The sequence below is a fragment of the Acomys minous genome (genome assembly GCF_964271855.1).
Source record: "Acomys minous genome assembly, chromosome: 1".
NCBI classification, from domain to species: Eukaryota; Metazoa; Chordata; class Mammalia; order Rodentia; family Muridae; genus Acomys; species Acomys minous.
Window position 1 is genome coordinate 9,983,371 of NC_140483.1, and position 281,630 is coordinate 10,265,000.

The window sequence follows — 281,630 nt, forward strand, 5'->3', positions numbered from 1 at the left end:
TCTGCATGTGTGCCTGGTGCCTACAGAAGCTACAAGAAGTCACTTGATACCTTGGAACTGGAGTTAAAGACAGTTGTGAACTGCCATGGAGTGCTGGGAATACGGACAGTTGTGAACTGCCATGGAGTGCTGAGAATCAAACCAGGTCATCTGGAAGAAAAGTCAGCTCTTTACTGCTGAGCACCACTCCAGCCCCTGGACTTGATTTTTTAAGAAGCCTTTGGAGGTGATGTGATGGACAGGTTATAGCTGACTTAGAGCCAGACAGAGATCTTTCAGAAGCTACTGCTGTGATGTAAAGAAATGCTATAAAAGTATCTAAGTAAATGGATAGGCAGGAAAAATAGAGAACCCTCTCCTCGCCCCCAGGTATAGGATAAGTCTGGTTTTCATGTCAGAGCCTGCCAAAATGGGTCAAGTCACCAAAACGAGGAGCCAACCTCTATCCCAGCTCCCAAGGCCTGATGCATGCTAGGGAAACTCCCACTGAGCTACAGCCCCAGACTTTGACAGTTTTACTTAGGGGGTAGAGCTGGGGAGTGGCTCAGCAGTTGAGAACAGTGGCTGCTTTCAAAGGATTGATTCCCAGAAATGACATGGTGGCTCACAAACACTATAACTCAAAATGTAGGGTGTGTGCGTGTGTTAGAGGTTCTATTGCTGTGACAGAACACTGTGACCAAAAGTAACTCAGGAAGAGAAAGAAAATCAGAACAAGAGGAGAGTTATGGAGTTAGGAGAGGGAGTGGTCAAACCCCTCAAAGCCACAGGCGGGCCTTCCTGTTACTAGATCCCAACAGCCCTGTAAACACAAGGCCACGGGTATGCTTCCAGTGAGCTCTACAGAAACGTAATTACCAAAGGCCCAAGTCAGCATGAAATACTGTTTGTGTGTGTGTATGCGTGTGTGCTGGCGTGAATTTGTGTGTGTGTATGCGTGCGTGCTGGCATGAGTTTGTGTATGTGTATGCATGCGTGCTGGTGTGAGTGTGTGTGCACCGTGTGTGTGAGGTGCTAGAAGGTAAAGGCCATCAAATCCTCTGGAACTAGAGCAGCAGGAGACAGCGAGCTGCCTGCTGTGCATGCTGGGAACAAACCTAGACCCTCTGCAGGAACAATGAGGGCTCTTAATCTCACCCATCCTCCCAGCCCCTGCCACTTAAAAAAAGTATTTTGTTATTATATTTTTAAAAACATATACATATATGTACATATTATATAATATATAATGTATATATATATATTTTTTAAGTGTCTCCCTGCATTGCTTAGGCTGGTCTTGGACTCTTTATCCTCCTGTATAGGCTTTGTATGTTGATGCAATTATAGGCATGTCTACATGCTCAAAGCAGCTTCCTTCTTCTCTTTCTTCACGTTCTTCTTCTTCAAGAGTTATTTATTTATTTATTTATTTATTATGTAGACAATGCTCTGTTTGGATGTATACCTACAAGCCAGTAGAGGGCATCAGATCACATTATAGATGGTTGTGAGCAACCATGTGGTAGCTGGGAATTGAACTCAGGACCTCTGTAAGAGCAGTCAGTGCTCTTAACCTCTGAGCCATCTTTCCAGCCCCCAAAGCAGCCTTCTTAAAGCACAAAGAATCAAAATTAGTGTGTTGAAAATTCTCAGGCAATTCTTTTGTTTGTTTTTTGAGACAGTGTTTCTCTCTGTAGCCTTGGCTGTTCTGGATTTGCGTTGTAGACCAGGCTGGCCTTGAACTCACAGCAATCCACCTGCCTCTGCCTCTGTCTCCCAAGTGCTGGGATTAAAGGCGTGCGCCACCACACCCGGCATACTGAGTGTGATTCTACTTTCTTCAAACAAACCCAGAAATTTTATTAAAGGAAAAAGCAGAGACCAAAACAGTTTTTAAAAAGCCAAGAGTGGGGATCTAGCATGGTAGGCAGAGCGCTGGCCTGGTTATATACAAGGCCCTGGGTTCAATATCCAGGACCGAAAAAAAATGGGAAACTCATGTATAACATCCAAGTAGAAGTGTGTTCGGGTTTCTATTAAAGGCTGTATGAGCGAGACTTCAGGAGCATCAGACACAAACAGATCCTCTGCTCTCAGAGCTCACAGCAGCCATGGCTGCCTAAGACTCCAACAAGATGAAGCCCGTCAACATCCCAGCCAGGTGGGGTGGGGGCTGGGGAGGCTCATAAGCTCCCACCCTGAGCTGGGGAGCCGCTGGCAGCTGCTGGCTTCTGGGGAGTACAAGAGCTAGTTTTCTTTAAGGATGTACTGTCACAACCCCTCCAGTGGAGTCGGTATGACAAATGCTGTTACACAACCCGAGGTGACAGCCCCTGCCCAGGGAGAGCCTCCTGGAGTGGTTCTGATGTTCCTGCCAGGAGTAACTGATTACAGCCTTTTTTTTCTCATTGTGTTGGCATATTCTGTCTTTATTCTTTCTCCTAACCTTACTCCCATACCAGGATCCTTCAAACATGACGACATTTCAATGAAACGCTCTAAGATGGGACTGCAGCCAGGGACCGTTCAGGCCCAGAGTTCACCGCCAAGGTCTGCTGGTCTTCTTCACTTATTAAAAGAAACATGGCTAAAAATTATTCACTAGTTACTAATATATATTATGGCTTACAAAGAAATAAAGTGCTTCAAAAAGCTCCAAATAGTGGTGCTCATATATTAGAAAGGAGAACTAAAAAAAAAAAAACTGTCTTGGTTCCCACATTCCCAGCACATGATTGCTGGGCAAAAGTTAATGAGAAAACGTTGCCCCTTGACAAAGAGAACACATGTGTACTGATAGCAAGCCAATAACTTAAGAATAGTGACATCTTTACTTTGCATTCTGTGCCTGTATTGTTTCAGTCAAGTCAGTAACTCAAAAATGACAACACTATTACTTTGCACTCTGTACTTTGTACTGTGTGTGCCTGATGGCTTCACTGACTCCCTTGAATCCACTCCATGGTAAATGTAGCCACAAAACACTCTCTATTTCAAAAAATGTATACAAAAATCTAGACTGCTTGCCTACAAAAACACACTCAGATTCAAACTACTTCTGGGTTTGACTCTGTCACTTGCCAAATCCTTGCCCACCAATACTTCGAGAACTGCCATTCCCAAGGACCTATACCCGACTGAGATGGTCATGACAGTGTAGCCTCTGGGAGGCTGACCACACTCTAGTGGATGGCCACATGCCAAAGAGGACAAGAGCAGCGCAAACTGGACTTGGTAGATGTTTTTAAAAAGGTGTGTGTGTTGGGGGGGTGGGAGGGCAAGAGGGTGGGAAGTGGTGAGAAGTCCAGGTGGACCTGGGAGGAGCCATAGGAAGAGTGTGTTTGTGGGAGGGAGTGGTGACTATGACCAAAATACAGCATTTGCCTCAATAAAATTCCCAAAGAATTAATACAAAGATGATATTTACAGAAGGCTTTTGTGTTGCTGTTGACAAGTGCCGGAGGGGAAGATTTCAAGAGGGTGGGATGGTAGCCCCTGGGGATGGTTGGACACTGCAGCCCACCTCATGGCAGCCAGGCAGCAAAAACAACCTGTGACACTCGTTCATTCCATCCAGGCCCCAGCTTAGGGGATGGTGCTGCCCACACTTCCAGCTGGTCTTCCAGCTGAGTTCATGCATTCTCTATCTCCTCAAGGTCACAATCGAGCTAAAGCACGGTACATTCAGTGGAAGGAACAGGCAGCCACTCAACTCTCCAATCATGGCTTTTAAATGATGACAAGAGAATAAATTAATCTCCACAGTATTTATATTTTTCAAATACCTTTGAAAAAACTGATATATAATATGAAGGTATATGATTAAATATTTTAAAGAAACTTTCCCCATAAATCTATCAACATAAATAATATCATATGCATTCTCAGTTGGAGTCAAAAATTTTTTAAAATTACTGTGAAAAACAAAACAAATTCTAGAATATCTTAAGATTCTGTGCCCTGAAGAAATATGGTTTATAAGCAGGAATGTTGATCATTAGTCAATCATTTGGAACTAACTCTTTATCATTTATCCACTTAAAAACAATAACATTTGAGCCAGTAGTGGTGTGGCATGCCTTTAATCCTACACTCAGGAGGCAGAGGCAGGGGGCTCTCTGAGTTTAAGGCCAGCCTGGCCTACAGAGAGAGTTCCAGGACAGTCAGAGCCACACAGAAACCTCTCCAAAAACTAATCATCGAACCAACAAACAAACAAAAACTAAAACACAAATAACCCCAACAACAAAGATAACAAAAAATAAACAATAACAAAAAACAAACAAACAAAAAACCAACCAAACAAAAAACACCAAGACCACTTAAGATGTCAAAATTGAAAGATTACCCAAATGTCAAACCAATTGGTCTAGACAGCTAACTAATAAAAGTGAATTCTTTTTTCTTTGTCTTCATTTTTTAGGCCCTGTGTAGTGGAGGCCGGCCTTGAGGCCTTGGGTTCTAGCAATTCTCGCTCAACCTTGAGACTAGGACTACTTACCACAAGTGCCACCACACCTGGCTAATGCTTTTTCAGGTAGGAGAAACAACAAATAAAATGTATGATATGCCTAAATCATGAGAGTGTTAGATTACATAAAGTGAAGTTCTTTAATCCCATCTTCTATCCCGCACACTGATCAATGACGAACGCAGCTGGTGCTCTAATCATTCAATTAGCTAATCAGTTCTAAGAGGCGTCACTCTGAGAACGGATCCTCCCTGGACGCACGGGAACACCCTCAGGGGATGAGCGCGCTTTTGACGGACTCCGGCACTCGGCTGGCGTAGTAGTCGTAGTTCCTCAGCGCGGCCAGGACGCCTGCCGAGTTCATGTGTTTGACCTCCTTGTCGTACTGGAGGGCGTTCCCGTGGATGTCTGTCAGCTTCCCTGCAGAAAATCATGGCACCACGTTAAAGGACCATTAGATCAGGACCTTTCAGACATTTCTTTGGGGATCGAGACTCGGGAGTACTGACCCTCAGGGCTCACGCTAAGCACATGGTTTACTACTGAACGACGTCCTAAACCACTCTAGTTATTCTTAAATGACTTTGTACAGTTTTCGCACTGGAGATTAAACCTATGGTTTCATGTACACCAGGCAAGACTACCATGGAGCTACATCCCCAGCCCCCTCTATAATTTTCATCGGTGATGATTGTTGGCACTCTAATCACGTAGTTCAGTTAGCTAATCAGTCCTAAGCTGTGTCACTTTGAGAACGGAGTCCTCCTGGGTATGCAGTGAAACACTGCTTCAGGGGATGAGCGCCCTTTTGATGGACTCTGGGGTGCGGCTGGCATGGTAATCATAATTCCTCAGTTACATATCATAATTCCTCTTTTATTTTTGAGAAAACGTCTAAGTTGTCCAGGCTTATTTATTTATTTATTTAAACAAGATCTTACTACATAGCCCTGGCTAGCCCACAACTTGCAGTGATCTTGCCCGTACAAAGGCCTGTTCCTGTCCAATGCCCTGTTGCTTCCCTCCTGTCCTTGGAACTAGAGACTGATGCCAAATGTGAGCCCTACCGCTGAGCCATTGCCCGATGCTCTCAAGTTGTATTTCTTATTTTTTAAAAACATTATTAGAGTTAGGATTAGGAAAAAAAATAAAGGAAAACATTTTATGTGTACAATGTTTCGCCTGTGTGTGTATACTGTGTACCACATGAGCGCCTAGTGCCCTTGGAGGTCAGATGAGAGCTCCAGATCCACTGGAATTGGATTTACAGATGATTGTGAACCACTATGTGGACACTGGGAGCTGAACCTGAGTTCTCTGCAAGAACAGCCAGTGCTTTTTATTTTTTTAGATTTATTATTTATATACTATTCTACCTGCAATTGTGCCTGCTCACCAGAAGAGGGCGCCAGCTCTCATTGTGGATGGTTATGAGCCTCTATGTGTTTTCTGGGAATTGAACTCAGGACCTTTGGAAGAAGAGCCCTCTCTCTTAACCTCTGAGCCATCTCTCCAGCCCCAAGCAAGTGCTCTTAACCATTGAGCCATATCTCCAAGGATGTGGTTGAATATCTTGGTATCAATTTCTTTTACTATAAAGTACACTTTCCAAAATGTTTTGTCTGTCTGTCTGTCTTAGTCAGGGTTACTACTGCCATGATGAAACATCAAGACCAAAAGTAACTTGAGGAGGAAAGTACTTATTTGGCTTACTTATCCCAAATCACAGTCCACTGAGGGAAGCCAAGGTGGGAACTCAAACCAGGCAGGAACCTGGAGGCAGGAGCTGAGGCAGAGGCCATGGAGGGGTGCTGCTTACTGGCTTGCTCCTCATGGCTTGCTCAACTTGCTTTCTTTCTTTCTTTCTTTTTTTTCCTCTTTTTTTTGAAATATTTATTCAATTTTTAATTTGTGTGTTGGTGTGGGGGTGTCAGATCTTGGAGTTATAGACATTTGTGAGCTGCCATGTAGGTGCTGGGAATCGAACTGGGTCCTTTGGAAGAGCAAGCAGTGCTCTTAACCACTGAGCCATCTCTCCAGCCCCTCAGCCTGCTTTTTTTCTTTTTCTTTCTTCTTTCTTTCTTCTTTTTCTTTTTCTTTTCTTTCTTTTTTTTATTGTTGTTTTTCAAGACAGGGTCTCTCTGTGTTAGCCTTGACTGTCCTGGACTCACTTTGTAGACCAGGCTGGCCTTGAACTCACAGCAGCCTGCCTGCCTCTGCCTCCTGAGTGCTGGGTTTAAAGGCGTGCGCCACCATGCCTGGTTGCTCAGCCTGCTTTCTTACAGAACCCAGGACCACCCAGTGATGGCAGCACCTACAATGAGTTGGGCCCTCCCCCATCAATAGTTAATTAAGGCTTGCCCATAGACGATCTTATGGAGGCATTTTCTCCACTGAGGGCCCTTCCTTTCGGATGACTCTAGCTTGTGTCGAGTTGATAGAAAACTAGGCCCTCATACATGCTAGCCTGTGCTCCACCTCCAAACCTGGTCCTATCATCTATCTTCTAATTTTTAAAGATAGGGTCTCATCTTTAAAAATACATTCTCTAGGGGCTAGAGAGATGGCGCAGTGGTTAAGAGTACTGCCTGTTTTTCCAGAGATCCTGAGTTCAATTCCCAGCAACTACATGGTGGCTCACAGCCATCTATAACGTGATCTAATGCCCTCTTCTGGAGTGCAGGTGTACATGCAGGCAGAACACTATATATAATAAACAAATCTTAAAACAAATTATTCTGTGTGTGTGTGTGTGCATGCACACATACACACACACACCAGCATAAGTAAAAAAATAAAAATAAAAATCTTGGAGCTAGAGTTACAGCTAATTATGAGCCAGCAGACATGGGTGCTGGGAACTGAATTCATGTTCTCTGGAAAACTAAGAAGTTCCATGAATTCCTGAGCCTGACTTACAAAACAAACTCCAGGCCAGCCAGGGATACAGTGATACCTTGCCCTAATGAAACAAATAGCAACAACAACCAAGTATTAAGTTAACTGTATGAAGATGAAAATCCACTCTTCTCAAAGACCAAAAACTAAAGAAAATTGTTAAACATTTTCCTTGCTGATGTAAGCATGAAGGGCTTGGAAGGGGCCGTATCTAAGCTGCCCTCCAGGATTTGCATTGTAGAAGCTAGGTAAGGAATTTTAATTGAAGGCTGAATAGACGGTTCAGCAGTTTGATTCCCAGTAACCTCCTGGAGGCTACAGCAGTTCTAGTGACCTGAGACCCTCTTCTAGCCTCCAAGAGCACGTGGCATGCACGTGGTGCACAGACAAACATGTAGACAAAGCACCCTACACATAGCATACAACGCCCGAGTACAATCCAAAAGCCACAGTTCTCCAAGATAACACGGACTAACCTCCCACAGCATGTAAGATCACTTCTGGGGCACAAGTATCCCATTTCTTACATCCAGGACTCGCAAATACATACGCAGAGGCTTTGCCTTCGATCAGCTGGATGATCTGTAAGGGTGAAAACAATTACCCTCCATCCATTATGTAACGATTGAGCTGCCAGCAAGAAAACTGCGTGTCCTATTAAAGACATTTCACCCCTCCTTGCCAGGCTTAGCTGAAAGCCTGAAACAGGTTAAATAACGCCAGTGTCATAAAGAGACCAAACAGGTGCATAATAACGCACGGTAACCTAAAGGGGAGAGAGATGATCATTTAAGCCGCTATCCACAGACCAAGTCAGTCAGTTTTCTTATTCACATGGCTTTTCTTACTAAAAAGGAAATACATATTCACTACTGGACAAGTAGTGTTTTTTAACTTGTAAAAAAAAGGGGGGCTATTACTAAGTAATAGAGAAATAATTCAACAGCCACACAGCGTGCAAGTCCATTGGGTGTGCAGTGCTGACTAGCCTGATAGGTTCTTCCAGGGACTTTGGAACTCTCCTCTTCTGCTCTTTCCTCTACTCAATTGCAAACCATTATTACTGATTGGTATTATTTGGTTTCTCTGAGACAGAGCTTCCTGTAGCCCAGGCTGTACTCAAGCTTGACTTACAGCTAAGGATAACCCAAAGCTCCTGTTCTCCTGTCTCCATCTCCCTAGCGCCAGGACTGCACGAATGCAGCACCACACTTGGCTTCCTTTTGCATTTAATTGTCTTCCTGGTCTCTGTGAAGACTGGGCTGAACAGAGAGAGACCATTTAGAGGAGGCTACAGCAGTACTTTAAAGGATGATGACAGGTCTCAACTGGCCACTTAGGTAGGGGAAAGGGAAGGTATCAGGGAAGGAGTAATTAATGTTATGTATTTGGGTAGGGCCAGGTTGACGGGAGACTCAGCATCTGGCTGGAACAATTAGGAAAATGGCGGCTTCCGTCAGGTGGCACGTGGGGGTGCACCTGGAAGGATGGTGAGCTCCCTCTGGATGTGAGGGGTTTGCGGTGGCTGCTCAGTGGTGTCGAAGGGATGATAGACATGGTGCAATGACATGAGGAGATCAAGACTAGGGCGTGCATCACAGTGGGTTTCACTTCGTGATGCTCTGAGGAGCCTGGAAGCCTGGCTAAAGGAATGGGGCCATAACAGAACAGGCACAGGCAGCTCATGCTCAGAGTCTAGAGAAGCAAGGTCTAGAAAGAATCCAGGGGGGCTCTTGGGAGCTAAGCTCCTTGGCAAGGAACAGGGCTGATATCCCATATGAAAAAGACTGAACCTTAAACTTTTTCCTTTTTTTTTTTTTTCCTTTTTTTTTTTTTTTTTGCCATATTAGGTTCCAACCCAAGGTCTTGTTCACTGGAGATTGAATTCAGGGCCTCAAACATACTAGGCACCTGCCTTGACACTAAGCTTTGTTTCTAGCCCTTTTAGCAATGCTCATTTTGAGACAGTCTCACTAAATTGCCCAGGCGAGCTTTAATCTTTATTCCTCCTACTCAGTTTATTTCACATTTCTGTAAGCTCAGTGTTTCCATTAGTGACGGTACACTTCAGAGCCAATGGCATGTGTTCTCTGTACCTTATTTCCTGCTCCCCCGACTCGCAGCACATTGTCGGGGTTCATGGCCGTAACGCAGTCTGTGACCAGCTTGTTGCTGTGGGATCTGGTGGTTGTGATAATGTGCTTCCCAGCAGGCGCCTCTTTCAGCTGAAACCCAAAGGCACCCAAGCCCAGAACTCCCCAGATGGTCCTGCCCAGCACGGCGTCAGGTCCTGCCTGCGTGAGATGACAACAAAGCTCACCGTCACTAGGGAAAGGTGTCAGCCACAGACGGAACAGTCAGCAAGCTACACTAAGTTCAAGTTACCAAGTTTGCAATAGGAAATATTGTTTTAGCTTCAAAAGTTAAAAACACACAATGTTATCAAATGAAAGGACAGTAAATCGACTTTCTTTATTCAAGGGACAACAGGAACTGTGTTACCTAAGTGAGCAACCAAACAGGCCGATGCTGAGGAAGGCTGTGGGCCGTGGAGGCAGGGCTGAGATTGTAACAAGTGCTCTGACGGAAGGACAACGACAACACCATCTTAGAAGCTGTACTTTCCTTTGTGGAGCTCAGAGAGTTTTTGACCACATTGCTAAGAGCGTACTTCACGTACAGAACACATTTTAGGAAAAGTCAAATTGATGTTAAGACAGCAAGTCCAAACAACACAGTATCACCTTAGCCTGCGAGGTGTACGGTGAGAACAGGCAGGGGAGTCGCTCAGCACGGACGTGTCAGGCCCACACCAAGTTCTCCATGCACTGGCCCAGCTGGTCCTCAGAGCAGCCCTGAAGTACCATACTATAACCTTAACCAAGAGACTTGGGATAGTTAATACACTGGCTGAGGAGCCTAGAACGTTCCTGTGAAAGTCCAGCTCATCTGGGTTCAAAGCCCTCGTTGTTTTATTTTAATTTTTGGAGACCTGGTCTCAGGTCTCACTGTGCAGCCTCGGCTAACCTGGGGCTATGTAGACCAAGCTAGCCCTGAAAAGACTTAGTTTTAACTTATATGCATGTATGTGCACCATGTGTGCCTCAATCTAGAGTTCCAGGTGGTTGTGAGCAGCCGTGAGGGTGCTGGTAACCCACCCTGGGTCCTCTGCACGAGCAGCAAGTGCTTCCAACCGAGCTCTTGCTGCAGCTCTGAAAACAGTGCTCTGCTTTTGCTTTGCCTCGTTGCTTCTGAGATGGGGTCTCACTATATTGCCCTGGATGGCCTTGAGAGGACTCTGCTGCCTCAGCCTCCCAAGAAGGTGGGACTGCAGATCGCTGTCACCGTCTTCGTCAAAGTGGACACTGGGCAACTTGAGCTGACTTGTCCAGATGTTTTCAAAGGCATCCCTTCTTTGTCCTAGAGAAGTGCACTAGTGCATGCAGGGAGAGTAGCTTAGTCAGGCTGGGCGTCTGGAGCAGGGGGATTGTGTGTGCAGGGTCAGCACCTGTAGAAGGAATCAGTGTGGGCAGAGGGGAAATGGGCTGCAGTGTGGCTAGGCGGAGCTCCGGCTGTGCCTGTGGGATACACCAAAGCTCAGGAGGCCTTTCAGAGTGGCCCCAAATCAGAAGGAAACGCCAGGCCTTTATATACTGGCATTTTCTGGTCACGGGAAGCAGACTGGGGTAGGAAGGCACTACAGAGGAAGGAAAGCCAACTCTCAGAGGCTTTGGATGACAGGGTGTGTGCTCTCTCTTCCTGACCATAGCGCAGACCTGGAATCTAGAAAGTTCCCTCAGGCTCAATGGTAGCTCTAGATATTCATGAGGCTCTTGTTTGTAATTCAGCATGTGGGAAGTAGAAGCAGGCAGATTAATCCTGGGCAACAGAGTGAGCTCCAGGCCAGCATGGGAAACACAAAGAAAGCCTATTTCAGAAGGATTTCACACTCCGTTTGTGAACGACTTGGAAGACAAGAGACTGGCCTACAGACCCTGGTGTCCTTAATGGACTCCCATGCCCTGGGCTCCTGACCTCAGCTGCTCCCACTGGAAAGGCCCCACACGGAGGCTGGCACTTGCCCTTGCAGATGGTGGCCACTGTTAACTGAGGTTGAGAAGCTAGGTCCAACACAGACTGACTTTAGTTAGTACTTACTAGAATCAAAAGTAAGCTTTCGGTTGCTCAGTATTTTTTGTTTTTGTTTGTTTGTTTGTTTGTTTGTTTATCTTACTCAAGTGAGCAAGAGAGAATAAGAATGGGGCTTGGAACTCACTTAGAATCCCAGCTCCGCTGTTTCCCCAATGATGACATCGACAAGTTCAATGCTTCATTCAGTGCCCACCCCTCTCTGTGTGTTCATTCCTAGGAACTGAACCCAGGGCCTCGCACTCGCCAGGCAAGCTCTCTGTTGATCTTCAGCTTTCTTGTCCCTTTCCTTCGTGTCAGTATGACTTGGCTGCTGGCTGGTCTTGAGCTCGCTCTGTAACTCATGCCCCCCCTCAACTTGCCATGCTCTGCCTCCAGCTTCTCGAGCATCTGAGATTACAGGCCTGCACCACCTGGCCAGTTGGTGCCCTTTTCTTTAACACAGCCAGGTGTGCGGTGAGTGTACAAGCGCTAACGCGTGTGAGTTCCTCGAGCCCAGCAGCACAGCACAGCACAGCACAGCACAGCACAGGGCAGCACAGCACAGCACAGCACAGCGCAGCACAGCACAGGGCAGCACAGCACAGGGCAGCACAGCACAGGGCAGCGCAGCACAGGGCAGCGCAGCACAGGGCAGCGCAGCACAGGGCAGCACAGCACAGGGCAGCGCAGGGCAGCACAGCACAGGGCAGCGCAGCACAGCACAGCACAGCATAGCACAGCACAGCACAGGGCAGCGCAGCACAGCACAGCACAGCACAGCACAGCACAGCACAGGGCAGCACAGCACAGCACAGGGCAGCACAGCACAGCATAGCACAGCGCAGCACAGCACAGCGCAGGGCAGCACAGCACAGGGCAGCACAGCACAGGGCAGCACAGCGCAAACAGCGCAGGGCAGCACAGCATAGGGGAAGGAAGAAGATGCTCAGAACAGGAGGAAATGAACCGGTTCACAGGGCGGACCGGGTGCCACTGTGCCTGACGCTTTCCTCCCTAGAAGTGGAACCAAAACCCTAGCTGTGCCTCACCTTTGCTTCGTTCCTGTGCTCCCTTAACTTCTCCTTCTCACTGCTCTGTGGAAAGCGAATACAAGTTTCCTAGTCTCAGAAATAAGGGATGAAAATCATTAACAATTCGTAAGCACTTAACATCTCTAGTGTAGATGAAAGGGGCCATGCATACCCCCTTTCCTATGAATTAAATACCCTTCTTTTAAGGAATATTGTTAAAAATCCAAACCTGTGCCCATGTGTACTCTGTGAAGCCAGCAGAGCCACGCTGTAAGGACTGACACCTGAACACTCCAGTCTGACTCTCCTGACAATGCAGAGCCACTCTGGGAAACTCCAAGAAGTACATCAAATTTCTAATCATATAAGCAGCAGGAACAAATACATTTGCATTACACCTAAGCAAATAGGAAGCCTGCTGTTGAATCAGACACTCAGAAGTGATAGCCCCGACTCTGGTTGGTCTGTTTTCCAAAGTTCATTAACTTCACATTAATATGAAAACTCCTAAATATTTCATTCAGTACTTTCTTTAAAATTTAACAATATACTCTTGCTCTGAAATTATATTGGTCTCTTGTTTCTAAAGGAGACAGTTTCTTTAAAGTACAGCAGGAAGTCAAAGCAGGCTGAAAGAACACTCAGGAGGGGCGACAAGCATCATTGGCAGGCTGACTGTACTGACAGTGGCTGAGGCACTGTGCAGCAGCATTTGAGAAGCAACATGGCTGGCATCTGTTCTTTGTTGACATGGTTCATTTCCTCAAAGTGCTTTAAGAACTACCTGTAAACCAGGTGTTTTAATGACTATGCTAATCAAGAACCAAATGGGTAATTTCCAAACTACTGCAACTGGATCCTAAGTATATAAAAAGTACAATGCACCCAGTCCATTGAGCCACGTCTACATTCCTGGCCCCAACACCCTCAGAAAAATTCTAGCTGAGTAGGTGAGTGGCAGCCTAGGAAGCCATACCTGGAGAAGCCCGTCCCCCTGTAGCTGCTTGTACAAATGGGCGCGATAACAGCTAGACTGGATGGCGTCTGGGCTCTTTAGACACTAGATGTATCTAATATTTTTGTGCCACTGGCAGCAATACCTGGTAGTTGTAATACGGCTGGTTGATGATGCCTGCGATGGCCTTTCCTTCATAAGCAATCCCAATGAGAACCGTGACATTGTCAAGAAGACCTATGGAGGAAAGAATTAAGCACGTCACTCTCTCACGTTGTGGCTAACCACTAGGACATCAAACGAACAGCTGCTGGACTCATCACTGCTATTGTTATCTTATATTTTGAGATATTATCTTTTTTTTTCCAGGTACAATTGCTCTGTGTATCACTGGCTTCCCTGAAACTCGCTCTATAGACCAGGCAGGCCTCGAACTCAAGAGATCCACTTGCCTCTACCTCTTGAGTGCTGGGATTAAAGGCGTGTGCACCGCACCCGACTGCTAGTTAAGGCTGTAACTTAACTGCTGTAAAGGCACGGGATTTGCAATGATTCACCCAAGGACAACTGTACTGAAGACAAATTCACAAGCTCTAAAGAGCTGCTCAGGGACAGAGATAGGGATTGGATGGACAGCCACAACCACACTCTCCTTAGTAGTTTGCAAGCCCATGGAAGCCACAGTGGCAAAGCCAATACTAGATCCTTCTTGCTCCTTCTACCCCATCCAGTGTTCTCTGACTACTGCTCCTGAGTTCATCCTTAGGAATAATTCTCTGCCTCTGACAGGTGTTTCAATGCAGACTAGGGATCATCCTGTGGTGCTGGGTCACCCAGTGCACTATGATGGGCAGACTCCCCTTCTGTTAGTCAGGGTTAATCAAAGCTCTAGGGTGGATTTCCTGTTTCTCAAGGGCTTCAGAGATGTTTTCAGTACACACACACACACAGAGTACATATGTGTGTTGTGTGTGTCTCTCTCTCACACACAAAAATATAGAGAACATATGTGCACCCCCTAGAGTACCTATGCATGGGCTATATTCACACAGACACACATACACAAGTACATGTGCACCACACACACAAATGTATGCACACACACACATGAACACATGTCTTTCGCATATACACTCTCACACATGCCCTCACACTCACAGTTCATATGCACATTACACACACACACACACACACACACACACACTATGTATGCACATTCCATACACAGACACACACACTCACCTACTACCACACACAGTCACATACACCCTCACACAGTATGTATGCCTCTTCCACACACTCACAGGATATACACATGCCACAAATACTGCCACATTCAGTCACTATCACTCTGTCTCTTCCATGGGCTGATAACATTTTCTCTGGCAGTTATAAGAAATATCCACGAGGGGCTGGAGAGATGGCTCAGAGGTTAAGAGCATCGGCTGTTCTTTCAAAGGTCCTTAGTTCAACTCCCAGTCAACCACATGATGGCTCACAACCATCTATAATGACATCTGGTGCCCTCTTCTGGGCACATGCAAGCAGAATACTGTAAAAAATAATAAATCTTAAGAAAGAAAGAAGAAAGAAAGAAAGAAAGAAATCCACAAAGTTGGGAACCAATAGAAGGAAACCTATGGAGGTCTTTCTGGAGGTTTTGCTGCTGTTTTTAGACAGTCTCACTCTGCCCTTTAGCTCTGGCAGATCTGGAACTCTCTGTGAAGGCCAGGCTGACCGTATAGTCTTCCTGCCTCAGCCTTATAAATTCTCGATGTACATCTTTACTTCAAAAGTACAACTTTAGGCGTTTAAAACTCTAAGTCTGCCTCTGAGACCGGGGTTCTCATGACTCTTTTGCTTTGTTTGAACACAGTCTCACTCGAGCTCAGGCTGACCCAGAACTCACAGTGTACCTCAGTGGAGCTGGCCTCAAACACAAAGCAGTCCCCTGCCGCAGTGTGCTGAGATTACAGGTGTGAGCTATCACACAGCTCCCCTTAACTTTTAGGCCTCTGGTTTGAATTCGATGCTTTCTAGTTTTTCTCATCCCTGAAAACCTCAGAGGATGAGCGGGTACTGTGGGACTGAGATGAGGGGAAAGCGGGGTGGAGGGGTGGGGGGTGGGGTGCTGCGGGGCTGAGTAGGGAGTGGGACGTGCTGTAGGACTGAGATGAGGGGAGAGTGGAGGGATGCTGAGAGACTGAGGGCAGAGCGGGGGATGCTGGGAGACTGAGGGCAGAGCGGGGGATGCTGGGAGACTGAGGGCAGAGTGGGGGATGCTGGGGGACAAGAGTGTGGCAGAGCCTTTCTCTAGCCCACTAAAACCAGGCGTCAGCACTGTTCCTCAGGTAAGAAGGTTTACAACAATAGGTTTTCCCATGTAGGACCTCAGAACTGAGCTGGAAGAGTATGTGGGGTGATAACTAAAGATGAGCTCTTCTAATTACTGCTTATGAATGACAATAGACAGATGCGACAGCAACTCTTCTTCTGCCACAGGAAATGTGTCACAGCCTTGCCTCAGTGCTGTGCATGTGGACGAGAGATACTGACCTTCAGTGTATTCCTTGGTGCCATCTAAGGGGTCAACCCAAACCACAAGCTGCAAAAATAAAAATAGGGAAAAAAGAAGAAATGTTAAATATGTAAAATTCAGAGGTAAACAGATTAAAAGTCCCTCTTTTAAAGATATTTGAACACATTATTATGGAAGGCTTAGACAACATCATCAGCTTTGTGATTTAAAAAAAAAAAGCTTCATAATTATGGAGAATGACCATTTAGAGTAACAAAAAGCTGATTTAAGAACCCTTGCTATAGTCGGGTATGGTGGCATAGGCCTTTAATTCCAGCACTCAGGGGGCAGAGGCAGGAAGATCACTGTGAGTTCAATGTCAGCCTGGCCTACAAAGCAAGTCCAGGACAGCTAAGGCTACACAGAGAAAAACTCTGTCTCAAAAAACAAAACAAAACAAAAATACAACCTTGTCAACTTAGCTGATAAATGTCCCCTGTCACTTGACCACTAAATACAATGTCATGAACTAACTTAGCTCTAGATGGCGCTACAGGAAAAATTTCAACATGGCACTGAACAATGGAAGGTGGTTACTCATTTGTATGTATATGCTGATCTCTCTGTGTTTTTGTTTTTGTTTGTTTGTTTTTTGGTTTTCTGGACTCACTTTGTAAACCAGGCTGGCCTCAAAATCACAGTGATCCACCTGCCTCTGCTTCCCAAGTGTTGGGATTAAAGGCATGTGCCACCATGCCCAAATGTGTGTGTGTGTGTGTGTGTGTGTATGTGTGTGTGTGTGTGTGTGTGTGTGTGTGTGTGTGTGTGTGTTTAAGACACGGTCTTTCTGCATAACCCTGGCTGTCCTGGAACTCACTACATAAACATGGCTGGGCTCAAACTCACAGATCCACCTGCTTCTGCCTCTCAAGAGCTGAGATTAAAGGCATGTACTTGCTGATTTAAAACATAAGGAAAAGGTTTGGTTACCTTAAGGACACAAGTCATAGTCACCTAGGAATATGGAATGGCTTACAGAGTGTAAGCTAGACTCAAGAGGTCCCTCCTGCTTAGGGCTTTCAGCATGACTCAGAATGCCCTCCCATCGGCTCTCAGGACACTGGGGAGGAATTTCTGAGACACTCCTGACGTCATGTCCTGTTATCTTTTTATCCTTTTTTTCCACAGAACAGAATTTATTCCTCTTAATAATTACTCTGTAAGTGCAATGTTGAATAATTTAAAACCAGGATCCCCCGGAGCTGGGGCTGCAGGCAGCTGTTAGCCTTCCAGTGTCATTTCTGGGAACCAAACTTGGATCCTCACCACGAGCAGCCAGTGTGCTCTTAACTGCCACCCACCTCCAGCCCACGTGAGAGGACTTACATGGTTTTCTGAGAGGGCCAGCCTCAACACTCACACAATGCTCTGTTACCAAATCTACTGAACAGCAAAGAAGACTCTTACTAAAACTGCTTTTTTTTTTTTCTTTCTTTAAGACAGGCTTTCTCTGCATAGCCTTGGCTGTCCTGGACTCACTCTGTAGACCAGGCTGGCCTTGAATTCACAGTGATCCACCTGCCTCTGCCTTCCAAGTGCTAAAACTGCTTTTAATAATGTTTTCTGAAGGCAGAGGAGACCCACAGCAGACAGTGCGCTGAGGGTCGGCCATGTGTCCATGCGGTCCCTGCTACTTCTGCTGGCTCTGACAGACTCAGTGTCTGACTGCCCCTGTTTTGTAACCATGCACTTCCCCTCTTGCCGACAAATTGTGTTCCCTTCACAATAGCAAGACACCAACAGAGGAAAAGCATAGAGATGCGCCGTACATCTTCCTCCTTGATAGCACTGTACTGCGATGGGCACGGTTGTCTCAGGATCTCCTCCCATTGGCCATCTTCAATCAGCTCTTGATCCACTTCCCCAGGAGGCAGCTCCTGGAGCAGAAACAAGGTGACACTGCTGAAGCCATTTGTTCCCACAATGCCTTGTGTCCCTAACAGGAAATGCGGCAACTGGGCTCCTAGTCATTCTGTTTACCTCATGTCTTTTGAGCCTTTATGGCAAACCTAGTGTAAGACTGACAGGAGGTGGAGAACATGAAGCGAGGATTTAGGACTTCCCTAGCGCTCCACTCTGAGCTGGAAGTGTGGGCGCCAGGAAGGACCTCCTCACAGAAAGTCTCTCTAACCTCATGGCTGGGTCCTAGCTTCATTTAAGCCCTGTCAGGAACATCTAGAAGGAACACAAAGCCTTTTTCTCTTCCCTGCTTACCTAAAATTGTAAATAAATCCACTTTACTTAACTTCACACATTTCTGTTTCCCATTTTCCCTTGGAATGCTGGGAGACTGAGGCAGTGGGTATGAACTTGGTTTACAAAGGGTTCCAGGGCTCGGGATGCAGCTCAGTGTGGTTCAGCAACTGCCCAGCATGCACCTCGGTATGATCCCCAGCACCACAAAACAGGCAGCGTGAGTAAGGGGAGAAAAGATTGTTTAAAAAAGGTCTTTTTATGGAGCCCAGTATATCTACTTGATTGGCTGAAGCAGGAAGAATCCAAGGCCAACCTGGGCTACATAATGAGACCCTGTCAAACCAGAATTAAAATGAGAAAGAAGACAGAGTCATCAATATGGCATTTTAGTCCTAGTTAGAGCAGTAAGAACAAGGAGTGGAAGGAATATAATCACAGATGAAGGAGTCGCCATGTTCCTATCTGGAGAGGATATGACCCTGCAGGAAAGCACTAAGACTACACCAGAAAACTTCTGGAATTACCAATACTTTCTGCAAAGTGTCAGGATACAAACATGACATGGTTTTTTATACCAATGGCAACAATCTGAAGAAGAAATCAACAAAACAATCCCATTTATGGTAGCCTCAATAAATAAAAAAAATATTTCAGAGAAAAGCTAAGCAAGGAGGTGAAGAACCAAAGAAAATCCCAGGCCCGATGGTGGCTGCCTTTAACCCCAGCACTCAGCAGGCAGAGGTAGGTGGATCTCTATGAGTTTGAGGCCAGGCTGGTCTACACATTGAGTTCCTGGCCAACCAAGACTACATAGTGAGATCTTATCTCAAGACAAAAAATTCTAAAAAAAAAAAAAAAAAAAATCAAGGCAGAGACTATTAATGAAAGGCCTTCAATGTTCATAGAGTGATAGAATTAATGATGTAAAAATGACCATACTAGCAAAAGCAATATATAGACTTAATGTAACCTCCATCAAAATCACCATGATTTTCTTCATGGAAAGAGAGAGAGAGAGAAAAAAAAAAACCTTACAACTCAACACAAAAGGCCCCAGACAGCCAAAGTAATCCTGAGCAAAGGCATCACCGTATCTGGTCTCAAATTATACTACAGAGCCATGGTAACAAAAAGGTACTGTTTTCATGTACGGTACAGGCACAGAACAGATGTGTAGGTCAATGCAACAGAATGGAAACCCCAGACTAATGTCATAATCACAGCCACCTGAGTTTTGTCAAATACACCAGAAATACACACCGGAAGAAAGAGCATCTTCAAAAACTGGTGCTGGGAAAACTGCATGTCCATATGTAAAAGAATGAAAGTTGACCCTTCTCTCTTGCCTTGAACAAAAAAAACAACTGCAGGGGCTGGAGAGCTGGCTAAGCAGGTAAGAACAATGGCGGCTCTTCCAGAGGACACAGGCTTGATCTCCAGCACCCACAGGGCAGCTCACAACCATCTCCAACTCCAGTTCCAGGGAATCTCATGCTCTCTTCTGGCTTCCACAGGTACAAGGCTCACAAGCAGAGCACAGCCATCTAGGCAAGCAAAACACAGCCATACACACACACACACACACACACACACACACACACACACACACACACAAATAAATAAATAAATAAATCTGCATTCCTATAATCCCAGCACCTGGGAGGTAGAAGCAGACAGATCTCTGAGCTTTGAGGCAACTATGATCTACGTAGCAAGTTGCAGGACAGCCAGGGCTACCTAGAGAGACCCTGTGTCAACAAACAATAACAAAAATGGGCTATAGAACTAAACATAGAATTCTCAAAAGTAATATGAATGAATAATGAACATCTTAAGAAGTGTTCAACATCGCTAGCACAAAGGGAAATGCAGATTAAAGCTACTTTGGGATTTCACCTTGTCCCAGTCAGAATGCCTATCATTAAGAAACCAAAAATTATAAACCCTGGTGAGGATGTGAAAAAGGAGGAACTCGTTCACTGTTGGAGTGTAAACTAGTACAGCCAATATAGAAATTTGTGTGGAGCTTCCTTTAAACACTAGGGATGGAACTACCATTTGGCCTAGCTGTTCCAGTCTTGAACATGCCCAAAAGCTTGACATCTCACTATTGAGAAGACATGAGATGCACTTTTTAAAAGCTGGAAGGGAGACACCCATGGCTTGAAACTGCTCCCCCTTGACACTATGGTGCATTAAAAAACCCAATGCGGTGTGTGTGTGAAAACAATACCAACACTTGTCATTGCTCTTGGCTGCCCACTAGAATTAGCTGGTAAGACCTTACTGCTGAGGACACCACACACCCTGGTTGCATGGCATAGAGAAATCAAGCTAGAGATGATCTGGAAACACCTCCCCGCTGGCCAGCTTTCATAGTGCTGGAAGGTACTATGCAGGCTGGTGGTGAGGAAAACATTACCCAGCTGTAACCTCACAAACTACAGATCTGTCAGAGAAGTTGTGCCCACTTTTACAACAGTGGCATGACTGTCAGGAGAGGTAACCAAGTGCTCTTGATTGATTCTGAGGTGTGCTCTGCTGGGGGAAACCCATGCTTTTTTTTTTTAATTTATTTATTATGTATACAGTATTCTGCCTGCATGACAGAAGGGAGCACCAGATCTCCTTATAGATGGTCCTGAGCCACCATGTGCTTGCTGGGAATTGAACTCAGGACCTTTGGAAGAGGATCCAGTGCTTTTAACCTCTAAGTCATCTCTCCAGCTTCCAAAACCCATGCTTAGTACTGTAAACCCACTAGTCTCTGTCAGTGTATAGAAAAGGAGGCCATCAGCCCCATCAGGGAATTAAATTCTAAAGCTATACTAAATTCACACAGTGTCAAATAATGCTCTAAATACACATGTTTATTCCCATATCTAATTTCCACTTAATCAGAGAAGATTCACTTTCTGGTGGACTGTGATGAACTGAGAGAGATATATGGCCGTGTAAGAAGACAAAGTTACAGTTGGCTGCTGAGCTCTAAATAAGACATTTACACCAGGCCCTCTGAGGTTCACCAAGTTTTGCAGAAGAGGGGGCAGAAAGATGGTAAGAGCTGGAACATGGGGAAAAGGCCTGCAAAATGTCATCCTTGGGGTAAGAGCCACTGCAATCCTGAGCTCCCAATAAGCACAGATTACTGCACTGGGTCTGAAAGAGAATGAGTCCATCAACAGCTAAGCAGAGATGGAGGCGGGGCGCAGATGGGACCGCTCCTTCACTGCTGAACTGTTCCCTACAGACGGACTCAGAGAAAGGGGACGCCACAGCCTTCAGTTATGTGCCTCTGTTGACTAGGCTCCAGTGGACAGTCCCCGGCAATGGTCACACAGATGGCTCTGCTTAAACTAAATGGGACACAAAATAAAAGCAAACGTCATGAACTTGGGAAAGGGACAGGGAGGGAATGAGGGGGTGGGAAGGAATGGGAGGAAACGCCAGGAGTATGGGGAGTGAGTAACCAGAATGCATTATACACATGCGCTAAGTTGTCAAAGAGCTAACTTAACAAAACCCAAAACATGCTCTGTTGTTTCAGTTATAAGCATGCAAGTCTAATTTCTGAAATGAAGGACAAGTAAACAAACCAAGCAAGACTCGGTCTATATCAAAGTCCCAGAAATTTGCTGACTCTTAAACTTTAATTTAAAATTTATTTATTTATTTATTTATTTATTTATTTATTTATTTATTTATGTTAATGTATATGAGTAATCCGTCTTCACACACACCCAGAAGAAGGCATCAGATCCCATTGCGGATGGTTGTGAGCCACCATGTGGCTGCTGGGAATTGAATTCAGAGCCTCTGGAAGAGCAAACAGTGCTCTTCACCTCTGAACCATCTCTCTAGCTCTAAAATTTAACTGTTGATGCTGGGACCCAGACCCAGGGCCTCACACATGTGAGCCGCGTGGTCTTGGTGCTGCGCATCCTCCCACATTAGAGTCTCACATGCAGCAGGCAATGTCCTACCACTGCCCTCTCTGATGGTTTTAAAGCTGCATATTCATTACAATGGTGACCATGTCTCCATCACTAAGAATGGAGACTTAGCCTAGAAGTGGACCAGAACACTATAAAATCAGATTGTTTCTTCTAAGGACTATGACCTTTCCTGCTCAAACACTAGCTCCAGTGCTAAGACTGTAACCATGGCACGTGACCAATGGCACGTCAGCTATGCTCCCACCTGGGATGGCCACTCTTACCTCCTCCCCTATAATTGTCAGCTTGGGGAATTTCCGGGCCAGGGAAGAGCATATACTCATCTGCACCAAGCGGTCTGCCTTGGTCTGCAGGTCTGTGGCTGAGGTCTGTAACGAAGAACGCAAATCTCAGTGCAGGTACAACTAGGGAGAATTAGTCTTTCAACGCCCAAGTGCACAGTAGTCATATCATTTCCACTGCATTTCCAGATTTTAAATTCACAGAGCTTAGCCCCAGATGAGTCAAATAGCCACGTGCCCTGCTGCTTCTCGGAGAATTAACAGCAATTAAGACTGGGAAGTCAAGCTGGGTGGACTGCATGCCTGTAACCTCAGCACTTCGGCAGGCTGAGGCAGGAGGATTGCCATGTACTTGAGATCAGCTTGCACTACAGTGTGAAACTGTATGCCAATAAACAAGTATACTTCAGAAACACAGGCTGTGTACGCGCTTGATAGACATCAAACCTGTACCTGGCCCATGTGGAGCGAGTGCTCTACCACTGAGCTACATGCCCAGCTCCATAACGGTTCAAGTTGGCAAAGGTGCTTTAAAATTTCTTGGAACATTCTCTTCTCTAGTTGAGAAATTATTTTATTAGATTTGAGACACCAACCTTCTTTAAACAGGCTAAGGGACAGGAAACTACCAGTGTGGTGGTGCTACACGCTTTTTATAATCCCATACTTGAAAGGAGGAAGCAGCAGGTTTAACAGAAGTCCTAGGCCAGTCTGGTATACACAGTGAGATCCAGGCCAGCCCCCACAAGTGCTGCGCCAGCCTGCTCTATATGGTAAGATCCAGGCCAGCCCCCATAAGTCCTATGTCAACTTGGTCTATATAGTAAGATCCAGGCCAGTCCCCATAAGTCCTGTACTAGACTGGTCTACACAGTGAGTTCCAGGGCAGCCAGGGTAGCACAAAAAAAACCGTGACTCAAACCCAGAACCAACCAACCAACCAACCAAAAAAGACATAGATTTATACTGTTTCAAAGTGAAGCTAAAACTCCATTACCAGTGTATAAGGAACACCTTCTATAACTTCCCCTCACTCATTCTTGTAACTCAAGGGGTCCTGAGGAGGATGCGCTAATGTATTAGAAAGAATTCCTGGGTTTTTATTTTGGGGGGTTGGGAATGGAGATGAGCTTGAGGCAGGGTCTCCATGACACAGGGCGACAACTGAGAGAAGTTCCAGTAAGGCTCCAGTACTGATGCGGCAGAAGCCAGAGGCCTTGAACCAGACCAATGACTCATTGCAACCAACATTTGCAAGCAAAGAAATGTGGACAAAAGGGCATACTGTGGAGCAAACTGTGGCACACTACAGCTTCCACAAGAAGACTTTTCTTTTCCTCTGTTGGGGGAGAGGTTGCAAAGGTGGTGGTCAGGTACAAGGAGAGGGGGAGACAAGTGGAATTGGGGTGCATGGTGTAAAATTCACAAAGAACCAATAAAAAGTTTTTAAAAAGAGAGAAATATTTATCTAAACATCACATTTTCACAAACATGTCACATGTCCTAAGGTTGCATGACTTTGTATGAAACAGATTATAATCTGTTCTGGAGGTAAACTTCAGTCAGAAGACCCAGTCATATATACAGAGATCTTGGATGAAGTCTGGGGTTACTTTCAAAACAGATGTCCAAACTAAGGGCCTCAGGATCTTCATTATTTCCATTGTTACTTGGTCTTGACTATGACATTCTTCACCTATTGTGACAAACAAAGACCATGACTGCACAAATGGACAGGATTTGCAGTACCTTCTGCACGATGCCCAGGTCTCCTTCAGCAATGACACACCGGACTATGTTTCCTGCCTTCTGGGCAATAGAATATGCTGAGGCCACCAGCCGCATCAACACAGTGTTGCTGGAAGCCATGATCAGCCCTGAAGGAAAGGAGAGAACTGTTTTGTTACCTTAGAGCCCAGCTACCAGTTTCAATAATTGAATTCGAGCAAACACATGGCAACTGAGGGCTTGGGTTGCCTCAAATAACTGCACAGGTTAATAAATACATACTAAAAGAGACTTGGAAAAGACACAATTTTGGAAATAACTCTCTCAAGCCTTGTCACACTCTTTTATAGTCAACAAAGAATTTCAAAGTCTGAAGAAATGAATTCGGCAGGTGAAGAAGTTTTGAATGTGAGTGAAAGTCTTAGTAGGAGCTAAAAATATAATATGTAACACCAGCCTTGGTGAGCTGATGTTTTGAACGATAGAGCTGGCAATGGCAAGGGAGGGATCAACAGCAGAAGGGGCTTGAGTTCACACAGGTAAACTGTGAGAGGACTGGGCTGTAGCTCGAGAGAAGAGCATTTGCCTTGTAGTCCAGCTTACTCAAGGCCCTATGTGCAAACCCTAGCACTGCTTAAAAACAAACAAAATCAAAATAAAGGCTAGGCATGGTGGTGCACACCTGTAATCCCAGCACTAAGGGAGGCAGAGGCAGGCGGATCCTTGTGAGTTCCAGGCCAGCCTGGTCTACAAAATGAGTCTAGGACAGCCAAGGCTACACAGAGAAACCCTGTCTCAAAAAACCAAAACCCCCAAATAAGCAGACTCAACTGCATGTAAATGCAAGTATGTAGCCCTGGTAGGCCTTGAGCTCCCTGTCCCTATGTAAATCAGGTGGCTTTGAACTCACAGAGGTCCACCTGCTCCTGTCTCCTAAGTGCTGGGCCCTGCCCCAACTCTGTTTATGTGACAGTCTCACTATGTAGCCTAGGCTGGCTTCAAAGTATTAATTCTCCTACCTCAGCCTCCAGAGCACAGGTATGACAAGTATATGCCACCACACCTGGCTTCCAGAAAAAGATTTAAAGGACACTCTGAAGGACCACTCCAGTGGGGCCAACAGAGGTGTTAGTGGACACTATATCACAGCCTGGTATCTTCCATCCTGCTTCCTTCTTTTCCTTTACAAGTGATTTATACAAAGTTCCCTAGAAAGAAAGACTGCTGTACTGAGGCAGCCAGGTGGTGGCACATGCCTGTAATCCCAGCACTCAGGGAGGCAGATCTCTGTGAGTTCCAGGCCAGACTGGTCTATAAAGCAAGTCCAAGACAGCCCAGGTTACATAACACAGAGAAACCTTGTCTTAGAAGAAGAAGAAGAAGAAGAAGAAGAAGAAGAAGAAGAAGAAGAAGAAGAAGAAGAAGAAGAAGAAGAAGAAGAAGAAGAAAGCCGGGCGTGGTGACGCATGCCTTTAATCCCAGCACTCCGGAGGCATAGGCAGGCGGATCACTGTGAGTTCGAGGCCAGCCTGGTCTACAAAGCGAGTCTAGGACAGCCAAGGCTACACAGAGAAACCTTGTCTCAAAAAAAAAAATAGAAGAAGAAAAAGAAGAAGAAGAAGAAAAAGAAGAAGAAGAAGAAGAAGAAGAAGAAGAAGAAGAAGAAAAAGAAGAAGAAGAAGAAGAAGAAGAAGAAGAAGAAGAAGAAGAAGAAGAAGAAGAAGAAGAAGAAGAAGAAGAAAACAAACCCCTTCATCCCACCCACCCCAAGGGTTTATGGGGAACAAGCCTAGGGCAAAAACTCTCAGGCCAGAGGTAGAAGTCATGCAAAGCCTTGAGTTCAATCCCCATTACAGGAAAACACAAAAACAAGATCCAATTACTGGCCTAGACCTATATGAAATCCTAGAACTCAGAAAGCTGAGGCAGGAGGATCCTAAGACGGGGACCAGCCTGGGATATATATATATCAAGTTCTAGGTCAACCTGGCTAAATAAAGATGCATTGTTTCAAAGACAACAACAGCAAAAACCTTTGAAACTAAAGACAAACAAAGCTTTCTCGACTCAGCACATGATTATTCTTTATTCACAGGGACCGTAAATAAAGAACAGAGAAACTATTTGTTCCTTTGACAGTTTCTAAGCTGACTCAACACACCTTTAAATCCACTTGCATCATTTTCTGTTGCCTCTGATCTAATCACAGGAATTGAAAACATAAATGGGCAATAAGCAAGTGCGGGAGAGATGCGGCTGAGGGGCTGGAGGCATAGCTACGTGACCAGGAGCTTAGGATGCTCTGGCTACGTGAACAGGAGCTTAGGATGCTCTGGCTACGTGAACAGGAGCTTAGGATGCTCTGGCTACGTGAACAGGAGCTTAGGATGCTCTGGCTACGTGAACAGGAGCTTAGGATGCTCTGGCTATGTGAACAGGAGCTTAGGATGCTCTGGCTACATGAACAGGGGCTTAGGATGCTCTGGCTACGTGAACAGGGGCTTAGGATGCTCTGGCTACGTGAACAGGAGCTTAGGATGCTCTGGCTATGTGAACAGGAGCTTAGGATGCTCCTGCAGAGGCCCTGGGCTCAGCTCCCACAGGGCAGCTCACACCCACCTGTAACTCTGGTTCCAGGACAGATGCTCTTTCATCACCTGCAGGTACCCAGGCTTACATGAGGGCAGAGTACTCATACACACAAGACAATGAAAAAAACTTTTTTTTTTTGATACAGGGTTTCTCTGTGTAGCCCTGGCTGTCCTGGAACTCACTCTGTAGACCAGGCTGTCCTAGAACTCACTCTGTAGACCAGGCTGTCCTAGAACTCACTCTGTAGACCAGGCTGTCCTAGAACTCACTCTGTAGACCAGGCTGTCCTAGAACTCACTCTGTAGACCAGGCTGTCCTAGAACTCACTCTGTAGACCAGGCTGGCCTAGAACTCACTCTGTAGACCAGGCTGGCCTAGAACTCACTCTGTAGACCAGGCTGGCCTAGAACTCACTCTGTAGACCAGGCTGGCCTAGAACTCACTCTGTAGACCAGGCTGGCCTAGAACTCACTCTGTAGACCAGGCTGGCCTAGAACTCACTCTGTAGACCAGGCTGGCCTAGAACTCACTCTGTAGACCAGGCTGGCCTAGAACTCACTCTGTAGACCAGGCTGGCCTAGAACTCACTCTGTAGACCAGGCTGGCCTAGAACTCACTCTGTAGACCAGGCTGGCCTAGAACTCACTCTGTAGACCAGGCTGGCCTAGAACTCACTCTGTAGACCAGGCTGGCCTAGAACTCACTCTGTAGACCAGGCTGGCCTAGAACTCACTCTGTAGACCAGGCTGGCCTCAAAACCAGAGATCCGCCTGCTTCTGCTCTTGAGTGCTGGGACTAAAGGTGTTCGTCACTACTGCCTGGCTAGTAAATCTTTTTTTTTTTTTTTTTTTTTTTTTTAGAAGGGAGAGAAATGATGTGATTGACTGATGTGCAACACTGAAAACCATCTTTGAACAATAGCTGTTCAGAGTTAAGATGAAAATAAAATGGGTATCTATGTGGTATTTTTGTATTACTGTATTCAAGCTATATTGATTTTCTTTACATACTACGTGTTGTAGGTGGAATAAAGTAAGCTATGAATGCAAAAGTAGTAACTTAAGAAAACATCTCGCCTGGTCTACAAAGTGAGTCCAGGACAGCCAAGGCCACACAGAGAAACCCTGTTTCGAAAAACCAAAAAAAAAAACAAAAAACAAGAAAACATCTCATTGGCCTTATGCCAGCTGTTCTATCTGTGAACAGCCATACAGCTAATGTACTTTGTACTGCAAGTAGTTCTGGGTTACTAGCCCTTCCCAGCACCTTTTCAGGGGAGGGGATGCTGGGAAATCATGCCTGCGGCCTCCAGGCAAGTTCTTCCTCAGTGAACTACATCACGCCTAAGGAGTTAAACCAAGGAGAGTTTAACTTGTCAGGGTGGGGACAGAGAAGTAATTTTCTCTCGCTGTAACTTTCCATATATATCATTTACCTTTGAGCCAGTTCAGAAATCTCTTGAGCCTTGTCAGGCCTCAGGCATTATTAATCTACTTCCTCCTAACCCTGCCACAGTTACACAGCATGATCTTCTTCCAACAGAAAATGTCCAGGCCGTCTGCTCAGAGCCACATACAGACACACAGGTGCAGAGCCACATACAGATGCACAGGTGCAGAGCCACATACAGACGCACAGGTGCAGAGCCACATACAGATGCACAGGTGCAGAGCCACATACAGACGCACAGGTGCAGAGCCACATACAGACGCACAGGTGCAGAGCCACATACAGACGCACAGGTGCAGAGCCACATACAGACGCACAGGTGCAGAGCCACATACAGACGCACAGGTGCATAGCTACATATAGACACATAGGCACATATGTATTCTCTAAAATGAAAAATCAAAAAAAGCACAAAAAGCTTCTATGTCTTTGGAAGGGTGTCATGGTTTTGATGTAAGTATCTCCCATGGGCTCATGTGTCTGAATGAATCATTGTTTATCAGGTGCTGGTTAGGGGGCTGGGCCTAGTTAGAGTAAGCAGAAAGCTGGACTGCGGGCCCTAAGCCTTCATTAGGCCCCAGCACGGACACCTGCTCCATTTCTTTCCTTTTTGTTCCAGCTCTCTGCTTCCAGATCTACCTAGATGTTAGAAGCCACACATACACAAGCTTCCACTTTCAAGAATGGAGTCCCAGCTGCCACGTGTTCCCCAGCACGACTGACTGTGTGCCCCTGAAACTTCGAGCCAAAATGAACTGCTTATCTCTAAGTTGTTTCTTATTCACAAGTGAGGAAAGCAACTAATACAAAGGAGTATTCTGACCGTAGGGAGCTGGCATGGTGACTGATGGGAAGAGTTCTTTCTAGCTCGAGCCTTAGAGTAAATATGAAAAGCAATGAATGAAAAGGCAATTAACCCAACTCCATGCTCGCAAATGTTGTGGAGTCCACTTCAGTCTACCAATTATAATGCCTGCCGGCTACTTTAGAAAGATGGAAAGTGACACAAGAGGGAATGCTGGCGCATGCCTGTAATCTCACCACTCAGAAGGGCTGGACTTACTGAGAAAACTGCTTAAAAACTGAGAACAGCCTGGCCTAGAAACCAAGTGCCAGGACAGCCAGGTGTGCACGGTAAGACCCTGTTTCAAAACCAAACAAACAAAACCAGAACAGAAATAAGAAGAAAAATAGCAAGGCTCAAATGACCAGTTTCTTTTCACAGCCTTAAGACTTAAGAATAACCCTTGCCTCCTCAACCCCCCCCCCAAAAACCCCAAAAACCAAAATAACAGTGAAAAAAACCAAACCATACCAAACAAACCAACCAAACAAGCAACCAAACAAACAAACAAAATTTTGTCCTTCACTGTTTTTTTTAAGGCAAATATTTATTTTTATTTTTTTAAATATTTATTTATTTTTGGTTTTTCAATACAGGGTTTCTCTGTGTAGCCTGTCCTGGACTCGATTTGTAGACCAGGCTGGCCTTGAAGTCACAGAGATCTGCCTGCCTCTACCTCCCGAGTGCTGGGATTAAAGGCGTGCGCCACCACTCTGGGCTTTGTCCTTCATCTTTAATTCACATAAAGATGGTGAGCATGCAGACTAGGATTCAAAAATGTCTGATGTGTTCCCAGCAAAAGCATTAAAATAATTTATCTTTGGAACGTGGTCAAAGAGTGCTGAGGTTCAAGGTATTTGGAAAGATAAAAATGAGCACGATGGAGCAATTCTTAACAATTAATAGAGATCCCTTTAGTACGAGTTATCGAAATATAATAATCAGCTGGGTGTGGTGACCTTATTTCTGCTGCTTACACTTGGTAAGCTGAGTCAGGAGGCTTGGGAGTAACACACCAGCCTAAGGTCCATAGTAAGTTCCTGGCTAGCCTTGGCTACTGAGCAAGGTACTTTCTCCACACACCTATGTATGCACACACATACCCTAAACAAAATATCCCAAGCCCCCCAAAGTCACACACACACACACACACACACACACACACACACACACAGAGAGAGAGAGAGAGAGAGAGAGAGAGAGACACACACACAGAGACACACACACACACACACACAGAGACACACACACGTATAATACAGAGGGGAGAGGGAGGACACAAACAAGCAGACAAGCAGAACTAACTGAACAATGTCTCTCATTAAAATTCCAGCAACAAATTCAAACAAACTACTCTACTAGTCGGGGTGGGATTTTTAAATCTGAGAAAGAGGCTGACGAATGTGGTGACACTTGGGAAGGGGGAAGCAGGAAGAGCATGGATTCGAGGTCAGCCCAGGCCACAAAGCAAACTCTTGTCTCGAAAGAAAAAGGAAGAAAGCCGCTCATACATGAAGGACAGGGCAATGGCTAGAGCTTCAAAGAGAGCTGGATCTTTCCTGTACTCTTATCAACATATGCTCCAGGGAAACTGGGAAAACGATTCAGTTGGTAAAGGCACTTGCCACTAAGTCTGTGAACCTGAGCACACCCCCCCCCTTTTTTTTTAACGTTCCAGGTAGTCCTGGGTGGAAGCATACTCCTGTAAGCCCAAGGTTCAGGAGGCTTAGGTAAGAATGCCTTGGGTTTGAAGTAGCCTGAGCTTGTTTTGCCTCTGTCGGTCTGTTTCTAACAGGCGAGACAACTATTAGGGAGACATGGATGAAATGATGAAATGAAAACAACAAAAATTACAGGAACGGTTTAAGAAACTTGGAAAGGCCTTTAAAACATAAAACTAAGACTGTATTCATTAACAAGGTATTAGCAAATTTACACAGAAATTAAGACTTGGACATGACCAAAATGCCATAAGCAAAGCAAAGTGATAGATACAAGGAGAGGGAAAGCTGCGTGCCTTATAACTTAAAATTGAGCTGTTTTGTTTGTGGCTTTTATGCTTCAATGTGAAAAAACGAGGCAAGGACAGTTGCCAAGCAGTTCTCAGAAAAAGAAAAGTGCTGATCACTAAATACACGAAATGCTCAATCTCCTGTGTATAAGAGAAATGCAAACTTAGAGCCCGAGAGCTGAGATTGGCACATGCAAGGGTTTGTCCTGTTTGCAAGGACTGAGGAAACGTGTTCCTGCTGGAGCCCTCTGACAAAAACAAAACATATACATCGTTTGGTGCAGGTATTATATTCTAGAGGGAAACAGATCACAACGGCCTATTAATGTGTAGAAATCACAACTGAAAGAAGTTTCCAAATTTGGATGCAGTAAGAAGTGAACGTCAAGTTTAACCTTGCAGTTTATTCCAGCTTGAAAGAAAAGGTCCAGAAAAACAATCACATGTGGCCACTTGCTTCTAGATGCCTTGGAACTAGAGGCAGTGTTCCCACAGGGTGCTTGGGATCACAAGCCCTGGCTCTCCTCTAATCTCTGCCAGGGGTGTCAGTTACCCAACCAAAACACTAGGTTCTGCCCTGCTGCGGGAGAAACTTACACTCAGCCTGCCTCGTATCCCCAAAGCGCTGTCCGGCTCGGTAGCTCAGCGTCCTGCTGCCAGCTTCCTCTGAGCGCAGCAGACCAAGGCACAGAGAGCTACTGCGGCTGCGCTCGCCGCCGAGAGTCGGCGCAGGCGCACAAAAGCCTCCCTAGCGATCTTGGCGGGTGCGTTTTCCGCAGGTTTATGTCCAAGCCGGGAGTCCCCAGCCGGGTGCTGGTTCTTGGTGGCTTACCTTCAGCGCAACAAGAATTTTTCCTCATTTTCGGACTCAGGGTTTAGGTCGCCTAAGCTAGTCGTGAGCCACACACCTTCCTACCTTAGGTGCGACTGTATATGTGCCGCCAGATCTGGCTTGGCTTTGGGTTTTTGATGACTTGCCTTTATGGGATTGTTTTCATAAAAGCAACACTTTTTTATTTTATGAGATTGAGAATGAACAAATTTTGTTTCTTTGGATGTGTTTTCTGCAACTCCCAAACCTTAGTTATTAGAAGCAAACCATAACTTATTGGCTCACATATATGTCACAGTCTCATCAGGTTGGCCTCAAATTCATGGCAATCCTTGTACCTTAGCTTTTCACGTGCTGGGGTTACAAGCACAAACAAACCATCATGCACCCCTATTTTTTATCGGCAAGAAATGTCAACATACACCGTTTACATACAGCTATGGTTGGAAAAAGAGTTGGACTTTATTTCATTTACTGTGTGAGTTCAGACATTCCCGCGTGGTAAAAACCATACACTGGATGCTGGTGAGATGGCTTAGCAGGCAGTTAAGGGCGGCACTAGTTCTAGAGGACCTGCGGTTTGGTTCTCAGCACCCACAGCGAGGCTCACAACTCTGTTTCCATTGTACCCCACAGCCCCTTTGATCTTCATGGGCGCAAGGCACACGTGGTGCACACAAATACACACAGGCAAGCAAAGACTCATACACATAAGTAAATCTAAAAAACAAAGAACCAAAAACACCCACCCATACATTGTTTTTGTAATTACACTGTAATTGTATAACAATTGCTGTAAATAAGGGCAAATACGATTGATCTCAAGCTTGTAGCTCAGCCAGTGAGGTGCGGAGTTTATGCATCCTGGGGAGAATGCCTCTTTCTCTAGCTCACTGTGTCTTCTCATATCGTTTCCCAGCAAACAAGAGAGTTGACTGAAGGCAGCACGTTATTCTGTAAAGAGTTTGGGGTGGGGAGGTCCCTGTGTATGCGTCTTCGTGCCGCTGTGAGATGACAACTGTCAGTCAGGCTCCCCTATGGGAAAGTGCAGTTCTGAGAAGAACTGCATTTCTAAATGTTGTCAAACAGACCCGACAGAGCTGGTGGTGATAACACGAGAACTCACAAACCACTTAAATGTCAGGTGTATTTCCAGGTGCGGAAGCCTGGCATCCCCCACCCCCACCCCCACCCCCGCCAGCTGCTTAGCAAGACTAACCATATACAGTAGCTCTAGGTTTGGGTGAGAAACCCTAACTCCTTGAGTAATGTGGAAGAGCTATGGAGGACGATTCCCGACATCTAGAACCTCCACATCCACACATGCACGCCACACATCAACGTGGAAGTAGGAGGAAAGACATTACACGCTGTCAGGGACCGCCAGCAGCCCACTTACCCACTCCTCTCCCAACATCTGTTATCAAGCGTCTTCATGCTTGTTCTAATTTGATGACTATCCTCCTGGCTCCCAAAGCTGGGCGTCTGTTTGCATTCATTGGTCATTTTAGTTATAATTGTCTGTGTTTACCTTTTGCCTCCCCCCTCCTTTACCTTGATTTGTAGCAACTTTTTGTACATTTGTTTTTAAAGTGTGGCTTAAGAATGGCAAAATAACAGGTGTGAACGTATGTAGCTCTGGCTGTCTTGTGGAACTCTGTAGACCAGGCTGGCCTCCAACTCATAGATCCGTCTGTCTCTGCTTCTCAAGTGCTGGGATTAAATGTCTGCCCCTCCATAGCCGGGTTTAGGCTCGCTACTTATGTTTATGACCCTGGAAAAGGTAACTAAATGTCTATGATTAGGGTGAGCTCACTGCTAGCGGACCCCTCTCTTTCTACCCCTACGTGACGTTAGGGAAGACAGGGAGAGACACAGATCTCCAAACCGGAAGACCCCGCCCTTACCCGCGCCCCGCCCCTTCCGCCCCTGAGCGCGTGCGCACTTCCACGCGGCCAAGTTCTTCGGGGGTCCCAGCCTTTAGATCCCGGGCGGCTGCCGCAGGCCGTGTACCGAGGGGTCCGCCCGGGTCGCCCACCATGCTTTGGGGGCTGCGTCGTCGCGGGGCCAGGGCGGCGGCTCTCGCCGCGGCCCGGAGGGTATGGGAGCCAGCAGGTTTCCCTGGCCGTCCAGGCTATCTGGGTTTGACAAGGAGGCTCGTGGTGCGGTCCGTGGCTGGGGCGAATAGTCCCCAGAGCAGCCCGAATAGCGGCAAGTACCGCGACACTGTCCTGCTGCCGCAGACCAGCTTCCCGATGAAGCTTCTGGGCCGCCAGCAGCCCGACATGGAGCTGGAGATCCAGCAGGTACCGGGCGCAGCCACCCGGCCAGGGCGGGGTAGACCAGCTCTGCGGGAAACTCTCCGGGCAGCAGGGGTTCCCTGGCGGGCCCCTAGGAGGGCGGGTTCCAAAACGCAGCCCAGCGCCACACCGTGCACTTTCCGATTTCAGCACCGAGGAAGTCGCTTTGCTCACTTTTCCAGTCCCTTTCAGAAAATAACCAGCGAGCACAAATAAACAATTCAAGTATAGGCTAGAGAGCCGGCTCCTAGCTTAAGAGCGCTTGCTGCGCTTGCAGAGAGGATTTGAGTTCAGTTCCCAGCACACAAGTCCGGCAGTTCACAGACATTTGTAATTCCAGCCCCAGGAGATCCATTGCCTCTGACCTCTGCAGGGACCTGAACTCACAGACACCACACACAAATAATACAGAGGAAAATCTAAGCTTAAATAATTCAAGTGTTATCAAAGAAGGGACGTTGCAAGCCAACTTAGTTGCATGTTTAGCTCATTCGCTGGAATTATGACTCCTTTGGAGGACGAAGTAGAGGTCCTTCTCTGAGACCCCTTTGTAGACTGTGTGTCTGTCTCCTGTATCATACTGAATTTGGTAATGGCTGAGATTCACGTGTTAGTGTTTATAACACTAACTTAGGATAAGTGCACATTAGGGTATTTAACATATTCCTGATAATATGGAATAGTGCTTAAGTGAATAGAGTTAGCCTGAATGTTCTTTAGATTTAGGGAGCATTGAAGGCAAAGAATAGCAAGAATAAGTTACCAGTGTGTTTTGGGTGTTTGGGAGAGCTGGGAATGGGCAGGTCTTTCAGCGGGGCTGGGTGGAGGCAGTGGATATTGAGAGACTGGTTAAGAATATAGAGAATGTCGCATGAAAGTCTGAAGCATCCTTGGAAGCAGGGAAGACTAATGAAAGTGTTGAGAGAATTCTAGTTCACTCCAGGAATGTTTCCGGTTATGTTTGAGAGCTAAATGGATTGGTTGGGATGGGATCAGTGCTAACTAACTATTGATAAGAGTCTACAGCGTGCATTGATATGGTAAGTAAATGTTGGCTTTTCTTTAAAACAGAAATGTGGGTTTTCAGAGCTTTATTCCTGGCAAAGAGAAAGAAAAGCAAAGAAGGAATTTTGTCTTCATGATGGACCTCCTTATGCAAACGGTGACCCACATGTTGGGCATGCCTTAAACAAGGTAATTATAATTTAGATTATAAAGCTTGGAATTATTTTATTTTATTTTATTTTTGCAGTGCTGGGGATCAACCCGAGCTTTGTTTGTGCTGAGTACTCTGCCAGTGAGCTGCATTCCAGATATATTGTGTGTGTGTGCCGGGGTCTGTGGATGGAGCCCAGGGTAGCACATGGGAGCCTCCCTCCTGCTGTTGCAGCTCATCCCCACATCTGCAGCCCACATTAAGTACATAGAAGCAATGCTCAGTTTTGACACTGCAGGGACATTAACATTGCTGGTGCTTCCTTTCAGCTTTTTGTTATCTTACCCTGACGTTCCATTTTATTCCGTACTTCCTGTTTATCTGTCAGGCATCATTCTGTCCTCCAGGTGGTGACAAAATAAGGCCATGTCCCTTCCTTACTCTACTTGGAGAGACAAATCAGTAAACTACGTTAACACTCTAGACAGTGATAAGAGCTGTGGAGGAAACAAAAGCGAGAAGGGCAATACTAGGGAGAATTTGCTGAAGCTGAAAACAATATTTTACTTTATGCGTATGGGTGCTTTGCCTGCGTGCACATCATCTGTGCACCACTTGCATGCATGATGCCGACAGAGGCCAGAAGAAAGCTGGCACGTGCCCTGGAGCTGGAGTACCGATGGCCGTGAGCCCCTACTCTGGTGCTCTTGGCTTCCCTGGAAGAGCAGCCGTGCTCTTAACGGTTGAGCTGTCTCTCCAGCCCTGAAGCTATAATTTTGGTAAATGGATTTAGGATGACTCTTGTATGGAAAAGGTGAAATCATGGAAAATATTTCAAAGAGCAAGTGGGAGCCCAGTGCGCTGTGTTTGCCTGCACTTCTAGTGCTTGGTGGTTGAGGATCATCGTGTTTGAGGCCAGTCTAGGTCACCTGGCCAGCCCGGACTAGAGTTAAAACCTGTCTCAAAAGCAGACATACATAACAAAAAAACCAAAACAGGTAAGTATAGCAAGTATAAGGTGCTGTCTGGGGAATAGCAAGGAAGCCAGCACAGGCAGTACATGGTAGGAGAGGGTTAGCTGGGATACAGATGTAGCAGAGCCCCAGGTTGTAGAGTCCATTTAAAGGGCTCTGGGCTTTAGTCTGTACTAGACACCCTTTGGCCTTCGTGGTTTGGTAGTTAAGTAGATACACTCAAGGTCTGACTTATTAGATAATTTATTGTGATTTGACTTAGAGCATTTATTTGGTCTGAGCAGTAGGATCATCTTAGGCCTGTATTGGTGATAGACTGTTGAGGTTAAGAAGTTTGCAAGCAGAGACACAAGTCAGGATGAAGATGATGACGACGGCGACATTGAGAAAAGCACAAAGAGATCAGATTTGGAGTGTGGTATGATGGTGGAGCTGGTGGTTGCTGGTATTTTGGACACAGTGTGTTACGAGAAAGAGTCAAGAACTCTTCAGAGAACTTCCATTTGGAACACAGGCCAGAGCTTCTCTAAGCCGACAGGGAAAATGGTGGGAGGATCGGTTTTTGGAGGGGTGGTTGAGACTTTAGCATGTGAATTTTAGGTGAAGATACTAAGTATTCAGAGAAGCAACAGCCAGACTCTGCTGTGCAGCCAGCAGCCCAGGAGCTGGAGCTGGATTTGGTTTTGTTTCTGAGGCAGGTGGATGGCTGGTCTAATTTTAAGTAGGAAGTGCATCGAGTAGCTTCTCTGAGAGAACTCGTCTGGTTTCCTCCGCTTCCTGCTGGAATATGTTCTGTATTAATGCTGTAGTTTTTCCTCCTGACACTGTTTTAACTATGTTCAACTCCCCCTCCCCCCCCACCCCACCTTTTATTTCTCTTTTTGAGACGGAGTCTAGTAGCCAGAGCTGGTCTCGGACTCATGACCCTTCTCAGCCTCCGAACACTGCCATTACACACGTCCACCACTGTGCCCTCTATGTCCACAAATTCTAATACGTTCATTGCATTTAAATTGTATCTATTTGTCCTGTAAAGTATATTGACTGACTTGCATGTGGTAGGGTGCATGTACCACAGTGTGTGTGGAAGTCACGAACAGCTGGAGGGAGTCCGTTCCCTTCCCCCAGGGGTCTGGAAGGACAGGAGTCAGCCCCATGGGATCAGGAGTCCAGGACTAATTCCAAAACCTGAGAACTCCCTCTCCTGTGCCTGCCCGCAACCCTGTCAAAGGCGGGGCAGCCAGTGAGGAGTTAAACTTGTTCTTCCTCAGGCTTGTAGTCTCCGTTCCTCTCTCCTGCCTGGTGCGCATTTCCCAGGTGACAGAAATGGCCACACCCTCACCCTCCAGTTCTTCAGCTTCTACTGAAGGGAGATCTCAACCAGATTTCCCTGCTCCCTTCTAAAGTGGTAGCACCTCCACCCCCCAAGCCCTTTAGCGTGGTTTCTGTTCCCTGGTGAGTACATAATGGTATAATTTAAAAATGAGACTTGTCTTCCCTGCTTACTGCTGTCTTGTAGGCCCCTGGAACAATTTTTGGCTGATAGCAAGAATTCTGAGATCGGACTATGAGAGAACAAAACACCACGAGCAAAGCAATTATAAAAGAAAGAGTTTATTTGGGCATTACAGTTTCAGAGTATGAGTACATGGCCATTGTGTGGGGAGTGTGACAGCAGGCAGGCAGCTGTGGCTCTGGAGCAGCAGTGGAGAGCTCACATCTGGATCCACAAAGGAGGCAGAGGGCTAACTGGGAATAGTGTGGGCTCTTGAAACCTCAAAGTTCACCCCTGGTGACACACCTCCTCCAACAAGGCCACACCTCCTAATCCTTCCCAAAGAGTTCCATCAGCTGAGGACACAAGTATTCAAACATATGAGCCCACATGTTCTCATTCAAACCACTTTTATGAGTATAACGTAGCTTGTAACACATTATGGCACATGCCTGTAATTCTCACACTGGGGAGGAGGAGCATGGGCTACAGCAGGAGGATCCTGTGCCAAATGCCTTGCTTTAAAAAAAAAAAACAAAACCCAACAAAACTAAAACAATTAACAAGGCCACTCGGTACTGAGCAGAGCAGTCAGTTAGGTGCTTCCGAGTGGGGTTCTGCCGTTCTTACCAGCCTTTGCATGTCAGTACCTGTTACCGCTGCACGCCAGACTCCTGCTAAGGACACTTGATTTCAGCTCAGGTGGCTGACTTCATTCCACTCCTAGGCTTGGAAGTAGCACTAATGCCTGAGGGAGTTGGTAGCCCAGAATGTAGTTTACATGGGTAAGTTGGAGTTTTCTAGTAGCCACACACACATACACACAAAAGTACTCAAAAAGATAAATGAAGCTAATTGATGGCCGGGTGTGGTGGCGCACGCCTTTAATCCCAGCACTCAGGAGGTAGAGGCAGGTGCATCACTGTGAGTTCGAGGCCAGCCTGGTCTACAAAGTGAGTCCAAGATGGCCAAGGCTACACAGAGAAACCCTGTCTCAAAAAAACATAAACAAAACAAAAAAATAAATGAAGCTAATTGAAATGCTATATTCAGAGCAGGGCATGGTGGTGAATACCCTTAATCCCAGCACTTGGGAGGCAGAGGCAGGTAGGTCGCTGTGAGTTCGAGGCCAGCCTGGTGTACAAAGTGAGTCTAGGACAGCCAAGGCTACACAGAGAAACCATATCTCGAAAAAACAAATGCCCGCCCCTCCCCCCCAAAAAAGAAAAAGAAATGCTATATTTAACCCAACAAATTTAAATTTTAGGTGTTTGAACTGTGGTAGCAAGCTTATGTGTCAGCTCATCTCAGTTCCAACTCCCACCAAAAGTTGCTTCTGATGAGTGGCTACTGTGGGCGACACAGCCCAGGGTCGGTGCATGCATCGTTTTGACAGTGTTTACAGGCCAGTGCCAGACATCGGCCCCAGTGCTGTGACTTCACCATAGAAAACATGGGCATGCTGATTCATGGAGATCAGGTTTTACAGGGGAGAGACATAGGAAACAGTCTCCAGACAGAACAGACCAGAAGAGGTTGCTTACGTGTTGATGCACTGAAAGCTAAAATCCTCCGTACAGCAGGATGCGCTTTCCTGTGCGACACGGGCTCCCTCCAGTTCTTCAGTAAGAAGTTTAAGAGCTCCAGTGTTAAGGGAGGAAGGGCAAAGAGAGGTGTATGTGGTGTCTTCTCTGCTTCTGATCGGAGTGGGAAGGACTTCTGGGCCAGTGCTTGGACCACTGCTTGCTCTTGGGAAGAAGGACATTGGTCTGTAGCTGAGTCTGCCCTTGCCTTTGATCGTCCATTCTGTGGCAGTTTTCCCTTGTCCGTGCTGGGATCGAACCGTGGGGCTAGAGATTGTTCTACTGCAGAGCCACATGCCAAGTCCTCTTTGGTTTTTGTTTCATTTTGAAACAAGGTCTCAGTTGTCTAGGCTAGCCTTGATGTCACTCTAGCCGAGGCAGGCCTTGAACCTGGGGTCCCTGTACTTTAGCATGTGGTGGATTACAGAGCCGTGCTCTGAGGCCTGGCTGGTGGTATGTTTCTAAGTCAGTCTACCTTGCTTGTGTCTAACATGGTCTAAGGAGGCTAACGCAGGTTCTGGTGTGCCGCTGCCTGCTAGGCCCTCGTTAGTACAAAACAGTGGGCAAGAGATTCCATCTCCTGGGTGCGGCGTCCATTCTGCGGGAGCCCACACTTCTCAGCAAGTGTGAGCAACTTATATTGTATCGTTTATGTTAAATTTTCACAGGCATAATAACAATTTCTGACTTATTCAGAATATGGAATATAAAAGGTCAGAGTATTTCTTTAAAAGTTAGAGTGGGACCCAGACATGGTGGTACCAGTGTGCTCTACAGAGCGAGTTCCAGGACAGCCACGGTAGTTATACAGAGACACACTGCCTTGAAAATAAAACCAAAACCAAACCAACCAGAAACAAAACAGAACAAACAAACAAACAAACAAACAAACAAAAAACGCTGACACTCTTCCCCCAACTTGACAAATAATGAAATTTGGGACATAATGGTTTTCATGCATAATTCTGTTTTTTTTTTTTTCCCCTTGATAGCGTTAATATTGTGAAATTCAAATATTTATTATTTCTGTGTGAATATTATACACTAATTAGTAGATTTAATGGGTTCTTTTATAGAAATACTTTACAAGTGGACTTTATGCTTTAAATGGTATTTTTAGAAGGAGTCAAGTCATGAGCTGTGTGTTTTCTGCATGGTGACTGCGCTTTCATCCCTACAGATTTTGAAAGACATTACCAATCGATACCATATGATGAGAGGTTACAAAGTGCATTTTGTGCCTGGCTGGGACTGCCACGGGTTGCCCATTGAAACAAAAGCGTTATCAGAGCTTGGTGTAAACGCTCAGACTCTTTCAGCCATGGAAATCAGAGAGAAAGGTAACTTTTTCCATTTTCATTTTCAAATGACACTGTGAGCACTCCGCCTTCTAAAACCAAGTTCTGTCAAAGGACCTCAGCTTTGTGCTGACGAAGCCTGTGGGATATTCGTTTATCCCAGGCTGGCCTCACACTCTGCTTCCATCCTCCTACCTCAGTCTCCTCAATGGCAGCATCACTGGCCTGAGCCTCCATGGAGTCCCAGATTTTTTAAAAATGGCCTTTTGTGAGACTTTCTCTTTGGAGGTTGGAGGAACAATTTTGGGTATGTTCCCTGTTGGGTTTTCAGTTTAGTGCTGGCATTTTTATTGTTACTGCTCTGCTGTGCATTTGAAGTTTGTCTGTGGTGCGCATGCCTGAAAACCCAGCATGCGGCAGTCTGAGGCAGGAGCAGCATGAATTGCAAGTCAGCTTGGGCTACATTTCAAGACTTGGTCTTAAAATGAAAACACTCAGACCCCCTTATATTTTAATTAATGCCTTGTTTGATTTTTTTCCCTTCAGTAGGTGTGTCCAGAAGCACTGCCTTTCTCTGACGCAACACTGTGTTATATGCATCTCCGTCTCTCTGTCTCCGTCTCTCTATCTCTGTGTCTGTCTGTCTGTCTGTCTCTCTCTCTCTCTCTTTCTCTTACACACACACACACACACACACACACACACACACACACACACTACATACTACTATTAATATGTAATAAGAGATACTGTGGAATATTTTCCAGTTTATTTATTTTAAATATAAGATGTGTAGTCTGGAAGATACTAAAGATAGTAATACAATTTCAGGTTTTTGCTTTGTTTTGTATTTGAGGCAGGGTTTCTCTGTGTAGCCCTTGCTGTTTTGAAACTTGCTCTGTAGACGAGGTTGGCCTCTAACTCAGATCTGCCTACCTCTGCCTCAAGTGCTGGGATTAAAGGTGTGTGCTGCCATTGCCCAGTGAAATTCCAGTTAACAGTAATAAAATTGTTGCATGTTTTGAATGCTTTCAAATAGTGTTCCTGCTGAGAATTTTTCATAGGACTGAAATGTACCTCAATAGGAAGAATATTTGCTTGGCATGCCTGAGGCCCTGGGTCCAGTGCCGAGCACTGCACGTTCTGGGAGTGCTTCTGCCTCAGAGGATCAAAAAGCACTCCAAAGTGTGCTGGGGGCCAGCCTGCGTCAACAAGGACTTTTCTAGTCTAATGGTGCATAGCGCCTTCAGTTAGAGAAGGTTGTAGCAAATCATGTTTAAGAATTTAGAAAGTTGGGCTCGAGAGATTAGCTCTGTGGATAAGTGCGCTGTCTGCTCTTCCAGAGGTTCTGAGTTCAATTCTCAGCACCCACATGGTGGCTCAGAACCGTCTATACTGGTATTTGATGCCCTCTTCTGGCACGCAGGTATACATACAGTAGTTAGACTACTCATACATAAAATAAATAAAATCTTTAAAAAACATATAAAAAGTCAGCCTAGTGGCTTAACTCATAATTCTAACACTCTGAGGCAGGAGAATTATTGTGAGTTTGAGGCCACTCCAGGTTATAGAATGAATTTAGGCCAGGCAGGATTACAGAATGAGACTTTTACCAAAAAAAAAAAAAAAGAGGAAAATGTATTAGTTTCTCAAAGGCCCTTTCTTCTCTTCTCTTCTCTGTTGTAGCGAGGTCATTTGCTAAAGCAGCCATTGAGAAGCAGAGGGCAGCATTCGTCCGCTGGGGGGTAATGGCAGATTGGGATAACTGCTATTACACATTTGACCCAAAGTACGAAGCCAAACAGCTGAGGCTGTTTTACCAAATGTACGAGAAGGTAATGAAACCTTTTTTTTTCTTCTTCTTAGTGTATTAAAGTCACAAAAATTTCAGCCTCACTACTGTCCTGGTTTTCTTTTGCTGTGACCATGACCAAAGGCAACTTGGAAAGGAAAGGATTTATTTGGGTTTTGTGTCTCCATCACAGTTTATCACAGAGGGAAGGCAAGACAGGAATTTAAGCAGGGCAGCAGCTTTGTGGCAGGAACTGAGGCAGAGGCCATGAAGGAGTGCTGCTTGCTGGCTGGCTCCCTGGGCCTTGCTCAGCTTTTTTTCTTATACAGCCCAGGACCACCTGCCCCACAGTGGTACCACCCACAGTGGACTGGGCCCTTCTGCATTAACAGGAAAAATGCCCTGTAGCCTTGCCCACAGGCCAGTCTAAAGGAGGCATTTTCTCAATTAAGATTCCTTCTTCGCACATATGTGTAGGTTTGTATCAAGTTGACGAAAGCCAGCCAGCTCAGCTATCCCGTCTTTGTCTTTTCTAGGGCTTGGTTTATCGATCTTACAAACCAGTGTTTTGGTCTCCCTCATCAAGGTATGTATTCTTTGGTAATTAAAAGGTGGAAACATTTGTGAAGCTACAGATGTTTAATTATGATATCTTAAAACTGTAGGACCGCGTTGGCCGAGGCAGAACTTGAGTACAACCCCAAGCATGTTAGTCGGTCGGTGTACCTAAGATTTCCTCTTTTGAAACCTCCTCCTAAGCTGGAATCTCTTGCAGGTAGGTTTAGCTGGAGCTCGACTTTGTTGACATTATGGAGTCATGATGGTTGCTAACGTATTTACAACTTTATTCCCACAGGTGCCTCAGCGCCTGTTAGTGTTTTAGTCTGGACCACCCAGCCTTGGACAATTCCTGCCAATCAGGCTGTTTGTTATATGCCAGAGGCAAAGTAGGTGTCTTGCCATATCTTTTTATGTTATCCATGAACCATGAATAGGATTCATGTGAAATTTATTTCACTCTCATGACCTTTTTAAAATCTAGTGAATTATTATTTACTTAGGTTGATAATGCTTTTACTACACTATAGAACAAGGCCTTTGAAGGCCTTTGTTTAGGAAAGTGAAACAAATGTGAAGTCTGGAGTGCTTTGTAAGCTCTGACCGTGATGTTGATTTCTCTAAAGTGATGTCAGTTAACTCTGGCTTGTCTTTCTTCATCGTCTTGGGTGATTTACTCTGAACACCATCTTCAGGTATGCTGCTGTGAAATGCTCCACTTCCGGAGACGTCTACATCCTGGCTGAAGATAAAATACCAGCTATCGCTTCTGTCTTGGAAACAAAATTTGAAGTTATTTCAACATTTTCAGGTGAGGACTTATAGATATTGCTCAGCCACCAGTTATTAAAATAATGGTTGGTTGGTGTTTAGTAGTTTCTTGGATATTCTCCACTGTGAGTTGAAGTAGATATGACGTCTATGTTTTTAGGGGGAGAAATAAAGAAGTGTATGCAGTTTGTTTGTTTGTTTGTTTGTGACAGTGTCTTACGATGTAACTGACTGGCCTGGAACTCACTCCATAGTTTCTTGAACTTGAACCAGCTCACAGAGATCCACCTGCCTCTGCCTCTCAAGTGCTGGGATTAAAGGTGTGCGCTACCATGCCTGGTGTCAAAAATAATTCTTCTTCAGAAGATTCTTTTAAGAGTAATAATTTGGGATTTCAATGCAGTGACTGATTGCATATAACTGTGGAAGTCTGGGCATATTTAAAATTAATTGTGATTCTTAGAGATGAATATATCTTTTGAATTTCTTGCTGAAAAGCAATCTTATAGTAAATATAGTTTAAAAAAATAGAATGATGCTTTAGCTAAAGAAGAAAACCCTCTTACATTCATCAGTTAGGTATAAGACAATTATAAGAATAAATATCCAGCCCTATCAGAATAAAAAGGGGATATGTAAGAGGCAGGAAGGGAGCTGGAGTTTCTAAGGCCATTGATCATCCGTGGTGCAATGGGTAAGTTAGAGGACCTAGTCTGCTTTTTTTTTTCTTTTTTTTTTTTTAGGGCTGGAACCCATGCCCTGTGCCTGCTAAGTAAGCAAATTAGCACTGAGTTAGATCCTGGCTCCTTTTTTATCTTCATTTTAGACAGGGCCTCATTAAGTTTTCTTTTCCTTTCTTTTGTTTTTTTTTCTCTAAAGCTTTATTTATTTATTATGTATACAGTGTTCTGTCTGCACGCTAGAAGAGGGCACCAGATCTCATTATAGATGGTTGTGAGCCACTGTGTGGTTGTGGGGATCTGAACTCAGGACCCCCGGAAGAGCAGCCAGTGCTCTTAACCTCTGAGTCATCTCTCCAGCTCTGGTTAAGTTCTCTTGGACCAGTTTGATTTCTTATTTGCTGACAGACAACAGTAGATCAATGGTAAAGTGTTGACAGTTTGTAGTGAGACAATAAATAGTCTGCTTAGCTGCTCAGAGTAGTCTCAGTGCTCTCCTGACAGTGGTGCTCTCACTGGTTCTAATTGTCTGCATCTTATAGATTTTTGGCCACTGTAACTCAGGGGGAGGCCAGTAGTGAGGCCAGCCAGTCTCGTCCTCGGTGTTTGATGCTAAGGACCAAAGCACTTGGCCACCATGTGCCAGGCTGGCATTTCTTTCCTATAACAGGAACGTACAGATGCTCCCTAAGCATATTGGTGCTCACCTGCTCTCCTGACACCTGCACAGTGGCAGCAGGAAGATCAGGTATTTCAGGTCCCCTCGCTGCATAGTGAATTTGAGATCAGCCTGAGCTGACGTTACACTGCCACACCTAACAAGGTAGAATTATCATACAGAACAGTTCCTTAAAATACCTGGGGCTTGCTGGGCGTGGTGGCGCACGCCTGTAGTCCCAGCACTTGGGAGGCAGAGGCCGGCAGACCTCAGTAAGTTCTAGGTCAGCCTGGTCTACAAAGCAAGTCCAGGACAGGCAAGGCTACATACAGAGAAACACTGTCTCGAAAAACAAAAACAAAAACAAAAACAAACAAAATACGTGGGGCTTGGTCCCAGGGCATCATACATGGGAAGAAAGCTCTACCACTCAGTGGGAGCCCAGCCCGTTACATAACCACTTGGTAATGGTTTTCTTGACCTGCAGGTGTGGATCTGGAAGGTGGTACTTGTAGTCACCCTCTAAGTCCTGATAAAGGGTCTCCCCTCTTACCTGCCACTCATGTGACTATGGCCAAAGGAACGGGATTGGTTCACACAGCCCCAGCTCACGGTATGGAAGATTACAGCGTAGCATCTCAGCACAACCTCCCTATGGTACTGTTCCTCCTTTTTCCTCTTAATTATTCACCTTACAGAATGAAAATGATTGCTCCTAACCAACATCTTTGTTCTTGGTAATAACAATTCTGTCATCATAGTCAAATTGTGAAATTATTACACTTGTGCAACATCCTAAGTCGTTAATCCGTACTGAGTTAAGAGTCCCGAGTTAGACTTGAAGAGCGTGCTTACGTGGAGGTGCTTCTTACTACACACAGACAGCATCTTATTGGGGGTCACCTGGTTGTGTTTTGGAGATGTGCATCTTTTACTAATTGAAGGTTTGGGGCATACCTGTGTTGAGCAAATCCAATACTTTTTTTTTAATGTGTATGCATTTTTGCCTGAATGTATGTCTGTGCACCGTGTGTGTGTGTGTGTGTGTGTGTGTGTGTGTGTGTATGTGTGTGTGTGTGTGTGGTGCTTATGGAGTACATGGGTTGGATTCCCTGGAACTGGAGTTACACATGGCTGTGAGCCACCACACAGGCCAGTACCATTTTTTTAACAGCTCAGGTGATCCTTAGCAGTTTTTAGCAAAAAAGTATTTTGTAATTGAGGTAGATACATTTTTCAAAACACACTGCTTGTGCACACCTAATAGCCTATAACTTTACATGCTGCTTGTGCACACCTGGTATCCTATAGCTTTACATGCTGCTTGTGCATATTTAGTAGCCTATAGCTTAGCACACTGCTTGTGCACAACTAGTAACCTATAGCTTAGCACACTGCTTGTGCACACCTAGTAGCCTATAGCTTAGCACACTGCTTGTGCACACCTAGTAGCCTATAGCTTAGCACAGGCCTAATTACTATGTGTACTAGGAAGCTGAATAATTGGTACGTTGGCTCAGCTTGCCTGTTGCTTTCCTGTCATTCACATTTTTTCCACCCTGGTCTCAAACCAAACCAGTCTACCTGGGCTGAGGGTTGAGTCACGTAACAGGTGACTTTCACTCCCCAAACAATGGCAAGTGAAGTTCATTACATAATGGGAGGGGATGGTTAGACTTTGCCCTTTCCAAACTCCTAAGCTTGTTTTACACACTTTTCATTAACCATTTGGTTGAGAAGGGCACAAGCAAAGAATATATGGCCAGTGGTCTGTACATGAGAGAGAGCGGTTAAAAGTGTTTTAGAGTACTTGTATTTCTCAGTGTTAAACTTTAGGTGTGTGCTTTAATGATACATTTTGTCTTTGGTGCTTTAAATATATAAAATTCAGGAACTTCTGCTAACTAAGAAAGAAATACCCAGATTTATAAAGTAGAGAAAAGGTAGACTTCATTGAGATGCTTTAAATGTGGTGTTTAACATAGATTGCTATGAGGTAACATGTCTCCATGCCTTAACTCCTCAACATGGCGCATTGTAGGACTGTTTGGTGGATGAAGGTGGAATGTTCACCGATGCTGCAGGCCCCGACCTTCAGAGCAAGGCTGTACTTGACGAGGGAACAGATGCGGGTAGGTTCATCTGTTGATAACCCAGTGTGTTTCTGGAAGGAACCAACAATAGGACCCCTAGCCGCTTTTTATGCTTCTGGTCAGAACAAACTGCATTTGGTTAGTTATGGTTCACAATGAAGCTTTGGGCCTACTGTCTTTTTGTTATATACATTGTCTAATTGTTTATGTAAATGAAGAAGGCACAGGAAGTAACGGTTTTGGTGGGAGCTGTTACAGAGATGATCAGTGTGTTGCCTGGGTGAGGGGTGGAAATCCAGCCTGGGTGGGTGTTGCCTGCGAACAGCCATTCTCCACTCTTTCAGTAAGCTGTGCAGCTAGCTGTGCAGGTGGCGGCCTTCAGCCTGGGCTTGTCTTTCTGTCTTCCTGGAGTTAGGAGTGGAGCAGTTTGGAGTCCAGTTCAGGTTTCGCAGTGCTGGCGTCTCTGCCACCTGCACACCAGAACAGGGCTGCGTTCACTGGCTCCTGCCCAGAGCCGCCACTTCTCCCCAGAAGCTCAGGTGCAGTGAGTTGTTTTCAGAATACTTTTAAGTTATGTCTAATGGGAACATTTTTTTAAGTTATAAAGATGCTTCAGTCTGCAAAGAATTTGTTGAAAGAAGAGAAAGTGGAGCACAGTTATCCCTGTGATTGGAGAACTAAGAAACCTGTGGTGATTCGGGCCAGCAAGCAGTGGTTTGTAAACATCACGGATATCAAGGCTACAGCTAAGGTAGGAAAGGCCTCCTGCTCCGGTCATTACCACCATAAAAAGGGTGTGGTGTCTGTGTATATGTGTGTGTGTGTGTGTGTGTGTGTGTGTGTGTGTGAGAGAGAGAGAGAGAGAGAGAGAGAGAGAGAGAGAGAGAGAGAGAGAGAGAGAGACTGTGTCGGGGTGGGGGACAGAAAGAGAGAAGAGTTAGAATTTTCTTATTATGATTTATTTTCCTAAAATTATATACTCTTAGGCCTAAAAAGGCCTCATACTTTCATTATACATGTGTAAAGACTAGGCTTAAAGAGGTTAAGTGACTCAAGGTAGCATAGGCTACAGGCAGAACTGAATCAGCAATTGTGTAACCTCCTGGGACATCAGGACTATAGCTCTTCATCCAGTTCAAAGCAGTAATGCTCTGAAGGGAGCAAGTCACTTCCCATAGCAGTGACTGCCACCTGATACACAGTTAGTGAAAAATATTTGCATCCTCTATTGCTTTGAAATTAAGACTGCTAAAAAGAAAAAAGCTAAGCAAAAATTTGATCCATTTAAAAACTTGATTTGGGCTCAGCAGTTTAGAGCTGCTCTTGTAGAGGGCCTCAGTTTGGTTCCCAGCACCCACTTCAGTCTTCTCACAACTGCCTTCCCCCTGCTCCAGGGGTTCTGATGCCCACTTCCGGCCTCTGCAGGCACCGTGTGTACCTGCACAAATGCACACATATACATACATCATTTTTTTGAGTGTTGCTATGAAATAAGAAATTTCATAATTGGTGTTACAGATATTTAGCATGTTTTTCAAGCTCTTTTATTTAATTTGCTTGATTGTGCATATATTTTTATGTGCATTGATGCATATTCCAAAACTAGCTTTATCGTATTGAATGAAAGAGTTCAAACACAGTTATTAGCCAGGCTGAATACACAGACACTTTGCTTGCAGCTTGCATCTGAAGTACTAATGTCATTAGCCAGGTTGCTCATTGGCGTGATAATTAGGCTCCTTGTCAGGGCTATGTGCAGACATTTGTTTTTTTTACACTTGTATAAAGTAGGCATGCGGCATGTAGCATTGTTTTGTTTGTTTTTCATTCCCATAAAGGCTTGGTCTATTTTTTGTTGTTGTTTGCTTAGTTACATGATTTTTTTGAGACAAGACCTCATTATGTACCTCGCTCTGGCCCTGTGTAGAGCAGGGTCGCCTCAAAATTGTGTCTGGCCTCCTGTCTCAGCGTCCCTAGGTTAGTGCCCATGCCCGTCCGTAATCTGGTTTTGTCGCTGTACTTTGAAGTCCTTGTTCTTTGGTCATTTGCTTGTGGTGGCAGCGGGAGGGATTTGAATGGCGGCAGACATTCAGAATGAAGAGCGGCACTGGGAAAAGCCAGGAGAGTTCTTTAAAATTTGTTTTGCTTCTCCCACTTGACCTGACCATGAATGAATTGCAGGAGTTGTTGAAAACAGTGAAGTTTATTCCTGGAGCGGCGCTGAACAGCATGGTTGATATGCTGGACAGGCGGCCATACTGGTGCATATCACGGCAGAGAGCTTGGGGTGTTCCAATTCCTGTGTTTCATCATAAGACAAAAGATGAATATTTGATCAACAGGTAATTCTTTTCTGGTTTTTTGTTTGTTTGTTTGTTTAAAGTGAGTTATATGTCCTTGGAAGGATGGTGCTTACCATTAAAAATTCCTTGTATTGTTCATTTGCTCCCTGGCTCTGAGATGCCTTTCACTGTGAAGTCCAGGCTGCCCTTCCTCACCGGGGTTACAGGTGTGCGCCACCGTCCTCATCGCTCTGTCTCACCATGTAGCATTAGCTGGTCTGGTAGTTTCACATTCACAGCAATCCTCCTGCCTCAGCCTCCCTAGTGCTGGGATTGTAGGTATGTTCCAACTCTCCTGGAAGGTCATATTGTTGCTGGAGTGAGTGACCCAGTAGTCAGGAAGACGGAGACAGGGGGATTATGAGTTAGAAGCTAAGAGTAGAAAGTGTACAGAAGGAGAGAGAGAACCAAGCATTTAATAAGGAGATGTGCTCCATGATTCCATGATTTTGATGATCTATGCCGTTGTAGCTTTCAGTAATTCTAGATTATTGCCGTTTGTTTGCTGTTTGTTCTCTCCCTCTCTCCCCCTCTGCGTGCATGTGTGTGCGTGCGTGCGTGTGCGTGCGCGTATGTGTGTGTGTGTGTGTGCACGCGCACGTGGAGATCGAGCCACACCTGCCTACTAGTTGCTGCTTTAAGAGGTCGAAGGGGGAATGGCAGTCATTTCTATTAGGAATCCATTCTGGGTTTTTCGTTTTCTTAGAATGCTTGGACTTAATTTGGTTAGTGAGATTTTGCTAAATTAGGCTGTAGCATCAGCAACATTGGCTGAGCGTTTGTTTCATTACTTGAGGACCTAGTGAGGGACAGAGGCAAGAGTGACGGGGTGTTTGGGGTGGCTCCTTCGCACTGTTGTAGAAGCTTTTCTCTGTTACCACGATCGTATGTCTTACTGAATGTGTCGTATTTTAGACATTTTAGAAAACGTTGACTTAAGTTGCTTTTCATCTGTGATGACATAAAGAATAGATTTGTTGTTTTTAATACTTTTGTGCTGGGAATTGTATCAAGGCCCTGCACGTGCCCGACTGTGGGCTGGACTAAGCCCCGACTTCTTGCCTCTTTGTGATACGGTAGCTCTGAGTATCTGTTGTGTGCTTGTTCTTTCTCACTTTGGCTCATACCCTGCGGGACTTGATTCAAAGAGAGCAAGAGCTCTGCCTTGGACAGACACAGGACCGTCTGCTTACGGGTTTTGTTAGAGAGGAGGTAGTGTGTCAGCCGTACGCTGGGACAGTGCTTGGCAGGAGTTGGGCGGGCAGCGTGCGGACACAGCACACGTGCATAGGAACCACACAGGCTCCATGGCTTGTGAGAGGGGTAGAAAGGCAGTCACTACGAACTGGCCAGGACAGACTATAAGGAATCTGGAATGCCTCATGAAGGATTTTTCTTATTAATTTATTCATATTATATCTAAATTGTTATCCCATCTCAAGAAGGATTTTAAACTCCCAAGTGGCCAGAAGTATATTTCAGAATAGGAAAGTAAAGGTCAGATTTGTGATGTTGTTTGAGTATTGTTAAAGTTTAGAGAGAACTTGACTCTTCCCCAGTATTGAAGCTGTGTGATTCTTACAGAACGCAGCACTTGGCCGGTTACTTTCCACTGCTACAGTACTACGTCGGTTGAGAGCAAACACGGTTATAGTCAAGATAAGTTCACACGAGTCAGTTAAAAGCCACCACTGCCGCTTCCCAGGCCTCAGGGACCAGGTGCCTGACTCTTAGGGCATTGCCTTGAAGTGGTGGGGGAGGGGTGGAACATAAATATTGTTAAAATTAAAAAGTAGAACAAATTTGGTTTTTGTTTGTGTTGAGTGCAGAGGATTGATTGAACTTAGGCCCTCTCCGCTGTTAAACACATACTGTACCACTGAGCTGCACCCCTACACTTCAGCACCACACACTGTACCACTGAGCTGCACCCCTACACTTTAGCAACACACTCCACCACTGAGCTGCACCCCCACACTTCAGCAACACACACTGTACCACTGAGCTGCACCCCCACACTTTAGCAACACACTCCACCACTGAGCTGCACCCCCACACTTCAGCAACACACACTGTACCTCTGAGCTGCACCCCTACACTTTAGCAACACACACTGTACCACTGAGCTGCACCCCTACACTTTAGCAACACACTCCAGCACTGAGCTGCACCCCCACACTTCAGCAACACACACTGTACCACTGAGCTGCACCCCAATACTTCAGCAGGCTGGTGGAACTAACTGTTCTTTTAAAAGTAAAAACATACACAGATTGAGCAGTCAGTAAGTCGGACACACAGAGACACACACGTCTGCCCGGCAGTGTTCATTTTATTTTGTCAGCCTGTTTTCCTGCTGTGCTACAGAGTTGCCTGTGACCTGCTGCACGGCTGCGTGAAGGGTGTCAGTTGCCTTCTAACTTTGATGTAGCAGAGACATACAGAATATTGGCCTACAGAATGACAGACATACTCAGCCATCCTGTCTGTCAATTCATAGGTCATTTTCCTGTATACCAGCTCAGGGGAACACTCATTGTCTTCCATGGTTGGCTCCATTTGATGACAGAGCACGTGGACTCTAAAACATTGGTGTTCTTAATTATTTGTTAGTTAGAAAACAAAATGAAGGTTATCGTTTTTCTTTTTGGATCCGTTGAGAATCAGATCCCAGCCATGTGTGTCCTTCCTCTCCCACCGTAGCAGGCTGGAGGCCATCAAGAGTAACAGCAGCCCCACTGGAAGTCGCTGCACAGTCCACATGGAGTTGCTGTTACATGTGATGGCTCCACACGGTGGCCGGAGCAGCCCTTTCGCCTCAGGTAGTCGCTTCGTGTGCGCGCTTCTGGGGATGGAACCTGGAGTTTGCGGTATTCCAGAAGCATCTACAACAGACTTGGGAGCTGGCCCCAGCCCTCTGCCTCCTCCTGACGCTGCAGAGGTGGCGGGGCCATGGCGGGAGGCTTGGACAAGACCTAGCCTGCACCTTGCAGTCCTATCTCAGCTTCCTGGGAGCTGGGCTTCCAGTGAGTGCATCACGCCTGCTTCTCCTGCTTCCTTGACCAAAGTCTGAGCATTGCCTTAAACATACTTGTTTAGCAAAAGAAAACCTTGGTTTATTCATGTTCCAAGTGAGTTTAAAGACTGACAGATTTCAAACTCTGGACTTGAACGCTGATATATTAATTTCATTATAGTTTATGTTCGCTTCTTTTTCTCAAGAATAGCTCTACTTTTGATGTTAATATCCTTGGTCATTTCCTGAATCTGTAATATAATCCCCATATGATTTAGGTGGAAATCTAGTCCCCGGTTAGTAAAAACATGTATTTCTAACCTAAAATGGATAAAATTTAGAACCATTGCTCACCTAGAGAAGACAGGAAGCTATTCATGAAGTTCTATGTCACATGTGTGTTGTCCTCCAGCACTGGTGACTTCTCGACTTCTGGAAACCTGTAGACTTTCTGTTCACTAAGTAAAGAAAGCATCTAAGTCATTGCCTGCTGCCTTTGCAGCCTGAGTGTGGGACTGCATGGAGCCGAGGCCCTCCTGCAGAAGCTCCTGTGCCTCAGGCACATTAGGACACAGGCAGGACAGCCTCTTACCTGTTCTTACTCCAGGAACTTCCAGCCAAGATCTTGTCTTGTCCCTTTTGCTCATAAAGAGAAAATAGAAGCGTGAGATGACAGCAGCGGCCCCCGTACCTGAAGTGCCGAGTGCTTCCTGCTTCTCAGCTATATAGTCCCTTCCTGCTGATAGCAGAGCTCCCGTGATTGGCTGCTGCTGCGAGAGCTGCTTGCACTGCCCGAGTTTTCCCTGATGGAAACCGAAGCTGGAACACGCACTGCGTGATAGATAAGGCCTCTGAGTCGAGTACAAAGTTCTGTTATGGTCTGACTTATTGCTCTATGAAATACAGCAGTCAGATGGAAACAGCCTACGCAGTGATAAGTGGCTTCACCCACTTTTATCAACAGTAATTTATACTGGTCTTTAGGTCATAAGTCAACTGTTTGTCAAAGTGTAGAATGTTATTAATAAAATAAAGAGTATTCTTGAATTTGCAAGGAGAAATCTAGATCCCACCCCAAAGGATATAGTAATGTCACAGGGGAATCCTTTTTGTGTATGAGTGTGTTTCAAGATGGGTTTTTTGTGTGTGTGTGTTCCAGAGCCCTGGACTTTAGACCAGGCTGGCCTCGAACTCAGAGACCTTCCTGCCTCTGCCTTTTCTGTGCTGGCATCAGAGGTGTGCAACACCACCATGGCTCACAGAGAAAATCTTTAGAAATCCTTTTAAGATATTTGAAAGCATGATCTCGGTTTCACTATAAAAAAATTCTACTTCTAAGTATTTATTGTAAGGAAAAAGGCTAATGAATTCTATACAAAGATATGCATGTAAGACGCTTGATTTAGTTGTTTGTCAAGGAACTTAATGATATAAAAAGGAGACGGGTAGGGATAGGGAGGTGGAAAGCTCTTGTCTACCATGCATGCAGCCATAGGTTCAAATCTCAGCATTGTACACACAAATGAATTTTAAATCACATACGAAAGAGCAATCGTGCAGGTGTTTGAGGTGATAGCCTTGCTCTTCGTGGCCGCCTGGGTCCCACATTGTAAAAATTCAGTGACCAGAACTGTCCAGCTTTTGGCTGTTTCTAGGTGGTTGCCTGTTGTTGTTGTTGCTGCTGCTGTTGTTGTGTTGTGTTGTGTTTTGTTCTAGTGGGAAGTCATTCCTTTACTCCTGAGCTGCATTCCCACCCTGGGTTTTACTGAGACAAGACTGTGGAGCTCAGCTCTTCATAAGCTTGGTGACTGTCCAGTTTGTCTCCTGGGTCTTGAGATTCCGGTCAGATGACAGGAGGAAGTGACTCATTGTGACAGCAGTTCTGCACATTTGAGCTTCAGTGTGTTCATGGGAAGGCTTTTTGCTAATTTACCTTTAAAAAATAAATGTCCTAGCGGTGGTGGTGCACGCCTTTAATCCCAGCAGTTGGGAGGCAGAGGCAGGTGGATCACTGTGAGTTCGAGGCCAGCCTGGTCTACAAAGCGAGTCTAGGACAGCCAATGCTAACACAGAGAGACCCTGTCTTGAAAACAAACAAACAAACATTTTAATTTTTTGTTTTGTTTTGGTTTGGTTTGGTTTTATTTGAGACGGTTTCTCTGTAGACTTGGCTATCCTGGACTTGCTCTGTAGACCAACCAGGCTGGCCTCAAACTCACAGAGATCTATTTGCCACTGCCTCCCCAAGTGCTGGGATTACAGGCATGTGCCACCATGCCTGGGTAATCAACTTTTTTTCTTTAACTGACAAAATTGTGTACATTTGATGTATACAACATGGCCTTTCAAAAAGCATAGGTATGTTGTATTTAGTTTATACTTGTTTGGTTTCCTTTATCCTCTAATTCTGGAGTTGATTTTGTTTTGTCTTTTAAAATTCTAAGTATTTTGTTTGACCCCAATTTCAGGACAGACCTGACCTCAGAGTAGGAGACACTTAGCAAGGCACAGTGGGTGTTCTTCAGCATATGCTGTGAACTTAGAGGCTCGTTTTAGCCAACACAGCCCCTTTGGGTACATTGAAAACATTTTTCTTTTTCTTTTCCTTTGGAAAACATTTTCTTAGTTTCAGATTCCCAAGAACATGGGATAAAGAACAAACTGGGCTGCTTTCTTGGTTAATTTGTTATAGTTTAATTAGGCAATTCTTTGGAAACAAGTATATCATGTGTATGCATGCATGTACTTGTGGTCCTTGGCCGTGCTCATGCTGTGCCAGCGCTCTCCCACTGGTCTATACATCTCCTTGACTGTTTTGCTTGCTACCTGGTCAGGCCTTGTCATGTTAACCTTGAACTCAGTCCTGCTGCATGCTCTTGAATTGCTGAGGTACAGATGCACACCACCATGCCCTTCTTGAAGCCGCATTTGTTGTTGTTTACTTGCTTTGTTTTTTGAGACCGGGCTTCTCTAGCTCTGGCTGTCCTGGAACTCACTCTGTGGGCCAGGCTGGCTTTGAACGCAGAGATCTGCCTGCCTCTGCCTCCTGAGTGCTGGGATTAAGATGTGCACCACCACCCACAGCTTTGAAGCTGGATTTTTTTTTTTAAGTGCTGCACTGCTTTTCATTGATTGAGATTGTATTTGTAGTTCTGCTATTTACAAAAATACTACTAAAGTAAAAGAAAAATAAAACCAAACAACCTTTCTTTCTCACTGCTCACCAGACCTCACAAGTCTAAAATAAGGATTTCTTGACCTTCCAGTGAACTGTGTGTAAAATACAAGATGGCTTATTTGGGGGCTGAGGCAGGAGGGTTGTGGGACAGGCCTGATCTATAAGGTGACACTGCAGAAAAGAAAAGAGATGGAGCGTTGGAGGGAAACTGGAAAAATTCTGAAGAAAGCATGGTAATATTTTTCCTCTGTCAAAATATTGTTATGTGAATCATTCATATTTTCATAAGGTAAGGCTGCCATTAAAGGGAACTTTATTCAAGTGTCTAAGATATTTAGACTCAGGGTTTCATAGTTGACTTACTAACATACTGATAACAAATTTAACATCTTCCTTTGATTTATAGACTCAGCAAGGTACTTTTATGTAGCTAAATAAATACCTAACTTATAATCTTAAAGTACTGTTGAGTTATCTGATATTTAAAGATAAGAAAAACAGTTCATTGAAGTTGGATCTGTTATACAGGGTGAACCGTGGACTCCGCATGTAAGGCTACTGACTTTTCCTTAGTTATTAAGACTGTTTTTAAAAAAGAAGTTCATAATCTTTTTTAAAATAGTTTTTCTCATAGAAACTGAAGCTCAGAAAAATGCCCACAGCGTACTCTTGCTACTGGCTGATAAGCCAGATAGAGTGTGGCCTTTGAACTCTGTGCTTGCTCTGTCAACACTCTACCCTCCTGAGACTCCTTCAGCCGTGGCTCACAGCCTGCCCTTTGCCCGGGCAGTCAGCCCCTAGCCATTGCTTAGCAGCTCTATGGGATAGGGTGTGAGTTCACCCGGGCTGCATGTGACAGGGGTGTAACATAAACGTGAAAACAGCCCTAGCCTGATTGGATGACATACTTGAAGGCCTGCTTCCAAATGTGTCACTTATTTAGACTCAAAACTTAAGACATCGCAGAGCAGTCAGCTATGGAGAACTCTGCTTTTAGGGCTTCTTGCGTGCCTTCTGGAAAACAGTGTGCATGGTGTTCATTTAATGATAGTATTAGTCCTGCCTGATTAGTAAGTTAATATGAAATGGCAACGATTTACTTTCACGTCTATATTATTTTTACCTGTTTTCTTAAACACATTTAAAACTTTTCATTGCCTGCCTAAAGTTGGCAAGCTAATGGTGACATAAAATGAGCTAATGACCCTTGAGTCTTTCTTTCTAAGGGAAAAATGCATACTAGGTGTGAACAGCATGTCTAATGTCATTACGGGTGAATTTGAATGTACTTTGCTAGTGTTTCTGTTTTGTTCTTTGGGGCATTGGATTTCTTCAGATTCTATTCCTGTGTTCATATTTCCTTAACTGATAAAGTGTTCTGTGCAAACTTTATAAAAGACTAATGTGTAACTAAGTATTATTGTCTTATAACTAGTTACTCATTGTGTAAAGTTTTTATGGTTCCTAAGGAAAGCTTATCTTCACTGTTAAAGTCCATCTAAAGTGAATGTCCTAGCAATCCAGACTTGTGCCAATTTTAATTTTTATATTCATGTTATACATAAATTCTTAGACATTTTGGCAGCATTATACTTTCATTCAATCTTTCATAAACTATCACTTTAATACTTTTTTTTTTTTAAAGATAGGCTTACTGTGTAGACCAGGCTGGCCTTGAGTTCACAGAAATCTACCTCCCTTTGCCTCCTCAGTACTGGAGTTAAAGGTGTATGCCATTATGCCTGGCTTCTCTCTCCCTTTTTAAGATTTATTTTGTTTTATGTGTATGGATGTTTTGCATGCATGTGCACATGTATGTCATATGTGTACCTGATGCCCGCAGAGGACATTGAGTATCCTAGAGCTGGAGATTGTTGTGAACTGCTTGTATTCAGAACTGAGCCTGGGTCCCCTGCAAGAGCAGTAAGTGCTCTTAATCTCTGACTCTCTCTTCGGTCCCCACCTAATCTTCTGTGAGGTGTCCCAAATTTCAGGTTATAGAACATGTTAATCTATATTGCCTACTTGGTTTTGCTTCCCTTTACAGTTTTTGCAAACAGCTTCATTAACCTGTAACTTACCCAAGCTAGAAAACTGGGGTGTTTCGCTCTGCAGTCATGGTTGATACGTGCTGGTGCCGGCTGGGCCGCAGTTCTCTCCCTGCTCACTGTTCGGTCTGTTCCCGGTGACTCTGGTGACTTGCAGGCACTTGCAGTAGGAATGGAGTGAAGGAAGAGGGCGCTGTTTCAACGGCAGCGTTCACTGTGTGTGTTAATCTGTAAATAGTAATATGGCAGCTGAAGAGATAGTTCATCAAGTGTGCTTGCTGCTCTTTCAAAGGATCGGAGTTTGATTCTCAGTACCCAAATCAGGCAGCTCTCAATTTATTGCAGCTCCAGCTCCAAGCATTCCATGCCTGCCAGCCTCCGAGAGCACGTACACAACAGTAGTAGAGAAACAGACACAAACCCATGAATGCAGAAATAGAAATAAATCTCAAATCGTAATAGAGGTGTATGGCTTAGTGATTGACATAGAATCATTCCAATGGACCTCAAAGTCTCAGTCTGAATTCTTTTGGTTTTTAGAAACAGGGTTTCTCTGTGTAGTCCTGGAACTCACTCTGTAGACCAGGCTGGCCTCGAAATTATAGAGCTCTACCTGCCTCTGCCGCCTGAGTGCTGGGATTGAAGGTGTGCGCCACCAGCGCCCTGCCTGAATTCTCCCATACAAAGTAATTATGTGTTAAAATGACAAGTGCTGCTGTAGGCATTTCATTTATTAGGTCAGTATTTGCCGAGTCTCTTAGTGATGTGTTGTTCCTTGTATTTTACAAATGAGAACACTGGAGTGCAGAGAGGTTCAGTGCCTTGCCCAGTGTCACTTGGTGGGTCAGTAATTAAGTCACAGCTCACTGTATCCAAAGCTCGGGGGCCACGCTGCTGCCTGTTGTGTGTGACTAAACGCAAAGCACCTCCAGGGGGCCCTGGGGTCAGCAGGAAAGTAAGTATTGCAAGGAGTGGCCAGCACAGCACAGGAGGCTAGCCTGGGCTGCATAGCTGGACAGTCGCAACAAAACCAAAGGCTGGATGGAGCTCAGTGCAAGAGGTGCCTGGAGCATGTGCAGGCCCAGGGTTGCTCCCTAGCACTATGGAATATACCATGCTCACTGGAGCGTGTGCAGGCCCCGGGGTTGCTCCCTAGCACTATGGAATATACCATGCTCACTGGAGCGTGTGCAGGCCCCGGGGTTGCTCCCTAGCACTATGGAATATACCATGCTCACTGGAGTGTGTGCAGGCCCCGGGGTTGCTCCCTAGCACTATGGAATATACCATGCTCACTGGAGCGTGTGCAGGCCCCGGGGTTGCTCCCTAGCACTATGGAATATACCATGCTCACTGGAGCGTGTGCAGGCCCCGGGGTTGCTCCCTAGCACTATGGAATATACCATGCTCACTGGAGCGTGTGCAGGCCCCGGGGTTGCTCCCTAGCACTATAGAATAGAATATACCATGCTCACTGGAGCATGTGCAGGCCCCGGGGTTGCTCCCTAGCACTATAGAATAGAATATACCATGCTCATTGGAGCATGTGCAGGCCCCGAGGTTGCTCCCTAGCACTATAGAATAGAATATACCATGCTCACAGGAGCATGTGCAGGCCCGGGGTTGCTCCCTAGCACTATGGAATATACCGTGCTCACTGGAGCATGTGCAGGCCCCGGGGTTGCTCTCTAGCACTATAGAATAGAATATACCATGCTCATTGGAGCATGTGCAGGCCCCGGGGTTGCTCCCTAGCACTATAGAATAGAATATACCATGCTCACAGGAGCATGTGCAGGCCCTGGGTTGCTCCCTAGCACTATAGAATAGAATATACCATGCTCACTGGAGCATGTGCAGGCCCCGGGTTGCTCCCTAGCACTATGGAATATACCATGCTCACTGGAGCATGTGCAGGCCCCAGGTTGCTCCCTAGCACTATAGAATAGAATATACCATGCTCACTGGAGCATGTGCAGGCCCCGAGGTTGCTCCCTAGCACTATAGAATAGAATATACCATGCTCACAGGAGCATGTGCAGGCCCGGGGTTGCTCCCTAGCACTATGGAATATACCGTGCTCACTGGAGCATGTGCAGGCCCCGGGGTTGCTCTCTAGCACTATAGAATAGAATATACCATGCTCATTGGAGCATGTGCAGGCCCCGGGGTTGCTCCCTAGCACTATAGAATAGAATATACCATGCTCACAGGAGCATGTGCAGGCCCTGGGTTGCTCCCTAGCACTATAGAATAGAATATACCATGCTCACTGGAGCATGTGCAGGCCCCGGGTTGCTCCCTAGCACTATGGAATATACCATGCTCACTGGAGCATGTGCAGGCCCCAGGTTGCTCCCTAGCACTATAGAATAGAATATACCATGCTCACTGGAGCATGTGCAGGCCCCGGGGTTGCTCCCTAGCACTATAGAATAGAATATACCATACTCACTGGAGCGTGTGCAGGCCCCGGGTTGCTCCCTAGCACTATAGAATAGAATATACCATGCTCACTAGGGGAAGGCTGGTCTGCTTGGTCACCTGCTCTCATGTATCGAGTGCCCGGGATCAGGCTTAAGACACTGGGCTGCTCATTTGTGTCTGAGCACATTGCTTGGGCGTCTCTCAAGCCTTGGCCGTGAGTGAGGCAGTCGGAGTGTGAGTCTCCCTGTGCACTTTCAGTGTCTGTATGGAGTGTGGGCTGCCTCCCACATCAAGGGGTGGACAGAGACGGGGCCCTTGAAAGGTTCTGAGCAGGCATTCAGTGTGGCAGCAGTTGTAGGGTGCTTCTCTGTGCGAGTGGGGGAGCCTGGCATTGTGTAACTAGTGCCCAGGCTACACTAAGAGCCAGGTGCAAACTGACAGGGTTTGTCAGCTTGATTTGGCAGGAAATGAGGATAGAGTTCCTAGTAGGAACTAGATGGACTGAGATGGGATGTGAGGAGAGCATTGTTTTCCTGTTCAGGGCGGTACATGGGCAAGATGGTTTTGTTTGTACTGAATTCAAGCAGTTGAGTAAGCAATTAAAGATTCTGCTGGAGTTGGAGAAACAATAAGCAACAAAGGTTTGTCACTTGTCATACCATACATTGCTGATCCTGTCTGTTCCCCCAACAGCCAAACCATCGAGCACATCATTAAACTGGTAGAGCAGCGCGGCAGCGATGTCTGGTGGACCCTCCCCCCTGCACAGCTGCTCCCAGAGGACGTCATAGCGCAGGTAAACTGCCTGTGCTGAAATGTGCATGACTCTTGGAGACGAAGGTGACTTTAAGCAATTGTGTTGGAAAGCTCATGGGTTTGCTTTCCAGAATTAGAAGCAGATGCAGTTTAGAAGTAAACAAGTAAACATGTTTACTTGCAGTTGAAGCATAGTTTGTAACACAGCAGTGGAAGGTGGGGCATTCTAACCTCAGTGGGACACTGCTGTGCACGCTGTATTGGGTGACTAAGCAGATGGTACCACAAGGAAAGCCTCTCCTGTTGGCACGGCAGGGCTGTGTAGGCTCTGACACAGTGGTCCCCGCTGGTGTCCTCTGTCAGCATCTTACTACACCAGTTGCCATGTCATCATGTGGCCATTCAGTTTCCATGCTACCACAGGAGTTGTGTGCAGCTGTGAAGTGCGTTTTAACATTTCTTTTTAAAATGTGGATTAATGATTGTATTTCACTCTGTTAAAACTTCTGGAGCATTTGCTGTGTGTGGTGGCCACTGAGTCATTTGCTGTGCATGGTGGCCGCCGAGTGGAGCACCACTGTGCGTGGTGGCCGCTGAGTGGAGCACTGCTGTGTGTGGTGGCTGCTGAGTAGAGCGCTGCTGTGCGTGGTGGCCTCTGAGTGGAGCACCACTGTGCGTGGTGGCCGCTGAGTGGAGCACCGCTGTGCATGGTGGCTGCTGAGTGGAGCACCACTGTGCGTGGTGGCCTCTGAGTGGAGCACCACTGTGCGTGGTGGCCGCTGAGTGGAGCACCACTGTGCGTGGTGGCCGCTGAGTGGAGCACCGCTGTGCATGGTGGCCGCTGAGTGGAGCACCGCTGTGCATGGTGGCTGCTGAGTGGAGCACCACTGTGTGTGGTGTCTGCTGAGTCATTTGCTGTGCATAGTGGCCGCTGAGTCAAGCCCTTTGCTGTCTCCCTAGGCCGGTGGCCCAGATGCTTTGGAATACCAGCCAGGGCAGGACATTCTGGACATCTGGTTTGACAGTGGAGCTTCATGGTCTTGTGTTCTTCCGGGTAATTTTCTTTTTCTTGTTTGTTTGTTTGATTTTCAAGTCAGTGTTTCTCTGTGTAGCCCTGGCTGTCCTGGAACTCATTTTGTAGACCAGGCTGGCCTTAAACTCAAAGAGAGCTATCTGCCTCTGCCTCCCATGTGCTGGGCTCAAAGGCATATGCCACCATAACTGGCTCAATTTCTTTCTTTCTTTCTTTCTTTCTTTCTTTCTTTCTTTCTTTCTTTTTTTTTTTTTTAATATTTTACTATTTCTCTGTGCATGCACCTGTACATTGGTGTGTGCATGTGAGTGCATGTGCTCATGCAGATGACAGGGCACTGTCTCCCCTGGAGCTGCAGTTACAGGCAGTTCTTAGCCACCCAGTATGGGTGCTGGGAACAGAGTTCTGGTCCTCTGGAAAAGCAGCAGGAATTCTAACCCTGGGGACCCAGCTAGCTCCTCCTTCAGGTGATCTCTAAAATTAGGTTATAAGCCAGTTAAGCTTTGAGGGCTGGCAATGTGGCTTAGCAGGTAGAGGTGCTTGCCACACAAGCCTGGAGCCCACACAAGGTTGAAGGAGAGTCCTGTCTCTATAGACTTGTCCTCTGAGGTCACTTGTGCACTGTGTACACACACTGAGACACATGCACAACAACAATAATAGTTTTGAAAATACAGAACTGTTACTTAGAAAAGATCTTCGACCATAAACTTTGTGGGGGCTGTTGTTTTTTTATAGGGTCCACTCAGATCCAACACAACTCAAACACCAGGACCAGGCAGAGATAACAAAATCTTATTGTAATCAAGATGCTACTGATTGGTCAGGACTGCAGAACAGACTCGGGAGCTGAACTGCAACCTAGAGCCAGAATGTTACAGACCTTTTAAGTTTGAAAACCACAAGCATCTGTGCCAAGTTACAGTTAAATTTTCCTCCAATCAGGATTTAGGGGTAGGGGCTTTCCTTATGTGGTTGATCTATGTTAGTTGATACAGAGTGTATATTTTACAGTCCAACCAATCAAATCCATTGTTCTTTTGTGGTCAGGAACAGTCATTGTGTTTTGGGGAGCAAAAGATGAATAACGGAGGTTGGAGAGATGGCTCAGAGGTTAAGAGCACTGACTGCTCTTCCAGAGGACCTGCGTTCAATTCCCAGCAACCGCATGGTGGCTCACAACCATCTATAATGTGACCTGATGCCATCTTCTGGCCTGCAGCTGACATGCAGACAGAGCACTATATACATAATAATAAATAAATCTTGGGGGAAAAACAATGAATAACGGACGCTGGTCAGCTACTGGGGAGCCCCGGATCCCCTAGAGCCTAGGAACTCAACTCACCATAGGATTGAAATGGAGCCTGACAACGTAATGGCAGTACTTAGGACAAGTTTCTTTTGCTTGTTCCCAACAGTCTGTTTTTTCTTGACTTGGAAGAGTCTCTGTTTTAGCGTTTCTATTGCTGTGAAGAGACACCATGACCACAGCAACACATAGAAAAGAAAGCATTTCATTGGGCTGGCTAACAGTTTCTACGGTTTGGTCCATATTATCACTATGGTGTGAAGCATGGTTGCCGGCAGGTAGACACGGTGCTGGAGAGGCTGCTGAGAGCTCTGTCCTGGGAGAGAAACCGTGTCTGGCGTGGGCTTTTGTACCCTCAAAGCCCACGCCCAGTTACACACTTCCTCAGTCAAGGCCACTCCCTGGTGACTAAGCATCCAGCTATAGGAGCCTGTGGGAGCCACTCTTATTCAGAGCACCCCAGTCTGCCACAGTCCAGATCTGGACAGGCCTGGGAGATCCTTTAGTCCAGTGACTTCCCAACATATTCTTTTGTTTGTTTTTGTTTTTTGAGACAAGGTTTCTCTATGTAGACCTGGCTGTCCTGGAACTCACTATGTAGACCAGAGATCTGCCTGCCTCTGCCTCCTGACTGCTGGGATTTTTTTTTTTTGAGGTGAAATTTTATTTAGAATTGTACTATATAAGATTAGATGGGAATTTTTAGCCAGTTTGGTGGTCTGTGCCTGTAGTCCCAGCACTTGGGAGGCTGAAGCAAGAGGATCATGAATTTGAGGATAGTGTGGGCTACATAGGACACCCTAGCTCTAAAAATTCCACCAAAAAGGTAAAGGGCTTTTCGTTGTTGTTTATGCCCTCCCCACCTTCACCGGAGGAAGTTCCTTCTCTTTGACCTTCTTGGCATCCCCAAGGTGCCCAGTTTGGAAACCACTGACTTAACATGACCACACTATTTTTCACAAGAGGTCAAGTTAGAACCAGGACACAGTGGTCACGTGGTTAATAGTGTCAGCACGCACATGTGGCCCTGTGCTTTCCAGCGCCCATTCTTCCACACGAGTGTACCTAACCACCCAGCTTACTGACATATCACACTTTCAGTTAGGTAAGGTTTTGACTCGTTGCTGGAGAGAAAGGGGAGAGCGTGCTCAAGAATCAGAAGGGAGGGGTGCTGCAGAGATGGCTCAGAGGTTAAAGGCACTGACTGCTCCTCCAGAGGTCCTCAGTTCTATTCCCAGCTACCACATGGGGGCTCACAACCATCTATAATGAGATCTGACGTCCTCTTCTGCCCTGCAGATGTGCGAAATAAATAATAAATCTAAAACAAAAAACAAAACAAAAAGAATCAGGAACTGTGTGCAGACATGTTAGAAGCCAGGTCCTGGAGGATCCCAAGCAAAGACTTAGACAGTGCAGTGAGCTTAGAGTCAGGTAGGACCCACCATCTGCCAACAGCCCGCTGTGAGTCAGCATGTCTCCTGCTTTCTAAAAGGAGAGCAGTGCACACAGCTCCTCTGCAGCTGGCCGTTAAGGGACTGGAGGGAGTCACCTTCAGGTTTCATGTGGAATAAGTGTGAGGCCTGAGGCCTCTCTGTGGGGATTGTGGCAGTAGGGTCCTGGCAGGTAATGTGGAGTCTTCCTTTGGACCTTTCAGTTCAGGCAGTTTGAAAGTCAAATACATAAATTCATGCTTATCCACTAAGATGGATACTGGCTAAATAGATGTTAATTTTAAAAAACTGTTCAATATGAATTTTTGCTATTCCTAATTCTGTTACCCTGGACACATGGAAGGACAGTGTTGCAGGGTTAGGTGCTGAGCTCGCGTACGTTCACAGACAGGGTAGGTGAGCAGCACAACATGTGGTAGGTCAGAGCAGGAGAAAGCATTTTCTGCTGGCACGTGTCTGACAGTCTCCCAGCCTCAGGGCCGAGGGTGTCATGTGCACAGTGGTCCTGTGGTGTAGGATGGCGCTCGTTCACGGCTGGCCTCGCAGCAAAGCTACTGACTCATACTCTCCTCTTAGTGCCACACATGGCTTCCGTGACCAGGCATGGCAAAGGTGAAAAGCATGCTGGGCCTTGGGTGGATGAAACTGGTGGAGGCACACCTGCCTGCCACATGACTTCATGCATGCTTGGCATGCTCTCCACCACACAGCCAGCCTCCATCGTGTGGATATCTGTGATCACATGGGTTTGAGTGCAGACAGCACTGTCATGTTGGCTACCCTAACGCTCTGACACACGCTTGGCTGTATTTTCCTGTTCTGTATTTTCCTGTTTTCTGTTTTGTGTTGATTTCAGGCACCGAGCAGAGGGCAGATCTGTACTTGGAGGGCAAGGACCAGCTGGGGGGCTGGTTCCAGTCTTCCTTACTAACAAGTGCAGCCACGAGGACAAAAGCACCTTTCAAGTAAGTGCTCACTCTGCGCAAAGTGAGCCTGCTTTGATGATCCTGAGTGCCAGCCAGGTGGGGCACGCTGGGAACACACTGGGGACACGCTGGGGACATAGGTTCACAAGCCAGCCATTGGTAAACTGGAATGCTATTCTTCCTGTTTCTGGGGTGAGAGTGTCACTGAGTCAAGGTTGTCCAGAGAAAGAGGTGCATATGGTGGGTGCGGCAAGGGTGAGCAACAGTGGGGTCACCTGTTGTGTTAGGCACAGTTTGTAAGGAAGTTCCACGCTCTCCTCTTGTATATGGTGATACATGCTGCAGTCCAAGCACTCTGGAGGCAGAGTTGGGAGGACCTCAAGGTCAGGATTAGCCTAGGCCATGTGCAAACCCTGTCCCCCAAAGAACAACAGAAAGCAAATCAATACAGGAAAAAAAGGAAAAGGGAGAGACAGAACAGTGTGAGGTGCCTGCCACGCAGAGCAGATTGCACCTCCTGGAAGATGAGATGAGTTGGCTGGGCAAACATTGTAAGGCAGCGTTTTCAGCTGGGTGGAGATCCTCACGCTGCAGGGAAGGACACTGGGCGGGTGAGAGCAGGCAGCCTGAGCTCCTCTCCTGTCGGTGGAGTACTGACAGTTGCTCGTTCCTGCACTGCGGAAAGACTGTTACGGTAGCCTAACGGTTTGCTCTGCTACACTTCTGGCCCACCTGGCCCATCTCTGTGTCACTGTTAAGCCAGCCAGGGCAGTAAGCACTGCTGTCCTTAAGTTGCCTTACTGAAGTTAGTTTTAAGGAGGTGCTTTGCGCTGCTCTTTGTCTTGTTGGTCTATATTAATCAGTGTCTGTCCGTCAGGCTGGGAAATGCCCGTGCACAGAACATAGAACACCTGTGTCTAAGTGGCGGGCTCCTGTCAACAGCCTGGTTCATGAATGCTGGAAACGGCCCTTAAGAAGCACTCACCCATAGTCTGTCAAGACATACTCAGTGATGTTATTCATCTTCCTCAGGACAGTGATGGTTCATGGATTTACTCTCGGAGAAAAAGGAGAGAAGATGTCCAAGTCCCTCGGGAATGTCATTAATCCCGACACTGTCATCAATGGAGGAGAAGTAAGTGTCTGACTAGGACGCATTCTCATTTTGTTGTCAGGCTCTTGTTACCTTGGTGTGAGTAAACACAAAATTTGAACTGTGTCTCACAGGATGTGCCAGGGATGGTGGCATAGGTACTTGGGAGGCAGAGACATGAGGCTTGTTTGAGCCCAGGAACTCAGGGCCAAGAATAGCAGGTGGCTTCCTATAATACTTTAAACCTAAACTTGTGTGTAGAGGCCTCAAGGTGTCAGGTTTTTATTACGTGAAACTGCAGTTTTATAATTAAATGGAAACTTGGGAGAAAAAAAATAAGATTGTGAATTCTGAGTGCACATGATTATATTCTTAGGATGTACACACTTTAAAGTCAGAATGGCCATCAGATCTGTGGCTACTGATAGTTGGGGGGGCAGGCTCGAGTTGCTTTCAGAGAGATCCATGGTGTGTGTAACCTTGCCCCATGGCTTTCACCGCCCCTCCTGTCATCACTGGGTTGCTAGGAGGTAAGGAAAGGAAATTGCTCTGCCTTCCCCTATCTCCGGGCCCCTTTGCAGGTGCTGTGTGTTTGGCCCAGATGGCCTGGGTGCCAGGGCAAGCCTGGGCTCTCCCATCAGTCTTGGACAGGACCATCTCGCTAGCCTACTTTGTGGTTGGTGTTTCAGGACTGTGCTTACACAGTCTGCATTTACAGTCTCCAGTTTCTGAAGGGGAATGTCACCAAAAGCCTTCATTTCTTCAACTGAAATAAATCAGAGGCCATTCTCTGACATGTTGTTTTTCAATGGACAGGATGACAGCAGAGAGCCTCCCTACGGAGCTGACGTCCTGCGCTGGTGGATAGCTGAGGCCAATGTCTTCACTGAAGTGGCCATTGGCCCCTCTGCACTCGGTGCTGCCAGAGAGGACATCAACAAGGTCAGCCCTTCTCAGTAAAAAGTTTGAGACATACATGAAAACAAACTACATGTCACCATTTTTAAATACCTGTGTTAATTTGTTTAGGATAATAACACTAAGACATGTACGTGTCTTTATATTTGATTAATGTATAGACTATATCATAAGCTAATGTAAAATTATATTTTCTATACTTTATATACCCACTGACTTTGCAAGCTAGATCCATTTATCTTTTTCCTTGTGAAGCAGATGAAATAGCATCTACCCATCTGTGAATAAACATATGCGCAAGACAGGTTAGGGGAAGGTGGCTTATTCTGAAGTGAGTTAATGAAAAACTCGGCCAGTGTTAATTTCTTTATAAAATTGGGTGTTAGAATGAAGGTTCATTTATGCCTTTTCAGTCTCAGCATTAAGAAAGCAACAGAAGTTTTTAAAAAAATGAACAGTTATAAATTAACTTTGTTGAAACTGAAAAACCTCATGACTTGTCTTTAACTGTGTACTTTCTCTTACTGTGAATAGCTTAGAAACACACTCCGCTTTCTCTTGGGAAATATGGCTGGATTTAACCCAGAGACGGACTCTGTTCCTGTCAAAAATATGTACGTCATAGACCAGTATATGCTGCACTTAATTCAGGATTTTGCGACAAAGGTCAGTGTACTGTAGTAGGCTTTGACAAATGGCAACATCAGCACTTTCCCTTAACTTTTAGTGGATGAAACTCGCTAGAAATAAATAGTACCTTGTGTACCCCAGAAAGTACAATGGTGAAAGTGAGGTGAAGTGGTTTCACGTCTTGTGTGTATGTGTGCGTGTGTGCATGCCTGTGTGTCCATGCATGTGTGTGTATGCCTGCATGTGTGTGCGAGCATGTGTTTGTCTGCATGCATGCCTGTGTGCACACACCCGAGTTCACATGCTGAGGCTGGAGACTGCAATGGGAGTTGGGTCTCCTTCCACCCTTGTGTCCCAGACATCCCACTTAGGCTGGCAGCTTTACCTGCAGATGTCCCCTTGCCCCTTCCCAAGCCTCTTAGACCACCTCGTGCTGAGCGCCACAGGAGCCCACTCCCCCTCATAGCAGGCTTCCCCTCCAGGCCATTGCATGTCGACAAGGAGTAGCACGGCACTGTTTTGGCAGCTGTGCCCCACAGGATGTGGATGACTCTTGACTCCTTGCTCCTTTGTATTCTGTGTGTGTTGCTGAGGTTTCACAGCTCTGTGCCTCTCAGGGTTTCCTTGTGAGAATCTGACCTTGACATTCACTGTTGGCCTCAGTAGCTGCCTAGAGCCTCCATGGCCCTGTAACTCTTGCATTTTGTGTGCCTGAGAAACCAGCACCATGAACAAGAGCCACTGTCAACTCAAAGTGTCACCTGCCCTCTTCTGCCACAGCTTAGCTGCTTTTGAGTGTTTGTTGGTAGAACCTAACTAAGAGAACACTTCCCTACATAGTTGATTTTGAGCAGGGAACCTCTTCAATAGGATTCTAAGTTCAGCCTCTTTCCTTTCAAATGAAATTATGATTAATAAATCAGAGCCTTCGGTGGCTGGGGTTGTGATCTCAGGATACCTTTATGCTGACCCAGGGAGGCCATGGCTTTAACAGTTCCAGCTGCTGCTCTCTGCACCTGCTTTATCTGTGTCTTGACGCTTGCTCAGGTGCCTTTCCTCACCAGCTGCACATTTTTACTCCCATGTGCTCTGTCAGGGGGGTGCTAACAGCAGTAACTATGCACAGCATGGATGCTGTACTGTCTTGAAGTTTCCTCTGGTAGATAACTTTTTCCATTACTTTTGAATTTAGTCTCACTCAGATTACCAGGACAGGGACTGGGAAGATGGCGCAGCAGTTAAGAGCATGGGCTGCTCTTTCAGAGGACCTGAGTTTGATTGCCAGCACCCACACGGTGGTGCATCGCCACCTGTAACTCAGTTCCGGGGGCCTCATTCCCTCTTCTGGCCTCTGCAGGCACCAGCCACACAAGTGGTGCACAGACATACACACAGACAAAACACCAGTAGGTAAAATGAAACATGTTTTAAGAAGTCACTAAGACAAAAATGGAGGCATCAGATTATAACAGGGATGAGCTCTAGCCAGGCTCCAGCAGGCCATCTCTGTTGTCCTCCTTTTCTTGCTGTTCTGGCCTTCCAGACTCCCTCCACAGTGGCTCATCAAGTACTCCAAGGCTTCCCAAGCCCCCAGCTCTAGCTCTTCCACATTCCTGCCACAAACCTTTGCAAAGACCCATGAGCCAGACTAGCTCCCTCACAGCCCTGAGCCAGACTAGCTCCCTCACAGCCCTGAGCCAGACTAGCTCCCTCACAGCCCTGAGCCAGACTAGCTCCCTCACAGCCCTGAGCCAGACTAGCTCTCTCACAGCCCTGAGCCAGACTAGCTCCCTCACAGCCCTGAGCCAGACTAGCTCCCTCACAGCCCTGAGCCAGAATAGCTCCCTCACAGCCCTGAGCCAGACTAGCTCTCACAGCCCTGAGCCAGACTCTGTATCGGCTACTTCTCTTTTCTGACTAATCCCAGACAGCAACTCTAGGAAGAGTTCATCTGCATCTAGTTGTCATGGTTGGGGGTATGGTACAGTACACAAGTGGCTGTCCAAGAACTCGTGAGTCCTGAGGGATCTCATCCAGGTTATCAGACTTTATTTTGATTCACAGCTTAAGAAGAGATACAGGCCAGGTGTGGTAGTGCACGCCTTTAATCCCAGCACTCTGGAGGCAGAGGCAGGTGGATCACTGTGAGTTGGAGGCCAGCTCAGTCTACAAAAAGAGTTCCTGGACAGCCAAGGCTACACAGAGAAACCCTGCCTGGAAAAACAAAACAAACAAACACAAAAAAAAAAAAAAAAAAAAAAAAAAAAAAAAAGAAAGAAAGAAACAAAGAAAAGAAAAAGAAAAAAAAAAGATAGTTTGTCATGTCTGGAAAGACATGGTGCCAGGGGCATAGGTTATCAGTCACATTGTATCCACAGTCAGGAAGCAGTGCTGATCCACTCGTTCCTCCTTTGTATTCAGCCCAGGACCCCTGCTCAGGGTGGTGCGGTCATGTCCAGGACCCCTGCCCGGGGTGGTGCGGTCATGTCCAGGACCCCTGCCCGGGGTGGTGCGGTCATGTCCAGGGTGGTCTTTCTTCTTCACTTAAACCCATCTGGAAACACAGTCATGGAAGCCCCAATGTTTATTTGTTAAGTGTTCTAAATCCTGTCCAGTTGACAAGGTAAACCAAAATTGGGCATTGTTACTTCAGTGTACCCTATGTCAGAGGCATACCTGCACATTTTCAATCAGTTAAAAAAGTGAATATGTGAGGAAACATTAACGAGTGGCTGGCATCTTCCATTGTTTGCTGTTTTGAAAATGACTTGATTTGGGCAGTGAGATGACTCGATTGATAAAGGCATTTGCCCCAGCCAATCAACAGTATTCAAAATTTCAAGGCCAAGTTTTATAAAAGGAAAATGCAGAGTTTACCCCAATGCCAGTCTGCTTCAGAGATCCTGGCTCCACCTTGACGCCTAAATTACAGGCATTGCCAGAGGGCCACCATGCCTCCCCTGTACTCTGTGCGTTTCGGTGGTCCACACTGGTTCTCGTGCCTGTTCGGCAAGCGTGGCTGCTGAGCCATCTCTCCTGAGTTTGTTTGGCCTTGACCTTGCTTCTGTTTTCACTGCTCATCGCAGCTTCCACATTCATCCCTCTTTGTTCTCTAGATTACTGAATCGTACAAACAGTATGATTTTGGGAAAGTGGTCAGGCTGTTAAAAGCATTCTACACCAGAGAACTCTCCAGCTTTTACTTCAGCATAGTCAAAGACAGGTGAGTGTGCCTAACCATGTGCTCCTCAGTAGGGATATTTGAGCATCTCTCACCAGCGTACAGGACGCAGTGGCCAAAGTGGGCAGCTAGGCAGTAATTACAGCTGGGATCGGGAGTCAAGCCAGAGTATCAGTTGTGCCCTACTACTTCCTAGCTTCATATCTGGAGCAACTCAGAGGGTGATCTCAGTGTATCTGAAAAGTGAGGAGGATGATACCCACCCTTCTAATCCCAGGACCGAGGGGCAGGGGCAGGAGGGTCTCTGAGTTCAAGAGCATCCTATTTTACAAGGAGCGGTCCATGCTAGGTCAGCCAGGACTACACAGTGAGACTGTCAAAACAGAGAGCCTCTCATGTGCTCGGTGCCCATTTACAGTGAGTTACAGCTGCTGGTAGGGCAACGCCCTGCTGTCCTTGAGGGCAGACCCAGGACTAGCCAGGCAGTTCTGCAAGGACACTGGCTTTCACGGTGCACCCATGTGCAGGTGAAGGTGCTGGCTTGGTGACTAGTCTATGAGCTGTCAACCCCAGCCTGCCACATGGCACCTCAGCAGTCTTGGCATAGGATTTACCACTTGTACTTTTTCCCTGAAAAGCCCAGCGGCACCAGGCATTTCACGTTATCAGTTACCTTACTAGTCCTGCGCAAAGACGGGTCTGGACTGTCAACATCCACAGCTGGATACAGTATGAGGAGATGAGAGTAAGAGGCGGATGACAAGTTGTCCAAAACCAGTATGGAGTAGATGGAGTTTCCGCAGTAGGAGCCAACGGTGGAGCAATGGCAGTTGCTGAGCAAGCCTTTCTTTCAGGCTTTACTGTGAAAGCGAGAAGGATCCCAAGAGGCGTTCCTGTCAGACCGCACTGGCAGAAATTTTGGACGTGTTGGTCCGTTCTTTTGCCCCCATTCTTCCTCACTTGGCAGAAGAGGTGTTCCAGCACATCCCCTATGTGAAAGGTGAGGAGCACTATTCCCTGCATAGGAAGGAGTGTGCAGGGGGTTGACTGTGGGCTTTGTAAGCTTCCCATGGTGCACTGCAGTGCCGCTCTGATGAGGTTCCCTCAGCCTGTGTGCCTTCTCACACAGGTGTTAGCACAGCTGTCTCTAGTGCCTTCAGATATGTATGAAGCACTTGACAATATGAAGTCACTTTTGCTTCATGTGTTTATAATGTTCCAAAATGTATTTTAAGCTTAATTTAAAAATAAATAGTGCTTCTAATGTATACTTTTATGTTAGCTTTTCCTCTTATGATTTTATTTTCATAGAAAACTAGAAAGATAGAAAACTAGGGATGGTGGGTAGAGGGTCATCCATAGCCTCACAAGCATGGAAAACCACTGTTTCCCCTGGAACACAACTCAAGCTCATGGTTCTGCTTTGCTTTGAGTTTTTCTTTCTTTTTTTTTAAAGATTAATTTGTTATGTATATAGTATTCTGCATGCATGTATGCTTGCACGCCAGAAGAGGGCACCAGATTTCATTATGGATGGTTGCTGGGGCTTAAACTCAGGACCTTTGGAAGAACATCCAGTACTCTTAACCTCTGAGCCATCTTTCCAGCCCATGCTTTGAGATTTTTATGTTTATGTGTTTATAATGTGTAAAGGGAACTTTGTGGATCCTGGGAACATCAAACTGGTTTAATGAATGAACTTCATGTCATAGATTTTTCACATCCTTTACTTTCCTTTAAACAGCTTATATGCTGTCTAGACTATATAAACTTGGTTTCTTTCTTTCTTTCTTTCTTTTTTTAAAAGAACCTAAGAGTGTTTTTCGCACTGGCTGGATTAACACAAGCTCCATCTGGAAGAAACCAGGCCTGGAGGAGGCAGTGGAGAGTGCCTGTGCCATGCGAGATTCCTTTCTTGGCAGCATCCCTGGCAAAAATGCTGCTGAGTATGAGGTTATCATAGTGATTGAACCAGGGCTCCTATTTGAGATCATGGAGGTAAGCGTAGTGGGTGGAGTGACGTGTGGATGGAGGAATGCTAAATCGCTACCATCTGAAATGGTGGCAACATCAAAGCTTCATTTGAAATCTCTATTCTCCAATGTTTAATACCTTGTATTAATTTAGAAACTAAAATTTCAGTCTTAGAATACTGATCCTGACACTGATTGTTCCCTGCTCTGAACTTGGGACACATGCAGGGCTATTTAGGTCCTTGCCAGACATACCTGGCAGTAGTGTGAAAATACATGAAAACTGAGTTTTACTTGGTTTTGAAAATTTTGTCCACTTGGGTCACAGAGACAGAGCAAGCCAACACATATCTCAAAACTTTCATCATGTTTTAACTTCCACAAGTCACATCAGAGTTCCTTCTTGGGGACCTTAGGAACTGACTGGCCAAGTATCAGGATAGTAAGCCTAACACACTGACCTGAGCCTTGTCCCTAATTTAAATGCTTAAGAAAAGGACTGTCAGCGAGAATATATTTTTTTTAAGTTTTATTAGTACTAGTTTGGGGCTAGAGAGATGGCTCAGCAGTTACGAGCATTTCCTAATCTGGTGGAGGGCCCAGCACCCACTGGGTGGCTCACAACTACCTGTCCCTATGTTTTCAGGGGAGCCAACAGCCTCTTCTGGCCCTAGGTCTGTATGTTGGATGAATACATAGACACAGCAAGCACTCATGCACATAAAATACCTAAATCTTTAGAAATAAAAGGAACCTCCTCACTTTTAGCTGGTAAACTCGATTTAACAGAATCTTAACCCTCTGCTAATAGAGGAATCGTGATGTGGAAGGAGGCTATTACAAAATTGGCAGAGTTTTGGCTTCCCAGACAAGGGTTACTTAACCTCTTTGCCCATTGCAAAATAAGTATAATAAATACCACATAGATTGGAGTTTGGGGGAACATAGTTTTCAAACTGAAGCAAAGTGTATATACTCCAGTAAACAACTAAAACTGATGGTCAAATTTTAATTGAAACAGTAACTTTCACACACATTGCAGATGCTCCAAGCTGAGGAGACCTCTAGCACATCCCAGCTGAATGAGTTGATGATGGCCTCCCAGACAACACTGCTGTCCCAGGAGCCACGGGAGAGAGCTCAAGATGGGATTGAGCTCACGGGAACTTTCCTCATCAATCTAGAAGGTGAGAACAGTGAGTGGGGACTGAGTAACTGACGGCACTCCCAGCTTTCCATGGGACTGAGTTACTGTAAAGGCAAGAACACACTTGGAACAGTCTTTCTGTGACCAGTACACAGCTGCTGCCTGAGCCAGCTCTGGGCTGTGGGAACTGAAGCTGAGGCAGGAGAGTTCTTCTCACCCCAAGTAACTGTCACTGTGATGCCTGTGCGTCCTTCTCTTGTGCTCTGTCCTAGGATACATAGAGCCTAAAACTGCCCCCCCCCACGCGTCCTTTTATGCATATCTAAAATTAAAATACTATTTAGCCACTCTTCTAAAGGATTGGTAGATTTACTAGATTTATATCATAGGACTTTAGCGCATTGTCTACAGAGCTGTCACCTTGATTCATCTTCATTAATAGGAATAGTGGAGAAAAGTGTGGTTTCTTTTTGTAACTTGAGTTTTGAGCATTGCCATTGTCTTTTACATTCTAAGTTCCTGTTTTAAGAGTTGGGCATAGTGGTGCACACCCTTAGTCCCAGCACTGAAAGGCAGAGGCAGATGGATCTCTATGAGGGCAAGGCTACATAGACTGAGAAAAAAATCATGAGTCAACTGTGTAGCTGGGTCAAGAATGAAAGCATCACAGAACTCTGACTTGGTGAGAAGCAGTTGGTCTGAGCCATCTGGAGCTGTGTAGTCCTGTTTTGGTGTTCATGTTACAGGGCAAAACCTGGCCAATGTTAGGAAGGTGGGAGGGAGGGAGCCTTGAGGAATGGTGGTGTAAGTGTACTGACTGTGGAGCTGCTCTGTGTATTCTTTTTAGGTGGTGACATTCGTGAGGAGTCTTCATATAAAGTCATTGTCGTACCAACTACCAGAGAAAAGTGCCCTCGATGCTGGAAGCACACCGCTGAGACTGCAGATGCTCTCTGTCCTCGGTGTGCGGACGTCATTGGTGCAAAGTAGCTCTCTGATGTTAACGGTTCAGTGAGCGATAACCCTCCTCACAGTACTGACGGGGGGTGGATCGGAGCCCTAGAAAGAAACCCAAGGTGTAGGTAAGGAGTATAAGAGTAAACAGGAAAAGAGGGGAGCAAAACTCAGAAAATCAAAAGGAGTAATTCCTGTTACTACAGAAAAGAATAATGTGCGCACACACACACACACACACTATATATATATATATATATACACACACACACACACACTATATATATATATACACACACACAGAGACATAGATGTATAGCGGGCAGACACACACACACTCATGGACTTCTTCAAAGACAGACACTGGATATGGTTATTTCCAATGTGGCCAAGCAGAATGTTTTATATTTTATTAAAACTTTTTTTGACTCAGTATTTAAGTTCTATGATGTCTGAAAATAAAGGCATTCTGGGAAACTCCCAACTGATGATGGTGTAGTTATGGATAATGAGGTGTGTGATTCTGCAGGCAGAGTTATGTGCCCCTAAAAGGTGAAAAGGTGAAGTGAGTCAACTCATTCTGCCCACTAGCAAACATCAAGTTTCTAAAGCAGCAGGATTGTGAATGATGTACTGAAAAGAACATGACCAAATTTATTACTCAAGAGGGGAGAAATCTCTTTGTTCTTACATGTATGAATGTTGGGGAAATAGCATGAAAGGTGAAAATTTATTTCATTAATATACATTGGTTCACAATAATGAACAGACACAGGAAATAACATATATACAGAATTCACTACTTACAATACATTGACAGTAGATAAATAAAGAGCATTTTATAAACAATCCAAAACTGGATTGATCTTCCAGGGATGGCTAATTTACTAAGCAGAATCTAGCTGCCCAGCAAACGTGTCCCTGTGAGGTGAGAGGGCTGTCACCGTTGCTATAGTCCGTGTGCTATAGGATACTTATTTCTAAGTGAACACTATAATCGATGTAAGCTTATTGGCACTAAGTCTTAGTTTTCCATGATTTTAAATCACAAGTAATATTTTTAGAAGCTATTTAAATGTAGCAGGCTTTACACTGACTTTGGTGAACTTTTCTAAGTGTGAAGCATTGGGAAGCCTGGCGCTATGCACTGCTGCGTCTACACTGGTCCTGGCCCTTCCACTTCTGTATCTAAATACATCCGGGAACAGAGAAGGTAGGATTATTTAAACACTTTGATTAACAAGGTAAAAGTACGTAATTGTAAGGAAGAGAGGGGTTGTCTAGGGAAACACTACTGGTTACAGGCATGTGCCATGCCCTTGTTGTATGGACACCAGCCCTAGATCAGAACCCACTTTCTCTATTTGTGGCACTTCATTGTTAGAGAACGGATACATAGTGTTATTTTTCCTTTCTCATCAGAATTATCTTAAAAGCCCTTAGTAATGTAGTAGAGTGTTTTACTGCTTTTATTAAACAAACTCAGGATTTAGTTTTTAAATTCTATGTATTTTACATTTTTTGGATGATTAATCTAACTAGAAATTTAACAGTTTGTGTTCTGGCTCTCTTATGTGACTTATTAGTGTAAATTTAGCAAGTTTAATTCTCAAAAATTAATTCTCAAAAAACTGCAAGCCCCTCTCCCCTTCAAAACAAGTAATAGGATTGAGTAAAAAGACATTATCATTAGCAGTGCTTTCCTGGCAAGCTGCCCACTTCCTGTGCCTTCCAGAGTCCTGCAGAGGTCACGGGTAGAACGGGCCTCCCAAACTGTGTAGAGGATGGTGTTATGTCAGTCAAGCTCTGCTTACACAGGGCCACCTCAGGGACATCTGAAACATTTTTCTTTGAAGATATGAAAACAAACAGTTCACAGAATTAGTTTTAGCCAGTCACAGCCTTACTTAGATCTAACTTTTTAATGAAAAAAAAAATTCACATTTTGCTGGGGGGAGGGGGCACCTAACCCAAAAAAAGAATTCACATTTATATATGCTTAGATGTCACTTTAACTTGGAGTCCCTGAAGAACGTTCTCAACCTTCTAGTGGAGTTGACTTCTTCCCTCTACTAGAATGAGTCCTGTGAACAACGATGATCATGGCAGGCACCAGTAATTGCACTGTATGGCTACATTCCAGAGACAGCTGAACTGCAGCAGGAACTGGCTGATCCGCAGAGCGCAAAGCACTGCTGACAGGCCGGGTGAGGTGGGCTTATCACACACTTGGTTAGCACTTGGACTGCTCTAGGCACTACAGGGTACAGAACTAGTTGCAGTTTGTCTTTCTCTGCACCCAGCTGTGAGGTAGGGTTGCTAAGGCTGTGACAGCACAAAGTGTATTCTCTGTTCTGCTTCCAGGACAGGCAATATAACCAAGTCCCAGAAACAGAGATTTTTGAACACTTGGAAGAAAAATAAAGTTGGACTTTAAATATTTTAGAATCTTTGCTTTGTTTTTTTTTTTTTTTAACATGTCTTACAAGATAATACATTTTTACAGTTACCTGATTTGGATATAATTTTGGAACTTGACAAAATAGAGTAAATCTTAATTTACATTATAATTGACTTTGCTGCATCGTTCACATCTCTGATTCCCGATTCTGGCAAGAGCAGCAGGCCCGTGATCCTTCCCAGGTCCCTCTGGTGATCTCAAGCCTTTTCTCCTGTGACAGCAGCAGCAGCAGAGCCCTGGACAGGAAGTGGTCAGCACTGAGAGCTCCAGGTGGCATCCTGGAACAGGACCATCCATGAGGACATTTCTGCATGTGGTAAAGGGACGTGGGCTGCATCTCTAGCGTGCTGATGAACACATATATGAACACAATCCCCACAGGAGTCACTTGGGTATGAATTAGTACAGTAAGAACAAAATCTGCAAAGAATAACCAGTTACAATACCAAAGTTTAACAATAAAGCTGCTTATTTGAATGAAAAAATAAACAGTAAAGCATCTGCATCAATTACAGGATAGTTACTGTGTTTATATCTTATCTCCAGTCTCAACTGAAGAAGTGGAATTTAGCCAGGATTGCACTTTTTAAAAGTAATATATTTATTTTCTTATTATACAAAAACAAAAACACCTCCAAAAAGTTCCCAGTGTTACTGTGTAAAATGACATGCAGTGACTATGTAGTTCAGGACTGTAGACTACTGTCATAAAGTAGCCATGGCTTCCACAGCTTCAATGAGGTGTAAGGCGAGGCTGTACTGCCCATGTTTTTCTGGCAGGAGCTCCATCACTTTATGCACTAGTTTAGCTGTTGCTGCAATTGGCACATCAGTGTTTTGAAGATCTTGGGGGTTCTGCAAATGGGACACAAAAGCCATTAATTTGTTTCATGCAGCCAAACAGTAATTGTTACTGCCTTAGGCTTTACTATGGAAGTTCCCCAGGAACTTTTCTTCGGAAGCTTCTTTCTGTGAACTCCCTGGGGAAACCACCCATGATCCTGCTCCTGCTGTCCTGCACTCACCATTGCCTTCAGCCAGGTGCAGAGCGTGGGTGGGAGTCGGGCCAGCAGCTCCATGCCTTCTTTTGTCTGGGTGTGGAAAAGTGCATGAGCCAGCCTTTGCCCTGTCAGCACCAGCAGCTGAGATGCCAGGACTTCTTTGTCATGAACTTGCAGAATGGCCTGAGGATGAACATGGAGAAACAATACAGCAAGAGTGCGGCTCAGCCTGTCCCAGGGAGCTGCCAGTGAAGACACTACTTCTCCTCTCAGCATGACCACGTATCATGGAAAACTGAAATCTACCCTAGAATTCAAGCCCAAATCTTGCCATCAGAGAATTCCTTATTGCTACCTCAGTTTTCAGTTCAGCATGACAGTGCTGCCACCCTCTGATGGTGGCTGCTGAGCACTCTAGAGTGACCTTAGGCTTGGACAATAGCCAGCTGCCTCCTTATTGCTGACAGCCTCATTCCTGGCTGGTGAGTGGATGCCTACTCACCCTTATTCATTGCTTACGTGCTCCGGCAGCCACCCTGGCTTTCTGGCCTTGGACCTTGCCAAGCTGGTCGCCATCTTAGGACCTTTGTACTCCTCTGTTCTTCCATCTGAGGCTCTGTTCCACCAGTAGCTAGTTTGCTGCTTCTTGAGGTTGGTTCAGTCATCGCTCTCTCTCACCCGCTGAGGCTCCTGTTTATCCTATGGTTCTGGTTCCTTTCACTTCTTGGTACAGAACTGTGCATGCGTGTCTGTTCCAGCAGACACCAATCCACAAGGGCCTGCCCTGCTTTACTGCTCTATCCCTGTGTGAACCTGGCACCAGGCACAAATCTGGCCACAGCTTTCTATTCTTTTATTGCTGTTTTGAGCAGGGTCTCATTAGTCAGTTCATGTGTAGATGAGGATGACCTTAAAATTCTTACCATCCTACCTCTACATCCCAAGTTCACATACCATTCCATCCAACCATTTTAATATTCATTTACTGCCTCCTCCAGCTGTTTTATAACCTCCATCCCATGAACATCACAAGTCATTCTCACCTCCTCTCCCAAGAGGTCAGCTCCATGGTTGTACAGCTCTCCCACATAATGCCTTCGAATGACATCTTCGCTCACTTGAAGGTGATGGGCTAAATCCACAGCCAGGACTGGCCAGTTGTAGTCTTTGCTATGAGCGGTTGCTGCGTCTTCAGAGGGACCTTCGTCCTTGGTGACGGAGTGCTGAGCCTGGACAGCTGCACTGACAACTTTCAGTAAGAACTTGAAGACAGGAAGGCACAGCACTGCCTTGTCAGTACTTTTCATTTAAAAGTAGCCCAGCACTCGCTGTGTAAGCTGGTGGCCTGTGTTCATCTAAAGGGTGGACGGTGCAATTGACCCCACAAGCTATTCTCTCCCCGCCATGCGCTGTGCCATGGGACAGTCACAGCTATCCGCTCCCCATACACATCAACAGAATAATTAAAAGTGCCTCAAGTCAACGTTGTCAAAAAGAATCCATTAAAATTATTTTTAATTTTAAGTTGTGTGTGTATGCGTGCATTCATGTGCACACATGGACCCATACACATGCCACAGCATGAATGTGGAGGAGGCTGGAGATGGAACTCAGGCCACTAAGTGCCTTCACCCCCTGAACCATCTCACTGGCTCTAAACTTGTTTTGATGTCAGTAAAGGAACACACACTAGGGAAACTAGCGCCTGCAACTCACTTGAAGAAGTAGCTGTTCTTCTAAAAAAAAACCAGCTATATTTCTGCTTTGCTATTTCCTAAGAAAAATGAACAATATCCAGTAACTAACTTACCTGCTGTCTTACAGAAATAAAATTTGGATCCATTTCTTCACTAGGTAACAATTGAATTGAAGTCAAATCCTTAAAAAATGCATTCTTTCCCTAAAGAAAAAAATGGAAAAACAAAACAAAAACCCTGATGAGGATGGATTATAAGGGGAGAATAAGGGAAATATTTTTTTTAAATGAAATCACTTTACTATGAGTAATTCACCATTGATTTTTACTTTCTCCTTGTTCATCATCCAACCCGGTAACCAGTGTATAGTGTTTGTGCAGCAGCCCCCACTCCCCTAGTATTCCAGCCCCATGTGATCCCTCTTTCCCTCAACTGTGGGCTGCCACCTGCCAGCAAACGTAACTAGACAGGTGACTGCAAGTCACGTTCCAGACTGGGCTCCTGAGAACCATGGCTTCTGCTTTGGGTGCTTTTGTTTGCTCCCTCTGAGAGGGTCCCGTGGTCCAGTGAGCCACCCTACAGACACAGCTACATGGAGGACATGAATAGATCATAATCCCCAGTCCAGCTGCACCTTCAGCTGAGACCTCTGTGAAGCACTCCATCAGTCTCACGAGGACACTTATGCCAATGGTAGCTAGGTAAGGAAGTCAGATTTCAGACCCACGAGGACTGAAAAAGTGAGGCGGGGGGTGAATCATGCCTGTGTTCCCAGGGGAGGTAGGAGGATCTTGAGCTCAGAGACACATAAGTGGCACAGCAAAGCACCAAGGCTATGCGTCTAGCTCAGTGATGGAGTTAATGGCTACCATGTGCAAGGCTAATATCTAAAAGAACAAGTGTTGGTTGTGTGCAGCCACCAAGTCTTTCGGGATAATTGGTTAAGCAGTATTAGGTAAATGGAGCAATTAGCATGTCTTCTAAATCCATAAAAATACTTGTAATACTTTGTAAAGAAACAGACATGTTTAAAGAGGCACACACAACAAGGCAGGCTGATTCATGGGTAAGAACACTTGCTGAGCGAGCATGAGTACTTGAACTTACACCCTCAGCACTATCATGGAAAGCTGGAATGGCTGTGTGGAGTGCGGTGGATCAGCCCACTGGCCGGCCAGCCTAGAGTGAACATGCAGCTTCTGGTTCTGAGACTAGCAGTCGGGCAGTCAGGACAAAAGCTACAAGGAGGAAGACACCATCCTCTGACCTCCACAATCCCCCAACACAAAACCCAACCAGACAATAAGGTTATCAGGTTTCCCTCAGCAGGAAATGGAGTACAGAGCTGAGGCCTGCCACTCAGCAACACTTTACCTTGCCCAGGGTATGGGTGTCCTGGCTAGCAAAGATCTGCAGGCCTGTCTACCTCCAGACTGCTGGAAGTAAAGGCATGTGCTGCCATGCTAAACCTAGTATTTCTTACATATCTTTTACAAGTTCAAATGAAAGATGCACTAATTCAAAATTAGCATTTACTATATATAATGTTTCATTGATAAACTTTGTCTTCAGAATCCCCCTAGCATTTTCTTTCTTTTAAAAGTTAACTGCTGGAGTAGCTGCAATCTATTTTTCCCTTTTTATCCTCTGCAGGCTAGATGCAGTCTCTGCTGTTATGCTGTACCTTCCCCTAACAATTGTATTCTAAATGTTAAATGCTGACTAAAAATCTCTCTCAGCTGGGCAGTGGTGGCACACACCTTTAATCCCAAGTACTCAGGAAGCAGAGGCAGGCAGATCTCTGAGTTCCAGGCCAGCCTGGTCTACAGAGTGAGTTCCTGGATAGCCAGGGGTACAAGGTGAAACCCTGTCTCAAACCAAACCGAACTGAACCAAACCCAAACCCAAACCAAACCAAACCACTAACAACCCCAACAACATGGCCCCAAACTCACTCTAAGGTTAGAGAGGGACAGAAGCCAGGGTATCCATCAGGTACATCAGGCAAGTGCTCTACCACTAAACTCTATCACCAGTCCTAAAATCTCTCTCTTCAAATATGTATTCCTTCTGCTTCTGCACTTTCAAGCATTCTAAATAAGCTCTCTAAAATGATCTGCCCAGCCCCAAGCTTGAAAAGAGATGTGATGTAACCTTCGGACTCCTTTGGCTCTGCAGTCGGTGCTATGAGGTGGACTCCTCCAGAGCCTTTAGGATTTATTCTCTACGCCCTGCCCCCACCCGACTGAACCTCCCTCACAACACTACTCTTCTGCACACTGTGGACGTTCACTTTTCCTTGAACATCTTGATTGCAAATGCATTAAACTTTTAAAAATAATTATTTGTTGACTTTACATCCCATTCATAGCTCCCCCTCCCTTTTTTCCCTCCTCTATTCCTCAGAAAAGGGGAGCCCCCACCCACCCACCCCAGCTCATCAAGTCACACCAGGACTGAGCATGCCCTCTTTCCCTGTGACCTGGCGAGGCAGCCCCACCAGAGGAGAGCCATCAAAAAGCAGGCAACAGTCCATGTTAGAGACAGCCCCCGCTGCCCTTACTAGGGAACCCACCTGAAACTTCATGCATCAAACTTGCTGAGCTCTTTGTGATAGACAAGGTGCACAGACATGGGAACAACAAAGCGGTGTGATAAATTTAGGGGACATAGACAAGGACTTGGAAGATGGTGCTTAAATAATCTAAAAAAAATTAGACATTGGCCACACAAAATGGTTGGTTGCCTATGAAAACCAGACAACACAGCGAAGACAGAGGGACGGGATGTGTGACGGAGGGATGGCTGACAGAGAAGGAGAGGCTGTGGGAAGTCCCTCCTGGCTCACAGTTCTATGTGGCGGAACTTCCTTAGAATAGTAAGAACAGATCATGACCCTGAGGGCTGTGAGTGTAAGTGGAGCAGCTGCGCACAGGCCACGTCCTTGCATGCCCTTTAGAGAGGTGGCGTTTCCATGGGGAGACACTTTCTCTGCTCCTACAGGGACAGGTACCTGAGGGAAAGCTTGCCTTGAGAAAAGTCTGATATTACACTTGACCTTAGCCAAAGGCTGAGAAGTGACACTCACTTTCTCATGTGCTGAAGCTGCATTCTCCAACTCAGTAATGGCTGAGTAATGAAGTTTCTACTTCCTATGAACCCTGTACCTCAGGGGCACCCAAGAAGGGAAGGACTTATTAGCCAGCCAAATGATGCAGAGCCTTTCTGTAGACCATGTTTGAAGCTGATACTTCAAGGAGCTCCAGGATAAGCCGGACACTCATCAGACTGTATGAGTAAGTCCTGCCTACAGATCTACAAGAGGAAGAAAATGGGTCTGTGGAGAGAGAAAATGCAGAATGAAAGGGACCGACAGCAGAGGGCAGAGGGCAAAGTGCAAACGACACTGAATGACATCATGAGGAAATGAGAAGAATGGAATAGGGGGATAAGGGACCTGGATCCCCTCAGTGGATCATCCTCCACAAATCACTAAAGAACCAAACACGCACAATTTACTAAGAAAGCTCATGTGCCTGCTAACCAGCAACTCCAAAACAGCTCTGCGACCCTCTGGGGGAACTCACCTTGCTATCAAAAAGGGCAAGTGGCTTCACACTCTTCAGAGAAAAGCGCATGGATGCGTACAGGATGGAGCACAAGATGGAATGATGCTCCACCAGTGGGTAGTGAATAGGCTTCTGCTCAAGCGCCAGCTCCACTATAGAGACGGGGCCTTCCACGGACAGCCAGGCATCCTCAGTATCCAGGATTGGCACCTGCATTTCATCCCTGCTAATGTCAGCCTGCGCAAGTTAGGAATGGAAGACAGTGTCAAGAACTAGAGGATAAGAACCGCACACTGAAACATCCCAAAGTGCAAACGTGTACTCAATATTCCCCAGTATAACTGAGAAGCCACAAACGTGTAACTTGAGGGAGAGCGAGAATCAGTCAGTCAGAGAATATGAATATCACTCTTTAGGCTAAAGCCAAGATCTACAAATGAATATTTTAAGTAATCCTATCATAATTTAATTTCTTAAACTCAATGATTTTCCGAATCTTTAATATCTAAAGAGACACTCAGATGAGAAAGGGTCGGGGGAGAAGTGTGTTATGTGTATGTGGTCTCACTGCATGGCCCTGGCTTCAGTCCTTCTAGCTCAGCTTCCCAAGAGGGTTACAGGCATGTACCACCATGCCTGGCTAGCATCCACCTCTTTTACCTCCAGTGATGTCTGAAGAAGATCCAGGCAGGAACCAAGGAAGGATGTCATTGCTGTGTCACTCATCCCCACATCCTGTTTTCAAAAAGGAAACAGTAAGTCCTTGCAACAAAACTACTGTACTATCAGAAAACAATAGGTCTTAGCATGTCTATATGACTGACTTTCTGCATTGAATACAACCTGAAGTCATTACATATTTTAAGTTCCCCCTGCTGAGGTTGGTAGTGTCAATCAGCTTGATATTAGCATTTAGTGTTATTACTATCAGTCTTAAAAGTTCATGTTCTGAGGGTGTGGCTCAGTGCAGAGTACATTCAACTTATATAAGACTCTGAATTAAGTCTCTAGCAACAAGGGCAGGAGGGAAGACAGTAACATATCGTGTCTGTGCACTGTAAAGACAGATTTTTGGGGCTGGAGAGATGGCTCAGAGGTTAAGAGCACTGACTGCTATTCCAGAGGTCCCGAGTTCAATTCCCAGCAACTACATGGTGGCTCACAACCATCAGTAATCTGTTGCCTTCTTCTGGCCTGCAGGTGTACATGCAGGCAGAGCACTGTATACATAATCAATCAATCAATCTTTTTTTTTTTTTTTTTTTTTTTGACACCGGGTTTCTCTGTGTAATAGCCCTGGCTGACCTGGACTCGCTTTGTAAACCAGGCTGGCCTTGAACTCACAACAGTCTGCCTGCCTCTGGCTCCCAAGTGCTGGGATTAAAGGTATGTGCACCACGCCCAGCTCAATCAGTCTTAAAAAAAAAAAAAAAGAAAGAAAAGGAAAGAAAAAAGAGTTTTCAACTTGCCAGAAATTTGCTAGCCAACTAACCATGAAATATGGTAAGACACATAGGAAGTTCAACCAGGAAAGCACTAAGGTAACAGCCTGGCCTGCTGGTTTCATAGCATTTTGAAGGCACTGAACAGAATTCTCTGAATAAAACTAGAATCCCCCATTTGATAACCAAATACTAGATTCACATTTCTCAAGGAATGGTTCCCATTGATGCCCTCAACAGGTGGATGTGAGAGGCCACTGTATCTCTGTACCATCTTTTGAAAGTCACCAAGCAACCAACTTTTCGAGTCCTTGAAGTATGTCATCAGTGTGTGCGTGTGCTTAATTCCAGTCACACCACCATCTGAAGGACACACCAGCAGTCCTCAGCTGTGGTGAGTGGGGGAATAAGGGCTTATCACTGAGATTTATGTGTCTCAACACTTGAGACATTTAGGAAAAATGATTCAGTCACAGTCTGAGGAAGAGTGACACTCCTGGTCAGCAGCCTCCAGGACCCTGACCCTGGGTCAGGGTCTCCTTTGAGGTCAGTGGTTATGAGAGCTGAGTTGACAGGATCCACCCCTCATGCGAGCCTGGCTGCAGCTGAGGTCAGGCATGTCTACTGAGAGACTCTGGAGCACAGTACAGCCAGGCAGATATGGCAATATGCTGCCTCCAGTCCAGAGTCCAAAACTAAATGAACCTTAAGAATTAGACATGCCAGCCACCAATCTAGGCAGGAAACTGATGGAGACCATAGATCCCAGCTATTTCCCTAATGCAGTGTCTCTTTCTGTTTTGTTATCTCCAGATACATCACCTCAACAGTAAAAATCAAAGTTTACTCCTACAGTCAGTCAGTATGTAGAGTGTAGGTTACGACAAAACTCACCCTTCGGCATAGCCTATCCTTTGGAGACTTTCCAACCTGAATGGACAGAAAATGTAATAGTTAGCAATTTAAACTAAAGGCATTAGAATGGTACAGAAAATTGAAAGGAACCAGAATTACAGTTATAAGTGCACATGCCAGTAATTAACTATTGGCTAATACCAACAATAAGGACATTTTTCTTTTCTAATAGGACTCAAAAATTATAACTCACACACACAATCACACTGAACTCATGAATAATTATGATACACACACACACACACACACACACACACACACACACACACACACACACACATATCCCTGGGCTGGAGAGATGCCCCAGCAGTTAAGAGCACTGTGGCTCTAGCAAAGGACCCAGTTCCATTTCCTGCATCCACACAGTGACTCACAAGCATTTAGGGCTTCAGCAGGTGTATACATTATACACATACATGCATGCAGGCAAAATATTCATGCACATAAAGTGGAATAAATACATATAGTAAAAATCCCCCTCCACTAGGAAATTGTACATTTTTGAATAAGAGAAAGTTCTTGAAAGGCATGAATGAGTGGTACATAGCTCAAATCCCAGCCCATGAGAGCGGAGGAAAGAAGATCTTGAATTTGAAATTTCAAAGCCAGCCAATGTAGGACTGTCAAAAAGGAAGCAAGGGGTGGGGAGGCTGAAGGATGACAAGACAGATGGACAGAAGAGTGGAAGGAGACAACAGAGGCTTGGGAAAATCCAGCTCTGTTTGTATAGTCTGAAAACTAGTAAAGAACACCTAAGAACTTCGTGGGTAAAATAGTTTTAAATGGTTACCCAGAAAATACCAGAACAGACAAGAATTCTACTCCAGCTAAAAAGGACTTCCTTGATCCCATGAGGACTTCCTGAAGTGTGTCTACAGGCTAAGCGGGAGGTGGAAGGTCCACCTTCAGGAAAGTTACCTGATAGTTCACAGAGGACAGTAGAACTGAGACTGAAAAACATTACCTCATTACCTGAGATTAATTGCTGTAGCAGACTTGGACAGCAGGCTCAGTCCAGCCCGACTGTGTGACATCCCATAATGCTGCCAGAATTCCTGAGCATGCAACTTCACTACTGAAAACGGCCCGATGTCTTCAATATTGAGCAGCAGCTTCTTTACTGCTGAGCTTTTACCACAAATGCTAAGAAAACTCTGTGCTAAGTGGGTTACAAACTAGAAAATCCCAAACCACTGCCTGCAAAGGTGTTTTCTTCCTGCCCACTTCTTATTTCCCTATAGCCACGTCCCTGTCACATGAAAGAACTTCTAAGTCTCTAAATCCAGGCCGCTGCCAATCTAGAAAGGGAAATTGACAGTGACTATTTTCTTATGCAGTATTCTCTTTCTGCTTTTGTTATCTCCTGATACATCACATCCTAGAAGAAAGTGTTAAGATTTTGTAGTCAGGTGTGGTGGTGTACACCTGTAATTGAATCACTTGGGAGACTGAGGCAGGAGAATCGCTAAGAGTTAAAAAAAAAAAAAAAAAAAGAACAACTAAAAATAAAAAAGGAAAAAACAACTGTCAAGAATGTGTGCTTTGATTACACCACCACTTCATAGGAGGAGGATCCAGGAACAACAGGCAATGCTTCATGGATAAGTTTAGGCACAAACGCCAGGAGTGCATTCAACCCTATTACATATTTCTTAGAGTGATGCTTTTCTGTACATTTGTAATTTACATAAAAGGTACCTGATTCCTTACTTGAGACAGCCAGCTGCTCTAGAGCTTTTGCACATATGGCTTATTCCCTAGTCTGTTTTCTGGCCCTTTCTATTATTAAAATGCTGAGTGAAAAACAATTACCTATTCAAAAAAATGGGCCTGAGGTCCAAACAGAGCTCTCAAAATAAGAAATAAAAAATGGCTAAGAATTCACACACACACACACACACACACACACACACACACACACACACACCACACACCACACACCACACACACACACACACACACACACACACACACACACACACACACACACTCATGGACTCTTGCAGTTAGAGAACTGTCAATCAAAACAACTCTGAGATTTCATCATACCCCAGTCAGAATAGCAAAATACAGCTGACAATTAAAGGTGCTGTGGAGAAGAGGGAACCCTCAATCACTGTTAGTGGGATTGCAAAATGGTCCAGCCACTCGGAAACCACAGTAGACAATACTCAAAAAGCTGGAAATAAATCTACCATATGACCCAACTATTCCACTCCTTGGCACACATCCTACTTACTCAACCATGCTCTATTCACAATAGCTAGGAAATGGAAACAGTTTATGTCCTACAACTGATCACTACATAGTGAAAAATTAATTGGTACATATACAATATGGAATACTATTCAGATGTAATAAAAAATAAAACCATGAACTTTGCAAGTAAACAGATGGAACTAGAAAACATATTGAGTGCAGCAACCTAGATCTAGGAAGAAAAGAGTTGTGTGTTTCATCTGAGGCGCCAATCTTCAGATGTGAGTCCACATCCTTGTGTGACTACAGAAATCAGGAAAATAAAACCGGATGATGGAGGCTGGAGTGTCGGGGAGCAGAGGAGAAATAGAGAAGAAATAGCAGAGCGCAGGCATCTGATCTGGGAGGTGGGAGAAACAGGGAGCTCCGGTTAGAGAACAAGGAGGAGAGAACAGAGAAGAGGAAGGAGGGTGAAGCAGCAGTTAGAGGTATCTGGAAAGGCCGTAAGGAATCACACTATTAACTATTTACCTAAAAATTCCTGTAACACACACACACACACACACACACACACACACACACACACACACACACACACACACACACTCCTATCTGGGATGACAGTGTTCCCAAGAACAATATACTATTTAGTGAAAACCCCACCAACAGGCATGAGATGCTCTCTTCTGAGTTGTTGGTCAGGGCTGTCTAGGAGACTCCCAAGACATTCTGAACCTGGATGCCCCCAGGGAGTGAAAGTTAAGTCCCTAACGCTGAAGACACCACACACTTCACAAACAGGGCTCAGGGGCCCCTAAGCTGGAGGTGACCTGAATGACTCCTCCCTGAGGATTAGCACTATGCAATCTTCCAAAGGAAAAAAGGAACCAGCACTCGTTCCCAGCTGTGATTCCTATGAGGCATAGTAACAACTGGCATGGAATGATAACCCAGAGAGTGCACTAGTGGCACACGGACCTTGTCAGTAACCAACAGCTCTCTAATTGACGTAAGTCCCACCCCACAACAGGGAACTCATTCTGGTCCTGGAAACCTAGCAACTAACTGGAGATAGTAAAGTCATTACCCAGCATAGTCACTAAAAACATCCTAAATGTTTGTTCTTACACTCACAGAGAAGTTACTGCTCACTTCTCATCAAGGAAACTTCTTATTGCAACAGACAGAAAACTACAACCAGTCAAAACGCAGAGCACAGGCTCAACTCAGTCACCTAAGACTCAGAGTTCACTGTAGAAGAGAGGCCTGCAGGACTCTAAGAGCCAGGGAAACATGGAGCTTGCTACGAGACTGTTTCTTCTAGAAACATCAGAAAAGCTACCCCCGTGAAGTGTCACCAACAGTACTGTCTAAATACGAGCTGACCAAGGATGCACCAACGGACTTGCTAACGTGGAAGAGGGAAAGCTCATGAGGCCGCAAGCACAGACAAAGAACTACAGGCAACTAGGGAATGCTGAGAGTGGGAGAAACAGTCTTCCCTAGGAAAGAGTGCACCAATTGGTTATTAAATACCAAGTGGTCAGCCCTGAAAACACATACATACAATAATAATAATATTATATAGACAGAGCAGGTTATATTTATATGTATAGAAGTATATGTGTTATATATGAAATAACAATCAAAGAAAAAGTGGTCATGAATTTGAAAGAGAGTAAGGCGGGGTGTACATATGAGGAAGAAAGGAAAGCAGGCTAATGATATAATTATATTATAATCTCAAATATATATGTATATATACATGTGTATATATTTGAATAACACACACACATATATGTACACATACAATTTAAAAAGTTATTTCTGGGAAGTACACTTAACTGAGCAGGAGTAAGATGCAGTATGACAACCAGAAACCCAGTCTACCAGCTGTCCACACACCCCTGTCCTTACACACAGTGTAAGGAATCTTTCTAATTTCAAGCAATCAAGGGAACTAAATTAAGACATCAGTATGTGAAAATTAAAACCACCTCACCTTATCCATTAAGTAGGCAGCAGCAGAAAACCTTTTAACCAAGAATGTATTCCACATCATCAGCGCGATACCTGTGCAGCAAATGAAATGAAACATCAACAGAATGCTCTAGATGCAACTTCATCAGACATACAACTCTCTTCCCCAGGCTTATGAAGTCATGTGGACTCTATATGTTTTTTCTTGCCTCTTATGCAGAATTTTCATTTTTAATAAAAATGAATTTTTGCATCTTATTCAGAGTTTTCACTTTTAAAAATGCATAAGGGAACAGAAGAGTATACCTATAGACAGTATAAATCAGTATCATAAATAAAAGGAAAAGATGACAGCACATCCCCCAGAAAGGTCTAAGATGTTTGCTTGGTTGCTATACTGGGGGTGGAGAACGGGGCTCGCACATGCTCAGCCAGGCTCTGCTACTAACCCGAACTCCTGGTTCTCTAGCTTTGGTGAATGTGAGAAACAAATGAGGCACACACAGACTGGGACAGGGATTTGGGAAAACCTATTGGGAAGTGTCTGTTAACACTGTACCTACTGGTCCCCAGAATATCTCAGAAATTCACAACAAAGACACACACAAATTGTTAAGAGCAGCTTAATTCTTATATAAAGTATTACAATAATAAAATATTAAAAATATATCAAAGTAGCCAGATGTGGTGGCTCATGCCTGTAATGCCAGCCTTTGGGAGAATAAGGCAAGAGAATCAGGAGTTCAAGGGTGGCCTGGGCAACATGAGACCTTACTGCAGGAAGGACAGAAGAAAAAAAAGAAAAAAGAAAAAAGAAAAGAAAATATCTACCTCCTCACTCCAAGTACTTGAAAATTAAAAACAGTTAAAGAAAAGACTCATGTAAGCAAACAACAGCAAAACCTATGCTTTTATTCACACGCAAAGCAGCTGGCAATCAACAGTAGTAGCTCCATGGTCTCAGAAGGAGACTTTGCACACAGTAATGCACAGAGAGATGTAGTGGAGGATGTAAACCTGACAAATCCCATCCTACTATGGCAGGGGCTCAGGAGGGCTCAAGCGCTGCTACTCACCATTTTGAACATGTGCATTAAGAATGTGCTTCAAGTGTTCTATGGACCTAACCAAAAAGCGTGCTTCCTTAGACAGAAGAGAGAGAAGATAATGGTTATTTCACATCAATGAAAACCTTTTTTTAAAGTTAGATTTGTACTTATGTGTGTGTGTCTGTGGTGAGGGAGTACTGTGTGTGAGAGGAGGCCTGTGGAGGCGAGAGAGCTTAGAGTTACAGGTGCTTGTGGACATCCAGACTAGGGGGCTAAGAAGAACTAAGCTCAGGTCCTCTTACGAGCACCAAGCAACCTTAACCACCAAGCCGGTTCTCCAGCTCCTGCTGGAGATTTCTTACTAAAGATCCGCATTAAGCTATCTAAGAATTTGGCAAAGGGGCTGGAAAGAGTTCAGTGGTGAAGAGCACCTGTTGCTCTTACAGAAGACCCACATGATGGTTTACAGTTACCCATAACCCAAACTGTTGTAGGGGATCCAGCACCCTCTTCGAATCTCCAAGGGCACTGGGCATGCACATAATGCACATATATACATGAAGGCAAAACACTCACACACATGAAGGAGGAGGAAGTGGAGGAGGAGGAGGAGCAGGTGCAGGAGCAACAGTAGCTGCTGGGCAAGGTGGTGCACATCTGCAATGCCAGCACTTGGGAGGCAGAGGCAGGTGGATCTCTGTGAAGTTGAGGCCAGCCTGCTCTACACAGTGAGTTCCAGGACACTCAGAGTTAGATAGTGAGGCTCTATCTCAAAAACAAACAAACAAACAAACAAACAAGTAACAGACAGACAGACAGAAGCAGAAGAACCATGAAATCCAGCCCATGTGGAGGTCCAGGCTAAGCTGACTCAAACAAGAAGGAGAGGCAGGGAGAGAGGAAGGGGGAGCAGGAGGAAAAGACAAACCAAAGAAACTCTGTGCATTAGGTAAGAAATAACTTTTGTTACGATAACATCAATCATCTCATTATCTAATTAATAATTAATTTCTAGACACACCCAGATATGATGACAGGGAGAGTCAAGCACCTTGAGGTCTACATTCCACACAATTATTCTTTTCAGGCAATACCTGAATTTTACGGGTGTGAAAATCAAGTTTCCTTTTGCAAACAATCATTATGCAACCTATTTGGAGCATCTACTATGCACCAATCCTACTTAAGGCCCCAGGAATACTACACAAAACTAAAATGGACCTAGATCTTTGTCTTCACTGAGTGTAGAGTCTAGTAAGAGAGCTAGACAAACATAGTGTGATTTATTTTGTGTGCCCAGCCCTTTAAAAGATTCCAAGTTGCTAGACAGCTGGCTCTTTAAGAATTCTTAGCTGTTAGAACTGCTTGACCCTAGACCTTCAATGTTGGTTGCCTCTTGGATCTGGGAACAGGATAGGATATAAAAGAGCTGGAGTGGGGGGGGGGGGGCTAGCAGAGTGAGAAGAGATGAAGAAAACACTGAAAGGAGACAGCTGACCCAGCAGAAGTTGAAGCTACAACAGACGTTATAGTTTGGAGCTATAGTATTGGGAAAATTGGGAGAAGGGACTGTTTAAGGGACTATTGGAGAACTGAGGGAGGAAAGGTTGGGAGAAACATTTCAAGGGACCAGGCTGGAGAATGGAAAGAGGGCTGGCCAGGAGTTAAAAGAACTGACTACTGTTGTAAGATAGCAAGCCATTTTACTAGTAGCTATGGTCAAAGAAGAAGCAAAAGGAAAGAAATTAGATTCAAAGATCTCTCTCCCTCCCCTCTCTCCTTGTCTCTCTCCTATCTAGTATTAGGGGGTAAAGCTAGAGAGATAAAGGGTAGAAAAAAAGAGCTCCAAAAGTAGCAAAGACCAACTGCAGACAATAAATATGAAAGCAAACATATCAGAGAGTGTCAGAAGCAAATACTAAGTACAGAAGAACTACAGCAAGACAGCGGGAAACATCAGAGCAGAGGCTTCAAAGCTGCCACACTCAAATTCAAGTAACAGCATGTAATATTACAGAATATTCCAGGTGTCTGCTAAACCCTGTGAAGCCCTCCCATCACTACTGCCCCTACACTTGTTGATACTAGAAATTCTTTAAAAAATTCAATTTAAAATTAAAAGTAGGGGTATATACATGCTTGAGTGCATGTGGTGTATGTGTGTCAGTGTGTTTGCCTGTGTGTTATGTGTGTGTGTAGTGAAGTTCGGATGGGTGTGATGAGCAAAGTAGATGAATAGCTAAAAAGAAAGCCACACAAAAAGACAGCCAGCCATTACTCAAGTCATCCTAATAGAGGCCAATGGTTGCACTAACGGGGACACTGGGTGTTATGCACGGTACTTTCTCTACTGCTTCAAGATGACTACCATCGTAGGATGTTCCGTTTAGGGGAAATTAAGACAATGGCCCAAGGATGCTTCCAAAGGTCAAGCCCGCTGTATGCAGTCACCAGGATAGTGTAAGGAGTGGGAACAGTACGAAGATGGTTATGCCAACTGTGTGAGCCAGAACCAAACGCTGTGCTGCTTCCTTTCTCTTACCACAGTGCTCTGTACTGTTACCAGTCTAGTATAGAACACAGGCTCTCTCCTTACTTGAAGATGTGTGCTTTAAAGCTTTATTTCTTCCTGCATTTCTGTGTGAAATGGGGCACTGACCTAACAGTATTTGTTATCTTGGTTAAAAAAAAAAAAAAAGGAGTTGGAGAGATGGCTCAGAGCTTAAGAGCACAGTCATTCTTCCAAAGGTCCTGAGTTCAATTCCCAGCAACCACATGGCAGCTCACAACCATTCATAATGAGATCTGGTGCCCTCTTGTGGCAGGCAGGTGCACATGTGAAGAGAATATGTATAAATAATAAATAAATAAATATTTGCCAGGCGTGGTGGAGCACGCCTTTAAAAAAAGAGGCTCGGCGTGGTGGCGCAGGCCTTTAATCCCAGCACTCGGGAGGCAGAGGCAGGCGGATCTCTGTGAGTTCAAGGCCAGCCTGGTCTACAAAGCGAGCCTAGGACAGAGAAACCTTGTCTCGAAAAAACAAAAACAAAAAACAAAAAAAGAAACGAAAGAATCTTTAGGGCCGGGCGTCGTGGCACACGCCTTTAATGCCAGCACTTGGGAGGCAGAGGCAGGTGGATCGCTGTGAGTTCGAGGCCAGCCTAGTCTACACAGCGAGTCCAGGACAGTCAAGGCTACACAGAGAAATCCTGTCTCGGAAAAAAAAAAAAAAAAAAAAAAAAGGTAAAGGTCCTAAAGCCAGCCTGGTGCCTGATGGTTGGTTCTAATATTTTTATTTTTTATTTTTATATTTTTTGGTTTTTCGAGACAGGGTTCCTCTGTGTAGCCTTTGTAGATCAGGCTGGCCTCGAACACACAACGATCCACCTGCCTCTGCCTCCCGAGTGCTGGTATTAAAGGCATGCACCACCGTGCCTGGCTCACCATTTTTCTTATATTTGGATCAGAAGAATAGCCCAGAAACAGCCCTATTGTGTATACGGCTAACTCTTGTCAAAAGTTAGTGTTGCTGGCCTCTCAACTCTGATAAGGCCTCACTTGGCACACAGAGTCATGACCTTCCTGTGGGCACTTGCTCTGGAAGCACCTTAGGGAGTGGCTCCAAGCTTTGCTTTGGATCCCAATTGAAAGGCTAACCTACCACTGGTCACTAAATCTATTACCCACCACCTCATCCATTTAAGAAAGACTTGACACCAAGATGAAACAAGACACAAAAGCATCTTGTAAGTATTACCTTTGTCACCTGCTTTACTCAAACCTCCTTCATAAGTATTCTTGTAAAGACTCCGCTTGAATCCAAATTCTTTTCTGAGGTCTTTATTGTAGGCTGCATTCTTGTTTAAAAATCCCAAAGGTGAATATCTCACTCTGATATAGTAAAGTGCCCTTCCTCCCTCCTCAGAAAGGCTCTTTAGTATGTAATGATACTATATATTAAAAGAAAACACTTTCAGAGTGATTTAAATAACAGCTTGCCTTTGTTAACCTTAACCAAAAAATGGCCCCAGCACGGGACCCCTTCCCATGCTCCTCCATCACCTCTCCCTGAGTCCCCACAGCAGAGTGTCAATCACAGTAAGTCTCAGCTTAACCACAATAGGTTTCCAGTTGATGACAAAAGGAATGCAGATAATTCCTAAAATCTGAATGAATTAATAAGGTGTAAGAAAGTGACACTTAATTACACAGTCAGTCACTGTGGTACACGCTGCTTACTACTCAGGAAGGCCACAGGTCAAGGCCAATGAGGGCACCTTAACTAGCCCCTGTCTCCAGATGTAAATTTAAAAGGGTTGGGGATATAGTTCAGTGTTGGAGTGCATACCTACCAAACACAAGGCCACAGGTTCAATGCTCAGTGTACATGCATGCACACACACACACACACACACACACACACACAGCAATGTGTTAAAAGCACCTAGCACAGTTTCTAGTGCAGGCACAAGGTGAAAAGCAAATGTTTCCCCGAGTTCCAGGACAACCTGGACTGTATGACACGTGTGCAGACACAATCAGCAGATGGAGACTTTTACCTCTGGGTCTTTATTCCACTGAACAACATACTCCCAGCAGCAATGGGCGTGCAGCACGTCAAGCTCAAGGCTACAAGGGAACTGTTCATAGGCTAGACGGAGCAAGTCTGGAACATAAGAGGGCCACAGCATCCTTTGGTGAGAAGAACTCAGCTACATCCACCGCTCCACCCCAGATTCCATGGTGCTCATTATTGGGTGTCACCTGGTACGGCTCCTAGGTCTATCTCCACCTCTGACACCTCAAGGAGACTTCGGGCAATACCTTCTTGGGGCTCATCTGGGTTTTCTACATCTCTTTCTTTGTTGGCACATTTCAACAATTCAGGGCTGAGGTCTTGTTTAAATATCCACTTGGCTACACTGTCTGCAACACCACCTACAGGTTTGAGACAGGAAAGAAAATGAAATCTGGTAAATATGAGCAGCAGCGTGCTAAATGGAGCCAAATACAGGATATGGTAGACACGCTCTTAGGACAGATATGTGCAGGTTCACTTCTGAACCTGAACTGAAGGGGATGCCAAAAAGCTACGAGGTTGACAGCTTGGGAGGGCAAATAAGATGGTTGCCATCTGGGGGCATGCTTGGACATTGAGAAAATCTTAAATAAACAGAAATGCACATGTGTCAATACTGTATGCTACACACTTGCCAGGTCCATAAGTTCAAAGTATAACACCAGACATAGATGGAGGAATTACTACTGTTTTAAAGGGCTTTGTTTTGTTTGTTTGAGAAAGGGTCTTGTGTCAGGCTGGCCTCAAATTATCAAACTGAGGAGGAATGGCTTTGAACTTCTGATGTTTCTGCCTCTGCCTCTAGAGTGATGAAGAGATGTGTGCTACCATCCCCAGCTTATGAGGCTCTGGGAACCATGTCTGTGTGTGCCAGACAATCACTCTATCACTGGAACTAATGTCTACCCCAGGTTACTCTGTTTTACATCAAAATAATATGTATATGTTTGTATACGTGCTCGCACACACATGCACATGCACACATCAGGGGAGGATGTTGCTCTGCTGATTCATATGTCCAGATTCATGCTATCATGGTCAGATTGTGCATGGTGTTTGTTCCTTGCTGTACTGACTTGGAACACTGTCTTCCTTTGTATACACTTGGTAGTTGATTTTCTGTGGCAGATGTTCATTGAACCTGGGTGAGGCCGGCAGCAAGCTCCAGTCTGCCACCGTCTCCCACTGCACGGTAGTTAAAGTGTGTACAGCCACATTTAGCCTTTATGTAGGTTCTGAAGATTTGAACTCAGGATCTCATGCTTGGCAGCAAGCACTCTTCCCCATACCCCATATTACAGTTAATATACAACTAACGTCACTAGGTAAAATATCTATGGGCAAAAGTTAGTAATAATTTATAGGTTTTACTCATCAAGAAGATTCAAAATATTCTAAGTGTAGGCTAAAAATATTCATGACATCTCAAAAATTGTTTATTACCTAAAACAAATAATTCATTTAAAAATAATGAACATTAACTTTTACCCCAGTCTCCATGTCTTCTGGGGTAGAGGGGTGTGGGTGTTAATGAAGTTTTGCTATGTTGTCCACTCTGGCTGGTTTGAAATTTATCAGCTCAAATGTTCACCCCATCTGCTTCCAGGCCAGCTGGGACTGAGCTGTGCACTACCACGCTTGGCTTACCTCTTATTTTGACTCAAATAGTTTTTCAGAAAAACAATGCTTCATAGTATACTCATCCTCATCTGTAAAAACACTCTGATCTTCATGTCTGGCCTCTAAGTTACCTCATAACGGTTACTCTAGAATTATGCCCCTCACTATATTTCTTGGGTTAATATTAAAACAGTGTTCCTCAACCTTCTTTAGGTGACAACAAGGTATACAGTAAATTTACAATTTAAAAATTGTTACAAATCTCATAAAGAATGAGAAAGCAAGTTAATTAAATTAAAATCTGTAAGCACCCACAGGGCTGGCAGGATGGCGCAGTGTTTGAGAGTCGGTACTACAGAACGAAGAGCACTGGAGCCCAGAGCCCATCACCCTGTAACAAGCTAGGCATCCTAGACACCCTGTGGGCCCATCTCTGAGGCAGGCATAGACAGAGGGGTGCCTGGGTCTTGCTGGCTTCAACCTAGCCCATAAGCAATAGAAGATTGGTTAGCGACACCTGACACCCTCTTCTGCCCTCCTTGCGCGCATACAACGTTGATGTGCCTGCACATACGTGCACACATGCATAAAGAAATAAATCTTAAAAATCTATAAGCACTTGAATATATAAATCTAGAAACAGCATCTGGGATCAAGTGCTTAACAGGGACTCTGAAAGAAGACTGAACGCTCAAAGAAAACTAAAAGTGAAATTTTTCATGTGCCGAACCAGAATGGCTGTAGGCCAGTAGACAGTCATGTGCCAGAGAAGAAGTGAGCCACCTCTGTGGCAGTGGGTACCAGGATGCAGCTGGGCAGGGTAAGTAAGTTGCTGGTTCATAGCACAGCAGGGAATCTAAACAACTAATGGTCTATTCAAAAAACATAGTGAGGAGGACTTTGAGTGCTCCTGACACAAAACAGTGACAAATACCTACATAGTGGAACTGTGCTTATGATGCATAAATGTATTTAAATGTCACACTATGTCTCATAAATATGTAGGACTACTATGTGGTGATGAAACATAAAACATATTTAAGGAAAAATTAAAAGCACAAAAAGGGGGAGAAAAAGAGGAAGGGATGAAGCTACTGGCTCTCTGGAGATACGGAGGGAGAACAGGAAGCTGCCTGAGAATGGGTTCTGGGAGGGCCCTCGGCTAGGGTCTTGAACACGAGCAGGACTCAAGTGTCTGTGAGTGGGTGAGATGGGACCAGAGAGAAGGACGGACGCAGATCCAAGGATGGGAGTCTTGTACACATTTCACTACTGAAAACCTAGGGCTGCTCTAAAATTAATTATAAATGCACCTATGTTCCTAGCACTTCACTAAAGGCAGAGGGACTATGAGTTCAAAGCAAGTCCCGGCCACTTCGTCAACAAGTAAATAATATTCAAATTAATATGTGTACATTTGCAAACACTCAGATGCATTCAGCTTACCTTTTCCCCCTTCTAATAACTTTTTAACAGAAAGCCTTGGAAGTGGCTCTGTCTGTGGAGATGACACTTTGGCGGTGGGTGGGTTCACCTTGCTGTGCAGCAGAGTCTGGAGTATGAGGCAGTCCTCCAGCTGTCTCAGCAGCAGCTTCCAGTACTCAGTGTCAAGAGAAAGGGCTTCCCAGGAGTCTGTGAGGGCTTCTGCATCAGCACCCAAAACTGCCTGGGAGAACTGAGAGATGATATGCTGCTTATACTCTGGGAAATGTGTCTGTTTCTGCTGTTGTTTTGGGGCTCAAGCCCAAGCCTCACCTAAGTTGCTCAAGCACACCCCCAGCCATTTGGTAGACTCTGAATCAACATTAACTTAAATGAAAGCAATGGAGAAGTAATTATCCAGATTTAATACTTGACTGGATGAGATGGAAGACTCAGGACATTTAGAGAAGGTCCTGTGGTAATGACCAGTGTGCACCTCACACTCTTCTGGCCTTTGGCAGGGGCTGCTCTGCTTAGGGTGCTGACAGAATGTACCCGCCAACTCTATCACTGTAAACACCTCGATCTGGTAATGTTACCCTTAGCCCACAACCTCCAGGACTGACAATGTTTATAGTAAGTCGCTTGAGACCCACTCAGGTGTTAACCCAACAGCCCACTAGGAAAAACCACCCGGCCTACCATAAAATGTAAGAGAAACATTTTCTTCTTAATATAAAAGAGCCCTCAGGAGAAGAGGGGAAAACCCACACAGCAAGTATGGTAGGAAGTGCTGGTTTGCCTGACCCAGGCAGAGGTGGAGACCATCAAGGGATGGCAGAACTGAATACCCAGAAAGGGGTCTAGTCGCACCCTGACCCCTTAGTGAGGAAAGCACCGCCATCCATGACAAGCTACTTCAGAGTCCTTACAAATTCCACACTCTACATGCTCCAGGACACTGCAAGCCATGTATCCAAAGACATAAAAGTGTCCATCCGCCAACTGGACAGGCACAGAGCAAAGCTGCACAGGGACCCACTTACTTTCTTATCTGTAGCATTGTTAGACATCTGTGCAGCAACGGAATGCCCAACGTGTGCAGACAACAGGGCTGCTCCATTGTTCTCCGACTGGATACAGGCCATGCGCATTTGCTGCCACCACGGGGACACAGACTGAGAGTCCCATGTCTCATCGATGGCCACTACAGAGGCAAGAATAAAAGAAAAGGTAACATCTTACCCTGTCAACATGGGCGTGTTCTATATGTTCTTCATCCTTTAAGCTTAAACCAAATCCCTCAAATATGTACTTGCATATTTCTAAATGCACTATAAAATTAATATTGCATGCTAGCTAGGTTTTTGTCAACTTGACACAAACTAGAGTCATCTGAGAGAAAGGAACCTCAATTAAAATGCCTCCATAAGCTCAACATGTATGCAGCCCTGTGCAGCATGTTCTTCACTAATGACTGATGTGGGAGGGCTCAGAACACTGTGGGTGGTGCTACCCCGAGGCAGGTGATCTGGCTGAGCACGAGAACAAGCCAGTAAACTACACTCCTCCAGTCTGCATTTCAGCTCCTCTAGAACTCAATCAAGTTCACTGAGCCCCTCAGGCAGACTATTACCTGCAAGCTTAAGAAGAGATCACCCCACTCCTCCATGTTGCTTTCGGTCTTTGTCATAGCAATAGAAACGCTAAGACACTGCACCTGATTTTATTCCGCACATGTACCTTCCATGTCTTTATACAGTTAGTCAAGCTTTTTCTGAATCAGTATCAAATTCTTACTTGAAATATTTTGCTCATTATGAAAAAGAAATATTGGAGATGGGGTATAAAATTGTCATTACTTACTTTATGTGTATGCGGTTTTGGTCTGCATGTATGTCTATGTACCACATGTGTGTTTGGTGCCCACAGAGGCCATATGAAAGGCCATCTGGAACTGGAGTTACAGACAGTTGGGAGTCACCATGTGGGTACTGGGAATTGAACCTGGCTTCTCTAGACGATCAATGAACATTCCTTATCTCTAAGCCATTTCTCTTACCAAAATACACAAAATATTATCTCTCCCAAAGACCACTTTCTGGTGACACTGCATCTTCTGAGGGCTGACTTTCACTGTCTTATATGAAAGCATACAGCAAATGCGCAGCAAGCTTTTGCCTAGTGCATGAAGAATGCACTGTGTCCACGGCGCCTTATATATTCAAAGGATCTACCTGCTAACTGCACACAGCACTGAAATGTTTTCCACACATAGTCTCTTTCTGCTCAGAGGACTCCTCCTGTCCATGTGTGGCATTTCAACCCCTACATTCTGTTTCTGAGCATCGAAGTAGAAACCCCGAGAGCACCGGCCCACAAAATGCACTGGTTTCCTACCTTTCATCTTGCTCAGCAGGGACAGCATGGTGTGAAGACAGCAGACAGACTGTGGTTTGTCCAAAATATCCTTTTCCTTTGAAAGCCAAACACTTAGGAGCAGAGACTGAAATAAAATTTAAATATTTTCAGCCTAAACAGTATTTAATATAAGGAACATTTCACACATGTGCATGTGTGCATTATGAGTTCACACTTTCCTACAGTGCACATGTGTGCATGATGAGTTCACACTTTCCTACTGTGTGCATGTATGCATGATGAGTTCACACTTTCCTACAGTGCGCATGTGGTCAAGGTGAGTTCACACTTTCCTACAGTGCACATGAGCTCATGGTAAGTTCACACTTTCCTACAGTGCTCCTGTGCTCATGATGAGTTCACACTTTCCTACCGTGCTCATGTATTCATGGTGAGTTCACACTTTCCTACAGTATGCATGTGCACAGGGTGAGTCAGCTGTTTAGCTAGGTGCTTGCTCTATTGTGTAATGTGGGAATAGACTGAGGTAGTTTACCCATGAGATCTCAACATCTGCTGGGCACCTGAATCCCACCCCTCTGTCTCCTCTTAGGTTACACACTACCTTCAAATCTAAGCCACAGTTACGAGAACACTGGCAGGAAGGGCAGCACTGAGACATTTGCTGGAGAGGAAAGCACAGCTGCAGGCTCTGATAGGAGCCACAGGGACAGCTATCTTGTTCTTGCTCTTGCCAAAGATGCAGGAACATGGTGGTGGGGAACACACGTAAATTATCAAGCTCCCATTCTAAAATCCCTAACAAGCTATGAAAGATATATTTTAAACAAAACCACTTTGGTGAAAATGAAAACCTTTCTACAACATCTTTAAGATTTATAAAACTTAATCGATGATTCTGAGATGAGGAAAACTTGAAGAGCACAGTGTCACATCGGTAAGTGCTGGTTTCTCCATTACTTATAAAATTGCAGCGGCTTTTGTGGAAGACCTTTGAAAAGGATTGGCTCAAATGCACTAGTCTATGTAACTCTGAGACAGTAAGAGTAGGAGATGAAGGTGAAGTGTATGGAGGAGACATGTTTACACAGGTCACTCAGGACTAGGAACTGCACGAGGGGTTTTATATCACCTTACATTACATTATATCACCTCATATTGATTGCAACATTTCAGAAACAGTGGATGGAGTCCCTAATTCCCAGCACCATGCACATAGTGACTTAGACCTTCAGCTGGAACCTAACTCACATGCTCTCTTTTCTCTTTGTTTAAAAAGGCTTGAGCACACATACACACAAATACACACATCAATGTGCATATATATGTAACTTTTACATATGTGAAATCACTCATAAGCACTCTTTTTAATGTGAAATCATATTTCTCCCTCTTTTCCTTTTAAGTTTCTTCTGTGAACCACTTTCTAGCTTAGTCTATATAAGAACTTAAAAGACCCCAACTCTGCCCTTACTTTCCTCATGGTCATAAAATAATGACAATGTGTCAAATGCCAATAGTTACATAAGCTCTATGTTCTGCTACCAGTGGCTCATATGATGGAGAGAGGACCCAGCAGCCACTGACTTACAGATCAGAGCCATATTCTAGCATGTTATTTCTACCACTGGTGACCCAGCATGCTGCTGAGTGCATATGACTGACTCCTCTTACCCTGTGTATCCACGGTCTCCCTTTGCTTTAGACTGCAACTGGCTTCACACAACCTGTTGTTTAGAAGCACAAACTGATTCCCAGTCAGAACAACTGTCCCCTTGCTTTCTGCCCACGTGCACGCGTTGTGTTGCATCGGGGCAGAACGTATCACCCTTGGGCTCGTCATTCAGTTGCTACTAGATTTACCTACTGGTTACATGATAAAATGTACGACCAGACTTTACAGAAAAGCACATCTGCGTCTGGTGCATGGCTGCAACCCTGCACATGTGAGGCTGCGTCACACATGCAGGATCATGAGTTCCAGATCTGTCTGTTACACCGCAAGACTCTCTCACTTGATTCTGCCCCACAAAGAAATAAACAAAACGCCACCAGGTTTTTAAGTGTACTTAAAAGCTTGGTGTACAACACACTTAACAAAAAAGTTCAAAACGCTAATTACAGTGGCAACCCAAGACTACTTTAGGTGGCGATGGCTAGACAAAATAAGCCTCATCCTGTGAGCTCTTCTTCTTTCTTCTCCCATGAATCCTATCCCAGGCCTTTAGCAAATTCTGAACAAGCAAAACCCTGTTCTGCTTTTTCCTTCCCAACTCTCCCCGTGTCAGCCCCTTCCCTCTCTTGCGCAGAGTCCTCCTTTGTTCACTCTCTAAATTTTTTTCGTTTTTCTTTTTAAAAATAAACTTAAAATTTCCTGACAGGTAACCTTTGTTCAAAGGTAGATCTGTACAAAATGCAGATGAGTTCCCATCAGAATAAAATAAAATAACTGTAATTTTAGAAACATTCATAGCCAAAAGGTATTTTAAACTTCAGGGACAATAAAGGTGACTACAGAGACATATATTACAAAGGACACAAATATCACAACAGGAACATCTGCCACAGAAAATCAACTACCAGGTGGATACAAAGGAAGACAGTGTTCCAAGTCAGCACAGCAAGGAACAAGCACCATGCACTATCTGACCATGATAGCATGAATCTGGACATATGAATCAGCCTGTTCCATATATAAACATGCCACATATGAACAGTTGTGAAATAATACTGAGGTAACAGATTAGGAACAGCACAGACTATAAAATTTAGCGAACTCCTTTACCTGAGCTGCATTTCCTATTATTTCCTCAACACAACCAGAACTTAATAAAACCATACCTGCTCTGAAAACATGAACACACTAACATAGCAATAAAGTAACTAAATTGAATGTAAATGCCTGGCAACAGAAATACACCTGAAAAGCTTTTCCCCTCCTCCCTTGTTCCCTCTAAGACATGGAGGATGACTGAACCCAGCCAGGGCCTTGGCACATGCCAGGCATTCACCTTATTGATGAGCCTTCTTTTTGCTTTTTAAATTTTGAGACAGGGCTTTATTAGGTTAACTAGGCTGGCCTGAATATCCACAGCCCAGGTAGGCCTGAACTCTGTGATCCTGTCCCCCAGCCTGAGAGACTGGTATTATAGACATAGCTATGCTGTCATAGCTGGATGGAAGCCTTTCTAAAATAGTGTTTTTTCTCTTCCTCCTCCATACGCCTGCCCAACCCCCTGACTCCACCTCAAGCTCCTCTTTTTACGTTTTGTCAGGAGGCGGTGTCCAGCTGCTCTCAAGCTCACGGCCTCCTACCCCAGCTTCTCCAAGTGTTGCGATGACAAGCATGCACTTTATGAACACAGCTCTAATAAAGCTATCACTTACAATATGTTAAAATGGAAATTAGACAGTATAATTGTGTTGCCAGTGAATATGCAATATAAACTAAGAAGGCTTCATTTCAACAGCTCAAATCTGAACCCCTTCTTTCCAGATTCTTCTTTGGAAAGCACTGCAGATTTGATAGTAACTAAAAAGAAATGCACATGGGGTGGTGGAAATGGATCCATGGATAAAACACGTGCCAAGGAACCATGAAGCCTGGAGTATGAATCCCCGGAACCTGCACAGAAGAGCCTGCCTAGAATCCTAGCCTAGAATCCTAGCACTTGAGAGGCAGAAAAGAGGATCCCCAGGGAATGCTGGCCAGCTAGACTAGTTGGAATTAGCACACTCTGGGTTCAGTGAAAGAATTTGCCCCTATAAGTAAAATGGAGCACTATTGTGGAAGACACCTGACATTACTTTTGATAATCCATAAAGATCTGGATACATGTGTACATAAAGACTCAGAGGAACACACATACACACATGACAAAAAAAAAAAAGGAAGAAAAAGAGGAAAGAAGGAGGGACGGAAGGAGGGAGAAAGGAAACAAGCAAGGCAGGCAGGCAGGTTGGCAGGGTAGGCACAGTGAAATCTCAGATCTCTTCTCACCATGTCCCTTAATATAATATCTCACCCAAGATCAAAACCAAGAAATGAATATTGGTAAAAATCAATTCAAATTTCACAAGTGACAATGTACTTAATTGTATACATGCAAATGCAATTTTAAAACTTAATTTTGAGACAAGGTCTCACTATGTAGCCCTGGGTAGCCTGGACTCACTATGTAGACCAAGCTGGCCTCGAACTCAGGGATCTGCCTGCTTCTGCTCCAATGTCCTGAAACAAAGCCTTATGCAATTTTAGTGCATGAACAATTCTGAAACATCATCGCTACAACTAAGAGAAGGAAGAACCGGAACAAGACAGGGTCCACTGTGCTACTCACAAAGGTCACACAGAAAGAGTTATCCCAGTTTATATCTTTTAAATTGGCCCCTTCCCACTTTGCTTATGTTCTTTAAGTGAACGTTACAATGTGCTTCTCAATGGTTTTTTATTTATATAGCAACTATGCCTTAAGGATACATGAAGTCTACATGATCCATCACTTACTAAAATACATTTGCTTATTGATATTCGTGTGCACTTTAGCTGCCTTCCCTCCTGAGGCACACACTTTCACAGACTAATAGAAAAGAACCCATCTTTAAAGGACTTCTAAATGTTCAATAAAAGTCCTTCTGAGTACAGTACCAAGCTCACAGGAGTGGGCTGTCCAAAACCTGAGATGTGTGCTGAAGTGTGAAAGACCACTGTGTGTGCGCGCATGAACAGTAAGAAGGGCATTTGGTGTGTAAAGATTCTGCCCTTGAAGATCTGAAAATGGTGATATAGATTTTATACACATTTTAGCGAAGTCTGTTTTTTAAGAGCTCGTTTAGTTCTAATGTATCAAAATCTACTGTAAATGCACCCACCCAAATATAGATTCTATATTTGAGCCGCAAAATTTATATGGTAATTGTAATTTTCTTTGATCATTTCAGGCTTTTAATGTATGTCCTTGATACGCTAAGGATATTGATGTGAAACTTAACACTTCTGTGGAACATGTGGAAAGCACTCAGTAACAAAACCTTACCAGTAACTGCTGAGGACTGAGTCCAGCAGACTCCAGGGTGTGGCACATATCCTCAGTGGAGCTTTCTCCATGCAAACACTTCCAGAAAAAGAAACTGCCTAGCAAAACAAACAAACATGTTACTGATGATGAATATTCAGGTTAACAGTCTTACTTACCTGTAAACTGGGATTCCAGGGAAGCAGGACCAGATGAAAGAGAATTTCCGTTGTTGTTTTGTTTGCGAGGGGGTCTCTCTACATAGCCCGGGCTGCCCTGGAACTCACTGGGCAGATTAGTCTCACCAAGTCCCACCTGCCGCTGACCCCTGGGTGCTGGGATTAAGGGTATCCATTCCCAAAAGAAAAGAACTTAACATCTAAATTTGACTTAACAGAACAGAAGGCAAATCATTATGCCTTAAAGCTGCCTCTTGTGTGTGTATAGTATGTGCACATGCACAGGTGGAGGCCAGAGGTCAATGTCAAAAGTCTTCCTCAAAAGTTCCCCACCTTATTCTTTGAAATAGCTCATTCACTGAACCTAGAGCTCACCAGTTAGGCAAGACTACCTGACCAAAGAGCCCCAGGGATCCTCGTCTCTGTCTCCCCAGTACTAGAATTATAGGCAAATGCCACCATGCCTGGCTTTTTACATAGATGCTATTTCAGACTACGGTCCCCATGTTTGGACGGCAAGCACTTTACTGTATGACCCATTCCTCCAGCCCTAATACTTTCTTTTCTTTCTTTCTTTCTTCTTCTTCTTTTTTTTAAACTTTCTTATTAGAAGGCTTATTAATACAATTAAATTTGTATGACATGGTGTGTGGACATCCCAGAATATATCATTGACCAATATATATGTGTACACACACACACACACACACACACACACACACACACACACACTTCTTTGGTCGCTGAACTTCAAAACAGAAGCAGGCACTGAATTGTACACTTACACCGTGACTTCTGTAGAAGAGGGAGGGCGTACAGAGCGGATTTCAGGGCCTTACCTACCTAGAGCCACGTACTCCTCTTCACTTATCTTCTTTATGCTGAGCGCATCCTTCTCATACTCTAGATAGTCAAGGAAGGTCTGAACAGGCAGCACGCCATCTGAATCCTCAGAAAACCGGACAGTGGTCTTGGTGTTTTCTTGTTTGTACTTTTCCAATAAGGCCCGGAGCTTCAGGAGTTCCTTGTCATCCAGCCTCAGCAGCACAGCCAAGTCCTTCAAGACAAAAGTCTCTATGAACTGCCTGCCACAAATGCTAGCCCATTATCAGAACTGAGACTCCAGGCTGGGGAGCAGTGGAGACTTTTAAAATTACTATGAAATATGACACAGGTAATGTACTGTTTCAAATGTTAGTTTTAAATAACATTTCATGAATATGAGGCTATGTAAATAAACTAACAGTGCCATTTTAGGAAGTTTCTTTTAGAGTACTATACATCTTCTAAAAGTTGGGTCCTAATAAATACATATTATATAATAGAGAAGCAATCATAAAGACCGTCAGTGTAACTTTACTTTCCTAAAAAGTTCATGGTAACTAGAGAATGCCACCATGAATGCATTACTAAAATGCTAAAATCTAAAATCCCCCAAAGAGAAAAGAAGATATCAGAATGTATTCTTTTATTTTTCAGTTTATACGGTTAGATATGTAAATTGAAAGTTTACATCAAACCTTAACTTTCACTAAGACAGGTTAATTTTCAAACAAGTATTAGAGGTGACTTGACAGATCATTTTAATAAGCCTGCCTTGGATAAGCAGAAGACACAGGGGTTCTGGTGAGGCAATTCACACTAGAGAACAGTTTTATCTCGCCAGTTTCCATTAAAGGAAACTTTGAATACATGTTTTAGAGCAACTACTGCACTATACTAAAGACTGCAAGGGACTGTCACTACTTGATGTTTTACACAAGTAAGACAACACTTAGTACAGTTATCTTTAACACTCTGACCTGAGACAGGCTATTTTAGAATTGTATTTCAGTGCATAATTCACAAAAGAGCAGGCAGCATTAATTTACTAACAGTGCAGAAACTGACCTCTTGTCAGGCAGAATCTTTTTTATATTTTCTTTAAAACATGGCCAGTGAGACAGCTCAGCAAGGGAAAGGGCTTGTGCATTAGCCTGATGACCTGCGCTCAACAGCTAGAGCCTGTAGTGGACGGAGAAGTAACTGCAAACAGGTGGCTCTGTCTACCACATGAGCTATGGCAGGTCTATACCCACACTCACAGGCATACAAGCAGTAATAATAAAATGAAAAAGGAAAGATAAAAATTAGGGTTTTGTCACATCAAAAAACTGAAAATATTTTTATTGTAAAGTTTTCAAAACATTTTTTTTAAAGACACATGTGGTGGTTTGAAGGAAAATGGCCCTATAGATTCAATATTTGAATTCTTGGTTCCCAGTTGGTGGACTGTTGGGGAGGATTAGGAGGTGTGGTCTTGTTGAAATAGGCGTGTCACTGGAGGTGGGCTTTGAGGTTTTAAAAGGCCAGGCCAGTCTAGTCTCTCTGTGGACCAGGGTACAAACTCTGAGCCCCATGGCTGACTGCCTGTGTGCTCCCCATCATGAAGATGGACTGATGCTCTGAAGCTGTAAACAAACCCCCAATTAAAGCTTTCTTTTATAAGTGCTGCCTTGGTCATGGTGTCTCTTCATAAGCAATAAAACAGTGAATAAGATATCCCCTTGAAAAAATGTCTAGAGTATTTCAAAGGAATGTAACATAGTAAAGATGAATCAGCAGTGAGAATTAATATTTTATGTTCTTTTTTAAAAATAATTTGTTTATTTTATTTGCATTGGTGTTTGGCCTGTATGCATGTCTGTGAGAGGGTGTTGGATCCTCTGTAACTGGAATTACAGATAGTTGTGAGCTGCCATGTGGGTGCTGGGAACTGAACTCAGGATCTCTGAACAGCAGCCAGTGCTCTTAACTGCTGAGCCACCTCTACAGCCTCTATTTTTATATTTTTATAAATACAAATTAAGCAGCAAGGGATAAAAAGGAGGCCTGATAGAGAAAATATACCTTTCAGTTCTTAAAAGCAATAAGAAACCCACCTCAAATCTTTAATTTTCTATTGTTTACTCAAAAAGTTTAACATTTGAAAGTACTCAGAGGGATTGCTGTGGTAACACTGATTGCAGCTACTCACGTTATCAGAGAACGGTGTATCCGAGTGAAAATCAAGAGAATTTAATTGATTGACAGATTCATAAAGATGTAGTAATTTCAATTTACTGGCACAAAACTGTAGCAATCCTTCATCAACAGACTCAAGTTCTAAAAGGCAGAGGAAAAACATATTAGACATAGTTAACAGACTCAGAGCTTCATAATCTCCTAAATATGTAATTCCTTAATAAGCTAAATACTGATATGCCTATCACAGATTTTGAAAGCAAAGATAATTTTCCCATTATAGTAAAATGTCCAGCTTTTTAAGTGAAAGCATTTTCTAGTATGTCGAGAGGAGGTACAGAGCAAGAGAGATTTCTGTATGCAATTATATTTAAGGAGACAACCTTGACAAACTCTGCTTCGCTCATCCCCAGGTGCTCACTGTGCTTACCTGAGGATGTACGTGCACATGTAAGGCTGCTTGGCACCTGCTGTGCTTACCTGAGGATGTAGGTATATGTACATGTAAGGCTGCCTGCACCTGCTGTGCTTACCTGAGTATGGGTGTACACATGTAAGGCTGCTTGCACCTGCTGTGCTTACCTGAGGATGTATGTACACATGTAAGGCTGCCTGGCACCTGCTGTGCTTACCTGAGGATGTATGTACACATGTAAGGCTGCCTGGCTCTGCTATGATCAAGGCAGGTCAAAGACAATAGAGTTCACTCAGGATGAATGTATCTTCAAGACAGCCTGGCAGAAAGGCCTGGAGTAGATGTCCACTAATATCCTCCACCAATTAAGTTCATTTTGTTCAAGAGTAATGCTGAGGAAATATTCCCTACCTGGCAAAACTTAAGTATTTCTCACTAATGTGAAACAAGCACATTCTCTGAAAAGCCAGATATGGAAAACTTGAAACACTACCCATGTTCTCACAGCTATAATACAACAGCATACAAAACTCTGAAAATTTTCAGGACTCTGCTTTATCAATAGGACTTGAAACTGACTTATTTTTAGTTTCTGTTTTGTGATCTCGCTTATTTTCTACATAATACCAAATCTTTTGTTAATGCTTTCAAGGGATATGGGACTCTGTAAGTACAGTATGTCTTTTCAGTGAGTTGTCTCCACTAAGGTGTGGGCTCTAAGACATCCACTATTTACCAAGAGCTGACTTTCTAAATCTACTGAAAATGTCAGGAATGAAACAACCTCAAAATTAGATGCTTTATGTCATGCGAGAACTTAATACGGCTTTTTAAAAGTCATTGTAGCTTAAATATGATTAAGTATAAATGTAATTAAATATAAATCTGGCTTCACATATTACTGTTAGGAAAAAGTCACGAGTAGATGGGCTCAATCTACTGCACACCACAACTTAACTGATACTAGGAATCTGAAGCCGGTTTATGCTCGGCTGAACAGAATATGGAGTTACAGTCCACAGTTCAAAATGTAATTCTTTTCAGACAGGCTTAAACAAATAAAAGTCAGCTGTGCTAATGTAATCACAGGCTGTGAATTCTGAAACGCTCTCCCTTGTTTATAAAAGGATGGCACAGTGCAGTGTATATGGCTACATCATGTCACCATTACCCCAGTCAGAAAACATTACATAAGAACGTTCCTAATAGAAACCTCTTTTCTCCTAGGAGGCAAAGCAAAAGCCACAGATAGCAGAAGAACCTGTTTAGGTTTTCCTGCTGTTGTCTGTAAAGACTGGGTCTGCTATGTACCCGGGCTGGTCTTTGAACTCAGAGCTCTGCCCACCTCTGCCTCCCAAGGGCTAAGACCAAGGCTTGTGCCATGACCCCAGGCCTGTTTGGTTTTTGCACACCGTCAGCTCATCACCCTCATCCCAATGGCTTTCACACTGATCTGTAATTCTCAAAATAACAGTTTCTCTTAATTCTTTTAAAATTTTTATATTGTCAATTAATTAAGTTCTCAGCTTACAGTTTTACTTTTTAATATTTAAAATAATACTTGAATAAAACTATTCAAGAATTTGACGTATGCTTATATTACATTTTCAGCATATTCCGCTCTATCTTTCCCAACTTAATGTCTACTTTTTTTTTAATTTTAGAAACTTTACTAAAAAATTTTTTGCAAATAAAAATATAACATCAAAATTATCCAGACACACAATCTACAGGAGGCATCTGGAATGGAAGCTGTGGAACTTCACATTAAACGTTGATGTTTTAGCCGGGTGTGGTGGCGTACACCTTTAATCCCAGCACTTGGAAGGCAGAGGTAGGTGAATTCCTGTGAGTTCGAGGCCAGCCTGGTCTACAAAGCAAATCCAGGACAGCCATGGCTACACAGAGAAACTCTGTCTCGAAAAACCCAAAACCAAAAACCAAACAAAACAAAACTTTGCTATTTTATTAACACTCTTGAGGGATGGGAGCTTAATAAGTATGGTGTGCCCATTTTCTCCTTTATATACCCACTGAGTCCAGTTTCTGCTTCCCATATACTCAGGGTGTGAGGCCATCCACTGGAGTGTGTGTGACCTAATAGGAGCCCACACCCCTAAAGAAAATGGACTTTCCACCTCCAGAAGCCATCAACTCTCACCAGCTCCTCAGGAAGGAGTGCAGGCTTATTAGCCCCACTGCCCTCAATGCAGTGATGTGTACTGACTTGACACAGGTTTAGAGCAAGCAACGGCAGCTGTAGTGGCTTCATGAGTGCAGTGGTTCTGTCCAGTCTCCCCTTCCACCCACCCACCTCTGGTCCCCATTTTCAAAATGTTCCCTAGGCCATGGTGGAGGGGATACAGCACAGACGTGCTGTTTGGGGTTGCTTCTCATCACTCTGCTCTGCACTGACATCTTTCCTCACAGTAGTGAAACATGAACAAAAACTATTCCTAATAACTTAATATAGTCAGGGACAGTTCAGATGAAACTCAAACGCATGCTAGATGGGAAATCCTTTAAAGCATTAAGAGTATAGAGTAAGGGCCCTATTTTATGTCTACCTGCCTATTCCTTCTATCTACTTTCCAATCATCTATGACTCATTTCTATATTAGTATAATGTGATGGCATCATATGTCCCATAACGAGATATATAATCTGAAATAAAACCATAACAATATACATTACCTTGATTTTTTAAAGTGTCCATTAAAGTCTGAGTAACGTTTCTAAGGCAGGAAAATGGTAAACGTTCACTGGCCAAAATGCTTTCCAGAGCCTAGAAGAAACCATGAGCAAGTCTAGTGATTATACAGCAACAATTTTGCTTTAACTTTATATATACATATATGTGCCTGTATCTTTGCTATTCCCAAGTTCAACACACACACCTGAGAATTTAAATTACATTAAAAGTAGTATGTGATGGATGGATCCTATGTCCAGACTGAGAAAGAAATAACTAGAGGGCAATTTCTGGGTCACAGAATGGCCACACAACATAAAGAGGACACAGCTCTTCTCCAACACAAAGTCTGAATTGGTCTCTACTAGGAATGAATGATAAAAAAAGGGTCCTGGCATGCCAGTTATGAAAGCTGATCAGCTCATTACCACTTGTGAACATGCACATGGCATGCTGCCACTATTCCATGCTAGCTACACAGTACACACTTTACCCTCCAGAGTCTCAACCTCTCCAGACGCTTAAACATCTAAAGTCACAGGTTCTAAGATACGTCATCATGCCTGAGGTAGCAAGATGAGTCAGGGGAAGCATCAATGAGTCAGGAGCAGTTAAAGTTCTTATTTATCCTTTTATATTAGCATATTAAATTGGATTTTGTCTGAGGAGACATGGTTTAAAAGCCCCTTACACTGGATGTGGTAGGGCACAGGACTCCCAGTACTCAGGCAGCAGAGGCAGATGATCTCTGTGAGTTCCATGTAAGCCAGAGCTACAGTATGACCCTATCCAAAAATAAATAAGTATAAGATAAATATTGGTCTCATAACCCAATGACTTTGGTATTTCAGGGGTTGGAATGGGTACAGAAGGTGACTCACAGAACTACCAGTCCCATAATGAGGCAGCCATCTCTAGTACAGAAGGAAGGGACCAAACAGACTAAAGCCCAGGATAAATGTTAACTGCCTCCGTTTTTCCAACAGGACAGGCCGGTGGGTGAGCACACTTCCTTCCCATCACTGGGTTCAGTCTCCCAAAGTCTTTATTGAACTCTGGCCATTCCTCTAATGTTGTGAGGTAATAGACAATTCTGATTTTTCTAGCTTTTTAAATAAAATCCATGCTTTCGTGTATGAACTGGTGGCATGGCGAGGGGGGAGGAGGAGGATGAGAATCCTTCATATGACAGCTGGTGCCAGGCATAATCCCAGCTGGGCTGCTCTGTGGTGGACAGCAAGGATAATGATGGTATGAGAGAGAATTCTTGGCTTATGACTTTCTCTATGAGATTCACTAAACTCTCTCAGATGGCTGCCTTGTCATTACAATGTCATGTTCAATAACTGAGATTTCTGTCCTGGGGTTAGGAAAGTCAATTAGCAGTTAGTGGAATTGAAAATTACGAGTAAAGATCACAGAGAATTTCTTGCTCTATAATAACAATAAAGTATTTTGTTTGTTTGTTGTTTTTCCAGACAGAATTTCTCCGTGTAGACCTGGACTCACTCTGTAGAACAGGGTGGCCTCAAACTCAGAGATCGGCCTGCCTCTCCTTCCCGAGTTCTGGGATTAAGGGCACATACCACTACCACCTAGCTAATAAAGTATTTTTTTTTAATGACTCCAACAGAAATAATCCTTCACTAATTTCTCCTACATATGCGGTGAAATAATAAGATACAAACTAGTCTCTGCCCTTGGTCCCTGTGCTCCTGTGACCTCTAACAATGATAGTCTCTGAGTGGCGGGTGCTAAAGACTCTTCTGTTCTAATAACTGGTCTTGGCCCCAGCTCCTGAACAGGCATGTTAAAGTCCTGCAGATGGAAAGACTGAGAGAATGCTCTGTTGTAACATTTAGCGTTTGCCCCCAGATTCCTGATACAGAACTCCTGAGACCGCTGTAGCTGCACGGGAGAGAACATACACATCTTCTGTTTCAGTGAGGTAATTTCTGGTAGTCACAAGACAAGGCTGGTTACCACAGCAACCAGCCAGGAGCTTAGAGAATTATAATTTTTAGCCCTACTCCTAACCTTGAGGAGGAGAAGCACTGAAGGGTAAGTTGGCTAACAATAGTCAATGGTGCAATCAATTGTGCCTAAGTAATGAAACCTCCAAAACCCTTGCAGGAGTAGAGGCTTTGACCTTCAGATAGGTAACACCACATAACATGCAGAGGCTCTGGAGTGACAGGAGGCCTGCATGCCCCTCGCCACAAGCACTACCCCATGCAGCTAGATAGCTGTCAGTAGTTTTCAGTATCTGATTCAACATATAAATAACTCAGGTGGCTCCCTGAGTCTGTGAGCCATGTAGCAAACAAAAACAAAGGCCAGGTTATAACTATGGTTAGAAGCATAACAACCTACTGGCTGCAACCGGCATTTAAAAGTGAGGCAAGTTTGATGGACCTGAGCCCTTCAGGTCGGTAAAGTCAAAGTTGATCTGACTTTCAACAATGAGTCTGGCAATACTGCGGAATGTAGGGCGGTGGCACGCGGGACTCCAGACTACAGGTGCAGCCAGGAGAAGCAACGTGTCGCCTAACACAGCTGCAGAAACTCACAGCCTAGCAACCCTACTCTCAGGTGTAAGCTCAAGAGAAACCTGCAATGTGTCCCAGGACACACACAAGGAAAACCAGGCACTGTGGTTTGACTAAGGTACTGGAAGCAACCTAAGTGGTTCAATAGCAGGAGAGTGAGCGAGCGTGACTACAGCATGTACAAGGTTACAACTGCAGCCCTGCTCAGCATGGGCACCACAGAAACACACGGAAAACAGAACACAACAGACACCATGTCTCCAGCTATAAAAAGCTGCCAACACATCAAGAGCTTCAGAGGAGCTACACAGAAACAAGCATTAGCAAGAGGGCGGCAGCTGGGCCCCTCGAGCTCCAGTGCGCTCCTATTTCCTGAGGTGCTGTTGTACACCTGTGCTTGTGTTGTTATTCTGATTCCACTCTTCTGCATGTATGTATGTGTGTGCATAAAGCACATACAATCACATATATAGTAATATTACTTAAGCTTTTCAAAAGGGGAGACAACAGAGACTCCTACATGGGAATAAGAAAATACAATTTTTCTCAAGGTTGACTGACACATCTAGTTTCTCAGCAGTAAAGTTCACTTACTGTACACACTTACTTGTTTCTTGGTTGCAGGGTACTTAATATCAAGAATCAACTCCTTTATTTCCGTTTCAAATGAATCTATAATGAGAAAGTCAGACTGGAATTATCAGTTTAATAAAGAAAGATGTTTCTGTGAGAGAAAAGGAGCTGTCTGTACTGACACTCTGTGGACTCACAGGTTCCCCCACACCAGATGCACGCACACACCATCCTCTCAGAGCACTGACAGGATGACATGTCCCTCCCCTCGTCCTGGAAAGGGGGTGGAAACAGCTCAGAACAGTTACGTTCTTTGCTGCACTCGCAAAGCCACAATGCTAGGACTGATTCGAGGCACCTACCAAGCCTGGGGGCTTTTGTTTTCAGCAGGGCTGCCAGCTTCTTCACTAAGTGCAGGTCTTTGGCTCTTTCACTCTTCTTATCACTAAAATAATAAGCATAACTATTACACAACATACGTTTGTGTTCTTTCTAATCCTGATGCAATCCAACTTGGTTTGTCTGTATGTGTTTACTTGTATGCTTCATATTTCACTTTAAAGGGATCATCTAGTGGTACAACAAACCACAAAACACTAACTATGAAACAAACAAACAAACAAGCCCAAGGTAAAGGGCTATGCAAAGTGTGCAGAGCAAAGTCACAGCAGACACAAAGCAACTCTTACCTCAGGGCTAAGTGGAAAGGCACATTCACCGCTTTCACACTTGCAGACACCGGGTCCACAAGACAGATCTGGTAAGTCTGAGGCTGCCAACTCTGACTTGTCACGTTGTTTAAGCCCATTATTTTGTAGCCAGGATACAACAGCCTAAGGCAATCACGTACCAGTGGGTAAGATTATCAGCAAGAGGAGAAAGGCCACAGGTGCTCTGACTATAACTACATCTTCATCAACTCAGGGGCATCCTCTGGACAAATAAACACTGATACTAGGAATTTAAGAGAGGCAGACCCGACTTGGACGAAGGAGGTCTACTTTCTCTACTTTCTACAAAGGCTCTAGAAAACTCTAAGAACACAACCAAACCTACGGTCGAATGGCAAATGAAGTGTGTGTGCCTTGCTAGAAAACCCTGGTAGACTGTTCCTCTGGGGTCTTCATAACATAAGGAAAAGACAAGTGGCTAGAGCAAGCTCACTTACATCAGTAGCAGACCATGGCATTCTCAGTAACACTTCTTTGCTATGTAATACATAATCCTCAATTATGCACCACAGGGAAACCACGACAGAGCATTCTGCAATCCTCCCAGTGCCTTGCAGTCTACTGCATGCTTTATGAAAAGCTCCCCTGTGCTTCTCTCCGGGACTGGCAGACGCCAGGGCTGGCAGCTTACCTGCAGTGCTTACCCACGTTGAAAGCTCCCACTCTAGGCCCTTGCTGTGTGTTCCACACTTCCAAAATCCCCCTTCGTGGTGCATAGATCACAAGGAACTGAGCTACTCGACTGGGACCTTGAGTATTTCCAAAGGGGGAGAAATCTCCCTTTTCTGGTACTCGCTCATGGAGGTCCTCTACAATTTGAATCCACCCGATCTGTGCATCCCGATACCCTTGCAGACAGAAAAAGGTAGCATATCAGTTTCTTCATCTGGACTCAAAAGTAGGTCCTCATGCACGTCTGACTATTTAGGGGGAAGGGAGAGCATCAAGACAAGATAGAGAAGTACATTATCTTTTTATTAGACTTTAAACAGAAAAGACTTTTAAAAATGTAATAACCTGTCACCAAAACATATTTACTCAGATCACTCGTTTCTTTTTTCTTTTTTAATTTTTTTTCCTCACTCTTTTCTTTAAAAAGAAAATAAAGTTGACATCACCAAAGCTTCCTGAGTTCATCTCTGCCTCTACTCTGGGAAGTGTTAGTTTGGTAGTTAACATACAAGCAAAAGATAAAGTTGCCATCCTGCTATTCACACTGCTGGGTGGTGTAGAAGAGGTAGAGCAGGTGGCACATGGAAATATTAATAGCCAATGCTGTGGTGCTTGGGGTAGCCCTCTTATAACTAATACACGTGGAAATTACAAGTGACGGAAGCAGCTGGAAAACACAGGCAGCGATGTCAGAAACAACAGTGGCCTTACAAAGGGAAAGGAATGTTGCACGGGCCAGAAGCTGACAAGGACAGAATTGCAAATAAGTGCAGGAGGAAGAGGTCAAAGTGCCTGTGACAAGCAGGAGCTCAGTGGGAGCTCGCACAAGGCCCTGGCAGCACAAACCAACCCAAGCTAACCCAACAAAAAGCCAGTGCTTCAGTTGATGATATGTCAATTAACTACCAGTCAAGTGTTGTTGACCTGAGATGACATTAAAAAGAAAAGTCACAGGGGACTGAATATTGCTACCAACCAAAAGATGATAAAGTTGTTCAACTACTGGGGTAAAAAGTGAGGCAACGTTTTCTCCATTTTTGTAGGGAAGTACCTTTCCACATCCGTATTGCGATTCCTCGAGCTACATCCAACAAGATAACTCTGCCAAAATCATCTGTGACTGCTGCCAGAGTATTACAAGGAGAGAGGCATATGCTTTCTCCATGGCGTCTAGAATCCGGAAGTCCAAATCTATCATTAAAAAATAGATAAAATCTAAAATCACACTCAAAGCTAGAAATATAGAATAGTAAAATGCATAAATAAAATAGGCTATGCCCATTTCTAAATGAATATAAATCCTGCCTGGATTAATAATTCATCATATCTGGCATTTACAACAATAATACACAAAAGAAAAGCATTTCCATAGTACTATCTTGTCCTTTCAGTTTTCTTTGAGTAAGAGTCTTGTCACAGAAAACACAACAGGCAACTGCACTGCAGGATGCTCTGCTCCAATACAGGCTCTTCTGTTTCAGTTCCCCCAGTGTGCCCCTGGTGTGGTAGGGAGCACATCTTGTTGACACCCACACATCCATCTGTGATGGTTACCTCTGATGCCGGGAACGGTACCTAGGACATGATTAAGGCACACTTCTGGAGTGTCTAGAGTGTGCTTCCACAGAAGGTAACGAGCACTCTGACCTGAACAGATTAACCCCTTGATTATTAATACAACGGCATTATTAGGAGGTGGTAAAAATCAAAGAAGACACCTAACAGAAAGCTGTAGGTCACTGGGGCGGTGCCCTTGGAAGCAATAGCTGGCTCTGGCCTTTTCCTGGGTCCCATCTCTGCACTCTGCTGCCACCTCTTCCCACTGCAATGATGCTCTGCTCGAGAACACTGGACCAACTGACAATGGACTGAACCCAAATAAACTTTTTCATCTTTAAGCTGTTTTTGTCAAACATTTTGACCTCAATAACACAAAAGTAACTAGCCCACTGTTCAAAGCAAGAACTTTCCTTTCCTAAAGAGTTTCTTCTCAAACGCTATTGGCCTATGACCAACTTATGAGATCTATCAGTGACAAAAGTAAACAGGAAATGAAAAGGAAGGGAGTACACATAGAAAAAAACCGTGAGGTCAAGTGCTCATTTGGCTAATTTATTTTAAAAATTTTTTTAAATTTTATTTTATATACATGAGCACTTTATCTACATGTACATCTGCATGCCAGAAGAGGGCATGAGATCACATTATAGATGGTTGTGAGCCACCATGTGGGTGCTGGGAATTGAACTTAGGACCTCTAGAGGAGTAGCCAGTGCTCTTAACTGCGGAGCCACCTTTCCTGCCCCTTGACTGATTCTTGACTGCTGAGTGAATCCAGAATTCAGGTGTATTACAGTACGAAGTAAGAAAAAAGGCTTGAATACAGTTCAGTGGTGCAGTGCTTGCCTCACATGAGCAAAGTCCCAGCACTGTCAAGAAGAGTGACTTTGTAACCTCTTTATTTACACAGTAATGGATGCAACCCTACAAACCTCACAAATTTGATTTTACTAACAGTTCATTAGTCCACTTTCTCCAGTGAAGAACATCTTTAAAAAGAGGAGCTGGAATATTACTTCCTTTTTTATGGTTTTTCATATTTAGGTTATAAGCAACAATTAAAAAGAAAGCCAAGCAAAAATCAATCCCTCTCTTGCAAAAAACTTAAGAACAACAACAAAAACCCTACTGTTCACAGATACACTGATGTTCTAAAATCCAAGCCAGCACTGTAAAGAGTCTCGCTCTTCAGGGAACTCATGTTCTGGTTGAAAAAAGAATCCTACATGAGGAGTAATTCTCAGAAGCCCACAGGTCACAGAGTCAGAAGACCAGCTAAGGGCCCCAAGTAAATGTAAGTGTAACAGCAGTGAGAAAAGTGTATGACTTGCCTCACGGCTAGTGGGGTGGCTGGCTCCATCTTGGGCTTCTGCTTCTGGACAGTTTCTTCCTCGTGCTTGCTTTTCCAACCAAGCCAACCACTGAAGAAAGGGGACACAAATGAATATTGGCCTCAAGGCGCTTAGCGTGCAGAGTGCCAGAGTCTAGGTACAATCAAGCCAGATCCAAATCAGACCATTTAAAAATGCCGCTTCATTACCTGGCAGCACTAAAGAGAGCAGAAGTCAGTTTACTTGCAACTGCGAGCGCCACATGAGATAACAGCGGCTGTGTGCTGCCCTGCAAAACAGACAGGCAGAGACAACTGAGATACAACCTGTTTTCTAGAGAAGACATATATAAAAGTGCAAGTTGCAAAGTCTGCAGCCAGAGCCCTTTCTGGAGGCACCAACCTCAGCAGCAGCAACTGTACCCAGTTAGCGCTAGGATGCAAAAGTGAAACCCACTAGTGGCACAAGCTGCTTCTGTCAGTGTTCTGGCCCCAGCAATGTAAACTAACTCAGGGCCTGCAGCAAGGGCTTCCCACTGTGCTGAGCCGCTTCCCTGGAGGGCTGACATAACTAGCAAACAGCAGTCACACCAAGATTTAAACAAAACTCAGCTGTCAAAGAACTAATGGCTTCAGAGACACTATTTATTGGTTTTACCTTGGGATTTGTGTTGCTGATACACAGACAGAGACACACAAACACACATGCCTGAGCCAGGTGCATGCCTGTAATGCCAACAGTCAGGGAGGCAGAGGCAGGAAGATCTCTATGAGTTCGAGGCCAACCTGTCTTAGAAAGAGAGAGCAGGACAGCCAAGGCTACACAGAGAAACCCTGTTTCGAAAATCCAAAAACCAAGCACTCACACAAAAAAAAACTTGTTTGCACACACTCAGTAGCACATACCACACACACACACACACACACACACACACACACACACACATTCACACACACACACATTCACATACACACTCCACACAAACACTTCTATAGACAATAATTTCTTTGATTATAAAAATTCTTTAGAAGGAACTTGTGACTAATTTTAGCTTCAGGTAAAAATCTATAAATTTAAACTTAATTTTTCTAAGGCCATGTTACTGTATCTGATTTTTAGGCAATTTTTAAAATTCAGAGCAGTTCTACTCATGATGAAACTCATACCTCTAGCGCATAGAAGAAGCCAGTGAACGGGCTGGACCCTACAGTGATGTACTGAGACATGGCTGGGGGGCTGTTCTTAATTGCAGCATTGAATCCACCTATATTGGAAGCAGTCTTCATTTGATCAAATGGTGACAGAGTCATGATACCTTATAATAAAAAGAAACAAGATGAAAGCCACAGTTTGAAAACATTAAAATGACTTTATTTAAGCTATTATTTTCACTTCTGCTTTAAGATACTAATTTAGTTTTATTTAAGTCAAAAGTAATTTTCAAAACTACAAATATCTACGTTAGAAAGTGCTCATAAGGGCTGGGCGTGGTTGTACATGTCTTTAGTTTCAGCACTCAGGAGGCAGAGGCAGGTGGATTGCTGTGAGCTGAGGCCAGCCTGGTCTACAAAGTGAGTCCAGGACACTCAAGGCTACACAGAGAAACCTTGTCTCGGAAAAAAAAAAAAAAAAAGAAAGAAAGAAAGAAAGTGCTCATAGATATTAAATCGCTAGCCTGAATTGCAAGCATTTTTTTAATCTCTACTACTTTAATATCTCCTACAATAATATTATACTTTTACCAATTGTTTCAACTCATTAATCCTATTTTTTCCCTGTACTTATCAAAAGCACTTGGGTTCCCTTTCCCTTCTCACCCATCTTAGATGCACATTTTATTACAGCCCTTCCCACAAGCCTTTGCGCCAATCTTATTCCACATGCTCTCAGAGTAAACCTTAACCTGAGAGAACCTGCAGCTTCTGCTCTTCTAAGGAACAGCTGTTCACACCGGGCCCACCCCAGCCCCACTGCCTAGCACCTCCTCACACTCCCAATCCTCTGCAATCCAAATGTCGAACAAACCAGACTGTTTGGCACTAATGTCCCAGTGCAGATTGGCTAGCCTGATGTCTTCAGCAGTACTAAGTTCTGCCCTACACACTGCCATATGCTGGCAGCTGAGTCTAGACGAATACCGTCTTTTGTAACAAGTTGTAGAATTGTGCTTAATGCATATAGGGTGACATAGCTGACCGAGGGCCCCTCTCCTCTCTCATCCCTTCAAAAGCTGTGGAGCCATTAAAAAAATAACTTCTTATTCAGTGTTTTCATTAAATATGATGTTTTCCAACTATAATTCTATTTCCATAGCTTAGATTTTCCTGTTGGGATTATCATCTTGTTAAGTTTTTCCCTGAACAAAGTCCTTTCCATATTGTGAAACACCCTGGATTTTCTCTGGAAATAAATCTCCATAAAGTCAAGCCCACTGGAAAAGTCCCACATCTACCCCAGGTCCTATGAGGGCCTCCTTGACAGTGTGGCATGTGACAGGGGCCTGTACTGAGCAAGGGAAAGCTGCATGGCTATGTGGGTACTATTCCAGGCAGGGGAGCAGCAATTACAATGCTTTGCAGAAGGCTCCAGGTGCTCTGAGGAGCCAGATCAGCACAAAGGGACACAGTGAGAGAGGGCTAGGAGACAAAGCCACCAAGCACCAGAGGAGGTCATGCCACCCCCCCACCCCCCCTCACCGAGTGCATCTGGGAGTGGCAGAGGGATGAGGGAGGCAGCTGGAAGAAGAGTGAGAAAAGAGCAGCAAGTGTGAGGAGAGGAAATCAAGAATCTAATACTGGATGTCAAGTTTGAATAACCAGTAAAAATGCTCAGACACAGAGCTTAAAAAAAACATGTGAAGCCCAAAGAACGGGTTAGGACTAGACATGAAGAGTGGAGATGCTGTAATTTTATTTCTTGTTCTTATTTGTTATTTTTGAAATTAGGAAACGGAAACATTTATTGTGAAACAAACTCACCCAGGCCTGGCTTCTGTGCCTCTCCCAGGCAGCTGCTCAAATCAAGCCAATAAAGAGCTCCAGGCTGCCAAGGCCGGACAGCCATGCTCTCTCTTGGGTGCTGTTGTTTCACAGTGCACACCCAAGCCGTCTCTATCTGCAGTACCACGCCTCTGAACCTCAGACCACATGTCTATCTGCCTACCTGAGTCTCTGCTAGAATGTACCAGAAGTCGACATGCAAAACCTAACTCCTGCTTTGCCCCTCTTATGTATCTTCCTTGTTCTCCTTTCGGGGAACAACCTGCTCAGCCACCCAGCTGCTTCAACTGACCAGGGACAGCATCCCCTGGGAGCCCATCACTTAGGAGGCCGAGACACTCGGTGAGGGGTGGGGGTGAGTCTCTGAATCCTTTTTCCCTCATTTCTCAGACTCAGGGCTGAGCAAGTGTATACCTGATTCACACTGCTGCTTCTGCTCTGGGTCCATCACTCTCACATGGCTGAACTTCCGAAATACCCCTGGTGCTTTGCTACCTTTCCCACACCTCTCTCTAAAGAGCACCCAAGGGATGTTTTTGGTTGTGTTTATTGTTTAGGACAGGGCCTCTCTACATAGTCTCAGCTGTCTTAGAAACCAAACGCAGAATAAAGTTTAGCTTCCTTATCCTCAGCTCTGACCCCTCTGCATATCTCCACTCTGACTTTCCCCCTTCACACTCACTCTATCAAGCCACGCTGACCTCCCTCTGAGGTCCCTGGGGTCCCCAGGCCTATGTTCACATTTTGTCCTCTGCTGAGAATGCTCTGATTACAAATCCCCCAGCAGCTCCTTCTCACCCTTCCTGTCTCAATCAGGTGTGTTCTCTGGAGAGGTCTGCCCTTAGCACTTAGTCTGTGCACTTCCTTTACTCCAGAGCAGCGGTTCTCAACCTTCTAACACTGTGACTCCTTAATACAGTCCCTCAGGTGTGGTGACCCCAACCATAAAGCTTTTTTCATTGCTACCTCATAGCTGTAATCTTGCTGCTGGTATGAATAGTAATGTAAATATCTGCTATGCAGGAGATCTGATATGTGACCGCTGTGAAAGAGTCCTTGGACCCCCAGGCTAGAACGGATGGTCTAGATCACAATTCTGCTGACTTCCTCCGCCACAACCTGCTAGTGTTTTGGCAGCCACCACATGTACTCATATAGTTCTGATTATCAATATCAGCAGAACCAAGCTTTCTCAGGGTAGGGTCTGGATTGTCTTTGGTTTCCAGCACCAGCTCTAGTCCCTAGGGAATAATCAGTATTTATCACTGAATGAGGTAGTTAAGACCATTACATAAAGATGTACATAAAGTAAAGTTTACAGTACCTCTTTTTTTTTTTTTGTAGGCTGGGGAGTAAATGAATAGAATAATGTTTTCTATCCAATCATTTTCCCCAGCCAGCTTCAATGTTCCAAAGTCTAATTAACAGAGCAGGGAGGAGACCCTGGGCTGAACTCAACACTTTGGAAACTTTATGTCAACATTTTTCTTAGCAAAAAACTAAAGATGCACACCAGTGAGGCATTTGTTAGAGCAGCCCATGCAAGAATGATACACAGGACCATGCAGACAGACTGGGAAGGCCTCTGTGCCAGACACCGTGGCCAGCCCTCCACAGAACTCCTCAGGCCTTTCCTAGACCAGACTTCCAACAGTTCCTGCTGACTTCTGGCTGAATTCAGACCATGGGAGTCTCATCAGGAGACCAGACAGAGAAAGGAGAATGAAGATGGGACATCTTTTTCCCTGAGAGCTGGCTGTCATGGGAAGAAATCTGCTTTATATATGTTCTGTTGGTCCAAAGGTTACTTTTTTTTGTTTGTTTGGTTGGTTGGTTTGGTTTTTTTCAAGACAGGGTTTCTCTGTGTAGCCATGGCTGTCCTGGACTTGCTTTATAGACCAGGCTGACCTTGAACTCACAGTGATCCACCTGCTTCTGCCTCCAAGTGCTGAGATTCAAAAGTTACATTTTAAAAAAACTGATATATAAGACAATGATAAGAATCAGAATGTCAGTAGTCAAATTACATCAAATTATTGATGCTGGGGATATAATTAAATCTTTATTAAAATTGCTACTCTCTTATAAAGACATAAGCCTAGCATAGAGAAAAGTTGGAACTAATTTCCCAGTGTCTCACTAAAGGTAGTGGATTTTTTTTCACACAACAATGTAAATTTCTAATAAATTAGATATTTCAATAAAGAGTGGAAGAATAAAAATAAAAACAGAACTAGCAATGCTTACCAATACTAGCATGATCAATAATAGTGTCAATATCTTGTAGACCCCATTTCTTATAAGCTAATGGTGGTGGTTGTATGTTCTCATTGCCTGATGCTGCAGCTGTCAAAAATAAAAATCGGACAATCCAAACAATTATCATGGATAGAATAACATTTTATAAAAAATATAACTAGTATATAATTTACTGCTCTAAAATGTCAAGTAATAATGAAGCACATTAATGAAAAAGGCATAAATTGAGATTTAGTCATGCCATGGCAGGACACACAACACAATTGTCAACAGACCCTGCTGAAGCTGTCCTGAGGGAAGCAGCAGTCTTCACCTGTGGCAGCCAAACTGGCATGAGCCTGCAAGCCGTCTGCTGCCCAACAGAGGAAAGAGTTCAATACCATAAATAAAACAACTTCTCCCAACAGCAAACTTCTACAGTGCCCAAGAGTATTGGCCTCAGCTTGTTTTGTTTACCAAAGTGTCTAGAGAGGTTTCAGGGACTTATTGATGTACCTGACAAATACAACCTGGCAACCAGCCCAGACTTTGTTATGTTCTTATACACAACAAATAAACAGGGATTGGGGTGTAAATAAATAAATAAATAAAGCTGACAACGCCATTAACAGAATTGTCTCAATTGTCACTTCTAGTTTACTATAACATTTTACCTACAAAAACGGTCACTCTCCTTTGTATGTGCGTTGGTGACGGCTTTACTCACCCACTCACCATTCATGCTTCATTAACTCACTTACTTATTTGGGATAGCACAGGCTCACATACAACAGTCCATGCTGAGCCTGAGATCCTCTTGCCTTAGCCCCCAATAATGGTGACTACTTCATCAATCTCAAAAGAATGAAGTTATAATGGGGCAAGTTTAAACAGTTTAAAAGGTAATGAAAGTCAGTATAAAAATTCTAAGTATTTTGACATAAGGAAAAAGTATGGCCTACTGAAAAGAATCACGAAACTAAGACTTGAGCATTTTCCCAGTTACAAGCTGCTAAGAGACAATCTGTCCACTGCAGGCAAATGAAGGTTGATTTTCCCTCCAGAAGAAACTGCTTGTTTTGCACCTCATGTAAACTTAGACTGGAAAGAGGGCTCTATCCGTACTGCATACAAGCATGAGGGCCTGAGTGCAGAACCCAGCAGCTATGTGAAACACAGTGTGGTACCTGCAAAGACCCTGTAAGGACACTGCTGGAGGGATGAAGGCAGGCAGATCCCTGCGCTCACTGGCCAGCTAATTGTGCTGAACCAGTGAGCTCCAGGCTCAGCGATGGATCTTGTCTCGAATGAATGAGTAAATGAATGAGTGAATGAATGAGTGAATGAATGAATGAATAAGTGAGTGAAAGAATGAATGAATGAGTGAGTGAGTGAATGAGTGAAGTAGCAAGTGAAGAGTGCTAAGGGATCACTCTTGCTGTGGCCCTTAGCTTCCACATGCACCCCACCATCACCACAGTGAGGCTTCTTGACATCTATGTGGTTTTCACCTCAATAATGAAGTCCTCACACAAAGCTCAGGCTTCCAGCATCTCTTCACTGACAAGTGTTTCAAACAGAGAGGCCAAGCTGGATGGCTAGGCCCTCTCCACTGTGAGGAAGTACGCCAGCACACACTAGCTGTATCCTCAGTGAGGCAGACAATGGAGTCGGGATTTCAGGACATGGGTCCTACAGCGTCTCATCCAGGGAGAGGTTTGCTGGTTGCACTAACATCCTCACGCAGTGAAGTCCTCTCCCAGCAAGCTGTGCTGCTGAGTTAGGTGAAGAAAGCCTGCTGCTCTCAGGCTGCCACATCCCCTGCCAACAGCTGAACTGCACGGACGCTTATGCTTATGAACAATCCCCTGCAGGAGACGCCTCACTTGTGCAAGGAAGAGGCCACACTGAATAAAACTATCCTCACAGGACTTACACACCTCTTGACAAAAAATTTACCTTTTGCTACCTGGTTTCGACAAGCACGAAGAGACTGAAAAAGACTGAAGCCGTCAATAGTCACGATGGCCGCTGGGTATAAGATGCTCAGTTCTTCGTTCTGAGTGCAAATAAAGGAAATGCCTTTTCTTAAACAGACACACAAGTAAAAATCTTCCTTTTTAAAAACACTTAAAAATCACATTTAGTTAAATACTAGGACTAAACAGTAAACTACAAAACATGAAGCAATCAGGGAGAAGGCAGCAGCAGGAGGAGGAACTAATTTCAGAGTGCCTTCTGGTCAGACTTTAACTTCCTCTCAAATATGAGATTTTGAATTTAGTAGGAACTGGTTTCAGGATAATGGTGAAAATAATAAAAATTTGTTCCAGCTGATGAGAAATAATCATTATAAAGATGTAAGTCAATGTTAAAAATAGCAGCTCACTGGGTGTGGTGGCATATGCCTTTGATTCTAGCACTTGGGAGGCAGAGACAGGCAGAGTTTAAAGGCAGGATGGTTTTAGGACAACCAGGACTACAGAGAGAGACCCAGTCTCAAAACAAAACAAAACAAAACAAAACAAAACAAAACCCAAGCAAACACCTCACAGGTGCTCACCTGAAATCAGAGGCCTATCCCAATACGCATTTTCAAATAAATTCATATACATTCGCACAAGTCTGTCATCTGTAGTATTGTATATGATGTCTCTAGCAAGCAGCCACATTTGATTTATTTGTAAATGTACACACATTTGGCCTCTATCACAGGACTAAGTGTGATGCCTCTAGTCAGTGCTACATTCATTCACTCCTTCATACTGTTAAAGTGCTGAGGACTTCACTTAAGCCTTGTACATTAGGCAGGCATTTTGTCAATTGAGCTTCATCTCAGGCCTGGCTTTTTTTTTTTTTTTCGTTTTCATAAGCACATAGATATAATTTAATTTTGCTTTTTGTTACAATCTCCTGCCTTAGTAATTTTAAAAAATTCAACTTCAAGCAGGGCATGAGATTCATCTATAATCACAGCACTAGAGAGGCAGAGGTAAGAGGACTGTGGGTTCCGGGACAGCTTGAGCTACAAAACAAACCCCAAACTCCAAAACAAACACCCTCCCCATAGCTACCCTCCCTGATGCCAGCCTCTCTCAGCTCCAGTCTAAGAGAAAGCACTCCAGCTGCCTGAGCCTACACAACTTCCTCCTTTTGGAGCTCCTCTAACCCTCTGCATCAATTCTGACATCTGCATCATTTTCAGTTCATGCAAACACTGATCACTCTATTTATCAGTCAGCTTCTTGCTGTTTTCTAATGGGTTTCTTTGTTACAAAGTCCTATATTGAAATCTTCCCCCGTTTTTCTCCTAAGTGCTGGAAATATAACTCCCTCTCCTCCCACTGACAATCATATTGCATGCCCACTTTCCAAGGCTCACAACAAATCTCACCCCATGGATTTCCTCCTCTTTCACAGTCATATCTCATCCTGATTACATGATTGATTAAGTATTTATGTTATTAATTCATTCTTATATGCTGACACACAAAATCTAGTTTCTTGTACTAGATTGCTTTTCTATAACTCCTGTAATCTTCTACATATGCATAAGTACATATGTTTAACAAGGAAACTTCTGGAACTAAGTAGTGCAAAAAAGGACGACACATTACACAGCTTTAACCCTGTACACTACAGACTGAATAGAAGAATACTGGTTCAGTAGCGTTACAGTTGCTGTTTTACTGTAGACTATTTTTTTTCCTTTTTCTATAGGTAATTTTGACACTTGGATTAAAATTTAAAAGATAAAAAGTTTCATTAATATATTTTCACCTTAAATCATTTTGGTGATTAAATCATTTCCGTTGAATAGAAATAACCCCTGTAGGCTCTTATTTGAATGCCTGGTACCAGGGAATGGCACCATTAAAAGTGTGGCCTTGTTGGAGGAAGTGTGTCCCTGGGGGATGGGGGATGGGGGATGGGATTTCAAATGCTCAAGCCAGGCTCAGTGTCTCTCATTCTTCTTGCTGATCCAGATGCAGAACACTCAGCTCCCTCTTCCAGCACCGTCTGCCTGCGTGCTGCCATGCTTCCCACCATGATGATAATGGACTAAACCCTGAAACTGCGGGCCAGGCCCAAGTAAATGTTTCCCTTTACAAGAGTTGCCATGGCCATGGTGTCTCTTCACAGAATAAAATACTGACTAGGATGGTCATCTTAATATAGCATTTCATTTATAAAATATGAAGACTGGTATTCAATTTAGCTACAAATTACCTTTCTTGAATATGCCAGCTCTGCTAACTGTGCCACAAGACAAATCTCTTAAATTCTAGGCAAAAGAGCAACTGAAACTGCTTCCAAACAACGTCACTGTTATTTCTTTTTCCTAGTTTACTTTATATGTGTGAGATATATATATATATATGTGGATATTTTATATGCATTTATGACATGTGTATCACATGTGCCTAGTGCCTGTGGAGGGCAGAAGAGGATGTTGCTTTGAGCTAGCACGTGTGTTCTGGGAATTGAATCTGGGTCCTCTGCAAGAGCATCCAGTGCTCCTAAGTGCTGAGCCATCTCCCCAGTTCTGCCACTGTTACTCTGAACATTATTTTTACATTACCTGCTCAGTCACTCCAGGGTGTCGGGGGATTTCATAGGTCCTGCATTTAAGCTGAAGCACTTTGTCCTCATTCAGAAGTTGTGCAAGCAAAAGCACACCACTCTAGAAGGAAGCATAGAAAAGGGCCTTGCTGGTTTTCTCCACAGTGAGACTGAGCAGGGATAGCAAGGCCAACGGCACCATTTCCCAATAGTCTCCCAAGGACACTGGGTCCTCTCTTTTCACAACTGTACAACTTCTCTTTTGTTTCTTGGACAGTTTCTCACTCGTCCTAATTCCACCCTATAAAGCAGTGATCCTCAACCTGTGTGTGGGTTGTGACCCCTTTGAGGGCTGAATGACCCTTTCATAGGGGCCGCCTAAAACCATAAAAAACCGCAGATATTACAACTCATAACCATAGAAAATGACAGTTCTGAAGTAGGAACTGCATTAGGAGGTTGGGAAGCACTGCTACTGCATCAGCTATGCATTTCCAAGCATTCCTAGTGAGACTATCTTCTTGGACTCCCAAATGTCTTCTTAGGAATAACATCACCAGGTGGTATAATAGGATGCACAGCACTGAGTCAGAGAGCTCTCTATTGCTAGAAACCCAACTCACCTCTGTGTAGAACCGCACATAACCAGATGTAAAGCCCACCACAATGCAGGTCCAGTCAGGGCGCCCAGTAGAACTCCTGTCACAAATAAAATTGATGATTGTAATGGCTCAGGCATCAAAGCAGAAGAGACATACAGAGAGCCTATACTCTTCCTTACCTCTTTTGGCTTGCCAGTGGGATACACAGAGCACTGGTTACATACTCCCTACAGGCAGAAACACAAGCAAAATCATGAGCTCAGGTGCTTAGCAATAAGAGAGAGAGAGAGAGAGAGAGAGAGAGAGAGAGAGAGAGGCGGGGGGAGAGAGAGCGCGAGAGCGCGCACATGTGCAGCACTGGCTGGCCTGCCATTCATGACATAGACCAGGCTGGCATGAAATTCAGAAAAATTCGCCTACCTTTGCTTTCTGGGTGCTGTGGATTAAAAGTGTGCACAACCATGCCTGGATTGATTATTTATATTCTCTATAATTTAATGTTAAAAGGCAGAAGGTGGAAGATGACATCCTGTGGACCATTTTTATTGGACACATAACTAAAACAGTAAAATCCATACATATAACATGTAACATAGAAAAATGCAGGTTTTTTCACTTGGTATTTATATGAAACAAAGCAAAACTTTATACAAATCACTGTACAGAAAACCTAGAAAATCTCAGCTGGTTGCCAGGCAGCCATTTCCCAGCATCCCTGTCTTCTGCAGTTAAGAGCCATCCTGCCTCCTTGCTTGAGGCTGCTGTAGGCAGAAAGAGCCAGCATACTGGATTCCTGTGGGCGGTTTACTTTAGGAACTTGCTACTTCTCACCTGGTCGGGCTTTTCTTTTACATTTTACATACACTGACCATAAGAGGATATTTCTTTTCTACAAATTTTTAAGATTTCTTTATTTTATGCATTTGAATGTTTTGTCTACATGTATTATGTATACACGTGTGTGCCTAGTGTCCAAGGTTTTAAAAAGGATTTAGATCCCCTGGAATTGGAGTAACTAAACCTGAATCCTTTGCAGAAGGAACAAGTGGTCTTACTAAGCCACCTCTCCAGCCCCAATAATCTATTTCTAAGGACAGATGAAGGTTGTTTCTTGGCATGTAAACTTGAAATATTGCTAGGGACTCAGAGAAAAAAAAACTTGAAATCTCAACACCTCTTACTGACTGACTTTGTTTAAACCATCAAACCAACATAAGCCGTTCAAGCCAAAACACATGCCCCACAGACCATGGTAGGCAAAATTAGTCTTTTCTTTGTTTTTTTCTCAGGTGATCTGACACCTTCCTTTAACCTCTGACAGCATGAGACACACACATACATACCTGCAGGCAAAACATTAATGCACAAAACATTTAATAAATAAATCTAGAAATATTTTTCTTATTAGAATTTATATGAAAAAAAATCCTGAGAGCAAAAAAACTAAATCTGCTAACCAAAGAGTTCTCTACAATCAGTAAAGTTGAGATGGATACACACACACACACACACACACACACACACACACACACACACACGTATAAGCAATGAAAAGATGTATTTAAAACCAAATCCACTTCATACATTTAACACACAAAGAAACAAACAAGTCAGCTAGCACCTACCCTTCTTCCACACTTAAGGAGCCACTCCAGCCAACAGCAAACTGCATTTCTTCCTTCCCTTTATCACTGTTCTTCCATTTTGCTAGGAGAAAGAAAAAGAAAGAAAGAAAGATAGATAGATAGATATATAGAATAAAACCAGTAGCTTACTTATAAATTCTAATCCTTCCTCTTCAAAAAGTTGGGTATAAAATTGTTCTGTAGGAATTGACTTGACTATTTATTTAGGTAAGTACATAATGTTTTTAACTTGTAGAAGCATTTTTATAAGACAATATGGCCCCCTAGCCTTTAGTCTCTCCTTCATCCAGTTTAAACCACAATTTACTACTCTACGCAGAGTTTTTGCAGAATAAAATTATGAATGCTCCTGTGTCACTTTACTGACTTTATCTATGTGCACTGGTGTCTTGCCTATATCTATGTCTATATGAGGTTATTAGACCATCTAGAACTGGAGTTACAGACACTTTTCAACTGCCATGTGGGTGCTGGGAATTGAACCCATGTGCTCTTAACCACTGAGCCATCTCTCCAGCTCATTACCGACTTTATTTATAAGGCTACTTTTCTTTTCAAGTGGCAGGGGGAAGGTTTTATATTAGATTTATGCCATGGGGATGAATTTTCTCTGTAAGACTACTCACAGACATTTTATATATAATCTTACTTTATTCTATGAGGTTTTTCATAATCTATGTATCTCCAAATTTTTTTTTCCGAGACAGGGTTTCCCTATGGAGGCCTGGCTGTCCTTGACTCACTTTGTAGAGCAAGATCCACCTGCCTCTGCCTCCCGAGTGCTGGTGCCACCATGCCCAGCTACCAAATCTTAAAATTTAATCTTTATCAAAAATTTATAAGTTGAAAACTTAGGAACCAAATGAAAATCTACAGTACTGTGAGCTTTCAAGCTGCAGCCAAGTCCCTTGCACATTGTTGTAAGGGGTCAGTTACAGCCTTTTCACCACTCAGTATCCCTTGTAAGAATTAGGTGGTCATCAGCGCTGCCTCAGAAGTATCACAGAAAGAGAGCTAAACCAACACAGAACAAATACAAAGTATTCTGGGTCTAAGGAGGTGGCTCAGACTGGAAAGTGTTTGCCTTGTGAGTTCCATTCCTGGCATTGTTATTAACAACAAAAAACAAAATAAAACAAAGAAGCCAGGGCAGGACAGGCCTGTAGTCTCTCAGTGGCAGGGAGGCAGAGACAGAAGATGAACAGGCCAGCCAATTTCAGCTCCAGGTCCAATGGGATATCCTGTCTCAAAAACTAGGGTGAAGGGCAATAGAGGAAGACACCTAATGTCAACTTTGGCCTCCATACACATATACCTGCCATATTTCCCCACAAAGAAAATATTCTATTTATATATTAAATGTAGTACATAAATTATAGGCCCACCATATATATAATATAGGACAGAAGTAACACTATTTCCAAGTCCACTTTCTGTTCTAATCTCTGCATTAAAACGGAAGCCGCGGAGAATAAAGGGTACTTACGCACTAGGAATGCGGCCTTTTGTTCCCGAGCTATAACCATAAGATCACTAGTTGGAGATAAGGATAAAACACACTCTTGAAGCCAGGAATTTTTTTGTGTTTTAGAAGTATTTCCTTCTTCTTCCTATACATAAAGGTACAATTACTGTAAATGCAAAAACTTTAAAGAATACAACAACTGTGCCTTCCTGTCTTGAGTGAAAGGGAAAGGAAAAAATATACTCCCAATTCCTCCATACCAGAATATGTCAATGACAGACACCAAATAAAATGCTACTATAAACATATCTGTTGTGAAAACCCTTATATATAAATAACATGCCATTAGTAGAATGCCACACAAAATCACTCTCCAGTAGTAACTCTGTATTAAGAATTTCAACAGGCGCTAAAAAGTCTTTAGAAAATTCTCCCTCAGGTCAGCAAGATAGCTGGGCAAGCAAAGATTCCTGCACCAAGCCTTAAGGCCTGAGCTCAGTCTCCAGACCCCACAAGTTGCAAGGTAAAAACAGACTCCCTCTACTTGTCCTCTGACCTCCACATCAGCTGTGGCATGAACACACACACACACACACACACACACACACACACACACACACACCAAACAAACAAACAAACAAACACATTTCTGCTATGACTCTAACCAGGCAGTGGTCTACACTGAAGCAATCAGTGAACTATATTAACGTATGTTACTTCCTGGGATATTCTGCATATACATGCAAATATATTCACTATCCTTCCCTTCCTTTCCCTTGTGAGAACACAATATGTAATATATGCATACTTTAACATGCTGCTTTCTTCATTTCCTTTTGATGGCGTCATATTATTCTGTCAAAGGAACGCTTAAAACATGGGGTACAGAAGATGACTGGGACTACCTCTAAGGCCTGCAGCCTCTGGTGTAGTTGCACGTGCTTCCTTTCGTTTTAGGGATGAGAACAGACTTGGAGCCTAAGCTAAGAAGGCTGCACATTCTTGAAAACAAGAAGGCATTATTACCGGCAAAAGTCATATTTAGTCAAGTTCTTTTTAAAGGGAATGGTGTATCTACCTTGCTGTCTGAACCACATACTTTCATGTAGAAGAACTAGAAAGTTATCCCCACTGATAGAGATCAACTGTGGCTAACGTTTCTTCCTGGACCCATGGTTTCTGTGAGAGCATGGTCTGCTTACTCCACGCAGTATCTGAGGCCCCTTGGACAGGCCTCTGTAAGCTGAGGCCACACACCCTATGGTATGCCCACTAGTCACTGGGACCCAAGAACTAAGTCTGAGTCTCGGGTGCTTTCATGTAAGTGAAATCCTGCCTTCAGGCAACATCCTAGAAAAAGAGCAAATCACAGGGGAATAGTAAATATTTGATAAAAACAGTGATAGTTCAGGGATTATAGGCACACACCAGCACACCCAGCAATGCCAGTGTATTGTTAAGGAATTTCTTTTTTGTTTTTGTTTTTTTGAGACAGGGTTTCTCTATATAGCCTTGGCTGCTCTGGACTTGCTTTGTATAATAGGTTGGCCTCGAACTCAAGAGATCTACTTGCCTTTGCTTCCCACATGTTGGAATTAAAGGCATGTGCCACCACCACCTGGCTTTAAGGAATTTCTTACCCACCCCTTTAAATCACCTTTCCTTTCTTCCCTCAGTCGTGGTCTGAATGCCCCCCATAGACTGATAAAGAGGGGCACTGTTGGAGGAAGTGTGTCTCACAAGGGTGCTATGAGGTTTAAGAAGCTCAAGTCAGGCCCCTTGTCATGCTCTTGTCCTGCTGCCTGGGGATCCAAATGTAGAACTCTCCAGCACCATGTCTGCCTGCGTGGCACCATGCACCCTGCCATGACAATAATGGACTAAACCTCTGAACTGTAAACCAGCCCCAGTGAAATGTTCTCCTTTATAAAAGCTGCCATGCCTCTTCACAGCAACAGGAATCCTGACACCCTCTATGTGGAATTCCAGCTTCTTTGGTAACTGTACTTGGCTCTGACTTTTCTCTTCTTGAAAATGTGACTAGTTGACAGAAAGAATAAGGGCTCTTAAGAATCCAGCTAAAGGCACAGGACAGCAGCAGTAGAAATAGAAGCCATACATGAAGAAGGCAGATGTGTCAGAAGAGGTCCTGTGTCAGAACTTTCAAAGACACTTCAAGTCAAAGCAGGAATACTTTGACAAAAATACCAGGACAGGGGCGATAAGGAAGTCTCACCCCAGGCTGGATCTCAGTGAACCAGTACTAGCTTCACCACAAAGCTGCCCTCCCAGCTTATCAACAGCCAACAAGCCAGGAAGCCCAAGGTATCGGTGCATGCTTGGTAGCTGGCAAGATGCAGGCTCACTGTTTGTTCTGTACCATGAGGACCTTGTCTAGCAATCAGGTCTCTGGAAAAACCTGCCCACAATAATGAACCACAGTCACTAATATTGCTCCCTTTAAGCCAGTGATTCTAAAATAACACCAGCAACTGAAAAGGTGGTTAATTTCCCAAGTGAGGTGGGAAATTAAAAAGAAAGAAAACAAAGTACCCTACAGCTAACAGGGAAGTTTCCCACAAAACCAAACCCTTGGTTAACACTGCATCCTTCACTGAAAACATGACCCTCTCGGGAGGGGAGAAACCTGTTTCAGTGTGGCCTGTATGCTGAGGCCTTTTGTTTAAAACCAGGGAAAATGTCTTTCTTCACCTGAACTGAGCTGGAAGTCACCACAGAGCCCCTGGAGCAGGCACTGGCTCTAACTCAGGGCTGCATCATATACTTAACATTCTCCTTTTTTTGGTTTTCAATCTGCAAACTTGTCAGATGAATTGTTCTTTCAAGGTGTGTCAGATGACAATCCCACAGCACAGTAACCAGCTTTGACTGTAGACAGCTGTATCACGCTGATGAGTCATGGCTCACCTGATGTCTGTGGTGTCTCCACTGCTGTAGGAAACAGCCACCAAAGCAGCCAGTTGCAGTCTCTCTGTGTGCACGTTTGACCTTGGATGTTCTTTTCACTGGGCTAACTTTCAAAGGTGTTTATAGATTATGGGGGTCCAGTAAAATCCCATGTTGCCAGGGGCTGTGGGCATACTCACTGTAGTCTAGTAAAATCCCATGTTGCCAGGGTCTGTGGGCATACTCACTGTAGTCTAGTAAAATCCCTTGTTGCCAGGGTCTGTGGGCATACTCACTGTAGTCTAGTAAAATCCCATGTTGCCAGGGTCTGTGGGCATACTCACTGTAGTCTAGTAAAATCCCATGTTGCCAGGGTCTGTGGGCATACTCACTGTAGTCTAGTAAAATCCCATGTTGCCAGGGTCTGTGGGCATACTCACTGTAGTCTAGTAAAATCCCATGTTGCCAGGGTCTGTGGGCATACTCACTGTAGTCTAGTAAAATCCCATGTTGCCAGGGTCTGTGGGCATACTCACTGTAGTCTAGTAAAATCCCATGTTGCCAGGGTCTGTGGGCATACTCACTGTAGTCTAGTAAAATCCCATGTTGCCAGGGGCTGTGGGCATACTCACTGTAGTCTAGTAAAATCCCATGTTGCCAGGGGCTGTGGGCATACTCACTGTAGTCTAGTAAAATCCCATGTTGCCAGGGTCTGTGGGCATACTCACTGTAGTCTAGTAAAATCCCATGTTGCCAGGGGCTGTGGGCATACTCACTGTAGTCTAGTAAAATCCCATGTTGCCAGGGTCTGTGGGCATACTCACTGTAGTCTAGTAAAATCCCTTGTTGCCAGGGTCTGTGGGCATACTCACTGTAGTCTAGTAAAATCCCATGTTGCCAGGGTCTGTGGGCATACTCACTGTAGTCTAGTAAAATCCCTTGTTGCCAGGGTCTGTGGGCATACTCACTGTAGTCTAGTAAAATCCCATGTTGCCAGGGTCTGTGGGCATACTCACTGTAGTCTAGTAAAATCCCATGTTGCCAGGGGCTGTGGGCATACTCACTGTAGTCTAGTAGGTGGCCACCCAAGCTCATAGCTATTCACCTTCGGAAAGCAAGAGAGATGACACAAAGCAAGGTCTGCATGCTGCGTTTCCTGGTAGCCTGCTTCTAATTTATGTTGAGCCCAGTGCTTTTCAAACTTCCTTTCTTGGGGTGGGTTTATCCCCTAACAAAACTGTACAGAACAGTTCAAAATACTAAACAGAGAGAGCAGAGATGGCAAAGTTATGCAGCCCCTCAGTCAAGCCCTACTGCTTCCTCATACAGCATGGAAAGATCAGAGTCAGAACTGCTCAAGTTAAAGATTTTATGATCTTCTCAAAATCAAAATGGGGCAAAGCATGAAGTCTCTCTAATGTGCTCATAATCTTTTTAAAAAGCCCTCTTACAAGTAAAATTAGTGACAACAACTTACACCCTGAATCTCAATGTTTAGGATTTGAGGAAGTCAGTAATTTTAAAGTTTATTTCACAATCAGTTAACTTAGGGTTATTTGTTATTACACACCCCACCCAGGCTAGCACATCCCAGATCTACTGTTATTAATGTCTAAACTATGTACAGTATAAGTGTCCGCCCATCTGCCCATTTAATCTATACAAAAAAAAGGCCAAGACGGAAACCCCTAGCATTTGTAATGGTAATTATTGTTAGTGTTAAGAGAGCTTATATTTTTATGTAATACCTGAGTTTTCTGTATTAAGTATGGCAAAAGCAACTTTTTTTTACAAAAAGCTTAATTTCACAATTAATAACAATGGAACTGTAGTCCTAACAAGCATGTGCCTCTGTTTCTTGAATAAATATTTAACACTAGACAGTAAATCTCTTCACTCTGCCAAGTACCATGTGATGCAAGAAAGTACCAAATAATATCTATCCAGAGACTTCCCATTTAGTCTTAGGCCAACATGACCAATAAATAGTAACAATGTATACAGTTTAAGTAAGAATAGATCTTATAGCTAAATCAAATGCTAAGGGCTTTAAGTTGATAATAGATTTTAGAAAAAATAGATAGTAGTATGTACTCAGCAAAAAAGATTTATATATGGAAAACACAAAAAGACGACCAATACCACCCACAAGTAAAATAAAAGATTAAAATATTAATGAGCATTTATGCTACCCTACGATTAAAGTTTGCTAACATACTAGAGATCCAACAATTTAGAATATACTTACAAAGGGTAGAACTTCATTTTAAAAAATCAACAATACACATACATTCACTTCTTAGTTTTTGTTTCAGTCTTTGTTTTTTTTAAATGTATAGAAAATGGACAAAAGCACACAACTCATCAAAAGTAGTTGGGGGCTGGGCAGATGGCTGAGTAGACAGCGCTTGCTCTACAAGCATGAAGAGCAGAGTTCGGATCCTCAGAACCTGTGTAAACGTCAGGTGGGGATGGAAGCCTGCCTTTAGTGGCAGCGCTCTGAAAGTGGACGCAAGACCCTTGGAGTACTGACTAAGCAGGCTAGCCAGCTGAGCTGGAACAGTAAGCTCTGGGTATAACCTGGACCCTGCCACAGGGAACAGGTGGAGAGCAGCTGAGGAAGACGCCTGATGCCATCCCCAGGCCTCCATGAGCACTCAGCGCACGCGCGCATGTGGACGGACACACACACACACACACACACACACACACACACACACACACACACACAAATATGGAATATACATTTACATACTCAGTCATATCACATGTACACATACACATTCAAGGAAAGAGCAGGCTTTATTCTATGAGTTTTGCTTTTCTTTTCCTTGGTACAAAACCTCAACTAAACCCAGCATATTTTGGGGGGTAAGGAAGGCACCAGGGATCAAACCTAGGGCCTTGTGCATGCTAAGCCTCTGCTCTACCCATGAGCTCCATCCACCCCCAACTGGAAACACTTTTCTTTGTCCCTTTTTGTAGTGTTGAGGGTGGATCTTGGAAAATTCAGTACTAAATTAATGGGACAGGGAAGTTGAAAAGCAGCCTTGGTTGCACGGCAAAACACCCAACAGTTTCCTCTGGAAGTGAAAACAAGATTGAGGAGGCCTGCCTGGAAGCATGTTTACCCAGTCAGGTCCCAGATTCCTTCCCCTACCTTATCCACCTAGTCAGGAGGCAGAAAAGAGGCCTCCCCACCAAGCCCAAATGCACAGGACAGCAGGCTCCGAGAGAGACCCTGAGGAGGACAGAGGTGAGCTAAATTACCACAGGTGAGAAAGGGAAAGGTGCAGCTGATCAGGGAGACTGAGACCCTTTCGCATGCTGGCGACCGCAGTGCCGCCCACATCAGACCTGGACTGCTTGTTACTCTGGGGACAAGAAACAACCCAAAGCCACCTCTGCTGGCCAGCAATCATTTACGTACTCTTCACGCCAGCAAGTCAAGTCACCAGAATTTCCTGAGACTAAACCAGTGTCCGACAGATCAATGCTCTGAAGCCCACCAGACCAAAAGGCCGAGAAATAACGGAGAATGAAAATACAGTAAGGCGGAGGCTGGGGAGTCATTGTCAGTATTCAGAGGGGACAAAAAACACTCCCTGTTGTGAACACTAAGTTAACTTCGCTCACATTAGGGTAGAAAGAAAGGACAGTAACAAAATAAGTCAACATCACAGTCAAGCGTCCAAGCCCCTAGTGAAAATCAGCCTTAGGAAAGAGACCCTCTGTGGTCGCCTCTCAGGACGGTCTGAAAAAGATCCTCTTTCTGCCCTTAGCTAAGCTGGCTGTGTTTCCTGTGTGGCAGATTCTGCCTTTAGCTAAGCTGGCTGTGTTTCCTGTGTGGCAGACGGCACCAAAGTCTAATGGAAGATGGAAGTGATGTGGTAAGGCTAGAGTTCCAGAATTATCACAAATGGCTGATTCTCTAAGAACATGTAACCAGCTTGAGATATAGTCCTGATTTTGGCCTATAATCAAAGCATTTCTCCAGGGTCCCTTTTAAATCAGCATAATCGCATCCCCTATTAATTGATTAATCATGATTGCCCTTGAAAATCATATTAGAACCCCTTGTAAAGCAGTTGAAGCACACTTCAAAGCTCTTTGAATAGAAACTCTCCATGCTGCCCCCTGGAGCTGAGGGCCTTGAACAGAACTTTCCTGGGTCCACTTCCGGACTCATCTACTATCTGGCTACTATGGCGCCAGTCAATTCTACCCTTTTTACCACTTGTTCTAACACACCAGTGAAGGAATGCCTTACCAATGTAAGTGTAAGAAAAACAAGACAGCCTATAGAAACAAGCCCAGGAAATACAACTAGATTTCTGTTCTGTGTCCCCGAGCAATTCACAGCATAGGTAAGAAGGAACCTCACTGACAACAAATGAAAATGGACAAAGCCTAGTGGAGAGCCTCTTCTATCCCACCCTACAAGCCAGCTGCCTATAGTGGAGCTAGTTCTGTCAGGCTCAGGGGACACATCCCACAATGCACACATCCCTCTCAATGCACTCGATGCTGTCAAGTGAGTTCTGCACTCCACAATGGAGTTAAGAGGTAGGTTAAGCACACATGAATGTTCACCCCAGAGTCAGGCTACAGTTGCTTGGTCACTGGAGATTTTAGTCCACACTGACAAGTAGACTCTTGAAAATGGACAGAAACGATAGCCTCAAACCTCCTCAACCATGAGCTAGTTTCTCAGCTTGACTAAGGTGTGATTCTCCCCAGGAGGAAGCCAAACTTTTCTGCAGTGAAGGATCCTCTTGCCACCATTTTCACTTGCATCATCCTTCAAAGTGATTTAATGTCTTCTTTAAAGAGAGAGAAATCACTGTGACCAGAGGTTCCTGGGCTACAACAGGCTCCAGAGTTGCCCCACAGAGGTGATAGTACCAATCTCTTTGATATTATACTCACGGCTTTATGAGCTTGTGGGGCAGCTGGGTCCTCATGGAGTACCAGGAAGTATAGGACATCTTCTACCAGACTGTAGGTGTACTTTTTGGGCTATTTTATTGGCTTCTTAAATCTACCATCCTTCTTGACCCCAATCCTTTCCAACCACCCCAACACTGGGTAGGCAAGAAAAAAGGCTAGATGGGGAAGGGGATGTAGACATCTTTAGACAACTTCCTGCTGATTGGGGTGTTGGAGTTCTTGGGGCAAGCCCAATCTTCATCATTAGGCTATCTTCAACCAGCAACCAGCAACCCAGCAGCCCAGCAAACAGCAAACAGCAGAAGCAGCAGCAGGGGCCAGCAGCAGCAGGCCCTCTCAGGGCTCCCCCATTTATACCCTCTCCAGAACCCCCAGAATTCCAATGTAAACTATCTGCAGCTAGCAAAAATCACGCCCCTCCTAGAGCATGAAACAATCATGGTTAGCGGCTGTGGACAATCTGAAGCAGCCCCATATCTCATACCTGGGATTAAAACAAAAACATATTCACTTAGCATAACTAGGTTTTTAAAGAAACCAAAATTCTCAATACACCCGATCACGGACACAAACATCTTCTTCCTAATAATTCGACTCACTCTCATTGTAGTTTTTCCTCATCACCACCCTTTCCTTATGCTGTATTCTTCATTTTGACCATGTTCCTATTGTCAACATCTTTCAAGGCATTTAACTTGTTGGTTTGTTTTTCTTGATGTCACTTCCTCACAGGGTGACTTCCATTCTGCTGGGTCCCAAGCATGCTTTATTATTCACTCAGCCCTTGTTACAGCTGACAGCTCAGAACCCGAAGAGCAAATAGGGCTCTCCTTTCTTAAAAAGGCCTGTCCAGACTCCTAGCACTAAGTCTCTCAAATACAAAAGCCTTTTAGTCTCTCGAGTCATCAAAATGACAAACAACTTTCAAAGCAATGAGAGGCACATAGGAATAAAGAGCATCCTGGAGTTCATATTGTTTCCTGCCGAGCTCAAGAGACCCCGCTGGCCTCCAGGTCAGCAGCACTCAGCTTTGGTGGCTGCTGCTTCACTTCCTCTTTGAGACCTCTCTGTCAGTTCTCTTCATGCTGCTGTGCCACCCAGGACTAGCTCTCCAATGACTGACCAACAAGAACTCACTTTCCTCCAGTACTCAGCTTCTCCAGGCTTCCAGTATGGACTGAAGACAGTGGCTCTCCAGGAACCCGTCAGGTCTTTAGCACCACCCTAGGAATCCTGAGGCAGCCAGTGCCATGGACTAAACAGATACAGGCTCTTGGGTGCCAAGATAAAGCAGTGATTGTTAGACACTCAGGCCACGTTATGTGCCAGCCTAAGACACTGATTGTCAGACACTCAGGCCACATCGTGTGCCAGCCTAAGACACTGATTGTCAGATATTCAGGCCACGTCATGTGCCAGCCTAAGACACTGATTGTCAGACACTCAGGCCATGTCATGTGCCAGCCTAAGCCAGATTGTCAGACACTCAGGCCACGTCTTGTGCCAGTCTAATAGGGCCTCTTTTAATATGTCATACTTTTGATTCTGTATCCCTAGGGAACCCTGACTAATACAGGAACTAAAAAGTAATGACAGATATACAAAACAAATGGCCAAATGGCAGATGAGAATTTAACCACACCAATAATCACATAAAATGTGAAGAAATTATTTAATGAAAGTCCCAAGTATCAGGCTGATCAAAAATGCAAGACCCAACTATCTATTAAAAACACAATTTGACTTCATAAGTCAGCTAAAATGGAAAGAAAGGTTAGAAAGCAACATGCCATGGAAGAACAGTGCCCGTGTGAGGAACAGACAGGAGAGATAGTAATTCACATTACCAGGCACACTGGCGCACTTCAGAGCAGGAGCTGTGAAGAAGACAGACACACACGAATGGAAACACTCTACAGCAGAACTGTCTAGTACACGAAGCAACCCTGAGCTCAACACTCAAGGGGAAGAGGCAATTCCACAAGAACACACGGAAATTTCCACTTTCTTCTCTCACTAATAGAAAGACCAGAAAGCAGGAAGAAGACACGAACAGACCAGTGTGGAGGAGCCATCTGTCAGCAGCAGAAGTCTTCAGAGATAACATCTTACCCAACAGACCATATAGGAAGCCACAGAGTGGGCTCCACGGATTTAAGTGGTTTGGAAGCACATAATTCTCTGATAACATCAGAGTGAAACAGAAATCATGAGCAGAAAGGAGTCTGGTAAATTCCCAAGAGCAGTCTTCCTATCTGCAGTTCCTGCTTCTGTGATCTGAGCTACCTGAAGCCAGCCATGGTCACGAGACAAGTAGAAAATGCCAGGAATGAACCTCTGTCAGTTTTAAATTATGTGCTGTTCTGACTTTTGTAAAGAAATCTCACACTGTCCCACTCCACCATGCCCTGGGGGCCTGAAGCTGTGCGCTTTGCCTTTGTCCAGCATACTGCTACTCATCCATTAGTCTCTTAGTAGTTATTTTATCTATTAAAGCAACAGTGTGAACATCATGGAGCAGATGACTCTTCCTATTTAATACTGGCCCCCAAATGCAAAGGTAATGACACTGGCAGTGTTATTATACGATACTGTTAAAATGGGTCCACTTCATTACTGATTACTGTTGTTATTTATATCTTACTGCATCTAATATAAATTAAACTTCTTCAAAGGTACGCACACATTGGATAAATAGCACACATAGGGTTTGTGGTTCTCCTTGAGGCTTCAGGCACCCACTGGGATCTTTGGAAGATCTTCCTCCTTAGGGGGAGACTATTGAATCTACAATTTAAGGAACATACTTCTAGATAACAGATCAAAAATAGCCAAACCTGTGGGTGAATAGGAAATTACGTGGATTTATATTACAAGAGAAAATAGATTCAAACTAAGTGATCCATAAGGCAATTTTAAGAAGCTAGAAAACAAACTCAAAGTAAAAAGAATTAAAGACACTAAAACAGAAAAAATAATGAAGTTTTTTAAAAAGGTAGAATAACCAAGGGAAAAGGAGAGAAAAATAAAAACACAATAATCATGGTATGGAATGTGAAATTATCCAAATCATAGAATGCAAAAGAAGTTCTCTGTACACACATAAAAGTCCATGATTACAGAAACAAGCCATTTCTGGATGTCACACAGCACAATATGGCCATGAAATGACATGGCTTTTAAGTAAAGCTATTTCCCCAGAAGAGCAAGTGAAGGCTCAAATATTTTCTTGCGTCTGGTCACAAATAATGCTGCCACAGCTAGGAGAGAAACAAGTGGAACAGACAGACATGAAGACCTGATGGCACACAGAGCTCCATTACTTGACCAAATAACCTAGGAGCTATCCTAGCTCAGGACTTCCTTCTATGTGAAGTAATGAACTTCCCTGTTGCTTACACCAGCTTAAGTTAGCTCTTCCACAACGATGAAAATGTATTCAGATGCACAGGGACCTTGGCTACTGCCATATTCTTAGCACCTAGGAAAAGGCCCGGAATATATATGACAGGCACAACAAGTGTTCCTTGAGTGAGCAGGTGGAAGAATCTAGAGTAACATGAAAAAGAAACACTCCTAAAGCAATAAACATTCTCCATCTAGCCCAGTGCTATGGCTCTACTGAGTCCCCAGTGCTACTGTAGACACTTGTAGGCCAAAAGTAAAGTGACAACAACCAATGAGAAGCGAAGTCATAAAGGCAGCGTGAGCAAATTAATGCTGCTATCAAGGGATGGGTTTGTTATAACAGGAGGAGAGTCTGGATTTCTTACACACACATACACACACACACACACACACACACACACACACACACACACACACAATTTTCCTCCCTTTTCCTTTGACTCTCATCTGTTTTCTGGCATATTATGACATAGCAAGAAGGGTAAGCTAAGCCCTGGATTTGATCTGGCCCTCCAGGACCACAGCCAGTGACACTTTCATTATAAATTACAAGGTCTTAAGTCTCTTGTTGTAGTACAGACTACAGTGACCAATTATTTGTCAAGTCATTAAGATCCTTAAAAGCAGGCATCTAAGCTAGTTACTATTAAGTAAATATAAAAATGTTTGTGACAAAGTTTTTTTTTTTAATGTCAACCTAATACTGAAATATGCTACTGTCATCACAAATGGGAAATGTCACTAGCAAAACCCATGCAGGGCACCGATAAGATGGCTCCATGGGTAAAGGCACTTATTATATAAGCCTGACAACTAAGCTCAATTCCTGGAGCCCATTAAAAGTAGAAGGAGAGTGTGACTCCATAAAGGTGTCCTCTGTTCTCCACACATGCCACCCACACTCAAAAACACAAACAAAGGCAGGCATTTCTAAGGACTTACAGGCTCTTGGGGCTCTGTTTCTTCCCACGCTCCCCAGCTATCATCTTCCCAGTCTGATGATTTACCTAGAGACAGGGGAGGAGAGAACACATGAAATTAAAAAGCTTAACATATTTTAAACATTTTCTCTAAATTTATAGAAACAATATTCTTCTGGTTTTTTGTTTGTTTGGTTGGTTGTTGATTCTCTGTGGCAGAGTTTCTCTGTTTAGCCTTGACTCACTTTGTAGACTAGTCTGGCCTCAAAAGCACAGAGGTCTGCTGCCTCAGTCTCCCTCAGTGCTGAGATTACAGGTGTGTGCTACTGAGCCCAGCTGAAACAAACTTTTTTGTTTGATTGTTTTTTGTTGTTTTTGAGATAAGATCTCACTGTGTAACTCTGGCTGTCCTGGGATATGTAGACCAGGCTGGCTTTGAATTCACTGAGATCCCTGAACCTCTGCCTCCTGAGCAGATGTGTGCTGCCACATCCTGCAGAAGCCATCTCTGCATAATGTCAATGATAAGAAACACTGTGATTGTGTAAGCTGTGTTACCTCAGGGTTTGGTCACACACAGTGAAAACTAGGAAATATATAACCTATTTGATTTATGAATCTATGTTTAGAAAAACAGTAAAAGTTATTTAAATCTTAAAATATTGGACATCGAGTAGAGCCACATTTAATCAAATATAAAGGTGAGTTTAAAAATTAATCTGGGCATGCGACACATGCCTATAATTACAGGTCTTGGACAGTGAGAGCAGAAGAATCAGAAGTTTAGAACATTTAATGCCAGCCTTGATCACATAGCCAAGTTTGAAGACCTCAGTCTACCCCAGACTCTGTCTCAAAAAACTACACATACAAATTTTTAACAAATATTTGTTACTTAAAGAAGATAACTATATAACAACAAACACACAGATGTTTTCAAAGTGAATTGGGCTTTTTGTTGTTTGTTTGTTTTGTTTTTTGACACAAGGTTTCCCTGTGTAGCTCTGGCTGGCCTGGAACTCAGAGATCTGCCTGCCTCTGCCTCCTGAATGCTGGAAATAACAGTGTGCATCACCACCGCCCAGATGATTGTTGTGTCTTGGTAGAACAAGGTATCCATGGAAACAGCCTGAATTCTGAAACAAGATTGCAACTCTGCCCCCCTCTTTAAAAAAAAGATTATTTATATAGTATTCTTCTCACATGATAGAGGTTGTAAGCCACCATGCTGTTGCTGAGAATTGAACTCAGGACCTTTGGAAGATCAGACAGTGCTCTTAACCTCTGAGCCATCTCTCCAGCTCTTCAGATTGTATAAATCTTTCGTCTTTTAGTTCCACTGTTTTGTGATACTCCTATTTCTTGCACTTGAGACAATCTCCTTAGATTAAAACATGTTCAGTAAAATATGCAACAAGAAATTAAAAGCCTCATGTAAGTCTGAAAAGCACAATCCCTTGCATTGCTCATATTGATTTTATATAATTTGCTTCAAATTTACTCAGAGCAATAAAATTATCATTCTCAAGCAACCAGAGACAAGAATGAGATAACCTATCATCACAAATTAAGTTAGAAACCAATAAAGTTCCAATAAGACTCAGGCTGAGACTCACAGCACAGATGTTTTACTTGAATTTTATCTTTTATTTATTTATTTATTTATTTATTTATTTATTTATGAAATGCACTACAAAGTACCTAATGCTTGTTCAAATGCCGGATGCAGCACTTCCCACCTCTGAAGAAGCAAATGGCCTATCTGTAAGCTTCAGTTTCCTCACATGGTACCTCTGGGAACTGTGGGGCCATGTAAGGACTTAACAGCACACTAAGGGGTTCCATATCTGATACTAAAGTCCTCACTGCTGGCCATAATGATTTAGCCATCAGATATATCAACTATGAAGTAGAAATAAAATATATTTAAACAATCAGATTTCAAACTCTGAGAGAAAGTCATTATGAAAGAGGAGAAGGCTCTTGATTTAGAGAGAAAGAAGTAATGAGAACATTCACTTACACACTCGTTTTAAAGATTGCTGACAAAGGACACAGATGAATTACAAGTGTTACAGTCTGGTACTTGGAATCACTGCTCAATTAGTTTGTAGTAACAACAATCTAATCTTCAGCACTTAAATGCCAAATAATTACTTCCTAAAATCCCAAACACACTGCTAGGCATATATTAAGTCCTAAAATAGCACCACCCTTTGACTAGAATCACATGACCTACAGATTTCTAGATTCAATCAATTAACAATTGCTCTGTTAAATACCCATACCCAACCTTGTAGTAGGACCTTAGAAAAGTAGAAGCACATCCCCGCTCTGGAAGTATCTACCTAAGTAGGAGGTAGATGGACATTTAACTGCAGTACACAGTACATGGGTGACTGCTTCAGTACTCTGGACAAGACAGTGGAGTATTTTAGAGGTGTATAAATACATACACACATACACCCTGAATAATCACCATCATTATTTATTAAGATTTTGGGTTTCACTTTTATTTATTTTTGTTTGTAAGTATATATACACACATGTGTGAGTGACCAGAAAAAGGCATCAGATCCTTTGAACAAAGACAAGAAAAACAATGGGGCCACAGAGAAGGCCAAATGATAACAGCCTTTCTGTCTCTCTCTGGGACCGGGTCTGATGTATCCCAGGCTAGCCTGGATTTGCTATAGAGCCAACAAACGATAACCCTTAAACTTCTGATCCTCCTGCCTCCACTTCCTGAGGTTTGGGTTTCAAGTGTGCACCACCACACCAGGATTAGGCAGTTCTAGGAATCCAAGCCAGGGCTCCATGCATGCTAAGCAAGCACTCCACCAACTGAGCTAGAGCCTGCCCTTATTTATTTGCTTGTTTCATGGTTCTTTTAAATTATTTTTTAAATAGAAATATCCCCTTGACATTGGGACTTTTAAGAGAGGTTTTTAAAACTTGAACAATTTGTCAGGAGTGGTGATACAAACCTCTAAATACCAGCACTCTAGAGGCAAGGCAAGTGGATCTCTGTGAGTTCGAGGCCAGTCTGATCTGTCTGTACTGAATTCCAGACCAGCCAGAGCTGCACAATGAGACAATGTCTTAAGACTCCTTTGGAAAACTAATTTTTGTTCTTTGACAATATAATTCATTAAACACTCTCTTCATTCATTTGACTATATTACCAAAACAAATATCTCATTGGGTTGATTAACAGCCAACCTATTAACCATTTTATTATTTTTTTTCTAGTAACCATTTTAGAAGTAAAGGAAAGTTTCCAAAGAGATCAGTTAAAGCACATAATCTCTGTTGAATGTACAACACTATAAAAAGGATTTTATTTTTCCTTTATATTGGTATAAAAAGAACCTGACTCAATTCACAAATGACTCATATAGTCAAGCGGAAGACAGTAGTTATTTGTACTTCCTGCCCCTACAAAGATCCAATATCTTTTCATGCTGCAATTCAAAACATGCCCAAAAAGATAGGCCCTGAGAAATATATTAAGCTATTTGTGTCAATGAATGCTTACTCACTTTTCAGTTCCTGACTAGAAAGTTGCTTTCAACTGAAGGAAGAGGAAAATAAATTGGCGAGCTCCTGCTATCATGGGAATATTTTCTCAAAGTCATTAGACTGTAAAAGACAGTTTGGTCAGTGGTGTGTTCACTAAGCAAGTATGAGGACCTAAGCAATCCCTAAGACCGTTAGTTTATTTTAAAAAATTCCACTCATATTATTAGTAGTGTTTCTTTACTGATTAATCACTGATCAAGGTTATAGGTAAGCAAAGCAATGTGATTAATATTAAATTATGAACTATTTAATTTTATGTTAATATGAAACATTTCTGTAAAACCTGAGGTCTATAAAGTTCATGTAATCATGAGGAAATAAGATTAATTTATTTAATGTATTATCAGTCACCTCAAAGAAAAGCTAAAAATATTCTACCATGACTGTTTCTTAGGTAACTAGATCTGTGTCTTTTGTAGGTTAAAATAATTTAAAAGTCCTAAGCCCTGGTCTGACTTAAAATGCAGTGTGTGGTGATCGGGGTACAGTGCAATGATCCAACCACACCACATCGCACAGCCATTGGGAGCTCCCAGCTTGCATCATGAGCTGTGTGTACTCATTTACATCAAAGCCTACAGTAGACAGTATAGGATGATTCGTTTTGTTTTGGTTTTGCCCATTAAATAAGTACTAGCACTTAATATCCAAAAGTAGTTCTCTAAGTGACACTGTGGCCAATGGATATGTCTCTCATTTTGTTAAAGCACAAGCCAACAAAACTCATCAGGAAAGATAAAACAGTAACCATATTCAATGCCTTCAAAACCCCAGAACTATAGATCTCCTGCCAGTTTCCTTTGGGGGGAAAAAAATCAAACAGATGGGAAAGAAACTAAAATAACGTCAGGATGACTGGTGGCGTGGAGATGCCCCCTTTCTCCAGGACTGTTTGAACTGTCTGTATGGGTCAGGACTTGAGCCCTTGACTCATCACCTCACCCTCACCCCCAATTCCACATATCTGAGCCTGATGACCCAAGGATCATAATCTTAGGAACACTAACTTTAACATAAGTTGAAGGGTCCAAACATCTTTTCTTCTCCCTGACATCGGCCACTGTCCGCTCACTGTCACATAGTCTTCAACAGTAGCCACAAGTGCAATTTTAAATTAATTGCATTTAAAAGTAAAAAGAACTAAAGTTAATACTATATTTTAATATAATATAGCCAGATGTTATTATTCCAATATATAAATGAATTTACCCATGAGGTATTTTGTTGTTTTGGTTTGGTTTGGTTTTTTGAGTCAGGGTTTCTCTGTGTAGACTTCACTGTCCTAGACTCACTTTGTAGACCAGGCTGCCCTCGAACTCACAGGGATCTCCCAGCCTCTGCCTCCCGAGTGCTGTGCTGGGACTAAAGGCGTGCGCCACCATGCCCAGCTTGTACCCTACACTTTGAGCACATCTTGTCTGTCCTGGCCACATTCCAAATGCTCACTAGCACATGTGGCCAGTGACTATGGTGCTGAGACAGAGCAGGTCTAGCAAAAGGAATGAAGCAGTATCAGGCTGCCTGGAGCAGATTCCAAGTTTTACCCTGGAGAGTTGTAGGAGTTTGGGCAGTTTAATTGATCCCTTGCTGGCCCTCCTTCCTCCTTAGCAGGGTGGGGCTATTAGCTGCATCTGCCTCATTGCTGCAATCACCAATTGGCAAACACAACATTTTCACCCACACACTATCTTTGCCTATCCTATCATGTTAACTACACACTCTCCTACGGTTCTTTCCAGAGGTGACTTCTCCAAGACTCAGATTAATCCTCTATTGAATTTGCTTCAGACTTTATATCTAGGATCAAAACAATCTTTTTCAAATAAAGTTTCCATGAAACATTATAATGATAATAAATTCTATTTCAATTAGTCAGGCAAAACAACTTTACTGATTCTTCGCTTTAGTTTTTTTTTTTTTTATTAAGAGATAACAGGAAAATGTAATATTTTTGTTTAAGTTCAAACATTAGTGAAAGATTTCAAAACAATCTTTTTCAAATAAATTTCCCATGAAACAATGTAACATTAATAAATACTATTTCAATTAGTTAGGCAAAACAACTTTAAAGTATTGATTCCTAGCTTTAGTTTTTTATTAAGAAATAACAGGAAAATGTGATTATTTTTGTTTGAATGCAAGCATAAGTGGCAGATTTCATTAGGTGCAGAACAAGCATCAGCAGTCAAGTTGAGAGCACATGGCTCGCTGTGGACTGAAGAGCCTTCACGTTTCACATCTACATGCATACATAACATCTACTTCAACATTTAAAAACATTCCTCATTACTAACAAAAGACTCTGGGCCAATATAAAGTCAGTTTGCTTACTCAGTTCCTTGTAACTTAACAGTCTTCTTGGGAGGGCTAGATAAAGATAATCACAGAGGCCACTGAGCTCCCGAGCAGCATACCATCACAAGAAAAGAACCCATTACTGCTCAAATAGTTTGTTGTTTTGTTTTTTCTAGACAGGGGTTCTCTTGTAGTTTTGGCAGTTCTGGACTCACTCTGTAGACCAGGCTGGCTTTGAACTCACAGAGATCCGCCCGCCTCTGCCTCCCAAGTGCTGGGATTAAAGGCATGCGCCACCAAGACCGGGCTCAAATATTCTTTTTATCAACAGTGAATAAATATAGAAAGGCAGTTCAACAATAGCAACCTTTGCCTACTGAAGACATGTAAAGATTACAATGAGAACACTTTTCAAACCATGTTACTTCCAAAATGTGATTCATACCCACACACCGCACCTAAAGACATTGTTGTATCAGGGCATTTGTATTAGGAAATACTCCATAGGTTCAGGTGCCAGTGGGCTTTCACATCTCACTTGCTGTATATAGCCCAATGACAAAATAGCATTTCAGGACATACAAGATATGTGTGCTTTGTTTTCAATCCTTTAACTTTTTTTTCCCTCAAACCCTTTTGTTTGTCTGTCTGTTCCCCTCCACGTGTGTCTGTCTGTCTGTCTGTCTGTCTGTCTGTCTCTCTCTCTCTCTCGCTCTCTCTCTCTCTCTCTCTCTCTCGCTCTCTCTCTCTCTCTCTCTCTCTGTGTGTGTGTGTGTGTGTGTGTGTGTGTGTGTGTGTGGTGTGTGTGTGTGGTGTTTTAAGACAGGGTCTCGTGTAGTCTAGGCAAGCCTGGAAACCATGCACCCAGTGGCGGCATTGAGCTCACATTGCTCCTGCTTCTACTTCCCAAGGCTGGGATGACAGGCATGGGCCTTCACAGGCAGCTTCCCTTGTCTGTTCTGAGGCATGAATTTCCTTTAAATTTTATTCTTTCATATTCCAAACAATTTTTTTTTGCTTAAAATTCACAGATAACCAAGGTTTTCATTGGGGAGTGAATCTGAGTCTTTTAAGAAGTTTGCCAGCTTATTTTATTTTGTATTTTAGTTGTAAAAATTACTCTTTTTTTGTTTCATATCACCTCTTGAATCACAGCTTCTCTTTAAATAAAAGAAGCTGATCTCCTATCAACTTACATGGCATGAAGAGGAATAAGGAGAACAAGAAGTTCTAAATAACAGTGATACAAGTAAAAATGTTTGTGCTGATTATTAGCCTGGTCTTTCAACCTGTTTTTAATACCAATCATTACTAACTATTTTGAACTGTCTAGAATCAGAAAAAGTACCAAGAAGGAAGGCAAGCACCATCACACTGGCGTCCAGTGCCATGAATTCATGTTCTCATTCGTGAATTCTTGTCTCAGAGAAAACCAACGGCTTCCAGACGTAAGATGCCACAGTTCTCTACTAGAAAGAACATTTTCCCTGAGCGGATTACATCACTACAAAATACTGTTCTCTGGCTTTCCAACGAATGAATGAATCATTCTAAGGAAGGCCTTCTGCTTTCTACAGCTCTATTTAATTCCCCAATAATATCCTAACTTACTTTTGAATAGTCTGTACTCTAAATGGAGAGTACATTTTTTTTTTCATTTAACAAGAACCTGAAGCTAAAAAGAAAACTGAATTCCATTATGTGGACAATTAATTTGACAGTATTTGTATGAATACGTCAAGAACAAAAACTAAACAAAAAACAAAACTAAATGTTAGAAAAGAAGAAAATTAATTTTTATAATCTAAGATCTTAATACAAAAGCAAATTCATTTCCATCTTTATGTATCTTTTTACAAAAAGAAACTTCTAGAACCTATGATTTGCAATTTATTCAGAGGGTTCACAAGCTGCTGGTGGGTCCTGTCAGTTCAGAGAAGGCAGGCACTACCAGGCAGTACAAAGTCAGCTACAAAGAATAGAAAAGCTTCGTAATGCTCTCTGCCTCAGAACCATTAGCCTTTCCCATTTCTAAGGACATGAACAATGGGAGAGTAATGCCATTTCATAACCCAAAATAAAGACGACATCCTGATTTCAATAGCTGGGTTAATTTCTTTCAAACCATCATGATCAAACCAGAGTATATCTTCCAGATATTCTAGAATTCTAACACTCCCATTCTCAAACAAATGACTTTCCCCATATCATAAAGAATGTGTGTCCAGGTAACAACTCAGAAATGATAGAGCTGAAAATATCACACAGCAGAAACATAGCATAGCACATCTTCCTGGCTTCAAGTAAGATTCATCTAAAAAAGGACATAAAAATAATCATGTTCCTTTTGCCTGAAATCTTAATAAATCTTTTTTTAATCCTAAGAAATGTTTAGACTTTTATAAAAATGAACAAACAGATGACCAATAGGCATAGGGAAAATTTATAAGTCCCATTCTCCTATTATCTCTAGAAATTAATATATATGCTATAGATCAGTATTCTATATATTTACTAAAAACATTTCATATACAACTGTATAAAACTCACTAAAAATGGCTTGTAACTTAAAAGCCAATTATAATATGTAAGTCAGAACCTATTTTTTTCTATAGAAAATGGTAAAAATTATGCTTCCCAAACTAACAAAATATAAATCAAATAGTAGTTAAAATGTGAATTTATAAGCAAGGTCTAGATTCTGGGACGCAGAAGAAACATTAACTTCATTTTCCCTCTGACTTTTGACTTACCATTTTCACTGAGCTAATCCTCAATCCTCATCTAGGTTTTAGCAGCTCCCCGTTAACAGGGTGGGGAGTTTGCTTGGTGAGGTCCCTGTTCCTTCATTAATCACTAAATATTTTGCTTCCAATTAAAACACACCCAGTATTTAGGCAAAACCAGCATCTAAATTAAGTCTGCAAGTCACGTGTAGACTATTGTCCAACACTCTCCCCTATTGCCCCGTGGCTTTATGGGAAGGCAGGAGGAACAGGAATAGTGAACGCTGACATGTAGCTCAAGGATGGGATCAGGTTTTAGAGCTTAAGTTCACACAGATCCCCCAGGGCAGGAGTGGCTATGGAGTCCTGACTGGCAGCGGACCATGGAAGAGGTAGTCATACATGCAGGCCACGTGGCTTTCAAGTGGGTCAGTATGTTTCATATATTAAAGAATTACCATTAATTCTCTTTAACCCTTTTTATCCTTAGTATCCTCCCTTTGCTTTCACACGTGTTTTACTATCTCCCTTAAAAGAGGACCGTATCTGTCTCGATTTGTTTCTTGCTTCCTGGCCTCTATAAGTATCAGTCTAACTTAAATACAGAAACCTAAAAATTCAAAGGTAGGATCCATATACAAGAGGGAGGGCATACAGTATTTGTCTTTGTGGGCCTATGCTAGTTCATGCTGTATATTTTCCAGTTTTGTCCATTTTTCTGAAAAATTTTAAATTTCATTTTTCTTCTGTGCTGAATGATAATTTCACTATACAGATGTGCCATATTTCCATTTTCTACCTACGAGCTGGCAGGCACCTAGGCTGGCCCTATTTTCTAACTACTGTGAACTGAGTAGCAATGAAAATGGATGTGCATGTATGTCCTGGTATACAGCCCTTTCAATAGAGGGCCAGGAGTGATACCATCGGGTCATACAGTAGCTCTAATGCTAGTTCCTTACAAACACTCCACACTGATTGCCACAGGGGCTACATCAGTTTATACCCACTGCCACCAACAGGAATAACGGTCCTTCATTTGCTGTTGTTTGTTATTTTGATAATAGCCATTCTGACTACAGTGAGATGAAATCTCATAGTAGTTTAAATTTTAATTTCCCTGATGGCTACTGATAATGAGCACTTTAAAAAGCTTACATGGCTTCTTTTGAGGACTCTCTGTTCATACTCATTCTGTTTTCACGTGTTTAGTTTTCTGAGTTCACTGTATATTCTAGGTAGTAATCTTCTGTGAGACGTATAGCTAAGATTTTTTCCCCCTCTTCTGTAGACTGCCTCTTTATTGGCAGTTTCAGTTACTTTTGTTGAGCAGAAACCTTTAATTCTGTGAGGTCCTATTTACCCACTACTGGCCTTGTTTCCTGAGCAACCAGAGTCCAATTAACAGAGTCCGTGTCTCTGTATGTATCTTGTGGAGTACTTTCTACATTTTCTTCTAAAATTTTCGGGGTTTGGGGTTTTATTTTGAGGTTGTTGATCCATTTTGAGTTGCTTGTGTCTAGCGTAGCAATTATGGCTCTGTTTTTTCCCTCCTACACGTAGGCATCCAGTTCTCCCAATATCGTATGATGAAATGTGGTCTTTTTCTCCAGTGTGTATTTTTTGGCATCTTTGTCAAAATTCAGGACACTGAAAGTTGCTCATACCTACCCTACTCCTGACCTATGTGTCTGTTTCAACGTTGCTTGTATTTCTATGATCCTGTAATAGTTTAAAATCCGTCAGTATTCTTTTATTTAGAGGTGCTTTGGCCTAGCCAGGGCGTTTTGTACTGCCATGTGAATTATGATTTTTGGTTTTTTATTCTGCAAAGAATGGTGTTGGAATTGTGATCAGGGTTACAATGAATCTGCAGGTTCTTTTGTTAAGACGGCCATTTTCACCATCCATGAGAACCAGAGGGTTTGCCTCTTACTAGTGTCTTTCTCAATTTCTTCAGTGTTTTCAAGTTTCCCCATAGAGGTCATCCTCTTCATTGGATACACTTATTCCAAGGGTAATGACCTTGTTTGTTGTTTGTTTTTGAAGCTATGGTGAATAAGGATGTGCCCCTAATTTCTTTCTCAGTATGTCTGTATAAAGGAAAGTTGGTTTGGTTTTTTTAATACTAATGTTGTATTTTGCTCCCTTTGCTTGCTGCTTATCAAGGCTAAGAGTTTTCTGGCGGTGTCTCACCACATACACAGCACAGAAGAGGGACCCTCAACTCACGAGGCTGAGGAGCATGTGCCAGTGGGAAAAGTGATGGAGGGATAAACCTGACTGGAACTAGTCTCCGCACAGACTAGGGATGCCAGTTCTCTAATTTTCTTCCCTAATCTTTTCTAATATCCAACCATGTTCCTTATGGAAATCATTTTCCTATTTGAATATGTCCTCTGAATACTGGCTGAATCTTACATCATAGTTTTAGGTTTTTGTTTCAAGTGCACATAAAGAAAACCTGATCATTTTAATAATATCACTTGAGCACCTATAAGAGTTTAAATGCACAGTAAAGAAAAATATACAGATGCCTGTTTATCATTGTGCTTTGCTTCATAGTTAGCATGTCTGAAATAACACAACATGAAGCTTAGGTACAAACTCTACTATACACTGGCAAATCGCTAAAAGTAAATAGAAAGTGCTTTGTCCACCAAAGACAGTATGTGAGGTCATAGATGTGCTAAGTTGATTGTAATAATCATTTTACATGTAAATCATATATCAAATTTCACACTGTATGTCTTTCATATACCTAATTTCTGACAATTACACTCAATAAATTTAGCATGGAAGAAAAGTATCTAGTCTTGGGAAATGCCAACCCTCCCCAAATGAATATAAACTCATCAAAGCCCTGATGTGAATTTGGTTTTTAAAGCTTAATAAATTCTAAAGCTCAAACTAGGACAGAAATGTGTAAGACTGTTCCTGTGACATTCTTGAGAGATGAGTAGCTTGGCAGAGGTAATCTATGGCATTAAAATGGACAACAATAAATACAACAACAAAACAGAAGAGAGTTCAAAATAAAATCAAGTAGCCACCATGGCTGCCTACTCAAGACCTGTGTAAGATCAAGCCAGCCAACATTCCAGCACGAGTGAGAAAGAGGCTCGCGGAGCCTCACCCCTAGAGAGAGCTACTGGCAGTTGGTAGCTGCTGGGGGAGGAAGAATCAGTTTCTTCCTGGGTACAGCTGCTGTAGATTACTCATGATTCAGTGGGTGGTCCTATACCCATGTGTGTATGGGCAGCTCTAGCTGGACTTAGTGGGTTATAAAGAAAAAAAAAAAAACAGAACAGAAAGTTGGAAAATGGACATGAGGAGATCTGGGAGAAGTTCAAAGGTTATAAGGTGGATGTGATTAAAATACATTGCATACATGTATGGCTTCTCAAAGAACAAATAAATAAAATAAAAATCTTAAATCCTTTGCCATTAATAAGGCTAAAAACAAGTGACAAGTGGACAAGTGACAAGTGTTTAAAATATAAGCATAATAAATGATGAGCTTTTATAAAACAGCCCTACACAATAGCCATATACAAAAGTCAAATAAAAAATAAATCAGACATTAGTGCAAGAATTGAAACCATGAAGCTACTAGAAGGAAACATAGGAGAAATACTTTAGAATACAGTGGTCAGTAAGGATATTTAGGGGTAGGATCAAAAGTGCTAGCAACAAAAGCAAAACCCAATCCAAGGGATAACAGCCAAGAAATAACAGAATGAAGGCAACCCACAGGTCGTACAAAACTCAAGCAACTCAACAGCAAAATAACAACGATGATACAATTAGAAATGGGTAAATGACATGGATAGATAAAATGCCCAGGAAGTGTACGAAGAACTGCTCAGCAGCAGTAATTGTCAGAAAATCAAAACCACAGCAAGACAAGTTAGTATTAAAGAGCAGCAGCAAGAACAAAAGACTGGCACGGATGTGGAGAAGCACTCTTGGTGTGGATATAAACTAAATTAGTACAAATTAGTACAGCTATCAGAGCAAAGAACACAGAATTCTTTACATCTCTAGAGAGAGAATTGATATAAGCCTGCATTCCCACTGCAGGAAACAGGACAAAGGAAATCTGTGTGTTGAAGAAATACACTCCTGTGTTGACTGTAATACTGGTCAAACTAGCCAAAATACGGGATTAAGCCTGGAGATCTATTGATGGATCAGCAAAGAAAATGTAGCAGGCACATACATAATGGAGTACTATTTGACTATTAAAAATGAGCTCTCATTTGCAATGATACAGATGAAACAGAAAGGACATAATGTTAAATGAATTAAGTCAGATACAGAAATTCAAAAACCATGTATTCTCACTCCTCTGTGGAAGTTAAAAAGTTTAGTCATAGTGGTTCATGTCTATAATCTCAGCACTTGGGAGGCGGATGGCAGATCTTCAATTTAAAATCTACATAGTGAGCTCCAGAGCAGCCTGAGCTAAACAGCTAGATCCTGTCTCAAAATGAATAAAAAACAACATTTACTTCATAAAGACAGAGAGGCTGGAAGAGCAGTTGGCAGAGGCTGGTGAAGGTGTGAGGACAGTGACAGGGGACTTGGAAGGGGGCTGCCGAGGATGCGACTATGGTGATGGGTTATGGAGAACGGAAGTTAATGGTCCAGAGGAGGTAAGAATGGACAGAAGGAATTAATGTTCCGCAGCACCATACAGTAACTACAGGTGACATTACTGTTTGTTTCATGTTGCTAGTGGAGAGGATGTTACTGTCCCCAACAGGAAGAAACAGTAAATGTCTGAGGAGATGAGCATGCCACTCATCCCTGTCTGATCATGACACAGTCATACATGTACTGAAATACCATGGTGTAACTTATACATATGTTTTGCTATGTATCAGTAAAAACTTACGATATTATCTTAAATTTTAAAAAATTATAATGGGCTGGGATTGTAGCACAGTTGGTAGAGCACTTGCCTAGCATGTGCAAGGTCCTGGGTTCAACCTCAAGTACCAAAAGAAAAAGAAGTTTAGAAATCCAGTGAAAATTTGCCAAAAGCAGTGAGCAGTTTTCTTTCTTTTTTTTTTTTAATATATTTTATTAACTGAGCAGGTAATTTTCAAAGTCATCCCTTTTAAAATGTCCATCTTGACTCAACTTAGAATACAAATCAGGGTGAACAGTGAAGGCTCTGGACACACAAGCCTGGTGCTGTGAATACAATCCACGCAGCCTCATAAAGACAGAGGGAGAGACCAATACCACAGTGTTGTCTTCATGCACACACACACACACACACACACACACACACACACACACACACTCTCTCTCTCTCTCTCTCTCTCTCTCTCTCTCTCTCTCTCTCTCTCTCTAACGACAATTTCTAACAAGTATGTGTATTCATAGGTGCTTTTCTTACCATGGCTAGAGTGAATCTGAAAACCAATTTCAAGAATAACTTGGCAACCGTGACCAAGATGAGTAAGGTTGCCTGTAGCATTATTCTCACAGCAAAAAAATATGAAAAACAACCTAAATATTCAATGATGGGAAATCTAGTGAAGTCTTGGTTGGAGTACTAGCAGAGTATGAAAGTGCCATGACGCTTTATAGAGGTTTGGAAAGTCACCATCATATGACTAAGTAGGCCAAAGAAGGTTACAGATGTGCATTATATAAAAACCAGGTAACATGTAATTAAAAGAAGAATTCCCAAGCATCTTCTGTGTGTGTTGAGTGACTGCTGAAGCACAAAAGCTTGATGGAGCCTCACTGGATGGCAGCACTCCCCACATGGCTCTGTGCAGTGAATGCAGTGTTCCATCTGAGCTCCTCAATAGCCAGGCACTCGATCTGGAGACTAACCACTTTTGCAGCGAGTATGACTCAGGAACTGAATTACTTTGATTATCTATGATTTAAGCTTAAAGTTAGCTGCATGTTGCTAGAAGCTCCATATTGTGTAGCAGATCCCTGAAGCTTTATCATCTGCGAGGTGGGGGATGAGTGGCCAGCTTTCACAGCAGGTTGATGGGCTTAACAAGGTGCATTACATCTATTTTCTTAAGCTGACGAGATTCTTTCTTCTGGGGAATTTATATGTGAAGGGTACAGAGGAAAATGATCTGTGTTCAAAAGATACTTCTGATTTCCTTTTTGCTAAAGAAATGCAGGAATGGCAGGCATCTAGGAACTTTAATTTTATTTGTCCCTCTGATTAACACCACCACACTGTTTTGGTTACTGTACCCTTGTAGCATGTTTTGAAATCATGAACTATTGAGTCTTTTTGCCCTGTTTCAGAATTTTGTTTTAGCCATGTGGAGTCAGTGTGTATCTATGTCTATCTCTCTGTCTCTTTCTCTTTCTCTAGGGTTTTGTTCTGTGACCTGGGTAATTTCCACAGGCCCCAGGCTGTTCTCCAAATCACAAGTCTGAGTCAGGCCTGTACTCTAAGCTGCTTTGGAGGCTGAGGCAGGAAAAGTATCAGTTGAAGCCCTGCCTGGCCTACAGAATGAATTCAGGTCTCACCTGGACAACTTAATAAAATGCTGTCTCTCTCTGTCTCTGTCGTGTGTTTCTGCCCCTCCCCTGTCTGTCGGTCTGTCTCCAATGTAAAGGGAACTTGCAGTGTAATTCAGTGCTAGAGGGCATGCTCAGCAAGCTGGAAACCTAGACTCGACCCCAGCACTGTGAAAAATAAGATGAAATAAATACTCACAGTAGGTGCTCAATATATTATTAGTCAAATGAAAAGGTTAAAGATCACTCAAGTGTCCATTTCCTTTTGATTAAAAACGGCTCTGTAACAAGGACATTTGGTAACTGTTTATTGAAATTCCTACTTATGGCCAGCTTCTCTCTACAGCAGGATCTCATAGAAAGAACATTTACTCTGTATTAAAAAACCAATATTCAGTATGCTTTGTCATATCCCATGACACAAAGTGATCCCACTTCAGGCGACACTAAAAAGCCTATTCTCCACTAGTTCTGGTGACTCTGGCACAGTTACTGTATGCTTCGCTTTCTTTCCTCAAAGTGTGCCAACAGGAAACAACTGTTAGGTAAGCTATGAGCCACATTGCAGTACTCAAAGTATGTCCAAATATTCTGACACATGCTCTATGCATGCATGTACTGTTTTATTTTACTTTTTGCCCACATACTTTGGGTGTCATAATAAGTCCCAGGCTAGCCTGTGCTGGAGTGTGATTTCGTGTCAAAAACAAGGTGCAGCAAGGCAGCAGGAAGTAGACCTTAAGGGCCTTAGAACTTATATAGGAATTTTAGATTTTAAAAACATTTAGAGAGTATGTGTGTATGTGTGTGTGTGTACTCACTGACACATGTCTGTGCCATGGCATATGTGTAGAGGTGAGAGGACAGTGTGCAGGAGGCGGTGTTCTCCTTTCATCATGTGAATTCTTGGGGTCACACCTAGCTATTCAGGCTTAGAAGCAAGCACTTGGACCTGCTGAGCCTTCTCACTGGCCCAGAATTATTGCTTTTAAGTTAAGGTACAAAAACAAACTAACAAACCACTGTGGGTTATAAGAAGAAAGATGTGAGAATATATATTGAAGCTCACTAAGACTATTCTTGAAGACTAATTAGAAGAAGACAAGTGTCAAAGGAGAAAGGTTAGCGACCGCGGCCATGGCCTGGCCTGGGACAGTGGGGACGGGATGGAGTCATGCCCCTCCTTCTGCATTCCATGTTTCTCACCACAAATCTGTTGTCCCTCACACCTAAACTCATACAACAACCTTCTCCACTATTCGTTCTCCACTTCCTCCAGCGCCCTACAGATGTATGTGTGGCCACGATGCCACTGAGTCAGTGCTAAGGTCCCAGTCACCTGCATCTTCCCCAAACCACTGAGCACTTTCCTAGTCTATCTGACCTCTGCTCATCACCCCTTGCCTGCATCAAATCCTCTCCTTTGGCTTCTGAAATGTTTCCAGCACCTGCTGTTCCTCTCTCTGCTACTCCTTTCCACCTGCCTTCCCAGGAGCCTCCACAAGACCCCAGAACTTCAGTCTCTCTCGAAGGTTGTATCTTCTGTAGCCAGGTCACAACACGATATACACAACCCTACAGGCTGAAACCACGCTTCTGCTGGGAACTCCCAAATTAGGAGCCCTGACTCCTGATGCCACAGCAAGCGTTGGGCCTCCATCTACTGTGCAACTTCACCCGCTCACGTGGAAAAACCACAGACATATCAGATATGGCCTTCGTTCTCTCTCAACACACACGCCTGCCAAGCCAAAGGCATCCTAAACTGCCTCTCTCCAGCTTCAACCTCTAGCACCAGACGCTATCCTTACTATCTTCTCCCCTCACGTCCTGCTAAGGCTGTGTTCAAGTTCACGTACCTTTTTGTGTGGATTACTGAACACCCTCTCAATCAATTTCCGGGCTTCCCAACTCTCCTCACTATGGCCACAATACATTACAGGCCTTTACCAAATTCTGTAAATTGGATCAAACGCAAATCTGACAACTCCATTCCTTGCTTAAAGCCTCTCAGAGGCAACAGAGAATCTCACAGGGGGTATTCATGATCAAACACCGTTGCCAGCGCTATCGCCTCACCTCGCCCCTCGTGCCTTCACATCCCCCTCTCCAGTCACTCAGCTTTTATTGGTTCTTTACACACCAGAGCTTTTCAGACCTGCTTCCTCCGCCCGCGCATGCTTTCTCTCACTCTTCTAGCGTCTACTTCACAGGGAGGCCTAAGTATCTGATACTTTAGGAAAGTGCTTCATAAGGGCTGGAGAGATGGCTTAAGGGTTAAAGGCACTTGCTGCTCTTCCAGAGAATCTGAGTTTGGTTCCCACTTCACGTTGCTCACAAGGGCCTGTAACCCCAGCTCCAGGGGACCTGACACCCTCACTCACGTGTACACATACAGACAGATGTTATCAGTAAGTCACAGGTCCTACAGGGCAGAAACTTCCAACATTAAGTGGCATGTAGCACCAATGACTGATGCAGACTAGCCACTCCTACGCTGATATTTTCAAACATTATTTTTCAGACAGAACCAAGCTGGCCTTGACTGTGAGGCCGAATCTTTCTAGCACCCTGTGATAGCTTCTACATTTTGAAAGCGAGAGGATTTTTTTGGTTACTAGGTCTTATATTACCATACCGCTATAGCACAGAGTAACAAAGCTATGTTACAAAGCCAATTCCATATTAAGGTAGCACGAAGGGGCATATAATAAATCCTAAAGAAATAAGCAGCATCTAATAACTCGGCCTTAGGATTTATACTGCCAAAGAACGGCTTGTTAACACTGTTTGACAGTAATACAGGTGGAATGTTTCTCACCTCAATAAACGCCAATTAACTTTTCTTGGCCGTGTTGCTGTAATTTTAGTTCATACCCTTGGATTCTCCTCACTTCCTACGAGGTTACTTTTCTTATTTGGGAGTTTACTCACCACCTTAAACGCCCTTCATTTGCCAAGCAGGTATTTATTCCATAAACTTGAATGACAGAAAAGTGATGCAGGAAGTGCGTAGGGATGCTAAACACTTCGGGAAGGGGCAGAGCAAACGCCACAGCCCTAGGGATGAAGAGGGGTGAGAGTTGGGGACCAGCACTGGATGGAGAGGACTGACAGCAGGCAGGGACTGCAGCGGAGGATGGGATGCCGGCCGGAGCAGGTGGTGCGCGTGCCGAGGGAGAAGGCTTGAAGCTGGAACTAGGAAGGAGGGGGTGGGGTGCGATGACCGACAGGCGACAGGACGCTAGACGCAGAAGGCAGAGGGTGAGAGAGACAGGACGCTGAGGGGAGGTTTTCAGCCAGGTCGCCGGGATACTTACTCGGGTCCTTTCTCAGGGCTCCGGGGGTCTCCTCCCGCAGCTGAGGGAACAGGAAGTCGCGCGCGGACTGAAGGTCCTGGAAGGAGCAGAACTGGACGATGGAGCAGGCCATGGCTGCAGGGACCCCGCCTCGCGGGGCTCGCGTTCCCTAGCCACACCCGGCCCACTCTACTCTGCGGCTGACAGCACCGAGCCCCGAAAGCTTCAGCCACCCAGGGGGCGGGGACGCAGGACCGGAAGCTGTCAGCAGGCCCCGAGGGGCGGTCTCGGGTGCTGCGCGTGCGCAGGCCGCCCCGAAGCTGCGCGTGCGCAGGGCGACCGGGGCGCCGAGGGAAGGCGCTGCCCCAAGGCACGTGACCCGCGCCCCTTGTGACGGGTTGTCAGACGTGGCGCCTGGCGTCGCTCTTCGGTCCCCCGCCTTGCGCGAGCCTGTCCGTCATCTGGCCTTCCTCCAAAGGTGATCTAATTGGACTTTGCCGAGGCCATTGAGTCACCTAACCAGTCTTGTTGCGCTTCTACGGATATGACCTAGATAGTTCACAGATAATGCTGTTTTAAGCTGTGGGGACAGGTACGCGTGAAAATATAGGTGTTTGTACCCCCGCCCAAAAAAATAGTCTGCCCTGCCAATGTCTGTAACCCTCTTTCCTACCGCAGAAGCCCGAGGCAGGTGGATTTCTGGGTGTTGAGGCCACTAAGCAGCAAGCAGTGTGAGAGAGACAGTGTCTCAACAAGGCTCTGGGAAAGCAGCTCCATAGGGGCTCGTGTTAAAAACTCCTATACATTGCCACGGTACCGTGAAAACCCAGTGTATTAATATGACCTGGCTGTATTAGATCGTGTGTTTTAATCATCCGTTTGCTTTTCATTCGTTCGTCCATTCCACCGCCCAACAAATATTTGTTAATGTTTTCTGTGCCAGCCACGCTCTAGGCACAGAGCTTCAAAATGAAAAAGGAAATGTTCCCACGGAACTAAAAAGCGAGTGACTGGCACGGGCCAGCCAAGTACTCAGCTAACTAAAATTGAGAGAATGGTAGGCCCGGGTGGGGAAAAAAAGTACAACAGGGGAGGCTGACCCAATACTGGAGGACTGGGGGGTCTGTTTAACCCCTTATATACCTGGTCTCCAGCGTGGGATCTGGCACAGAGTTGAGTCCTTAATACGTACTTGCTGAAATGTCCACATATAAATTAAATAGACCAGCCTGATTATTTCACTCGGATTTGAAAGTACATTTCCATAGCTTGCTTAATTGGACTGTCACAAATGTCTTCAAAGAGTCTTGATTCTTTGAGATAAAGGCTAGCTATGTAGCCCAGGTTAGCCTCAAACTTTCAGTTCCCCTCAATGTCCAAGTACTGTGATAACATGTGTATCCACACCATGGCTGTGTTAGAAAGTATGTCTTATCCCAAATTTGTTGTTTGGTGTGTGTGTGTGTGTGTGTGTGTGTGTGAGAGAGAGAGAGAGAGAGAGAGAGAGAGAGAGAGAGAGAGAGAGAGAGAGAGAGGGTTTCTCTGTGTAACAGAACCTTGACCTGGACTGGCTTTGGAGACCAGGCTGGCCTCTAACTCACAGAGATCCACCTGCTCTGCCTCCTCCGTGCTGGGATTAAAGGCGTGTGCTACTCTGCCTGCCTCTTATCCCAATTTGTTAAGTGAAGAAACTGTTCTAAATGTCCCTGAGGAGGTTCTTGAAGCACATGTTATTTTCTAAGGTGTGTAGAAGCAAAAGGGACATTATGTTAGCATTTGCACAAATGCCTGTAGGCACTCATTTTCCAAAGGAAACCGAGGTGCAATCCACTCTTTATTAGGCAGACAGTATTACAGGAATAATTTCAAGACCAATAGATAGGGCATGGAGTGTTGCTTTCTGTCAGGCCTGTTGTACACTTAGTTCCAACAATGATGCAAATTGTCACTGAGTGCCCTGGTTCTTGCTCTTAATTCCTGCTTCTAAACGGAAACAGTTTTTAGACTATGAGGCTGCAGACATTAGTTTTTCACCTATAAGATATGTGTTGGATTAGATTTACTATGAGGTCATTTCAAGGATCGGGGGCCTCTCTAGTTCTGTAAGCACAAACTGGAGAAAAGGCAGTTGCCTGCCAGAGCAGTCCTTCCAGGGACCGCCTTTTAAAAGGACACTGGGCTGGAGGGATGGCTCAGCATCTAAGAGTTCTTGATGCTCGTGCAGAGGACTCAGGTTGGGTTGTCAGCACCCTCTTGGTGGCTCACAGCCATCTGTAGTTTCAATTCCAGGGGATCCCACACCCTGTTGCTGAGCTCTTTAGAGACATGTATGTGATATACGTACATACATGTAGATAAAATACTCATACACTTTGAATAAAAAATAAATGAATTGTTCTTTTTGAAAGCCTGCAATCGCTCGGTTGATGTTCTGAAAATAATCCAGCTCTGATAAGGTCTTTCCTAAATCTCAGCAACTGTGCCAAACTAGAATAAAATTTAAATTTACATCTGTAGCTTTACTGCTGAATACAGAGCATTTGACACTTCATGGAAAAACACAATGTTTGAAAAGCGTTCAAGTTCCTCTCCGGGTAAATGCATTTTGTGGAAGTAGCTGGCTTTTGTTCTGTCCTGAGGCATTTATATATCTCTCTGTGGCACTCGCTGAATTTCATTACGAGTTGGCTCAGCCTCAGAAGTGAAGTTCTCTGACTTCCTTCCAAGCTGTGTTGAAAAGCTTCATTCATGACTGTTGTGAGGAACTTCAGGTACCCTTCACAGGAGTTACAACAGGCTCAGGCGCTGAGCGGGTTCCCTGCTTGCAGTTCTGCCACCACGGTTGCTGTGGAGTGTCAAAGGACTGTGGTAGAGAATGCCACTAACTGCACAGTGTGGAGAAAGTGCACTGTGGGAAATGGGTGGCCTCAGATACCCCCCCTGCCACCACCACCCCACACACATGCAGGTCTGAGACTGAGAGGCAGGAACACAACAACAAAACAACAACAACACCGCAAAGCAGTTATCTGACTGACTCACATAAAAATAAGCTGGTGGCAGGGACTACTGTACCCATTCTCCACGCCCATCCCCAGGAGTAACAATTGGGGCTGTTGTCCCACGCTTGCATAACAACATCTGATTTCTTACAAGAGGTGACAAATGGCTCTTCACAGGTTTCAAGCTCTGCTATTTGGAACTTCCTGTTATTATGGCAGACTCTAATCTTGACAAGATATGACCTAAATAAAGAGAACATTTCCCCCCATGAATCTTAGCTTAACCAAAGCATTTTTATTACACAGATTTTCTTCCTCTAGCATAATTCAGAAAAGATTAGGTGAATTACTTGGATGTTTTCAACTGTTTAAGTAATTTTGGTTTCATCAGAACATGAAACTAAGTCCCAGGTAGCCAAGTCTTTCTTATTTTCTTATTTTTGGTTGAACCAAAATAGATCTATAAAATATTCTGTGGATTAAAGGATTTCCCCTAGTGTTTGGTGGCAGGATGGTTAAGTTCTAACCAACATTTTTCACAATGAGACATAAAGGGCAGGAAAGAAGAAGGAGAAAAGTCAGAAAGTAGTTGTACCTAAACATCGGACAAAAATAACCTTTGTATTGCGGTTTGTGAGTGGAGGCAGCTAAGTGCGGCACCTGTATTTGTGCCACGTTTTCATTCATTCATCTATTTAAAGGACATTTAGGTTGTTTCCTCCATTCCCTGGTTATTATGAATAGGGCAGCAATGAACATTGCTAAGCAAGTATCTTAGCTTTTTCACTTGGGTTATTTGCTTCCTAAACTTTTTTTCTTAGTTCTTTGTATATTCTGGATATAAATCTTCTGTCAGATGAATATCTGGAAATATTCTCTCCCATTCTATGAGTTTCTTCTTCACTTGGTTGATTGTTTCCTTAGCTTTATAGGAACATTTTAGTTTTATAAGGTCCCAGTTATCAGTTGTTGGCCTTAATTCTTTGCCAGGTGGATTCCTGCTCAGGAAGTCCTACACACACACACACACACACACACACACACACACACACACACACACACACACACACACACGTCCTGTAGGTTCTGCCCGTCCGTGCTTTCTTCTGGTAGTTTTGGAGTTTTGGGTTTCAGACTGAGGCCTTTCATCCACTTGGACCTAACCTCTGTAAGAGTGATAGATGTGGATCTAATTTTATTCTTCTGAGTGTGGACATCCATGTCCCCAGCACCATTCGTTGGAGATGCTGTGCTTTGTTCAGCATGTTTTTTGACTCCTCGTCAAATACCAGATGGCTGTAATAATCGTGAGCTCGTGTCTTCCACTTTGTTCCGTTGGGCTCCCTGTCTCTGTGCCATATTGTTTTTATTACTATAGCTCTCTAACAAACCCTGAAGTCAGGAATAGCAGTCTCTTCAGTATTATTCTTTCTGCTCACTATTGCTTTAGGTATCTGGAGTATTTTCTGGGAACCCAGACTAACATGCACATACCCGCACATAGACACATACATGTAATTAAAATAAATTAGAATAAATCTTCAAAAGCAATTTAAAAAAGAAAAGCTGAGCATGGTAGTGCATAATCTCTGCACTCATCAAGCAGAGGCAAGTGGGTTTCTGTGAATTCTGGGGCTAGCCTGGTCTGCATGGCAAGTTCCAAGCTAGCCAGGACTAAAATACAGCATGATCCTGTCAAAACAAAAGCAAAAAAAGCAAACAAACAACCCAAGGGCACCTAGCAGCGCAGGGAAACTTTGTCAGATTAAAAAACAAAACAGTGAGCTGGGGCTTGTCAGCTGATCTTAGCTGGTTTATGAGGTAGGATGGAACAGAGGACCAAGCATGACCTAAAACTAGGGACACGACAGCAGCTTGTGTGAGCAAGGAGAAGCAGTGTGTGTGTGTGTGTGACGTGTGATGCTGTGGGTGGGGTGAGCCCAGCATGGTGGCCTCCTTTCCTCCAGACATTCAGGACTGAGGAAGATAGCTTAGTTTGCTTAAAGGTAAGAACTGTCTCCTAATTCCCCCCCCCCCCAATTTTCTTCATTAAAGCCATTTTTTACATCTTGATTGCAGTCTGACTGTATTAGGAGACCAGAGTTTGCAGGACAGGGCAAGTGGTACTGGACTCCTTGGCCCCAGGAGTCTCTGATCCACTTATGATCAAGATTTATGTTGAATGTGTTCCTCCTTGCTAAGACTTTCAGTTAAATTGATTCCAAAGCTGAAAACGTTGTCCTTAATGTGTTCCCACCTCAGTCTTGTAATTGTTCCTTACATTGACTGACATCCAGTGACATCCAGGTTTTGTCCTTTCAGTCTCTTTCCAATGTCAACAACTGTCTTGACAGTAGCCACTGAGGTGTCTTTTTGACTGCTGACTGCTAACTATATTCCCTGGCTCATTTTCCGGTCTTACTTGTGCCCAAACCGAAAAGGCCCTGGAAGACTTACACATCAGGTTTCAGATCAACACAAGGTAGGAACTTTCTAAAGTAATTTCTGACCATCTGTTAAGCCTTTGTTTTTTCACTTAAAATATCATGAAACCTTTGAAAAGCCAGCTGAAATATTATCCCCTTTTGTCTGATTACCCGGACAAAATGACTTGGATCTCTGTAACTTTAAAATCTGTTTGTCTTTCAGAATGTAACAGCTTGTCTTTTTGGGTTGTCTTCATTTCTGTCTCCCCCACTAGATGGTGATGTTCTCATGGGCAGGCGGGATGGACTCTTTGCCTCTGAGAAAGCAGCCATCCGGTTACACACTGACAAAAGAGGACAAAACAAAACTACTTACGCACTGGGCCTTCTCTCTCTCTCTCTCTCTCTCTCTCTCTCTCTCTCTCTCTCTCTCTCTATCTATCTATCTCTATCTCACACACACACACACACACACACACACACACACACACACACACACACACACACCCCGCTCTTGGGACAGGGCAGTCAGACAGAGAATCCTCTCAATCTGACAACTGTTTACCAGGCCTGGGGCTGCAGCTCCCTTGGTAGAGTGCTTGAAACCCTGAAAGCCAGCGTGGTGAGAATGCGCCTGCCATCTCAGCACTCTGAAGTTGGAGTCAAGAGGATCAGAAGCCAATTCCATCCTTGGCTACATACTGGATTTGAGATCAGTGTAGAATATTTTTTTTTCCTAAAAGCAATCAATACCTTACAAATTTGAGGCAAGAGTTAATTGAAAACAATTCTAGGTGCTGGTGAGATGACTTGGTGAGTAAAGAGGCTTGCTACTGAGTCTTATGACTTGAATCCACAGGATCCACATGGTACAAAGAGGGGGGCGGGGAGTGAAGGAAGAAGAGTAAGGTTGAAGGAGAAGGCCAAGGGACAAATTACAGCCTTCAAAATCACCTCACCCCACATCATGTCCTGCACCCTATATTCAGATCCCATTTCCTACAGTTAACACAACCTCCAAGTGCCCCCATCAGCTGGGGACCAAGCTTTTAACACAGGAGCCTTTGGGAACATGCCAAATACAAACTCTAACTGGTTCCTTAAGGTCAGAAATTTAAGCTTAAATCACAGCACAGGTTAGTAGTTGCTATGACTTCTATCTTAAATGTCCCCAACACAGCAGTGTCCAAAGGTTGGTATTTGAGAGATGATTGGGTCCTGAGGGCTCTGACATCATAAACCGTCTAACTCATTGATGGTTTAATAACTTAATGGGAGCGGTGGAAACAATGGAAGTTGTGGCCCAGTTGAGGGAAGTGGGTCTTTGAAGCATGGCCTCAAATATGTTTTGCCAGTAGCTGTGAGGTGTATGCCACTACTCTTGGCTTATGTGTTTTCTTTCTTTCTTCTCTTCTTCCTCCCCACCCCTGATTTACAAGATAGAAATTCTATGTATGTAGGCCTGGCTGTCCTGGACCTCACTGCCTGCCGCTGCCTCCACCACCATCACCTGGCAATGTTTCCTTAACACATATCTTTCATCAGTGTCTTCAGTAACTTTTAACTGCACTTGGCCTTTATTTTAATGTAAAATTGATCCTGCTCTGAACAGCATTTAATTCCTAGTCCCCTCACTAAGCTTTATTCTTAGCACAAAATAGTTGTGAATGACTTGTCTACCTGCTATTGAAAGGGAAATTGTAACTGTTGTAGTCCAAGAATCAGTGCTCAGGGTGCTATGTGTAACGGTGTTAATGTTTAAAGTTACTTTCATCTGTGAGGACACAGAAAGAATTCAGATGTCCTGTGCAGAGATGAACCATTCACTTTCCACTGTTTGAAGCCTTAGTGTTGCATGCTAGTACCTGGTTGGACCCCACCCAGCAGTTGCTGCACCTGTTAGCGTTCTGTTTTATTTGTCTACTCTGCTCCTTCTGTCCCACTTCATCTTTGCACACTAATTATATGCTTTATATTTACCTGACATTGTGCAATATGCAGGCTTAGCAAAGCTTAGCCGTTCTAGCTAAGCCAAAGTCCCTGGAATAAACTTTCCCCTTGGAGAACAATAGTTTTGTGGGTTATGATCGTAAGTTCCACAGACTAGCAAAATCTAGTCAGAGATTTTTTTTCAAAGAAATTAAATTTCAAAAGTGCTGAGATGTTAAGTAATAAATAAAATAAAAGGATTAATAATTCATTAATGTATTAATAAATATTTCAGGACTAAATGGAGCCCTGATAAATACACATTAATATCTTAGTAAGTGAAATTCTTTGAATGTTTTCTATATTTCAATTTAATGTTTTTAGAATTGACCATGGATCTATAGATAAGAGGCTTAACAAAAGTCACTTATAAATATGAAAAGGGAACTTGAAGAAGTTTTAATAAATGAACATATTCATAGTGTAAGACATTTAAAGGCAAAGATAGCTATCAATCACATCCTAAACACGAGTGCATTTTACTAACTAGGATTCTTCTCCCTTGAGATTTGCTAAGAAACATTCAGATGCTCAATAAAAGAATCAGTGCTATTTCAATGAAGTTGAAATTTCTCATTATGTATTTCTGAAATGCCCTAAAATGAATGCTTTTAACTCACTTTAATTTTATAATTTCAATATTAGCTGCAACCTTTAAGACTTTGTGTGTGTGTCCCTGTTTATTTATTTATTTATTATTTACTTACTTATTTATTGGTATTTTAGATTTTTAAAACATTTATTCATTGTGTGTATGTGTGTGCAAACATGTGCCATGGTTTGCATGGAGGTAAAAAGGACACCTTGTGGGATTTGCTTCTCTCCAGCCACCATGTGGATCCAGAGATGGCTTGGTCCAAGCGCCTTTACCCTCTGGCCTATCTTGCTGGCTATTTTGTTTTGTTTGATAAAGGATCTCCCTATGCAGCCTAGGCTGGCCTTGAACTCACAATTCTCCTGCCCAAGCCACCCCAGTGCTGGGATCATAGCTGTGCACTGGCACCTGGCAACAGTGCATTTTGCCTGTATTGTACCAAATAAAGAATTTATTGGCACAGTGGCCAGAGGCCACACCTTGCTCAGTTTCTGTCCTTGTGACATTGCAAAGATGCTCACAGACATGAGCACCTCTAACCATCTGCCTCTTATGTGCACCACAGAAGATGACCACAGAAAACACCACTTTGTATAGTATTTTTGTCATTTTTATGCCAATAATGCTGTCTTTTCCTTACACTGTAGATGTCAATGTAGATGTAGTGCCAGTTGTGTGGACCAGAAACAACTCTACACATTGCTAAATACCCCTCCAGAGCACAAGGTCACCTCCTAAGGGCCACCAGCTCTACAGTAATGTTTGCTAGAAGAATCTTGAATTTAAAAGACCTAAAGAATCCATAATTTATTTATTAATTTAAGTACTAACTAATTCATTTATTCTTAATTTATTCATCCATTTATTTCAATTTTGTTCAAGCATCAGTCACAGATCACTCATTCATTCACCACACCTTCAAAATGCTCTTTGGGCCATTTGTGGTTGTGCACACCTTTAATCCAGCGCTTGGGAGGCAGAGGCAGGGGGATCTCTGTGAACTTGAAGCCAGTCTGATCTACATAGTGAGTTCCAAGGGTACAAAGAGGAATACTATCTCAAAAAAAAAAAAAGAAAGAAAGAAAGAAAGAGAAAAAAGAAAAGAAAGAAAGAAAAGAGAGACAAAAGAAAAGCTCTTTGGCTTTAGGATCTCATGAACTCACACATACTCATCCACCTACACACATGTTCACATATATACACACATAAATAAATAAATTTGTCCTGCTTTTTCATTTCTGGCTTTATTTTGGTTTTGTCACCTTAACAGAAGCTAGCTATCTAGAAAGAGGAACCAGAATTTATTTAGAAAATGCTTCCATCCAGATTGTCTGTAGGCAAGTCTCTGCTGCATTTTCTTGATTAATGATTGATGTGATTGCGCCCAGCCCATGGTTGTATAAGAAAGCAGGTGGGCCAGCCATGCAGGGGAGCCAGAAAGCAGCACGCCTGCATGCATGGTCTCAGCCTTGAGTTCCAGCCCTGACTTCCCTCGGTGATGGGCAGTTACTTGGAAACAGAAGATGAAATTAAACCCTTTCCTCCTCAGCAGAAGACAATCTACAAAAAATAAAAATTTTTTTAAAGCTCAATGAAGTTTGCAGTGTCATCAAGACAGAATTTTTTTTTTGATATGGCCCTGAACATACTTTCATTCTGTATAATGTATTTACGCAAAGTGTTATCAGCATTGTTGATTATAAAACCAAATCTAGCTAACACTGAAGAATATTGACGTGAGGGCTGGAGAGAGAGTCTAGTTGGTAAAATGCTTACTATGTAAGCAGAAGGATCTGAGTTCAATACCCAGATCCCGTGTTACAAAGTTGGACATGGTGACATTTATTTGTAATCGCAGTGCCAGGGAGGCAGAGATAGGCAGATGCCCAGGGCTCCCTGGCCGGCTTAGCATACCTGGTGAGTTCCAGGCTAGTGAGAGCCCTATGTGGTGGTTTAAAGGAGAACTATCCCCCCAAGCTCAGCATCTGAACACTGTCCTCAGTTGGTGGTGCTCTTTGGAAGGCTATGGGGAAATGTGGCCTTGCTGGAGGAAGTGTGGCATTGCGGGAGGGCTCTGAGACTCCATAAACACCCACATTCATTCATTACTATGTGAACTTGCTCTCATCTTTAATAAATGGTAAAATTACATGCCTATCAAAGAATTGTTTCAAATTAAGCTTTTAATTTATTTTTTGAGAATTTTCTACATGAGTACTGTATTTATATTATTTCTGCCCTGCCTCTCCAACTCCTCCTGTATCCACCCTGACTCCCTCTCAAGTTTATGAATTCTTTTTCTACAGTTACTATTGTTACACACACACACACACACACACACACACACACATGCATGCACACATGCATACACCCTATTTAGTCTTGCTGTTATGCATATGTGTTTAGGACTGGCCACTTGGGACTGGATAACTCTCAGAAGGTTCATGCTTGGAGAAATTGATTCTCCCTATTTCAACACGCATTGACTTGACTGCCTGTGGCTCTTCATCTAGGGGTGGGGTCTTGTGAGATTTCTTATTGGCATGTTGATTGGTGTTGTCACTATGCAGGTCTTGTTTAGGTGACCTGCATGGTGCAGCACCATGTCATAGCTAGAAGACAGTATATCACAGGAGACATTTTGATTTTTTATCTTTATAATCATCCTGTCTCATCTTCCACAATGTTCCCTGAGCCTTAGGTGTTGGGGTTGCATTGTTCAAGTACTAATTGGCACCCTGCAGTCGCTTAGTCTCTGCATTTTGACCAGTTGGATAACTCTGTAGTAGCGCCAAATAAATTTCTCTATGAGTTATTATCAGTAGATGTTTGATTAGTATACCTATTTTATATAGCTGCATACCAGGATTGTGTATGATTTTTTTAGACAAAAGGGGATTGCAAGAAGTAACATTTAATAAGCTCTGGTCTGAACACAGGCCACCTTACAAAAGCACATGCTAGCAAGTGTATATCCAGAAAGGCTTATCTCCCTAAGGTCTGGTCGCCATTAAGGCATACTTTGGCTGTTATATTCTGCATGTGTCCATCAACATCCTAACTATGCTTAATTTGCAACCACAGCTTCTGGGAATACAGCTATGATAGCCTTCAAGCCTTCTCCTTCCTTCATAGATCATTGTGAGGACAGTAAGTCTTGTTCCTCTGTGCATCATGGCCTGTGTTGACAATTTACATGTCTTTTAAAACTTAAAATTCGAATATCCTTTGCTCTGTTTCTGACCTGGTCCAGGCCTGAACTAGTATTCAGATAACTCAGCTGTGTCTTCCATATTGAAACATTCCCTACTGGGTAGAGGAGGGCGGAAGGAGGAGGGAGAAGGGAGGAGGGAGGAGGGAGGAGGGAGGCATGAAACGAACCCTACAAATCCTGCAGAGTGTAGACTTGCTAGGTTCCCAAGGCCCCTCCCCAAGGCAATAGAGGCAGCAAACAGTTGAATTTAACACCAACTGAGGCAGAGTTGCCTGAAGGGTGTGCTCCAAGCTGTCCAGCTGCTTGCAGGTTGGCAGAGAGCTGCAGGGATACAGCTTCCATGATTTGTCACCTTGCTGCATGGCCTTTTCAGGGATGCAGCTGTGAAGCACTTCACCTAAGCTCCCATAAGTAACTCATTAGTTCACCAGGTTTGACTTTGCTAGAATCATTCCTTGACCTGTCATCATTGCCCTATCTGTGACAAAGAGACATCTGTGCTGTCTCTTCCCAGGCAAGTCCCATACGGCATCAGTTATAAGGATCATTTCCCTAAAGATGGTTTCCCTGATACTACCCAGGTGTGTATTCACGGTTACCATGGCAGTTCAGAGAACACCTTAGGTCTCTCTAGGGCAACGTTTATTCCCTCACTTACACAGTCTTTGATTCCTGTAGTATGAGGACTCAAATGAGCACCAAAGGAGCTAGAAATGAGGATTCTCTCATCTTTGGTGCTGCACTTTAGTACATGGTACATAGTCAGTAAACGTTTTAGGACTAAAAGAATTTTGATGAACTCCGTTAGTGAGGCTGAGCTCTCCTTTCCTCTTATCGGTTGGCCTGATGTATTTTGATGCTAATTAATAAAAATACCATCACACCTGGGCAGGGTAAATGAGATAGATGTGGCTAAGGTCCCTGGGCTTGGAAAGACAGAGAGAATCTTGGGAGAAAGGAGACAAGAGCAGAAGAGAGAAGTAGAAGGCTGCCATGGGTTAGATGGAAGAGAAGCACATGGCCGGTGTGGATGGGGACTTGCCCCAGATGAAGAACATTAGCAAGTATATGGGATTATGGATGGGAGGTAGCTTGATAGAAAGTACTAGAAGCAGATGGCTTGGGATTGGGACAGGTATCCCATATCTGCCCCACTATGGGAAGTAGTTTAGAGGATTAATGTCTGCTCTGCCCCAGGTTAACTGAGGCTTGCTAGTGGGTTATACTGCCATAATAATAAGTATAGGCCAGATAATAAACATTATTGGCCCATACTGATAACCACAACACTTATCCTCTACTGGCTATACCGTGGCAAACTGCTGGTATGTTTTTGTTTCTGAATATAACTGTTTTGAAAGGTTACCATCGCTGTGGATTCTGGTCAACCACTGTATGGACATGGTATCTTGGTGAGTAGAGGTCAAGTGCTTGTCGAATGAGCATGCAGCATAGTGCACCCTTTCTCTCTGCCCTTCCCCTTCCATAGCAATGTGCCAGGCAGACTCTCCAGAAACAGGAGGGGAACTTAGCCACTCTGGGTTCTTTTCCTAAGTAAGACGAACCACTAGAGGGGGCAGTGACATTCTCTGTTGCACTGACTGTAGGATAGTAGAGTCATGCTGGTCTGACTTCTTCCATTTGATAAAACAAGGAACAGAGAAGAAACAGGAAAGAGTTTTTCTAAGGCTACAGAGTTAGTCAGTGACAAAACCAAGACTAGAGCATTGGCTCTTGCTTCCCTGCTCCAGATCCTACATGTAACACACATGTAACAGGCCTTGGAGGAGTCCTACAGGTTATATGGATATGACTCATGTGTGACGAGGCTGATGAACTCATCCAGAATTCCCTGGGCTGCCTATGCTGTCACGCAAGTTTATTTTTTAACAGTCCATATGTGAGCATGTGTGATGGAGTCGTGCTGAGCCCTAGCACTTTTGGAAAAGGAGATGTAACAGATAATGGTGGCTGTTGCCCTGTCTTTCTGGGAGCTAGCTTCCTGTCGATCCTTTGCCAGTAACTAGCCCCTCCCCACCACTGACAGAGGTGTGGGCCAGTGCCAGTGCTGCCTAACTGTAGTTCCTCCTTTCTTCCCTGACTGAGTGATGGCTTAGGGGAGGGTATGAATTTCAGGTGAGTGTATGATAGGCCTCCTAGAGCCTGTGAACTCCTAATCCTCCTGCCTCTATCTTCCCAGTGCTAGGAAGCATGCCCAGCTGAGAAGTCTTGCTTAAGAGTCAGGTAACAGAGCTCTCTGGAGACCCCAGAGGACAGCCAGGCACAGTGCAGAGGCCAGTTCCAGTCCTGCCACCCTGGTGCCTGCAGTATCTCTCACATTCTTGAGTGCTTGTCACAACGAGCTTGTCACGTCCTCTTTTTCCTCAAAGATAATTTGACTTGATTGTTTGTCACTGACTGTTAGAATTTAGCAGAAATAGCTCTGAGATTGAGCTGTCTGTAGTCACAAGGAAAGGGACATTGTCTCCCTTCTCACTGTAACCTCTAGGGTAAAGACAAGATTCAGTCTTTCAAGAACAGTGGTTGAAGACGCAGAGTGATGAGTTCTGCATTTCCTGTCTGTGGTCTGTCTTCACTCAGCCAGGAAAGACATGCTACCAGTGAGGCCAAGGGCACAGTCATGTGACTCAGTTACTCTTCTGTGTCTGTAACACAAGCTGTACTCCAAAACACCAAGCTGTTTGCAGATCATCCTTTGAGTGGTGGGCAAGTATGGCTCATCTATGTGGGCAGCACTGGGTAGTTAGAAGTGTCCTGCTGAACTCAGGAACAGCGTTTTAAGCCCCACCCCACCCCCACCCTTCAGACCTCTAACTAGAAGTGAACATCTCACATCTCTGGGCCGCTATTTACCAACTTAAAACTATGATACTCGAACAACCTCATCTTAAGATACCTTCTGACCTTAAAAGTATATTATTATCAAAGAGCAATTCTCAATATATATACTGAGAACAGCATGGTGATGTAACTGATCGTGTAAACTCCACCCCCAAAACATTTAGCATCACGGTCCTTTTCATTAGTGCCCAAGGCAAGTCAGACATTGTATCATTCAAAATTTTTCAAACAATCTCTGCTTTTGGCACCAAAGTACAGATCAGCCCTCCTTAACAAATCATTTCTTACCCCGAGGGTTGAGGGTGCGATATGGCATGGAGAGCAAATGCTTTCTTCGGTAATATTAATTACTGTGAAGTAGCAATTCTGTACTTCGGGGCTGGGAGGAAAGAGCTCTCCTCGCGTTCTCACCTCTGCCTCCCAGATTCCCTCAACACATCCACCTCCCAGACTGCAAAGAGCCAGGGTTGCTAGGAGACCTGTCGACTGTGGAATAAAAAGGGAAGCAGATACTTCCTGGATGCCCCATCTAGCTTTAAAAGACTGAGATAAAGTACAAGTGGAGGTGGTTAGGGAAGGGAAGGGAGGGAAGATACACGTGAAAATCTGAAGTCATCCTTGCCAGGCTGGAGCTTGTCTTCAGAAAGCAGTGAACTAAATTCATACACTCAAGATGGAAGGTAGTCCAGGAGAGCCCAGCATAGCTGGGTGGCGGAGTGATCAATTAGACCCTGAGGAGACCCGTGTAGGACACAAGGGTACTTTAGAGAATGCCTGGGAATGTAGTTCAGTTGGTACTATAGCCCTGGGTTGGAGCCCTAGGACTACACGAAACCTGAGCATGGCAGTGCACAGCTGTAAGGCCAGCACTCCACAGATGGAGGCAGGAGGATCAGGAGTTCAAGATCATCCCCAGGAACATACTGAGTTCAAAACCAACATGGCTACACAAGACCTCTACCTCTTCCCCAACAAAAGAGCACTCTACAGTGAGGTCTACCCTGTGGTTTTAGTCACTGTTCTGTTGCTGTGATAAAACACCTTAACAAAACAAATTTAGGAAGGAAGATTTTATTTTGGTTCATAGTTCCAGGGCACAGTCCACCATGACAGGAAAGTCAAGGCAGTGGGAACTTGAAGCAGCATGTTACCTTTTACCCTTAGCCAGGAAGAAGAAAGCAATGAGTGTTTGTGCTCAGTTCACTTTTCCCTCTTCATACAGTCTAAGGGAATGGACAGTGGACAGAGATTCCCGTCTTAGTTAATCTAGTCAAGATAATTCCTCACAGGAATGCCCAGATAGGCCTGTATGCCAGGTGCTTGTACATCTCATGAGGTTGAGAGTTGAGGGACCATCACACCTCTCCCATCATGTGATTGGCAGGTTGTCCTGGACGTGGTATCTGGCATATGTGCAAAGCCCAATAAGTGGTGGTGGTGGTGGTTGTTACTCCTACAGCTCTTACTATTATTCATTCCTGGCTTCCTGAGCTTTTAGCTAAGCTGAGAGAGTATGTGCCTGTCCAAGAGATCACTGTACTGGGGGGAGGGGTATAATGCTCCCTCAGGCACATCTATCTGCTGTCCACCTAGTTTGGGCCCATGACCTGAACAAAGCTACCTGATGATACTTAGGTTAGTTGCTCAGAGCAGCAGCTTCTGAGGCAGGAGGCTGGAAGTGAGCTCCATGCTAGGAGGATTCACATCCTGGAAAGATATTACACTTCCACACATGTGGTAATCAGGTCATGTGAGGTCTGGGATCATCTGGAGCAGAGAGCTTCCGGGAGTGCTGCCTCTAGCAACATTGCCCAGAGGACACCGGAGCACAGCTCCTTCTGAATTCAGAAAAGAAAACAAAGAAAGCAAAACAAAAAGTGATGTGCTAGCTTCAAAAATCTGAGGAGAAAGAGCGTTGGTAAAACTACCCACAGACACACTACACCTCACTCCACAGCTCTCTGACTAATTGATAATCTATAGCAGGGAGGCGGGGCTTTACCTAGTCCAAACTTCTGCCACTTGTGAGGGTCGTCTCTGAGACTTCAGTGCACTTGGAGTCCTTCAGAACAATGCTCAAAATCCTGCTTTGGCTAAGCAGCTGTGCCACTGTGACCTTTACAGCTGTGTGACCTTTACAGCAGTGGACTACACCTGAAGCCTCTGCTGGATCACAAATGTAATGCATATGTATGTAATATGCATTTTCCAAAGAGATGTAAGTATGTGTATATGCACTAACTACCACAAAGCAGGAATTCCTATGAACTGTAGTAGGGAAAGGCATTGATAAGTATAACATCTCAGAAGTGCAAATTTTTTCTTTGTCTTTCATCATCATGTTTCTGATCCAAAATTTCAAGACTACTTACTGATATGCTTGTGTGCACTCTTTAAGCAGGCTCATAAATTAATAATATGTTTCTATATCTGCCTCAATGTTATTTAGTGCACATACACTACTTATATCTCTTTGGGTAATGCATATTACATACATATGCATTACATATATTGTATATATGCATATATGCAGCATGCGTTATATACATGTATCTTTAGGTACTATCGCATCTAAGTTAAAGAGAAAACTTTTCATGTCTCTGTCTCTCTCTCTCTCTCTCTCTCTCTCTCTCTCTCTCTCTCTCTCCTTCCTTTTCTTTTATCTCTGCTCACTTTTTCCGGCTCAATTTTCAAACCAAAAGCACAGCTTCAGCCCAGTGTGACTCCTCTGACCTATGCTGAAAGTATCTTCTTTAGATGAAGCAATGCTACTCTTGTGTCTAGTTCTCACACTTGCAAGTTGACCGCCTTTGACCCTCTCTATGTAAAGAAAGGAATGCTGTCCATGCCTCCTGTCTCTTATTCTCACTAAGAGGAACAGGAAGCAATAAGCATGGAAGATGACCCATCTGGGGTCCTGGCCAAACTGAATAGCAGCCAGGATTCAAACACTTTCCATTTCTACCTCTGCCAGCTGCAGATGAGTGAAGGTTGCTCTGCGCTGCTGTCCGTTCTGTCCGTGTCCTCTTCAGCAGTTATGTAAGGAGCTTCACACACAGTGCCCCTGGCTGTTCAACTCAGCTTGCCAGTTTCTGCTCTGCCCTCTGACTCTGCGAGGGGGGAGGTTAATATAAAAGGTTACATTATAAAAAATCCCTTTCTGATGACCCCATTGTACCACAGTCTCCCCACTTTCCCTATTTTGAACATGCAACACAGTCCAACCATACTTCTACATGCATGTCACCCCTAGCTAACAACTCAACAGTGAATTACTGTGCATCTTCTGTGTTTCGAGGTTATGTCCTTGAGTTCTCTAGCATGGCTTCCGTAACCATGGAGCTTATAACCTAGAATATCATAAGTGTAAAGCATGTGGTTTTGCTTAGGATGCTTACTGTATTCAAAGAAGTTCAAGTTCCTTTTAAATTAAAAAAAAAACCACGAGTATTTGTATGTATGCATGTATGCATGCATGCATGTATGTGCGTGCATCCTGTGCATGCTTGGCGCTAGTGAAGGCTAGAAGAGGGTGCCGGGTGCCCTGGAGCTGGAGTTACAGATGGTTGTGAGCCACTCTGTGGGCTCTCAGAACCAAACCTGCATCCTCTACAAGAGCAGCAAGTGCTGTTAGCTGCTGGGCCATCCTACAACAGTGGAGGTTGAGCCTCACACTGGTCAAAGCAAGTCTGTTCATAAAGAGACTTAGGTTGAAGTCTGAAGGAAGAGTAGCACATGTTCACATGCAAGCCCGTGTGTGTGCAGGTGTGTTCAGGTGCATGTGAAGGCCAGAGGATGATACCGGGTGTCTTCCTCGGATAGTCTTCACTGTATTTTTTGAGACAAGGTCTCTCATTGGAGCTCACCAAATCAGCTAACCTGGCTGCCAGCACACTCCCAGCCCTGGAATTACAAGTGTGCACTACAGTGTCTGGCTTTTAATATGGGAGCTTCAGACTGAACTGTGAAGCCAGCACAACTGGCTGAGCCATCTCCCCAGAGTCCCCAGTTGTGGTTTCCAGCTATCATACATATTAGACTGAGTAGATTATTTTTTCTCTTCAACATGGTTTTTAATTCTCTATTGAAGCTTTTGGGGCTTAATGAATTGTTTCACTTAGCTAAGTGTTGGGATTACTATAGCAGACACTTATTACCATAATGTGTGCTATTCTGGCAGTCTTCTCTCCCTATGGTGGAAACTGTTTTTTTAAGCTAATGTTTGATGTCTCTGGGCACCCATTCAAGGTGGGAATGAAAATCTGTTGTGGATTAATCTAGGGATAAAACCGTCTAGCTTCATTTTAGAGTGAGAACTCAGCTCTACTAGAAGCTATGCCATGTTAACATAATCTACTGTATGTTAAGACCCCTCAGTCCTCCCTAGTGTCATCACAAACTATGGGCAGGCAAAGGTGCAGAATCAATAACACTATAAAAACTGCTCCTGCTCAAGTATTGAGATCAATTCTATTATATATGAATAAATATGAAAACATATTTTAGATATGCAAAATTCAGTCAATCAGATTTTCAGTTCATAGTAGAGGACAATTTTATCACCCATGACAATTAATCTCCATTAGTTTGAGTGCATTTGGTGTCATCTAGGAGACACATCTCTGCTCTGTATACTCAGTGTCTTAGCTGCTATATGCTGTGAGGCTGTTTCTTGCCCTAGTCTACTTGGAGTTCTGTGTTTCCTTTATCTGTATTTGAATGTCTTTCCTTAGTTTAGGGCAGTTTCCTTCTAAGATCTTGATAAATATCTGTTCTACGTCACTGAGTAGGAAATCGTCTCCATTTATGCCTATAGTTTAAAGATTTGATCTTTTCGTGGTGCCCCACATTGCCTGTGTGTTCCTTTCCCGTGTTAATTTTTTCATATTCTTTATTTCATCTTGATCATCTACTTTGTCTTGGAGTCCTGATATTCTGTCTTCTGGTTGATTCATTCTATTTGTAAGTCTTTTCATTGGCTTTTCTTCTTGGGTAGTTAAGTTTTTCAATTCCATCTTTATTTAAGCTTGAATTCTCCTCAATATTTCCTTCTCTTTATTGGACTCCATTTTCAAATCCTGGATTTTTTCCATAAGCCTTATGTTTGTGTTTTCCTGCATGTCACTCAACTATTTATTCTCTTTAAGTCCATTAATGTTTGTGTGTGTGTGTGTATGTGTGTGTGTGTGTTCTTTAAATTCCTTGAACCTTGAAAGTTTATGATTGTTCTTTTAAATTCATCTAGGTAATTCTCATTGTCAGACATTTCTATAAGACAAGAGGGTTCTGTGGGGAGGGAGGCAGATACTGTCTTAGGTTTCCATGTTGTTTGTATTTACATATGAGAACTTTTGTTCTGTGTTGGACACAGACAGGGCAGGTTGAAGCAGAAGAGAGGCTGTGTGGGTTGGGCCTAGAGGTTGGACATGGCTTACATGTAATGAAATCAGGTGGACACAGGGGCTGCCTGATATGCAGGAGTTGCTTCCTTGTCCAAGCTTGGGGTTTTGGGGTAGATGGTGGGGCTTCACGATCCTTGGTGCATGGCTGGTGGGCTCAAGATGCCTTCTCCATGTCCTTCAGATTCCCCATCCTCATTCTAGGCAGGAGGAAGGAGTGAGAACCATAATGTGATTGTCAGTCAGTCTTTGCCTTTTTTTCCCATTGGGAAATAATAGCTTTTTTCTCCCATCATTTCTACCCAATAGAATGCAGCTCACATCTAATTGGCCAGAACTGTGTTGCTTTGTCATTCCTAACTGCAAAGGGAGCTGGGAAATCCTCCTTACACAATGTTTTTCCTATGTAAATGTATCCAATTTCCTCCCCTGGAGACATCCCGGTTTGTTCTGTCACCTCCTACATTGAACACGCTTTAGGCTTGATGCGTAGCCAGAACCTCAGGACACTTCTATTTCTAACACCCCAAGAATTTCCTTCCCTTCCTCAGAGTCACAGCCTCAGCTTTACTCTCTTGCCGGGCAATCCATATCCATCAATAGCTTTTGAAATAAGAAAGTAAAGTTTTCAAGGTGTTGTATGGCTAGAAATATCATACTTAAGTGGTAGACGGACTGAATATAATATTAGATTGCCAATCATTTTTCTTTAGCTTTGGAAAATGTTGCTCTCTAAGGGTTTGGTTGAAAAGCCTAATGTCATTCTTAACTTAGAACTTATGTATATATATTATTAACCTCTGAAAATTTTTAGTATACTCTGTTGCTGGCATTTTGAAGAGAATTTTAAAGAATTTGTATTTTATTGGGCACTGTTGAGTTTTTTTAAATCGAAAGGTACATGTCCTTCAAATGTAGGAAAAATTTCATAGTACTTCTTTGACCTTTTCCTTAATTCTACTTTCTATAGTGACTAACACTGTTGGACCTCTTGGATTATCTTTTTTATTGTCTCCAGTGCCTTGTGTTTGCTAGAACAATGCTCTACTACAGAGCTAAATCCCCATGTCCATATCTTACATTTTATTTCACTTCCTTATAATTCATGTTTGCATGGTATATATTTTTATACTTTTACTTGTAACTTACCTATGTTGTTATTGTAATTTACATTTATTTTAAATATACACAGTGAAATCTTTATTTTATTCAATCTGACAACCACTGCCTTTTAGTAAACCTACTTAGTCCATTCATATTTAATGTAATTATTGATATAATTTGGATCTAAGCCACATTATTTTATTGTATTTTCTGCTTGTGCTTTTTTTCCTTTGGTACCTCTTTTTCTGAAATCTATTAATTTAATTGAATAATTGTTGTAGTTGCTTTTTTTATTGCTATGAAAAAGCACTGTAAACAAAAGCAACTTAGGTGAGGAAATGGTTTATTAACCTTACATTTTTAGACATCCTTCTCCAGGGTCTAGTCTGCCTGTTCCTTTCCTTTACTCACTCACCCCCAAATGACTTAGATTTACCTGCCTCCCACAACCAATACCCCAACCTAGTCTGGCTACCCCTGTCTGTGCCAACACCAATCTCTAGGCTTTCAGCAGTATCTTCTTTTCCTATCTCAACCTACAGGTTCCTCCAGCACTATAACCAACTTCTCCATCCTACAGTATCCTGCATATCTGCCTCCAGGATCTAGCCAGATGAGTTTTGATTCTCCCCTCTTCTCGCCAGCAAAATTTTATTTCATAATGTACTGATGTCTCAACATCTCTCAGAAAGGGTATGATCGCCCTGCCTGAATAACCCAGTGCACCAATATAGTAAGAGTAAGATTGGTACCTGCCACGGCTGCTCCTTCTTTCCCTCCTCTGACCATGTTGTACTGATAATCTGCACATGGATGAAATATCTTCATATTTGCTTGTATTTTCTCCCAACAAAAAGCAATTTCCTAGGGGACTGCTCTGTTGGGAGATGTTTTTATGCACTGTGTATTCAAATGCTGATTTATGTACCCAGAGATCTGCTTACAGTACGGACTTGGAATTGTCATTTTTATAAACCATCTCTTGTCTTGGTATGTTGTAAACCTTATTCTCCATCACTTTTTGGTTGGTTAATAAAGAGCTGAACATAGAGTAGCTAGGCAGGACTTCAGATCTCAGTGAGAGGGTCCAGGTAGAGAGCCATGCGAGGAGGAAAGTCACCATGATTCTCTGCTCTGTGTTCCAGCAGGTGAAAGGCATCTGTCTGTCTTTATAAGTCAGTTGACTGTATAACCAAACTGTAATATAAGTTTTCATCCATGTCATATGAAAAGGTGACATAAATCCTGAGGATTCTGTAGCCAACAAGATTGATTGGCTATATGGAGATATGTATTGGCCAGTCTCATAGCTGTTCCTATGTAGGGGGATCAGCATATATGTTACATGTTTTATTTTTCTTTTAGGTTTCTTTCTTCATGTCTGTAGTCAAGATTTCCATGAATTCTCCCCTGGTCTAATTTATTTTTAATTGCTTTTTATTTCCTGTTGAGACAAGAGCACACCCTCTTCCCCAATGCAGCACATTTGCTGATTTCCATTCTGAAGTTAGCACATCTATAGACGGATCTAACTGACCATTCAGCAGGGTGTTTCAGCAGCTGTGCTGCCGGTCTCATTGGCATTTAAAAGTGTTTTTTTCTTTTTTTACATCTCGATTGTTAGCCCTTCCCCTCTTTCCTCCCATTCTTCCCTCCCTCCCACTTCCCCCCTTCTCCCCTCCCCTATGTCTGTGATTGAGGGAGACCTCCTCCCCCTATATATGCTCTTAGGATATCGAGTCTCTTCTTGGTAACTTGCTATCCCTCCTCTGAGTGCCATCAGGCCTCCCCATCCAGGGGACATGGTCAGAAAAGGGGCACCAGAGTTTGTGTGAGAGTCAGAAACAGCCTAAGTGTCCCTCAGTAGAAGAATGGACTAAGAAACTGTGGTACATTTACACTATGGAATACTACTCAGCTATTAAAAACAAAGAATTCCCGAAATTTGTGGACAAATTGATTGATCTAGAAATTATCATAATGAGTGAGTTCACCCAGAAGCAAAAAGAGACAAACGGTATATACTCACTTATATCAAAACACTAGTCCAAGGGATACGTACCATGAAAAACTTTACCAGGAAAGTGGGTCAGAGGAGAGGACATCCTATTGAGACATTAGGCGAGAGTAACATGGAAGAATGGGGAAATAGTAGGATCCACAGGGTCCTGGAAACCTACAAGAAGAACTTTATGACAGGCAGATCTGGGTCCTGGGGTCCACCTCAAACTAAGGCATCAGCCAAGGAGAATATAGGCAGTAAACTTTGAACCCCTGCCAAGACCTAGCCGACGAACATGATATTCTCCACCTTTGAGTGGACATTTAAAAGTTTTAAAGACCATAAGGTGTTATTTAACCTCTCTCTGCGAAATCCCATATCCCCCTTCTGTTCTATGAGCATTTTCACTTAAGTCCTTGTAGAGCTTTTCTATAATTGGTTGCCCTGTAAGATTGTAAGATATATGTGTAACATTTTCTATGCCATTGTGTCTAAAAATTATACTTTACTGGATACATATGTTGGAGTATCATGAGCTTTAATTTGTAAAGGCATTTCCAAGTCCAGGATAGCCAAGGCCACACAGAGAAACCCTGTCTTCAAAAACAAAACACAATACAAAAAGTTGTTTTATTTATAAAAGGCTTTTTTTTTTGACAGTGAGACAGAACTGCTCCTGGCAGCACCCCCATTCTACTTCAAAGAAGATGATGGGCATTGAAGAACCTCCATATGGAATTTGCCTCAAATATGGCAAGCTAGCCACTGGAAAAGAAATTGCTCTTACCTCAACCTCAAACAACATGTTGTCTAAGCTGTGGACAAGAAGAACACAGAGGAAGTCTACTGCTGAACTTTGCAAGAACAAGGTAGGCAAATCCTTCATAATTCCTGCTTCACAGAAAAGTCTGTTTTATATTGGGCCATAAGGCCAAAGATGGATACCCCCAATGTTACAGATGAGCCCTGGTGACTGTTCAGGTAGCCAGCTGCCTCTTTCATTTCTATAGTTTTGTAAGCTGCTTGTTCTGTACTTCCTGTTTACTCATGTAAAAGTTATCCTTCTCAGGTCTCTGATGAGGTTGTTAAGGGGTCTAAAAAAATGATTTGGGTCTAAAAAGGTATTTATAGGCTGGTAAATGCAAGTTATGATAGAAAGTGATTTAGGTACAGAGCTTTGGACAAGAGAGGACAGAACAAGGCAGGATAGATAGTAGAGCACTTTCTTCAAAGTTGCCAAATACAAATGAACATTGTGAATGTAATTCTTGACTGATAGTTTTCATGATTATTCTTATTGTATATAGTTTAGTTTATTATTGTAAGAGAAAGAGCCTTTATTGGACTAAAATGGGGAGATGGTAGAGGATGTTTTGTGCACTGTCTATTCAAATCCAGATTTCAGAGATCTGGCTGAAGCCTGGACTTTGGCGTTGTCATTATTATGAAGCATCTCTTGTCTTGGTATATTGTAAACATTGTTCTCCATCACCTTCTGATTGGTCAGATAAAGGGCTGAACGACCAATAGCTGGGCAGGAGAGTTAAAGCAGGGCTTCTGAAGCCCAGGGAGAGAGTCTCAGGTAGGGACCAAAGAGAGGCAGAGTCGCCATCAGGACATGGATGAAGGAGCAGCCAGGGCAAGACTGGATGATGGCAGGTAATGGGCCACATGGCTGGGAAGTAGGCCAGGCCACTATTGGTGGGGTTAGAACAGCTGAGTGTCTGCCCAGCTGTGGTGCCTAAAGCTTTTAATAATTAGAGAGGTCTCTGTGTCATTATTCAGAGCAAGGGTGGGCATAGAGAAAACCGTGTGCTTCACACTGCTCCTCTAGTTGCTCATCTGCCTGGTTCAGCCTGCTTCCTGTGCACGTCTTCCCTAGATCTTCCAGAATGTTTGGCAAGCCTTCCTCTCTAAACTTGTAATTATGATAAATCTTTTAATGTCAGGTGATGGTCTGGGTATGATTTCCATCAAAATGTCACAGCAGTCTTTAAAGACCCCAAAAATTATCTTACTCTTTCATTTACAACAGAGAGAATTGTAAATGTCCAATTTTTCAAGTTGTCAAAACACAAAAGAGACATAGAGAGAAGTATGGTATTATGGAAATAAAAATAAATTTCCTTGATAGTCACCTCTCAGTTACTGTAAGAAATAGTTGAGATAATCAACTTATATAAAGAAGCAAGGTTTAGGCCAGGTGTGGTGGCACATGCCATTAATCCCAACACTCGGGAGGTAGAGGTAGGCAGATCGCTGTGAGTTTGAGGCCAGCCTGGTCTACAAGGTGAGTCCAGGATAGCCAAGGCTACACAGAGAAATCCTGTCTCAAAAAAACAAAATGAAATAAAACAAAAACAACAACAAAAAACAACAATAACAAAAAAGCAAAGCAAGGTTTATTTGAGAACTGTTTTGAAGTGTCTAGCCCATGGCCAATCGGTCCTGTTGTTTGAAACCCATGGAGGGAGGTCCATGGAAGAGCAAGGCCAGTCTCATCTTAGAGGAGAAATAAAAAGGCGGGGGCTGGGGGGGGTGATGCAGTCTCCTTTAATTGCACATATTCCATGATGGAAGTACTTCCTGGGTCATGCCCCCTAAAGGTTCCACCACCTTCCAAGTGCACAAAACTGGGGGAAAAACCATTAATAAATGGGACTTTGGACACATTAGACACAACCATATGCTGCTTGCCCATCCCCTGTCATGCCCATGTGATGCAAGGGAGAAGCAGAAAAGCAGTTAAGTGGCCTCCAGCAGTAAGGAAAGTCCATCAAGGCAGCCTCACTTCCCAGGATAAAATGGTGTTATTTTTTCTCACAAAAGGTTTACTCTGTGGAAATTCTTCTCTTCTTCCCTCCTGCCTCAAAATGCTTTTGAAAATAAGTGACCTGAGACCAATCACTCATCCTCCCTGATCTCCACATGACTCACATCTCATGTTTAGCCCTGAGCCCTGCAGAATCAGGAGTCCCATCCACACAGATTGGATCCAATGGCATGAGTGTTTTTAGAGAAATTTGAAAAAAAAAAAAAGTTTAATTGCTGGCAGCAAAAGCCAAGATTCAACCTTCAGCTTTTTCAGATGTAGGTGGATTCTGTCCACAGAGATACTTTTAAACTTTTAATTTTAAATCCTTTGAATTCTTCAGAAGAAGATACTAGGTGAACTGTGGGGACTGATGGTAATTTTTGTTATTTGGAACATCCTTTTCTTAATAAAATTAGCCATGCTTCAAAACAGGAGGAGTAAATGTCAGCAAATTGCCAAGTACTGTCTCTTCAGTTCTTGTAGGCACGGTGAGAGGAGCACGGAGTGTAGAGGACGGACAGGCAAGGGGTCCTTGGTGACAACTTACTTAGTCATCTTGTAAAATTTGGAGTGTGGAACTCAGATCTTTTTCTCTCTCTTTTTCTCTTTTCCTTTACTCTGGGAGTTTTGGCATCTTCATCGCTGTATAGTTTCATCCAGAGAATCATGGGTCATTTTGGATGACAGACTGACTTCAGATCTTCAACTGTGTCTCTGCTTTGTGGCTTAGGATACAGTCAGTCAGGGGGGAATTGAGAATGAATTTCTGGCCGGTAGGCTTTCCTGAAGGAGAATGAATTTCTGGAGACGCCTGTTACACATTGAGAAGGCATGAGGCGGAGATCTCCGGGCAGAACTGGAGCCTGAGTAATGTACCTGTGAGCTATTAATGTACCATGCTATGTTTACCATTCCCGCACCAACTGGTCTGTGTTCTTTAAGCAAAATAGAGACTCTGCCTCAAAAATCAGAGTAAATCAAAGCACACAAAGAACAATAACTCAGGCCCACTAAAATCTTATATAAAATCACTTTTCAGCTACGTACATAGGTATATATAGAACAAATTTAATTTTATGTTTAATTAAAACTACTGTGTGAGTGTGTGTGTGTGTGTGTGTGTGTGTGTGTGTGTGTGTGTGTGTGTGTGTGTACGTACCATACCACACACCTGGATGCTGAAGACAACTCTTTGGAGTTTGTTTCCTATTCCCTCTTTATGTAGGTTCCGGCTATTAAACTAAGATGAACAAACTGCTCCATTCAGGTCTCCTGGGGTACAGGCTTTAGGCAGTGGTGGGCTAGGAAGCCTAAGGATTGGCTTTCTGGAGAAAAAAAGTTTGTGACTTTATTGACATAAATAATGGGTGACATACTATTTATGACCAGTAATAAAAATTATACCATACTTAATTGCAAATTCTGTGCCTTCAATGGAAACTCACAAAATGCTTCTGTTGGGTTTTGCTGAGGTCATATGTTCAAGGCCAACATTTGCTCAATTCAACTACACCAGGAGAAACAGTTGATCCCAGCCTGTTAAATCCTTTCATAACCAGTTTATCCTAATGTCTTCCCAGTGTTCTACTGTTGATGTGAGTTATGACTTTGAAACTGAGAGGTCCTTTGGCTCCAGTAATGTTTGTAATGCAACCTTTCTTCAAAAGATTTATTTATTATATACAGAGTGCTCTGTCTGCATGTGTGCCTGCACACCAGAATAGGGCACCAGATCTCATTATAGATGGTTGTGAGCTACCATGTGGTTGCTGGGAATTGAACTCAGGACCTTTGGAAGAGCAGCCAGTGCTCTTAACCTCTGAGCCATCTCTCCAGCCCGTAATGCAACTTTTCAAATAACGGTTTTCTTTAGGACCACCTTGCAAATTTCTGAACATTTTACTCTTAGCTCTTGTCACTGTCCCAGATAGCTCCTGCCTCTGGGAGTTCAGCCACCTGGTTGGATTCTTTTCACATTTCTCCAGTCACTAAATTATGTTCACTCTATGCCATGCTCCATGTGGGGAGCCTGCATCTGATGTACCTGATAACTTTCCATCCTTGATGCTGGGGAAACAGTTAGCAGAACAGACTAGGGCTTCTGAGCAGAGCTCTGGTCTCTGTATGTGGTGACAGCAGTACTAAGAACCATTCTCCCAGCTAAAGCAGAGGTGCTTAGTCCTAGAGGAGGAAACTGAGACACATAGCAAGGTTTGTCAGTCTGTTTTCTTCAAGCTTTGTGTCTTTCCACTTGCCTGACACAGCATCTGTGACTGTCACATTCCAATCTCAACCCTTTTCTGTGCCTTGATCACTTTCTTTACTCACTCCGTGAATCTGGTTTGTCACAAAAGCCGATTCTGAGGGTAAGAAGCATATTATAAAATAAACCTATAAATAGTCTCAATAATAACATCAATATACACGCAGAGAAGAAAAGGAAAAATGTGTTTCTTTATTCTTTGTGTGTTCTCTTCCCACCCAGGAACCTGCTATTCTGTGCTGGTTCTGAGTAACAGCCCAGGCTCCCACAGGACTCAACTAGAGAGCATGCGCTTTCCCCTCTCAGATTGTCTATTGATTGGACAGTCAGTTGCCCTAAAATTGAGCTTTGTATTTATGCCAGTCGGCTGCAGAGAGTTGTATTTAATTTCTGGTGTGATTAATGCACACATGGCTAATTCTATAGCTTCAGGGAGAGCAAGTAAGAGACTGCGTTAGTCACTTTTCTCATGAATAAGACTGCAACAAGAAGCAACGTAATGGCCATGGGCCTTTGCTCAGGGTTATAGTACCAGTACCAGGCTAGGCAGGGCCAATTATTTTATAGGTCTTGGCTATTTAGTTTAGAGCCACTTATGGATGGCACTGTGTTGGCAAGGTCTTGAGTGAGGACGAGTTGACTTAATACTGTTTCTTTGAAGGGTCTTATTTTCTGATAGACACAGGGAAGCAAAAGACAAAGCTATGGCCCTGCAGAGATGGAGGGCATCAACAGGGACCCGTGTGCTCACCAGAGAGAACAGAGCTTCATTTAGCTTCACTTCTCAGTGACCTGACTCATAGAACCCAGCTTCACACAGCTCGGCAGCTCTGTCAAGGCAACTGCTCTACAGCAGTCTCTGCTCAGGTGCTTGCTGGCGGCTCTTTGCCTCATCGCTAATATTTACAGCAGGAAAACAAACCATTGATGAAACGTCTGGGTTTCCCCCCTCTCTTTGTCACCTCTTTACTACGCTTCTTATGATGAGCTCTTTGAGTAGGGATCTAGAGCTGGTCCGTGCTTGTGCACACTCAGATCTCTCATGGTTTAAAGGCCTTTGTCTGTATAATAACAGGACTCCAGACATCATTCATGTTACTCTGTTAGTCCCGGTAATTTTGTATTAGTAGAACAACCTAAGAGGCCTCATTAGTTTAATACAGTCAATGTTTCTCCATCGTGATTCCATGTAGGTCTAGATGCTCTGCTGTGTGGTCCAGGGACCCAGTCTCTCTCTGTCTCTGAGCTTGCTGTCCAGTTAAGCTTCCTGGAGTCCTCGCAGCCACTAGATTAAGCATGTAAAGAGTGGCTGGGCAGAGAAGACTATGGGATTTTAGAGCCTAGGCTCACATCGCTTCAGTTATATCCCCTGAAGATCCATCTCAATTGGCAACTTGTTGGGATTCAGTAGTACCATGCAGACAGACCTCTGGGCTCGTCTGTGAAGAGACTCTAGATGGTGTTGGTTGAGATGGGAAAACCCCACCCTGCATGTGGGCAGTACCTTTCCATGGCCTGGGGCCCAGGAGAGCACAAAAGGAGTAAAAGAGCTTGCTGTGCAAGCATGCCCCCCTGAATGTGAACCCCCAGAACCCAAGATAAATGTGGAGATAGACAATGAGCATCTGTAATAGCAGTCGTCCTAGCCGAGGAGTCAGTGTAAACAGCTGCCCTAAGCTTCTGCCTACATCCCTCCCCGCCATGACAGACTGTATCCTCACACTGTGAGCAGGAAGAAGACCAGTGCTTCTTTCCTTAAGTTGCCTTCATTATGTATTTTATCACAGCATCAAGAGAAGTAACTAATACAGCCCCCTTGACTAGTGGAAGGAATACAGGAAGAAGTCTGTGTGTCCTCAGGAGAAAGAAATGATATTGAGCCTCTATCCAGACTGCTCTATTCTCTCCTGCATGCTTCAGAGGGAGAGGGTGTGGGGGAGGTGTCTTCTGGGCCTTCCAGGTCAGTCCTGCACACCTGTGCTTCTGCATTGCAGGATTCCAGCTTGAGGGGGGCGGGTCCTTTTGTTCATGGGCTATCCTCACTCTCCTGCTGATTAATTCCTGCAGCTCTAGGAAGTCTATCCTCCTCCAGTGGAATATTCTTCACACAGCTGATCTCAGAGTGAAAGGAGTCCATACCTCTTTCCCCCTCCACACAGATCCCTCATGTCATTGCAATCCAGCCAAGACGAGACTGTGATAAAACTTTACAGAAGATTTTTAGTATCACAGAAGGTAATTACAATGCAGGAAAATGTACAAGCAAAATAGGCTGACTCTGTCAGCCGGGCCTCTGTCCTCATAGTCCACTAGATGAGATTTGGATATCTCCTCTGACCGCTTCACTGTGGTAAAAGTCAGCGTTCTCTGTGGGGCAAAGTCTTCAAGGATGTCTACCCCACACCTCCGGTGAGTCACAGCCTTATATCCCCGAGTCCCTCAAAATATAAAAAATTTCCTTGCCTTCTGAGTCAATTATTATTACCAAGGAGCATGTCCCATGAAAATCTTCACTTATCAGAAAAGTGGGTGAGAGGGGAGGACATTCCTATTGAGACTTTAGGTGACAGAAGCATGGGAGAATGGGGAAATAGAAGGATCCAGAGGGTCCTAGAAACCTACAAGTAGAACCATTATGACAGGTGGATCTGGGCCCAGGGGTCCTGCTCAAACTATGGCACCAGCCAAGGACAATACATACAGTAGACTTTGAATCCCTACCCAAATCTAGCCAATGGACAGGGAATTTTCCACAGTTGAGTGGAGAGTGGGGACTCACTTTCACACAAACTCTGGTGCCCCATATTTGACCACGTCCACTTGAGGGGGGGGCCTGGTAGCACTCAGATGAAGGATAGCAGGCTACCAAGAAGAGACTTGATACCCTATGAGCATATACAGGGAGTAGAGGTCCCCCTCAGTCACAGTCATAGAGGAAGGGAGTAGGGGGAAAGCAGGAGGGAGGGAGGAATGGGAGGATACAAGGGATGGGATAGCTATTGAGATGTAATATGAATGAATTAATAAAAAAGTGAAAAAATATACAATGTAAAAAAAAAGCAAGTCTGAATAGAATTTGTGAGAAACAGCAGGGTGGCAGGTAGGAGGCAGGTCTGCTTGCATCACAGGGACCTGGCTCATTAGCAACTAAGCTCATTTCTGCTCTTTCTGATTGGGCTTAAGTTTTCCTTTTCCATAACCTGGTCTCTGCCTGTCTGTGTCTGAGGGATTATCTTGGTTAGGTGAGGTAGGAAAACCCACACTAAGAGTAGACAACACCATTCTCTTGGCTTGAGTCTCTGAATTAAAAGGAGGAAGTAAAGCCAGGCTGCCCTGCCTCACAAGATGCACACCACTACAATGGAGAGGAGGGAAGGATAGAAAAATGGAGCAGTACATGCACTGTGGAGAGAGGTAGAACTGCAGATGGGACCACAGGTGACAGGTGTGAGAGAGGACTGAGGTTGACAGTGGAACGTGTTGTTGCCCAGTGGGTCAGTGGGGTGGTGTGCAGACTCAGACTCAGGCCCCAAACACGCCACCTGGCTTCAGGACTGCCCTGGCTCTGGGCAATGACAGAGTCCCAAATGTGAGGAATGGTTCACTTTCTGACACTTGGACCTCCTCGAAGGACCTCCATGGTCCTTGATGCCACCAGAGGCAGTATTGATGTCTGTGGTCCATGCTGCTGCCCCAGTCAGTGATGAACCTGATATCCATATGGATATATGTCACTTTGGTGATGTCCTGATGAGTGGCCTATGTCACCATCTGAGGCCATATCGAGGCCGGTGATCTGGGCTACTGCTGAGGGACATGAGTGGCCTGTGGTCCTGATGCAGCCAGGGACTGGGTCTGTGCTGCAGCCTGAATCCATGTTGATGTCCTTGGTCCAGGCTGCCTTCTAGGGCTCTGTCTGAAATCTGTGGTCCTTCTGCAGCTGGGGGCTGTATTAGTGGTCTGTGTTGTCACCAGAAACCATGGGAAGCCCACAATCTGTGCTCCCGCTAACTGAAAGCAAGGAAGATACTTTTGCAGTGATATCAGTGACTGAAGCTGCACTATTAAGGAAGAGGGACAGGGAAGGCTTCTGTGATAACTCCCACAACCCCCCACCTCCAAAACAGAGAACAATCTAAACAGGGAGCTGTCAGTGAGAACTGTTAAAAAGTGTGATAATGGTGGGTGAGTTGCCCTGAGGGCACAAGAGAAGGAGAGCTGATCTGCCTCCTCTCAGTGGTGGCATTAGGGGTCCTAGCCAGGGCAGAGCAGGAGGGCTCACCCTGGTGCTGTGGATAAGGGAAAGCTGACTTACTGACAAGCTCATCTGCCACATAGGCCCAGATCCAGGGCTCTGAGTTGGCCCACACCAAAATCCATATCATCCAGGAAAGGTTGGGACAGGGATGAGTGAAAGGGCTATTTGTGCTGATCCAAAGCTGCAGGATCTCCATGACACAGGTCAACAACAGAGTAACAGAGAGCAGACCCAGTGAGCATCCAATATTGATGGTGTCACAGAAGCCAGAGATCAATGACTCATTGCAATGAACATTTGCATGATATGAAAACTTCCAAAAATCTATAGAATGTTGGAAGAAAAAAGGAGGAATTAAGCTAAGCACAAGCACTCATTGCTGTGACCAGCTGCCTCAGGCTCTTGTGGGTGCTTCATCCTGAGGTGACAGCCAATGGCACTCTCAGTTGCCCTTTCCCATCTGCCTACAGGTGGCTTGTTCTTTCTTTCTTTCTTTCTTTCTTTCTTTCTTTGTTTCTTTCTTTGTTTCTTTCTTTCTTTCTTTCCCTTTCTGTCTTTCCTTCTTTCTTTTTTCTGTCATACTTTATCAACCACAGAAAGAATTTGGGAAGATTTTTGCACGTCTGAGGCCCTCAGCTAATGCTTGTTGGGATGGGTGGAATCACTGGTTGGGTACGCCAGTCTGCTGGCTTCCAGAGCTGTGGGCCACATGCTGTCTCGCTCCGTGTCCTCAGCACTACTTTCTTTGTGAGTTGACCAACTTCAGTTGAGTGTGTTTTGTTTTTGTTGTTGTTTTGGGTTTTTTTGTTTGTTTGTTTTTGTTTTGGGTTTTTTCCCCTTCAACTTTGTGAAACTTTCCCAACTCTCTTAACTAGCAGAATTAATTTTCACCTCCTTTCCCACTTCAGTAACCGGCCTGAGTTGTGAGTCAGTCGTGTCATACTGACTCTCCAGTATTCACACTGAGGCTGCCTGCCGAGGTAAAGTGTGAACTGATTAAACATAGGGATGGTTTCTATACACTGATTTCATATTAGATGACCAAAAGATGTTTCTTAAAAGCACAAATCAATAAATGAATGAGGCATACCGGCCTTCAGCTAAAGGCATAGGCCTCAGGCTGGGAAGCTGAGGGCAGGAGGAAGACACATCTGAAGCCACACACAGTCAAGCCTGACAACCTGAGCACTATCCCTGGAACCCACATGGTGGAAAGAGAGAACTGACCCCCCAAGTTCTCCTCTAGGTGCTTAAGCACATATCTGCGAAACAACTAATTAACTAAAATACAATTAACAGAATAAATGGGAAAATATATAATGCTTGTTCCTGGGTAATTCCAGAAATATCTGATAGAAATTTGGGGTGGGGTATAAAACCAAAAATGTATATCTAAAGAAATATGGATTGATGACTAAGCTTTGCCAAGGCTTCTAGCCCCTGGTCAAGATGACAGTGTCTGTGCTGATGCTTGTGGTCACCACAGTCACCAACCTTGCTGAAGATGATGTTGGCACCAGGTCTGCATGCTTGGCATCTCGGTGAGTGCCTGCTACTTGCTCTCTTCCTATAGCCAGTAGGCATAATACTCAGGATGTCATAGTGAGGGCAGATGAAAAGATGCCTCTTGAGGGCTGATGGGCAGCATCTCAGAGAGATGTCAGCATCTCAGCAGAATGTCAGCAGAGCTGAGGAAGGCAGCATGCCTCACTCTATCTCTTTGTAAGGAGCCTGATGGATCATCTACACTAAAGTATGAATTTGGAATGCTTGCAAAATCCATTAATACCTTGCGAATAACACCAATTATTTGCCATGTGTTTTATATTTTAGTGTTAAAAGCTGAATATGTTAGTATGTTAAATGAAAATGTGTAAAATATGCCCTTTTTATAATCCAGTGCTGATATCTCTTACAGTAAAATTTTTGATATTTCAAAAACAGGAGTTTGAAACTCCATCAGCCTCTGAGATGCCCGCCTCATACCCTTTTGCCCCTTCCACTCTAGACCACTGTCCTGGCATAGATTTGTTTGCTCTAGAGCTTTCTGTAACAGGAATTTTTTCACTCTATTTCTCATCTAAGAAAACACCCAGAGGGTCTTACACATGCCTACAAGTCTTTGTACCATGCCTGGACATGCCTGAGCTCTGGCCTGAGTGGACTTAAGTGAGTGCTGGGTTCCCGGCAGGGACTGGAATGAACCAGGAGGGGCTTACTTAAATTAATCCACAGCTTATTTCAGTTTATCAAGCAACCTTCACAGGGCAAGTGGGAGGAGGACCATGTTCTTAGACTTGTTCCTATTCTTCCTCTGTTACCTTGAATTCTACACCCAGATCTGACTCAGCCCACACATTTCAACAGACTCCTACAAATCTCAGGGGTTCCTAACTTAAGGAATAACGATGCTAACTTATTTTTGTGGAGACTTGGATACACATACCTTGCTGGGGAGGTGTTCTAGATCTTTCCATGTTTTGTTTCTTGCTTCTATTTCTGTTACAACTTTCATGTATTTGTGATTTGTGTTTATTTCTTGTAGAAGATTTTTTTCTTTCTTTCTTTTTCTTTTCTTTTTCCTCTCTTTTTTCTTCTCTTTCTTTTTTTCTTTTTTCTTTCTTTTTCTTTTTCTTTTTTTTTTTTTTTTGAGAGGCTAGGAGTAGCAAAAAGGAAGAAGACAAGATGCACACCGAGCTTATTAAGGCATGTGATGCTCATGGACGCATGCTTGTCTTAGCACAGGATATAGCTATGCTTTGCCCTGTCACTCACCACCAGTTAATCCAGTTAGTTCTTTCATATAGAGCCCGACTCCTCAGTTCCTAGTGGTGTTGGAATTCTCTGTGTGCTTATGGTCATTATTGACTCCCTGGCTGTTTTGGTTAACAGCATCACCAGGATTTGTCTCACTGTAGTCTCCCCAGACCTTGTGAACTCTTTGAAAAAATATTCAGGAAGAACACACCAAACATACTGTAGAAGAGTCATTCCGTTTATCACAAAGCAAAATTGATTAGATGGGCCATTGTGCTGGTCTACATTTTAGGTTGGGTTTATGCTATTTTTAAATGGTCTAGTGGACAGCTTTCCAGAAGAGCATTTTTCCTAGATAGGTGATTGACAGGCCCCTTTGGATTGACTCTTACGAGAGGGCAAGGTATGCCCTGTGCTTTAGCAGAAAGCACACTAATGGTAATCTTACAGGGTTAAAGGCTCCTAGAATCAGCTGTAGGTAGTTATCAACTAATGCCTATCTACACAGCAGTTTAGGACATCACGCCTCCTCCCAGGGCCAGGGGTATGACTTTGTCCATTGCTTGGGCTGGTAATTCCAGTAGTTCTGGTACTGCAGTTTTAGCCTTAGTTTTACAAGCTGTTGATTATGAGGGAGGGGTCTAGCCCTAATGACCTAATGACCGTCTAGCAACCTAAGAACATCACTACCCACGTGTGTCTGTCTGGAACACACATGCAAATGCGTAGGTCGCCTCGTTATCTTAGGTAAGCAGAGTGTTGTTTCTGGAAGTATGATCCGGCCTTTTAAAATTATTCAGCAAGCCTCCCTCCAGTTCACAGGTCTGCAACAGCAGGGAAAGCAGCAGGAAAGAGCCAAGGCTTAACAGGAAGGGAAACAAACAGCGGAGAAGTCACCAACAGGAAGATGTCAAGCAGGGACTGGACCACTGCAAAGCCTGGGCCTATTCATCTGTTCTCTGGGAGGGATCATGGAAACACAAGTGTGGAACGTTTGAGCGACTCTCAATCAGTGTCATCATTGCCACCCTTGAGGACATTTGTTAACATGTGTGGTCCTGTGTATATCTGTCTCTTTCTAGACTGGTGTTTGAGGACAATAACTTCATTTATGTCATATTTACCCAGATCTGGATCTTAATAACTTTTAGTAAAAATATGACAAGTGGGATGTGTTCAGTGTGATCCCTTCCCTTTAGCTCTATCCTATATCCCCACCCCCATTACCAAGGAAACTCATTCACTTGACAGCTTAGCTCACAATGATTCATGTGCTTGAAGCTGGCCTCTATGGGTTGAAATGAAGTAGTGTCAAAGGGATTAATTGATCAGAGGATAAAAACTGTAATTATTTAAAGATAACAGAGCTATAGCACCCCTAAATTTGGTTTGCCACTCTGTTAAATGCTTCTTAGCCTGTGAGTAAAACCAATACAAGTCCGATAAACAAGAGAAAACCAAAATCACTTTTAGTTATGTACATCTATGTAGTTGCTCACAGAGGAAAGTGTTGCTCAGAAGAGCAGCCAGAATCAGGCATTTGTATGCTCTCCTAGGCTTGGCAGGGAAAAGGGCATTTATTCCTGGTGATGAACGGTGGGCCTACGAGAAGATGACCAAGGACTGGACGATGAGCAAGGCAGTCCACTAAGATGCAGTTTACAGGGTTAGCTTGATGCTTTCTCTCACGGTGAGTTCAGCCCTCATCCTTTTCTCTTGGTGCAGGAGAGCGTGCCACCTTTACAAATGGTGATTGCTTTTCTGAGTGTAGCTGTCCTTAAAAAGGGAAACTTACATTCTGTTTCCAGAGCTTTCCCCCGGTCTGCTGTTCCTCCGCTGCTTTCAGCACACAACAGTCCATGTGTGGAGAAGCCTATTTTGGGGCAGCATATTCCTGTCCCCAGCACCGTCATACTTCTTTATACATTTGGATGCACTTTTAAAACCATCTGTGCTTCAGTTTATACGGTCAATACATTTGGGAGCCATAATGCTCATTTCTGTAGGTCCCTGGTGTTTCCAGGATGCTTTGTTAAATGGAATCGGGTGACCCAATACACATGACCTATGCTGTGTCTCAAAGGAAGAGCATTTATATTCCTTCATGACATTCTGTGGGTCCAGAGCCCACTGAATACATGGCAGTATCAGAGAAGAAAGGGAAGAAGGCATGATAGTGGGCTGTGCAGAGCACAGCAGGGCTGGTAAGTTGGCTGCCATCTGGGCAGAGGAAGCGCTAATGGCCAAGGCTAGATATTTGCTGCTTGCCTCCCTAGAATTCCATCTTGTTTCTGTCAAGAGCCCTGTTTTCCTTTGGGATCCATTTCTTTTCCATCTTATTGCTCATGGTCCAGATGGGGCTCTTGCTTTGGGGATGGAAGCTGGACTAAGGCCTAAACTTATGTCACAGTTTATTTTGTTGGCACAAGGGTAGGCTAGGGATCCAAACCAGTTGAATCACAGTGAATTTCTGGACATTTCTCAAGGGTTCTGAATAAGAAATGTTCACTGTGTTCTCCAGATATGAATTTACAAGGGGTGACAACAGGGCATAGAAACTGCCTAGGTAGGGTGGGAACCCCAGATGACAGTTCTGAGAGCACCCCCGCTGGAAGCCAAACTTGCCAGAAGAGAGCTCTGGTTCTTGTTCCTTCTTATCTCCTAAGTGAACACCTCTGCGTAGAGGTTTGACAGAGATGGAGAGAAGGTGCTGGAAGGAAGGAGCCCCCCTCCTCCCCAAGTCCATTCCACTTTCTTCCGTGAGTCCTTTACAGAGTACCCAGCCTGCCCCCCTGATAGAGCTCTGTATACTTTCTTCACACCTCCCTCTCCTTTCCTTTCTCCTTCTGCCTCCCTCCTTCCCACCCTCACTCCCTCCTTTTTTCCTTTCTTCCCTCTCTCTCCCTTTCCCCCTTCTCCACTTAGAAATCTGTAATAAAGTTCTTTCTAAAACTCATCCTCTGTGGGCTGTGAATTTTATTCTTTAAATTTGCAAGAAAAGAACCTGAAAGCCACTGGCTCCAGTGGCTGTCAATCATCTCCCGCCCCTGCCCCCCCCCCCCCCCCGCCAAGGATCCTAGCTCTTCAAGTGGAGAAAGCATCCATTGTTCTCAAAGACACCCAATATTTCCGTGTCACAAGGAAAATGTTTCCAGAATGGGTAGCACTATTTTAGGGTTGGAGAGAAAGAGTACCAGAGGGGAAAAAAATCAACACAGAAGCTGACTCATAGGACACATAGAAAATCAGTCCCAGAAATCATTGAAACGTTCATGCTTGAACTTCTGAACTTCCCAAGGAGGCAAGCTGATGGATTTCTTTTTGGTTCAGATCGGTTCGGGTCAAATACGATGTTATTTGCAAATGTGAAAAAAAGTGGACGGTAGATACTGGATTAGTTCAACTTCTTCAGACTGAAAGGGTGAGTGCAGAGTGAAGACAGAAAGAAAAATCCTAACACTTCGTAAGAGGGTACCAGGAAGGTCTGCAGAGTGGGAGCACCTGCATGGTGACAGGCTGTGTCACCAAAATATCTGTTCATCTCACAGTTTAGCTTTTAAGGTTTACTATTTGGCTAACTTCCCAACATTTTTATTTAAAACATAATTTTAATAATCTAAATATAGGCTATAAACCTTCCCAAGGCCTACTGACCTTCTGAGAAATATGTGAACTATAAAAACTAAAAATAAACCAAGTCCCTTTTCTAAAACTTCCAACCATCTAAAAGTCAAAAGGGGCTGTGGATTCCTACAGTTCACTTCACTGAGACTTTGTTACCAATAGCAACAGATAGTTATTTTGAACACAAGCTCTAGCATTGCTCCCCTTCTCCATATTCTTATTGGCAAATGGGCAGAAAAATCTATGGTAACTTCCCACAGTGAAAATAGGAGATGGTTTTAGACAGTCCCAGACAAATAGCAGCTTTGTGCATCAGCCCCTAATGCACGCTCAGAACCTGTGGCTTCAGTTCCATTATTATTTGTGTCTTTACTGATCAGAGCACAAGGTCCCCTCATGGTAAGGGGTCCCCTCCAAACAGTACAAACGTACCTTGCTGATGGTTGAATGACTCATTTGTGAAGAAAGGAGGCACGGAGGTTCTTGTGCTCACATATAAACACTAGGGGACTAGCTGTCTCTTCAAGGGGAAAGGCCTGTTTCCTTTCCTGAAGACTGGGAGCAGAGGTAGCTAATAGCCTGGTGACCTTTGCACTTTCTGTGTGGTCAAGACCATACCAGATCCTTCCCCAAACCCTTATCAGGAGCTGGTCAATCTGTAGAATCCATCTTTATGGAAGATGTCACCTGTGCTTTAAAGAGCGTTTTGATGGAGTCATGTCTTAATTAACTCAATCCCACATGCACAAAAAAACTTATCACCAGAACTTTTTCACCAAATTGTGCTGTGCTTAAATGTTCCAAAATAAAGTACTCAGGGTCAGACTCTGAGAATGGGAGCCAGCACTAGCTACTACGTCCTCTTGAACGGAACTACCTCCCAGTCTCCCGCAGGTCCCTACTCTGCTGGCCATGGTGGTCATTGAGACACCCTCTTCCCCCCCACCCCCCCACAAGTACAGAACATTTCCCCACAAACCACCACTGTGAGGAGAGATGATAATTTGGTGCTAGTTGGGAAGTTTCACCATTGCATGAAAAGCCCTACCAAAGTTAAATCATTTACTTTTGGAAGGGTGATTATTAGTTCTCAAAAATCCTCTTCATTCTTAATCGAGGAAACCCTAAGCACTGTTTCCTACCCGTCTCCCATACAGTTGTTTGCATCTCAAGTGAGGCCAGTTAGTGATGTGTGTGTGGGAATAGTTCTGTCGTCTCTTACAGTCTGATGCACTGACACGCTCTCTCAAACATCTCGCCCACCTTCTCTGAGAGCTGGAATGGCAGTGAGCTCTGTTGTGGTTTTAAAACACACCTTTTGTAAATACCTCATAACATGGTGGAGTCTAGTTCCCTTCCCTTGGAATACTGAATTGGCCTTAGTCACTCACTTTTAAGGAACAGAATTCATGAAGTGTCGCCTTGTGACGTCTGCTGTTACATATTGGTAAAGCAATGCAATGGCTAATTTTCTAGGACACCTACCTGGAGCCTGGAGCTAACGAAGGAGAAGCAGGTTCCCCAGAAACCATGTTAGAGAGGCCACCAATGTGAACCACCTTCCTCCTATTTGGGGTTTCTCTATCCATGTGGCTTCTTACCTTCCCAGAGGCTCCCCCTGCAGGCCTGGTAACATGATATCATTCTGAGAGTGGGTATATAGTGGTAGCATTCAGCTAATCAATTGAAAGGGTAGGAAGCACGTTATCTTTAGATGTGAGACACTGGCAGAATTAATGGCTGCTTTTAATATCCTAAGTGTGGTCATCTAGATGTGTTTTTTTTTAAACTAACAGGAGTTACACAGCTGAATTCTAACATGCAAAACTAGCTTGTCCCTTCTTGATCCATGAAGTGTCGCAGGGGTTGTGTGGAAGACTTCCTGGGTGCGTTTCCTTTCGTCTTGAAGAAAAACTTCTTGCCCTTTCTTCCCCCTTAGGAACAATGGTCCCATTGGACCTGTGTGCAGGACTAGGCAGAGTCCCTTAACTCTGAGAGATCCAGGAGTGTGAAGTCTTTACAGGGTGACTAAGCAGCGGTCCTAAACCTCCCCACGCCAAGCACACACTGAAGTAGGAGTGAAGGGAAGAGCTATGTGTCCCAAAGCAGGACAGACAGCAGGATTTGGAGCTGGGAGCACTGATCACACGTGCACCCCTCACAGGGTTGGAGGCTGGGTAAGGTAAGGCAAGCTGAGAGCATCACTGAGCAGCTCTAAGAGTTGTTTCTCACACCCTAACTCGCCTCCCCAGCCCTTCACATCATTTTCACAGAAGGCATATCACCATCATACCTTACAGCCCCACAGGCTCCAGGAGTCCGAACCCATCTCTCTTGTGTCTTCACCACTCAAAGTACCTTGGTCTTCATTTGGACATCAGTCAAGTCTTTTCCATGGGCTTCAACTGTCCCTGAAGAGAGAGTGGTGACATCATCCCTCCCTCGGCTTGATATCAGTGGGGTTTCGGTGAGGAAAGCTTCAGATAAGGCACTAGTTTTCCTTAAGCTTCCCATAAACCCTATGGGAAGAGCTGACTTCACGTTTCAATCTACTTTCTTCAGCATGATTTTTAAAACCATTTTTACTGAATCCTTGTGAATTTTACATCATGCACCCCAATCCCATTCATCTCCCCATCCTTCCATATCCCCCCTCCACCTTTGCACCCTCCCCTGCAAAAGAGAATACAAAAAATAAAAACAGACACACACACAAAACCTTGCTGTGCTGTGGAAGCTACTGTGTGTCACAGTGTGTCGTCATGCAGTATATCCCTTTGCCCTAACAGCTTTGCTTGCAAATGTTCATTGCAGTGACTCACTGGTCTGGTTGGAGGCCTCTGGCTTCTACTACACTCTCAATACTGGATCCTCACTGGCATCCCTCCCAGATATCCCGTTGTTGCCCTGTGTCATGGAGATCCTGCAGCTTTGGTTCTGCAGGACTGCACTCCAACAGTTCATAGATGGGGTGGATGTTGGGGTGGGCCAACTCAAAGCCCTGGATCTTTGCCAGGGTGGTAGCTGAGTTGATTTGCCCACTAGCTCTCCTATGCTCACCCCACCAGGGCCAGCTCTTCTGCTTTGCCCAGGCTTAGGGCAAGGGCAACCAGCAAAGGGTGGGCCAGCTCTTCTGCTAACCCTCGGGTCCCAGCTCTCCTACACCCACACCACCAGGGTAGGGTCTACCATGCTGCCCAGGCAAGGTGCAGGCCTGCCTGCTCTCCAGAGAGCTTCAGCCAGAAAAGGACAGCTCTCCGATACCCAGGCCAGTTCTCCCACACTGCCCAGGTGTGCGAAGGAGGCGGGCAGCTCTCCTATACTCACCTGCACCCTGCCACCAGGGCCAGCTCTACTGTGTTGCCCAAGCAAGGTATGGGTGGAGCTGCTCTCCTGATTTCATGCCCTCATGGCCAGTTCTCCTATGCTGCCCAGGGGAGGGGCAGGGCCAGCTCTGTGAAGCTCTTGGACATCAAATGGTTCCAGGTGGCAGCCCAGACCAAGGACGATCACATGGCCTTTGCTGGTAACGTGAGCCACAGACATTGACATAGACACCCTACACATACCCCTGCTGCTGCAGGGCCAGAAACCCAGACATGGCCCTTGGTGGCAGCATAGGCTAGGACATCACCATGGCCTCAGGTGACAGTACAGGCTACTCACAACAGGCAGTTCCTCAGCACTCTCGTGTCTCCAGGACCTCCTTTCTTCAGAGTGCACAAACCATTTTGCTTCTCTGTCTCTCCTATCTCTCACTTGGGCAGGCCTCTCTTCACCATGATTTTGGCCCCACTATAAATAGCCCTTGCCTTATAATGGTAGACATTAAAATTAAAATGCCACATTGGAGCTGTCATGGACGGATGGTGTAATTCTTTATATGAGGTATCTCATACTTATTAACTTTTCCCCTTAAAATTGGATGGCAGGTAATGGAAGGCAAGGAATAATAGTGGTCTCTATTTATTTAAATAAGAACTCTCCTAAAAAGAGAGGGCTGGCATAGAAAATCAGGTGCAGAGCCCTTGCTTATGGATTATATTTTGATTGGAATTAAATCTTAGCATCTCAGAATGATAGAGTGTCATCATTCTAAGGCAAGAAGTCATCAAACTGCACCGGCATCTTTGTTTACAGTGTGGACTATTGTGTGTGTCTGGTACTCACACCCCTGCCTACATACATAGTTTCATATACATAACAGAAGATGCTTGCTTCAAAGTAACTTCTCCAGAATCAAGATTTGCAACCCCAGAAAATAATTCCAACTGTGAGAAAATAGTTTTGTGCTAAACATCTTGTAAAAGGAACTAAAATCTTAATCTTGGGTCTCTCCGTACCTTCCTCTATGTACACGTTGTCAGCACTGTCTTCCGGAGTGTTCCATGTTGACCAAATGCTCACTTAGATCCCAGGGATATTGCAGGCAGCAGAGCCTATTAGGAGACGACAGTGTAAAACCTTTAGAGTCTAAGCAACTCTGACCCTGAGTCTAAGGAGCATTATGCGGCTGCTGTGTGGACCTTATCTAGTCCACTGCTAATCTGCCTGGACCCTTTCCTCATGTCACCACATCCTAACTTCCTATCTCTGGATTTTACTGTCTGATTTTTCCTTTGGTTCAGAACTTGCTATAAGCAAACACGGGCTGGCATGTTATCATGTTTATTATTAGTTAAGATGCTTCCAAGATTCTTGGCCATGGCATGGTTGTGAGTTTTGGCTTTCAGCACCAAGTGGGCCCCTTCCCTTCTCTCCCTCTCAGCAGACTGTCATTGAATTTTCTGTGTAGCTGATAATGACTGTGAACTCCGAGTGCTGGCTGTATAGGCATCACGACACTCTGCCTAGTGGTGTGGGGCTCAAACACGGGGCTCCATGCTAGGCAAGCACTCTACCATCTGAGCTGCACCAGCAGTCAGGAGTTTGTCTTTTTCAGGTATCTTGGGATAGGACATATTTGAGACAGGGTCTTACTAGGTAGTCAAGTAACCGCTGGCCTCTAGCGGTCCTATTGTCTTGGATGGAATTTCAAGTGTGTGTCACTATGCCCGGATCCATTTTATTTTAACAAATTCTTTTTTTAAAATTTTAAGATTTATTTTTATGTGTATATGTATTTTGCTTTCAACCATATATGTGGACAACATGCCCTCTTGGTGCCCATGGAGGTCAGAAGACAGCATTGAATCTTCTGGAACTCGAGTCCTGATGGCTGTGAACCACCAACTGGGTGCTGGGAACTGATGCTGGGTCCTTTGCAAACCAAAAACCACTATGGCATTTCTCTGGCTTCTCCATTTTATTTTAATGATGATTAATAAGGAGAACTTGTTCATCTTCTAGTGAATACATTTTTAATGATGTGAACAGACTATAAGTAGCCCTGAAATACCAGCTTGGTGGGTTTATGAAGGAATAGAAGCGATGGAGAGAGCTGGTCTCTGTGCTTGCGCAGCTCACTCTTTTACACAATCAGTGCTATGCCAGGGAGCACTAAAGATGTTTAGTGCTGTAGTCCAAGGCAGAGACTGAGATATGTGGCAGAAATCTTGCCCAAACAGCTGTTCCCATAGGATTAATCTCACACATTCTCTGTGCATTTTCTGACCAAAGTTTTGATCCACTTGGAGATTTGAAAGTAAAATGAGCCCTACTTTCTGCTTTGAGAGAGATGTAAGGAGGCTTACATTTAATTCCTCCTGTGAAGTGTGTTCCGAGACTCCACAGGATCCCAGGAGCGATGGGTTCAGATCCTGTGTGGGCTGGTAAGACATGAAGAGGCTTGTGGGGGAAAGCTCTTCTATCTTAAGAGTGCCTCATGAGGAGGAATATGAGCTGGAATTGAGACGCGATGCCAGACACTGTGGTTGTTTTCACTGTGGCAGCATTGTAAAACACGAGCTCAAATCACCCCAAGTCCTGCCACTCTTTAGACACATCTGGCCGTCATCCTTCAAGTGCAGCTGCTGCCTTGCTTACGGAAAGGCACTTGGTAGGCAGGCATCTGTCTCTGCTTTCATTCCCTTTGGGCAAAACTAAAGAGAAAGCTAAGAGCAGGGAAGCTACTGTGCATGCAGGGGGAGGGGGTAAGAAGGAAAGGAGCGGCTGACACTTGAGTTCCACTTTTTCCTTTGTGTTCACTGGAAAGTACTGATGTGGGGATGGAGTCATGAGTGTGGTTTCCATGCCAACAAGGCAGAGTTCTGTAAACGTGGGTTTAAATACAAAATATAGAAAATTTAAATATTGTGCTCTTAAAAATTGGCCCCTCATAACACATACATTGCAACACATACGTCATATAAGGAGCAAAAGCAAAGGATAGAAAAATGTGCCTTCCCTTCCTCAGATAAGATCACCTCTTTTAGGAGGATGAGCAAAGGCACTGAGGCCTGTGGGTAACTGAGGCACGTGCTAGCACAGTCACCCCCATGAACAGAGGTATCCGGACAGCAGAGTGTTAAGGGGGCAGGAGCACTGGACACAGCTTTGTCCAGGAGACTCACTGCTGGGCTGCCGGGCACTTGTACCAATGGGACAGCAGCTTCTTTTGTCCCTGTTCTCTCTCTGTCTCCTACTCTAGCAAGAGCCCTCACCACTGTCTTCCCCTCCTTTCCTCACTGTGACCATTGCAACGTGACTCCTCGACACAGCCCAGCCACCCTGTGTTGCCGACTTCACTGCCCGCGTGTTGCTCGGTATTTCGTCGTTATTTCTCAGCTTTCTCTAGCAACCCTTAGGTATCCTCACATCTGTGCAGCTGCTTCTGATCTGGGACAGTGTTGAGACTTTTAATTAGCCACAGCCTTTCTACCCGAATGCTAGCATTTTCCCCCCCTTTGGCACGAATTCCAGCTGATTTGGAGTTGAGGGAAGAGTCAAGAGACTCTTGCTCCACTAATGTTGACTCAGTACAATTCAGGAATAGGTTTGATCCAGTCAGTAACAGAATCTCTCCAATAGTGATTTTTAGTGGCAGTGGGCAGAGGAGGACAGACAAATCCTCAGGAACCTATGTCAGATTCTCCCAGAGTAGAAAAAAGGCTCTCACTGGAAAGCTGCCTCCTTTGCCACACACATCTGATGTATGTCCAAGAAGCAAGCTTTCAGTTCACATCTGTTTCTTCTTTATAAGTCATTTGCAAACAAGGGCTAAGGAAAGATGTCCCAACACCAACATAGAACTGCTTAGCATTTTGTGTTTCTGCGATAGGAGCCAGACAGGAGAGAAACTAAAGGGCCACAGTTCGGAATTTAGCTGGAGGCTCCCTCGCCCAGCGTGGGACATTCACAGGCTGTAGAGCCCAGTCTCAGGCTGGTGTTGTTTTCCCTCTGCCCACAGGAAGTGGAAGCCAGTGAGATCAGGAGTGGGACTCATCCCACAATTGCTTCTTTGATTCTTGTGAGCACATTTTCCCCTGAGTTCTCCAAGCGGACTACATGATCTGGAAAGAGGATACTACACAAGAGAGCCTCGCTCTGAAAACAGCTCAGAGAGAACTAGGTGAGGCCTAGGAAGACGAGAGAGCCTGCTTCCTGCTTGCCGTAGCCTCGAGTTGCTGTGTGTCCCTCGGAAGGTCTCATTCTGTCTTTTCCTACCCAACATAGACCTTTGACAACAGGACCCTTGAGTTGTGCTTGGGCCATCATCCTTCTTCCCACTCATACAGCCTCCTGTTTCCTGTTGGTAAACATCTTTCTGGCCGCCCTTGATATTTTACTAATATTGACACTAGCTCTGAGGGGCTGGGGGATGGGAAATTATTCTTATGCACAAATGGTGCCTCTTTTTAGAGTGAGCATGTCCAATTCACAGCATTGCTATTTTTTAAGAGTCAAAATCAGCCTTGGGGTATAATATACACCCCCGTAAGATGGAAGGAAACCGGATAGGCTCCATTGCTTTCTGGCCAGAAATCTAATACACGTGAGAAGAAGCTGTTAAGAACGTTTGTCTTAGCAAAACACTAGTCTTATGCAATTTGGGGGCTTCTTTTTTTTTTCATTTTGTTTTATTTTGTTGAGACAAGGTCTCTCTGTGTAGCCCTAGCTGTCCTGGAGCTCACCATGTAGACCAGACTGGTTGCATGTGTGTGTGTATATAACTCCTCCCGGTTTTGTACCTCATGTTCCGGGATTTTAGGTGTGCACCACTGTGCCTGGCTCAGTTTAGAGCCTTCTAAAGCCGGTATATTATCATAGGGATTTAGAGATAGTCAAACCCCAATGTGGCAGGGTATTATTGGCAAATGAGACAAGACTAAATTTAATTAATATGGCTTATTTTGAGGCATGTGGTCTTTCTAGTCTGTCCATTCTATGAGCCAAACATTTGTTTGCAATAAGATAATAAAGTCTACTTGTTCAAAACATGTGTTCCAACATACTTACTTAATGGGATTATTTAATTCCAGGCTTTATAACTTCAAATTCCTTCACAGTAGGAATTATTGAAATACTTTTCCAAGCTGTCTAGGAGAATTGCCTTGGTCCTGGTGTAGTTTGACTGTTCTGATTCAAGTTTGGGATGCTCGTATTTATTACCCACTGTGATTTCTGCTTTTATATCCAGGGCCTCACCCCTTTGGGAGAGATCTCCTGAACAATAGTGGCTCAAAGTATGGTTTGTGGATGGTGAAACTGCATCAATTACTATTTAGAGACGTTCTCCTCTATGATGGTTAAGTTTGACTGTAAACTTGATTAGATTAAGAAACACCAGGGAGCTAGTGAAATGATTCAGTGGGTAAAGGCACTTGCCTCTAAGTGTGACGACTTAGGTTCAAACCTTAGGACTCACATGATGAAAGGAAAGAACTGATTCACACACACACACAGGGATGGGGGGAGGGAGAGATTGGGAGGGAGGGAGGGAGGGAGGGAGGGAGGGAGGGAGGGAGGGAGGAGAGATGTAATTTAAAAAGTAAAAAAGAAACCCCTTAGGGACTTGGGCAGCACACCTCTCGGTGTATCCAATGTTCCCTGAGATAACTGCCTCCCAGTGGCTCTGACATAATCGGTGGGTTAATCTTTCAATGCTCAGAATCTGGCAACATTATTGGGACATTGTAGTGAGAATCTTGTAGTTTTGGTTTCTTTAAAAAAACACAGAAAGCTAGGCGTGGTGGCACATACGCCTTTGATCCTAGCACTCAGAGAGACAGAGGCAGGTGGATGGGTCTCTGTGAGTCCAGGACAGCCAAGGCTACACAGAGAAACCCTGTCTCAAAAACACCAAATAAATAAATACATAAATATTGTAAGAATATGTTTTTGTTTAAACCCTAGATGTGGGGATACAGGGCTGCTTCTCAGCAGATGACTATGATTTGCCTTGTGCTCTAGCAGAGGCATGGTTTTGCCAGCTGCAAGTAGTTTCTGCAATTGTGTGATGTTTGGAATTTTGGGGACTTTTCAGAAGGTATATAAATGCTAGGGCCTCAAGAGGCAGGACAGGTTGTTGGTTGGTTGCTGGTTGCTGTTGGTTGTGGTTTGTTACATAGTCATCAGCAAAGAAGAAACAACAGAAGAAACTAGTTATCCCTCTGGCAAAGATCTAACTTGACCAAGGAGCTCCAGGCCCCTAATCAGCAAGAAGTAGTCTACTGAGAAAGTCTCCCCTTTCCTCTCTGTTCTTTTTTCTCTCCTTTCTACTGTTACAAGGTTGGAAGGGAAGAAAAAAGGGGTGGAAGAAAATGGAACCCACAGATTACCAAACCCATTACAGTTTCCTCTTTGTGTTGTTTCCAGCGATGTGGCTCTGCGCTCACCAGAGGCAGCTGTGCTCGTTCTTGGTCATCAGTGACCATCATCTTGGTCATCAGTGACCATCAGAGTGCAGTGCCGCAGAGTTGAGTGCAGTCATGAGTTCATGCAGACGCAGTTGAAGCCAGAAGAGCAGAACAAATGGCCAGAGTTAGTTTGAGGCCAAGCAGAGCAATTCAGTGAGGACCCAAGAGAAGCTAAACTGACTCAGTCAGCTTAGAAAGAAGTTTGAGAACAGCTGAGTTGAACCAGCCAGCCAGAGCTCAGAAAGAACGCGAAAGGGTGGGCTTACTCAGTAGTAAGCCTCTGAGACAACAATGACAAAAGATGAATAAAAGTTACTTTTACACTCTTCACCTTTTTATGTTGACTGTGCAGTGTCTTTGGCTATAAGAACCTGCCATGTCATGAGTGGGATCAAGCGGAGTCTGAGGTATCACCACATGGAACAGTGCTCTTGATTTAGTGGGATAGGATGGCCTTTCTAACACTTCCCTTACTTCTTCTGGATAAAACTAAAATGAGATTGATTAGTAGGTAGGAGGATTAATGAGTGTTTCAGTCTCTCCATGTGCCATATGGATCAATTAGAAAGGCAAGCCAGTGTCCTGAAGCGGCATGTTCTGTAGGCATCACAGAGGTAGTTTAGGCATAGAGGGCTGCCAATGAAGGATGGGTGTTGGGACCATGGACCCTGAGCATCCCACCATCATCACTTGGAATCACCCTGCCTGCTGGATTTCTTGCATGCCCCACCTTCCTGTCTCAAGTCTCTTGTGTCCCCACTAGCTATAGGACAGCACTTTTCACCTTTGCTAGAGACCATGACTACTTGCCTCCCAGTGCTGTGTCTCTGTGTCCCTGTGTCCCTTAAATGCAAGTGAAGGAAGGGGTTATGAAGGAATGGTTACCGAGACCCCTCGGTTCTCATCTGCTGCATTTCAGGGTTTGAAAATACTGTCTAAACTCAGTAAAGTGTTTTTTGGAGGCCATAGGCAGGTCATGAGTCACCTTGCAGTCTATCAAATGCTCCCTGAAATATGTCCTCCTGACTGCTTTATCCCATTTCATACTCTATATTTTCGTTTGTTTGTTTTGTTTTGTTTTTTGAGGGGTTTTTTTTTTTTGAGACAGGGTTTTTCTGTATAACAGTCCTGGATGTCCTGGATTCACTCTGTAGACCAGGCTAGCCTCAAACTCACAGAGATCCACATGCCTCTGCCTCCCAAGTGCTGCAATTAAAGGCATACACCACACCACACCCAGCTCCTATATTTTCATTTCGTTGAGCTGCTTCCCAAATAGGAATCTATCCTTGTTCTCTGAACTTGAGTTCATCTATCTCCTGTGACCAAACCCCATGTTTCTTCCCTTCCTACTAATGATTGACACCCTTCCCCATGAAGGTGGGACTCCTGTAAGAGTGTCATTTCCTGCACTTAGAAATTATGCCTCATAGCCATTTCCTTTTGAAGCAGGAGGAAATACTCCTAAAATAGAATTATGAGGAAATATGAAGTCATTAGATCACAAAAAGTTATTGCTGTTGTATTGAGTCAGCTGACTTAGTTGGGCCCTTCTGTGAGGTGGTTTGGTCCATGGTGTTCATTGATCCTGTTCATCTGTGTTCAGCCACATCAGCGGGAACAAGACTGTCTCAGAGAAGACAGAAGCCATGCAGAGGCACTGGCATAGGGAAACCCAGGAGGCTAAGTAACAACAGAAGGTTTATCCACTGCCTCTTAGGGAAGCCAGCTAGCTGAGGGCAAAGGGTGCTATATAGGCACTGTCCAGTCAATACCCTGTGCCTCCTGTCAATGCCCACCAGGAACCCCATGGACATCACCATACCTCCCTTGCCCTGTTCACACCCGAGATGCTAACAGTGGCTGAGCACAGGCACAAGAAGGAACTGAGGTGCCCCTGCATCCTCCACATCCTGAGGAAGGGTGGTGGAAAAGAAATGGAGAAGGGTAGAAGAAAAAAGATCCCACAAAGTAGAAAAGCCCAGTTACAGGAGATGGTGAAAGGTAGGAACTGGGCCTTAGCTGAAGAAAGTGGGTGTGGGGGCATATCTTTGGGAGCTATATTTTACTGGTGTCTTCTGTATTCTAGTCTCTTTGCTTTATGTCCCTACAAGTGGAATACAAAACTTCAAGCTCCAAGAGCTTTGATATTCTGGCTAAGCAAATGGGCCCAAACAACCATGGACCAAGCCCTCTACCACCATGGACTAAACGCTCTGAATCCTGAACCAAAATAAACCATTCCCCTCTTAAGTTGGTTCTACCACATATTTGTTCGTAACAGAAAGAAAAAACAATACCTCTGACAGTACTATTTAAAACCTGTTCATCTTTTTTTTAAACCTTTTACTTAAAAGAATTACCTCTATATCTTAGTCTTTTGCTTTTATGTTCATTTTTATTTTATTTTTTTGAGAACTTGTCTCATGTAGCCAAAGCTGTCTTGGAATACACTATGTAACCCAGGCTGGCCTTGAACTCCTGATCTTCCTGCCTCTACCTCTCAAGTATGAGGACCACAGGTATGTACTACCTCCTCCATAACCTTTGCGTGTGTGTGTACACTTGACAAGCAGGAGTAGGACAAGACAGAATGCTTTAGACTGAGGAGACCTGGTTTATAACATTGTAATGTTCAGAGGGAAGAGCAACGTATAGTTCCAAGTTAGAGAAGACTTAGATTGTTGGGAAGAAGTCAAGATAACAGAAGCAACTCTACAAAAAAGAGGCCACTGTGTAACCATTTCATAGCCAAATTTGCCAGAGCTACAGTGTCACCTTCCAAAACAGGCAGAGAGCAATCTGAAGTTCTGCCTCTTACAAGAGCTGCCAATGAGAATCTGAAGAGTTAAAGACTTCAAAGAGTTCAAGTTTAAAGAAAACACTGCCACGCTTGCCAGACTTCAGGGTGGTCACACTCTTTTATCTGCTTTTAAAATTTTTCTACAGTGAAGCGAGGCTACATGACTCTGAGGTCAGCCAGCTTGGATTCGCACACTGCGAGCAAAGCTCTTCCGCAACCCTGGGCATCACCAACCATTTCTTCCTGCTTCTCTGCCCAGCCAAACCATAATTCAGTTGCCTGTGGAGGTCTTGCCAAAGACACACTTCTCAAACGAGGCTGTTCAGGACCCTATTTCACAAGCTTGTAAATAAGGCACTGTAAAGCTAATATGCTATGCTGAATAAGAGAATTTCTGAATTACGTGAAAAGGTTCATTTGTCTTGGGACATACCAGGATTTCAGTGTGTTAATGCACATCACAACTTGCAAAATAGTATTCATATTTCCCAAGTGTGTACTATCATGGTGGACCACTTTGTGGTATGTGTGTGTTAACTTTAAGAGTTTTCACTGAAGCCAAAAATGGTTTAGAAAATGTTGGCCTAGGAACAATCTCTAACTTATCTTGAAATACATCCAGCTCTGGTCCAATGAGAAATGAGGGAAAAATGGAAACCTAGTCTTTCTTCCACTTCGGCACTGCAGTCAAGGACCCGCACCCAGTCTCAGGTCTCTGAATTGGTTGTGACCCCAGTGGCCTCCTCCCTGTATGCCCTGTGTCCAGCATTTAGGATTCTTACACTTGACTCCACACTGCCGTCCCAGTTTTATCACCTGAGGTGAGAGATGGGGCTGTAGACAGACAGGGCAGAAACTGCTATCACTTGTAATCCACCTGTATTTATTATACAATCCTTTTGTTTGTTTGTTTGTTTATTGATTTTTTTCAAGACAGGGTTTCTCTGTGTAGCCTTGGCTGTCCTAGACTTGCTTTGTAGACCAGGCCGGCCTTGAACTCACAGAGATCTGCCTGCCTCTGCCTCCTGAGTGCTGGGATTAAAGGCATGCACTATGCCTGGCTATTATGCAATCCTTTACTCTGTCCCTATACTCACCCACCCCTGACCATCTGCATTCCACCCTCTTTTAAAATAGTTTAAAATTACTGTTTTATATAACATACACACATATATAATGAAATATGATCATACCACCCTCTCTTCAACCAGATTCACTCCAGATCCCTCTGTATGCACCCACCTTGGAATGTCATTGCCTCTTCCTCCTCCTCCTCCTCCTCATCCTCCTCCTCATCATCGTCCTCCCCCTCTTCTTCATCATCATCATCATCATCATCATCATCATCCCCTCTTCATCACCATCCTCCTCCTCCTCCTCCTCCCATTAGGTGCAATCAGTGCTGTCCACATGTGCGTGGCTACAGGACCACCCAGTGGAGCATGGACAATCCACTAGTGGCTACTTCCCCTAGGATGAGTGATTCTTCCTGCCTCAGTGTGTTAGAAAGCACATGGATTCATTGATTCATGCACAAATGGTCTCTGACCTAACAACAATGGTATGATTGATGATTTTAAACTTACTGTGGCATAAAGTGATATGTACTCAGTTGAACATGTACTTCAAATTTTGATATTTTCCTAAGCTAGCACCCAACAATATTCTCTTTTCATATTTGTCAGCAGCATTGGTTCTTAGTTTCTGGTAAGCCACAAGATCATGGGGCTACGGTTGCTGTGTTGACAGCATTTTTTCAATGTTGAGTTTCATATTTTTTTCATCTTGGCATGCCCACAAAATGCCCATCGATGTGTGAACATGAACTTCTGACATCTTCATTAGCAACGTGCTTTGTCTTAGATGGTTCTCAATGTCAGTGCTCCTAGCACATTTAAAGTAGGCTAGGCTAAGGTGCCATGCTAGGTTGGGTGTATTAAATAAATCATCATTTAAACAGTTTTGATTTGATTTGATTATTGTGTGTGAGAGAGAGTACCTCTGTGTGTGTGTGTGTGTTCTACCTGTGTGTAGGTATCCCCAGGGGCATAGGCCAGAAGAAGGCGCTGATCCTATGAAGCTTGAATTACAGGTGATTGTGTGGATGCTGGGAATTGAACTTGGGTCTTCTGTGAGAGCAGCAAGTATTCTTCACTGCCAGTTCATCTTTCCAGCTCCTAAACATTTTAAATATACTTCTAGTTGGTGATAAATTTATCAGGGTGTGTTTCATCTTAAGCCAAGGGACAGCCATGCCGTCTTGTTTAATTCCCACTATAGCTTTAGGAGACGTGTTCTTTCTATTGTTCCCATTTAGCCCTCAGAAAAGCGCATCTGTGGAGACTGAAGAGCCTGTCTACAGTCAGAGTGCCTGGATCAGCTTCTCTGGATTGGACACGGCTTTAGACAGGCCGTGAAGGAACGACAAACCCATGTTTCCTGTCTCTCGGTTCACTGCAGGTGCTCATGTGAGGGGAGGGCTGTGTGGAGAAGGGAAATCCTGCTTACTAATCTCGCCTCACTCATCCTGACTACGGAAAGAGTCCCTTAGAAACAAAGCAGGGACTACCACTAAGAAACACAGAACGCTAAAATTAGATTTCTTAAGAAATTTAAATTTATATTTTTTCTTCAGCTATTTTTGAAGTATTGCTTTCCAGTGACACTAGTTTTTTTAAATGTAGCAGGGACCCTTTCCAAGAAGCATTAGCAGAAAAATGCACAGATAAAATTTTATGTGGCTTTTTTTTTCAGAACTGGTAGTTAAAAACTGTATTGTAAAATCATATTATAAAATATTCATTCTAGTTTCAACCAATGTTTATGTCATCTTACAAAACTTTTAAATTCATTTTAATTCATTAACAAAGTTATATGCAAGTATCTTTATAATAAATTGACATAAATATTGACTTTAGTGTAGTTGTTGTACTTGACAATTATACATAGCAATATAATCTAATATTTTAAGATAATTAATATCCTAGGTTACAGAAAATTAAAAACTTGACTAATTTTTTAATTGGAGATACAATTTGATTATTCAAGAGGTTCAATCATTGAAGATGAATTTTTTTGTATGTGTCTTGTGGCTGGAGCATGTGGGGGGAACAAAGAGGATTCACAAATTCAAACGGAAGAAAGGAATATGTGAGAATCAAATATTTAAAAATTGAGTTTTTAAATGCATATTGGTATCAAATGGTTATTATAGTATTTTATTTCAGTAGACAGTCTTTAAAGTCATTATTAACTGAAGGTGGGAGATGCCTGAAATGCCAAAAGGGGGAGGTGGGAAGATCAGGAGATCAAGGCCAGCTTCAGCTAGGTAGGAAGGAGGGAAGAAGAGCTGAGGGGAGAGGAGCAGGAGGGAGAGGAGGGGAGAGGAGACGGAGAGAGAGGGGCGGGGCAAAGGGTAAAGATATCAGAGAAGAGAAGAGGACAATTTATCCCTTAAGAACTCATTCCCTGAAATATTTATTTTGCACAACATATCTTTTAAAAACCTTGGTATCCAAATCTAAACTAGACTTGCCCCCGCTCATCCACACATAACACATATACAAATGTGCACACGCATTCACATTTTTGAGGGCCCTGCAACAATAACTTTTGAGAATTCTATTTAGTCCATGAACTTTCCATCAAAAAAGAAGAAAAGTCGGGGAAGGAGGAATAAAATTCCATTTCCCGCTGTTGGTAGAAGGATGGCTTTTCATTTGGGAAAGCACCCAGGATGAGAATGGAGGAAAGGGTTAAAATGAAACAGAAAGTCTGGCCCTCTGGAGCTGCAGGCCTTCCTGGCAGAGACCCCAGAGGCCTAGAAAGATGGCTGTTCAGGCCTAGGGTGGTCATTGTCTCTGTACTGGTGGGAGAGGAGGGGAGGGGACAGGAGGAGGAGAAGGAGGGAACTGACATTGGATGAAACAAAACTGCTTCAGAGCTAAAAAGGGAAAAAGTGTGAACAGTAAATGGTGGCCAAATTGAACAGAACTTCCTAATGCTTTTATTAAAACTATCACTTGATGGGAACTTGATTTTGATTTTTACAAGTTCGAATTACCCCTCTGCCTTCAAACCATCTGAGAAGACATTTGCCTTAATGTGCTTCAGACTGTCAAAACACAATGGCCATTTCAGATGTGACAGCCTAAATTACAATTCATAGATTCAAAGAACCCAATTAACACGCAACTGGTCTACCAAAATTGCTTGTAAATGCAAAGTGGGTGGGCATTTGGGGAGAGCTAGCGATAGATCAAAAAAGTCTGTGTTAATAAGTACAATCTGAAAAATTCTAAGTTCAGATGCATTGGTTCTGAGGATAGTCAACTTGCAGGTGCCATTTTGGATTTAAATCTGGAGTGAGATTATGTGGACTCCGTAAAGACAGAGTGTGGATCAAAGTGAATTTCTGGATTCATTACTACTTAAAAAAGGAAAGGAGAAAACCAATGTCTGTAGGGATCTTGGAGAACCAATACTGTAACCAGTGGGAAATATCTGACTGGCCCATGACACACAGAGAACCATGTCATTGGTTGGCTTGTGTTTTTTATTTTTATTTTTATTTTTTGTGTTTTTTATTTCTGTTGTTATCATTAAATATTGATGATTTCAGCTTAGGTAGTCCTATTGTATCCATTAATCTCCTTATAAAAACTACACATTAATACATGTTTTTCTGAGATTCAGGTGGACTTGGGGTCCTCTGTGTAACTCATGGGACCCTTGAATGAGTAATTCTTCTGCCTTAGCCTTCTGAGTGCTTAGGTTATAGGCATGCACCACTATACCGGTTGCATGTATGTACCTTTAAAACAAGCACATACCTTATACAGTGGGGCTGGGGTGATGGCATGAGAGCCCGGGCTCCAATCCCTAGTGCCCATGGAGAAGCTGTAGTGTTGGCATGCATATGTAAGTCCAGTGCTGAAGGGAGGCAGGCCTAGAGACAGGGGGTGGAGCCCAGGACTCACTGGCCAGCCAGCCTAGTAGAGTAGAATGGATGAGCTCCAGATTCACAGAGACACCCCATCTCCCAAACAAGTGAACCATAACTGAGAAAGGCACCTGAGGTCAACTTCTGACTGTCCCACACATGTGCACACATGTACACATACACTTTGAATATTACGAAGAGTTAAAATGCTGTGGAAAAAGAAACATCATAGAAATAGCATTATATTTCCTTATTATTGCTACTAATTCCCCATCTTATCTAGTGTTACAAAAAGACGCCCAGGAGAGTTAGTTTAGGGCGGGTCTCAGGCTAGGAGAAGTATCCTGTTGCCGCCATCTTCATCGTGAGCGTCTAGCCCTTAGAACTCTGAGAAAACAGCCCTCTGTTCTTTAAGCCACCCAACCTGTGACATTTTGGTGTAGCAGCTTTAGTAGCATTTCCTTCACGGCCGGCAGGCAAAACAATGTCTTCTCAGTGCCGAGAGCTTACCTCTCATACCACAATGCTCCTGCCCAAATCTGACTAGTGGCAATGACATGGCTTCTGCCCGACCTGTTCCTTCACATCCTTTCTCTCCACAGGGGCCGCACTGGAACCTGGTGAAGAAGATCCTGTGTCATGTGGACACTCGAGACTGACAACAACCAATGGGGATATGATTGCCCCCTTCATCGCCTGGAAGACCTGGAAGCATCTGCACATGGTCACTTGCCTTCCTATAGGGGAAGCAGGCTTGTCATAGGCTCAAAGAGTTCCCAGTTTCCAAGAGGCAGGTATTGCCCTGAGCTTCTGAAACCCCATCCCTTGCTTTAAAAGTTTTTTCCCCTTAAATTTGTGTGTTTGGGGTGGGGCACACACACACAGGTGTAAGATCAGAGGATACTGTTCAGGAGTCAGCTCTCGCCTTCCACCATGTGGGTCCTGGGGCTCAAACGCAGGTCTTCCCGCTTTCTTCCCTTTTCTTCTCCCAGGCTAGGGAGGCCTGCCACTGGCCTCCTGCTGGGACTGTTTCTAGGTTTCTTTTTTAATCTTCCATCTCATCACTTTATTCCACCATGAAACCAATTCTGTGTGGAAATGTGCGGTAGCCACCAGAGAAGAGTGGAAGCTGTTAGAAAGTCTTCATAAGCAAGCTGGCAACATCACGGGGGTCCCGGATACCCAGTGCAGCCCAGAACTTTTCTCAGGGTGGGGTTTTAAGCACAAAAGCCACTCCTAGGTTGATATACTTCACTTAGCAAGAACCGTTAGCCAGAACTGAAACTGCAGAAGCCAAAAAGCAAGGCTAGTACATCTATGGACTTTCCCAGAACTATGGACTTTGATAGATTAGGCCTTTGTTTTCATTTAGGCAGGTGGTGCTTTTTATATGCTGAGTTCCAAAGCCTGTGTCATACTTCCATTGTGGTGGCAGTTGCGCTAAGGTCTGGAGGCCTGTTAGGCTATTTTTGAGTTAGTTTAAATGTCCTAAATGGCTTCTGTCCCTCTGTTTGACCTTGACTGACGTCGTGTCCTTCATGGCTGTGATAAGCTACATCCTGTCTGCCTGCTGAGCGCCATGCCACGTCCCGCTGATCTCTGTGTGCCATTTGCTGTCCATGTTTCTTTTCCTTCATTTTCTTGGATGTGTTAGTGTGCCTCCTGGCTGAGGACCTCCACGCATGCTGTTAGTTAGGACCAGTGGAAGACCTCTCCTCTCCCTGTCAGCTGACTCTACTCAATCTTAAAATCAGTTTGTAAATGCCACTCCCTCCGGGAAGATGTGCCTGACCACTTCCTAATTGCCTTGCCGTATCTACTCACGGAACTACAGTGTGGGGCAGAACGCTCAGCCCTGGCACCACGTAATGAATTGATTTCCTCGCATTTAATTGAACGGTAACGAGAGCCAAGATCCAAGATCACATTTATTTTTTAAGTCGCTGTTTTATTTCCAGCATACACAGAGTCTGCCTGCTACATATGGAAAGCTATGTATTTGTTGAGTGAATAAGGAAACGGGTGAGTAAATGCCCCCTGATCCCGGCTTTTCCCTGGAGCGTAAGTTCTTAGTCTTGTTGCAGTCTAAGCAATAAGGGGTTTTTAAACAGAGCTGACAGTTGAGTTCCAACCCGAAGCTTTTTAGCTAGAGTGTGGACTGAGTGTTGGGACTTTGGAAAGCTCTCATGGTAATTCTAACAAGCAGCAGGCTTGTGGACAAAATGTCACAAGCACTTAAGCACACAAAGTGCCTGTCTGTGACATTTGTATGTCTACACACCAGGCAGGTGCGTGTTCAGTGACGAGTTTCCCCCAGTGTTTAGACAGAGTAGTCTTTCAACCTCTTTTACCCAGATCGAGTTTCTCTGAGAGCTATAGAAGGCTGCCTTTTGCTTGCTTAGGCAAAATCACTTCTGAGGTACTTTACAAATTGAATAACTTAGTTTTTTAATTAAAAAATCTTTTATGTTGCAGCCAAGCTAAAGACACAAGGGTGTTAAGGCTTTATGCTGTAGGTGCTTTGGCCTTGGAATCAATGCTGTGACTTTGATCCAACAACTCTCAGCATTCCACAGTCCTTGTAGAAAGATCTCAGTGTACTAAAATCCCAACCACACGACCCTGCCAGACTCCCTCTCCTTCAGAACACCACCTTAATGGAGCTTCCACCAGGCCCCCTCCAAGGGCATCTCCCCCATGTTTCCAGGCAGCACATTGCCCGGCATCAGCGATGACTCACTCGGTCGCTGTCTGAGGTAAACCTATTGCTCTCTAAACCTGCCAGACAGCTCAGGCTTCTGTTGGTGAAATCACACTGTAGCACTGGGGACCAGTGCTCCTGGGCCCAGCTGGTTAATGCAAACAGATTTTTTCCCTGTGGATTCAGTTGCTTGGAGGTCAGCTTGATTATTGTTATTTTTTTCTTTCTAAACACTGAGGTACGAGACCAAAGACCTTGAAGCACCTTTGGCTTTTTCTGTCTGTCTCTGATGCCCTTGACAAGGACAGGGCTAGACCCAAGCACAGGTTCGAGGTGACTCTTTTAAGGCCCAGTACTGATGAGCAGTGGTTTTACTCACTGTATTGTCTGCAAGCACATACCAATAGAAACATCCTGGAGCTTTGGTTGAGCGCATTTGTGTGAATAAGCAGGGACACATTGATGATGCTTTTAAAACCCGCAGCTCCTTTTGGGAGATCGTATTACTACCTCATCCTTTGAAAGCATCATTGGTTTGTTGCGGTGTGCATGTGCACACAGCAGGCATGTGTATGAGCATGTATGTCTATGTGTATATGAGTATGCATGTGTACATGTGCATGTACAACCATAGGTATATATATATACATATATATATATATGCATGCAACATTTTGTAGTGTGTATGTGTGTGCATATTAAAATTCCAATCATATGACCCTGCCAGGCTCCCTCTCCATCAGGACATCACCATTGGAGTGAGACCTGTGGGTATGCAACACACTATTGTATATCTATGCATGTGAGTATGTATATGTACATGTATATGTCTGTATCTATGTATATGTGTGTTTGTATATGTGTGCATGTGACACCAATACTGTGTATGTGTATATATGTCTATTTTTGTGCATATATATGTTTATGTATATGTGTGTGTATGTGTATGTGTGGGTGGTACTCCTTAGGGTATGTAACTGTGTGTACAGAAGATCTTACAATGTATGTATATTTGTGTATGAAGAGTGATAAGTGATACTATCCCATTCAGGAACAGGCCCAGTGATTCTGGGAACAGTGCTGCCAAGTGGTCCCAGCATCCCTTCAAGGACATGCACTGTGGGCCCTGAGTGAGTCAGACCCACACCCGTGGCTCCCAGGATGAAGTGGAGGGGAAAGTTGGGAAGCTTCAGTGCCTAACTTAAAGTGCACGGGGGAGGGGTTAGGAGGCCCCCTTCTGCTGACCTTTGCACAGCCGCTGCCCCCTTCGTGTGTGTTCATTAGCTCCCTTCAAAGGCTTCAGAACACCGTTTTCCTCTCTAGAGTGCCACCAGCACACCTTCTCTAATGGTGTGTGGTTTTACACGTGCTGTCGTTTAGAAACCAACTTAGCACAGAAAAACCTTTCCTGTTTCCTCTATTGATTGGAGAGTCATAAATCTTGGCTTTTGGAGTTCAACTCCTTTTTACTCCTCTCTGTTTCTGGAACATTCATTTCCACTCTGATGATTTATCTATGATCACCTGATTTCTGTCCTTTCTCCTGAGAGTGCTGAGGTGGGCGTCTGACTCCTCCTCTCTGCTGCTCTATCCTCTTGTCTGCTTTCCTAGAGTTATGTAGGTGCTTCGCATAGGCTGAGGAAGAGGAAGAACAACTTGGAAATGAGCCTGGAGAAGAGTTACACAGGGAGCGAGGGCGAGCTGTTGTGGAGGACAGATGTCAGAACTTAGACACAGCAGGCTCAGAGCCACCAGCTAACAGCAAGTTTGGAGGTCACGATGAGAGGGAGAGGGAAATAGTCAGGAAGAAGGGGCCTGTGGTTGTCCCCACAAGTAGCTTCATAGAACTTGGAAATTATCATTGGAGAAGAATCGCAGCCCAGGCATTTGTGCGCGTCAGGCCAGAACAGCAGTTTTCCTTGTGTCTGGCTTTGGAGGACCCCAGTTGCTGATGGCCTTTTGATGAAGTGGCTAGCACTGGACAGTGCTCTATGGCATCTCAGCCAATTTCATGAGGTTTTGTGTCCTCTGAGAGTCTCCCAACTGTGCTAAAGGTGGCAGTTGATGCCTGTCTACCAGGGATGGTTCACAGGAGAAGCCCCTTAGCCACTTTGGCAAGCTGGCAGCAACACTGGGTGGATTTGAGTCTGTTTCTCAGACTCCGTTTCCCAGACCTACCACATCCCTGGAGGAGGCATCTTGAGCTGAGCCACACATGGCCAGGCTTACAGAAGTCTCTAGAATAGAACTTAGGAATTGAAAATTTATATTGTTGTTTTACTAAGATGTTGATCTCTTAGTTAACTAATAAAAAGATTTTTCCAAGACTTTTCTTCTTTCTTCTTCTTGTTCCTTCACTTAACTAGACGCTGACCTTGTGTAACTAAATCCATATTCCTTGCTTGAAAGAAAAAGTCTCCTTCCTTCAGCCCAGCGGAGTCAGTTTGACTTGGGGCTGTGGTTTGTTCTTGTTTTGCTTGTTCTTAGTTATGAGGGAGGAGAGGAAGGTGAAGAGAGGGGTTCCAGAGTAGCACAAGAGGAAGCCCCTCCGTGACTGAGGCTGAAGGCTGCACGAAACACACAGGAGAGCATGCGGGCTTCCATGAGCTCTAACCCAAATGATGTGTAGAGGCTTGTTCATGTGTGGCTGGGGTCATCGAAGCTTCCTTTCTGTCCCAGCACTCTGGGTCACTTCCATTCTTGGGAGTGACTGACTTTCTGATTTCTAATAAGTTACTTCTATCCTGTTTCTCTCTGTGTGCCCTATACAACCCTTGTTCTTGGACACAAGAACCTGGACATCTCAGCAGGTGCCCTCCAGACTCTGGCCTAGGCTTATAATAGTTACAGTATCGTGTATTGGGCTAGTTTGTTCATTTTAAATGTATATCCCATCTTCTTCCTACAAGAGTCCCAGGTGGTGATTCCATCAGCCCAGGCTGCTACAAACCACCACAGTGTAGGTGGCTTACACCCTAAATAGCTGCTTCTCCAAGGTCAAGGGGACAGCATGCCTGGGTTCCAGTGTGGGGTTGCAGATCGCTAACTTCATACTGAGGCATCACATGGTGGAAAGAGCTCTGGGTAGCGACTTAAACTTTTCTTCTAAGAGTTCTAATGCCACTTGTAAAGACTTCACCTGAACTTCTCCCAAAGGATTGACCTCCAAATACAGTCACACTGGGTGTTAGATTTCAGCCTAGAACCTGGGGCTTTCTAAACTTCACAGTTATCACTTCATTCTTAACTCAAGGGCTATGTAAAAATCTCCAGATGTGACCAGGTCTCTCCAGATTCTCTGTGTGCGGGATGGGTGTAAAGACACACTGCTTTTTTGTCTTTTCTTTTTCCTTGTGTATGTAAGAGAAGAGATTCATACTCCTTTTTTAAAAAAGATTTATTATTATGTATACAGTGTTATGCCTGGATGTACACCTGTGCACCAGAAGAGGGCACCATGTGGCTCCTGGGAATTGAACTCAGGACCTTTGGAAGAGCAGCCAGAGCTCTTAACTTCTGAGCCATCTCTCCAGCCTGAGACTCGTGTGTGTGTGTGTGTGTGTGTGTGTGTGTGTGTGTGTGTGTGTGTGTGTGCGTGTGTGCGTGCGTGCGCTCGCGCGCACGTGTATGTGTGATGTGCACACAGGTACGCATGCATACATGTCGATATGTATGTGAGCACATATGTATGCATGTGTAGGCCCAAGGTTGACACTGGGCGTTATCTTACAATACTCTCCACTTTATTAATTGAGGCGGGGCTTCTCAGCTGACCCCGGAGCTCACTGATACAGCGAGTATCACTAGGCAGCTCGCTCCAGGGTCCCTTGTCTCTCTTTTCCAAACTGTGGGATTACAGGTGGACTCCAGGGATGCTCAGCCAGAACATGGGTTCCAGGGGTGTGAACTCTGGTCCCCGTGCTTGCAGGGCAAGCACTCTAACCACTCAGCCATCTTCCCAGTCCTTGTCATTTTTTCCCGAAGGTTTATAACACCCAGGGCTACTTAATTTCCTGTTGCTGGTTCAACCTACCTCTGTATCCCAGAACAATTTCGACACTACACAGCAGCGGCTCCCAACCTGTTCAACACATATTTCTGAGAGTCTCAGTAGCAAATATGTGATATGGCTCAGTAGCAAAAGCACAGTTATGAAGTAGCAATGAAAATAATTTCACAGTTGGAGATCACCATAGCATGAGGAACCTTATTAAAGGGTCTCATCTCAGCGTTAGGAAGGTTGTCAACCACTACTAAATAGCATGATGCTGAGTATACATTAAAAGTTCAATAAACAGTTTTTAAAAACCACATACAAATAACTTTTTTAAGTGACTTGAACCATCACTGGGACTGATTGGGGTCATGTTGTTAGCATGATATCCAAGGCACTCTGGCACCTTTTACCTTTAGTTAAACACAGCTCTGACTTGTGCTTTCCATGGCATACTGTTCCCAGCATTCCCTCCGTTGGTTCATGGACTATAAGAGGACAGAATTACTAGCCCCAAGGAATCATCTGCCATGTCAGCAACCTGTAAGCCATGCTTGACTCTGTAGCCTGCTCAGGAAAGCCCCCAAGGAGCTCTCTGGTTCCCTAGACCAGTGCCCATGTAATACAAGCTGCAGTTACGATCAGGCCCAAGGACTCTGGGGCCCAAGCATCATGGGAACAAGGCTTAAGGCACTTTTTCTGGAACAAAGGAGCCAAATGTTGCACATGGAATCAGTTTAGAAGGAGTGGGTGGTGAGTGCTGGGAACTGCATTCTCCAACGCTGGCCGACTCCCTTTGTGGAGGTTATTTGCAGAGGTCTGGACATGTCCAATCAAAGGTCACATCAAATGCACTCACTGAGAGCATTTGAAAGGGATCGCATCCCCCAGGGGGAGGCTGCAGAAGGCCAGAGTCAGCAGTTGTAAAAAGGCTCAAAGGCCAAATTGCTGCAAGTACACTTAACTAGAGTTTGTGATGCTTGGTCCCCTCTGAACTCTCCCACGCACAATTGTTCTTGTCTCTAATTCTAAGACAGTGTTAGGATGAAAATAATTTTAAATTTTTATGCATTTACTGTGTGTGTTCATGTGTGCGTGTATGCATGTGTGAGTGTGTGTGCATGTGGGTGGAGGTGACTGTAGAGGCCAGAAGCATCAGGTGCCCCTCAGGCTGGAGTTACAGGCCATTGTGAGCCTCCCCACATGGGTGCTGAGTACTGAACTTGGGTCTTCTACAAAAGCAGTGTGTCTTCTTAACCTCGACACAGACTCGCACTGCTACCAGTAGGCCTGAGGAGTCTCCCTCCTAGGAACTTCTACTCAGGTAAAGCCAGACCTTTGTTGGTGACACCACTGTAGAACAGAATTTCAGGACAAGTCTGAGTCCTGAATGAGTTCTGAATGCAGAGAGACATTTAGCATTATGCCTCGTATATGCTAAGAATTCAAAAACATTAAAGGGCATGGGACCTGCCTCAGTAGGTAAATCGCTTGCCTCACAAACTCAAAGATGTGAATTTGAGCCTCCAGAGCCCACATACAGTTGGGCACAGGTGCCCCAGAGCCCACATACAGTCAGGTGCAGGTGCCCCAGAGCCCACATACAATCAGGTGCAGGTGCCCCAGAGCCCAAATACAAACAGGTGCAGGTGCCCCAGAGCCCATATACAGCCAGGTGTAGGTGCCTCAGAGCCCATATACAGCCAGGTGCAGGTGCCCCCAGAGAACACATACAGCCGGGCACAGGAGCCCCCAGAGCCCACATACAGCCAGGTGCAGGTGCCCCAGAACCCATATACAGCCAGGTGCAGAAAGGAGCCCCAGAGCTCACACACAGCCAAATGCAGGTGCCCCAGAGCTCACGTATAGCCAGGTGCAGGAGCCCTAGCCCACATACAGCAGGACACAGGTGCCCCAGAGCCCACATACAGCCATATGCAGGAGCCCCAGAACCCACATACAGTTGGGCACAGGTGCCCCAGAGCCCACATACAATCAGGTGCAGGTGCCCCAGAGCCCACATTCAATCAGGTGCAAGTGCCCCAGAGCCCACATACAGTCAGGTGCAGGTACCCCAGAGCCCACATACAATCAGGTGCAGGTGCCCCAGAGCCCAAATACAAACAGGTGCAGGTGCCCCAGAGCCCATATACAGCCAGGTGTAGGTGCCTCAGAGCCCATATACAGCCAGGTGCAGGTGCCCCCAGAGAACACATACAGCCAGGTGCAGGTGCCCCAGAGCCCACACACAGCCGGGCACAGGAGCCCCCAGAGCCCATATACAGCCAGGTGCAGGAGCCCCAGAGCCCACACACAGCCAGGTGCAGGAGCCCCAGAGCCCAGGCACAGCTAGGTGCAAGAGCCCCAGAGCCCACATACAGCCAGGTGCAGGAGCCCCAGAGCCCACACCACACAGCCAGGTGCAGGAGCCCTAGAGCCCACACACAGTTAGGTGCAGGTGCCCCAGAGCCCACACACAGCCGGGCACAGGAGCCCCCAGAGCCCACATACAGCCAGGTTCAGGTGTCCCAGAGCCCACATACATCCAGGTGCAGTTGCGTGCATCTGTAACCCTGGTGATTTCACAGTGAGATGGGAAAGGGAGACAGGAGAATTCTGGGGAAGTTTGACAGCCAGCTAGCCTTGTGTGTGCATCGAAAAACAACAAAGAGCCCTTGCTTCAAGCAAAGAAAAAGTTAAGGACTGATACAGGAGGTCGCCTTCTGATCTTTATAGGTGCACTGTGTCATATGCCGGTAGTCACACACAGACATTTTTGCAAAAAGATTTTTTTCCAAAAAGAATTCAGTAAACATCGTTTCCATATTAACAATTAAATCATCATTGGAATCACTTGAGACTACATAATTAGAGCTGGAGAGATGGCTCAGACATTAAAGGCTAGGCTCACAACCAAAAAGACAATAAGGCTACATCATTAACATGATATTTATTTATTTATTTGCTTATTTTAGTATGCTTTTAATTGTAATAGAATTACATCACTTCCCCCTCCCTTTGTCTCTTCCAACCCCTCCTAGCTACTCTCGCTCGAACCCCTCTGATGCCTTTCCACTCGTAACCTCAAGCCTCTTTTTCTTTGATTATTCTTGTTACACGCATAATGTGTGTGTGTATATATGTATGCATATGCACAGGCATAAATATAAATACAACCTGCTGAGTCCGTTTTTGTTGGTGGTGTGTACATGGTTTCAAGGCTGATCACTGCATTGTTGGACAACCAAGAAGGGGCTCCTCCCTTGGGGAGACTAATTTTCCTTTTCCCAGCAGTCATTAACTGCCTGTAGTCCCTTATCCAGGGGTGGCCCTCTGGAAATTTCCCTTTACATCTTAATATGCTGGGTGATACTGCCATTGTTCCAGTCCTGTTTAGTTAGCACAATATTTAAATAGAAATAATCAATGAGGAGTTGAGTAGGGACATTATAGGTGAGAGATGCTTAGAGAAAGGACAATAGCCACTGAAGATGCATGGGATCACACTCATGTGTCTTTACAAATGTGTGTGTGTGTGCATGTACATGTGTGCATGTACATGTGTGCATGCATGTGTGTGTGTGTGTGTGTGTGTGTGTGTGTGAGAGAGAGAGAGAGAGAGAGAGAGAGAGAGAGAGAGAGAGAGACAGAGAGAGAGAGAGAGAGAGAGAAAGAAAGAAAGAGAGAGAGAGAGACAGAGAGAGAGACAGAGGGACAAAGAGAGAGAAAGACTCTTTTTCTAAGTTACACTGTTTAAAGGATATCATTTTCAACAAGGCTTAAGGATTAATCAAAAATTTAAAATTAAGCAAAGCTTATAAATAAAGTTAAATGTGTATTAGTGGTCTTACTTATTTTTCTTAAAGACTTTTCTTTCGTTAATGAAACTGCGAGGCTGCTTTGTGAGATGTGTGGCTTAGACTTAGAGCACTAACCAGTTAAACTCAAGGCCATACACATTCTGGCCCTGAGTCAGCAAAGCTTGCTTTTTAGCATCCCTGTTGGCAATGTCTTTAGGAAAGTGAGCTTTAGCTCTGCAGGCAATCTTGGCTTTATCAGTTGTGTTGAAATTTCTTGACATCAAGCCAGCAGAAAATAAAAACTAAACATCAGGGTGAGGATGTTTTTTGCCTTCCCATGTCCCCTTAATTTTCACTGCGTTTCTGCCTTGCCTCAATTCTAGGAACCAAGATGGGGAGTGACTGCACTTACCCAGACTGACATGGTGTAAGTAGACATGATACACAGAATACAGAGCACCAGGAGTCAGAAACAGGGCACAGGAATGGAAATTGCTTCATGGAAACAAAGAACTTTGTCTCTTCTGTGGGGACAAGGGGAAGCGAAAGCCAAATTGAATATATGACTATACCACTGTTGCCAGTACCAGTGTCCCCACAGAAACAACAAATAGAGGAAAGATTTATATTAGCTCATGGTTCAAGGGTCTTCAGTCTATCACAGCGGGAATACCTGGTGGAGCAGATCCACTCACGGCAGTGGGAATGCGTGCCCTAGAGCCTTGTGCATGTGAGGCAAGAGCTCTACCCTAAGCTGTGCCTCCTCCTTTAATTGTTCATCTTTTACATTCCCTCCCATACCTCGGTGGCCTTGGGCCTGTGAGTGAGCTATTGGAAGTGGCCTTTGGGTTCATCTGCTTCAGAAAGAATAGGGACAAAGGTTCCAGCACATCCAGGAGTGTCTTCCATAGTCAGTGTGGCCAAGTAATGAAGTCCCCTTGGCTCAGAGAGGACATTCCTTGTCTCAAGAGTTACCACAGGACAGTAGTCTGGTCCCCTATGCAGGGCTTTGCTTATATTTGTAAGAAGTTGTGAGGAGGGCTAGGGTTGTAGCTCAGTTAGTAGAGTGCTTGCCTAGCATGCATGAGGCCCTGGGCTCAACCCCAGTCACTGAATAAAAACTGGGCATGGTGGTGTATGCGTGCAACCCCAGAACTTGGGAGGTGGAAAGAGGAATAATGACAAGTTCCTTGGGTATAAAGTAAAGCCAGCCTGGGTTCTGTGAGACCCAGCCTTAGGAGAAAAACCAGATTTGTAGAGGGGCTCTGTAGTGGGTTGCAGACTGAGAACTATGTATTTGTGTATTTGCTGTTTGGTAAGGGATCCCAGGGAGTAAGGAGAACTTATAAGAGTCTGTGAAGCTTTAAACTCAGTATGTGTGCGTGTGTGTGTGTGTGTGTGTGTGTGTGTGTGTGTGTGTGTGTGTGTAGGTTCTACTTTTTTACTGTATTCTATTTGGGTTCTTAATGCCTCTACCTCCCTTCCAACCCCACCCCCAGCCCCTGACTCTAGGTAGGAGAGAAAGAAGGTTAGAAGGCATAGACCTCTTTAGACTTAGTTCCAGCTGGTTAGGGTCATTGGGTTCTTTGGGAAAATACCAATCTCAGTCATCAGGATGTCTAGCAGTGCAGCAGAACCAGCAGCCTCTTCTCTCTCTGTCTCCTCAAAGCTTCCTTTCTCTCTCAGAGCATCCCTCGAAGTGTCCTCCTCCTCTTCTCTCTCTGAAGGCCTCCTCTTTGGCCCCTTCTCCCTCTCTCTCTCTCTCTCTCTCTCTCTCTCTCTCTCTCTCTCTCTCTCTCTCTGTGTGTGTGTGTGTGCTCTGGTATTTATACCTTCTCTGAGTCCTCAGAATTAAACTAACTGCAGCTGGTAAAGACCATGCCCACCTCTGAGCCACAGGAGGCTGTTACCACCTGTGGACAAACTAAAGCAGCCCTATATCCCACACTTGGGATTAAAACAAAAAGATATTTATATGACATAACTGAGTTTTGTTAAAGAAACCAAAGCTGCCACTACACATGTGTGCCTTTGTGTGTGTCTACGTATGGCAAGCATCACGTTATTGATATGCCTTGAGATCCTCAGATAAAAGGCTTTTGTCAAGTCAAAACCCAGAGAACTGATGACAAACCCAGCCTTTTTGGAAAGGCTTTGGCTCTCCAGAGGCTGCTGGCCAGGGCTCGCCACCTTCTACTCCTTCAGTCAATAATGAGCCAAACTACTCCAGTGAGAAATCATAGCAGGTGTTACAGAAAGCAGTGTGAATGGGAAATGCTACAGCTAAAAATTTCTAGAATGTTCCCCTCCTGTACATGAGTTGTTGACTGGCTTCTTATACATGAGTACCAGAAATAAAAGGAATCCAGAAACTTCTGGGAGTAAAGGACAAAAAGTATGTCTGATAATTTACCCGTCTTCCTTAGGTTTAGAACCAGGCAAGTTTCCCCACAGGAAAGTTAATACTATTTTCAATGTTTTTTAAAACTTGCGTATGTGTGCATGTTTGAGTGTGTGTGTGTGTGTGTGTGTGTGCGCGCGCGCGCGTGTGCAAGTGCATGTGCATGCACATGCATTATGCATGTGCACAAATACAAAGACTAGAGAACAATCATGGGTGCCATTTCTCAGCTACTACCATAAACTACTTTTTAAAACTGCAGCAAACAAACAAATAAAGAAACATCACCACCAATAAACCCAGGGCCTCTTATCGGCCTGGACTTCATCAAATAGTCTAGGGTGGTTAGCCTACTGGCCCACGTTTCTCTCTGTCTCCCCAGAGCTATGGTTCCGGGCATATGCATCAGGCCCAACTTTTTACATAGATTCTGGGGATCAAACTCAGATCCTTAGTCAGACATGGCACCAGCTGAGCGTCTCCCTAGCCCCCATCTTCAGGGCTTTTGTGCGACCCTGGTGCTTGAAGTTTTCAGTGACAAGGCCAAGTTCTATTCCTCCACTTCTGGGCTTTTAGATATTAGGCAGAGCTTATTTTCATCGTGAGTCTCCAAGAAGAATGCACTACCGATGAGTAATAAGTCCACCTGGCTCCATTCGTTGCTTCTGCTTTTAGCTTTTCACTTGACCAGGCTCCCAGCTTCTCACCAACTGTGTTTGTAGAGCCCTGGGATTTAGAGACCACAGCATTGTGCATGGGGCTAACATTGTTAATAGTTCAAGGTTATGGCACCCTTGGTATTTAAGTCTAGTTTTAAGAATCACTTAATAACTCACCCCTGGGGTTTGGGAAGTGACTAAGGTAGAGTCATTGTCCTCACGACCTGGCCACTGTTGATATCATCTTGGCTAAGGACAGACACAGTATGCATATTCTGGTACAATCTCTGATCTGTATGTGATCACTGCAGCCTTTGCTGGAATCAGAGGTGTCATCTTGAGAACTTTCTGTCAATGTACCGTCACTAGTTAGGACCTTCAGGTCTTAGACTTTCTTCTCCCTCTTCTAAAATTAAAGCTTTCCCATATTTATCCAGGGACTCAGCTGTAGAGTGAGTCCCACATGGCACGAGAAATTTCCATTTGTGTCAGCTGACAGTTCCCTTTATTTGGGGTTGGGGGAGGATCTTGTCAGAAAGAGTTTAAAAAGGAAAAAGGAACCTCCCTCTTGTGACAGTCTATGTCCACAATGTACCTTGAAACGTGAACCTGATGTGTTATGCAGAAGCACTGGCTTGTGGCTCTGAAACATGCTCAGATCTCAATAAAATGGTAAGGAGGCACCAGGGAGCCCAGGCACATTGATAGCAGCATCTCAGCTGTCTGTCTCCTGACCCACCTGTTGCTCTGGTTCATCTCATCTCTGCTTTGATCATAGTTTTCAGGGGGAGAGTTTCTGGGACATCTGCATTTCCTCCTCCTCTGGGGCAGGGTTTGAGGGGACACTCACAATCAGTTCTTGATCCACAGATATACCTTAAAAACCACAACAATGTTTATATTAGCAAAGACTGAGAAATGCTTAAATACCTATCTAGTTAGATTGAAAGCCTATAAAGTAAAATAATATGCAACCATTTAAAAGAGTGAAGTCAGTGTGTAGGCATGAGATGGGAAAGTATCATTGTAACAGTGTATGGTAGGAGCCCTTTTTGAGAAAGTTATGAATAAATATACACTGAGCTGTGTCTGTGGTGATTATTACAAGAGATGATTAATCTGTGTGGCATAATGCTGCATTGATCAAATTTGTAATAAACACTCTGCACATCTTACATTATAGCCAGCTCTGGAGCGTGTGTGCCTTATTAAGGAGTTAAGGGTACTCTAGTCCACACCTTCCATCCATCCCATCTCTCTCTGTCTCTCTCTCTGTCTCTCTCTCTCTCTGTCTCTCTCTCTGTCTCTCTCTCTCTGTCTCTCTCTCTGTCTCTCTGTCCCTGTCTCTGTCTCTGTCTCTCTCTCTCTCTCTCTCTCTCTGTCCCCGCCCCCCCCTCTCTCTCTCCCCTCCCTCCTTACCTCATCGCCACTCTACCTCCCCTCAAGAGGTTTTGCTGGAAGCAAGCAGAAACCTATGTTAAGTGAAAATTTGAGATTTGCTGGAAAGACTCTAAGGGGAGACTTGAGCTCTGGCATCTGGAATGAGGTCCCTGATGGAGTCTCCAGGCAGGAACCCACACACCATCATGATAGGTTCATGGTGTCAGGGGCCATGGGACACAGCCACTGCAAGACCTGGGTGCAGCAGTCCTCAAATCCCTGTGTGTCTGCACAGGACTCAGATCCATCCTTGGGGTCTCTGCAAACTTGGAGCATGACTAGGACCTGCTGGGTGGGTGGTCCCTTTGAACATCCTGCCGCTAGGGGATTTTCCTCATTTGAGAAAAAAGAACCACTGCTTCCAAAAAGTAGGTACCAATTAAAAAGCTTTCCATCACAGGTTGTTTGATTTGAGGGGCTGGTTTGGTTTGGTTTGGTTTGGTTTGGTTTGGTTTGGTTTGTAGTGGTAGCATGAACTTGTGCTGCAGAGAACTTCTCTTGCCGGTTATGACCAACAACACTCTTTTGTCTTGCCCAGGCATTCTATTTGTAACTTGGATTTTTCCTTTACTCATAACAGATATTTTCTTTTTTTTTTCCATGAACATGTTTATTGTTATAGTTACCCAGTATTTATATATGAAGGAACACAATTCTTTTTTTTTAATTTTTTTAAATTTTTAAAAGTTAATTTATTCATATTACATCTCAGTTGTTAGCCCATCCCATGTATCCTCCCATTCCTCCCTTCCTCCCACTTCCCCCCTACTCCCCTCCCCTCCCCTATGTCTGTGTCTGAGGGGGACCTCCTCCCCCTGTATATGCTCATAGGGTATCAAGTCTCTCCTTGGTGACCTGTTATCTTTCCTCTGAGTGCCACCAGGCATCTCCATCCAAGGGACATGTTCAAATATGGGGCACCAGAGTTTGTGTGAAAGTTAGATCTCCTTCTCCACTCAACAGTGGAGAATGTCCTGTCCATCGGCTAGTCTGGGTAGGGGTTCGAGGTTTACTGCCTATTTTTACCTTGGCTGTTGCCACAGCTTGCAGAGGACCCCAGGGCCCAGACTCGCCTGTAGTTTTCCAGGACCCGCTGGATCCTTCTATTTCCTCTTTCTCCCAGACTTCTCACATAACAGATATTTTCTTTCCAAGTCTGTCTCATCATTAAACTTTATAGATGATGTCATTAATGTGCTTAGAACTTTAAATATTTATAGGCAGTCAAATATGTATCATTATAGACTTGTATTACCACCATGCCAAAATAGTACTATATAACTGATGCGAACTAGTTCATGATACTTAAAGCCATGCCGTCAGCCTTATTGGTGCTGTGTTTGAACCAATGAAGCTACTCAGATGAATTCCCATAGTTCTTTGCTGCTTACTTAGCATGTAGTATGTGTTCAAGAAATACTGAGCTGAGTCAGCACCTCATAACAAGACCTGAAAGTCTTTGAACTAGGGAACGCCTTGCCATGTGTAGACTGATAACTATTTGAGCATGGGTGAACTGGGACCTGTATAAAATATGAATTTCTGTCGTTGTGATCAAATACTGTGACAAAAAAAATCTAAGGCAGAAAAGGGGTTTGCCTTAGCTTTCAATTCCAGAATACAGTCCATCATGTGGGACAGTCAAGGCAGGAACTTCAGCTGCTACTTACATCACATCCACAGTCAAGAGCAGATAGAAATGAATGCGTACATACTTGCTAGCATACGTGCACTACGCTCCCTTTCTCCACTCTGGTATAGTTCTAGACCTCCTGCTTAGGGAACAGCATTGCCCATAGTGAGCTGACCATATAAATTAACTTAATTAAAACAGTCCCCCACAGATTGTCCATGGGCCAAGCCAAGGAAGACAATTCCCCTCTTCTTGGGTGATTCTAGATTGTGTCAAGTGGACAGTAACAGCTAACCATCATAGTCACCTAGAACTCCTTTGGGGACTTGGGCCCCTGGTTTAGCCTTTTGCTATTTGAATAGCCCAAATGTTTCAGTGGTCAGAGACATATGAAAAGAAGAGAAGGTCTCGCCAAAGGTGTCATGTGTATGAGCTTGATAATAAAATGCTCTGGCAAAAGCAGAGTCACTGCTGCCCACCTATGAAGAGTTGATTTATTCATTGGTCTTTGATAAGGCCGGATCAATTTAGTGGAGGGCAAACCCCATCCTTAGCCTGAGGTCTCTGTGCAGAAACACTGTTCAGACTCTAGTGTTGACCTGACCACTCTGCTCTAGGGCACAGTACTTTTCACAACAGATGTCTTCACCAAAGCTGTTTTCTGTGTGGGTTTTATCAGTCAGAAATTCTGGGCCAGACAGCTTGCCCCAAGCCATGCCCCTCTCGACCCTCCCTCTGGTTTTGACTTCTTTCCTAGTGACTCACACTACATTAAAGTTACTGGGTCTCATACCTTCACGACAACTGAAGTCTGAGTGTTACCTTAGTTCCTTGTAGCATGACTCACTGAGACAGGCCCTCTCTGCCTTTTGCTCCCTACCGTATGACTTCTAGAACAGCCCCCGCCCCTGCTTTGCTTTCTCCAGTTCCTTGATGAGGTCTTTGCTACTTACTCCCATGCAGGGCTCTCTGAGAACACCACAGCTGGCATAGTGGCAGAGCAACAATCTGAGGAAGGCAAGAAGGCAAAAAGTCCATTCAGCATGACTCAGTAGCCACTATTGGCTCAAACTCTGAGAGTCTGACCCTGAGTAGTTTAGTGTAGGCATATTTAAGAACAGCACAACTGATGAAATTTTTCCATTTAACTCAATCCCGTGTGCACAATAAAGCTTCAGACATGACTATATCAAAACTCTTTGTACAGCGCTTGTGACATCTTCCATAAAGATAGGGTCTATAGATTGACAAGCTCCTGATAAGGGTCTGTGGGAGGATGGTGTTGTCTCAGCCACACAGATAGTGCAAAGGTCAACAGGCTATTAGTCACATACAGTCCCAGCCTTTGGGCAGAAAACAGGTTAGACATCTCCCCTGTGTCTTTAACATTCCTAGTTTCCCTAGCACTTCTCTGTGGGCATGAGGTACTCCATACTCCCACACTCCTAGACTTCTTGGTGGTGACAGTGTCCCTAATCAGTCATCTCCACCTCACTTGCTATGCTTGTCATCTCTGGAGTTTGGATTGCCTGTATCTGAGCTATCTTTCTGCCAACTTAGCCAAGATAACATCTTCCCTCTTCTGGTCAGCTCTTTGCTGGGTTTGCAGGGGACTAAGAAAAAAAAAAGAAAGAAGTGGGAATAGAAAGGAGGAAGGGAGAGAGAAATTACTTTGTAAATAGAGTTTTTCTCACTTCCATCAGATGGGTAACAGGAAATGGACCAGCTGAGACAAGTGTGAGAACAGATGTGGTGTCATGATGACCTCAGAAACACTGGTCTTTTCTTGCAAAAATATCATATGCGTCTATGCTCTAGGTTAAGTTCCACTTCCAGAAACTGTCTTCTTGAGGAAACCTCAGCATCTTCAGTCTGCTTCACTCTGGGAATAATAGCTATGTGTCCAATCCTTAGTCTATTAGAAAAGATGTTGTGTTTAACATGTTTTTTTTTAAAGATGGAATCTTGTGGAATCCAGGATGTCCTAGGTCTTGCTATGTAACCAAGGATGACCTTGAAAATTTGATCCTTTGACTTCCTGCTAGGGTTACAGGTGTGTGCAACCATGCCTCATTGTATGTGGTGCTGGGGATAGAACCGAAGGCTTCAAACATTCTAGGCAAGCATTCTACCAACTGAGCCACATTCCTATACCCTCTTTAACGTTATTTTAAGGTGGAAAGTAAAACTCTGTTTTCTTCAGTGACAGGAGTTAAACTTCTGCCATGTGAGTCTTCACTAGTCCTCTAAGTCACATATTTATGGGCAAAAAAGGCTTCATTATAAGCAGCTTCTTCTTCTTCTTCTTCTTCTTCTTCTTCTTCTTCTTCTTCTTCTTCTTCTTCTTCTTCTTCCTCCTCCTCCTCCTCCTCCTCCTCCTCTTCCTCTTTCTCCTCTTCCTCTTCCTCATCCTCTTCTTTCTCATTCTCTTCTTTGTCTTCTTCCTCTTCTTCCTCATTCTCTTCTTTGTCTTCTTCCTCCTCTTCTTCTTCTTCCTCCTCCTCCTCTTCCTCCTTCTTCTTGAGATGGGGTCTCAATATGCAGCCTTGACTGACAAATATCTGTCTGTTTCTGTCTCCCAAATGCTGGAATAAAAAATGTGTGTCACCATACCTGGCCTACTGTTTGCTTTTAGAAAGCCTTTGCTGACCAAACACAAACTTTCTTTTGATTTTGTATGTGATCACTGGAAAATTAGTGAAATTGCCATTCTAAATCTGTTCACATTTGCTTTTTACTGTGTGTCTAATGCTGAGTCTGAGTGCTTTAGGAACACAATGGACTGCCATCAGTTACTGCATGGTAATGGCTGTTGACTAAGGAACACTTACTGTGAGGCTCCCAGCCATAGTGGGACAAAAATGACAACCTGGATCTGTGCTGATGCCTAAATACTCTCACCATGTCAAGCCACTGAATTGCTGAGAATCAAAATTAAAGGAGGTGACAGAGCAACAATGAAGAACGTCCCCCACCTCAGTCCCAGCACAATGTAGACATTTCATAGATGTCTCTTTCAGTTCTCATTGCATCCCCACACGGTGTTGCTTGACACTTCCTGGGGAAGAAACATCTGCTAACTCCACATTGGGCACCAACAACAGACCAAGGAAATAGTTCTTTTGAACGTAGCTGGGCAAACCATGCCTCACTAGAGTCACAGCAATGTGGGCAGCTGCATTACCACAAAGCCCTGAGACATGGGAGTTCTTTGTACAGCTTGCAGGCAGCCCCACTGAAGAGCTTCCTCTCCCCCTGCAACTGTTTAGCATGTATACACGTAGCATGTATTCGAGGAAGGGCTATGTGAGTCTTATAACTTGGGACTTCCTGTAACTCTCTTGTGTAATTGTGAGCCTCTCCACCTTCCCTCTGCAGAGGTTTCAAGTCAGAAGAAACATCTATAGCACCAGTCGGTACCATTCTGAGCTACAGATTACAGATCAGAAAATGGAGGTTCAGAGAGACTGCATTTTCCAAAAGCCTCACTCACCTACCAGAGGAACATCAGGGCTTGGAACTTAAGCCCCTGCAAGCTCAAATACATACTCACCAGTGGGTGTGAAGACGCTGTAGATCTTTTCATGTCTTTTCTTTATTTGGAAGCACACAGAAATGTCCCTGAACCTGTAACTTCTCATTTCTTATCTTCAAAATATTCACATACAACAAATTACGCCTTTCTGTATCCTGGTGAGAGTCTAATATAGTGAGACCCTCCCCCAGAAAGCCTAACTAAAACCAAACAATGATAAAACCATTCTCTTAAGTATTAGTGATCAGACCACCCATGTATACAGAGCATGCCTGTTATTATATAGATTGTAGCTCCTCATTCATAGTGTCTGATGGCCATGTTTTCTATAAAAGCCAAATATGTTATGTGCAAACAGCCTGAAACAGGCACATACATTTGGAAGATGAATTCACAAAAGGACAAAAAGACGAGTGGAATTCCTCAAGTGTGCAGAGCGCAGGGCACAACCGGTCCATGACACATCTTGCATGTGCCTGCCTTGCACCTCAGAGGCCATCTGAACAAGCCTGGTATGTTCTGGTAAACACTGCCACTTCAGAGTAATTCCTAAGAAGTTTATATCCAAAAGGAAGTCAGAGCTGCCTCCTCTCCGTTGGACTTCTGTCTCCCTGTCCACAGTGACTTCTTCTTGTTAATTCTCTGAGCCAGTGATAAAGGGGACACAGAGGAGCTGAAGATGAGTGAGGGTTTGGGGATCTATCTGTAATTCCCTAAGGCCTTGCTTTGTCTGCCTGGTCTTCTGGACTCTAAGCAGAGCTGGTGCTCACAGCAGTTCATCTGTGTCCACGCTGTTGCCCTGGTCCTCAGTGCTTGCTTCTGATGAGCAGTTTCCATCGCAACCAGAACAGCATCTCTAGTCTGCCACCTCCTAACTGCTGGGATGAAAAGGGGAAAGGAAATAGGAGGTAAGGGATGCCCATCTCAGCACATGACTTTAAAAGGAACTGTAATTTAAACCCCACTAATTATTTAATAACAACACCCAGAGTGGCTGACCAACACTTACCTCATCTCTGATGGTAAGTAGCATCTCTTCTTTGGCATCTGTCTGACGACCTCTCTTCTTTTCATTAATTGGTTTGGACTTCTAGAAGCGAATGGTCTAAAAACCATTTCTCAGCCTGGAAGAAAAGGCTACCAGGCACTTCTAATGGAAGGAACCTAGAACCAAAAGCTGTATATTCTTAAACAGAACAATTGCGTTCCGTCAGCTATCCAACCGTCCAAGTTTGAGTTCTCTTTCCTGACATCTCCATATGTCAAGATGACACTGACTAATGTCTGACAGCCAGATGAGCAAAGCAACAAATCATGTGGAGGAAAAGGTACAGCTAGAGAGATGGTTTTAGAGCGTGATTTGTTTCTCATTTTATGAACATACCTAGTTACTGAGAGACGATTGTAACTCTGTCTCCCAGAAGACCTGAGCCCAGACCTCCATGACCTCATCACTATCTGATTTCTATTCATTCATTCAACCATTATTTTTTACACTTAATATGACCACTAAATCTTAGAGAAATTATGTAAATATTTTAAACCTCCCTATGTACCTTTGGTTGCTTACGGAGATAACTCAGCTGCTACTAAACCAAACACAAAAGTAGTCAAGTTTGCCAAGACTGGCCAAGGTTAGGAGTCTAGCTGAACATTAGGGTATGACAGAGTAGACTCAGAAAATGATGCTGTCCTGACCAAAGGAGTCAGCCAAGGAAAGTGAAACGGGCACATCCTGCAGGGTTAGAGAGGACACTGTGCTTAAACAGTGGTGCAGGTAAGCTTGGCTTCTATCCACAGGCTCTCTGCCCTCCTTCCTGATTCTGAGTGTCCTTCACTACACAGATTACCACTTAGCAAGGAGACCCCAGACTATCCTGATTCTCCACAGGGAGTAGGAAAGCATCGTAGTGTCTTAAAACCCTGACAAAGGTAATTTAAGAGAGAACGTGTTTACTTGGCTCACAGGTCCCCATTACAACCCATCACTGAATGAACACCCGCACGGCAGGAACTGAAGCAGCTAGTGGTATCACACCCACAGCCAGGAGCAGTCGTGACTCAGTGCACGTATCCTAGTGCCAGCTCACTCGCTCCACTCTTACACAGTGCAGCATCCCCTCCCGGGGAGGGGTGCCACCTCAGTCAGGAGTTCTGCCCACTCCATTTAACAGTCAAGATAATCCTGCAGAGAAAAGACTAATCCAGGTCGTTCCTCACTGAGGCCCCCTTTTCAGGGGGTCAAGTTCACATCTAAAACTAAGCACCACGGAAAACAGGACCGCCGCAGCCCTCATTTTCAGCTGTTACTGAAACAGTCTTGCATATCCCAGACTGGCTTCAGACCTGCTGTGTTGCTGGGAGTGATCTCAAATGTCTAGTCTCCCCGAATCTGCGTCCGAAGTGTTAGGGTTATGGGTGTGTGTGGATGTATTTAGCTCTGCGTATCAAACAGAAGGCTGTGGGATGCTGAGCTGCATCCCAAGGCTCTCCTTTTCAATTCATATATACTTTTTTTGCAGTTGTATTGTAAAAGTATTAAGAGGTGAATGAAAAAAGATTAGTTGAAACTATGTCTTCTGTCTTCTGACAAAGTGACTTACACTGCTGCTTTTATTTCCGCATGCGAATCCCAGGCTCTGTCTGAGGCCATTTTCTTCCAACCCTTGGTATTTCTTATACTCTGGTCTTCTGATGTCCCTTTGACTGTATTTTATTCTGTATGACATATTTTCACCTTCCTGTGCATTTCTGGTCACTTAAAACAACAACACAAACAGCTGGGCATTTGTGGTACCACGTAAGCCAAATTTAAATCTTAGTCTTCCAAAGGGGTTGTTATTCTTAGTGTTTTGTTTATGTATTTGTTTTTTGTTTGGACTTCTCTACTTAGGTTTTAAAATCTTTCAATTATTATTTTTGTTTTCAAGCAGGCTTCCTTCTCGCTACTCCTGGGTCTCCATAGCTGGGTAGTTACATAACGACAAGACAGAAATTTGCGAGCAGCAAGAGCTCTGCAACTATGACAGATCTGTGTGAGTTAGTGTGCACACTCAGAGCTCACAGAAAGTGTTTCTGCTCTGTTTTTGAGATGGATTTTTGCTATTCAGCCCATGCTAGGCTCAGACACATGATCTTCCTGCTTCTGCTTCCTGGGTCTAGGGATTATAGGTGTTTGCTATCATGCCTAGCTCCAGACCATTTTTAAATATTTGTAATTATTTTTAAGCATATATTCAGTATACAAAACAATGGGCTTCACCATCACATTTTTGTTTATCTCCTGCATGATATAACATGATATAATAATGTACTTCCATTACTGTCTCTTGTTGCCAACCAGCTGGTTCCCTTCCTGAAGAGACTCTGGCCAGCTTGAGTGTGGCAGGCATGGCTCTGGTGGTCTGGCCTTCTCCCCCATTCCCTCTCCCTTGCTGGAAGCTGTTAGATTACACCTCTAAAGCTAGCCACCAGGTTCTATGGGTTCTATCCCCTTTTTGGCCACTGCTTCCTCCTGAGGCTGACCACCAAGGTCCAGCTAACAAAGTATGGAAGTCCAGCAATCAACAGCCCCTTTTGGCCCACCTAATTAACATGCCCATAAAAATCAAACCAACTCATCGTAACATGGGGTTTCCCCTTTTACCTTTATAAATCGCCATTTCCCCATGGAACATGTCTGTCTGTCTACTCTATCCTGAGGTCCCTTTGTTCCTACTTTGGCACAAACACCCCTTTTCCCTCTCCCCTCTCCTTTGCTCCCTTCCCTTCTCCCTCACTCTATCTCCTGTCTTTCTCTCTTATCTCTGCCCTCTGTCCCTCTGGCAAATTAATCTCCTTTGTGCTAAGAACTTGGTCTAGGGGCATTTTGAGCCCACTCTACAGTTTGCTATACTTTCTCTTCTTGGTTTCTCTTCCATTTTCATGTCCTTTTGTTTTTCAAGTCTATATCTTACATGGAAGAGAAGACATGTAATATTTATCCAGATAACTAAACTTTTACCTCAGCTACCACTTTCTGTTAGGACAGAGCTTGTGGTCAGTCAGAGCCAGGGCTTGTGTGGCAAAAGCTTTACCAGCTGAGCTGTCTCCCGAGTCCTCACTGTCTATTAATAACCAACTTGGAATGCATCTTCCTTGAAGCAGCCACTCAGTAGAGTATGGTTTAACCCTATGATGCCCAGTGGACAGCTGCATACACATACAGAAACACTGTTATTTGGCAAAGCCTGGTCCAATTGGCCTGAAACAAAAGCAGTTATTGATACAGATTTCATCTTGGTCCTTTTTTCACTAAATATTTATATATATCATCAGTCATGATATCCCATGCTACACAGTCCAGGCAAGGTGATTTTTCTAGGCGCCATGTTAGTTATGAATTTCTTTAAAATGTATCTATAGAATGGAGGAAGTATTTGTTGATAACAAACAGTTTCCAACTGTTAGGCAAAATTCCATGATCACATATATAGATGTGTGGTAGATTACCAAAAAGATGAGTGTGGATTGGGAAACCCTGTGGGGTGTTGCTTGCTTCATCTGCTAGACTGATGTTTCCCACATCGCTGGCAAATTAATACAAACAAGATAACGGGTTAGTAAAGCCAGAGGCCCTGGCAGATGACTTTCCCATGTCGAGTGAACAGAAACATCTGCCAAGACTCCTCGCAAGTGACATTTCATGCAGTGGTTGGGGCTGAGTATTGGGTTTAAATGGGAGTTTCCTGCGGTGGTATCCCCCCCCCCCGGGTCCTGTTGAAGGGCTTTGCCGTGTGATGAGTGGCAGGAGGGAGTTGTTCCAGACTTTGCAGGAGGGTATGCTTTACTGAACTTGCTAATGTGCGATACTCTGATGCTACCTACCGTTCTTGCGTTTGAACCTTTGGCTTTCTCTATCGAGCTCCACTGCTCCCATCAGCAGCCGCCTATGGCAGATGTAATCATCTTTGCTCAGAAAGCTGGGAGATCACAGAAGAAGGGAGCAAAGGAAGTGCACTCTCCTGCTCTTGTCTTCTCTCCAACCCAAGTCGCTCCTCCACGTCATACAAGGAGTGGCGGTGGTGGTCTTGTTCCATCTGTGCTGCTTTAACAAAATATCATGGCAGGGACATTTTATTTTCAGTAGAATCTTAGCTTTACAGCTCTGAAGACTGGAAAGTCCAAGTCCAGTGTTCTGGCCTTTGACATTGAGCAAAGGACTGCTTCAGGAGGCCCTTGGCACAGAAGGAACCAGCCCCTGTGTCCTCACATATCAAAAGGCAGGTGACTAATGGGACATATTAACATGACAGAAGGGGTGAAGGGAATACATTTACTTCAGCCATTATACAAGGCTCTAACCCCATTCATCGGGCCAGTGCTTTTGTACTTTAGTCATCCTCCTGAAATCTGTACCTCTTAATGCTATCAGTGTGTTTCCAAGTGGAGTCGGAGGTGACACATTCAGACCTTAGCAAGTATAGGCTGTGGCTGGTGACCTGCTATGGATTCAATGCCTGTGTCACTCTCCAGGCCGGCACACTGAGGCCTTAGTCTCGCTCGTGTGCGCAGGCAGAGCCTTTAGAGAGAACTCAGGGTGACTTGAGCGGATAAGAGTAGAGGCTCCTCGGTGAGATCAACATCTCCTCAGAAAGAGGGAGAGACAGGACCTCCTCACCTTCCTCCTCATACCCACTCCCTTCCTGTGTCCCATCCCCCTACCCTCCTCTACCTCTCCTTTTCTTCTCTCCCCACTCCTCTGCACATACTCTCAGGAGAAGTTCATGTGAGGCCATACCCAGGAATACAGCACTCGCCAACAGCCTATCGACACTAGCACCCTGGCCTCAACTTCTAGCCTCCAGAACCAGGAGAAATCAAAGATTGTTTACTGTCCAGTCCATGGTACGTGTCTAGAGCAGCCCGGACTGACAAAGACAATCTATTTTGAGATTCAGAAAATAGTTTATGAAATGTGGTTTGATTGAGAAATGGTTAGGTGATTTTTTTTTTTTGAGACAGGGTTTCTCTGTGTAGCCTTGGCTGTCCTGGAACTCACTTTGTAGACCTACCTGCCTCTGCCTCCCAAGTGCTGGGATTAATGGTGTGCACCACCGCCATCCTATTAGAATTTTATAAATCTTGGTCATCTATGGAATCACAGAGGAGAGTTTTAGACATTAGGACCAGTGGTCTAGATGGTCTCCGTGGAAGACTAGATTGGAAAGACTGGGGGAAGTGGGCGTGCATTCCACAGACCCTGGCCAGGAATGCACACCTGAGTGGGGAATTTCCGTCCAGAGCCCTGCAAAGGGCTGGCCTGGCACTGTTCACTCACAGAGCTCCCCTCACACCTCTGTCCTTCGTGTTCTTTTCCTGTGTCAGTCTCAGGTAGACAGTCCAACAGAAGAAAGAGCCTACGTCTCCAATAGGCTCTGCTGAGAATAATAAGACTTCCTCCTTTCTCGGTTGTCCTCAAACACACCAGCTCCTCCCTTTGCGCCTGGAACCGGCAGCCCTGCTCACTCTCCTCACATCACCCTGGCCTATGACTTCATGACAGAGAAAACACTGCTTTTGGCGCACCTCTGTCCCCCACCTTGCGGGGCCCTGTCAAGATCTTCCTTCCTTCCCACTCACTCCCAGAACACTTTTGTTGTACTTAAGCAGTCCTGCCTTGAGCAAAGAGCGGGCTGCCAGGTGGTGACGAAGACTGGAGGCACTTCCTTGAGTTTTCTTTGAAAACGTGTCTCTGGGAGGGAGCCAAGCCCGCTTCATAGGGATGGCAGGGATGCAGATGGGACTTGGAATAAACGATTGCCCTGGGCCAACTCCACAGACGAATGATGAGCTAATCTCTGCTCAGTAAGAGTGTTATGTATTTGCTGGTCAGAATCTGCCAAAAAGTTCGGGTTCATGGGCTTCAAGCTGTAGCTCCCTTATGTCTGTCTGGCTCTGCTTAGTGTTAAAATAGCCCATTTCTTTGAGCCTTAGGCTGAACAGTGTGGGGCCAGAGATCCTGAGAGGAGACGGTAATCAAGCTAATGACGGACGGAAGACAGAGGAGAGAGCGTTAGCTACCTGTAGAGATAGCGCAGGGCTGGGGTGGGCCTGTGTCTGACAGTTTGCACCCCCAGTATTGCTCTCCTTCTTTGGAGATCACTACAACCATACTTTGACGTTAGATGGCTTTCCATTTAGAATGTTACATGTTCTCCTTTCCCCACTGCGTCTCTTTTTGTGGACTCAAAGGAGGTAAATTTATAGTCTGCGAGGCACAACATAATAAGAAAGCATGCAAAGTCACTGCAGTGACTTCTGGACCATGTGTGAGTGTTTTGGTGTGGTAAGCCAGTGTGTTGAAATGATGTATGCTCCTGACTGTTTCCACGCCAAGTAAACCAGGCATCTAAGGCAAAGCTCCAGCCAGCTCCACGTTAGTCTATGAGAGACAGAATTGTATTTCTCAATTTGCTGCAACATATATCTAGTGCCTCATGTTATGGTGACCCCCTCAACCATAAAATTATTTTTGACTTTATAGTGTACTTTTGTTACTGTTATAAATCATAATATAAATATCTGTTGTTTTCCGATGATCTTAGGTGAACCCTGTGAGAGAGCTGCTTGTGACCCACAGGTTGAGAAATGCTGCTTTAAGACAATTTTATTGATATTCAATTCATGCAATGTATGATTTGCTCATTTAAGTGACTAATTCATGTATTTTTATTAAATTTGCTAGGATGTACAATTGTCATTACACTCTACTTTTGGACATTTTCTTAATTTCTGAAAGAAATTCTGTACCTTTTAACTATCACTTCCTTAGTGCTCAACTCTAAATAACCTCCAAATAGCCCCTCATTCCCAATCTCACAGAGCCTTCAGGTCCTCATCCACAAAGAAGAAGGGATCAATTTTCTGTTCTATGATGGCTCTTCTTGTGGAGCTTTTGTGTGAATGGACTCATGATATTTAACCTTTTGTGATGGTATTTTTCACCTGACATGCCCTCAAGTTCATCTGTACGTTTGTAATATACATTAGTACTTAATCCTTTCACGGCTAAGCAATTTATTGAAAATACATACCATAATGTGTGTGTGTGTGTGTGTGTGTGTGTGTGTGTGTGTGTACATATATGTTTATGTATTTATTAGTTGATGTTCATGTGTGCTTTGGGTTGTTTCCACTTATAAGCTATTATGAATAATTCTGCTATGAACTTTTTCATACAAGCTTTTAAGGGCACAAATGCCTGTTGTTACATTCTATTGTCACCTATAATGAATGCCTGATGTGTTCATGCACACATCAGTATTCAACTATTCTTTGTGTCAGATATAAGTTGGTATTGTTGGTGTCTTTCTTAGTTAGTTCAATAAATAAGTTATTGAACAAACAAATAAGTGCATATAGGGGCAAACAATTTGATTTGAAGATCTTTAAAAATATAGATACCCCATTCTCAAGGAGGTGGTGCAATTAATGACTTCTGTCCAAAGAATACAGTATAGGAAAAGAAAAGAGAAACACCATTTTCAGTGTATAACCTGGTAAGCATTAGGTTGGTGAAGAAGCCTAATGTCCATGGCGATAATGTCCACGGTACAAATTGATGCACGTACACCTATGATGTGACAGAAGGGTATCGTATGTACGTGACCCGTAACCCAACCATAATACCACCATCACACACAGATCGCTTAACTGAAGTCCTTGGAACCTCTGAAATTTAAAAAAAAAAAAAAAAGGATAACCCGAGAACTCAGTGCCCTCCAACTCCAGTATAATGTGATATTCTAGGCACATCTTATAAAATACCAGCTTTAGTTGACAATAGTATAGACTTTTTTGGGTTACTGGTTGTCATAGAGACAGCATGCCAGGTGTGTAAGTACAGACCTCTGTATTTGTCAATGAATCTGAAAGTTAGATGAAGATTTCATTTTACAAATACATTTTACAAATGCCTTGCTTCCCTAACTCTCACCCTCCTTTTCAGGCACATGCTTCTCTTCAGCCAGAGCTTGAGTGAGTGCAGCCCATGACACAGTCTCCCGAGCACTAAAACCAAGTCTGTGGAGAAAAAAGAAGGCAGGCAGTGGAGGGCATGGCTCAGGGAGACTCCCTCTGGGCTCCAATCCTTTATGACTCACCTAGCTGAACCTCAGTGTTCTCACAGAACAGAGAGTGAGAAGGTTGGGTGTAAATGAACAGTAAGAAGTCCAGGCTACTCCTTGATCAGGCAATAGAAAGAAAGAACCCCCCCCCATCTGGCACTGGGCTTTTTCATTTGAGAGTCTGTAGTGTCTGGGGGAGTCATTGTACCCTCATTATAGGGTAACTCCATTTAAACACTGCTCATATGTGTGTATGTATATTTTAAGAGATTTCTAGGTTTCCATATGGCATTTCTAAGAGTAATTGAAGTTATATATTCTCCCATGCTTACTTTCCTACCCAGCCTTTCCACTCACTCCTACCCCAATTAACCCTTTGTGTTCCATTATTTCCCCTTCTGTTTTTATACCACCACGTCCTATTCCCCTTCCTTTGAAGTTTCCCCACCCCATGGCCCATTACTAGTCTCCTGTCTCCCATAGACACTCCAATTTAAAAACACATATTTAAAGATTCAAATATGTCATCCCCTATGAAGGAGATCAACATTACGCTAAATGAGAAAAACTCAAAGCACTAAAGTCATAAATAAGACAAAGATGTACCTTCTCTTCCCTCCTGGTCAACATAGCGCTTGAAGTCTTAGCTAGAGTAGACAGACGAAAGAAGGGGACCAAGGGGATCCAAATAGGAAAGGAAGACATCAAAATATCCTCACTTACAGAAGATATGCTCTTGTACACTAAATACCCTAAAGACTATACAGGCAGGAATAGGTTTTCCTATGAGGGCAATCCAACTAGATACAAACATGACTGAAACAACCTGGCCAGCACCAACACCTTCTTTACAAGAAGAGACACATAAAGACAGCTCTTTAGGGGCTTAAGACTGTCCAGTAGTTTGTTAAAGCTTTGCACAATTTACTTGTTCCCTTGTCTCCTAATTACCTGGTTGACAAATATTAAATTACCTTCAAACCATGCAGTGAGGAGTTGATCTGAGATTCAAACCCAGGTAGGCAGTGCCAGTCCCAGAGAGCACTATTGCAGACAGTGTGTCACACTGAACAATGTGTTCTGAAGGATTCAAGTATCAAATTTTACAGACAGGGCAAGTCTTCAGAAGACTTTGTGTCAGCAATGTGGGGCATCTAGATGCTTCTCCTGGGTGCCACAAGGCTTATCTGACTGGGCACAGGAGGAGTGGAAAGCAAGGATGGGTCCAAAGGATAGTCCCCAAGCACTGGCCATCATCACCTCTGTTCAAAACCATCTGGAGGCGACTTCCAGCCGTTGTCTCTCTGACCAGCATGTCTCCTGTAGGGGCTTCCACCTGAAAAGCAAGCATTTATAAAAGCCCTGAGCTTGCCAGTGGTGGTGGTGCACACTTTAATCCCAGCACTCGGAAAGCAGGGGCAAGTGACTCTCTGGTCTGCAAAGTTCCAGGATAGCCAGGGCTACATAGAGAAACCCTAACTCAAAAAAATAAAATAAAATAAAAACAGAAAAAAAAAACTTTAAAAAACGCCCTGAGCTATGTCAGGTGAGGAAGGAAGATGTGAAGTGAAAAGAAAAGAAAAGAAAAGAAAACCAGCAAAGGTCAAAGAGCTGGAACCAGAGCTCCCCTGCAAGGCCACACCTTCCAGGTTGGTTCCGTTTCCTGCTGGTCATTAAACCACAGGACTTTAGACTAGGTTGAGCACCTGACTTCTGAGTGACTCTTCCTCCCTGCCCTGTGGCTGGCCCTCGACTACATCTTAGGGGCAGGGAATGAAGTGACTGCTGGCTTTCTGGTCAGACTGACTAGGACTGGAATTGCTTTCGGCCTTGCTCTGAATTCCATGATATTGGGAAGTCTGCATAATACCAACTACACTGTGGTGTGTGCCTGTATGTTTGTGTGTGACTGTGTGAAAAATAAACACCAAGAGCAATGGTAAACATACAAACATAGTATCTGGCACACTAGTCTTTGATAATTATAATTATTTTCTTGGTCATGAGGCTGGTTTTTCTGTGTAATTTATGTTATCAATGTCCCTCTAAAAAGAGTGATTTTTTTTTTTCGAGACAGGGTTTCTCTGTGTAGCCTTGGCTGTCCTGGACTCCCTTTGTAGACCAGGATGGCCTTGAACTCACAGAGATCCGCCTGCCTCTGCCTCCCAAGTGCTGGGATTAAAGGCGTGAGCTACCACGCCCAGCAAAAAGAGTGATTCTTAAAACTAAATAACTCTTTGATATTATCTCAACTCTGGATAGACACACACATACACATACACACACACACACACACACACACACACACACACACACAATCGGGCACTGTGCTTTATATTTCACATGCAATATCTCATCAAATCAAAAATTAAACTCTTGAAGAGGCATAATGGACTAAATAAAGCTAAGATTCAGAGCAGGTGAGCCATTTGATTAAGTTCACATGTGGTCAGGATGTAGTCCAGGTGCCTGGGTCAGCAGCTATGGGTGAGTCCTTAAGGGGTGGCAAAGCACGGACTCAGATCCAAGAGTCATGTGTAAGACTCTGTCCCAAACTACGGTGGCCACCTTGGGCCTTAAACAATAACGGTCAAACAGAAGGTCTGAACTAATTTTGTGAATGCAAGGGCATTTCCTGTGCTTCTATAGGCTAGTGGGTGAGTCGGTGAGTGGGAGTGAATTAAAGAGCCTGCACTGAGACAGGCATTAAGGGTGGCTCCATGCGTTAGATCTCCTTTCCCATCTGCAGAGCCTGTGTGAAGTCAAACTTAAAGCTGACAAGGCCCAAGTGAGGGTTAGAGAAAGTCTGACTCCCTGAGCTCCCCGAGAGCACCTGCTGCAGAGCTTCCGTGGCTACAGGCGGACATGGCTGACTACTGAGAAATACATCTCTGGGTTCCCATTCTCCTCCAGGGCAGAGCCTTGGCAGGGGAGAACAGAGTTCTCCCACTGCCCTCTGAGGCAACGCCTCTAGTCATGCGGGTCTGGAGATGAGGTGTCAGGGACACGTAGGCTCAGTCTTGGAGGCCTTTTTTTTTGTTTGTTTGCTTCTTCTTGTTTGAGGCTATGCCACTACTGATTATTGGCACAGACACCCCAGCACACTCTCCTCCCCTCAGTCCTGAGGGGCATAAAAAACAGGCCTAGGACATAGAACTAAAGAGCCCAGATAGTTCTGTCCAGTGAATGGTAATCCAGATATGTTTAACTAGAATCCTATTAGCAAATCCAGGCTTCTTACTGGAAGTGTGGTGTTCATTTTACTACCCAACCTGCGCTCGCAGGTCAGCTCTACATGACTGTCCTAGTTAGCACTGTCAACTTGACACAGCCCAGAGTCACCCGAGAAGGGAGTCTTAGTTGAGAGATTGCCTAGATCTGCTCAGCCTGTAGATGTAACTTGGAATTGTCCTGACAGCTGTAGAGGGTCCAGCACACAGTGTGTGGCACACTCCCCAGGACAGGTGGTCCTGCGCTGGATAAGAACTCTAGCTAGGGGGGCTAGAGAGATGCCTCTGGCAGTTAAGGGCACTTACTGCTCTTGCAGAGAGCAGTTCTCAGCACCTACATCAGGTGGCTCACAGCTGCCTGTAACTCCGTATCAGCAGGTCCAATGCTTTCTAGCCTCTGTAGGCCCCTGTGTGCATGTGGTGCATATAAACTTACACACACACACACACACGCACGCACGCACGCACGCACGCACGCACGCACGCGCACACACACACACACGCATAACGCACACATATACATATGCACACACACATAGGCACACACACACATAACACGCACACATATACATATGCACACACACATATAGACACATAGGCGCGCGCGCACACACACACACACACACACACACACACACACACACACACACACAGGGCTTGGGGAGGGTTAGGTAATCATGAGTGTGAGGTAGAGTCAGCAAGCAGCGCTCCTCCATGGTTTCTGCTTCAGGCTTTTGCCTGAGCTCCTGCCCTGACTTCCCTCGGTGATGAACTGTGACATGAAAGCTGAAATACATCTTTTCCTCCTCTAAGTTGCTTTTGCCCAGAGCATTTTATCACAGCAAAAGGGCGAAACCAGAACAGTTATCAAACCCAAGTTGGTGAGTGGCGTATTTGCACTTTTCCCATCTTGTTTCCAAAAGGGTACAAATTATCCTTTTCTCTGAAATAAGAGAAACCATGATCTTATGCACTGACTATGGGTGGGTACATAAATATACATGCATGGATTTTTATACATACATGCACACACACATCTCAGATCATTTAATAGATTCTGTATGAGAACTAGAGTTGCTTTCATATTGCTTAAAAATACTGGCAACAGGAGGAACTGCCCTGGCTTTTGTTACAAAGGTATAACTGTAAGAATTACTGATTATTCACAACCAAAAAAGATGGGAAGTGACATGTCTAAGTAGATGTTGAAACAGCATGATAGTCTGCATTTGGCTGATCCTGACTCTTTCCTGCTGCCTATGTAGGTTTATCCTGTGGAGACACCACACACACACACACACACACACACACACACACACACACACACACACCACTCAGCCAGGATAGGAACTGATGACACATTGCAAGAAAAATTTGCCCAAAGTAACCAAAGCAACTTGGTGAGTCAGTTTGCTTGCTGGAGTTACTTACAGGAGCAGGGACAACTCAAATGCAGCTACATCACTGGTAAGCTCACTCCAGCCTAGGTGACACCTCATGAAGGCTACATCCCTGAGCTCTCGGCATTGCTTGTAGGCAGTTCCACAAGTCAGAGATTCTCCTCCCAGCAGCTTGGCCTCATTGCTTCCTCACAGCGTTTGTTCACTGCTTTCATACCTTGAGGATTGGGCTCTTCATAGAGTGTTAGGTTCTGGAACTTCCTGCGACTTACGAGTTGTTTATGCCTAAGTATTATGAGCCTCTTCTCTCCTTCATGGGGGGAGAGTTGCAGCCTGGAGGAAACTGCTCCTACCACCAATAAAGAGAATTTTTCTAAACACATACTGGATTTATTTACATATTAAGTAAAAAAGAATTACAGGAGATGTACATGGCTTTGTACATCCCATGGTAAGAATTAAATCAATTATATTTTATTATTATTAACTAAACATATAAACTCACAAATGTATATGAGCTTGTATTTTAAATAAGTATCTATTTTAGATCTGTCTTTAAATTTGAGAAGAGGGACAGGAAAAGATGAACTGTGTGTTTTCTATCACATGGAATCTAAAGCCCTGGTTACTATATGCAGCGTAAACATGGGATGAAAAGGTGGAGAGAAGGCAGGCTGGTGGGGATGTCGGGACTTGGGGAATGACATAGTTATGACTCCCCATGTTTATACTTTGCTTTTTATATCTCAGACCTAGAGCTGAGAACCCGGTACAAACAAAAATGAGTGCATAGATAAATAAAGGCCTGTGTCCTCCTGAAGGACCAGGAAGGTCAGATGGGAAATGCTCCCTCCAGCCAAGGCTGCCACAAACCTGGGGTTCTGCTCGCCCCCACCAAGAAGAAGGCTGCATTCTCACTGGGCAAGCTATACTGACGTGCTCTGCCCCCCACCTTAAGGGAAAGTGATTACTGCACCGTCTTCCTGGGTGGTGCTGAGGCACCCTCTGACCCCAGAGTGGCATCAGGAGAAGCTTAGCAGAGAGACTGGACTTTTGTCCTTGCCCAATGGCAGCCACACAGGAAGCAGTCAGGAGACACTCCAGGCCTTCTAGCCAGGGGTACCAAGGGAACCCTGGGAAGCCTGGGACTCCAGATCCCCCCAGTAGCTAGGAGCACCCCCAGTTTGGCCAAAGGCAGAGCCTGTACTGCAGTAGGAGGGTGATTTCCTTGAGTCCCCTTGAAGCGGGGTCAGAAGAGGCTAGGAAGAGTGAGAGCAGGCTTACAGCCTAACACCTAAAATGTCTAATTTCAACTGAAAATCACTTACTGCATCCTGAAAGATGGAGGAAATGTTAGGATTGTCTGGCAAAACTCTCAAAGCAGTCATAGCAAAAGCACTTCAGTGAATAATTACGAACACTCTTCAAACTAAAAAGCACTGAAAAACCGAGGGGAAAAATCTTTATATGTACTAAAAAAAAATTGTCAATTTCTGCTAAGATGAAAATAAACTCAAAGTATTAACAGACATGGAAACAGGTCCTGGCTAACAGGCAGGTGGGGAGGCAGGACAGATAGTTGTATTTGTGAAGCAGCCATTAAGAAGTTGTTTCTGCCGAGAAACATGGACTCCGCACCCTGGCCCACGAGGTAACAAAAAGCAGGAGGAAAGCCTGACCTCTCTGCCTCTATTGTGTCTGTCATCTTCATTTACACTGAAGCACTGAGGCAAGTCACTGTCTGTAACTTTTCCTCCTGAGTCACTTCGGGGTCCCATGACAGCAGAACCTGGTGAGACAGAGCAATGTCCGAGCAGGGTAGCTATCCGTAGGGGTGAGGTTGCAACCTGGTGCAGAGGTTCTTGTGGGAACCAGGTTGAGCTCAAGCCATGACAAGTGACAGCAGTAAGGATTTCTTCTGACCACCTTGTCAGCCAGAACTAGGACAATGATGAGCCAGGCCACATTAAGACCAGGACCACTTACCTCTGGGTTTCTGTTGCCCCTTGTCCCCTAGAGGCTGACCTGGGACCAGGAGCCACTGACAGTTTCATTTGTCCCTCTTGTTGGTGTGGCCACATTGGATAAGTCCCCCTTCTTTGCCTATTAGCATCACTTCTTCCTAGCTTGTTGGGGCTGCTGGAGCCCAAGCTTTGAACCTAAGAATGCTGGTTACCTCCAGTCTTGGCTTCTGGAGGGCTGGCTGGCCAAGAGGGATGGGGCTTTATTCTGCAGGAGGCAAGTCAAGAGTGGGTTGTAGTGTGTAAGTACCGAAGTCCAAAGGAAGCCAAGAGTAGGAGCACAGATCTCTGTTTGAGCAAGAAGCACACACACACACACATACACACACACACACACACACCTATATTCAAAAGTTCCTTTTTTAACTCAAAAAAATAAAATTTACAAATAAAAAAAGATAAACAAGAGAAACCCCACAGATATGCGTTGTGATTCCCTTTGAGTGGTGGAATTTAGGAAGACCTCCCTTATTTGGTTTGTCTGCTATACACATTTTTTTCAGTTAGCATACATTCTGTGGGAAAATGTTTAAATGGTCTTTTAAAAGTCGGCGGCCAGCATGAGCAGATAAAATAGGCTGCCCCCTTTGTGTTCTTGTCACCCTTTACAAAGGAGGGATGTTAGTTTGCTGACAGCCCTGAAGACCACTCAATCTCATGTGGCAAATCTGTCCATTGCTAGAAGCACAGCGAGCTAAAGGAGCTGAAAACATATCCAGGGCCAACATCTTTTCTTCCGAGCCCAGCAGACAAGTACATGTGGCTTCTGGGCCAAAGGGAGCAAAATGCCTATCAGCACAAATGTGATGGCAATATTTTTGTCCACAGATTTACAAGAAGTCGATGCAGCCCTGCCCCACAGTGAGCTCCTTAGGGAACTTCCGGCTGGGGTGTAGGGTGTGGAGTTCAGTTCCATTTCAGTGGTTTTCCCTTGAATAGCATGGAGGCCAAAGAAAGACCATAACTGATTGGCCTCATCGGAGGTTGAAATGCTATCAAGAGTGTTTTTTTTCTTTTTGTTTTTTTTCAGTTGTTTTTTTCCTTTTAAGGTGCAGCTGTGCAGAGATATGATACTGCCCAGTTGCAGAGCAGTGTTGGTGTTCCAGCCAAGTCTCCCCTGGGCGGGAGAACGGAGACTAGCAACCAGATTAGCATGGAGGGACCAACTTTAAATTTGCATCTGAAAGTGCCCACCACAAACAGCTGAGGCAGCGTTTGTGCACTGGCGGGGGTGGGGGGGTGGGGGGGTGTTGGGGGGGCACAGAGGCTTGAATACATCCTTGAGGGTCTGTCTGAGGACTCTACTTCCCTGAGAGAGAGCTCTGGGACTTAGAATGAATGCTCTGCCCTTCCAGAGAAGCACCCCCATCACAGATGAAAATATCCTATTCACTTGGGGACCACAATACATTTTTCGGTTCTGCAATCTCTCCATTTACTTGGTCTTTCTGTCTCTTCTTCCTGCTGGGTCTCTTTCTGTCACTCACCAGAGAGGAATTGTGGTCTCCTATTTCATTTGAAAATATGTGAGGGGGCGCACTCCGTGATGTTGTACTGATTGTGTCTCTCAGGCCCTGGGAATCCTATGGACGTTTCCCTCCCAGATACACTTATTCTGTGAGTTCTCTCAATTCTTTCTCTGTGGGACTCTCTCTTATGGGGGTGGGGGTAGAGAGATAGCCTGGCAAAAGAACAGAATGGAATCCTACTTCCTTCTCAGGGAAGGAAAAAGGTTGCAATTGTAAATTTTCCCAGGCGTCTCAGGGGACTTCAGGGAAGAACCAAATTGCATAATCTCACAAAAATGTGAGCTGCAACCCTTGCCTCTGTCAACCGTGATAATATACAGTCAGGGGGATTAGAGAGCCCCAGAAGCACATGTGCGCTTTCCTGGCCTGAGCACAATTCAAGATCTCCATTCTAATGTTTAAGTGCCTCCAGCCCCTAGAACTGCAGGCCTGGGAAGTGTGTATTCACCACAGTGAGACCCTCCTGCCTCACAGCTTAGGTTTATAAGAGCTGTGGGGAGAATGTGGCATCTCCTGCTTTGCAAACTCAGCAAGCTCACACTGCAAACCCATGGTGCCAGCAGAGCCGGCCCTGAATGGCAAAGGCAGCTTCTAAGCCATTGCTGTTTAATAGATACCTTGAGCCTAGACCTAAGGCTAATTTCTTGATTTGATTCTTTGCATTTGTTCGTGCTTAAAGAGTATCGATCAGTTGCCGTTGATCAATAAGGCTGGACTAAGAGCAAAACTGTCAGACTTGGGACTCTCAGCCACTGCTCCCAAGGCCTTGCCTGTACTGTTCCTATGGAGACCCAGACCGACCAAAATGAAGGATGGAGCCTGGCCTGGCCACCCAGGAAGAGAGAGTCCATGGGAAGCAGGGCTCTATTAAGTTGAGTGATGGCTCACTGGAGCCAAACATGGGGCATGCAAAGATAAATGGGATATAAGCCTTGACCTTGAGATTGTCACAGCTCAGTGCCAGGCATAGTGGCATGTCTTTAATCCAAACACTCTGGAGACTGAGGCAGTGTATCAGTTAACTTCTGAAACATTGTGACCAGATATGTGGCAGAAACAGCTTAAGGAAGGAAAGAGTGCTTTTGATTCATGGTTTTAAAGAGTCTCTGCCCATCACCATGGGGGAATGGTCTGTTTGCATGATGAAGGGCGGCTCATGTGTACCAGGAAGCAGACAGAACAGGGGCAGATATAACCTTCAAAAATGTCTTCCCTCCTGCCAGGAAAGCTCCACATCCTCACTCCACAGCCTTTCAGTGTCCAAAACCTGAGTCTGTTGGCAACATTTCAGATTCAAACACTGAAGGGAAGGACATTAAGACCCCACAGTGAGGTCAAGGCCAATATGAACTATACAGCAAGACCATGTCTCTCCTACTCAAGAAGTCCCAATCTAATGGGAAAATATATATAAATGAACAATCAGTATTATGAAAACAATTTCTATACACTAACATTAGGGATAGACGAAGGCCTTCAAAAGTCCTTCAACGAAAACCATGGACCAAAGGAAATTTATCTGGAGTCACTGCAGGGATCTTTCTAATTAATTGGTGCCTCAAAATAGGTGTGGTTCTCTTAGGAGAGGCACAAAATAATCATTCTATATAAAATAAAACATTGTAAAATGTTTATGCTTTTCATTATATCCTCTACCTGTTACTTTTTTAAAACTATATTTTATACCATATAAGAATGGTTCAGTAAGCCGGGCATGGTGGCACACATCTTTAATCTCAGCACTCAGGAAGCAGAAGCAGGTGGATCTCTGTGAGTTCAAGGCCAGCCTGGTCTACAAAAAAAATGAGTCCAGGATAGCCAGGGCTACCCAAAGAAACCCTATCTTGAAAAACCAAAAAATAAAAAAATAATACTAAATAGAAAAGAATGGTTCAGTGTTTGTCATTTATAAAAGTGCGTTGTTGAGGGTGCTTGTTTAAAATTTTTTATGCTAGAGTATGAACATTTTCAATGCTAAATATTTTGGGGTTCATTTATCCATTGTCGTTAGGTGCTGGGTTCCGGGCCGTCCTTGCTCAGGCCTTTGAGCAGTATTGCTGTCTCTACAAGTTGAAGCCCACTTGACCACCTCATCCATCACCCATGCTCAGCAAAAGCAGGGCCTGCCTGTTCCTGGCATCCTTCCTCTTTGGAAGGCAGTCTGCAGCATTGTGATGTTTTTCTGCCCTTCTGCCACAGGTGCAGGAGATGGCAAACACCTAGACTGATGACATCACTCGCCCAGTAGCAGAGGGAGTGGGATATTAATATGCTATCAGAAACAAGCATCAAAAAGCAAGTGGGAGGCTGTAACTTGGTGGTGAAGCATCTGCTACCACAGTCAAGGCCTTGGGTTCCTTCCCCAGCTTCACAAACAAAGAAAACCAACCCTAACTCGTGGATATGTTGTGCTGGTGAGAGACTAGCCAAAGCCTACAGCAGCAAAGCAAAACCATGACAAAAATCTATTGCTGCAAGATCATGAGAGCCCCTAAATTAATGCAAAGAGGCAAATGAATCACCATTTATGACTCACAATGGAATTTCAAAATCCTGTAGCCCCTGAGTGGAAGTCCTGCCTTCCCCCACATTGAACTCTAAGCCATGACTGAATCTATTTGAGCTGCAAGGAGCACACGATCCAGAGATCTTGGCAGGGATGCTTGGCATCCTGTATCTTTAGGATGCTTGGCTCAGGGAACTGTACTCTTATGGCTTTTGAGTTCTAGGCAACTACGTCCACTCAGAACTCAAGTTCTCAGAATAGAATTCCTGACCGACCTGTCAGGATATGTGCTTTGCCTATGTGCTGTGATTGGACAGAGCATAAGCCCTGGTGACCTATAGACTAGAGAAAAGGTTGGCCCTCTGAAGAAGGAAATCAGAGCTGACAAAAGCAATTCACATCTATTACATTGTCCTTCAGTTGCCTCACCAGGAAAATGGACATACAAATGCAGACGTGGTAGGATTGTTTGGAAGGTTAACTGAACAAGCACATACCACAAGGCCTGGCCCTTTCTAAGGGTCCATGGCAGCCTTTGCTATGCCTTGCATGGTATCATATGACAACACCTTTTAAAATCAGACTTTTAATCTTATGTAGGCACGGATTTAAGTATGAAGCTCTCCTGTGAGGCCTGTTTGCTTAAAAATCGATGGTGGAGTGAACGGACATTTGGGTGGAAATGTGATCATTACTTTCACAAGAAATTTGTTTCATTTATTATCCATCTCGTTGCTCTTCCTATTCTTCGAATGCTGTGTGTGTGTGTGTGCGCGTGCGCGCGCGCACGCGCGCGCGCGCGCGTGTGTGTGTGTGTGTGTGCGTGTGTGTGTGTTCAGATGTGCATGCACATGTGTGTAAGTGCATATGGAAGCCAGAGAACAAGGATGACCTCATGTACCTCAGGAACCGCGTTTGAGACTCACCAAGTAGATCGGGCTGGCTGGCCGGCAACTCCCGAGGTGGGCCTCTTTCCGCTTCCCCAGAGCTTGGATTACAAGCATTTGCATTTGGATTACAGGCGTTTTCTTCTTGTATGGTTCACAGATGTCCATGAGACAAGCCTAAGAGTCAACTTAGTGCCCTGGGGGACCCTACTTGGTCTTGGTTATTTGTGCCTTCCTCTTCTAATGAGACATTTGGCCACCTGGTTCTTTTGCTTGCCAGCAGTGCGCCTCCAGGCCTGAGCCTCCCCTGGAACCTGCTGCTGGCTGTGTATACTCCTGTCCGGAACAGCAGGGCAGACTTTCCACCCTGAGTGGCAATCGAGCTCAGACAGTTTCTGCTCAAGTTTATTCTCAACATATCCAGGAAGGAAGGGTAGAGGGTCCATCCAGCATGAGCTGGTTTTAGGTGCATGTGAGATAAACGAGGTCCTTCACGTGAACTTTTAGAGATAGTCCTCGATTTACCATGCTATCACCATCTATGCATAATTGGCCATGCAGATGATTGAGACCAAATGCACTGTCAGAAAGTCACATAGGTGGCCTACTGTATCAATCAAAATGGAAACCCACCCGAATGATACCCCTCAGTAACTAGACTCCACTTCCTTCAGACCCAGCCCCGAGCCCCTGGGCATCTTCACTAAGGCTCCTGCTGTCAGTCTTGAGTGTATCTCTCTATTGCTTTCCCCCAAATGAAGTTTAGCTTGCTTCTTTTGAAAATCTGTAAACCATTATTTTTGATGCCTTGGATCAAAGGCCAAGAACCTGGAAATACCTGGCCTTGATGTGAGCCCTGGTGCCACCCATGCTTGCAAGGCAAGCATTTACTGACTGAGCAACCTCCCGTTCCTTCTGCTTCATAGTCTTAAGTGCCATGATTTCAAATGAAACTTTACAAAACGTATTAGAAATATAAAAATACAGCCTCTTACAAGATTCCCCACCCCCACCCCCACCCTCCAACTCTAGTTGCTCTTCCCACGGTCTCAGAATTCTTCTCCTGGGTTCTCAGAATTCTCCAAGAGTGTATTGGGTTTCTGTAGGAGTCCGCCCTGCCTTTGAGGATACGCTACCCAAGAGAGGTGTCAGTGTGCCACCCAGCATCTAGACAAGGCTATAAAGAGTCAACCCCACAGACAGTTCAGCCATGATGCTGAATTAAACGCCTATCTGTGCATCACATTTATGTACCTCAAACTTGGCCATTAGCTTGTCCCAGGATTGATTAAGTACTCTGTAATTGTACAGCTATTGTTACCAGAAAATTTGAGGAGTCCTCCTGGAGTCATCTCATGTTACCCAGGAAATGGGGGGTCCCTTCTTGGGGTTCTTGGTCTCGTCAATAATAGAACTTAAGAAGAGACTTCTGAGGAAGCTCCAAGACAATTTTATTAGCATTTAAAAAAATAAAACCCTAAAGCAGGCAAGCTGTAAATCCTGGTGGCTACTTGGAGGAGGGAGATGGAGATAAAGAAGAGGAAAGGCCAGGTGGTTTGAGTCAAGGCACCAGCGGGGAGGTCAGACAAATGGCAGGCAGGCAGCTACATGGTGGGGACTGCCTTTCTGAGTACTATAGAGGTGGCACTTATACAGCTGCACTGCTGAGGGTCTAGGCAGCTACTCTAGAGAAGGGGAACTCTGATGAGGGAAGGAGCATTATCTGCTGAAAGGGCTGATTACTTCTCCTGTTTCTTGGCATGGCCAAGGGTGGCTCTGCCTTCCTGAGGCATCCCTGAAGGGTGGTCCCGCAGCCTGGTGACTGAGGGGCTCAACTGGAGTGTTAAGTCTCCACACTGTCCAGAGGAAGGTTCCACTCTTGATCTGAAGGAAGCAGGTTTTCCTTATGGGCTTTTGCTGCTACTGCAGTTCTGTAAGATTCAGCCCAAAGTCCTGTGTGTCCTAGAAGGCAAACAGTCTCTGTGATGGATGATGAGTATGCATGCAGACAAAGGTGGTGTGCCCAAGCCTGGCACACGAACACACAGTGCAGAGGGGATGCACAGGGGCCCCATTTCTGCATCTTATCTCCCTGGAACGGAGCTAATCAGTGCTCAGGACACCAAGTGGGCCACAACAGAAAGCATCTTGAGAAAGAGCCTTGAGGTACTGGCAGCTAAAGGACTAGTTAAGTTCAAGGTGGCCCAGAAAAATGTTCAGACAAGGTCAGTCCAGCCAGCCTGCTCCAGATGCAAAGAAAACAGATGGCTGTAGCATGCAAACTGGGGTGGGGTTTCTTCACATATGGGTAAGAGTCCTGCTGACCAAGCAAAATGGGAATCTGGCTTGATGAGGTGGGTAATTAAAGCAACAGGCTCCCCTTTGTCTGGTTCAGCTGAAAACATCAGAAAGGTCCTGGTAGCACTTCTTTGATCTGTGCGGCTTCTCCCAGCTGAGTCTGGCAAAAATCTCCCTCCCGCTCCCCCAGTACACTTTGCCTTGAACGGTCTACCTCCCCTCCCTATTTCACCCACTCACTGAGTCCTTCAAATCAGACCAACAATATCCCACACAGACATCCGGGGAGAGGCCAGAGTTCTTCCCCTCCTCCCTCTCATGCTGTTAAAAATAAACCACTTTCGCCAGACATTGTACATGTCAGAAATCTTGTTGACAGTAGCTCATTGTATATGTGGGGTGGCTGACAAGGAGCTGGTGTCTTCCTGTCTGAAAAGTAGGCAGATATTTGGGGCAGTGGCTTGTAGGCATTAGGTCACTGGAGAGGAAAGCAGAGTTTTCACAAATGGTGCATGTAATGAGCAAGCAAGCCACAATTGCATCCGGTTTTAAGCCAAGAAAAATGCATAATACACATACAATGTTTGCATACTTATGTGTGGTTTTGACAGATAAAGTGTTTAAGGAAGTTCTTTAAGTAACAAGAACCCTGAGTACATGTAAAATATGATTTGATTTTTGGCATGTGACTTGAGCACAGCCTGGGGGAAACGCATTCTTTGTATGAATAATGGCAAACATACAAAAGGCCACATTTAAATGATATCTAAGTCATTGGCTGAAGAGTGCCCAGCGCCTTACATCTTTGGCTTACAGGAAACTAAACAGCCAGGTGGTTTCTAAAGTGTGTTTGTAAAAGAAACAAACATTTCCCCAAACCTCATTGCGGGTGTCCATAATTCAGCCTGGTCTCTATCTAATAAATCCTCTTTCTTACTATGTTTTCTCCAGTATTCTTTTTCTGTGTCTTACAGAACAAATGAACGAACATTTCAATGTGTATAAGATATCTGTGAGGACTACAGGGTCAACAGCTGGACCTAAAGAACCCAGGGTGTGAGAAACTGCGGAGACGGGGAGTCACGGCGAGAGGCCATCATTCCTTCCCTCTTTACTAAGTGCCCTCCACATTTCACTCCTCCCACACAGAGTTGAGAGTTCTTCGACATGCTGATGCCACTGGGCACTACTAAGCCAGGTGAGGACCCAGTCTGATGGCCAGGACAGAGTACAAAGGGCAGGTGTCACCCTAAAGCCATTTCAAACAAGCAGATCCAAAGAGAAGGTGGTTTGAGTCGTGAGTTGAGGTTATAACAAGGCCAGTTTCCATCTTACCAATGGTTAACATCTGAATTGTACTGCTGACCATGACACACAACTCTGACCTACTGACCTACCTCTCATGGTTCCTACTCAAAACCTAGTGCTCAGCCCTCTTCCTCAAAATACCTAACACTGTAACCTGCATTGAAGGGAGGCATAGGGGACTACAATAAGTGAAAGTAATAATAATTACTTGAGGAAAAATCAGTGAAAGTGCTTTTTGTTTGTTTATGTTGAGAGAAGATCACACTATGGAACTCAGGCTAACGTAGAACTGATTACTGTCTGACCTCAGCCTCCTGAGTGCTGAGATTATCGGTGTGTGCCACCATGTATAGCCTTGATGGTGCACGCGTGCATGTGTGTGTGTATTTTTTTATTTGTTTGTTTGCTTGTCTAGTGTGGATGGGTGTTTTGTCTGCATGAATGTCTACACACCTGTGTCTGGGGCCAAAGGAGGCCAGAAGAGGGCGTCAGATCCCCTGGGACTAGAGTTACATGATCCCAGGTCCTCTGGGAAGAGTAGGCAGTGCTCTCAACCATCTTGAGTTTTAGTTTTATTTTGAATATGTTAAAAGCATGTTGATAAGCCTGACACTGCAGGTTAGTAACCCCAGAACTTGGGAGGCTGAGGCAGGAGGATTATGAACTTGAGCTCAGCCTGAACTATATATGGAGATATTGTCTCAGAGAACTAAAACCCAAAACCAGCAGTCACACAGACAGATGATTTGAGCTCCACACAGCTGAGTCAGCTTTCCCAGAAGCATCTCCAGAAGTACAACCTGCTGCTTCCAAGGAAAACTTGACGATCCCTCTGTGGACACTTTCCTCTGCCTCCCTTTAAAGCAAATGGGTTCATGATTGGAGTCAGAGTCGGGCTGGGTATGGGCCTACTGCTTGAAGAACTTTGTGACCTGTATCAAGTGAAATTCTACACATGTCACTACCTGCATTTGCTCAAGATAGAGGGTATGGAAGAGAAAATGAGATTATGTAGTCATTGTCACCATGCATGTGGCTTTTTGAGGGGTGCTACAAAAAGAGCTTAATATATGAAGGTTGGGAGGGTCAACGGTACAGCTTTTATGTCAGGCAAGGCTACAGCTGGAGCAGTTTCAGGCAGTGATCTTTGTATCTAAAAGGTTTCCAGAGAAGGGAATTTGTAAAGCTCAAAGGCATAGTTTGTGGATCCCTGGGAGGCTCTGCGTTTTGCATTATTTATGCTGCCCTTCAGTTCTTCAGTGTCTGTCAAAACACTGCCAACGAAGCCCTGAAAGAAAGGAGCCTCTCCATTATCTGGCCGCAAGATGTGCTCCTATCTGTCTCTCTTATGGAGTCAGGGTGGGAATGGGGACAGGCAGTGTGGGGCAACATCTTATAGATGATCTCTTCTTTACATCAGAGTTCACAATGTAGATTGTCCCCAAGGAACAGTGACAGAAAACATTGCATCTCCCAACATTCCTTGGGGTTTCTCCACATTCAACTTTAATAAAGACATTGGACATTTTTAAAATAACATTTTTGAGACATGGTTTCATGGATCTGAGGTTGTCTTCAAACTGGAAATATAGAAAAGGATGACCATGAACTTCTCAACCTTCTGTCTCCATCTCTGAGGTGCTGGGGTTACAAGCATCCATCACCATGGCTGGTCTATGTGCTGCTGGGGACTGAGTCCAGGGTTGTGTCATGTCACACAAACAGTCTACCAACTGAGCTACAGACCCAGCCCGATAGGAGACATTTACAGGGTCTCACTTTACTCTGACTGTCCTGGAACTTGATATGTAGACATGCTGGCCTCAAGCTCACAGAGATCTGCCTGCCACTGCTGGGATTAAAGGTTTGCGCCACCACCTGGTGTGGGGCATTTTAAATGGAGATCTTCAGTTTGTCTTTCCAGAACTTCATGGAGTAGGGAACTCCTCTAGATTATACAAGGGCCATCCCAGGCTTTACTGCCTGAGTCTTCAAGAAGAGGTTTAGCTTGCTGCTTCCCAGGAAAGGATGCATTGCACTCATTTCTTCTTCTCCACGACCCGCCTCTCCCAAAATTGCTTTGCCTGACAGTTCTTATGTTTAGTACCCTACTTGCCCTTAGGATGCCTTCCTACAGAACCCACCAAGACCCCTCTCAAATCAGGCAAAATATACGGTCTTAATGAATGCCATTGTGAAAGGTTGGAGAACCATGCCATCCCTGTGCCCCATCTTTAGCCCAGGATCACACAGGGAGGCAGAAATGCCATAGGCTTCCTCTCAGGGCTGTGGCTAGTTGCCTTGAATGTACTAGAACTCAGAGAGTATAGATTGACCTCTCTCCAAACTTCCCTCCTTTTCTGTTGGAATAATTGTTACTCCTCCTCCCAACACAATGTTCACTTCCTTTCTGGTGGACTGTTTCCATCAGCTTGTGGTGGCTTTTTGGGAGACTATTTCCATCAGCTTGTGATGCCCAGTGAGAGGATGCTCACTTCTGCCCAGAGTTAGTTCAAAAACCAACTTCTTTAAACTTAACCCAGAGGAGAATCATGTCTAATTGTCTTTCCTTTCATCTGCAGAGATGATGATGAGTTGGAACAGTAAGCTCAGTTGACTTCCCCGCAGTCATTCTCATCATACTAAGATTTAATAATAATAATAATAATAATAATAATAATAATAATAATAATAATAATAATAATAACTCTGAAAACTAACCCATCGGCTGTTTTCTTTAGGCTGGGCAATGACTCAGGGACCTAAGTCATTCTACTGCAATAACTCATATCCTTTGTCTGAGCTACTTTTCTATTGCTGTGAGGCAAAACTCTATGACCAAGGCAAACTATAGAAGAAAGGGTTTATTTGGCTTATGGTTCCAGAGGGATAAGAGCCAGTGATGTCGGAGCAGAGGTAGCAGGTGGCAAGAGAGGATTCTGGAGCAGCAGCTGAGAGCTCTCATCTTCAACAACAAACAAGAGAAAGAGAGAGATAGCTGGAAATGGTATGTGACTGTTTGGTTGTTGGTTGGTTGGTTGGTTGGTTGGTTTTTTGTTTTAAGACAGGGTTTCTCTGTGTAGCCCTTGGCTGTCCTGGACTTGCTTTGTAGACCAGGCTGGTCTTGAACTTGCCTGCCTCTGGCTCCCTGAGTTCTAGGATTACAGGTGTGTGCCAACATGCCTGGTGGTGTGTGACTTTTGAAACCTCAAAGTCAACATTTATGGCATATTTATCCAACAAGGCCACACCTCCTAATTTTCCTCAAACAGCATCAACAACTGGGGATAAAGTATCCAAGGCCACGGTGGGAGAATCTCATTCAAACTGTTACTCTCTATGTTAGTTACTATTGTTCCCATTATAAATAGGAACAAGCTCAAGAGACTGATGGCTTGGGGCCGTGGGTATAGCCAGCAAGAATCAGAACTTGTGTTCGAACTCATGTCTACAGAACTCCAGGGGCTTGTGCATCATTTTAACTATAATTGATGAGTATGGTCAGTTGTCTAATCTTCAGATGTTGAAAATGTAAGGTGAAGGTGTCCTGATATTCTATTGCCATCGGGGAGCAACCATGTTGTTTCTAGAAAGGAGCTGTGAGCACTGTCCACTGATGCTTACTGAAACTAAAATGATGTTAGAAAAAGTAGAATATGTTTCTGACTTGCTAAATAAATTTAATGCTCCAAATGGGTGACAAATTGGCAGTTTGCAGGATAAATTTCACTGTTTATGCAAGAAATGGACACAGGGGCCATGTACTTTGTTTGACCTTAACCTTGGAAGGCTTCCTTTGTGTAGGACATGGGGTTAATGCACCCTCACACTTAAGTCCATTTTTGGCCTCCATCAGTCTTGCTCAAATAGATGCTGGGTCAACTGTCTTAATTGTGCTAGGAACCTTTACCCAAGACCCCAAGCTTTCACAATCTGGATCTAGGCAGGAATGTATATTTGCTATATGTTCCCAGGCTTGGCCACCACTGCATTGTGGGAAAATTCTAACCTCTTTTAACTGCTACCTAGTGTTTTTGTTGTTGTTGTTGTTGTTGTTTGATTTTGTTTTCCTACACAGTGTGTGGAGTCCTCTCTATTGGGAACTCACCCCGTTCTCACACATATGTAGTGAAATGAGTGTCTTATTGGCATCAGGAAGGCTGGAGGAAATGTCAGGCTTTGTCAACTGAAGTCAATATTTATTCAAGATGTCGTTAGGTAAATCTGTGTAACCAGAAGATGTCTGTCCAAGACCTTAATCAGTAGTCTATATTTAAACATAGCTTTGACTTCTACGATCTATTCATTTTTCACATATTTTCCTCATTATTTCTTCTCTGTTTGCTTATTTATTTCTCAACAATTGTTTCCAGAGACCGTGGGGGCAAACAAAATGAAGAACAGTTAAAAACAGATAGGAAGGAAAACAAAAATCCCATTCCATTTGACAAATACCAAAGAAGCAAGCTTATTTATGAGATTCCCATTTATGGGAAATGCTACCATAATGTGATGACCTTGCAGTGATTTGTGTGGAGCTGGCAACATGTCAAGTCTCTGAGATTATAGCAAGAAAGAAGAGGTGAGGCAAACAGACCCGGTTCTTTTGTAGATGTTTCAGTGAGAAAGAAAGACAGTAGAGACAAAAGTATACAAGACTGTCTTAGTCAATGTTCAATTGCTGTGAAGGGACACCATGATCAAGGCAACTCTTACAACGGAAGGCATTTAGCTGGGGGTGGGGCTTACAGCTTCAGAGGTTTAGTCCATCATGGTGAGAAGCATGGCAGCAGGCAGGCAGGTGCTAGAGCAGTATCTGAGAGCTAGATCAGGACCCATAGGCAAAAAGGCCGAGGCCTGACATGAGCTTATGAATCCCAAAGCCCACCCCCAGTGACACACTTCCTCAAACAAGGCCACACCTCTTAATCCGTCTAATCCTTTCAAAGAGTTCCATACCCTGGTGATTAGGCATTCAATGATATGAGTCTATGGGAGCCATTTTTATTCAAACCACCACAATAATCTTGGTCTTGAACACTCTTCAACTTTTTTCTTTTATTGCTGATTTTTTAAATGTTTTTTATTGCTGATTTTTAAAAAATCAATTGTATATAATCTATGCATTGGAGAGTCTCCTAGCTACAGTAAGCAGGTCTCTATACCATCTGGACCAAAAACGCTGGAATACACACACTGTAGAACAGTGGGTTGTTTCTCCACAGTAAGAACTCTTAATGTTAAAGTGATCTCATGAATAGAAAATTGCATCTGTGCACCTGGGCTCTACGTGCCTCTGTGTGTCGCAGACTCCCTGACATTGCTTTGGAGACTTCTTTAAAAGAAGTTCAACAGATGTTATTCACAGCCCCAGTATGCAGGCCAGATCAAGTCTGTGCTGTTGGGTAGATGGTCACAGGCAGAGCACCTGTGGTGCCTCTCCCACCTTAAGCCTGTCTTACTTACTTTTCCTGTTGCTATGATAAAATGCCCAGACAAAAGCAGCCTAAGGGAGAAAGGAGTTATTTTGGTTGCTTGGAGGTTGCAATCCCCCATGATAGGACAGTCCTGGTGCAAGAGCTTGAGGCAGCGTTGTATCCACAGTCAGGAAGCAGGTTAGGAGATTCCTCCTGTTCAGCTTTCTCCTTCTTAAGAACTTCAAGGCCCAAGCCCAGGGAATGGTTTTACCCATATATAACGGGAGGCACAGGAGGGAAAGCAGGGTGGTCTTCCCACCTTGATTAACCTAATAAAGACAATCCCTCATAGCCATAGATGAGTCTTCTAGATGATTCTAAAGCCCATCAGGTTGATGTTGATTTTTAGCTGTTATGGGCACCTCCTGGGCACATGGGGAAGACACCCAACATGATGATTTTGAGTCAAAGGACAGATGGCTGTGAAGGCTTCCCTCTCCTGTCTGAATCCAGCTTCCTCCCTGCTCACTCAGCCAGCCTCACATTCCAATTCTTACCATTCAAGGCAAAGAGTTCCATACTAAGGGACAGTCCCCCACATCCTTAGTGCCCAGCCCTACACTTAAGAATGGCTACACACTGGGCATCACGGCACATTCCTATAATACCAAACTTAGGAGCTAGAGGCAGGAGGAACCAAGTGCCAGGACAGTCTGAACTGTAATGAGACCATATCTCAAAGCCACTAACATAGGCTTTGGAAATGCTAAGGCTTGTAACACTGGTACAGAAAGCTTTGTTTTGTTTATGTTTTAATAAGAAAACTTATATAATTGGATGAAAAGAAAATGCTAGAGGACTTTCCAGAAACTTGGGAGCACCTGTGGTAAGGTGCTCAGTAGAGCTGGAGTTTGATGAGCTTCTTCATTTATAAGAAAGATTTATTTTAATTTTATTTGTATCTGTGCATGTGTGTACATGTGTGTACTTCACTACCATGTATGTGCAGGTGCTCACAGATACCAGAAGAGAGCATTGCGCCCTCTGGGACAGGAGTTACAGATAGTTGTAAGCTGCCTGACATGGGTCCTGAGACTCGAACTTGGTACCTCTGCAAGAGCAGTGAGTGCTCTTAGCACAGAGCCATCTCTTCTGTTCCTAGTTAGCTTGCCCACAAAGCTACTTCTGGCAGTTGCTCTTGGCCTCCTCCAGAGCAGCCCTTCTTTCCCTCCTGTCCCTCCCATTTCCTCTTTTGTTCCCAGGAATCGTGTCCAACAGAGACGTCTTCCTTTCCCCTTCCTGAAGAATCTTAACCTATGTGCCCAGTGTCAGGGGGGGAAGATAAAAAATTCAAAATGTACCAATGATGTAGGAGAATAGTGCAAAGAGAGAAAGGTCAGGAAAGCTTTATAAAGGCTGCAACATTAACACACACACACACACACACACACACACACACACAGAGAGAGAGGGGGGGGAGGGAGAGATAGGTAGGTGTGGGGAGAGCTAAGGTCTGGAGTAAAAGGGAGAGCAATAGACAGATGTGAACATTTAAGGTAGTTTCAATGACCCCAGGAATTCACACTTTTGTGTAGTCTCTCTTACATTGTACCAAAATCAATTCATGTGAGCAACAGAACAGAGCAGAAATGACACTATGTCATTCCTGACACTGAGTTATGAAAGGAAAAGAGCTATACCTCCTATTTTGTTCTCTCCCTCCCTGTCCTCTCTCCCTCATCAATCATTTTGAAAAAAAGCGACCTATCTCATTGTGCTGACCCTATGGAGTGTCTGTCGCACATGGCAAAGAACCAAGGCCTCTAGCCAACAGGCTGTGAGGAATAAGGGCCACCTACTAACAAACACGTGGGTGAGCTCGCTGTGGGCTCCTAGGTTCAGTTAAGTCTAAAAGCTCACCTGAGTCTGTCAGACAGAGTCACTAGCTAGGCTGCATATTAATAACTTGTCTGGCTGCACGAGACAATATGTTCTTTCCGAAACTGGTCATTTGGGGTCTGTTATTATACAGAAATAATAACTAGTAGAGCTAGGCAACTTGAGCCCACCCAAACGAGCTAGGACCCTAACGGGCCTCCCAGAGCCTGCAGTGGCCTTCTGACTTTTTTTGAGTGTTAACTAACCTAGGATCTCCCACTGTAAAGGTGAGCATGCACCTGGCGAACAGCTGTGACTGGCAGCCCCGAGTGCCTTCCACGTCACCTCTCCTTCCAGCAATGAGCAGAAGACCTCTTGTGGCCATAATGACCTGGAACAATAGAGACTTGGAAGCAACTCCACTTTAGACAGGCAGACTGACACGGCACAGACTACCGCTGTACTACTCCACCTGATGGTGTAAACTTAAGGGTCTGAGCATCAAATAATTGCTATAGTAGTGATGCAGTACACTTACATACATGCAAGCAAAACATTTATACGCACAAACACATATGTAAAATTTCAAAAGAAAAAGTCTAAGCATTGGTCATTTACTATAAGCCTCAGCTGCACTGTTGCACGTGTCTTAGTTTCTTTTCATTTGCTGCAATAAGATATTGAGCCAAAGGCAACTTAAGGAATAAAGGGCTTTTGTGAGTTCACAGTTCAAGGTATAGTCCAGATGGTGGAGAAGTCAGGGCAGTAGAAGCACAGAGCAGCTGGCCACAGCCCACCCACAGGCAGGAAACAGGAAAAACCTGAAAAACAATGATCATCAACCTTTCTGCCTTTGCTACCATCCTGGATCTCCAGACGAGAACTGGTCCTGCCCACCATAAGGTGAGCCTTCCCACACACATTAATGCCATCATGATCGTCCCACACAGCTATCTTCCAGGGGAGTCATCCCAGAGTCTGTTAAGGTGACAACACTGACTGCAGCAGCATGAAATGCACACGGAAACACAACAAATCGTTGTTCTTCCTTTTCATAAAGCATCTCAAGATTACTCAATTAATGGTTATTTGTTAAAGACATTGCTCTTTTCTCCCCAAGCGTACAGCTTGAGTGTATCAGCTATACTGTCTTGTAGGATGCTGTCTTAGTCAGTGTTCTATTGCTTGTGAAGAGACACCATGACCACAGCAACACTATGGTGCTGGGGGAGTAGCTGAGAGTTCTACACACAGAGCTGTAGGAGGCTCTGGGCTTGCGATGGGCTTCTGAAACCCCAAAGCCCACCCCCAGCGGCATGTTTCTTCCAACAAGGTCACACTTCCTAATCCCTTTAAATAGTGCCACTCCCTGGTGACCAAGTGTTCGAATCTATGAGCCTATGGGGTTTATTCTCATTCAAAGTACCACAGTTGGTTAAAGCTAAAGCGAGGGGATTGTAGGCATCCATAGCATACCCTGTAGCCCATAAAAGTTCTACTCAGCACTCCAACCCGTCTCTCAAAGGATGCAGCAGGAAACTCCAAGACATGAAGACATTTGTTGGAATCACTCCACAGAAGAAGGTCGAGTCCCTTAAAGAAAATGCAGCAGAGAACACACACTGCTGCATATGCAAGAAATATAGCTTTATTCTGCCTAGTCTCTTATAATAGCTTATTAGTTTATTAGCATATTATATTATACCTGTTTATATCAGTGCCCTAAAGAGAGAGGTCAACCAGAACAACAAAGCTTCCAAGCCTGTGTCGTTGAGTTAGCAGTTAGCAGGTGAATCATAGGCAGCAAGGAAAGTGATTTCAGAGACCAGAAAGATACAGCAGCAGAATGCTGGAAACATTGAGAGCGTCTGAGTAATCCATCCAGCACCACACAGCCACACAGCAGAAACACAATTGACCAGTCAGCCTTCCCAGCTTGGGTCTGTGGAAAAACATGATCACAATCACTTGGGAACATTCTTAAAACACAGACTCTTCAGCTCTCTGCTAAAAATATTGTTGCTATAGTTTTGGGGGAGATGGGGGAAGTAAAAGGGGCTTTGATCTATTTTTAACAAGCTCTCTGAGTAATTCTGCTGTGTGACCAATGTTGAGAACCAGCAAATGCCAAATTATTCTGAAACACGTAAGTGGAGATGCTAGGGAGAGTTGTCAAGTAAGTAGGGTGCTCGCCTAATTTACCATCTATTTGGAGATACTTCTGGGAGCAAAGGGAGGGGGACTATTAATAATTGCACTTGGAATCCAAGTATAAAACAGGACTTTCCCAGGCAGAGAGCTCCTGCAGACAAGAGCAAAGGACAGCTGAGTTCCCCACACATAAAGATGGTCATTAAGGTCACTTAGTCTTTTTTTTCTTGAATTTTTAAATTCTTGATTACTGTCAGTGTGTGCATGTGTGTGCGTGTGTGGGTGTGTGTGGGTGTGTGTGTGTAAGATTATGGGCACATGTGTGCCATGGTGTGTGTATGGAGGTCAGCGGACAGCTTTCTCTCCTTTCAGCTTGTTTTTGAGGCAGGGTCTCTCTGTTTCTCCTACATTGCCCACCTCAGGCTAGCCGGCCTCACGAGCTTCCAGCTGTGTCTGCTGTCTCCATCTCTCATCTCACTGTAGGATGGGTAGCAAGTGTGGATTTAGCCCTGGTGTGCCGAGTGTCTTCTGATGCGCCACATGGCCGTGGTTTGAGCATGCAGCCTAGGGATTCTCATTAACCTCAATCTAAAATTAACTGCTTTACGGGGCTCTAGGAAGCAGGTCGAGAGGCTGATCATTTAGCAAACACTGTTGTAATTTGATCCAAAAGGATGAACTGGTCAAATTATCAATACCTCTTGGAAGCTAACCGAAGCCACCAATAGAGAACCAGATCCCCATCACACATGATGGGATGTGTTCAGGTATGTTCTACAAACTGCCACGTAAAACCCAATGTGGGTTATGGTATGTAACTCCACTGGGAGGAATAATGGCTACTCTGGGCTTTCAGTTTGATGGGACTTAGAATCATCTGGAAGACAAATGAAAGGAGAGGGTGCTTTAAAGTTTTTCAGTTTGCTTATTTATTGTGTGTGCCTTTGCCACTGAGCCATCTCTCCAGCCCAGCGACATTTTAAGGACGCTTAACCAGGGTGGGAAGACTCACAGTGAGTTTAGGCAGTGCCCTCCTATGGACCAGGGTCCTGGAGGGTATAAAAAGGAGACCATGAGCTGAGGGCCAGCATTCTACCCTGTCTGCTTCTTTACTGCAGAAGCACAACTGGCTGCCCCGAGCTCCCGCTGCATGCCTTCCCCTTCATGAAGGGCTTTATCTTGAATTTGTAAACCCAAACAAACACTTCCTCAGTCAAGCTGCTTTTTGCCAGGGGTTTTGTCAGAGCCCTTTTAGGAGTGAGTAACACAGGAGGACAGAGACGTTTCTTGGCTCCATTTTGCAAGGCCAACCTGGAACCAGCTATGTGGGTTTTCCCTCTCATTACGCCAGGTCTCGCTAGTACGTAGGAGGTAGGAGAGGGTGTCAGGTGTGAATCTGACTGCTCTGTAGATAAGCTTAGCTCAGGTGGTACCTGAGGACCTGAGTTGGGTGGGGGCGTGGGGTGGGATGGTACCCCCCACGTGGTGTGCGGAAGTAGAGACAGCCCATGGGCTTCTTGATTAGTTAGTCCAGTCTACTTGGTAAGCTCTGGCTACCAAGAGATCTCATTTAAAATGAAATGGATGGCACCTAAGTGATGACATCTAAGGCTCTGTATTAGTATTCTTTAGAGGAACAGAACATATATAATGTTATTATGTTTATTTGTTAGAATATATAATATATTAGAATTCTTATGGAATATATAAATTATTTTAACTTATTCTAATATAAGTTTGTCCAGCTTGTCCAACAATGGCTGTCTACCAATGGAAGATCCAAGAATCCAGTAGTTGTTTATTTCACAAGGTTGGGAGTCTTGGCTCATCTACAGCGCATGCTGGACTCCTGAGGAAGTAGGCGCTAGTGCCGGGGAAGAAACAGACTTGCTAGGGAGAACAAGAGCAAGCAGGCAGAAAGAACAAAGCATCCTTCTTCCAGGATCTCTGTATGGGCTGCCAGAAGAAGGAGTGGCCAAGATTAAAAGTAGATTCTTCTACTTCAAAGATCTGGATGAAAAGAGGGTCTCCCTGCCCATTTCAAATGACTTAATTTAGAAAAATATCCTTCACAGGTGTGCCCAGCCTCTTGGATTTTTGTTAATACAAACAGTGACGCATTAAAAGCACTTCTCACATCTCTCTCTGTTACATGCAGGGAACATCCCTTCTTTTGGGACTAGTGTGTTTAGTGCATTCAACCAATGCTTGTTTCTCAATGTTGTGCTGCAGATTCTCCTAGGAAACAAGGCAGGCACAGCCCCTCAGGATAAGGCAACTGTGAACCCCACTTGACCCGATGGTGCATAGTCCAGTGATACTTAATTCTCTGTGTCAGCTAGCTTGGCCAGAAGGTTCCTAAGCACATGGTCAAATATCTTTCTGAAATTTTCTTGCGTTATTTGGGTGGGGATAACATCTAGACTGGTGGACTGTGGTTAAAGTAACTGCCATTCATAATATAGCAGGCCTCTCCCAATCAGCTGAAGGTTTAAAGAGAACAAAGCATCACCTTTGCTCCAGCAAGAGAGAATTCTCCAGCAGCCTGCCACTGGATGCTACCTGCCTCTGGCCTGTCACTGAAATGGTGGTCTCCTGGTGCTCTCTGTGGATTTGACCTTGCCAACCACCATAACCATATGAACTAATTCCGTATTTGTCTCTTTCTTCTCCTTCCTGTCTTCCTCTCCCTCTCTCCTGCTCCTTAAGCCAGTGCCTGGTTCCACTATGCATCCAAAACTGTCTCCTACATACCCCATAACAGTCACATGATTTGCTAGCAAGATGGATGTGAGGGCAAATATGGACTTGAGCAGATTAAGAAATCTGCCTGGCTGTAACCTCATTACTCGAGAGGCAGCAGCAGCAGATCTCTTGAGTTCAGGGCCAACCTGGTCTACTGAGTGAGTTCCAGTTAGAAATAAGTTGGAAAGCAAGCAAGCATCTTCTCTTCTTCCCTTGGGAACCCCCTAACACAAGCATGCAGAGAGCATTAATGGGTTAAGACCCGAAAAGATGGTGAGCATGGTGATGTCATAGAGTGAGGTGGCCATGAGGCCTAGAGTTCTCCATGCTCTTGCTACACACCCACTGAGCCTGGAAGAACAAGTGAGCTCTGAGGGGTCAGTAAGAAGGTGGAGAGGGAACACTAGTCTTTCCTGCTGTGTGCGTTCCTTGAACACTCAGTGGGAGGCACAAGGCCTGTGTGGGTGGGAGAAGAGTTCTGGGGATCTAGTCATGCAAGACTCTTGTCTGGCTTAAACACTGTCTGAGGAGAGGCCCAAAGAGATGAGCATTTAGTTCCAAAACAGTATGCCACAAATGCTCATTTCAGCAGCTTTGGAATTGTTCATTTCCTTTCTGTTGCTTTGGCAAAATACTCTTGACAAAAGCAACTTATGGTAGAAAGGGGTTTATTCAGCTTAGTAGTAGAAGTTTTTGTTTCTTTAAGAATTCTGCCTCCTGAGTGCTGGGATTAAGGTGAGCACCACCACACCCGGTAAGAATTCTGTTACGTTAGGTAAGCAGGTTTTTGTTTGAATCTCAAGTGTGGCATGTAGAGATGCTTTCAGTTTGTCCATAGCTGATAATAGCCTCCTGTGGCTCAGAGAGGGGTCTGGTCTTTACCAGCTGCAGTTAGTTTAATTCTGAGGACTCTGAGAGGATATAAATATCAGAGCCCAGAGAGAGGAGAGTTTCAAGGAGGAAGAAGGCTGCTTGTCCACCCTGTTGCATTTGTGGTTTGCTGTTGCTGGACTGTTGGATATCCTGATGACTGAGATTGGTTTTTTCCCAAAGAACATGACAACCCTAGCCAGCCGGAACTAAGTCTGCAGAGGTCTATCTCCTCTGTCCCTTATAACCTTCTTTCTCTTCTACCTGGGGGGCGAGAGGGGTGGAAGGAAGACAGTGGGTTTAAGGACGCCCCCTCAAAAAATAGTTTTAAAAAACTAGCGCCTACAGGTTACAGTGCGAACCCTGTAACCAACCACAGTCTACCATAGCAGAGAAGGTATGGTGGGAGGCCAAAGCAGCCAGTCACATCCACAGGCAAAAGCAGTGATAAAAATATGCAGGCTGCTTTCTTTCTTCCCTCTTACACAGTTCAGGATCTCTCTTTCTCTCTTTTTTTTTTTTTTTTTTTTTTTTTTTTGGTTTTTCGAGACAGGGTTTCTCTGTGTAGTCTTGGCTGTCCTAGACTCGCTTTGTAGTCCAGGCTGGCCTCGAACTCACACCGATCCGCCTGCCTCTGCCTCCCGAGTGCTGGGACTAAAGGCGTGTGCCACCACGCCCGGCTCAGTTCAGGATCTCTTGCCTAGGGAATGGTGATGCCAACAGTGGGCTGGGTCTTCCCAATTAATAATGAAGTCAGTCCCCCACAAATGTGTCCACAGCCGAGTATGACCTAGACAATCCCTTGTGAACACTCGGTTCCCAGGTAGTTCTGTGTAGTGTCAATTTGGCAAATAAAAGCACCCATCACAGGAAGCGCGCTGTTCCTCAAGTAGCCCCTGCCTAGTTGTGTGCCCTGAGGAAACTGATCCATTTCATGTCAGTATGCTCTGAATGGATGATCACAGTGCTTACCTTCTGGGGGATTCTGAGGAATAAGCCAACTTGCACCCTAAAAAGCTTGTTGGGATGAGCTGCCATTAAGAGCTGTTGCTATTGTATTCCACATGAGAAATAAGATACTGACCCGCCTATGAGAGGATAGAGAATTCTGGCCATGTCTCTGATGTTTAGTCTTAATGATCTTCATGGGCTTTGACTTTTGTCCTCAAACTTTTAAAGCCAGAGGGAAGGAATTCCCTGCAGAGAGGAATTGGCATGGTTAGGCCTTTGGGAAATGGGCAGCTGTGCATGGCCAGAAGAAGTTCTGGTAGATATGAAATACAAACGCATAAGCTGTGAGGTATTATATAATTGGTTACTTATTTTACTATTTGTTAGTGTTTATATGTGTATGTGTGTGCGTGTATATGTGTACACGTGTATGTGTATATGCACATACGTGTGTGTGTGCACACACACATGTGTACGCACCACAGCCAGCATGTGGAACTCAGAGCCAGCTTAGAGCCAGCTTATTAGAGTCAATTCTCTCCTTCCACTGTGGGTCCCAGGGACTGAACTCAGAACTTTAGACTTGGCAGCAAGACTGAGCCATTTCACTGGCCCTGAGTACTTCTTTTAGCTCACAGAGATCACTGTAACTTCTTTTAACTTGAGACACTATTTGCAGTGAGTTTTATTAGACTTTTCATACTGAAGCAATGGTTTTCAAACTTGGGTCTCCTGAAGCATGTGTTAAAACACAGGCTGTGGTACCTTTGCCCCTGAGCTTCCATCTAGGCCTCTAACAAACACTAACAAGGAGATTCAATGAATGCTCTGTTCCCGGAACTGCACTTTGAGAGCGGCTGCCTTAATTAAAGAGACAACAGACAAGTGCATGTGGCTGGTGAGAAAAAGATTGGCTCCTCAGCAGGCCTGCCCTGGCTCTCCTTGACCTCCCCTGGCAATGCTGTGTGCACAGTACAGCTGGCGATTAATCATGCCTTGTCTCTGACATCTCTCTCTCTCTTGGCCTGGATGCTATTTACATCTTTTTGTTGTTACATTTATACTTAAGAAGCAGACATAAGAGAGACTAACCATGGGGCAGTCAGTGGGAAGTGAGAGGCTTCAGGCCCCGAGGTGGGGGCAAGAAAAGGTTATGAAGCAGACAGGGACTTCCTGTGGGAAATGGAGCTGGAGGTACACACAGGTTACATTAGAAGGCAGAGGAAGAAAATAAAGAGGAAGGGAACTCACATGCTTCTAGGAAGCACAGGACAGCAAAAACAGCCACTAGAAAAGCAACCACATGACATGCAAGTAAGTGGCTGCTCTGCAAGATATATGATGAGGAAAGTGGGCCTGGGTCAGGCCATGACTCAGAAAAGGAACCCAAACATCATTTACCACTTTATCATTGCCTGAAAAAATAAAAAATAAAAAAAAGTAGACTGCAGTGGTGGTGGTGTGTGTGTATGTGTGTGTGTTTGAGTGTGACTGTCAAGATATGTGTGTGTGAGTATATGTGTGTTCGAATATGTGTGCCTGTGAATATATATGTATGATTGTATTGTATGACTGTATGTATGAGAATATGCGTGCATGAGTGTATGTGTGTATGTGAGCATATATGTACACGTGTGAATGTGTGCATGTATGTGAGCATATATATGTGATTGTATTGGATGAGTGTATGTATGAATATATGTGTGTGTGATTATTGTGAACATATGCTTGTGAATGTATGTATGTGCATGTATATGTGTGTGTGTGTGTGTGTTGAAGACAAAGTGTGTTGAGTGGGATTATTTATTATTAGGAGATGAACGTCATGGACTGATGCAATGTGGATGAATAAATTCCACAGGATCAGGTTCAAACACTTGGGGGAAAATAACAATTTTAAAGACACCTAATGAAGTCAGAAGAGGAACAAAGACTAATCTTAAAGCCTGAAGTGGCTTCGTGGGATGGGTCATCTGTGCCTTGGTTAGATTCTGCACTCTTCCTTTCTGTGGGCTAGCCCACGCCCGTGTGCAGGGAGCCACCTTTCTCCACAGCCAGGCGATTTAGTTTGGAGTGCTAGTGACCCCGGGAAATTCCAGAGCTGCAAGGGCCGTGACATCTTAAAGAAGAGCAGCATCCCTAGGGACCACAACCTTCTACACCTGATAAATGAAAATGATCTCAGGAAGAAAAGCAAAGCTGTTGTCTCTTCTGTTTCCTCCTGAGCCACAGCCCCACCTATGAGAAACAAGCTTTTTTACATGTTGATGCTGTTAGTTTCTGTGGTACATTGCAATATCTAAACGTGTGCATGTTGCTACACATTGCATGGTGACATTGTGGCCAATAGTGAAAGAAGGGCCAGAGAGATGGCTCAGTGTGTACCTCAGCCACTGTTCTATTGCTGTGAAGACACCATGACCAAGGCAACTCTTATAAAACATTTAAATGAGGGCTTGCTTACAGTTCTCAAGGGTTAGTCCA

At 44.2% G+C, this 281,630-nt stretch overlaps 3 protein-coding genes and 1 long non-coding RNA gene across 11 annotated transcripts; 2 read left to right on the forward strand and 2 right to left on the reverse strand.

Annotated features, from left to right (window-relative positions):
• Positions 1–3,734: 3,734 nt before the first annotated feature.
• BPNT1 (3'(2'), 5'-bisphosphate nucleotidase 1) lies at positions 3,735–31,825 on the reverse strand. 3 transcript variants are annotated; one of them, XM_084799396.1, is made up of 10 exons: positions 31,701–31,825; positions 24,229–24,356; positions 22,462–22,566; positions 17,816–17,923; positions 16,025–16,073; positions 13,614–13,705; positions 12,532–12,576; positions 9,448–9,645; positions 7,828–7,933; positions 3,735–4,873 (listed from the first exon to the last, which is right to left on the reverse strand). In XM_084799396.1, exons 2-10 carry the CDS (start codon positions 24,346–24,348, stop codon positions 4,725–4,727), a joined length of 972 nt encoding a protein of 323 aa, XP_084655522.1. In that variant the 5' UTR covers positions 24,349–24,356; positions 31,701–31,825; the 3' UTR covers positions 3,735–4,724. The 3 variants fall into 3 exon arrangements, with proteins under 3 accessions (XP_084655522.1, XP_084655521.1, XP_084655523.1); XM_084799395.1 differs by having other exon boundaries at positions 12,532–12,600; XM_084799397.1 differs by lacking the exon at positions 12,532–12,576.
• Positions 31,826–33,857: 2,032 nt separating this feature from the next.
• Positions 33,858–76,168, forward strand: IARS2 (isoleucyl-tRNA synthetase 2, mitochondrial). The gene is made up of 23 exons (XM_084785274.1): positions 33,858–34,241; positions 35,307–35,429; positions 40,624–40,783; positions 42,431–42,579; positions 43,073–43,122; positions 43,202–43,311; positions 43,393–43,483; positions 43,790–43,905; positions 45,691–45,860; positions 47,245–47,335; positions 47,896–48,047; positions 49,478–49,638; positions 61,001–61,103; positions 62,024–62,117; positions 65,719–65,827; positions 66,821–66,923; positions 67,698–67,823; positions 68,334–68,465; positions 71,546–71,652; positions 72,465–72,610; positions 73,418–73,608; positions 74,626–74,770; positions 75,578–76,168. Exons 1-23 carry the CDS (start codon positions 33,975–33,977, stop codon positions 75,718–75,720), a joined length of 3,039 nt encoding a protein of 1,012 aa, XP_084641400.1. The 5' UTR covers positions 33,858–33,974; the 3' UTR covers positions 75,721–76,168.
• Positions 76,169–76,400: 232 nt separating this feature from the next.
• RAB3GAP2 (RAB3 GTPase activating non-catalytic protein subunit 2) lies at positions 76,401–165,111 on the reverse strand. Of its 5 annotated transcripts, none has more exons than XM_084785222.1 (35): positions 164,855–165,111; positions 146,441–146,505; positions 134,255–134,378; positions 132,748–132,829; positions 131,302–131,349; positions 131,144–131,219; positions 130,540–130,641; positions 127,917–128,016; positions 125,967–126,065; positions 121,887–122,035; positions 120,930–121,009; positions 120,721–120,810; positions 118,881–119,020; positions 117,789–118,005; positions 117,116–117,259; positions 116,789–116,871; positions 116,461–116,525; positions 113,307–113,397; positions 110,211–110,338; positions 108,038–108,251; positions 107,037–107,134; positions 102,019–102,124; positions 100,665–100,825; positions 99,643–99,871; positions 96,822–96,935; positions 96,557–96,663; positions 92,025–92,091; positions 90,971–91,041; positions 86,749–86,784; positions 85,073–85,147; positions 84,431–84,649; positions 80,957–81,046; positions 80,190–80,408; positions 79,171–79,329; positions 76,401–79,000 (listed from the first exon to the last, which is right to left on the reverse strand). In XM_084785222.1, the coding sequence occupies exons 1-35, from the start codon at positions 164,964–164,966 to the stop codon at positions 78,851–78,853; spliced, it is 4,110 nt and encodes a 1,369-aa protein (XP_084641348.1). In that variant the 5' UTR covers positions 164,967–165,111; the 3' UTR covers positions 76,401–78,850. The 5 variants fall into 5 exon arrangements, with proteins under 5 accessions (XP_084641348.1, XP_084641347.1, XP_084641350.1 ...); XM_084785221.1 differs by having other exon boundaries at positions 96,762–96,935; XM_084785224.1 differs by lacking the exons at positions 146,441–146,505; positions 164,855–165,111 and adding an exon at positions 143,358–143,362 and having other exon boundaries at positions 96,762–96,935.
• Positions 165,112–165,191: 80 nt separating this feature from the next.
• On the forward strand, positions 165,192–200,733 carry LOC311599403. 2 transcript variants are annotated; one of them, XR_014779880.1, is made up of 4 exons: positions 165,192–165,311; positions 170,158–170,317; positions 188,087–188,295; positions 200,335–200,731. It is a non-coding gene; the product is annotated as an uncharacterized lncRNA (long non-coding RNA). The 2 variants fall into 2 exon arrangements; XR_014779881.1 differs by having other exon boundaries at positions 165,262–165,425; positions 200,335–200,733.
• Positions 200,734–281,630: the final 80,897 nt, after the last annotated feature.

Coding starts and splice junctions, on each gene's coding strand:
- BPNT1 (XM_084799395.1), bottom strand. CDS start 24,348: ATGGCTTCCAGCAACACTGTGTTGATGCGGCTGGTGGCCTCAGCATAT. Junction 22,567..24,228: donor ACCTGGGCATCGTGCAGAAG/GTACTGCAAATC, acceptor TCTTCGTTACAG/ACCTCAGCCACAGACCTGCA. Junction 4,874..7,827: donor GATCTTACATGCTGTGGGAG/GTTAGTCCGTGT, acceptor GATTTTCTGCAG/GGAAGCTGACAGACATCCAC.
- IARS2 (XM_084785274.1), top strand. CDS start 33,975: ATGCTTTGGGGGCTGCGTCGTCGCGGGGCCAGGGCGGCGGCTCTCGCC. Junction 43,906..45,690: donor AGTTATTTCAACATTTTCAG/GTGAGGACTTAT, acceptor CTTGACCTGCAG/GTGTGGATCTGGAAGGTGGT. Junction 71,653..72,464: donor TTCAGCATAGTCAAAGACAG/GTGAGTGTGCCT, acceptor CCTTTCTTTCAG/GCTTTACTGTGAAAGCGAGA.
- RAB3GAP2 (XM_084785221.1), bottom strand. CDS start 164,966: ATGGCCTGCTCCATCGTCCAGTTCTGCTCCTTCCAGGACCTTCAGTCC. Junction 121,010..121,886: donor GCTTCTTCTATGCGCTAGAG/GTATGAGTTTCA, acceptor TCTGTTTTGCAG/GGCAGCACACAGCCGCTGTT. Junction 107,135..108,037: donor AGAGGAGTACGTGGCTCTAG/GTAGGTAAGGCC, acceptor TTGTTTTGCTAG/GCAGTTTCTTTTTCTGGAAG.